The following is a 288,358-nucleotide window of genomic DNA, read 5'->3' as shown; positions in this document are numbered from 1 at the left end:
GGAATTCCTGGTTTTTTTTAAACAATTTCACACTGGAATATTAACCAAGAATGTCAAAGAATGATACCATGTGATAGTTCTTACTTGGACACGGGAAGACTCAAACTTTATTTAACTTCTAAATCCAGATTCACTGGTATGCTCTGGCTGCCCAACTCCATTCTGAAACCGAACAAAATAGCCAGACCATACTGGCCAGTTAAACTAAGTTTACAGCTGCTTTGCATCACCTGAGCACCAAAGCTGCTCCAGTGTACACCCCAGTTTCTATGATTCCTCCTCTTCTGTCCATTGCCCTGTGCACACAGTTCTCTCTCTAGTACCCAACTATATTCTCTTGCACACACACAAACCCAAATACTTCTCTCCTGGCTCCTACGTTGTCCTGCAGGCACACAGCCTTAATTTTACCCTATACTCAACAAGTGCATTAATATTGGGCAAGATATGTTATATGTTTCATACATAGCTAAATGTTTTCTTTTAGTGCAAAACCCAGCTCAGCTCTATGGCACAACACTTTTGGTAATAGATAACTATACAGAATTGTAATTGATTGTCACTTATAATGAACCACAATAATACCATTTACCTTCTTGACAACAATTATTCAGTTTGTGTAATACTCAAGGATGTTATTTTTTGTAAAAGGTTGTCAATATATAGGGTATTTCTGATACTTTACTGAACATGTTCTCATGATCTTAGTGTGAAAACAGAAGAAATAGAAATTGATTTTATAGTGATAAAATTATATCTGGATAATAATGCTCAAAGCATATATTTAAATGGTATATAACATGGAAATGAGGATTCAGTCAACTGAACTGAGTGTTCAGTCAAAAGGCATATGTAATTATAGTATCTAATTTGAAATTCTTTTAAAATTTGAGGAACTTGATTTTACCTTACAAAAACATGTGAGAAGCAATGGAAATGTACTGTAAATGTCAGCATCATATTTGATCGTGTATAGGTGACCTTAAAATGCCATCTTATCCACTTTAATTTAACAAGTGGATTTCCTAAACTATCAAATATTTGATATAAAACAATATATATTGAACCACTGAACAAATAGCTAAAAGTTATTTTAGTTGTCATGCTTGAAAAGACTACAATAGATGTAAGGGGGAGAGGGGACTTTTTCCACTAAACTTTATGTCTTTCGTGTAAGGAAAATTCTGCCTCACCACTTCATCAGGAAACTTTCAGACTCCTTGAAAAGATGATTTTTCTAATCAGTGGGCCAGTTTCTATAACAGTGCATAGAGGTTACACACAAAAATCCTGTTAACACTGTAGACCAACATTCAACTGAAAATTTTGAGCTGATATTATGTATGGCCCCAATCCTGCAAACAGACAGTGTGCTGGCACAAAAGTTCACTTCCATGGTCAACTGCAGGATCAGGACACTCATTCCAAATTATATTAATACTTTGTACTTTTACAGTGCCTTCCATCAATGGGAGATGGCTGTATTGACATAATATCCAGTGTTTATTTTGGTTTTTGCTTCCTTTAAATCACATGTGTCAAACTCAAGGCCCACGGGCCACATCCGGCCCGCCATACAACTATATCCGGCCCGCGAAATCATTTTATATATCTGTTTTTAATGGCCCTGTGATATGACGCCCCAATAACACACACTACAAATCCCATGATGCAGTGCAATTGCCGCCAACGGCAAGCCGCGGTTCAAGTTCGCGGTCTGTTGATGTATACAACGCTAATATCAAATCAAAGCTAGACCCCAACAATGGCCAAGAGAAAACTTGATTCTGAAAACCGAGGCTTTCAAAGCCGGTGGGAGAATGAGTATATGTTTACTGAAATTGCAGGTAAACCAGTGTGTCTCCTTTGCGGGAGTAATATCGCTGTAATGAAGGAGTATAACCTAAGACGGCACTATGAGACGAAACATGAGAACAAATTCAAAAACCTGAGCGCAGGACAGAAGCTACAAAAAGTAGAGGAGTTGAAGAAGAATTTGACATCCCAGCAGACGTTTTTCACCAAAGCAAAATCACAAAGTGAAGCTGCTGTGAAAGCAAGTTTCATTGTGGCCGAAGAGATCGCCAAATCAGGACGGCCGTTTACCGAGGGGGAATTCGTAAAGAATTGTATGATGAAAGTGTGCGACGTCCTTTGTCCAGATAAAACGCGAGCGTTTGCAAATGTAAGCCTCAGCAGAAACACTGTTGCTAATCGGGTTTGTGAGATGGCGACTGATTTGAAAACACAGTTGATTGAAAGAGCAAAAGATTTTGTTGCATACTCCCTTGCCGTGGATGAAACTACTGACGCGACTGACACTGCACAGCTGGCGATATTTATCCGTGGTGTGGATTCCAATTTGTGCGTAACAGAGGAAATACTGGACATTAAATCGATGCACGGGACAACGAAAGGAGAAGACATCTTTGGAAATGTATTTCAAAGTGTAACCGACATGAAACTGCCGTGGGAAAAACTCGTTGGACTTACAACAGATGGCGCACCTGCTATGTGTGGTGAAAAAAATGGACTGGTGGGAAGGATGCGCTCAAAGATGCGGGAGGAGAACTGTGCCGGGGAGTTGACAGTGTATCACTGCATCATACACCAGGAATCGCTGAGTGCTAAAGTCCTAAAAATGGATCATGTGATGAACACTGTAACACAAACCGTCAACTTTATCAGAGCCCACGGTTTAAATCACCGCCAATTCCAGTCTTTTCTGCGGGAAATAGATAGCAAGTTTGGCGATATGCCATATCATACGGAGGTCCGGTGGCTAAGTCGGGGAAAAGTTCTCAAAAGACACTTTGAGCTGCGAGAGGAAATCTGCCAGTTCATGGACAGTAAGGGGAAAGACTGCACAGTTCTGCGGGATGAAAAGTGGAAATGTGAGTTGGCGTTCCTGGCTGACATAACGTCGCATCTTAGCGCTTTAAACCTTCAACTCCAGGGACGGGAGCACATAATAACCGATATGCATGATGCAGTGAAGGCATTTCAAGTGAAGCTGCGCTTATGGGAGACACAAATGCACCAATGCAACTTGTCTCACTTTCCCTGTTGCCAAGTAATACGGAACCAAGAAAGTGCCACAGTTTTCCCAAATGCCACCTTTGCTGAAAAACTCAGCGCGCTGCGCACTGAGTTCGCACGGCGCTTCAGTGACTTTGAGACACAGAAAAGTAACTTCGAGCTGCTTCGCAACCCATTTGCAGTCGATGTGGAAACCGCACCTGTAGAAATGCAGATGGAGCTGATAGAACTGCAATGTAACGGGACACTGAAGGCAAAGTACGACACTGCGGGGCCAGCACAGTTCACTCGCTTCATTCCTGAAGCGATGCCGCAGCTCCGCCAACATGCGGCTCGAATCCTGTCCATGTTTGGCAGCACATATCTGTGCGAGCAGCTGTTCTCTGTGATGAAAATTAACAAAACGTCACACAGGAGTCGCCTCACTGATGAACACCTGCAATCGATCCTGAGAATCTTCACAACACAGAACCTAACCCCAAACATAAACGAACTTGTTGCAAAGAAAAGACTCCAAGTATCAGGCTCTGACTAAATAGGACAAGAAAATGGAATGTTATGATTTGTTATGATTATACTTTTGCTTTAAATTCAATTTTTTATTTATATTTTCAGATTTTTTAATATTCCAGCATGTACAGATTTTGAATGTATTGTATTGACAGGATATTTTTTTATGAAGAGCAAAATATTTTAAGTTCAAATGTATTTATTTTGGAATGATATCCTGTATTTTGGTTCATATTAATGGTTAAAAAACATAAATATTTAGTCTGTTAAATAAATGGTTATACTGTTCGGCCCGCGAGTTTTGAGTTTTGGCCCCCTGTGCAATTGAGTTTGACACCCCTGCTTTAAATAGAACCTGAATTCTGAACTACCTGGATTTCAGTCACTGGTGTTTTAAATCTTCAACTTACAGTTAAGGTTTCTTTCTCCCTTAAAAATACCGATTTTATTCACAACCTCAAATGCATCTTAAAGTAGTATTTAAGCATAGAAGTTGCCTTTGGTTTGGGGCCTTTACAATAGTAGTCATTCAATTATACTGTCCAATGCCTATTGCTATCGCACTGTTTTAAAATGAATCCAGATTCACTTTTAAATCAGTGAGAATGTGGCCACATACAAGTACAGACAGAAACATCAATCATAGATACGTTCTGCAATTCTCATCAGCCTTAACACACAATGTGCGGCCATCTACAGTATTTACATAGTAAAATCACAGATTTCCAGCTCACTTGGATGCTGCTTTTTTCTTTTGAAACACAAAGATGATCTGATTGCTCACATGGGTCAATGCTGTCTAATGGTTAGGGAGGGGAGTCAGAGCACTCCTTCATTTTTTCCCTTCTGCCGGTCATAAAAATCACATTGTGATGATGGGCAAGTCATTTAAGCTTAGTTTGTGCATCTGTCATGTGTGTATTGTACTCATTGGTATACTAATGCTCAGTGCATTAACATTTGCAAAATACTGCTCTTCAGATTCTTGCATGAAAAGCGCTACATAGGTGCAACATATTATTTACCTAGGAATGTACATAGGTGATCTGGTTAAGCAGAAGATCTGGTTAAGCAGAAATACAGAGAATATTACGTAGGGGTACGTAAGGACACACAACATTTATAGGTACAGAAGTTACTTGCACTGTACAGATATAGTGAAACCCATCTTCAGCATCCTCTCAAGTACTTATTCAGGGTATTCTGAGGCACCAGCTTAAAAAAGAACTTTCCCTAAATAAGGGTGGTCTCACAAACAGTGTAAGGTATTACCCAGAAGTACAGAAGTAATATTACTAGGGCTTCACCAAATTCAAGGTCCATTTTGGTCAATTTCACGATTATAGGATTTTTAAAATTATAAATTTCATTATTTCAGCTATTTAAATCTGAAATTTCAGCGTATTGTAATTGGAGTCCTAACCCAAAGAGGAGTTGGGGGGGTGAGGTCATAAGGTTATTGTAGGGGGGTTGCGGTACTGCTACCCTTATTTCTGCGCTGCGCTCTTCACAGCTGGGCAGCTGGAGAGCGCAGAAGTAAGGATGGCATGGTATGGTATTGCCACCCTTCTGTGCTGCTGCTGGCGGGGCGCTGCCTTCAGAGCTGGGTGCCTGGCCAACAGCCGCCGCTCTCTGACAGCCCAGTTCTGAAGGCAGCGCATAAGTAAAAGTGGCAATCCCCCAACTGCCCTACAATAACCTTGTGACCCCTCTGCAACTCCCTTTTGGGAAGGACCCCTAATTTGAGAAACCCTGGTTTCCCCTGTGAAATATGTATAGTCTAGGGAAAAAGCACATGAAAGACCAGAATTCATGGTCCATGATGCATTTTGTATAGCCATGAATTTGGTAGGGCCCTAAATATTACAGGAGTACTGCTGATTTAAGTAGCTGATTCCAACATTAAAGAGACTACAAGAGTTTTTTGTGGGGTGAGGGATTAAGTGAGTTTGGGGAGGAGTGGAAGATGGAGCTAGTGATGTCAGTTTTTAGCTAAGGATGTGTGGGGAAAAAATGAGCAGTCATCTCTCTGGTCCTGCAAAAGTTCCCTATGCTGGGTAATATATTAGTTTGCACAATGACCAGTTGTAATCGTTTTCACTTTCCCTTGCAATGGAAATTGGACAACATGGAGAAGCATTGGTCATATAATGAAAACAACAATTAAAAATGATTGTTTTCTCTATGAACACAGGTATTGAAAAGTGTCTTAGTTTTTACTCACGAAAGCTTATGCCCAAATAAATCTGTTAGTCTTTAAGGTGCCACCAGACTCCTTGTTGTTTTTTTAGTTGAAGAAATGTGTCATTTTAGGGCAAATTATATTTAAGATTGGAAGAAAAAACATACAATGCCAGACACAAGGCAGATTGCTCAGTTAAGCACTCTCCATATTGTACCTACTCTGTTGCTTCACAATCTCTGAATTTTCTAGACAATACATGCACTGCAGTACACTATGTTTGGATAATTACCAATACTACTTGTTTGCTATTTAACATCTGATGTTAATTATTCCAGCTGATCACTGACAAGGGAGTAAAGCCTGAAGATGAGTAAGTCTGTAGAGAAAGAGCATCAAAGGATTTAGACAAAACTTCCTTTTTACTGAAAAAGCAGACACCATTCCAAATCCTTAAATTCCTTCTTTCTAATTCACTTTCTAAATATTGAAGGGAAGTACATAAAAGAGTCATCTGAAAATAAAAGGTTAAAGACATGTTCACTTTCAAATATTATAAAGCTACACAGAAGCATAAGGCCCAATTTTATGCCCCTGGAATTCAGTAGCAAACCTCTCACTGACTTTAATGAGAACAGGATCAAAACACATATTGAGAAGATCTGGAAAGAGTCAGAAGAGCAGCAATCTATAATTTAACATCAGATATTGCTGGAATTACCACTTAGACTTTCAAATACTTACTGCATGAGGCATCCATGAACTTTACAGACATCCTCTCATTTGACTTTTTTTATTGGTTCCATAGTTGCTATTTTAAGTCTCCCTCCTGTTTAAAACTTCATGTGGATATAGAGAAACGAATGGCTACATGCTTTTGCTTTTGTTGCAAAATGAAACAAGGAACAAGTAGGTGGGGTGGGGGAGCTGATTATAAGAAGTGCTGGCCAATATTTTGTATGCCATGCTGAAATGCTATGAATTATCATTTGTCACTCTAGCCTACTTCACACTACCTAGTAACGGGTGAGTCAGTTTGGATAAAACAAAAACTGCTCTAAATTCAAAATACACACTGAGCCTGAGGCTATTTTTTCTAATATTAAATAGGTTCTGTGAATTTTACAGCAGGCAGGGGAGGGGGAGAGGGAGAGAGTTTCATTGGCATGAAACACAGTCACATCCAAGACCAGACTTGGAAGTGCCAAAGTAACACAAGCCATGTTGGTTTTCATTACAAATTCTGAGCCAACAGGAAGGAGACAGGACTAGAAATCTCATGAGAAATTAGAGAAGTGAAAAATAAATTATTTTTCTCTCTTGTCGTACAGACATGCGATTTTGTGATCATGAAATTCATTTTCATTAATTTTTCATTGAAAAATTTTCACCATTGTTTGACATTGAAGCATGCACACATTCATATTTTTTCATGTTTTATTCTGAAAATTGATGTTTTTTTGTCTGAACAAAATTTCTAAAATGTTGAGGATTTTTGTCATCAAAAGCAGAACAATCTCCCAGTCAAATGATATTCATTTTTACTTCAAAAACCATGCAGGATTATTCTATTTTCAAAAATTTGAAATGGAATGTGAAAATCTCAAATACTGATGAGAATGTTTTACACGCACTATGAAAGCCTGTTAGATTTTGAGCTCACTTTTGGAAGGCTCAAAAATGATTTTATATATGAGATATGGAAACATATCCAAACTTCTGGGTGCTTAGTTGAACCCAACATCCAATTCTTCTGAGATTTCCTCATCACCACTTCAAGTGGGTAGCAGAACTGAAACAAAAGTTTAAAGGTGCTTTTATGAAAAAACACATTCTCTTCTAACTCTGGAGTCTTGTTTAAACATCTTAATAAAAATAATTTGACCTATAGTCTACATAGCATCAGCATTCTGTGCAGAAGCATTTCTTTTAATAGTGTTGTGTTGTTTCAAGTCTACATTTTTTTTTTTTTTGGTAGATATCACAACTATGGAGGATCCTGAAAGAAACTTGAATTCTGTAACAATATAAAATATATTACTCTGTACCAACCACAAGAATGATAATAGTTTTCAGATCCATTTTAGTGCTCCATCTAAAATGTTTACAATGTTTTATATGTAGGTTTGCAGAATTTTTTTATTTTTTTAATAATTGTAATGGGCTATATTGGTTTATTTTAAGCCTTTATTTTTATGGATTTTCACAGTTGCAAGAAATTATGGGAGACAGAATTATTTCATGACAGTAGACACAAATTCAAAAAGTTAAATTTATAACCATTAAAACACAAATTGTCTATATCACGTCAAAATATAAAAAAATAAATATTCTTAAACTAAAATTCTCAAGCAGAATTTTTCTTACTTTGCCTATCTGTAAATTCCAGTCATCTGAGAAAACATTTCTGTCAATTTGTGTGTGTATGGTGCAATCAATGTTTACTGATTTAAAAAAAAAAATCAAAATTCTTCCGAGCCTATTGATCTATAGCTATGAGAAACTGCAGAATTTAATCTGCCAGTCAAGAATATTACTGTGGAAAAAAAATACTCCATGAGTTCTGCTGGATTCCTAGCATTTTCTATTTGGTTAGATTTACTCTTTTGATAATAAGCACCAATTTGTCCCGTGTGATTGGAATACTACAGGAGCAACAACATCCCATATTTGCACCTGTATTTAGTATTGTGCAGTTCAGAATATGTACTTTTTGTAACAGTACAATACTTGGAAAAGACATTTCCGAGTTTTGAAATTCTGTTGCCTCGGGGATAGAATATGGCAAGAGTTTAAGATAACATTGCACAAGAGTATAGGTCAGGAAATATCTAAATGAAATTGAAGGGGCAGTTTTAGTTTAGAATGTAGTTACTCTAACTGGAATTTGACTAGGACACCCATACTCTTGTGACAAGTATCATGGAAGCTTTAATGACCACAGGTAGTCATGAGTTGACTTTGGGTTTAGTTAAAAAAACAGCAACTAGAGCAAACACAGTACTAGCTCATTGGATCAGTAATGTAAATCAGAGGTAATACCAAATCAAATCAAAGTACAAAATACAAATATTTCTAAGTACCCCAGCATTATACTCTCCATTGCCCTGAACTGGAGAAGGAGTAAGCCACCAATTCTATAGGTATTTACTCATGCAGTTAAGTATCAGAGGGGTAGCTGTATTAGTCTGAATCTGTAAAAAGCAACAGAGGGTCCTGTGGCACCTTTAAGACTAACAAAAGTATTGGGAGCATAAGCTTTCGCGGGTAAGAACTTGCATCTGAAGAAGTGAGGTTCTTACCCATGAAAGCTTATGCTCCCAATACTTCTGTTAGGCCTGGTCTACACTAGGCGTTTATGTCGAAGTTAGCGCCGTTACATCGAATTAACCCTGCACCCGTCCACACTGCGATGCTATTTAGTTTGACATAGAGGTCTCTTTAATTCGACTTCTGTACTCCTCCCCGACGAGGGGAGTAGCGCTAAATTCGACATGGCCATGTCGAATTAGGCTAGGTGTGGATGGAAATCGACGCTAATAGCTCCGGGAGCTATCCCACAGTGCACCACTCTGTTGACGCTCTGGACAGCAGTGCGAGCTCGGATGCTCTGACCAGCCACACAGGAAAAGCCCCGGGAAAATTTGAATTGGAATTCCTTTTCCTGTCTGGCCAGTTTGAATCTCATTTCCTGTCTGGACATCGTGGCGAGCACAGCAGCACTGGCAACGATGCAGAGCTCTCCAGCAGTGATGGCCGTGCAGTCTGTGAATAGAAAGAGGGCCCCAGCATGGACTGATCGGGAAATCTTGGATCTCATCGCTGTGTGGGGCGATGAGTCCGTGCTTTCCGAGCTGCGATCCAAAAGAAGGAATGCAAAGATCTACGAGAAGATCTCTAAAGACATGTCAGAGAGAGGATACAGCCGGGATGCAACGCAGTGCCGCGTGAAAATCAAGGAGCTGAGACAAGGCTACCAGAAGACCAAAGAGGCAAACGGACACTCCGGATCCCATCCCCAGACATCCCGTTTCTACGAGGCAGTGCATTCCATCCTCCACTACCCCACCAGTGACCGTGGACTCTGAGGATGGGATAGTGTCCACGGCCGGTTCCTCGGACATGTTAGGGGACGGGGAAGATGAGGAAGGAGATGAGGAGGGCGAGGCAGTCGGCAGCGCTCACAACGCTGATTTCCCTGACAGCCAGGATCTCTTCATCACCCTTACAGAGATCCCCTACGAAGCGTCCCCAGCCGTTACCCCGGACACAGAATCTGGGGAAGGATCAGCCAGTAAGTGTTGTAAACATCTAAACATTTATTTTTAACAAAACAGGAATATTAACAATTAAAAGAATGGGTTGTTCATGATTAGTGTGCCCTAGGCGCTTAACGGTTTAATCATGGGCAGTGCAAGTTTTGAAAAAAAATCTAGCAATGTCCGGTTTTCCGTGATTGTCCTGCACAAGCCGCTCTACTGTTTATTCCCTGCTACTGCAGCTACAGTAAAATGCGGTCTATATGTCCGGGGATAGAGCAGTAATCATCCTGGGACATCTCGATGAAGCTCTCCTGGAGGTAATTTGAAAGCCGTTGCATGAGGTTCCTGGGGAGAGCAGCCTTATTGGGTCCTCCGAAGTACGACATGTTGCCGCGCCACGAGACTATCAAGTACTCGGGAATCATTGCTCTGCACAGCAGGGCGGCATACGGCCCTGGTCTTTGGAGGCTTTCCCGGAGCATTCTCTCTCTCTCGCTCTCAGAGATCCTCATCAGGGTGATGTCGCCCATGGTGACCTGCTTTGAATTAGGTAGGGGAATGTTAGTGTTGGGACTGCTTTCCCGTTCCTTTACAGAACTGTAACCGCTGGTTTGCAGCCACGCGGTGGAGGCGGGAGAGGGGCAGCCGAAAGGGATCGTTCCCGGGGACAGCCGCGAGGGGGTGGGACAGGGGCAGAGTTCCCGCTTGCCGGATTGCTGGCAGCAGGAACTGACATTGCTTTAAATGTGAAATGAGGCCAGTGGTAATATAAAAGTTTTAAACTGCCACAAGTGTACGGCTTACCATGTCTGCCTGCAACAGAAATTCCGTTGTCCTGCCCCGCTTCTCAAATGTGCTGTGCAAGACCCCAGGCACTGAATGCGAAGGCCGAGAATTCGACCTTGTGCTGAGTGCGCATGTGATAGGTGCTGTGCATGGTCTTGTTCACAGAGAAAGACTATGTTCTTTGTTCACAACTACATTTTTCTTTCTGAGGAATTCACTCCCTTTTTCCCATTTCCACAGCCCCATCTGCGACTGTCTCACAACCTAGCCTGGCATCACATTCCCAGAGGCTAGCGCGGATTAGGCGTAGGAAGAAGAGGACACGGGAGGACATGTTCTCTGAGCTTATGGCCTGTTCCCAAGCCCAGGCAGCACAGCAGACCCAGTGGCGGGAGAACTTGACCCGAATGCACCAAGCCAACATGGATCGGGAGGAGAGGTGGCGGCAGGAAGACCAGCAGGCGACTCAAACGCTGCTTGGACTACTGAGGGAGCAAACGGACACGCTCCGGCGCCTTGTGGATGTTCTGCAGGAACGGAGGCAGGAGGACAGAGCCCCGCTGCAGTCCATCTCTAACCGCCCTCCCCCGCCACCAAGTCCCATACCCACCTCACCCAAAGTGCAAAGAAGGAGAGGCGGCAGAGTCCCTGCTAACTCTCACTCCACCCCTGCAGAGAGCTCTAGTAGCAGAAGGCTCTCATTTCCCAAAATTTGAAAAGTTCTTTCCTTCCCGCCTGACACAAGCCCCCGTCCAAGTTTCACCTCCCAATGCCATGTGTAGTTGATAATAAAAAATACGTTTCTGTTAACTACTGTTTCAATCATGTTCTTTTGGAGGAGGAGGGGAAAGGGGGTTGGTAATTGGACAGGACAGTCACCTTTGGCAGGGTACATAGTCGGGGGCAGGCACAGCAGCAGGGCACATACACAGTGCAGTGATGCAGTGACTAGTTACCCTGGTTAGTCTGGGAGGTTGTTTTCATGTTATGTGGTGGGGGGTGGGTTGCTCTGTGACTTTGTGGCGGGGGAGGGCAGTTACAGATCTTAAGCGCCGGTCCTTAGGCAGGATCACAGAGCCACACAGCAGGGGATCTGTAACCGTCCTCCCCCTGCCACAAAGTCACATAGACCCCCCATACACACAGTCCCGATCAGGAGGGGTGACAGGCTCCGTTGAAACAACCATCCCACCGCAGCGGAGCCTGTCAATCCTTGAGTTTAGAAGCTGCATTCGCGTCACTACACTACACCCGCTCCGCACCACAGTCTGCGTCCCAGTTTTAAAAAATTCCCGCGAAAACAGTATTAAAGAAAACGGTGTGCTTTAACAAAGTAGAACTATTTTTATTTCGAAATGTGTGTTGGAAGGGGGGTGAAGGGGGTATGTAACTGGATAGGATAGTCAACATTAACTGGGTAAAGAAACGGGGGCAGGTTTAGCTTCTCAGTACACAAACTTTAAAGTCACAGGTTACCCTGCTCACTCAGGAACTTTGCTTTCAAAGCCTCCCGGATGCACAGCGCTTCCCGCTGGTCTCTTCTAATCGCCCGGCTGTCTGGCTGTGAGTAATCAGCAGCCAGGCTATTTTCCTCAACCTCCCACCCCGCCATAAAGGTCTCCCCCTTGCTCTCACAGAGATTGTGGAGCACACAGCAAGCTGCTATAACAATGGGGATATTGGTTTCGCTGAGATCACAGCGAGTCAGTAAGCTTCTCCATCTCCCCTTGAGACGGCCAAAAGCACACTCCACCACCATTCTGCACTTGCTCAGCCGGTAGTTGAAGAGTTCTTTTTCAGTGTCCAGGGCGCCAGTATAGGGCTTCATGAGCCAGGGCATTAGCGGGTAGGCTGGGTCCCCGAGGATGACTATAGGCATCTCCACATCCCCAACAGTTATTTTGTGGTCCGGGAAGTAAATACCTTGTTGCAGCCGTCTAAACAGACCAGAGTTCCTGAAAACACGAGCGTCATGAACCTTGCCCGGCCATCCCACGTAGATGTTGGTAAAACGTCCCCTGTGGTCCACCAGTGCTTGCAGCACCATGGAAAAGTATCCCTTTCGGTTAATGTACTGGGTGGCCTGGTGGTCCGGTGCCAGGATAGGGATGTGAGTTCCATCTATGGCCCCACCGCAGTTTGGGAATCCCATCGCTGCGAAGCCATCTATGATCGCCTCCACGTTTCCCAGGGTCACTACCTTTGGCAGCAGTACATCAACGATTGCCTTCGCTACTTGCATCACAACAACCCCCACGGTAGATTTGCCCACCCCAAACTGGTTCGCAACTGACCGGTAGCTGTCTGGCGTTGCAAGCTTCCAGAGGGCTATGGCCACTCGCTTCTGTACACTCAGTGCAGCTCGCAAGCGGGTGTCACTGCGCTTCAGGGCAGGGGACAGCAACTCACAAAATTCCAGGAAACTTCCCTTCCGCATGCGAAAGTTTCGCAGCCACTGGGATTCATCCCAGACCTGCAGCACTATGCGGTCCCACCACTCAGTGCTTGTTTCCCGTGCCCAGAATCGCCGTTCCACGGCATCAACATGACCCATTGCCACCGTGATGTCCTCGGCGCTGGGTCCCCTGCTTTCTGAGAGGTCTGTGCTACTCTCAGACTTCAGGACATCACCGCAGTGCCGTAGCCTCCTCGCCTGACTTTTCTGCATCTGCCTCAGGGAAACCTTTATGATAAGCTGCGAGGCGTTGAGAGTGGCCACAACTGCAGCGATGGTCGCAGCGTGCTCCATGCTCGCAGTGCTGTGGCGTCCGCGCTGTCAATGACTGGAAAAGTGCGCGAACTGATTTCCCGCCGGCGCTTTCAGGGAGGGAGGGCGGGAGTGATGGACGGATGACGACAGTTACCCAAAAGCACCCTCGACTCATTTTGTTACCCAGAAGGCATTGCCGGCTACACCCAGAATGCCAATGGGCAGAGGGGACTGCGGGAACTGTGGGATAGCTGACCACAGCGCACCGCTTCGAATGTCGACGCTTTCACCGTTAGGGTGGACGCACAAAGTCGAATTACTGTCCTTAGTGTGGACACACACGTTCGACTTTGCAATATCGATTCCAAAAATTCGATGCAAGTAAAATCGAACTACTCTCGTAGTGTAGACAAGGCCTTAGTCTTAAAGGTGCCACAGGACCCTCTGTTGCTTTTTACTCATGCAGTGTCCATATAAAATATATGAATATGAAATTTAATCTGAGTACATCAGACTCTTCCGCTAGGATTCAAAAGACCTCAGTTTAAAAGACAACATACACCAATTACAATCTATTAAGGAATTCTTCTATGTCCCATTCTAGCAGATATTAAATAACCTTCCATCTGAAGAAAAGGTGACATCAGTTAACTACAGTTTCCTCTAAATACAAACAAACAGTATCACTAAGAAAGTTGGTCAAAAACTGCAAAAAAGTCCATCTTCAGTCACTATAGAAATAGCAGCCGCCTTTTACTTTGTATCATTTCACTGGCTTTTTTTTTTCTTTTTCCAAATGATCATTTTTGTGCACTTTTTTCCTTCAATTATTACAACAAAAGCTCCTTTCAAGTTAAAGAAAATTATGCTATTTTCTTCTTGGAGCAAGCAGCACTTTGACAAAAAGTAGCAGTGATACTAAACATTGCCTATGATTGTTATGGAAATATATTTCTCTGTATCCTGTTGTCATGGCAGCTGAAGATCAAGGCATGAATGCTACATACAGTAATTTATATTGAATAGAAAGAATGTTTGGGGGAAACATTTAAATGTATAATCTGATATTTGAAACCATAGTCTGACTTAGAAGACTGGTTAGAAGAAAAAATTTGAGACATTGTGGATTTCAATCAATATTTGGTTCATTATTTATGTTCACTGAGTTCCTTTAATTTTTAGTGCACTGGCAATTTTATTTCTCAGGCACTCTGAATCTTCCAGTATTTTTTTTACCCTGGCATTAATCCAGCTTCAGCAATGTTCCTGACCACACAAAAGGGAACCACAAGCTGATATTTTGTTTCTTTTTAGTTCAATAGTATTGTTTGCATAAGGCTAAATTGTCTTTATTGTACTGCAATTGCCCACTGTTTCAGAAAATGGTTCAGCTTTTAGTTCTCTCACTACGAAACATTACATTCAGAATGTTTGTTCAGCCATTTGCTTCTAAAACACTATCAACAGAGCAAATGCTGTATATCAAAACATTTCATATGATGTTGCATCCCTTGGATGCTTTACAAAGAAACTGTGTGGAAGTGGTGCAACTAGGGTGACCAGACAGCAAATGTGAAAAATTGGGACAGCGTGTGTGTGTGGAGAGGGGAGGGGTGTAATAGGAGTCTATATAAGAAAAAGACCCCAAAAATCAGGACTGTCCCTATAAAAATCGAGACATCTGGTCACCCTAGGTGCAACAAAATAGTTTCCGCACTTAGGAAATGTTGGTGAAATAAGGGTTCTTGGTGACATGTAACATTGTTCAGTGTTGTGGAAAACTCTAGAACAGGATTTAATCACGTGCTGTCTGTACAAGGAGAATGGATTAAACAGAGACCATCTCAGGACTTCAGATTTTCTTATTTTTGTCTGTGTTTCAGCATTATTATTTTTGTAGTTTATGTCCATTTCACTTTATTAATTTATTTAACCAAAACCAGAGTCTGACCCAAATATTTACCCTCAAACATACAAATTTTGGGTGCTTGGAAATCTGCATCCTGATCTAGATGTTCCCATTTGGGCCCCATTTTTGTTTTATAAACATATCTCTATGGATTTGCACTGAATTAGTTTTGCCTTGCCACATAAGATCATAATGAAGGATGGACATTCTTTTTCAGATAAACAAGAAATAGGTCTGAAGAAAACGGTTGGTGGGGAAGACAGAGCAGAGAAGGTAAAGGAGCCTTTGAACTGTGCAAGATCAGCTGGGAAGTGGAGTCCAGAGTGAAGGATACTCCATTGCAAAAGCTCAGCAACCAAATGATGCAATGGTGTTTGCCATGTTTGTATCATGGAGTTATGATTATGCAATAAAGGACAAGAAGCAAAACATGACAGAAAGGAAGTAACATTCCAATTATTATGGGCTCTACAATCCATTTAAGGACAAAGTGACTTTCCAGCACTTCAAAGTTACTTATCAGTGCATTATTCTATTCTAGAGAAATTCTCATGGTGACCTCATCTCAGCCCTTTCCAGTAAAGTACCAAATGAGTGAATAATGGGTGTCACATATGGTTTGTGCTCTCTCCTCTTACCGGGGGAAATTGTGTGCAGTATAGTGTTTTTTCTTTTGATGAGTTGGTCTATCTTTTTAATATAAAAGATATATAGAACATGTTTTGTGCTTATATTAATGAAAGCAAAGCCAAAGAAGTAGACTTTGCACTTGGAATGAGAAATGGTGAGGTTTATGATTGTCTTTAGTTACTATAGGAGTTTGTTCTACAATCTTGGACCAGTCCCCTAGAAAGTTCTGCCTTCTGCACAGACAAGCTTCACCTCTGCGATGTGCATCTCCATTGTGCCCACAAAGCAGAATTGTCAGCCACCATCATCCTGGACTTTTAGGTGACCTTTAGGTATCCTGGGCCTAGCCATTCAGTGCCTTGAAAATAAGGACCAAAGACCTTGAACTAAACTTGATATGCTATGGGAACCCAGTGTAGAGGGTGGAAGACAGATTTCATGTGCTCACAGCAACCTGTATGGCTGAGGAGATGTAAGATACTAGTAGAAATTTCCTTAGGGCTCACAAAGTTCATGTGCAGATACACTGCACTGCCATAGTCCAGCTGAGAGGTGATGTAGGCATGTAGCACCTTGGCCAAGTGTGATGTTTCCTATCCAACCAAAGACAATAGAAAGCATTCGCTCATATAGCTGCATCAATGAGTATGTGAGAGTTTGATATCAATGAGGAATCAAAGAGCACTTCTAAAACTGCAGACTGAATTGATCAATTGAAGGTGTCTTCAAACAAAGGAGAGTCACCATGGTTGTGAATTCCTCAAAGTGTTTTCCTCTCCCAACCAGCACAAACCTGTTTTGCTTGGGTTCATCTTCAACAACCTGCTCTTCATCCATGAGCTAAACTCTTCCAAGCACTGGGTCATTTTGGTAGCAAGGGTGATGAAGGGTAGACAGAGCATCTGCAATACTTTTGGTAATTGAGTGCATTATCTTACCAGGTCCCCTAGTGTCTATGTGCAGATATTCAATAGGACAAGATAAAGAACTGATCCTTAATGGACTCCACAAGTGAAAGTTCCACTGAAGATGCAGCTTCCCATTACTATATTTGGGGTACATCCCTCCAAGAAAAACTCAAACCATTTTAAATCAGTCCTCTGGACCCTGCACCTCCCTCGACCAGTATCTTATTGTCTGTTGTATTGGTGTAGATGGAATCAATGGGCCCCAACAATGAAAGATGTTACTATGTCCCTGTCACCGTCCAACATTAAACAGCTTTGAATAAGGTCCAAGGTTTGGTATACAGAAACCTGAGTCCTGCTTAGTACCATGTCAAACATCACTAAAAATTGTTTTAACCTTTTATTACAGATACAGAAAAAAAGGAAAAAACAGAAGTGGCATTTTAAACAAGATATTAAGTATGGCTTTCATGTTAACAAGTGAGATTTCTACTGTTGCAAAACTCTTTCCCATGTGCCCCCCAGACACTGCCAACACACTCTTAACAACCTCCTGGCTCCAGTCTGTACCCACTGCATTCCACTCCTCCCCCATCACAGTCCAATCCTGGGACCTCCCAGTACCCACTGCACTCCACACCCATCCCTCTGCAGTTTAGCCCTGCTGAAGTACAGTGCCCACTGCACTGTAGTCCAAAGGAGAAGGTTGGATAGGATACCTGGACATACACAAATCTTTAACCGTCCCGGGACCCTACCTCCTCCTGGGACCCTCCCTTCCCCCATCCCCCTCAGAGCTGTTGTGGGTTTTTTTGTTTGTCTCTCTCCTCCAATTGTTGTTTTTTAATAAAATAATTGTTTTGGTTTGAAAGCAATCTTTATTCCATTAATTGAAAGTAAATAGAGCCCTGCAAAGCAACAGGCAATTTTCTTAAACCTTCATAGTGCATCGTCTGCACCAATCACAATCATCTCCTAGTATTACAAGCACTGCACTCCCGAGCGTAACAACAAATATTAGTGGCTTTCAGCTTCAAATTGCTGCCTCAAGGCATCCCTGATCCTTATGGCCCCATGCTGCACCCCTCTAATAGTCCTGGTCTCTGACTGTTCAAATTCAGCCTCCAGATGCTAAGCCTCAGCAGTTCAGCCCTGAGTGAAGCTTTCACCCTTCCCTTCACAAATATTATGGAGCATACAGCATGCTGCTATAAGCATAGGAATATTGTCATTGGCCAGGTCCAGCGTCCCATATAGGCAGCACCAGCGGGCCTTTAAATGGCCAAAAGCACACTCAGTCATTCTGCACTCACTCAACCTGTTGCTGAACCGGTCGGTGCTGCTGTCAAGGTTCCCAGTGTATGGCTTCATAAGCCACAGCATTAAGAGATAGGCGGGGTCTCCCAGGATCACAATGGGCATTTCAATTTCCCCTACGGTGATCTTCTGGTCTGGGAAGAAAGTCCCTGCTTGCAGCTTCCTGAACAGGCCAGTATTCCAAAAGATGCGTGTGTCATGCACCTTTCCAGACCAGCCTGCGTTAATGTCTGTGAAACGCCCATGGTAATCCACAAGCGCCTGGAGAACCATTGAGAAATACCCTTTCCGATTAATGTACTCCGTTGCTAGGTGGTCTGGTGCCAGAATTGGAATATGCGTGCCATCTATCACCCCTCCGCAGTTAGGGAAGCCCTTTTGTACAAAGCCATACACAATGTCACACACGTTGCTCAGAGTCACAGTCTTTTGGAGCTGGAGGCAATTAATTGCCCTGCACACTTCCGTCAACATGAGTCCAATGGTCAACTTTCCCACTCTGAACTGGTTAGCAACCGATCGGTAGCAGTCTGGAGTAGCCAGCTTCCACAGTGCAATTGCCACGCACTTCTCCAACGGCAGGGCAGCTCTCGTTCTCGTGTACTTGTGCCACAGGGCTGGGGCGAGCTCATCACACAGTCCCATGAATGTGGTTTTCCTCATCCGAAAGTTCTGCAGCCACTCCTCGTCATCCCAAGCATGAATGACAATGTGATCCCACCACTCAGTGCTTGTTTTCCTGAGCTCAAAAGTGGCGTTCCACTGTGGTCAGCACCTCCATGAATGCCACAAGCAATCTTGTGTCATAGCTACTATGCATGGCGAGAACAATGTCAAACTGCTCTTGCCTTTGTAGTTTAAGGAATAACTCCACTGCCACTCCTGGCGTGTTGGTCAGAGCAAGCAGCATACTGGTCAACAATGCGGGATCCATTCCTGCAGATCGAAGAGGCAGAGCGGAGCACACAGTACACAAACCGTTGAAAGATGGCACCAAATGCGGACAGAACCACAGGGATTGCTGAGATGCGAAGCAATGCATCTTGGGACATTGGGACACGACCCAGGATGCCCCACGACCCCCTCCACCTTCCCACAACTCTTAGCGGCAGAAGAGGAAGAGATGCTCTATGGGATAGCTGCTCAGAGTGCACCGCTCTGAATCCCGCTGCAAGTGCGAACACACAACAGTGGTTTCCCTTCAGCGCCCTCTGAGCAGCACTGTAACTGCCGGTGCTCTAACTCTGCCAGTTTAGACATACCCTAAGAAAAGAAAGGAATTGGCAACAAAAAGATGTAGAGCATGGGGAGGAAAGAAAGAACATTGACATCAAGAGACACTTTTTGGCAGCTGAAAAGTAGCATGGCAACATAGGAATTATTAAAGAGGAAGTTCTTGGGATAGAAACAGAAGAAAGGGTGTTCAGGAAGAGACAGTTTGGGCCTGAAAGCAGAGAGGGAAAGATGTCTGAAGAATTATAGCCAAGACCAAATGAAACTCACCTGCTCTAGGATCTTTATGAGGAAAAAAAACATTTCTTTTTTTCTAAGTTTCATTGTGTTCTTCCTGGCTAAAAGATACACCCTAGAAGATTATTGAGAGTATTTAATTAAAGCAAAAATATATAGTATTAAAAGCAAGATTTTTTTAAATAGGGATGATCTTAAATCTTTGTGTACAATGCACAGAGTATCTTACTAGTGCATTAAAGAAAAATAGCATACAGTAGTCAGTCATAGCAACTCTTTTATTGCATTGTTTCTTTTTATTGGAAAATTATTGACAATGTTTTTCAAAACCACTACATTTGCAGACTCTGAAGCAAAAACATTTTCAAATTCTCCCAATCCATGGTAAAAATCACCCATGCTCATAAATATAGCACTTAGTATAAAGTTTTATACAAACTTGTATTAAACTCTTATTCATGCGGCATTTCCGGCACATATTTTGTCATGGTGGTTTGTTACAATCCTGGATGAGCGCTTCCTGTGGAACGCTCACCAGACTGATATCCTAGACCCAAACATTGAGTCTCATGTACTCTTGGTTTGCTGGGGCTTGGCAATTTAGACTCTCTCTCTCTGGCTCTGGGCACCTAGATACACAGTGTCTGGCCTCCCTCTTGGCCGTGAGGACCATGTAGCCCAATTACCTAGGTCCTAAATGAGCATCAGCTCTCACAAACCTACTCATCCCCAGTACCTGTTGCATGCACTGAGTTCCACCGGAGCTGTGGATATTCTGGTTTACTATTTGTCCTCTCAGGAACTACATGACAGTGTAAGTAACATATGCATGCTTTACTTTTAGCCAGCACAAGAGATACACAGATCTATGGAAAAGACAACAAAACCTGCATACAAATCTCTGCCTCAGTTTCCTCACCGCTTCAAGTGTCTTTTGAGATTCAGTCTGTGTCTTTTCAGGGGATCCAGTAATCCTCCTGCACAGTTTTGTCTGCTTCTGGTCCGCTCCCCACCTCCATCCCGCTTGCCAGAACTGGAAGAACAGTTTCCCCAGGTGTTAGGCAGCTCATTGTTCCACCAAAGCAAGTTATTTAATTGTTGATGGTCCTTTTCCATTCAGTGGCAGAGACCCAGGTGCCACTCCCCCTCCCCTTAACACAAGAGGTATGAAGCAAGGATATAGTGAAAAAAAATCATAAGGGCAAAAAGACATAGAGTTCATAAAATCAGACTAGAATTTGTAAGTTCACTTAGATTTCCAAGCTCTCATAAGGTGACATAGATATCACAAGATGTCCATTGCAATGAGCTTGTTTGGCACTGTAATTTGCTCTCGTAATTGTTTCATATTACCATTAAAAATTGACTCCATGGAATAAAAAAATATTACTTAGACATTAGAATCTCACATAATTCTGGCATCACCACAGCTTTTCCATGGACTTGCATTAGAATGGCATATACAAAGACATGAATTAAAATTGATTTGTCATTGTAACCTCACATAATAATGGTATGGTAATGGCATTATAATTAGTAGATCATAAAATTACATTAAAATAATTTTGGCATTGTTAATTCACATTGTAATGGCATCAAAGTGACATTGCAATAGGTTCCACTCTGCATACAGTTCAACTGAAACTGTTTTGGCATTGTAATATCAAACACTAATGGCATGGTAATGGGATCATATTATAGTCTCTATAGGCCTGCTTTGAAATTCTTCTGCAATTATAATTTTACATTGTAATGCCATCATAACAGGGTTTCACAGCACCTTGCATCAGAGCAGCCTTGAACCTAGATTGAACCTATTACTGCTGTAACGGATATGTCTAAGTGACTTCCTTCAAGTTAAGAAAAAAGTTAAACATGGTTCTTTGTAGCTCAGACTTGGGGCAAACAGTACCTGTGGACCACACGAGCCTATTTCTCAGCTCAGGAGATATAAACAAAAGTGTGCCCATGCTTATGAACAGTTAACACAAATGTGAAAGTTGGCGGCTAGTTAGGGCATTTAGCCATCTTTGTATGCATGTTTAATTGTATGTTAAAAATTGCATCTTATAGCAGCTGCACTTTTCCCCCCATAGACCATGGCCTCTACTTTTTGGCCCATAATACATTTAAGTACTGAACGAGGGGCTGTTAATTGGCTAGGTATATTTCGATTGTCAGGCTCCTTATTATAGATACATTGGCAATGGAATTAGGCAAATCTAGACATTGGTGGCATGTATTTCACATAAACTGGAAGTGCAGCGACTAGACTGGTCTATTTACTTATGTCTAACAACAGGCCAAAGAGACTGTCTACACATTTCAATTTAGATTTTATTTAGGCTCAGGTTTGGGTTTGTGCTTGTGCTTAGGTTTAGGTTTGATTGCACTAAAATCTTACCTGTATTGAATATCAGTCCAAACTGGTAGGAATCTCATAAGGATTCGCTGATTTTATGATTAAGGCCCTTTGTAAATTACGAGTTTTGTGGAGTTTTTTAAGTCATGGCAACATCATGGGTAAGTTTTAGAATTTTGCAAAATATGAACAGCTGCAGAGTCCCCTGTGAAACTGCTGCGCATTTGCCCACTTCTACCCTCCCCCATTGAGGCCACAGCTACTCATAAGGGAGGGTCAGTGGACTGGTCTTATTCCAAAAAGTGGGTGGAGAGGTGGCAGGCTAGTTCCCATCTCAGGGAGTGTGGGGGGTCACTATATGGCACTGGCCACCTGGACGACCTCCATCCCAGACTGCTGCTGCGGCCGCCAACCCCACCTCACAGCAGCCCCCAGCAGGCCTGGGCAAGACACTGCAGGAGCTGAAACTGGCATCTGCCACTTGAGCATGAGAAGGTGGGTGGGGGTGCCCAGCCCCAACATGGGAATTGCAGTGAGATACCCTCATCCCCCTCACACACTTGCTTATGCTCCAAACCATCAAATTAAAATAAGAGGCACATCTGACAAATATTTACAAATGCAATTAAAAAAACCCAACCATGTCAGACTAAAGAAAGGAACCATAAAAATAAGTCAAATTCCTCATTTTTCTCTAAACATCACTGTGAGCAAACACCTCTCTCTTCCTTAGTCTTTCAGCTTCTCCTCTTGCATTCATCGGCTGCAGCCTACAACACATTGGGAGTGGAATACCATCCATGGCCACTAGAGTCTGAAGTGGTTTGTGGTGTTGGTCCCAAAATTCTTTACCTTTCAACATTTCTCCTTAGAGGTTATGGGGTTTTTTAACGGATGTCTGTATAAAACTATGCACACAAAAGTAAGATTGACCAAAAACAGAGACACCATGGAATTAAAAATAAATGGATTGCTTAGGATATCTAGATTTACACTTACAAGCTAAACTATAAGATATGGAATTTGCAGCTTAGCCCTGGTCTACACTGGGGGGGATCAATCTAAGTTACACAACTTCAGCTACGTACTTGGATCGACTTACCATGGTGTCTTCACCATGGTGAGTCGAATGCTGCCACTCCCCCGTCGACTCTGCCCGTGCCTCTCACGGCGCTGGAGTACAGGAATCGACGGGAGAGCGCTCGGGGGTCGATTTATTGCGTCTAGTCTAGATGCGATAATCGATCCCCGCTGGATGGATCGCTGCCCACCGATCCGGTTGGTAGTGTAGACATACCCTTAGTTATAGAGAGAGAAAAGAAACGTGAATGGCTTACATATTTCGTGGGGAAAATGTCTTCTCTCTCACTATTCTTTGGTCAAAGCCTGAAATACAATTTTGTGCATGTAGTTACATGCACATAGAAAAATATGCATGTACAAAAAGCTGGAGGTCAGCCAAAAGTCTGGCCTCTATTATACAAGTGTAAGCACTTTAAGGCCTTTTACCCATACCTTTTCCACTCATTCAATTTACAGTGTATATTAGGTCATGATTGTTACGTCTGTTTAAATTGCAGTGATCTCCACATTGAACAGGCTTTTCCCGGATATGATAATAAATGGTCACACAAACATATTCAACTCAACACACAACATTCTCTCTTTATAATGAGAAATTATTAATGGCAAAATGCCAGTCAAAGGAAAATAATTCTTCCCTTTAGACTAAATAAATGTATTTTAAAAAGTACTAAGACAGCAAAATTAATTTTGAAGTGATCGATTCCTGAATTTTAAATGAATACAATTATGTAATCATTAAATTATTTAATGGGCTTCATTAGGCTTATTTCTGGTTTTGATGTCACATTTTTCATTCCAATTAACTCAGCAGTTAAGATTAATTTCATATTACTAGTAAAAGTAAAGATCAGAGCAAGATTCACACTGCCTGACTTTGCATAATGCCATACAGTGTTTAAATTGATCCTTTCATCAGCATGAATACTGATTCATTGTGTCAATACTACTATCGCAAGTTCTAGGTAATGGCATTGCCAATTACTGTGTTTAAAAGAGTCAAACTATGTGGCAAACCTAGTCTGGCAGCAATTCACTAAGATGTCCTAGCTTCAAAAGCATGTTTGGTATTCTGCAGGCAGGCAGATGACAGAGGGCTTCCTTATAGAGACAATGTGTTGTTTCTAAGAAATTCATAGACCACCTTTATGCTGGTGTATCTCTGTCATATTATTTCTGAATATTACCAACTGCTCACTAATCCTTCCTGTCACAGAGTAGGTGCCAGTATGCTGGTTCACACGAAGGTAAGAATTAACAAGAAAATGTAAATAAGACATTTTGGGAAGGGCAGCAAGTTTCGTTATAGATAGTGAGCAAGGTGACTATTGCCATGAACTCTGAGCATCTAACAGCTTTATCCACTGTAATACTCAACATGGCAATAGAAACAGTATTTGTATGGTAATCTGTTTTGTGTGTCTAATGTGAAAAAAAGATTGCCAGAAACCATCAAAATTAAATAAAACAGAAACAGAATCATTTTGTCATCTCAATTCTACACATAGTTTTAAAGAGATGTAATCTGAAATCTGTTATGGAACACAGATTAGATATATAAACAACGTAGGTTCCCTAAATCAAATAATCCACTTCAGCAGAATACAAAATTTGACAGACACTTCCCATATGCATATTTTAGATAAATGTTATTACTGCACAGAGATTGCCTATTATACACATATCCAAGCTGTACACTTATTTCATCTCTTATCTACTAAAGTGAATTATCCTTGTCTTCTTCTGTTTGAATAGGTAGCCACCTGTTGTCAACAGTATAATGTAAGTGAGAACACCAGAAAATTGAGTTTTTACATGAAAGGCTTGTTTAACCCCGCTCTTGGGGCCTGAACCTGCAAGGTGCTGAGCCCCTTCAGCTCACATTTAAGTCACATTTGGTTGATTTCAAAGGGCCAAACTCAGAAGCAATGTATAGGAAATCTTAAATGGAGCTATCCTAAGAGTGACTCTTATCCACTTATACCCATCCTCTTAATAGGTAAGAGACTTTAAGTGGGCCTAAGTTACTGTTAGTTACTCTTCCACCACCCTACATATCACTTATGAATTTGATCCAAAAGAATCGTAGCCTCACAGAAATGTAGGGCTGAAAGGGACTTCGAGGGGTCATCTAGTCCAGCTTACTGCACAGAGGCAGGCCCAAGTCAACCAAGACTATCCCTGACAGGTGTCTGTCTAACCTGTTCTTAAAACCTTCCAGGGATGGGGCTTCCACAGCATCCCTTAGAAACTTGATTCCAGTGTTTAACTATTCTTATAGTTAGAAAGTTTTTCCTAATATCTAACCTAAAATCACCCTTGCTGCAGATTAAGCCAATTACTTCTTGGCTGACCTTCAGTGGTCAATTGATCATCTTCTTTATAACAGTCCTCAACCTATTTGAAGACTGATTGGTTTCCTCCAGAGTCTTCTTTTCTAAAGTTTTTTTTTAAACCTTTCCATATGTCAGGTTTTCTGCATCTTATCCTTTTCATTGCTCTCCTCTGGACTCTCTCCAATTTGTCCAGATCTTTCTTAAAATGTGATGCCTCAAAATGGACACGGTACTGCAACTGGGGCCTCACTAGTGCCAGACAGAGATAGACAATTACCTCCCGAGTCTTACATAAGACACTCCTGTTAATACACCCCAGAATCACATTACCCTTTTAGCACCTCCCTCAACTGACTCGTATTCAATAGGTGGTCCACTATAAACCACCCTCGCATAGTTTTCAGCAGTACTACCACCTAGCCAGTTATTCCCCATTTTGTAGTTGTACATTTGATTTTTCCTTCTTAAGTGCAGTAGTTCGCACTTGTCTTTATTGATTTTCATCTTGTTGGTTTCAGACCAAATTCTCTAATATGTCAACAATGTTATGAATTCTAATCCTATCCTAAAATTGCTTGCAACCCCTCCCAGTTGGTGTCATCCTGAAATTTAGGAAGCATACTCTCCACTTCATTATCCAAGTCATTAATGAAAATATTGACTAGTATTGGACCCAGCACTGACTCCTGTGAGACCTCACTAGATACATCCCCCAGTTTGACAGCAAACCATTTATAACTACTCTGAGTACGGTCTTTCAATTAGTTTTGTACCCATCTTATAATAATTTCATCTAGACCACATTTCCCTAGTTTACTTATGAAAATATTGTGTGGGATTGAGTCAAAAGTCTTCCTAAAAATCAAGTATTTGAGGTGCCCAATCTCTCTCTGAAAGCACATTGCATCTGGCTAAGGAAGTAAGATATTAATACTGTACCAAGCTGTTCAATAATTAATTCCTATTTCCACTGTGTTGGTATTTGACATAGAGTAATAGCTTTCCATTTGTTTTCCTACAGTGTTAAGAACATCATTGCAACACTGTTTATAAAATCAGTGGAAAATAGTTGTACTGAAAAATTCTTACACAGCATGGTTTCGGTATCTGAGATATTTGAATAACGTCTTCCATGAGACAGCACGTAGGAATCACAAGTTTTGAAGAATATGGAAGGTGAGAAATAAAATTCACAATATATTGAAATATCTCCAATCCTATCCCTATCCACAGATACAACCCCCTTATCCATCATTCTGACATTAGTATAAATTCTCCTCTCAAGAGCCCAAACTCCATCCTCAGATACACCAATGTAACCCCACTCCAAGTTATGGGGTTGCACAAGTATAATCTAGGACAGGATTTGCTCCAGAGACTGAAGAATTCTAGAATACCAGCTGCACCCAAGTAAAAAGGGGCATGATGCTGCTGCCATCAGCTTTGCTGCAGTTGTGCCCTCTGTCCCTGCCATCCTGTTCAAAGGAGAAGTCCGAAAGACAGTACGGGACAGTAGTGCTACAAATCTTATGGAAGGGAAATATTGTCTTCATTGAGAAATGTCAAGAAGACAACATGTTCAAGAGGCTGAGATTGGGAGGAAGAGCAGAAACAATCGGAGAGGATACCCCTTTCTGATTGTTAGTGTGATGACTGGTGCTTGATGGAAACATCGCCTAGTGATTAGGGGGTCAGTTTCTCTTTAATTCAGAGGGGGGTTGGTAGAGGAGCCTGGGCCCTCCCACTCCACCGGGCTCCAGCCCAGGGCACTGCAAGGGTTACTGAAGGCCGCACACCCAAGAGCGCCTTATAGCTGCACTCCCTGGGCCACTTCACACCCCCCACTCTATAGCCCAAGCTTTGCAGTGTGTAGTCAAAGTTACTGAAGAAAAGGTATTAACTGCACCATTAGTCTTTCCGGGCCTAGCAGGTATGCTCCTCTTCCCAAAGGAGCTGCCAGTGTCCCTTCTCAGGACCTTCCAGGGCAGGTCCTTGTCCCGGCCTTGTCAGCCCGCTTTGAGCTGTCTGGCTTCCTTTTAAGCCCCACCTCCACCCAGAGCATGCTTGGTATGTGCAGCTAGGTGGGGTTGTCTGTGCTCAGAGTTGCTCTTTAACCCTTTCAGTCTTAGTATGGGGTTTATACACCCTGTCACAGTTAGTATGAATTTTGTTCACTGTCACCAGATCCAACTCCAAATATCACCAATCTTCAGTGCCAATCCTGACTCAGGGTGAACACTACACAGTTCAATTTTGATCCAGCCCAGACAATGAAGTCCTTTACACATCTCCACTAGACAGATATTGGCCGGCATAGATCACACACACTAATTAGAGCTGACTGAAAAACAGAAAAGTCCCAATAGTAGGACATTTGTTTTTGCCCTGAATTGGGACGTAAATGGAGAAGTATAGCAACTTTTCTTAGAACAAAATGTTCAGAAAAATTGTAGATTTGGAAGATATTTTGTTTTGACATTTTGGATCAAAACAAAATGTCTCAACATTCCTGAAATGAAACCTTTCAGGTTAGAAGATTAAACTCTGCATCTGCCTGAGCCAACCCACTGCCTAATGGGAGCTGTTGTTTCAAATCCCTCATTACTATGTTCTCCTTTCCTCTATGAGATGTACTCCCATGCCAGACTACCTCTCCCACAATCCATTGCACTGCCTTTCGGGCCAAGTTTCTGTGGCGCCTCATGAGGATTTGTAGACCACAAATAACAAAAGAAAAAAGGTACTATATTCATTAACCCATCTGGACACTATATTTGTTCTTCTCTAGTGGTCCGGTGATGTGTTCTGCACCCTCTCCTACCACACCATGCTGGCTTGACAATATGTTCTGTGCTTCACCTAAAACCTCCGTAGCTTCCTCCTCAGGTGTTTGTTGGTTCTCTTGAAGCCTCCCTGATAACCCAGTGATGTGTCCAGGTCCTGTTAACCAGTCCATTTATAGCATTCACCTCTTTCAGATCATCAGTTCTACCCTTTCTGCTTAGAAAGAACATTGGATAAGAGGAAAATGAACATTTGAGGATTTATTTTTAGCCAACATGCAGTAATAGTAGCGGTATAGGATTGGAAAACTTAAAAATGTATGAAATCTAAGCAATAGTCTAATAACTGTTGCCCCTAGCTAATCGCTGCTTTCTGCTGCTGCTATTTTTACCAGGGTTTTTTGTGCTTCTAGTTGTTCTTATAACTCCTACCTTTTTGTTTCATGAGAGGTACTGAACCTGACTGGATTTTATTGGAAGAGGAAAAAGTGGTAAATATATGGGCAGTAACATGTCCCTTACACTGTAATAAATATTTTACTAATCTGACAGATCAGCAATCTTTTAAAAAAATATTTGTACCCATTGATTTGTTCAAATATAAACCCTGTTTAAGGGCCTGGCCTTATTCTGGGGTCAGTCCCTCTGATGGGCTGGTTTGTTGCTGTTGATCCAGATATTGCCATATAGTGATAGGGGATGGATGTTGCTACCAATTTTGTTGCACTTTAATATTTGGCAGTTGCCAAGACTGCCAAATCAGCTGTTCTTTTCAGACAGGGATTGGTACTTGGTGCTATTTTAGTTCTCATTAACACCAATTACACACTTAAAGAGGGATGGCTGACTTGGTTAGATTTGTTTATACTGTACAGCACCGTGGCATGCAGCACTGTTGCTGGACCAAAAAACGCAACTAAACAACATGTAAAAAAATACATCTGACAGCCATGCTATTTTCTAACTGTGGTTCACAGGAAGCCTAATAAATCATTATGCAGAGTTTGTTGTATAATAACTTCTATTTCTCAAACGAGCTGATCTGGAGCACTGCTAAATTAAGCCAGCTCAATTCAAATACGCTCTTTAGAGCAACAAATAAAGGGCATCCAAAAGGAAAAGGACCATGCACAGGCAGATGATGAATTATCAAGTAAAGGAGTCTCATCTCCATGTTTGTCAGCTGTAGTAATTCGGAGCTTTTCAAAAATGTTATTTTATAGTCATTTGGGGCCTGATCCTCAGAGATGACAAGCATCTCAGTGCAACTACCATTAAAGACAGTGGGAAGATGCAGCTTCTCAGCATGCCTTAGAAGCAGGCCCTAAATTAAAGGTGACCAGAAATTAATAGGATGAGTACATGATGTCCATTTCGCAAGTAATTCTATCACCTTTATATGAAGGATAGTGGTTAGAGATGCATCATCCACAATATTCAATTCATTGGAAAGAGAAGTAAATGCAGGGGGAGTGAAAACTCCCTGTTGCTGGGAGATTACTCCTATGCTTTTTTCATTCTCTCTTCGTAGTCCTAAAGATAAATGTGAAAGATACTACATGTGAAAGAGGGAAAGAAAACGAGATGTAAACCCATAAGCAGCCACGTGGTTTTCCAACAAGAAAATATTTTTCCGGCTATTTAGTATTGGTTTTGGGCAGGAAGGTGATTAAATGCATACCCTGCAGTCTAAGGGCTAATGTAGAATCCATGGAAGTGCAACTCCCTCTCCCCTGCTAAAAGAAAGGGCAGGTCTCAGGGTTCCCAAAAAACGAGAAAAACAAAGCTTATGGGGGAAACGGGAGAAGGAGATGGGGGAGAGAGAGCTAGCTAGACCAAATGGAAAAGGAGCATATTTGGCTGTAAAAAGGAGGGCAAAAAAAAAAATCTAGAAAATATCCAACTGCCACTGTCACTTCTGAGCACTCCAAGATTTAAGTTGACTATCTCAAACTGCAGTGATTCCAAAATATCACTGATTCATATTTAACATCAATTGTTTTTTCTAGAGCTGTTGAAAGTAGTTCTCCGTCAATATCAGTATGTTACATGAATGTCAGTCACCTGACTCCTCTCTGTCTCCTCATGATTCAACAACTGCCTAGGACGTATGCAGTATGGTGCACATGCACATATGCACAGTGCCTGAGAGCTGCATACAAAAAGAAGTATGTCCTCCTCTCCTCTTTTGAAATCAGCCACATACCCCAAATAGCTATTTGCTTCTTGCTAGTTGAGTAAATAATAAAGATATATGCAATTGTGTTTTCCATTTCTTTCCCATCTCTAGCACCCTTCCCCCCCAAATATACCAATGACTTTAATTAAGGTGGGTGGAACAAAGAGAAAGATCTATCCATGGCACAGTTTTTTGGTTTAATCTCATCTCTGGTTTCGTTTTATCTCCACTCTTTCTTGTATCCCTGCTTGTCTCCTTCACTCTAATGAATTGTGTTAAACACAAGTGAAAATGCTTCCTTGCAACCCAGCGAGTCATTTTATGCAGTTAGTGAGCATCCCATGTAATCATTTTAATAAATCAAGCATCCCAAAACATTTTCCCCTTGGGGTCCCCATAGGATTTCAGATTGTAGTTTATTCCTACTACCATTATTATATATACACCATGAAAGAAAGAAAAAGTGTGGTGACACACATGCAGTATGTGATGTGCACTGATTAAGCTATCTTCTAAATGTCAACTGCACGTGACTTTGGGTATCACATGAAATCGGTGGACACTTCACACTTGTTAAGGCTAGAAAAAAATCTTTGTTGAGCTGCAATGGGTCAATAGCTGGTAGCAATATACACTGGAACCTGTTTTTGCAATTCTCCTTAGTATGCCGGATATGATTCTGAAATACTGTATATTCACAGTTAAATCTAATGCTAAAAGGGGGGAAACAACATCTCTCTCTTTCAATTACTTACAACACTTTGGGTGTCAAACAGCCAGAATGGATGTTCTATAGGTTGGGAATCATCTCTGTGGCTGCATTTTCAGAACATGCATCTTTTAAAGCTTCTTATCTCACATGTCATGTTGGTTTTGCCAGTCATGTCATGTTACATTACACAACATAACATGATGTGGCTGATGCAACCTGATGTGCTGTGTCACAACACAAACTAGCAGCCAAGAAGTCTGAAAAGGCACTTTCGGGAGAAGTGCTCTCAAAATCTTGATTAAAGATAGCACCGACTGCAGGAAGAAGGGGGAGAGGGGGGAGGAGCTTCTTTTTCAGAGTTTATACCTGAAAAAAGGCCAATAATTAACGTTATGTATTCACAGCTCTGATCAGTACGTGGCTCATTAGGTCAAAAGGTTTGCTGGCAATTGTGATTAAAAGCAGGCACCTCATAACTGTCTAGCTTACAATACACTTCAAAAGGTGTTGAACAACAGAGACAGAAAAGTACTGGGCAAGCAAGACAGATGTTGTACTGATCACTCTGATCCAGAGACCATAGTGCTGCCCATATTACACCTTAGCATACACAGGTGCCTAAACATACTGAACATTTGACAAATGAATAGGTCACAGATCAGTCAATTACTGCCTCCAGACAGGTATTTGGGGGGAAAAAATTAAATTTATTTCTTCAAAGTACCTTAGGAAAGTGAAACAGGGAATGCTGCTGCAGTCTCAGTGATATTAGGCTCCACTTCAAAGCTTCACAATTGAAAGATATGTGAAATATTCAAAGGTGTAAAATTGGCTTTGGCAAAATTGTTCAGTCAGGATGTATAAGGAAGCAAAATGTACTATTATATCCCTAACTTCTTCCCATCAAGGATTTCCCTTGAGTGTCCGTTTACTTAGTTCTGCGGGTAGCATTTGTGAAATTATTGGACTTTCACATCCCTAGAGATAAATTACTAGTGTATATTCAATGATATTTCCTTCACATTTCTAAAGTAGAGGAGTCACATTACAAAAGCTACCCAGGAACTCCAGATGAATCTCAAAGATCTCACTCACTGCTGTCTTACTGAAGAGAGAAAATGTCTTACTAGACAAACAATGATAATTTTTTTCCTGCCTTGGTTTTGTACCAATAATGGATTCATTATTCCTGCCACACATAGAGGAAGGCAATTTAAAGGGGATTTCTGACAGAATGAAAGAATGGAATAGAACAAACACCATAAAATGTCCAAAATAGTACCTAAGGTCAGCAGTTAGTACCACTGTCCACGGGCTGCAAGACTGAGCAGAGCTATCATGTATCAGAGGGGTAGCCGTGTTAGTCTGAATCTGTAAAAAGCAACAGAGGGTCCTGTGGCACCTTTAAGACTAACAGAAGTATTGGGAGCATAAACTTTCGTGGGTAAGAACCTCACTTCTTCAGATGCAAGACAAGATAGATGCAAGACTTGCATCTGAAGAAGTGAGGTTCTTATCCACGAAAGCTTATGCTCCCGATACTTCTGTTAGTCTTAAAGGTGCCACAGGACCCTCTGTTGCTTTTTACAGAGCTATCATGTCACTCTCATATTTGGATTAAATTATGGGGATTATGGGGTAAAGTGGAATTTTAATCTGCACTTAGAAATGATTCCACATATTGTAAACTAATGACACTTCAATAATTGGCAGAGGATCTTTTTACTACAGGCCAGGCAGCTAGCATGGGACTAAAACATTCAGCAGTACAGAGTGACAATATAACAAGTGCCTGTGTCAGTGACAATAAAGGAAATTAGAAGTACAAGCATAAATGTTCTGTGGGAGGGTCACAGTCAAGTAAAAGATGCATTTCTTAGTCCAGTTGACAAAATAGCCAGGATACCAAGGGTCAGAGTAAACATGATAGTACTCCAAAGGTCACTAACCCCAATAAAATTAAGCCATGACTTTGAGTGTAGAAAGATTTAGTTTTCGCTAATGAATGTTCAATAGAAGAATGGGATGTGGGGAATCTGAGATCAATAACTGTATTTTATAATATAGAAGCTGGAGAGAGAATTTGCATTTGAGAGATAACAATCCCTTTAAGTATATGAGTATCTTCCCCTGGGGGATGATCCCTAAAAAGGGTTTTAATTGAGTTTACACTTTTACACCGCCTACTCTATCCATGGAGGGAGTCTACTAATGATTGTTTGGACCCTTTGCAGTGGTTAGTGTCTTATGCCTCACAAGTTTAGATAAATTAGATAATTAGGGTTTGTGGGGAAAGCTTGCTAATGACTGAAGCAGCTGTTGAACCAGCTATTTATTACCCTTACATCCAGCTCAGTTTCACCTGCTTGTCTTTAAATCTGACATTAAGTGTATGTGGATCATTGCATGCCAATGGGCATTTTGGTTTCGCTGTGCTGTTTGCAGTTTTCATGCATGGGAAGAATGATAAATGCCAAATCTGGAGGTTCAGAAGGTACTGGGTACAATGCCAAATAGAGATTGTTGAGTTTGTAACTCATTAAAACTGTCTCTCTAAGCAGAAGTGGATATGTTTTCTAGCCAAACACAAAAGCACTTGAAAGAGGCAAGGGAGCACGTTGACATGTAAGATTATAAACTGTAAAGGCTAGAGAGCAACCTGTGCTAAATCAACTCTTCTTCGGACAGTGCAGAATCTGTCTCTCTCTCTCTTTCATACCTTGCAGGCTACTGCCTTCTACAAGAGTTCCTTCTGTTGACCAAAGGAGGGGAGCAGCTCCTTTAGGTCACAAGGCAGAGGGATTGGTTTTTTGAGTCGATGATTTTTTATTTATTTTTTGTTCCGTGGGCAGCATATATGAAGTTTGGAGACAACTGTAATAACTGTATCTATGCAGCCTTCCACCTTGTTAGCCACAGAGAGGTAGTAAGCTATAAAGGGCTTAGGAAGGTAAATCCCCCTGTTTTCAAAATAGGATCTCCCATATTATATATATCATGACTGACCAAGAAAATGGCTGATATGCCCCCAAACCTTATCACAAAGACACAAATTCAGCACAAGAGATGCATTTAAGAGCGGGAAGGAATTAATGGACAGATGAGGAACAAGTGCTCCATTAAACTTAGAGATGGTAAATAATTTTTTTGGAGACAAAATATTGATTCATCAAAACAAACTGTTCTTGGGAAATTTGACAAATTTTGTTTGTTTTCAAAAACATTTCGAGTTATTTTCTTAATGAAAAATTCCATTTTTTGTTTTGAAGCAACTTTGTTTTGAAATGTAAGTTAATTTTTTTATAGCACAAAAAGTGGTCACAATCTTAACAAATTAATTTGCTTGACCCAATCATCAAAAGGTTTTCCTGGATTTTCAATTCATAAAAATTTGAGATTTCAACTTTGTCATGATTTGGGATGGGAAAATTTTAAAAAAATTAAAAAAAAAATCTAAAAATGTTCACAGGTCAAGAATATCATATCCTGTCCAGCTTTAGTTAAATCATTTACGTGGAGAGGCCCTTTGAAAAAGCTCGTGTTTAAACCTATTGCTTGATTTTGAGGAAAATACTGCTGGTGCAGGAGGGTTCTTGCTGGCCATTGCCTGTTACTGGAAGAACTCAATGAGGTGACAGGTTTCAGAGTAGCAGCCATGTTAGTCTGTATCCGCAAAAAGAACAGGAGTACTTGTGGCACCTTAGAGACTAACAAATTTATTAGAGCATAAACTTTCGTGGACTACAGCCCACTTCTTCGGATGCATCCGAAGTACCACAAGTACTCCTGTTCTTTTTTCAATGAGGTGAGGAACTCTGGGGTGACTAAGCTTATTTAGTAAACATTTGCTCTTTGACAAGATCAGATAAGCTTCTTTTTAATTTCAGTGTCAAATGCTTTCTGGTAACCTGAAAATGGGCAAGATAGGATGCGGGGGGTGGGAGTCATGCCCAGGAGCTTAGATAGATACTTAAGACCAACCTGTATGACTAAGCACTGCTATGAGACTAGGAACTGTATGTAAAGACAATCTCTATTAAGGTCACTTTATGGTGAAAGAAGCCTAGAATCCAGTAAGAGGAGTGATAACATAGAGCTCTAAGGAGCAGGTTCTTAGAAATGATGCAAGGTAGAGCAAAATAAGGAGTGAGCAGTACATTGAGAAGTTGGCTATTCTTTCCTGCTCTAAGGCTAGTACAATTGCACAAGTACAATTGTCAGACAAGAATGCCAGCAGTAAGGTTTTGGCAACATGTCAGGTGTTCTGTGGTTTGAGTATGTGTATATAACCTGTCCTTCCCTAGGGTCTGCACCTTGATGTAGTGGAAAGGCTTGTGTGTTCCAATGACTAGACCAGTCATGGGGCAGGGACTAGATCTGTTTGGAAGTCTTCCAGATAAACTAGTTTTAACAATTGGAGTCCAGATTCTGGTTCTATTCAGCGTGAGTGATGGTATCAGAATACAGCTCTATATTCTTATAACATTAAAGTTAAAAACATAATACCCATTTGGTAACTGGCCTCATCATTAGCACTATCAGCATTCAGGGTTCAGAACCTGAATAGGTTGATCAATAGATGTTAAGGTCAGAAGGGATCATGGACCTCCTGGATAGTACAGGCCATAGAGCTTCCCTGAAATAATTACTATTTGAAGCCCAGGGGTTCTCAAACTTCATTGCACTGCGACGCCCTTCTGACAACAAAAACTACTACATGACCCGGGGGTGGGGGAGGAGGGAACAAAGCCCGAGACCCACTGCCCTGCAAGGGGAGGCCAAAGCCCTTAGGCTTTAACCCGGGAGTAGGGCTCAGGCTTCAGCTCTGGGCCATAGCAAGTCTAACACCAGCCCTGGCAAGCCCATTAAAACAGGATCGCGACCCACTTTGGGGTCCTCAACCACAGTCTGAGAACTGCTGAGCATACCTTTTAGAAAAGCATCCAATCTTGATTTTAAAATTGCCAGAGATTGAGATCCCACCACAATTCTTCAAAAATTGTTCCAATGATTAGTTACCCTCTTTGCCTTATTTCCAATCTCAATTTGTTTAGCTTCGACTTCCAAGCATTTGAACTTGTTACACCTTTGTCTGCTAGATTTAACCCATAGACCTAATCTACCATAAAATTTGAGAGAGTTAAGATTGCTACACACATTAGACACAAAACCAAGGATATTAGAAGTTAAACCACCTTACTTACCCCCTCAACCTACCTTTCAAGACATACCTTTACCAAACTGCCTCCTCCCAATGCAATTAGTTAAAGATGTTTGCTGAGACAGTTGTGCTGGGAGAATGTAACAGAAGGCTGGTATTCCTGGAGAGCAGAGTTTAAGCTATGGTGTGCAATAGAAGTGGCAGAGTCTGGATGACATGGTATGCACAGTTAGGGGTCTTAACTTCTCTTTACTTCTATATCAGGTATGTTTTGTGTAGCTACCTTAAGTGTTTCACAGTGAAGTTCATGTGTTCAGTTCCTATATATAAAAACCAAACCAAAAAAACCCAGAGGAACTGAACACATGAACTTCACTGTGAAACACTTAAGGTAGCTAAACAAAACATACCTGATACAGATAGGTGTGTGTACACACACACACACACACACACGTATGCAGGTGAGAAGGATTGCCTGAAGGATGCGACTCCTAGAAGCAAGCCACAAGTGCAACAGCTGACAGAGAAGGTTTTCTCCTATGGCTACCCACTGTACATATATTGTTAGTTATGACAAAAAACGCTAAAAGTGACCCTCAATCCTATTTTTTATTTGTGTGTCTATGTAATTTAGACTCAAATTCACCAATATGTAGATTTTAAATAAATAAATAAATCTGACTTCCATGACAAATTTCAACCATGGCACAATTTCAGGTAGTACTTATTAAACATTCCTGAAAATGAAACTACACATAACATTCAAAGGACATACAAATTGTGATCATTTGGGACTATAATCCATAGAATTTATGAATTCTGATTGATATTGTGAACTTGTATTGTTTGTCGTGAGTGCATATGTGTATGTGGATCCTCCACTGCTGACAGGTTCTGAAGTAGACAAAGATACAGTGGGAAATACTTAAGGTTAACTTGCTACTTAAACCTCTCAAAAGGTTATGTTAAAAAAGCAGCTCATGCCTTGGAAATCCAATTTAGCTGAAGGGGAGTGGAGGAGGCAGGAGCAGTGGAAAGTTAACCAAAAGACAGAAGAAAGAAAGCCAGGTAGGTTTAAATAATAGGACACACAGGAACAGGGAAGACAGACAGGAAGATGAAGCATGGAGCAGGAGACAGCAAGGCCATAGAAGCTGAATAAGAGACTCCATGAGGGAGAGAGACCAGCTAACATTGCAACAGCCTGTATGGGGATGGGACACCCTGCCTACTTGCCTTCCAGGGCCCAGATAGTTCCCCAAGGACACAAACGGGAAGGATAAGCTAGAAAGTAAGGGACATTTGCAGTTTCAGACGTTTATTGTTTTGTATGATCTGTACTCTCATGTGGTTTACATGATTAAGTGTAAAACAGCAATAAGAATGTTCTTAGAATGTTCAAAGTATAAATACGTTGACTATTTCACAGCTATAGCATGCCCTTGAGAAACTGCAAACCAGAATCTTCACATGTTCAGGGTGGAGTTCTGGGAGGAGGTGTGTTTAAGTATCAGGGAGTCTAAAGGGTCAGCGCTGAACCCAGCGATGCTAGGCAGCTGGACAGCGAGTTCCTACATTCGAATTGGGGGTGCCAGATAGAAGGTCTATGTGCATCCTGAGATTGGGGTAGTGTCTAGGCTCTGTTTAAGCTCCAGAAGCTTGAAACATCTTGGATCCAGAGCAACGGAGGCTTAGATCACAGCACTCCTAATGGGTGGCCATGAAGGGACACAAACTAACATGGACATTTCGCAGTGAAAGGCCACCTACATTGAGAAAAATAAATAGAAATTTAGGCCTCATTTTAAGTCCATTTCAGAATGCAGCCTCAGCTATGGAGGGTGACAGTACCTCCATAATGTTGCCAGCACAGAGTGCCCGAGGCAAAGCAACAGCGGGTCCGTTGCCCGGTGTGCTTCGCGCCAATAAACACACCAGGGGGAGAAGCAAACAAAGTTTATTTGGGATCCCAAAGCGGTGCAAGGAGACAGGCACGTCTCAAATCAAGCACATTAACAGGAACAGTTTTTCTTCTTTTATACATTTTGCAGTTAAGCCTCACCCCCCCCTTTCCCCTCTAGCCCTCCCTTTCTCCCCCCCTTCCTCCCTCTACCCCTCCCATCCCTGGTAATAGTTAAGTCATTCTTGGCAGCTATAAGCCTAGCTTGTTAGTAACTTCTTTAAACCGTTATCTTGTCCTTTTTCCCTTCAGCCAGAAACATGCAGGCCTCATTATTACCGCTTGAGCAGGGGGTTGCACACAGATAACTGGTTGCTTACATATTCCAATTGCACCTGGCTTTTGAGGTTGATTAGAGTTTAAACATGGAAGGATAGAGTTTGGTTCACTTAGGCCTAGTGCAGGAAGGCTTCATTCACTTAGTGGCCTTCCACCCTCCCGAGTTACCTAGGGTGATGCCTAGTGACGTCAACAATAATATTGTGATGAATTGGGGCTATAAGTAGGAAATAAAAGCTATTGGACTGAATGGGGTCCTCTAACGAGGGAACAAATCCTATTTTACTCATGCTTATCACTTCGTACAATGCCTGCCATTTTCACCTGGTCATCACCTTTTCTTGCTGGTACAACTATAGCTCTCATCGTAGCTTGAACCAACTCAAATTGGGTATTAGTTTATGGGTTGATACAGGTCACAGAAACTAAGAGGAAACTGTTCACAGAGCAGAGAGATGTACAAACACCATTTGAACATCCTTGTCTCAGCCAGCCTCTTACTCTCTCCTTTTCCATGGAACAAGTTTTCCACCCCTCCCAGCCTCCCTTTTATACCCCCAATAGTCCTCCGTAGGTTTTTCAACAATCAATGGCTGCCTGTTCCCTTATTTTACATCGTCAGGGAGTCACCAGGCTGCTATAAGAGAAAGTTTATTGTTTCCAATCCTTGTCCCCAGAAGTCAGTAGAACTGTGGGTGCTTGGGCCTACTCCTAAATACGGTTTAGAGTGCGTACATTGGAGATGAAACATATTGCTCACCAGGAATGTCAAAACAGATTTTAGCACCAGAATACTGGGCTCTCCAGAGCCAACACAATATATAGTTGAGTTTTCCACTACCGACTGGGGAATTTTTTAATATTCCAAAAAAAGTTTGACTTTTTAAAAATGTATTATTTTAAAAAGAATGCAGAGTTTACACACACGATTTGCAGATTTACTCACCTCACTCATGTCACTTTCATATAATGTAAAATGGATTCTTATTTGAAGCAGGTGACCATTCAAGTTGCAGAAATATTGAAAAGATTTTAGATCCTGTACAGAACTACTGATTTTGATCCCCCTCCCCCTCCGCTGACCTCATTTAGCAGAATGGAAGTCTGCTTTTCCTGGTCTATTAACACTTCAATAAAATCCTCCGTTTATAGTTAACTGAAATAGTATTCACATTTAGCCCTGAATATTAATTGACTGATAATGAGATGATAAAGCTGCTTTTCTCTTCAGGTGTACCAATCAATTTCAATGGAACTGAAAAAGTGTGTTTTTTTTCTTATTGCATCCGAAATTAAAAAGTGATTTATATTTTCTAATAAAGTTCTTTTCATTGATCTCCTTCAAAAATGTATGGTTTCATTTGTACCCTTTTAAATTATAATAGTTTCCATTTATATAAGAATGATTTTCCAATATATTTTTCGCTCAAATTGATTAGCTTTAATATGGCTTTGTAAGATAAAAACCTTACTGAAGGCTTCTTTACTTTTAATAAACTTTAAAATATCCAGTCAGCAAAATGATTCATTTTCAACACAATGGTGTCAGAGTAAATTTTTTAAGTTTGTTTTCTTAAGCTTTTGCATTTGTACAAATAGTTTTCCATTATTTGCCAACATAGCTGCAGATTAAAGTGAACAAGGTTTTTTCGGTTGCCACCAGTAACAAATTCCAGCTCATAGAATACTGTTACCTACTGAAATCTTCTGGCAGATATTGGAGTTAGTTGAGCAATTAGATTTCACTTTAATTTAGTATTATTTTTCATGATTACATAATTATCATCACTTGGAAGGGAAGCTATATTCTGAATGTGTTCAGAGTTAGGAATAGGTGTTGTGAGATCAGGGTAGAGGTTGTTCATCTCTATGCCAGAAGACCCCACGTTTTCTGTCAAGATGAGAAATTGAAGAATCTCCATCTAAAAGGTGGATGGTGGTGTTTTGTATGAATTACCTTTTTGAAACAGACCATATGCTTGTTTTCCTGTCCAGAGGTTAAATTGTAGGCTCTGTGTTATTTTGTTCAGCTATGGATTGTGCTCATACCATGGTTTTGAATTTTAGTTCTTTACCACTTATTAGGATCTCGATTTTGCAGTCCCTCAGTGGAGATTATTATTTGTATTACTGTCGGGCCTGGGAGCCCTAGTGATGGAAAGGAACCCCATTGTGCTAAAACTCTTTACAAACAAAAAGACAGCCCCCAGCCTACAAAGCTTACAATTTAAGTGTAAGAGAAGATGACACCTCTTGCAATTTTATCGCAAGTCTTATAGTATTTGGTGTTTTTCATAAAGCTCTACCTCCTTCGGTATTGTGATATGAGAGGGCCAAATTCAACCTTGGTGTAAGTTTAGACCTGTGCTGAATCTGGCCCAGCTTCCCTAGTGTGTTGAAAGAATAAGAGCAAACTTTAGCTCAGTAGAAAGTAAGCATTCAGTCTGATGTTCAAAGCATTTGTTGCACAACTACCACAAACATTAATAGTAGTTAGACATTTAAGTCACAACATCGAAAGCATTCCACCAAATGCCAGAATAGATAAGGACTGGAATCCTCAATCTGTCTCTCTTATGGCAATTGGAGAGGTATGTACAACTGAGCCGCAAGGACCGAGTGACAGAAGGTACACAATGTCTTAGATTGACTTCTCTACAATTACCTTAGAAATAATTTTCCTATTATGGTAGCCCCTAGGAAATCATGGATCAGGGACCTATGTCTTATTTATGGTTTTCAACCTTTTTTCATTTGCGGACCCTTAAAAGTTTTCAAATGGAAGTGTGGATCCCTTTGGAAATTTTAGACATAGTATGTGGACCCCAGGTTGAAAACCACTGATCCATGTGCTGCAGTGGCAAACATCCTAAAACAAAACAAAAAACTCTGAACAAGGACTCTGCTCTTAAGACAGTTCTCTAAATTGTTTCCAGTGAATACAAATACACTGTGAGTAGTTGACCTCCCTAAGTCTAACTTCACTGAGTTTCTGTGGACTTTTCTAAGTTCTCAATGAAGACAGTGGATAGAATAAAAAGTGACTATCCAATAACATTGATTGATAGTTCATTAAGAACCGGATGGACAAGAAAGAAGTGACTATTACAGAGACCAGCAATTTTTAATGTACTATATATGGATAAAACAAAAATGTTCTAAACACTTAAATTCAACATTACAACTTTCATTTAATAGGGGAGTAAGATATAGTAAATGATTAGTGCTGCTTCCTGCTAGACAGAAAGCAAGTCTGCCTTTAAGGTTTCATGACTTTTAGAGTTCTCTAGCTGTACTTAAACACACTTATGAATAAGTCATCAGTATTTTTCCTCTGTGGTATAAATTTATTTCATATGAGGAATTTTTAGCTTCTTAATGATATCGTCTAGCCATACCATATTACCGTATGTTTAGAAGTAATTAGTTTTCTGACTGCAGTACAAGAGGGTGTGATGCATTTAAGTTAAAATTGATTTTTTTAAATCTACTGTATGTTTCCACTGGTGGAAATAAAGTTACTTTTCTTCAACTTGTTAAGGATATTCTTTTTAAGTCAGACAAAGATTTTATTATGGATGATGTTTGACATAATTTGGAACTATTTTTTTATGCCAGAACAGAGCTGCTAGATATGACTGCATAGAAATCTAAGGTATGCAATATAGACAAAAACAATGAGGAGTACTTGTGGCACCTTAGAGACTAACAAATTTATTTGGGCATAAGCTTTCGTGGGCTAAAACCCACTTCATCAGTTGAAGTGGGTTTTAGCCCACGAAAGCTTATGCCCAAAAGCGTCTGATGAAGTGGGTTTTAGCCCACAAACGCTTATGCCCAAATAAATTTGTTAGTCTCTAAGGTGCCACAGGTACTCTGTTGTTTTTGCTGATACAGATTAACACGGCTACTACTCTGAAATATAGACAAAGGCAACCTAAACCTTTGGTCTTCTGTGCACTCCCAGGAGTGCTACGACCAAAAGGCAATGCTGTACTTCCTGAAGAGACAGCACAACTGCAAATCCCCATCTTAAAACATTATAGCATTATTGATTAAGTTTCCACAAACTGCAGTGGTACTTTTAGATTAGGCGGGGGGAAGGGAGCAACCCACTGATTTTAGAGATAGCTTGTATCTTGCTAAAGGGCTCTGAACAGGGTGCCACTGTCAAGCCAGTTCAGTGCATCTTACCTTTGATTAGGATCTATTGTACTTGTTTCTGTTATTCCTGAGAGTCAGTGGTGCCCTCTTGCAATCTTTCAGGTATTATGATTTAAAACTGCTGTTTTAAATCATTATCCAAGAGCTCAGTGATTAGAGATGGATTCCCACCCCCCCAAATTCTGTAGGTCTAAATACACCCCTCTAACATTTGGTGCTATAAAATGTGGCCCAAATTAGCCAATAAAGATTAGAAAACGGAAAATATTATGTAATACAAATACCGGAAAAAATATTTTAAATGTTCGGGATAATCAACTTAAAAATGCTGCATTTTCTAACTCCATAATTCACATTAATAAAAAAACAAACTATTTTACTTTGCATAAGAGTATAGACTTGATTTTAAATGGACAGGTAGAGCTGGAATAATCGTGTAAGAATACCTTTTCCATTCGGTACTAATACAAAGGTGTCTCCACATTTTCTAGTAGACCTTCAGTCTCTTAATTCCTTTTACATCACTGCCCTCTAGTGTTACCTTAAGTTATATGGAAACATTTTCTTATACAATTTATGCATTGTTTTGCTTCAGTGGCTAAACACATTCCTAGAATTGCAACATTTATTTGCTCTCTGCAAATAGCTTTGTATGCATCAAACATTCCATGGGTAAAGGAGACGGTGATGCAGATTTCTCCTTCAGACACTCCATGTTTACTCGGTATTATACTTAATTACAAAATATTTGTAACTGTAGATGGGAAGGATTGTTCCTAATTTCAAAATTGTGATACATCAAATCACACAAATTCCAATCCAGATCACTGATTTACATCATTCATTCTCCACTCTTGCCATCTATATGGTATGTCAGAATGTGAGATTTGTGTACAGAATAGGCAGTTTTGTTTCCATGATCTGCAGGAACACACCATTTCTTCTACCATGGAATGAAAACTTTAAAAAAATATATAAAATGCTTAGTGTGAGGATATCACTTAACTTAGATTCTAGGTAAATGGCTTGTAGTGAACTATATGCCAGTAATGAAGGATCAGAATAGCGGTCTCAGGTGAGAGAGTGCATATGACACTGCATTTGATAAACTTAGATTAAAGATATGTCCAAAATATCAAGAGAGCATTGAGTAAATATTTGTCGGTGAAAAAGAGCAGATCAAGGAATAATCAGTGTGTAAGGCAGATTGTCCACAGTGATACAGGCCAGATGGGGCTAGTTACTAGGAGCCACACAATGAGTTGAAGTCACAAAGAGCCTTTCTTCTCTTAAGAGTCTTGGGCAGAATTCACCCATACCTGGAGCCCTTGAGCTACTCTATGAGTACAAGCGTTGCTTAGGATTAGCATCTAAAGAGGTGGAAAGAGTTAGGGCCATACTCTTTTCCAAACTGTCTAAGAAGACTGGCTGGCTCCTGAGTGCAGGACACACTGAACCTCCTAACTGGTGATTCCAGAATTCACAGGGCCACTGATGGTTGTGCCTTAATGGTACAATTTGTCACCATGTTTATAAGAACCCACGATGCTGTGAATGTGAAAGATACTGCTGTTCTATCTGTAACTAAACAAAAGTTACTGTAAAAATCCTTTACAGAAATAAAACCCTTCAGTGTGACCCAAAATTGATTGCACAGTGTAGCTCTCCAGTCTACCAGCTGAAAGCACTCAAGCAATTAAAGTTATAGACACCGGTGTAATCATCAACTTCAGGGAACAAAAATATAGTATACGGTTTAGATTTTTTATTAAAAACAAATATGTACGCACAAAAGGAATGGATCTGACTTAATGATGTAAAGATTTAAACCAAACCTCTTCAGCTTTAAATTTAGAGCCCCCTGGTTGTTTTAACTATTATCCACAAATACACTAGCAGGTCTTACACAATCAGGTTCCATTAGTACGTTATTAGTGTCAAATTTTTACATACTCTTCAAGAGAGGCAGCCTCATCATTTTTGAGTGGGCCTGCAAAATAATGTTCAAGGTCTGCGTCAGCGGACTCTGACGCTTCAGAGTTACAAGATGAGAGAATTTAAGGGAAGTTGGATTTGGGTTTAAACATTTTAACAGTGTGCCCTTAATAGAATAGCAGCAACTTAAACATTTTATAGCTCCTTATCTTGAGGCATCTCCAAGTACTTGTTAAAAGTTATTCCATCCTCTTGAGTTAATAATTAGTCAGGATCAGTGAAAATAAGTATATTTTAAAACTATACTCAAGGGAAAGACAAAAGCTATTTCTGAAGTCAAAAGGCAATACAGTAATTCCCAAGTGCATAGTAGCTATAAGTGACCCACAATTCCCATAAAATGACGATATCAGTATTTCTGAGAGATCTCAGATGGCACCCAGTACAGTAAGTAGGTCCCATATCAAATAAGTATATCATTACAATAAACTTATTTAGGAGGATAATGATGAATCAAGATCTCTGCATAAAAGGAGATGCTGAATTTTAGGAGTGTTTCACAAGCAAAGACTGACTTCACAAATGGAGGCATGCAAGATAAAAAAAAGTCAATCAGGGCCCCCTCCTCAAGATCAACTACTGGTGATGGCACTTCATCAGAAATGGAGGAATACATTAACCACTTTCTCAATGGCCCAGTTCTGCAAGGTGCTCAGTGATTGCTGCAGATGATCAGGAACCTAGGAGGTAGCCAGCATCCCCCAGGCTCAAATTGGGTTTCTGAAACCAGCAAATCATACTACCATTTTTAGGATCATTTATGGTCTTCACACTTATGTTCTTGAACATCCATGACTATGCCCTCACAACAATTCAGTGACATGGGAGAAGCAATTTGCTCAAGAATGGCAGTACAAATGACTCAAGTCTTCACAATCTCTTCATCCAAGTGATGACTGAAAATATGATTTAAAAAGCCCCCCACACACATCATTCTAAGAAAACAGCATGTTACCAGGCAAAGAAGCAAGTTCTTCGCTACACATCTGCTCTGCCATTTTATCAAGAAGTGGTGAGTTAGACACTGACTGGATAGCTGAAACTATTTTAAAAATTAATGTTATAATTGCCAGCTTTAATAGGATTGGAACTAAACTAGCAACTCAAAAGTAAAAGTAGTGTATTATAAATGGAGAGTGCATGGGCATGATGTTGGAGAATAGGTTACTAGCCAGCAATTGCACAATAGCTCCTTGACTTCACTGTGCATGAGAGCTTTTGAATCTAAAGATCTCTGTTCAGAAGTTTATGCACACCCATTGACTTATGAGATTCTAATGTCAATGTAATGTTCCATTATTATTGTATTTGCTATAAAGTATTTGCAAAAAAACCCCACACAAACACACCCTAGAAGTTCTAGTCAACTGGGTTTTCAGTGTTTCCATGAGCTAATATAACATTGTCTGCTAGAGACATCTAGGTTTAAACAAACTATTCAATAAGTTATAGGTTCATACTTGTATAAGAGAAAACATTGTTTATCTGCTATCTGTCATTCACTGCCAATATAGCACTTTGCAAGGTGCTCTGCATAAATGGCCAAATCGTCAGTTGGCACAGTGAGAGGAGATGCATTGTGTACTCCTGATTGAATCTTCCCAGACTTAAACCAAGACACGTAAATTCACCACTACCACTTTTATTTGGCCAAAATAAGGCTCAGTAAGACTTCTGAATTAGGGTTTTATCCTGCCAGCACTTAGCACCTCCAGTACATATTGACTGCATTGGTATTTGAGGCTGGGCTGAATTGAACAGATGCTCAACAAATCTTTTGGATTCTTGGGGGTTTTTGTTGTTGCTGTTGTTTTGATGTAATACAATCATCTAGGTCCACGACTGCTCTAAAGCAACAATTCTATCATCTACTGAGCTCCTAGAGTGGTTAACTGCTGAGATATAAAACAGCTCAGTGCTAATCCTAAACTACTGGAGGCAGATGCCCAAGTCACACATGGTACAGCAAGGGAGGTCTTTCAGGAGAGGTCTTCTCCTGCTATTTCTTCTTCGCCTCAGGGTTAATACAGTCAGTTTAGACAGCAGGGTCACAGTTTAATAGGAGACTTAACAAAAGTTTTAGCGTTACACATCTTTAACTAAGCATGGAGAGCACAGAGCACTTTTGGGAAAGGGCAGTTAAGTTTTGTTCTAAGGGTCCAACAAGAGCTCTCTCCTATCCTAGATGTTCTATGTGTGCAGCTGATTAATTACAATTGTGTCTGTAACACTGTAGCAGCAGTCAGGAAAGCTGGCAGGGCCTGGAGCCATTGTTATGACTGCTAAGCTGTAGACTTTTTGATTGCATAAAAAGAATGTGAAATTCTCATCACTATGTGGTAGTACAGTAGCATTGCCACATCATTCATTCCAAATGAGCAGTGTGCCATACCAGCTCTTCCAGATAAAGTACAAAGTGCAGCACTGTATTGTTTAGGGGTACAACGTGTGACTTAGGAGAAGGGGTCAATTAGGTGGGAATAGGCTGTACAAGCAATGAATGGTTTCTATACAGAATATTTTCATCTCAAAGTGCACTATAGCGATGCAGTTAATTTAATAACTATTTTATTTTTGCCTGTGTGACTTTGTGCTTAAGAAAGAAGCTAGGCTGACAGCCCAGGTGACTGCAGTAATATTTAACTACAGAAAATTTATCTTAGATGAGCTTGCACAACTACTGCCATCCGTTTCATCCGTTCCCACAGGAAACCACCCAGAAGAGTAAAAGTGTATAAGAGCTTGGAACACCTGTGCAGTCCTCGCACACTCTGCGGAGACTGTGAATAAGGGCACCAATCAGTAGCACTAGCAAAGGAAATTCTGAGGTGAGGATATCCTTCCAGTAGAAATTAGACCAACACCAGACAACTTTCAGGTGATCAGATTCAATCCAAGTTACCAGTGAACTTGTGACGCATCATTACTTGCCCTGAATGATGCCCTGAACCATCAAAAAAGAACAGGAGTACTTGTGGCACTTTAGAGACTAAATAAATTTATTTGAGCATAAGCTTTCATGGGCTTCAGCCCACTTCTTCGGATGCATGTAGTGGAAAATACAGTAGGACGATATAGATATATATACACACACACACAGAGAACATGAAAGAATGGGTGTTACCATACACACTATAAGGAGAGTGATCAGTTAAGGTGAGCTTTTATCAGCAGGAGAGAGAAAAAAACTGCTTGTAGTGGTAATGAAAATGGCCCCATTTCCAGCAATTGATAAGGAGCTATGAGGAACTGTAGAGGGGGTGGGGGGGAATAAGCATGGGGAAATAATTTTACTTTGTGTAAATGGCCCATCCACTCCCAGTCTTTATTCAAGCCTAATTTAATGGTGTCCAATTTGCAAATAAATTCCAATTCAGCAGTCTCTCGTTGGAGTCTGTTTTTGAAATTTTTTTGTTGTAATATTGCAACTTTTAGGTCTGTAATCGAGTGGCCAGGGAGACTGAAGTGTTCTCCAATTGGTTTTTGAATGTTATAATTCTTGATGTCTGATTTGTGTCCATTTATTCTTTTATGTAGAGACTATCCAGTTTGGCCAATGTACATGGCAGAAGGGCATTGCTGGCACATGATGGCATATATCACATTGGTAGATGTGCAGATGAACGAGCCTCTGATAGTGTGGCTGATGTGATGAGGGCCTATGATGGTGTCCGCTGAATAGATATGTGGGCAGAGTTGGCAACGGGCTTTGTTGCAAGGATAGGTTCCTGGGTTAGTGTTTTTGTTGTGTGGTTGCTGGTGAGTATTTGCTTCAGATTTGGGGGCAGCCTGTTTCAGGAGAGCAAGTAATGTACTCACTGTGAATAAGAGTGTGAAACATTTGAGGAGGTATATAAACATAATATTCTTAAGGCACTTGATTGGAATTCAGGAAATCAGAATTTAAATCCTAGTTCTATCAGAGGCTTCTTGGGTGAGCTTGGGAAAGTCATTTAATCTCTATGTGCCTCTGTTTCCCATTAGTAAAATGGGGACAGTATTTCCTCATTTGCAGGAAGGTTGTGAGGAGTCACTCTATCACTACTGGGGGAGGTGCTTAGATACCCTGTGATGATGTTACCTAAAGTACCCAAACAAATGATGAGTAAAATTCACATTCCTATTGTGAAAGAATTCTATTCTGCAGTTCTAGTGGCTTTAAATTTTCCAAGCTTGATATATTTTACAAGTTATTTTGCTGCTTAGTGAAGCCCTGATCCAAGGGGGAAAAAAAAGAGGTAAATCAAGTTTATTAAGGGGAAGTTGACTCGAGCCCTTGGTCAGCATACTGCTAATTACGCGGGGTAGGACTATACTACCCCTGATTTTTAAATGCTTTAAAAGTTAATTTAGCAGTAAAATATTAAAATGTTGCCCCTGGGGGACAGGATTTACTGCATCAGTTCAAAAGTGGTCCTATATTTCAAGTTAATTGTAACCAGGACCAAAAAAAGTGGACCATACACAATATCTATTTTTCCATGTAATTAAAAACCTATTTCAATTAAGATTCACAAATTCTTTTGTAACAATTTGAGTTGCTACATACATCTGACATGAACACAGAACAGCAAGATAATGAAGTTAAGCCTCATAACAGAACATACCTTCTACTTCTCCACTCACATACACCTTCAACTATTATATACTGTAGCCCATATATTAATCTTAACTCTGACCCTCCACTTCCAGATTATCCTGCCCCCACTAATAGTTGTGGACATTTGATTTAATAGTTGGCTGTGTTAGGAGGGATATTTTGATAAAGGATTGAGGGTAGAAGGGGGTGAAAGGTTGGCATTCTGGGAGAATAGGAGGAGAGGGTAGGCAAACATTAAGATTGAGGCTTGTCTATAGCATGCACTCACAGTGGTAATCAGAGAATCAGGACTAGAAGCAGAGGTGAAAGTAAGCCAGTACAGCATACCAGTAAGAAAGTGGCCACCAGTACAGGTACACAGCCAATGTTAAAGCGCTGCCAGCAGGTCCACTGGGGGGGGCACGAAAGGGGCAGCTGCCCCGAGGCCCAACAATTTAAAAGGCTCTGGGTTCCCAGCAGCGGCCAGAGCCCTGGGCCCTTTAAATCACTGCTGCCAAGCCTGCACCGCCTGGGGCTCCGGCACTGAAGGGCTGGCTGGGGGAGTCTGGCCCCAGCCCCACCCCTTCTGCCTGAGGCCCTGCCCCTTCCAGGGGCCCAGAGCATCCCCCGCACCTTGCCCAGGACCCCAGCTGCTGTGTGTACCGGTAAGTCCTTTAAGTTATTCACCCCTGGCTGGAAGGGACCTCAAGAGATCTTTTAGTCCAGTTCCCTGCACTCTAGGCAGGACTGAGTATTACCTAGATCAACTCTGACAGGTGTTTGTCTAACCTACTCGTAAAAATCTCCAGTGACAGATTCCACAACCTCCCCAAGCAATTTATTCCAGTGGTTAACTACCCTGACAGTTAGGAAGTTTTTCTTAATGTCCAACCTAAACTGTCCTTGCTGCAATTTAAGCCCATTGCTTTGTGTCCTATCCTCAGCAGTTAAAGAGGATGTTTTTTCTCCCTCCTCCTTGTAACAACCTTTTATGTACTTGAAAATTTATATCCCCTCAGTCTTGTCTTCTCCAGACTAAACAAACCCAATTTTTCCCCAATCATGCTTTCTAGCCCTTTAATCGTTTGTGTTGCTCTTCTCTGGACTTTCTCCAATTTGTCCACATCTTTCCTGAAATGTGGCACCCAGAACTGGACACAATATTTCAGTTGAGACCTAATCAGCTTACAATGCTCCTGCTAAAGATCCCAGAATAAAGGTTTGGGGTTTTTTTTGGGGGGGGGGTGCACAATGTTACACTGTTGCCTCATATTTAGCTTGTGATCCACTGTGACCCCCACATCCCTTTCTGCAGTACTCCTTACTAGGCAGTCATGGGTAAGTCCATGCTTCTGAATGAAGTAGCAGAGGGTATATGAAATGTTTAAGCCTCTTAATAGTATATCTCCTTTTTGTGTGGATTTGTGTCAGCTATAATGCATGTGTACCTCTTAGAATGGCTTCACAACCAAAGTTTAATGCATTTTTGAGGTAGAGACAGACTTGTTGGGGATAGAAGTGCAGTTACGATGAATAAGTTAATCAGCAGCTACACATGGACCCTTCTCCACTGTATCAAATTTGACAAAAGATTAGTTCCTGATGCAGAAGGCTGTGTGCGCACCTACCCCTTCATCAACTACTGAGGTTTATGTTATCCAGCCTCTCCTCCCACGTTAGTAAGTTCATGTACTATGCCCACCATTACAGTATGAATAGCATCTATCAATAACCCTAAGGCCACAAGAAGAGTTGATGGATTTCACCATGTCAAAGTTTCTCTATTTCAGATGACAGAGCATTAACCCAAGTTGGTTTGGGTGCTTCTTTATGACAGTATCTCTTATATCACTAGTGAAACAGATTTGACCCAAGCACTCTCCAAACTGAACTTTTAGGGTTAGATCTGTCAGTTACATAACTTGATAAAACATCCATGAGTTGTTTGATTCCTGTTGTGATATTGCCATTATAGCATTGAAGCACATTAAGAACAGAATTGCTCCTGTTTGTGGTTTAACTCAAAGAGTTAATTTTTTGTAGCCTCTGAATGTTGTGTAAGAAACCTGGTGGATTTAAGTTAAAAGTTAACTTAGTGGCATGTTGGAGCTTGCATGGCACTAGTGGGGGGTTGAGAAAGAATCTACTGATAAGCATGAAAGAGCTTGCACATATTTCCATGCATTTTGGGCATTCTCCCCTCATGGAAAGCAAATTCAATTTCTATCAGAAAGGATACCAACATAAAATCCATATGCCTAACTTTGCAGTCTTCACTCAGTTGAGTACCTGTAACTTTAACTAAAAGGCTAAGGGGGAATTTTGCTTAAGTGAGGCCTGTAGGATTGGTCCACATTTTATCAACATGATTTCAGAAAGTTTCTAGACCAGCTGCTAACTTTTAACAGTTATTTGGAATCCAGAATGCCTCTATTTCATTACTGTTTGCCACAGCACCAAAGCAGAAAGGGGAAGAATTGTCTATCGCTAGCATGAAATACTTGGCAGAGTTCTTAAACTTCACTAATTCACCCCTCCCTTTTGCATCTTTTAATGGACTTGATTACTCAGCATAACATTAATTAAAAAAGGTTTTCAGCAGAAAATAATGTGCTGTTTTAGGAAAAAAGCATCTTTCCTTGCAATATTTCTGATTGAGAATGCTACATTTCCTATCCTTTAAGAATAGAGTGTAAAATATTTTCCTCCCCTAGAGAATTCATGTGCAACGAAGTTCATGCTCTCGCCAGAGAATCATGCTGCTTGCACCAATATAAAAAAAAAAAAAAACCACACTCAGGCAGTACTTGCTTAAAATCTAGAGCTAACCCACTTTTACATAGCTCAAAATAATAGACTGGACCTCCTCGGCTTCACCATCTTTATGAAAGTGACTACAGTGTAACCATGCTAATGTGTGTAAGACTGGACTTAACACTGTGGTAAATAAGAGCATTTTGGGCCTCAATGTTTGATAATATGTAGTATTGTCTTTCAATGACTGCAGGTTACCAACTTGCATAAGTCACCCATGTGGTCCGATTCTTCTCCCACTTATCAGGGAAAACTAGGAGTCAAATGAAGTTACGCAAAAAGGGAGATCAGTTTCAAAATACATAAATCATAGATTTTAAGGCCAAATGAGACTATTAGATCAAGACAGAAATCTGATCTTTAGGACAATATTACTACTGCTCAGTAAAACAATAGATAATTTTAAATTCAGTACCCTAAGCATTTTTTATTCCATTTGTTTTCTACCTCCATATATGGCAGGGCTTATGCCACTTGCTATTCACTCTTACAGAGAGTAGATCCCACTTCAGAATGACAAACACACACACACACACACACACACACACTATTCTATCGGAGCTATGACTCTCCCAAAGTGAGATATTTCATTACTAAGAACACTGCAGTTGAAACTCTTCTAATGATGTTCCAAATTGAGATAAATATTTTTCAAACCTTAGTGCTGGCCTTTGAGTGTTTAAACAACAAGTAGCCAAGCATACATGTCTCTCTTCTGGAGTGTTAAAAGATTTCTTCATTTGCAATGGACTAAAATTTGGTGTGCAAATCCCACTCCAACTAGAATTTGTTCAGGATCAGCAGAAAGCTAGGTTTTGTCACTGCCCAATAATTTCTTTCAAGAAATTAAAGGATTAATTACTTTGCTGAAACCAATGATTATGTCCCCCTATAAAACTTTATTTTAAAAGTGTTTATATGAGCTAGTCACCTTTTAATAGATGTTTGTTCTTGAGTTATTAGCATTACAGATATACATAGCAATCAAGGAACAAAGTGAAGGCCTACTATCATCACAGAAGGAGTCATCCAGGTGCATAGGGGTATGAATTTTGCAGAGTACAACCAAAAATCTGTTATCCCAACTCTGCTGGGTCAGATTACAAAGGCTTTAGGTAAACAATGTTTTCAGCAGAAATTCTAACGATTGAATGACTTATATAAATGCTTGAATTTCATGCAAATACTACAGAAAAGATAATCCTGAATCCTTAAACTAAAATCCTGAATCCTTAAAATAAAAAAATTAAAATAAAAACTGTAAATTTGAGCCTGAGTTACACCCCTCCATGCAACAGAAAGGAATCTTACAAGTACCTTTACATGCCCAGCCAAAACATTTCTTTTCAGGTACTGAATACATGAATTTCTCGCAAGTGATTCACAGACCAAGAATTATTCTCAGGAATTTGATTTCAAATTATGAATAAGAAAACTGCAGTTTATGGACAATTTCTAAACAGAAAAGGAAAATTTGTTTAAAGGTTACTATAAAAAAAATCATGTTACTCAAGTTAACAGTTACAGTACAAGTGCTAAGGAACTGCAATATGCTATTTAATCATCTAGTAAATTAATTTTAACTGTCATCCTTCCTCCTCGGCCAAATACAGTCATAGGTAACATGGCTGGAAATAGCTTTTCTTCTGTGTTTTCAGCAAGACTGTTTAACTACAAATAAAGTTTTGAGAATTTGTTATGCATTTCAAATATAGAAAAGCATTCAAATGCAAGGCTACAAAATTATACTCAATTTTTTTAAACAGTGAAAGCAGAATCCGATATCAGTTATAAAAATGAATTGTAAATAGCCGTATGTGCCAGTTTGATAAATTGTTATTGCTTTGAAATGTGATTAAAATTTCATATAATCCACCAAATACTATGTTAGAGTTTTGTGAAATGTCATGAATTAGTTAATATTTCCAAATCATCGTCTGAATTTTTCAAAATAAAATCAGAAGCATTGTTTCATATACAATACAGGCATATTATAAACTAATAAAATTGCTATTTAAACTGAGAATAGTCATGTGAAACAAACTATTTCATAAACATAGGATTTGAATGTGGAATGATCAGTTGGAGTCTATTGATGTCAATGTGAATTTGCTTCAGACCTGCCAGTCTCCAGAAAGTGGCATTGATTGTTGATTAGTTCCTATCCCATAGAAGTATGCAGTTTTCCTTGAGTATTGATGAGGGAAGAGCTCTATTTTTTCAGATTTAATCTAGTTAGACAACAGAATTTTACATCCATTAGTGATGTACAGTGGGTATTTCCAGGAAGATTCCTTGAGGTTCTTTATGAAAGATTTTATCTAGAAGAATCCTCTTCCCCAATCCTCCATGGACCCCTCAGTTTGTAGGGAAATAAGATGACAATCTGTGCTCCAGCCAGAAAAAAAAAAAATCAGTAAATAAATTGCTTACTTCATAGTTACGTTGTGTGTGTGTGGAGCACAGTACTTTTCAATTTCAGCTTGTTATATCAGAAGCACCATCCTTAACAGAGGAGTTATGGAGGTCATTTGCAGTTGTTTCAGCACTTGTGTCCTGATTCTTATCTTCCCCCTCAGGTTGTTCTCCTGGCTTCGGAGCAGATTCCACCACCGTTGTACTCTTACTGGTATTGCAGCCCATCTTGGTATTATGTTCCCAAAGCAAGTTAAGTAAGTGATGGTTCTGTATGAAAGTCTGTAGCCGATATCTTATACGATCCCCGTGCTGTAGGACTGAAGAAGGAAGAGAACTCAAAGCTAAATAGCCCTTCCTATTGCATTGTTAAGAGCAAGAATGTTTGGTTTCTGTGACAACCTACCAATGCTGCCAATCAAGCACTGTATAATAAAGGCCTATAGCATATTGCAGCAAGCAGAACACAGGTTTGCAAGCTAAGAAGCTCTCTTTCATTAGCACTTGTTCTAGCCGAGTAACTCACGTTTATCTTGCCCAAAGAAGTCTGTTTAATTTTAACTTTAAAAATACCCTGGAGCTTAGTTGCCAGGAAATATTGGCAGGTTGCAGGAAAGAAACCTATGCTGTCACAGCAACAGACTTGTCCTACCTAGTAAATATTTACAGCTTTATAATCTGATATTCTCTGTAGTCTGCCACAATATTATTATGAGAGGTTTACTTTATACACAGTATGTGTCTGAATAGGCTTTTTGTTGATTCAACATTAGAGATGTGATTTAACAGTCTGAACACAAGACTTGAAACCAGGAATTATTGAGTTCCACTCCTACCATTGATTCAGACTTTATCCCCTTGGAGAAACTAGCAAGAAGCAGTGTACCCAAAACTGGTAATTTAGGATACTACTTATATTCATGGAGTATTGTAGAAATAATTGGCCATTTGCAAAGCACGTTTAAAATAAATATAACTATAAATAAGGGTTCTATATTGTGATTCATTGAGTGCCCTCACCTCTTGTTTGTTTGTCTAGAGATTTGGCCTTCAAGGGCCTGAGTGGACACCTTGGATGAAATCCTACCACTGCTGAATCCAATGGGACTTTTTGCCATTGATTTCAATGAACCAGGGTTGAGTGCATAGGGCACTCATTCAAAGACCTCCTGGAGGTAGCAGGTAGGTCTACACTACAAGCGCTACAGCTACACTGCTGTAGTGCAGACACTTAGTACAGTGATAGAAGGAGGTTTTCCATTGCTGTAGTAAATCAACCGTTTCGAGAGGCAGGAGCTAGGTCGACGGAAGAATTCTTCCGTCGACCTAGAGGTGCCTCTACCGGGGCTTAGGTCAGCTTAACGTCGTCTCTCAGGCCACACCTGGAGTCTTAAGCCTGGTCTACACTGAAAAGTTATATTGTCATAGTTATGTCAGTCAGGGGTGTGAAAAACCACATCCCTGATCAACATATCTGCATCTACATTGGGGGATTTGTCAGCAGAAGATGGGTTCCATCAAAACAGCTAATTTTGTTTGTGGAGGTGGCATTCCTGCACTGACAAAAAACCCTTCTGTCAGTGTAGGCTGCGTCAATACAACAAAGCTATGCTGGTATAGCCTCCATAGTGCAGACATACCTTTAAACTAAAAAAAAGTAATAATGGCCAGGGGCGGGGGGTGGGGGGAGGGAGGAGGAAGAAGAGAGAAAACCAAACAGTTCTCTGCACTAAACTGAACTGTAAATCAGTCTTTTTTTACTGGGGCCTTGAAAGAATCAGTGGCATACTTGCAACATATTTTGAAGAGCAAGACTATACCTGAAACTCAAGCATGCAGTACAGAATGTACCAATATTAGGCCATGTCTAGACTAAGGGGGCAACAGTAACTACACCTCTGTAGCACCATAGTGCAGATGCTTCCGACAGTGAAGGAAGGGACTTTCATTCACTGTAGAACTCCACCTCCATGAGCGACTGTAGTTAAGTCCACAAAAGCAATCTTCTGTCAGCCTAGCTCTGTCTGCACTGGGGTTGGCATAGCTGTAACACTCAGGAGTGAAGTGCTGTAGCTATGCCGACCTAACTTTTAAATGCAGGCAAGGCCTTAGTCTCCAGCAGGTGCCAAGGAATGATTCAGTTGTATACAATTATAAAATGCCAACTAGCATTCTATCCCAGCAGTTCTGAGTAGGCAAGAGTGGCATATAATTAGCTTATAGTAGATGGATGATAGTAATGATCCATCCACTACTAATTACAAGCTAGTAATGCCACAGAGTACATATTAAGACATATTTGGTTAGTTTCCTCTAGGAAAAAAGCTGACTTTTGAAACTGTTCTTAAAATAAATATATAGTGTAGCACTGCAAATAGCTATGCCAAGTACACTAGAGCATCAAACTACAGCTGTATAATAGGATAGCCTGCAAGAGTAGTAAGTCTCATAATTGTACAGAAGTTCTATAGACTCCCACAGAGATTCATTTGGTTAAGAATATAGTAAGAGACCGCCTCTCTCCTGTACAACGATGAGATAGCAATATGGGCATATTGTGCAACAGTGACAATTCTCAAGAATGTTAGGGATGCAAGGTCTGATGGATAATGTGGAAAAGAGGTGCAGACCTGGTCAGAAGTAGAAGTACATAAGGCAAATTTACCTCCCAAAGACAGAAATCCCAGCCAGTGGAACTGCAAGAGGGGAAGTTAGAAGGGGAGGATTTTCTCTTGTTGATTAGTCAGCACTTCTCAGATTCTAGGGAGATTAGGAGGAAAAAAACAAACAAGCAAGCAAGCTTAGGAGGAAGGGAGTGAGGAAGTTTCTTTGCCAAGCTCTAGCTCTGAAGGCCCTGGTTTCCTCTCACAAGCAGATCTAAGGCCCTACAACACCCAGAAACAACAGCTGAGTGCAGGACTGGGGGTCATCACCAGCACACCTAAAAATCACCACCCATAGGTTTTCTTCCCTAATGAATACAGTCCATGTTTATTGCCACTTTGCCTTGGGAGGACCAGAAGGGAAGGTTCTGGAATAATTATTATCCTTTCCCATGGCATTAGTCAAGATGGGGAGCCTTTTAAAGTAGCTCACTCAGGGTTAGCATCACAGGTTCAGTATTTCCCAGCCCCTTGCTACTTGCCAGTCTATTTGTGTGGATTTTAGACAAACACACACACACACACACCATCTTCCACAGGACTGGTACTATGTGGAAATAGCTTGACAAGAGATGGGCATGAATCACAAAGTTTATGAAAGTATCAGAGGGGTAGCCACGTCTGACAAAGTGGGTGTTCACCCATGAAAGCTTATGCTCCAATACGTCTGTGCCACAGGACTCTGTTACTTTTTAAAGTTTATGAAAGTTTAGATTGGGATCCAACAACCTGGGTATCTGGATCAGAGGTTGTGCGCTATATTTTTCCCACAGTGTAAAATGAATGAAGATTTCTCAGCTGGAGTGGCAAAGGAAAAGTGAGGTTTCTTGGCCTGTATCATAGGCACAGGGCCGGTGCAAGAAAGTTTCGCGCCCTAGGTGAAACTTCCACCTTGCACCCCCCCCCCAGCCCTGCGGCAGCTCCTCGCCCCCCCTCTGCCCTGAGGCGCCCCTCCCCCCGGGGAGCCGTGCGGCAGCTCCCCACCCCAGCTCACCTCTGCTCCGCCTCCTTCCCGAGCACGCCGCCCCCGCCGCCCCCGCTCTAATTCTCCTCCCCTCCCAGGCTTGCGGCACCAAATAGCTGATTGGCGCTGCAAGCCTGGGAGGCGGGAAACGTGAAGCAGCGACCGCACACTCGGGGAGGGGGCGCAGGAACGCTGTAAAAAAAAAAAAAAAAAAAAAAAATAGGGGGCACTGCTTTTTGGCACCCCCAAATCTTGGCGCCCTAGGCAACCACCTAGTTTGCCTTAATGGTAGCACTGGCCCTGCATAGGCACAGGATAGGAATGTTAAAAACCGTTGCTGCAATAGGTCAGATTTTGAATGCTTTGTCCACTATTGGGCCATATGTATGTTTTCAAACTTTCTGCACATAGCTGGAATAGTCAGACTATTTTGAAATATTATCTAGTCAATAGCTACAAATGTCTAGGTAATATTTTTTTAAAGGGCTTAGGAACAAATACACCAAGAATAAAATTCATATCGGAGAGGCCTGCTCTCAAGTAATTTTGAATGTTCAATCCTCCAATTTACAATTTAGCCAGCTGCCAAGTTTTCCTCCGCCAGAATTTGCTGCCTAGCATTACTATGACCTACATTGTTTATACTTATTAGAACTCAGCTGTCAAACATGAATACATTTGCATACAACTTCTCAGAGAAGTCTTTATTCCTGAGAATTTTCTCTTTCCCAGGTGTTGTGGGGGGAGGGGGGGGAAGAAATTAAGAGAAACTGTTCTTATGAGATAAATACTCTTCTTGGCTAAGAGATAGGGAATTTAGTGCATTGCTTTTTGAATATCGGTTAGAATGCAGGAGGCCCATGAAACCACAAACTTCTGTGTGGTCAACAAACTATATAAATAAAGATCTAGTCCTTGGGGATGTTGTACTAGTTATTTAACTAAATCAAACTGACCCTCCCTCAGTGCCACGGGAGGAAAAAAATGTGCAAACAGATACTCATAATTATGATGGTACAATATGCTCTGTAACACGCTGCAACACTGAGTATTCTCATCTTTGTTTCTTCTGGTGTTTGTAAAGCACAGTTGCTAAGTAATTTCTCTATCCATTTACCAGACAAAGGAGATAAACATACTCTTAGATCTGTAGTCAAATAAAAACGGGGAGGTGGTGTTCTAAACTGACCATGAAATGTGGATTCTCATTTGTTCAACTATTATGCATTTCCTTTCAAAACTGGAACTACAGGATGGAAAATTAGTTATGTTGCTATGGAAACAAGAATTGGCTGAAGCCAACCAGAGCCTGGCTGTTGTTGAGAGAGTTGTTGGTAACATCAATAGATGAAAGGCTGTTTCTATAATACCCAGCAGGAGCAGGGGGGGAAGAGAAGCCAAAAGCTTTAGGTTTGTGAAACAAACACATTCAGATAACAAAAAAATAGCCAAAAAACTTCAGAAAATTCCTGACAGAAGGGCAATAAACATCAGTGGGACAGACAGCAAATATAATTTTAGGTCACTTACATAAAACAGGATAATGCTGCTCCTTTAGTTGAAAGTTTTAACAAAAAAAATCATCTCCTCCAAAAAAGGACCGCAATGCAACAAGTAAAACATCTTTTCACCTTCTCCATGTTGGGCCCACAAGAGACGATAAGGAATTTCAGGTGCTAGGGAAGAATCCTTAAGTGCTAACTTTTTTCAAGTGAGAGACTTTAGAACATGGGTGAGAAAGGAGTAATCCTTATAAGAATGGTCATCTATGAAGTCCTAACCTGCAGAAAGGAAGGAATGAAAAGCTAGCAATGAGAAATTAAAGGAGATATTCCCAAGGAGTACTTGTGTGCTAAAAAGTTGCCAAAGTAAGATTTGCTGATCATAAACATTGCAGAAACAGTGTGTGGTCAGAAAGATACTCTTTTAGAAAATTGCCTTAGGAAGCAGAATACTGCAGACATCTTGGGATCTTTTATCTCAATATGCTTTTTCCCCCCACTCCTGTTTCAGTAGACCCCTCCAGCCAACCCACCCTCTTATTTTATTTAAGAATGAAAGTAGTACAGCAGAGTATGTATAAGAATTGAGACCCAAGCTTTTAAAGGGGCCTCTGATTTTGAGTGTCCCATTTCCTGGGTGCCCAACTTCAAACAAGACGTGATCATCAGTTGCTGAGCTCTCAAAATGCACCAAAATATGTCTAAAGTCAAAGGGAATTGCAGGCACTGTAGAGAGGGCAAATCTTAGTCTTACTGAAAGTGCCTGCACCTCTCATAGCCAATCTTACAGTAATATGGAAGTAGTCCTGTGAAATTTGAATTTTCTGAAGTAACTTCAATTTCCCTAAATCCAGTAATCCCTAACTATTCTACTTCATGCCTCAAAGAACTGAGACCAAAAGGTCTCCAAAGGGTGGGAGAGAAGGAAGAATAATGGAAATGCATGCGGTAACTAGATTTCAAAGCAACATAGGCCTATTCTTTCCCTGCAAGAGGAATGGAGCTCTGCCTAGAAGATGGATCCGAGGATTTAGCTTGTAGGGCTTCCATCATTAGAAAGGCTTGGAGCCAGGTGTGCCTTACTTCTAGGGTGACCAGATGTTCCAATATTATCCGAACCCTCCCAATATTAGGGGTTTTGTCTTATGTAGGACAATCACCCTCCCCCCTCCCATTTTTTCACCACACTTGCTATCTGGTCACCCTACTCTCTTCAGGCCTAATATGTAATATGTTAAGCAGTTATCTGGGAAGTAGTTTTCCCCATGGCACAAACATTATGTGCCTTCAGCTCCAGGAAGATGTTGCACAAAATACACGACTTTATCCAGATCTCTTGATCAGAACTGGGTCAGAGACAGGGCAGCCATCTTAATACAATTGCACATGCACTACCTAAACTACAGCGAGTTTATATAGGCATGGAGCAAAAGGTTTTACTTGCTACAGCTAAGCATGGAAAAAGAAGAATTGAGGCAGTTGGAAGTGACATAGCCTCTTATAACCTTTGCTCTGAATGTTCAATGCCATGGAGTGTTCATGCAGTCCCAATGGGCATTGCTTTTCTATTCATCCTGAAACTTAGAAGCCTGAGAGGTCTCTCCTCCCCTCCTCACCCTACCACTGCTCCCATAGAAGGAAGTATGTTGGACAGTTTGAAGAAGGATGTATTTTTTTAACTATTAAAACAAAGTAATTGAAAAATATGCAGTACGAACAATTCCTGCATAAACCATTTATATTATTTTAATCTAGAAGTTTCATGAAATACAACGGGGACACTTTTTTTATAATGGCTAAAAGTTTTGGACTCTTGCTTCAAAATTCTGCTGAAATGTCAATGTAAACAATGACAAATAAGAACTAAGATCAGTGTCATCTCAAGGAAGGACCTGGAAACCTGTATTTTCTATTCTCCATCTATAGAGATTAAAACTAAATAGTTATGTTTTCTCACTTTATTAAAGATTACTGATGGCTAAGCAAGGAGTATCATATAACACTGAAGTATTAATGTTGTTAAAGGAAGAACTAGTATTCAGTCACCACCTAGTGGGGATCCTTGGGAGAGCATTCCACAAATCCTTAAGTGACTGGAAAAACATACCCAAACCATAATTCACCTACAAGCCAACCTAGTTAAATCTTTCAGCTTGTAACTAGAAGTCAAATACCCGCACTTATGAAATAGTTGTGAGAGGAAAGATCATTTTTGATATGAACGTGTCGTCAAATGCAAAGGAGGCAGCATGGCTAAGTGAATAGGGCACTGGTCTAGGAGTTCAGAAACCCGGATTCTATTTCTGGTTCCCCTGTTGATTTGTTGCGTGACGTTGGGCAAGTTGTAACAAGTTTGCCTCCATTTCCCTACCTCTGTCCCAATACAAGACCTCTCATAACAGACTTAAATAGGAAAAATTCCTTACATAAGTCAGTCTGCTAGCTTAAGGACACAAGTTGCAGACTAGCCAGCTTGTAAAGTGCAGTCAGTACCTAGGCAGCTAAATCCTATTGCTTGCATCTACAAGTGCAGGTATAAAACTGATAAAATTGGAGGCAATTTTTCAAAAATCAGATCCGTTATAGATGCATATGCACTGCAGAGAAGTGAAGTGATATATTCATTGCTTTATAATTCAGCCAATAGATGCTCAGCCAATTGGATGAGTTAATTGGCTGAGCATTAACTTGACATCACTGTCACCTTCCATTTAACAAAAATTTCTTCTACTTAACAGGAGAAACAGTGAAAGCTCCACAAAGGAAACAAGTCTGATTTATGTTGATATCATGTATGTGTTCCTACTAAATGCAAGATAATTACTATCAGTAGTATTGCATGTGAGACAGAAGCACTTACTATTTTGTTTGTGGCCTTTTGCTGAGTCTTGGATTAATGTGGTAATGGTGCTGCTCTGATTCCCTTTCCAACATACAAATCAGTGCTCCTCTTCTAATTTACAGAAAAGGGGTGCTGCTTCTAGAAAATTCTAAAGCCCTAACTATGTAACAAGTATAATACTCTTTCTTCCTCCTCCCTCAAAAAGGATAGATAACTAGACAGGAATAAGAGCAAACTGACTATTGAGGGCCTTTCAAGGGCACCTATGATCTTGGTATCTACAACACAATATTCTGAACCAGAGAGAAGGGACCAGGAGACAGCACGATGTCTAGTTGGCAGCCGGTATCAAGCGGAGTGCCCCAGAGGTCGGTCCTAGGGCCGGTTTTGTTCAACATCTTTATTAGTGATCTGGATGATTGCACCCTCAGCAAGTTTGCTGATGACACTAAGCTGTGGGGAGAGGTAGATACGCTGGAGGGTAGGGATAGGGTCCCGAGTGACCTAGACAAATTGGAGGATTGGGTCAAAAGAAATCTGATGAGGTTCAACAAAGACAAGTGCAGAGTCCAGCACTTAGGACGGAAGAATCCCAGGCACTGCTACAGGCTGGGGACTGACGGGCTAAGCAGCAGTTCTGCAGAAGAGGACCTGGGGATTACAGTGGACAAGAAGCTGCATGTGAGTCAGCAGCGTGCCCTTGTTGACAAGAAGGCTAATGGCATATTGGGCTGCATTAGTAGAAGCATTGCCAGCAGATTGAGGGAAGGGATTATTCCCCTCTATTCAGCACTGTTGAGGCCACATCTGGAGTATTGTGTCCAGTTTTGGGCCCTCCACTACAGAAAGGATGTGGACAACTTGGAGAGAGAGTGCAGTGGAGGGCAACGAAAATGATCAGGGGGCTGGGGCACGACTTCTGAGGAGAGGCTGAGGGAATTGGGCTTGTTTAGTCTGCAGCAGAGAAGAGAGGGGGGATTTGATAGCAGCCTTCAACTACCTGAAAGGGGGTTCCAAAGAGGATGGATCTAGACTGTTCTTAGTGGTGGCAGATGACAAAAACAGGAAGCAATGATCTCAAGTTGCAGTAGGGGAAGTCTAGGTTGGATATTAGGAAACACTATTTCACCAGGAGGGTGGTGAAGCACTGGAATGGGTTACCTAGGGAGATGGTGGAATCTCCATCCTTAGAGGTTTTTAAGGTCTGTCTTGAAAGAGACCTGGCTGAGATGATTTACTTGGGGTTGGTCCTGTTTTGAGCAGGGGGTTGGACTAGATGACCTCCTGAGGTCTCTTCCACCCCAATCTTCTATGATTCCGTGACATTAAAGTTCCAAAGAGGTGATGTTAATGAGTGCAGGAAGAAAAACAAGGCATGCAACATCTAGTGAGAGCGGACTATAGGAGCACTCACCACTGGAAGGGGCAGTGCTCAGTTTGTAGTGAGAAAGGTGCCATGGCTCAAGTTATAACTGATACAGCAAGCCCAGAGGTGCTGGGGCTCATCCCTGGCACAAATTAAGCACTGGGAAGGGGTATAGGTCAGGGGAGAAGCCAGTCAGCAAGGCCAATAAAGGGTTAAGTGGGTGAATACCAAAGTTGCAGCCCTGGCACTTATGTCCAGGGCCACAACCAAAATTTCACGAGGCGGGGGGAGGCTAGTGCCCCCAAAATGGAAATATTGTGGGAGTCTCATCGGTTTCCACTCCTGTGCATCATTCCGTGTAAACTGCCCACATACACAGGGGAAGAAATTAAAGTACAGGTTGGAGTGGCAGCCACAGTGCCTGGCAGCCCATAGAACACTTGACACCTAGCCCCCATCTGTAGTAAAGAGCCCAGCACAACAGGGTTTCTAGATCCTCTTGTACTGAAACAGGCAACTCAAGGCTCACCCTGTGATAGCAATATTCTATTAAGCATTCACACAGTAGTTAGCAAAAGTAGCAAAATAAAAGCACAGAGAAGGATTCAGGATCAGCATAAACCCTTAAGTTACATCTGACGGATAATTAGTAGGGGACAGAATCTGAGTTAGACAGCTAGGTACACAGTCTGGAACTAGGTAGTGTTGCTTAAGATGCCTAAAACATTCTGCTATAACCCTATTTCATTTCCAAAATTATCTTGTGAGCAACATTTTCACAGAGGCCTCAGTCCAGCATTCAATCTTGCATCTGCATTCAACTACACGCTCACTTTTGTAGCTGCACTCAAACAACATTACAGAAGCCAGGCAACTAATTTAAGAGACAAGTATATGCACCTTCAAATGAGCTATCTTTTGCATCTCTGTGTGGATCGTACTATTAATATCAGCATGTATTGCAGAGTCAGTTGAAGGCTGTGCGCACACCCTGTACTTCCTTATGCTCCCCACCTGCAGGTATAAAGGGATACATGGCCCCAGCTGTCTCTCAGTTCCTTATTACTGCCACTAGCAACCAGCTGGAAATCTGTGCTGCCCTGTTTCTTGTTGCCAGACTTTAGTTTAATACAATCCCTTATCCCAGGCCCCCACTCCCTTAGTTTAGGATACTTAGGTACATAATTTATTGGGTCTTCTCAATGGCAAGAGAACTTTTACTCAGTAAACCAAAGCATCCCTGCCTCATACCCAGCCCAAAGGGCTCAGGCTTCAAGCACTATGCTGCTTGTAACAGAAGGATTATCAAAAATGAACAGGTCAGATGGCTCTCTCCTAGACAGCAGCACATCCTTTATGGTTGCCTCCTGAATGACATCTATATAAAATGAAGTGGAAATTTTTCAAGTGGACCTTACAAGAGAGACTAGACCCTATGGAAGTTTCTGGCCCAAATATCTTGAACCATTAAACAGCGACTAAAACATTTTATCAGGTCTGCCATAGTGAACTTAACAGTCTTAGGACACTAGCCCCCTGTTTAAGACTATTTGTTCATTTTTCCTCACCCTACAATTAAAGTTTTAGAAGACTGGTGCATGTCTGTCCACTGGTGAGGGTACTGCCTCCCACTGGAGACGTAAATATACTGCTGACTGACCTTACGGGATGCCTGTTTGACCTTATGGATAATTGTTCTCATGCCATTTTCCTGCAAGCCTGCATTTTTAAATGACCATCATTTCCAGAAGAATTGCTAAAATACAGGCCTTAATGGCAGATTCACTTTGTATAGTGTTCCATAGGGATAAAGTGGTGCTAAGACATCACCCGATAGTCACTTCAATAACGGTCACTCATCCATCCGAGCCATTCCCCAACCCCCATCCTCCCCAATCTCCACTCCAACCTAGGAAAGCAACACTGACATTTCCAGTGTCCTTTATTGTTTACACAGAACCAAAACCTTGAAGCAATCACCCCAAGTATTTTTAACTTATGACAGTAAGGCTCCATGCAGAGGTTAAGTGGATCAGATAGTTCATCCATGAGTTTTTACACAGTAGCAGGGCTACTCTCTCCAGTAGGAATTAGGGCCCATTAAACTAGGGCTAAAGTTGCTTCCTCATAGGAGATGTACAAAAAGCAGCCATGTAGACCTCCAGCTCCATGTTTATTCAGCACTACTCCCTTGAACTGGCTGCAAGAGCTGAGATTCAGGAGAACAATCTTCTAATCTTTATTTAGATAAAGCCCTTCGACCCTCCTGTTGGTCAGAAACTGCTAGTCATCAACTGTGGGATCTTCATGGGCAAATACTCCAAGGAAGATTTATTGCCTACCTTGTACAGCAACTATAGTTTGATTGTGTGGGTGCTATAGCCTGCCTTCCTTGCTCACTATTTCAGAGTAATCACCTTTGCAAGTCTGAATCAGTTACGCCTGAGGGTATTCTGCGCCAAAAAATTTTTAATTCTGCAAGTTTTATTTGTCAATAAATAAATGCAGAGGCTCCATCATGGCAGTGGGGAGCAAAGGCCACTGGCTGCACGAAGGTGAGAGATCACCCTGCAGCCTCCCCACTCCCCGGGACATGGACTCAGTGGTAAAGCTACACCTGACCCTGACAGCACAAGGCCTGAAATACCCTAGGGCCCTGCCCCTTTGTCCCACACAGAATCCTCTCCCCACCGCACACCTGGATTCTCTCTTCTTCCCCCCTCCCCGCCCCCCGCATGAGCCCCTTGGATCCTTCCTGCCCCACACCTGGTGTGCCTGGTGCAGGTGGGATCCAAGGAGCTTATGCGGGGGGAGGAGAGAAGAGAATCCAGGTGTGCAGTGAGAGGATTCTGTGTGGGACAATCTGGATGCAGGCAGCTCAGTTGGAGGTCTAGGTGGGATCTGGATGCACAGAAGCTCATTGAGGGGCTCCAGGTGCAGGGGCAAGGGGATGCTGCAGGGGCTTCCAGGTGAAAGTGGTTGGGGCTCAGTGGAGGGGTCTGGGTGCTGGGGGAGTGGGGCTTGGTATGGTGAGGATCTGGGTGCAGCTAGCTGGGGGGGTGTCAGTGGTATGGGGGCTGGATGTGGGTTTGAGTGCAGGGAGCTTAGTGGGGGTGGTGTGGGTGCAGGGCCAGAGGCAGGGGGTCTGGGTGCAGGGGTTGAGGTTCAATGGGGTGGGATTTGGGTATGGAAGGCTAGGGGGCTCTGGATGTATGGGGTGAGGCTTGGTGGGTGTGTGCCTGGGTATGGGAGATCTGGATGCATGGGGCTTAGGCAGATGGGGAAGCAGTTCCCTGTACAGTGGACCCCCTCATCTGAGGAGCAATGGAGGCAGGAAGCAGGGGAAAATGCTGGGGAGTAGTTTCTGGGGGTGGTCTGACAGCCCCAGCCACTCCTTGCAGGAGAAGAAGAAATCCCATTCTCTGCCTCCAGCCCACTGGAACTAGCAGCTGATCCTGGCTCAGGTTGGAGCCACTGGCTGGGGTGTCCCCAGCCCTGCAGTGATTTACTTCTCTGCCAGCTGCCTGAAACAGTGTACCTGCATGGCTAGGAAGTGGTGCATAACAGCTCTTGCTGCTTCCTTGTCAGAAATGAATTTTTCTGTAGGGAAGCAAAGAAATCTGTGCGGAACATGAATTCTATGCACACTCCCCAAGAGTAATCAGTAAGGAAACAGTGGTGTTCAGGCTATTCCTCCCTTTATGCTCTTGGCTGGGAAGCATGAGGGCAGACAGGAGGTATGCATGCCTACCCCTACAGAGATTTCTTGCGAGAACTCCAAATTTGTATGCATGAACACCAACTTCTTTGGCTATCCCTCAATGCCAGGATGATATCTGCCAAGGGGGTTCATTGGTGAGTTTAAGTGGCTGAGTAACACAATTCTTGCCCTGCAGATTTTCCCACAGAAGTGACAGGTGTAATCTTGGAGGAGACAGTTGTTGGCTGGAGTGTTGTGCCCTTTCTTTCCTCCTTTATCACTTCTATCTCATGAGCACATCAGTTTTCCTCAAAGTGAGCTGTGGCTTGGTGTATGGTAGGGTGTCACTGTGTTCTGCACTAAGTCCTCCCAGTTTGTTCAGTTGATGCCTTTTTTTTTTTAAATGTACTTTCAGTATGTCTTTGAAATGCTTCTGCTGCCCTCTGCGAGCCCTTCTTCCCTGACTTAACTGAGAGATGAGTACTTGCTTTGAGAGGTGAGTGTCAGGCATATGTACACACTGGCCAGCCCAGCAGAGTTGATATTTCATGACCTGCACTCCTATGCTGCTGATGTTGGCTGTAGAGAGAACACTGCTGTTACTGCATGAACACCAACAGTGTTCTCACCAAATGAGATTAATAGGCAGCAGGTTTAAAACAAGCAAAAGAAAGTATTTTTTCACACAATGCACAGTCAACCTGTGGAACTCCTTGCCAGAAGATGTTGAAGGCCAAGACTATAACAAGGTTCAAAAAAGAACTAGGTAGGTTCATGGAGGATAGCTACCTCAATGGCTAGTAGCTGAGTTGGGCAGGGATGCTATCCCTACCCTCTGTTTGCCAGAAGCTGGGAATGGGCAACAGGGGATACATCACTTGATGATTACCCGTTCTGTTCATTCCCTTTGGGGCATTTGACATTGACCACTGTTGGAAGACAGGATACTGGGCTAGATGGACCTTTGGTCTTACCCAATATTGCTGTTCTTATGCAAGATGGACAAAAGATCTCAAAGAACCATAACAACTGTACAAGGGAAGCAGTTGTTCTTTCCCCAGTTTCTTTTGTTAAGTTTCAAGTCCTTATGTGAAAACTTTAGTTTAATAATGTTCACGCCCCTTGGATCAGGCTGAAAAGGAAAGCCTCTATTCCTCTAATTAATTTATGGATAGGATATGGTCAGGGTTAATTTGGACGCTAGTAGGTTGTAATTTATGAACTTAACAAAATAAGATGGTGAACAGCCAAACAGGAAGTATTCAACCATCTAAGCCAGTCTTTGTATCCTCACCTTAGCAACAGAATGCTGCACTATCAAATAAGTCTGTTTCTATACACTAGGGAAATGGAACCACAACAATCTGTTCTGACTTTAGAAACACAAGCTGTGTTTGACTGCCTAAAAAAATAAATCTCTCAAATTGATCAATACAATATGGTGCTTCACAAACATGCTTACCCCAATTAGTTTTAAAGGTTTATATTTTAATTTAAAATATATATTTATATGTTCAAAGCCCAGTACAGACATGAGCCAATAGTCATACCTCCGTCACAGAATTTTTAAATCAACACCATTTTATGAATTGGGAAACTGAGGCAGAAAGATGCAATTCTTACCCCAGGCCACAGAGCAAGTCAGTGAGAGCATCATTAGAAATAAGGAACTCCTGATTCCAAATCTTATTCCTTGTGATCTGGAGGAATGAGAACATGGTCAGATACGTAGTGTGTAAATATGCAGTGTGGATACTCAATAGTTTGAATTGAGACGGATAGAAAACATGTTTTCTGTTACATTAAATTTCTCCTTAAAATGGCCCTTAAGGTCTCAATGAGCTGTTTGTCTGAAAGAGAAGTTACATCCATGGATATCTCTCTATGCTCTATAAGGATATAGCATTAGGGATATATTACCAACTATCTGACCAGGATGGTGATAGTGACTGAAATGCTCAGTGAGATTAGAGAAGCTATTAAAATAAAAAAATTCAATAATGGGGGATTTCAACTACATGTCACCTCAGGACGGGATGCAGGAATAAAGTTTCTTCACACCTTAAATGACTACTTCTTGGAGCAGTTAACCCTGGAACCCACAAGAGGAGAGGCAATTCTTGATTTAGTCCTAAGTGGAGCACAGGATCTGGTCCAAGAGGTGAATATAACTGGACCACTTGGTAATAGTGACTAATATAATTAAATTTACCATCTCTGTGGCGGGGAAAACACCACAGTGGCCCAACACTGTAGCATTTAATTTCAGAAATGGGGACTACACAAAAATGAGGTTAGTGAAACAAAAATTAAAAGATACAGTGCAAAAAGTGAAATCCCTGCAAGCTGCATGAAAGCTTTTTAAAGACATTATAATAGAGGCTAAACTTAAATGTATACCCCAAATTAAAAAAATATAGTAAGAGAACCAAAAAAGTGTAAACAAAGTAAAAGAAGCAGTCAGAGGCAAAAAGGCATCCTTTAAAAAGTGGAAGTTAAATCCTAGTGAGGAAAATAGAAAGGAGAATAAACTCTGGCAAACCTATCATTTAAAACAGGTTCTGTACCAAATGACTGGAGGATAGCTAATGTAATTCCAATTTTTTAAAAGGGCTCCAGAGGTGATCCTGGAAATTACAGGCCAGTAAGCCCGACTTCAGTACCGGGATATATGTACTTAGATATTTAGAAAGCCTTTGACAAGGTCCCTCAAAGGCTCTTAAACAAAGTAAGTGGTCATGGGATAAGAGGAAAGGTCCTCTCATGGATTGGTAGGAACAAAGGGTAGGAATAAAATGGTCAGTTTTCAGAAGGGAGAGAGGTAAATAATGGTGTCCCCCAGTGGTCTGTACTGGGCCCAGTCCTAGTCAACGTATTATAAATGATCTGGAAAAAAGGGGTAAACAGTGAGGAGGCAGAATTGGCAAATGATATAAAATTATGAAGATAATTAAGTCTCAAGCAGACTGCGAAGAGCTACAAAAGGATCTCAAACCTGGGTGAAGAGCAACAAAATGGCAGACAAAATTCAATGTTTATAAACGCAAAGTAATGTGCATTGGAAAACAATACCAACTATACATATAAAATGATGGGGTCTAAATTAGCTGTTACTACTAAAGAAAGATCTTGGAGTCATTGTGGATAGTTCTCTGAAAACAACCATTCAATGTGCAGCGGCAGTAAAAAACCAACAGAATATTGGGAATCATTAAGAAAGGGATAGATAAGACAGAAAATATCGTATTGCTGCTATTTAAGTCCATGGTATGCCTACATCTAGAATACTGCATGCAGATGTTGTTTTTTGCCCCATCTCAAAAAAAGATATTGGTATTGGAAAAGGTTCAAAAAAGGGCAACAAAAGTGATTAGGGGTATGGAATGGCTGCCGTCTAAGGATAGATTAATAAGGGCAGGTCTTCACTACGGGGGGGGGTGTCGATTTAAGATACGCAAATTCAGCTACGCGAATAGCGTAGCTGAATTCGACGTATCGCAGCCGACTTACCCCGCTGTAGGGACGGCGGCAAAATCGACCTCTGCGGCTTCCCGTCGACGGCGCTTACTCCCACCTCCGCCGGTGGAGTAAGAGCGTCAATTCGGGGATCGATTTCTACCCACCAATTCAGGCGGGTAGTGTAGACCTAGCCTAAGACTGGTACTTTTCAGCTTGGAAGAGAGACAACTAATGGGTGAAATGATAGAGGTCTATAAAATCATGACTGGTGCATAGAAAGTAAAAAAGGAAATGTTATTTACTCCTCATAACATAAGAGCTAGGGGGTCACCAAATGAAATTAATAGACAGCAGGTTTAAAACAAACAAAAGGAAGTATTTTTCCACATAATGCAGTCAACCTGTGGAACTCCTTGCCAGAGGATGTTGTAAAGGCCAAGGGTTCAAAAAAAGAACTAAATAAGTTCATGGAGGATCGCTCCATTAATGGCTATTAGCCAGGATGGACAGGGATGGTGTCCCTAGCCTCTGTTTGCCAGAAGCTAGGAATGGGCGACAGGGGATGGATCACTTGATTACCTGTTCATTCCTTCTGGGGCACCTGAAATTAGCCACTGTCGGAAGATGGATACTGGGCTAGATCAGTGGTTCCCAAACTTTAACAACCCGTGAACCCCTTTCACTAGAATGTCAAGTCTCGCAAACTCCCTCCTAAAAATTAATATTTCCAGGGATTTTCTTCTTTACCCAAGTATAAATTATAAAAGCAGTGATCTTGGAAATATAAGATTTGTTTTTAGGACATGCTTATTGCACACTATTTATCATTACAGTATTTTTATTACATTATAAAAACCAGCAACACTCTTCCAAGATCTCACTTTCGTAGCTTGTATCACTTTGAATAAGCCTGTTATAAGATGAGGCTCCTATGTTTCATCAAGGAGTAACAGATGTTAAACAGCATGAAGGTATTTAAGAAGTCAACTCAAAGAGTTCCTCCTACACAAGTGTTCAGATCTTGAGCAGTCCAGGCAAACACCACATGTTACAACAAAGCTTAAACTTGTTCTTCATAATAATTTTGAAAACAATACTAGCTGCCTATTTAAATTTTAAAAACAGCAAAAAATATCCATCTCCCTTTCCATTTCTTATAAGGAGTCTTGAAGTTTAAATCTCCTCAGTGTGATAGATATGCTTGCTTTGATCTGCTAAGCTCTTGGAAGTCCAGGGGCTCTGGGCTGCTGGCCCCGTGCTGCCCAGGGTCCCTAGGGACAGCTCTGTCCACCATTAGGGAACCCCCCGAAAAAAACCCTGTAACATTTCACAAACCCCTGTTCGGGAACCACTGGGCTAGATGGACTTTTGATCTGATCCAGTATGGCTGTTCTTATGGATTAAGTATTGCATTTTTAAAAATAAAAATAAATAAAAGCTAAAATCCACAAGAACACTGTTCTTGAGAGGCAACCCAGTTTCTGTAGCTTCCCACATGTTTTTAGTGGTCATTCCTGCAACCAGACAACTCTTCCTGTAGCTGTCTACTCCCTTATGTTGTAGCTTATATATCATGTATTCAGGCTGGGCTGGGCTGCAAGGCCAGTACTGTTTCTCACTGATCCAGTGCAAGGCAAGTTCTACAAGCCAGCCGCACCTTTCAGTAGCTCAGAGAGACGTTCCCTCTAAAACATGCCTACTAGAAGGCACTGCACAAAGCTCAAACAGTGTTCATTAAGGAACAGCATGCTTGATCAGTCCTCCTTCCTTCTGCTCATGAATGAGACAGCAGGAGGCCCTGAGCAGCCTCCCCTATCCACCCACCTGCTTATATTATGGGGATGTAGCACTCAAGTGGTTAGAGAAGGGGTCTTGGAATCAAAAAGTAAATTTAGTACATCTGGAATTCATTGTAACCAATCTATAAAACAGCACTGTAAGTGCCACTGGTATAGGGATATCCAACTGGATTCTACCCATCTTATCTTTCACAAACAAGAAGAAAGATCCATAAATTAACTTGCTACTATTCTGTTGTAGATCCTCAAGGCAGAATCTACTTATTCCATACATTAAAAGATAACTTACAGACCAAAATAGTACTTAAGTAAATGTGGTTTGGAAGATATGAACAGTAACAAAGGGCTACCTACCTGCAGTCAAAATGTACCTCAGCTTCTCCACATAGCTAAGCCCTTGAAGTGATGCTGTCCTGTCAGCTCTACAGATTTTTCAGATCCATCTATGGCTCTACAGATAAGACGTAGTCTATGGGGAAAACCCTCTATCCTCTCATTCCCACCACTCCTGCGGATAGCAAACCAATCATAGCTGCTGCAGACTGACAAACCCTCTGGTTCCTCAGGCTGCATAGTGTACAGAGCTCTATCCCCTCTCCCAACCCCCAAACATAAACAAAAGACTGAGGCTAGTGAATAGCTCAGTCTGCTGCTACCTACTGGTTCTGCAGCTTTTTGTGGGCTCCCCCACCCTTGGCCCTAAGGCAGAGCTCTCCATCTTACCTTGGGAGTCTTCTAGGAAAGGCCCTGACAGCCTATTCTACATACCAGTTTCAAGAGCCTCTCTTCCTTCCTGCTCTCTCCCCCACTGTCCAATATTCAAAAGGTTGGTGGCCTATCATTCCCCAGCCCCACAGAGATTGCACTAGGACCTTCAGGGGAATGTGCACTGCTCCCTCACCCAGGAAGGCTCAGTCCCATAGGCAGATTGAGCTCAGGGACCTATTCCAATGCTGCTGGCCTAGGGTAGCTCCTACCTACCCGCTGGGGAAAGGCCCTATCAGCAGAGGCCCTGCCCATAGGATGCAACTTCCCCAGGGCCAGCAGGGCAGGAGCTGGCTGAGCTCAGTCTGTCCTCCAATCCTACAGAAAGGATGCCGAGATGTTCAAGGCAAGGGGACAACCCACAGCCATCTCCTCCCTACCAATCCTCCAAACACTGGAGATGGAGGGGCAGCTGGGCATCCTCTGAGGACAGGATGAAAAAGGGAAAGGCAATCAGGGCTTTCCCCAACAGATTACTAAGGTAAGAGAAATAACTGGGTCTGGGGGTTCAGTACCACCAGCACATGAGGGAGGAAGGGGAGGCAACAGAAGATACCTGGTGTTCCTCCGCAGTTGCCTATTCAGGGGAAGCTGAGGACACTGGGAGCCTCAGCTTCTGATATGAGCCTTATAGGCCTCCCATTGCATCCACACACAGGGTTTCTGTCTGATGTGGGTGGAGATAGTGACAGGAGCAGACATACGCACAGGATGTTTATTGGAGAGATGGGACTCAATATATGCAAACCCCATCTTTTCTTTGGGCTTTGCCTATAAACAGTAGGGCCTGTGATATGTATTCCCTTTGCTCATGTATCTTGAGCTACTGCTGTAGGTGATGCGAGGTGTGCATTGAATGACTAGCGTAAAAGAGGAGATGTTATCAGAATGGGTACATGTAGAAGCAAGTGTGGACATGGGTGTATAGAATGAGTGGCTACATGTTTTCAGTGTCTGGTGCAGAATAGGATAGGTGGAGTAGCCTTTGTTTAGGGGAGTATGTGTAATGAGTGTCAGTGGAGAGACAAACTGGAGTGGAAGTGGGTGTGGAATGAATGCTAGTTCAGATTTATATCATGTGTGTAAGCAGGGCAAATAGGCAAGGAGTGTAAACTTGATATGTATGCAAATAAGATCATACTGCAGCTTCCCCCCCCCCCTTTGTGAATGTTGGCAGGTGTGGTGATGAATTGACTTTAATTTTGAAGATAAAAACCCCCACAAACTTGTGCCTTCTATGGACAATCCTTTGCTTCCAGATTAGTTTTTGGAAGTTATTCCCAATTCACATTTTTCTCACTGAATTTTAATGCATACGTTACAAGGATAATAACTAGGGCTGGTATTAAACATTCAGAATCTGCATAGTTTTTTTAAGTAATAAATTTTGTTGTACTTAAATCTTTTTCTTTAAATAACTTTGCCATAGTATTCCTTATTTAGTCTGAAGAATACCAAATTATATAGTTCCAATTTGCTCTTTTGCACTAGACTTGTTTTAGGTTGCTTTTCTTAAAGTATCATTTTTGGTGTGGCCTCCAAAAGGAATCTATTTTGTCTAGAAGATTTGCATTGGGTTTGTTTAGTCTGGAGACAAGAACACTGAGGGGGAACAGGATAACAGTTTTCAAGTGCATAAAAGGTTACAAGGAGCGTGAAAAATGATTCTCTTTAATCTGAGAATGGGACAAGAAGCAATGGGCTTAAATTGTAGCAAGGGGGGATTAGGTTGGACATTAGGAAAAGCTTCCTAACAGTCAGGGTAGCTAAACATTGGAACAAGTTGCCTAGGGAGGTTGTGGAATTGCTGTCATTAGAAGTTACTCCAGGGGGTGTGAGAGTCATGTCTGGGGCCACTGGCCCCACTGATCAACTCCTCCCCCTCCCTCCCAGTGCTTCCTGCACACCACAGAACAGGTGTTTGGTGGCATGCAGGAGGTGCAGGGTTGGAGCAGGAGTGGGAAGAGGTGGGGCCTTGAGGGAAGGGGAGGAGTAGGGCAGGGCCTGGGGCTAGTCAGGAGTAGAGCACTCCCAGGGAAAATTAGAAGCCAGCTTGGGGGCCGGTGAAAAATTGTAAATCACAATGGGGTCTTTGGGTTGCTAAAGTTTGAGAACTGCTGGTCTAGTCATTATGTAGTCTTTCCTTGACTGCAGGGGACTGGACTAAATGACTTATGGAGGTCCCTTTCAGTCTTGCTTGCAATTTGGATTCTAGAATCAGAAATGATACTACGCTGCAGTAATACTAAAGTGCAAGTTGTGTAAGAGCCACACCACTCATCCCATCTGCGAAAGGGACATCTTTGATCATTATTTCTGTGTCCCCTGGGGCATTAGGACTTGTTACATTTGTCAAGCTGTCTGTAGTGTCTCACTAACATGAGTGCAAACCTCAGGGCAGCATGTTACAAACCAAGGCACAAACCCCAAACTGGTTGGAAGTTCGATACTTAGATTTCACCAGCCAAGCATAGCAGGGAAGAGTGTCTGTGCATGTCTCCTTTGCATGGCTGGGGGAATCAACCAACAAAGTCTCTTATTCCCTGTTGTTCCACAATGGCTTGTCTGGAGTTTATAGGCCTTTTGTTGGAGAGGAGATGACAACTCTTGTAGTAAACTAGCCTTTCATACTTGGTAATGCTTCACGCCTGACTGTGGAGGTTTACAGTTTTAAAGCCAACACAAATATTACCTTATAGTATTTGTATCTCATGTTATCAGTGAAATTATGAAATGCTTGCGAGTTGCTGTATACATTAAAGTCTTAAAATAGTTATTAGATTCATAAAAATGTGTTAATCGTAACATAGGTGAGCCAGACTGGTTTCCAGCTATGCATTTATCAGTGTTCAACGAGGCCTTGGGGGACTTGGCATGAGCTGGCACCTGGTTTGCCAGCATCATAGCATTATTTTGCCACACATGAGATTACTTCATATTTCTGCTAGTATGAAAGTTGTTTGTCTGAACTCATCTTCATTATACTTGCTTTACATAAAATTTGTGTAAAATGGATAACTCTCTCCTAAACGTAAGCTGAATCAAAGGGGAAGGGCTCCACTGACAAAATTGTGAGAAAACTTGCTCCTATTGCTGCAGTACCCATATGTAAATGGAATTTGATAAAGCAAAAACTAAGTTAGTACATAATTATGTTGTTCAGTTGCAGATGAAAATAAACTTGGACAACACTAAGCTAAGTGTGTTTTGAGATCTATTAGTCTTCCTGATAATGCCACTAAACAAGAGCATTGAATGCATACAAAGCATCCAGAATTGTTATATTAGGACATATTTCAGCATCTATTTAATACTATATTTGATATATTATAGCAAGGGTGGCACCTGAGCCATCATAAACTCAACTGTTAGAGAAAAGAAAACCAGAAATATAAAACTGTTTTAAGTATGGGTTGCTAGGATTTTATTACTTTCCTGCTAGCCGGGACTGTCCTTCGACAAGATGCTAAATAAGAATCTAGAAACACAGCAAAATTTGGAACTAGACTAATAGCCAGGAACATATGAAGGGGAAAGAGAAATGCTCTTAAACATTTTCAATATATATAGTTTAAATTGCACAGTAACTTTTCAGCATCGGCTCCAACCCATTAAATGCAATGCACATGAGTGTACTCCCTCCAGATAATCACTTCATTTCTTATTTTGATATAGGCAGTCTAAACAGTAACATACTAGAGTTTGACAGGCCAAGCTTAACAATAGGCCTGGATAGGCTAACTGGAGACTACATCTGGGAGCTTTGGATCTAGAAGCATGAGCTTCTACTTCTTGATCAAGAAGACCAAGACCAGAACCATGAACTGGGAAGCAGTAACAGACTCAGTCTACGTATGGGCTGGCTGCTGGAGGGCAACAAAGTTACTACAGTATTACCCTGGGTTACACAGGATTTGACATAATTCATTATAGGTATTTGCCTAACAGACACTCACCTTTATACTGATTTAGAATCAGACAGGATGTAGAGTACAATTTTGGGGTTCTTCCTCCTCTCCTCCTCACCCCTAGCATGTTAGCACATTGACTACTGACCACAGAATTGTGAAGATTTATACCCCAATAAGTCTCATGTACATTCTTTAGACTTCTAGAACACAATGATTTCACCTCACCTGAATTTGTTTTCTTATGAATTTTAAGCAGGTGCTACAATAGCTTCTACATCTAAGAAGCATCATTCACCATAACCCTTTTTAACAAATTGCAATCCCCCCCCATCCAATGAGCTATTAAAAAATCTGTTCCTGAGCTAATAATTTCATCATCTCAGGATTGTGGTGTAACCTTTTCAGCTCTAAAACTGAGGTTCCCCCCCCTCCCCTTACTTACTGTAACTTGTTCAAGACTTGTACTAGTCTGTTTCTGTGAAAGCATAATAGAAAAGCTAGCCATGTTTCCATTTTTAACATCTAAACTTTGGTCTACCTTCTGAACACTGAATAAAACAGATTTAATTCTCCAGCTAAATCCTGTTCCTGGGTTATTAAATTCCTTCCAGTATCTTAGTGGTCAGATGTCTTTTCGCAGTCCATTTATTTAAAGAAACTTTCACTGGCTTCATTCACTTCCTAGGTAATCCTTTTTCCTCACAATACATTTTGGATGTATTGATTCATTTTTACAACCTTTCAGGTTTGATTCATAATCCTCTTCATCCCCTTTTGACATATACAGTATACTATGACAGTGTTCCTTTTCCTTAATACAATCTATGAATACTTTATTCACATTGAGTAGACAAAAGACAGTCAGAATTAGTGATATGTGCATTTCCAGGATTTGATGTTTATGCGAGTTTCCATATCAGATCAAACTAATGGTCCATATAAGCCAGTAACCTGTATGATACTGGTCAACACCAAATTATTCAGAAAAAAGTGATAAAAACCCATAACTATCCATTATGGGTCAACTTGCCCTTATAGGAAGGGTCTTCAACAGACAATTATAAGTAATGCCTCATACTGAGAGACATTATATCCCTTATACATTGTTTATGGGGGGAGGGCGCACACACATGGAGATTAACTTGCACCCTTTCTTTCTCCCACTGAACCCCAAGGGAAGAAAAAAAATGAAATTGTGATTGTTAAAGCTAACTGAATTTTGAAAAAATATTTGGAAAATTTTGTTTTGAAAAAAAGCCATTTCCAACAAAAATATTGTTTTGGAAAAATTTTGACTACCTCTACTTTGTATGTCTTATGGAAAAAGGTGTTTATTGGCATGGATGTGTAAACTTTTAATTTCTAAGATTTTGGCTTTAATGATTGTGACAGATAGGACAATTTCCGTTAATAGCTTTGGGAGATCTTTCTGTATTAAGTTTGTGTATCACTGTGGGCCAGGGATTGCATGCAATTTCATGGGGGAGGGTATCCACAGCTCCTCCAGGAACCAAGAACAGTGGCATCTGCTTAGACAAATTCACTCAGGTTGCAGCACCCCCAGAGAAATACCACCTCCTGGAGAGGCTCACACATACTACTTCAAACTGGATTATCCAGAGCTCCAGGGACGACAAAAAAAAAAAAAAAAAAAAAAAAACACACAAAACACCACACAACAACTTTTGGTTAAAGACCCTGAGTTTAAATTGGCTCAAGGCTTTTTTCACTCAGCAAATTGACAGGACATTCTGTCCGGGAGGGAAGGGGGCGGGGGAAGGGAAGCACGCAATGCTTCCAGGGAAGGGTTGGAAGGACTTTTGGCCTATTGAGGCTCCATAAGACTCATGGGTGATTTCTGGTAAGCTTTTAGCATTCATATAGGAACTTATTGTATGTTTTCTCTACAATGCTTTCACCTTAAGAATAAAGGTGCTTACTCATGAAGAACTGTGTGGTAACTTATCACTTCTGGCAATTATAGCTGTTCACAGCCTTCAAAGAGAAAGCACACTGCAGCCACTGGCCAGTTTAGGCACTCTAGAGTGCTTGGGATATCACAGTGAAATGTGATATCCCAAGTAGGCAGTGAAATGTGAAGCCTGGAAAAAACATCGGGGGGAGAGAAAGGAGAAAGAGAAGAAGTCTCTGCCCAAGTGAGGTCATGGCTGATGAGCTAGAGGCCTAGGGGGGGGGGGGGTGTCCTCTAGAGGTCATGGAAGGAGAATATAGGTGAAGTTGCCTTGGATTGTGGCAATGATGTCTTGTGGCAGTGAGTGTTACAGTTAATTAGTGTTAAATAAGTATTTCTTTTTATCAGTTTGGTGCCTTTCAGTTTATCGCTTTAGGTACACAATTACAGTCAAATAAGTGTATGAAAAAAATTAACTATTATGACCCTCTTAAAAAAAAAAAAAAAAAAAAGGGAATCCCAGTTCTTCCCCTCTTTCCTCACATCACTTCTGTAACCCATCCCTAGGTGAGAACCAAAGGTTAATTGTGGAGAGCTGGTAAGGCTTTTACATTGACCAGCTGGTAACCACTCATGTCCTCAAACCATTTGATTCCACAGTGCTTATTAAAATAAATATGAGTCAGTATCAACTTTATTTTAAAATATCAAGCTTTATTATTATTATTATTATTAAACTAAAACTAAAGTATACAACTATTAAAAAAAGGTCAAATTAATAGGTTGGTCTCAGTAGACAGTGTTTTCATTAATGACATGTATAACTGAGAAGAAGGGGTTGTAAGCATTTTTTGGAGGACAGGATTAGAAACCAAAAGAAACTTGACAAATTCGCCAGTTTGTCTGAAATCAACAAGATGAAATTCAATGGAAACAAGTGCAACGTACTCTACTGATGCAGGGGAGAGGGGGAATCAAATGCACAAACACAAAATGGAGAATAAATGGGGAGGCAGTAGTACGGCTGAAAATAATCTGAGGGGTTATAGATGATCACAAATTGAACATGGGCCAATGTAAGACCATTGCAAACACACACACCCCAATATCATTCTGGGATCTATTAACAGGAATGTTGTATATGACATGAAGTAATTGTTTCACCCTGTTTGGCACCCCAAAGAATTTTACCAAACAAAAAAAGCCCCACAATCAAATCTAACTTGAGCTAGTTTAAAAAAAAAAAAACAAAACTGAAAATGAGTTGTCTAGTATTTAAACAATGATCTAAGGCTAGGTCTACACTACCCGCCTGAATCGGCGGGTAGAAATCGACCTCCTGGGGATCGATTTATCGCGTCCCAAGGGGACGCGACAATCGATCCCCGAATAGACACTCTTACTCCACCAGCGGAGGTGGGAGTAAGCGCCGTCGACAGGAAGCCGCAGAGGTCGATTTTGCCACCGTCCTCACAGCGGGGTAAGTCGGCTGCGATACGTCGAATTCAGCTACGCTATTCACGTAGCTGAATTTGCGTATCTTAAATCGACTCCCCCCTGTAGTGTAGATGTAGCCTCAGAGCCAATAATAAAGCTTCCGCCTAACACTTCAGTGCTTGTGTAATGGCCAACCCTTCCCTCTAACCCTGCAGAAATATAATACAGACTTCAGCAGAACCTTTTATGGTAAGCATAAGTTTAACTCTTGTGTACCAAAATGTACATATGACATTTTAAACATGTCACAGAACAGTAATGCAAGTTCTGAGACAATATTTAGGGCATTTTAAACATTGTGGAGGAGGAGAGGAGACTAATACTGGCATGGAGACCCAGTGAACTCTGAATTGAGAGGCCCATATTCTGAAGGGATATTTTCTTTTCCTTTCTGATGTTTAATGTCATTTGCTGATTGCAGGCTGTTTTGTTATTTCACCTGGGACCCTGACAGTGGGAGAAACAGCCAAAAGACCTTGGCCAGAGGCAGGAGCGGTGCCAGGGTTTTTGCCACCCTAGGCAGCAGCAGCACTCCTCTTCTGAACATTCGGCGGCAGGGGTCCTTCCACTCCATGTCTTTGGGGCACTTCAGCAGTGAGTCCCGGAGCGAGTGAAGGACCTGCTGCCGAATTTCTGCCGAAGACCCAGAGCGGAAGGACACCCCCCCCCCACCCCCGCTGCTGAATTTCCGCTGAGGGCAGCAAAATGCTGCCCCCCAAATCCTGCCGCCCTAGGTGACTGCCTAGGGTCGCCTAGTGGAAGCGCCAGCCCTGGCCAGAGGTTTGAGTGTTGGCCTGCTAGAAAGATGTGCCCTGCAAACCCCCTACAGTGGGATAATGGACTCATATGCATGCTCCCCACAACTCCTAAAGGGAGGGGGTCACACTGTGGACAGTGTAGTGACACCTCCATGTTTGATCTTGATAGGTGTCTATACAGACATGCATGCACACAACCGCACCCAACAATTGTAGAATAAAGACAGTGGGGCATCTCATTAGAGGAGGATAAGGTAAGAGGGTTCACAAACTCTTCATCTCTCAGACTTCTAGACTTGCATGGAGCAGCAGCTGGAACTGCAATCAAGGAATCAGATGTTGCTGCTGACAAAGCACTTCTCACTAGCTGGCCTCCTTTCAGTTCAGGGGGAGACTAGTCAAAGGCTGGAATGGCCTGATTTGCTGACATCATGATCTCTACTCCCCCAGGAAATCAGAGTTAGGGATTCTGGAACATCAGACCTTACCCTTGATTCTTGTGGTTTTCCATCATTGCTTACTAGGCCTTACAGCACCTCCCTCCAAGGCCTTTGAATAAATCAGGTCCAAGGCCAACCTTGAAGCCATGCAGCTTGGTCCAATAAAATTCAAATTAAGTCATCCTTAGCTAGCATCATTTTTGATAAAGCCCTGTTTGAGCCACCAATTTATTCAGTGTATTGCATGCCAGAAAGACTCATGACCCCACCCCCAATTCCCAGTATCAAAAATACAGAACATAAAACCTTTGAGGGAACTGGTGTGTCCTTACCTGAGTCCTAAGATGACACTGTCATCAGTGTATAGGACATTAAATGCAAACTCCTATAAAACCAACCACTCAACCTTCTTCCATCAGCAAAATTAAAAGTAACCTTGGGCATTTTATGAGTAGGGTTGGAAGGAATGGATTTTCAATTAGTAAATGCTGATTTCACTGTACACAAACTGAAAGTATTTCTATCAATAATTGAAAAGTTACTGATAGGCAAAGGTAGAAAAATGCTGCTTGAGAACTTAGAGTTGTATTTAAGAATATTTACTTGGTACTTTTTGGCATTTGATGTTTACATGTGTTTTAATGGTTATGAACCTAACTTTTTCAATCTCAAAATCTATTATATGACCTGTCCATAATTTCCTGCAACTGTGAAATTTTATTAGAAAAAAATGCTTAAAAATAAATACTGACAATTATAAAAAAAAATTATTTTTTTTTTGCAGAAAACACTTACTGATGACAAAGGTCAGGTTTTTTACTGAGAAGTTACAGCAATCAGTTTTTCAGGTGAGGTCATACCATTGCTTTATACAATGCCATTGCATTTTAATTAGGCTAGACTATGGCTTTGAATACACTGGGAGGAGAGGGCAGAGCTGACATACTGCCAGTGCAGCTAAGCCAGCATGGGTATTTCTTAATATACTACTGGTAACAGCCAGAAGCAGATAACTAACTCCCAGAGTGGAGATGAAATTCTATGCAATGAGTGCATGAGGTACAGTCCCTCCTGGGTCTTCCCCTGCCTTGGTGCTGCTTACACCTGCACTCCTGTCCTTACTCAAGGCTGGGCCTATGGGCACAATGCTACCCAGTATTCCCCCCCCCCCCTTCAGACACAAACTAATGTTTCCAATCCATAGAAAATTCTTATATTTAAGATATTTTCATCCCCAAACAGTCAAAATTAAGATTCAAATGTTCCCATTCATTTCAATGGGATTTTGACATCTTCCATTAAAATTTCTAACAACCCCCCCCCCCCCCCCAAACTAACCTATAGTTAACCAGGGAAGATTGACAATGTATTTTTTTAAATTTATAATACATAGGTTACCTTTTAGGAAGTGCCCCTGCTCTCACATCATGCAGAATGGCCTGCAAGTCCAGTTATCACTTAGATGAGTGTTACCAGAACAACTAAAGGATCAGGCTTATCCAAATGAATTTTGGAATATACATTTGAAAATAAAAATCTACATCCTACACATACGTTAAACACGAAATATAAACAGTTCAACCTAAATACTCAATTATTCTTTCATGAGTCAGGCCTTGAGGAAGAAGAACGCTATCACGTGTAAAGACAAACCTGTTCCTCCAGTTGTTTGTCATGCTTATTGGACATAATAAACTTGGTGTGCTGGAGGCTATAATTAATCTCTACTAAATCAACACCCCTCCTATGATAGCTTGTCTACTGAGCTGTCTAGTGACACTTAAGTCTTTAGTAGATAAATAGTGATTTGTTATAATCACACAGCCTGTCTTTCCATCTTATTTTCAATAAGACAGAGTAGCTTTTCTATATATCTTGTCCTAGTCTCACAGTCTTTATCACCACCCACTGTCCCATAACACTGACTTATTGTCACTGCTCTGTAACAGAGTTCTGCAATCAACTTCCTGCATGAGTTTGAACAATTTTAGATTCTTCTGAATCTAATTATTCTTCTGTTCTGTCTGGATTGCTCAGTGTGTTTTTAACTAGATGAGGCTGGGTAATGGCAATGCTCCTTAGCTCTCCATTGTGAGATCTTAAGAGGAGAGGATCGGGGGGGGGAGAGTAGTCATCTTATGGCCAGTCTATAATCTCAGTTTCTGTAATTTAAAAAAAAAAAAAAAAGTTATTGAATAATGTATTGTGGTTGTTTCTCCTCCAACGAGAGGAATTTATCAGGAGTATTTTATACCTATTAAACTTTATAAAATAAAAAATACTAAGTTGAAACTTCAGCAATAAACTATTGGTGGGTCCTTCTTTAGCATGTATAAGCCTGTCAATATTATTTGTATTACGATATGGCCTAGGAGGCCTAGTCATGATTCAGGACTAAAATACCCCCAAGGAACTTACATTCTAACTACCAGACAAGGTACAATAGGTGGCTACAGACAGATGTAAAACAATGAAACTATGTTGTCAACATGATAAACAGACCTCAGTTCACCAGCAACCTAACCATTGTCAAACTTTTTGGAGGCATTGTAACAGGGTTTACTTGCCACTGGAAATCCCCCTTGTTACTGTGACTAGGGATTAGGTCTGTCTGGATTGATATCCCCTTCTGTCACTCACTTACACCACAGCCCCTCTTGTTCACAAGTTGCAATGCTGTTGCTTCTCCTTCATGTTATCCCTCCAGCCAGATCACTATATGCATTTCCCTGCTGGGGTACCAAAAAAAAAAAAAATCTCACAAGACCTGCTATCCTGGTAAATCTTTCTAGTCAAGACAGTGCTACTTTTCCAATGACTAGTAGGGGAACCTGAGTCCATGAATTACTCCAGGTTCCAGCCCAAGGACCCTACAATCAGCACCCAAGGTTTATATAGTTTCAACCCTTACAACCATTTCTTTGAGTTTCTTCTACTGTTCTCTGCAGGTTCTCTTCACAACCATCCATTCTGGTAAACACATACTTGCTATATCAGTATCCCAGATCTTCTAACTTACCCTGACTTCTTCTTTCTCTTCTGATTTTCACATAGCAGTTCAGTGTGCTGCCTTCCTGACTTTATACAAGCCCTGCCTGCTTCTGACCAGATGGGCTCCATCTTCAATTAGTGCTTCTCACTGCCCCTACCAGGTTAATTAGCCTATTCTGAGTCACCTTCACACATTCAGGGATGACATGGAGTAAACAAGTAACAGAGGGGTAGCCGTGTTAGTCTGAATCAGGCAGGATGGAAAAGGAAAGCTTAAAGAGGAATTTGAAAGAGGATAATGGAGTAGGTGTAAATATGTTTACAGGGAGCACCTATCAAGCGGGAGGGGCGGCATGGGAGAAAGCATAAATTTAACAAGTGGACGAAACATCAGCATTCTGGGCAAGACTGCATTTGTCAAAGCCAGAGAAAAGTATGTTGAAGTAATCAGGACATGAGATGATGAAAACCTTGGAGGAGAGTTGTGGCTGGATAGGAAAGGCTTTATCTTAGAGATGTTATGCAGAAAAATCAGCAAGATTTAGATATAGCCTGGATGTGAGGATCTTTCCTGGTGAGAGGTCTGAGTTGAAAATGATGCTCAGGTTATGGCCATGAATGAAAGGCAAGATGTTGGTGTTGTCCACAGGAACCAACAAAGGAGGTAAGAGGGAGGGGAAATTCAGAGCTGTTTAACCACATTGATCTTGACCTGGGTGCTAAACCTCCACCAAGAAACATTAGAGCTGAGAGAACAGTTGGGGGGTGGGGGTGTCTATGAATATTCATTCAAATTTAAGAAATAATTTCTATTTGTCTGGATAGAGTATCTTGTTAGATTTCCATGACACTCCAGTGGTCAAGCTTCGCTAGCATGAAAATTCACAAAATGCAAGATGAATGGTAAAACATCCAACAAAATCAAATTTTTAATTGTGGATTTGACGGCAATATTCTAAATTTGATCAGTGCTGGCTAGTTACATAAGTCACCCATTCAGGAAACAGAAACAATAGCATGTAACCTATGCAAGTAACCAATAAAGCACACATTTAAAAGTTCAGATATTGAAGGTTTGCAATGTACTGTTTGCTAGCTAACAGATAAATTTGCTCATGAATATTTTGCAAAGAGAAAAAGTGATTTTCAGTGTCTAATTTATTCTTTATTAAGAATATTGATATGTCATATATATTTCTCACCAATCCAATAGCAAGCGCATTTCAAATATTTGCTATCAGCAAATCAAGATTCAGAAGATACTTTAATTTATTCAGTGCATAAGGAATCCGTTTGAGGAATTCATAATTTCCTATATTGTTAACTTCAGTGCAGAAATTATGGGTAAAATCCTGGCGTCACTGAAGTCATTAGGAGTTTTTCCATTTACTTCAACAGGATCAGGAGCTCACCCTGTGTCTTTACATAGCATCCAGCATAATAGAACCCCAGCCATAATTGGAGTACCTGGGTGCTACTGTAATATAAATCTTTAATAATCTGCTTGTGGTTAGTCTATCAGCAGAAAGTGAGGCTATATTTTTTAACTAGTCTGTTCAAATTATTCATTCAGGTGAATAAAATATTCTCAAGTTTACTATTATTATATGAAATATAATAAAAGCTACAATCAAAAACTGAATAAAATACATATGCACCTTATTTTTTTTAATTATCATTGTTTGCCAACTCTCTAGTTCACACTGGGTCTCCCCATCATTAGTGAGGAATAAGCACAGTTCCATGAATGTAGTTTTCTTGGTATGTCACATTTCAGAGTAGCAGCCGTGTTAGTCTGTATCCGCAAAAAGAAGAACAGGAGTACTTGTGGCACCTTAGAGACTAACAAATTTATTAGAGCATAAGCTTTCGTGGACTACAGCCCACTTCTTCGGATGCATCCGAAGAAGTGGGCTGTAGTCCACGAAAGCTTATGCTCTAATAAATTTGTTAGTCTCTAAGGTGCCACAAGTACTCCTGTTCTTTTTTTTTGGTATGTCACAGTGTATTATATTTGTTTTTATTACTAAATGTGGCCCATAAACTATACAAGGGGCCAGATCTTTGGCTATGTCTAATGGGGGCAGAGAGGTAGGAAAGGAACTGGCTTTAAGACACTTTTCTGCTCCTCCGATGTTGGGGCCTAGCAGGGGCTAGTTCAGACTTTATATAACTTAAAACTGCCTAAGGGCTATGCTAACAGTTCCCCAAAATTCCTCAATTTAGTTAAATCAGTATAACTTTTGTTTAGACAAGTCTGTAGTGGGGCAGCTGCCCCACTCTGGCGTGGAAGGGATTAAAACAAGCCAGAGAGGCGGACCGCGGCGAGTGGGGGCTGCAATTGGCCGAACCTGCTGCGTCAGCAGGTAAATAAACTGGCCTGGCCTGCTAGGGTGCTTACCCTGGCAAGCCGCGTGCCAAACGTTGCCGACCCCTGGACTGAGGACTGCAGTGAGCCACTAAGGCAAGTGATAGAACCAAAAGCTGCCGGTCCCCCAGAATGGGAGGGAGAGCCAGCGGAGCAGGCACAGCCAGAGGGCTGTGTCCAGAAGTGGATGTCGCAGACCGGGTGTGACCGGGGGTCCGACAGTGGAGACCGAGAGAGTAATGCTGGGCGAGACACCACTAGTGAAGGTGCACTGCTGAAGGAGCTAATTCCCAAACCAACCAGCAGGAGGTGCCGCTGTGGTGAGTCTGCACCCCGTTCCAAAGCCTTCCACATTTTTTGACTTTTCAGAGTTATTAGTATTATCTGAAGAAAATTTTCAATCTGCTTAGTCCCAGTTAGGTTGTTAAATTCGTTGAGGTGAATAGGCTAGGAGAAGAGCTCACACCTCAGATTAGGAGGACCAACACCTATGCCACCAGCTATTACTTTGCCAAAAACTGTCTTTGGCCACACTGGATTAACAATGCATCTACTTACACTGTGACAACTGTTTCTTATTGTAGCCAATCTAATGTCAAATTAAATTAAATATTATTTACTAACCTACATGTTTTATTTAAATAGTTTTTTATACTTATTATGGAAGGCATATTACTGGCTCATCTCCAGGTGAATGGCAATGACTGTGAAATTAAGTTTCCACATAATATATGGTCAGACTTCTTATATTTCATGGTGTGTGCAAAACCTTGATTTCTTTCCTTTTCTTAAGTGCTGGGCATGGAAAATGTGCTGTAAGAGTCTCTGTGCACTGAAACTGCTTGGCACCTTCCTGGTATATACTATACTTAAACTAAAAGTCTTAACTTGTTTCTGAAATGGTACTGAACAAGGTTTGTCTCTACCTACACACTTATAGTCAAACTATCTAGCACTATTGCTGACACCAGTTATGAACAAGGGGAGATCTTCCTAATTTAGACAAGGCCAAATATGTTAAGTGACTGGCCCAAAGTTAGTCAGCCAGTCAATATCCGTTCCTTCCCTTAGTCCTGTGTTTAATTCACAAGAATGCACTTAATCAATTCTCATATTTGCATCAGTAGCTTCACTGAAGTCAACTAAGTATCGGTGTAAAACTGACATGAAAGCACAATCAGATCCACTATATTGCCTAAGAACCAAATTCTTAATAAAATGATTCTATATATAAAAATGAAGTGTATGAATTTAAATATTTAAAGGCCAGATTTTCAATAGATTTCTTAGTGGGTAAATGATACAAAAATCCTATTTATCAATCCAAATGAAAGTCACCACATTTGGATGTACAGACACCAAACTGGATACAATTTTAGTACAATGGGAGCTAGTCTTGCAGATTTATTTTTGAAGCTTTGGTTTGAAAGGTTTGACCAATATCCAAATAAAGAAAATTAATAAAAATAGTTCTTTGAACGCACTTTCATTCTGTGTATGTATCACAAGGATTTCATCAAAGAGCAAAACACCATTTTATAGCAAAAACTAGCCATACAAATATACACCTATTTTAAATTGCAGAATATCTGCGAGATGAAAGCCCTTACTCTTGAACCCTGAAACAACTTCACTATTATTTTTAATAGCAAAAGTTTCATATTCATTCAATCCATCCAGTATGTTGACTGATGCATAAACTTGCCGGAAAGAGTAATGTGATAGTTTATCCACTTAAATACCACAAGGGGGCAGCAAGAGCTCTTAAGTATTCAGCAGCTGAAGCAGCAAAAAGTTAAGAGGAACCTTACGTTTCAGATTCTAAGGATTAAGTCATGCAGTGCTTAATTTGTGCCAGGGCTTGCAAGGGCTGAGCCCCGGCATCTCTGGGCTTGGCAGTTCATAGCCCAGCCCCTCTGGGCTTGCCATATCAGTTATGAAAGTACAAAAATTGCTTGAGCCTCAACACCAAATTGCTTGAGCCCTGGCACCTCTTTCATTACAAATTAAGCACTGGAATCATGATTATTACTACTCAGTCATGATCTAGTATATGAAATAGCATCAGATAAATGGTTCTCTTTCTGTAGAAAGTAATCCCAAACCTTCACACTTCTTATACTTGGAGTGACAGGCGTCTTGTGTTCAGACACTCATTGAAGCTTGTTGTATTAGAATATAAGACATTGCATCAAGTGAGAACAATTTTCAGAATGTTGATTTCACTGTTAGTCTAATAGAAGGATTAATAGGAATGAGGAAATAAGTATTATAATTGAATAGACAATTTTGCAGCAAGCTTTATGTCAGCATGTCTGTGATCATAAGGCAAAACAGGAAAATCCTTGCCTGAGACCATTTTAACTGACTTGTGTGCTGAGGGCTGTACCCACTTGTGGTTATGTCACTTACAATCAATGATGCTACCCCCATAAACAGGAATATCACTGTTTTCAGTCCCAGGGTCAGTTTTGTCCCATTTTTGAGAACTCCAGTCTAGCCACCTAGAAGATCCATCAGACCTGGTGAAATTGACAGTTGGCTAAGTATATTTGCATCTCAAGAATAAGCCCCTCCAGGCTTGTCACACACTGACACCTTGTCCTACCTGCCTGAGTATCTAGACCCTGATCCAGCAAACCATTTATGCACATGCTTAAAGTTAAGCATGGCCAATGTGGCTAGCAGCAAATACCTTCTCTAAGTAACTAGGCTGAAGTTTACAAAAACTAAAACAAAAATCAGTGTTCTGTCCTAAAATGTAAGTCAATGGAGTTCATGCTTCTGCTTAGATTTAACCATGTGCTTATTCATTTTCTGAATGAAGGCCACAGCAAAACTATACCCTTTCTATGAGCCCTCCCCCTCATGTAGAATCAAACTAAGAGTTGGGCTGATTTTTATTAGTGAGAAGTGGTGACCACTTCTCATCTTTTTTTAATGCAGGCTACAACAGTGTTTGCCATAACTATTCCCAGCAAATTATCACCCCTGTGCTATGACTGGTAGGAGTGGGAGTAGAAGTATGAGTACAAACAAGAAATCATCAATCTGAAAGTGAGCACAGACTGAAGTCCATAAAGAGAAGTGATAACTTAGAACTTCCAGATATTCATCCACAGATCTCAAAGCAGTTTACAGAAGAAAAGAAGTATCTGTGTAGGTGAGCTTGTGGCTATGCCACTGGTCTGAAGGGTACTGTAGGTTTCAATTACTGCCTGACCACTTTTGTTTTAAATACAAACACAAGTTTTTCTGCTTCTGATCATTCTTAAGACACTAATTAATTTTGTGGGAAAGCAAGCAGGCTGAAGAAGCTGATGCTATTGAGTTATTTAACGGGAGGATTGGGGATCCTAGCCACAATTATCAGAATAGACCACTCTGGTCATTCATCCTCAAATTTTCTGTAAATGTAAATGAACTTTGAATTAGGCCCTACGATAGCATTGCAATAAAATGGTGAGAGTTGGCAAGTCTCACAACCGTGTGGTTTTTCTTGAAAACCCAGCTCTTAGTCATGTGACTATTAAAATCACACCATTCATTTTATTTTAATATAATGAAAACTTCTGGCCCTTATGGTTACTGAGAAGTTTGAAAACATGACCCAATTGTACTGTAAAGCTTCAAAACCCAGAAGGTAAATAAGCCTAAAAAGTATAGTGGTTTTTTTTTGTTCTTTCAATTCAGTCATGATTGTAGGGGGTGGGCTTGATTCATCATTTTTGTTTGAGGTTAGCAATATTGCATTAAAGTCAACAGGAGTGTTTTGAATTGGCCATGTACCGATCCTCTGCAGAGGGGTGATTTTCACCATATAGGAGTAATGTCCTAAGAATCTTACTTTCTATAAAGGCCTGATCCAAAGCCTATTGGATTACTTCAGTCTACTTTAAGTTCTTTAAAAAATAGACTTTGCTAGCTTTATGTGGTTCAAAATTTAGCCAATAAAATGTTAATGTATCAAGGAAGACCGTTGTCTTCAAAGAAATACATCCCAGGACTGTCTTGTTTGAAAAGCAAATATTGCAGCACAAAAACGGACTCTAAACAAAAGTGAAATTGACTTTATTTTCATTCTCCAAACTGAAATGTGAAAATAAACAGTGGGCATAAATATTGAAAAGTTAATTTTTAAAGAGTATTCCCTTTAGTAGTGTAAGATACAATTAGCAATATAGGCAAGACATCTGTTTGCTTTGGTAATAAGAATTTGAAGAATAAGTCATAAGAAGGTCATCTCTTTGACATACCATTGAAAAGTTTCAATTATTGACTCAAGGCACAAAACATTTAAAATAGGAATATACAGTTACTACCAAAAAGATAGTAAAAATACCCATTTTGCCTGTGTGCAATAATGGGGTCAAAGAAAGCTTGTGTCTAGGTGCCTACAGTTCTGGCTGCCAAAAATAGTTGCTAATATAACACTATTTATTTTCTGAGGGTCAAGTTATTAAGGTTATAATATACAAGCATTTGAGAGTTACACTAGTAATGATCTAATTTCACTACGTGCAATTGAATTAAATCCATCTAATCTGCTCCAATATATTTATGCCTTAGGAAGCAAGAATTTATTAAATTGGTTCTGTGGCATATAATTTCCTTTCTGTATTATATCTTTCTAATTTGTACAATAAAAGGAATTATACATTTATGTCCATTTCTATAATTTGCTCATCTCTTAGGCACAATAAATCAACAATTATTCATTAATTAAATAATGCTTATATTGGCATATGTGGTAGTCTGACAGCAAACAGCTAGACCAGAGGAATATACAGTAGATGAATTCTGACTATGAAATGACAAAATTACAAAAAAGAAGTTGGGATTTTTCAGGAGAGAAGAGTTGCATCTGTAAAGAATAGCAATGCTGATGAGTTTATGAAGTTATTTGTAATGCCACATTTTCAAAAAGGCACAGGTGATTTTTCACCTATAGTTTTGTGGGTGCAAGTGATATAGTTTTGGAGCCAGATCCTCAACTGGAAGTCAGTGGAACTACACAGATTAATACCAGCCAAGCTCCAGCCATTGATGTTTAAAAACCCTCTTTATAAACACGTGTTCTTCATTATATCCAGATTTGTCATTCCCTCAGTGGTGCTTCCTCTGTTTGCAGCGCCAGGAGGCTGGACTTGTCAGTCATGAAGAGGTTTGGACTCTCCTTCTGGGAAAATTCCCAGTTCAGTATGTCTCTTGGCAGTTTCAAGAGTGTGCAGACCTCCTGCTGTCTGGAGTTACAGCTAGGAAAGCATTTAGTTACTTGAAGCTTTGCCTTCCCCCTTTGCCACTCCAAGGCATTTTTCTTGGAGGTTTCTGGCCTTTTAGAAATGCTTGGCTCCCTAGCCTACAGAAGCTCTACATGTGCTGGGATTCAAATGATAACTCAATCAATCAAAAGAGAGCCAGAAAAGACCTCCTCTCTGCTTAATTGCCCTCACTGTTACTTAGAAAGAAACCTCATGACTGCTACTGCTCCAAATAAGCTCTCACATCAGTGAGAAACTCCTTTCAGCAATCCCTGATTGCAGTCCCTTTGCTAGTTCCTGCTTAAAGTTAAAGTGTAGCAGATCCCTAGCATGAGGTAGAATGGAAGGCACAGCTCGGGTAGAGGGTAGCAGCCAGAATGCAATTCCAGCAGAAGGTCCCCCCATTGTTTAATTTCCATTTATAAGCCTATCATTTCCAGACAATATTTTACCACCTTTTGCACCTTCAGCCACAGTTTGCTCATCAGCTCTCTTTCTAACCCCACCTCCTTCCCCAACTATTACTTGCTCTTCAGACACCATGATTTTTAGCCATAGAGTACTCCATATGGCCACTAATGGACTCTAGGGACTGATCCAAAGCCCAGTGGCTACTGGGAACCTTTCCCTTGACTTAAGTGGGCTTCAGACCAAGACAGCGGTCCTCTTTAACACATTAATTCAAATGATGGTGAACCAGTGGTTCCTGGAAATCATAGTACATTGGTTCTATCATAAGAGGTGGTATCAAACCTTTGAATCAATGTTATACATATTTGTCCACCTCCAACTCATACAAAAAGGAAGGGATTCAAAACACCCTGAACCACCAGTTGAAGACTGAAACCATTGTCTAAGTCCTAGAGGACCAGAATTGTAGGTTCCTCCATCAAGAAAACAATAAAGCATTTTTTAGACTTTATGAAGATGAACTTCCTATTCAGAGCATCAAGCTTCCAAATGGGATCTTTGCAGTTCATCCTGGCAATGAGTGAGCAAAATACAAAGTGACTATTTCCATGTTCCTAATCTTCAATTGTACTAGTGACTCACATGTAATGCCATTCTGGGCCAGTATTTTTAGTTTAAGGCTCTACCATTCTGCCTGGCTACAGCTCTGAGAATATTTACCAAAATTATAATAGTGCTGACAGCCACATTACAGAAGTGGGACAACTGGCTGACTAATGGCAATTTGAAATGATTATAAAATAATACATGCTTTCTCTCCCTATGTGTGTTCATTTATCTATTTTGCTTTGAGGGATGAGTGAGTGGAGTGCTGGTTCATTTCTTTTGGGAGATAAGAAATCATTGGAAAAACTCGCTATGTTATTTCCCAAAATATTGTATGGAAGGAGCAGTTGATAGTGTGGGAGTGGGATTAGGAAGTAAATGGGGGTAATTAATCAGGACTAGTACGTAGCGGAGAATTTACAAGCTTAGAAACTTTTACATAGGATTAAAACCTTTCCTTACTGAAGGAAAAAGAATTACTGAAGTAGGGGTATCCAAGTATCACATTTAAAATTTGTCTCAAATTAATACACAAACAAGTACAACAAATTAAGATCCATACAATATTCCAATATGCATATATTGAAATTTAATTGAGCTATTCAGAAAATGCATGATCCATTCTTTAAAGTGACATTATTGTGATACATAAATGTTATACATGGTATCAGGTATATAAAATATTTTGTTAATGGACTAATGACAAAAATACTGAGGATGGAAGACATTTCAGACAGGAGAATCCATGGATCATAGAGAGTTAAAACTGTAGCTTAATTTCTTGGTGGGGAGACCTATAATTTAAGAGACATTTTCAAATGTCCTCGAGTAAATGATGCACATACAAAATGTATTTGTACATCAAGTACTGTCTGTTTAATTTTGTCCTTAAATCACACTTTTCAACCATATTTCTCAGAGCCTTACAAAAGTGGGTGGGTATTAGCACAAGTTTAAAGAACTATAATGTGCATCTACAAATGTGTGGAGGTTTTTTTGTTTTTGCATGTAGAAATAGATATACTGTCACAGCTGTTAGCACAGTGATAGAGGCCTTACACGAGTATGAGTATTGAGGCTGGTGTGCACCCTTCCTACGCCTGGACCCTAGGAACCAAGCAGTGGTAAGTATCTTTCTTAGTTTAAAATGAAGTGGAAACACTAGTGCAGTTTTCTGACCAAACTAAAAGTCAGGCACAGCCAGAGCGCACCCCTGCTGCAGGGGAGTAACTGGTAGCAGAGAACCCCGCCGGCGGAGCCCCTGCCCCTACCGCCAGAACTGCAGCGTCACGCAGACAGGATTTACTCCGCCGCACGCAGCATGTCCCCCCTGCAGCTGCATTCGTCAGGCAGCGGGGTGCCCCGGGCTTTCGAGAGGAGACAGCCCCGGGAGTTTTTTATGAGGAAAACCGTGGGGTGGGCGATGAGGCGGTCGGTATTTAACGGGCCTGCACGTGAGCCGAAGGGGTCCTTACCCCGGGGGATAACCCCTTTCCCCTCTCCCCGCACGTTGGCACAGCAGGTGCGAGCCATGGCAGCAGGGCTGGGACCGGCGGGTGGAAAGGAGGCCGCGGCCGCCCGCAGCTGCAAGAGGGCGCCACTGTCCGCCGGAGCGCCGCGCCGCGCCGCGCTCGCCCCTTGGCTTTCCCCAGCATCCAGGTCTCTGCGGGAACCTCCAGAGTAAACGCGCCCGGGATTGGCTTCTGTCAGTGAAGGGGGCCATATTGGATCAGCGCATCGCTGCTCTCACGCACCATTTTATCAGCGGCTCTGATTCTTTCATCTGCCTGGATGCTCCCTTCCCACCCCCCTCCCCGCCCAGGGCGGCGACCCCCGCCCCTGCGGGCTGTAGAAGCGTGAGGAGAAGGTGTCCCGAGGAAGGAGACTCGCGCGCTCCTCCCCTCCTCACACCCCTCGCTCGCTCGCTCACTCCTCCCCGGCTCGCAGACCCGCTCTCTTCCCTCCCTCCCGCGGAGGCACCGTGTCAGCCAGCGGAGGCGGCCCCGGCCGGGCGGCCAATCAGCGAGTGGGTGACAAATATGCAAATGTGCCCCCCCCAGCCCGTCCCCTCGGGTTCGCTGGGGCTGGTGGGGTCGCGGCGCGGAGCTAGTGAAACTTCGCCAATAGCCCTCCTGTTTCTCTGCCCGGGCGGGGGAAGAGCAAATCACGCCGCGCCGCCTCCTCCCGCTCCTCCTCCCGGGCCTGTGCCAGCCACCCGGTAAGTGGTGTCCCCAGCCAGCCGTTGCCTGCGCACCCCGCGGGGCCGGAGCGGCAGGGGGATTCCCCGAGGGGGGGAGGGGAGCCGCCGCCCCGTTCCCCCGTAGTCTGGCCGAGGCAGGGAGCTGTCAGGCGCGGGGCATCTCTCCCCACGCGTGCCGGCCAGGCGGCCGCCGCCGTGTAATGGCGAACCCGGCGGTGAGTGCGTGCGAGGGGACGGGCTGCTCCCCACCGCCCCCGGAGCAGGCCGCGCTTCAGGTGCCGGAGACACGGGCTGGCCCCGGCTCCCCCCCGCCCACGCGAGGGGACGGCGCGGCCGGGCCTGCTCTCGCCCTGCCTAGGCTGAGCCTGCTTCCGCCCCTCGCAGGGCAGGCGCGGGGCGACGGCAGAGTCTGGGTCGCCCCTGCCCCTCGCACCCACCAGGCGCCCCTCCCCCCCCAGCCGCGCCTGGGCCGGAGGCAGGGTGGAGGGGCGGGGGCTGGGTTGGAGCCGGGCCCCAGCATACGGGAGGTCGGCGGGGGCTGGTCCCCAGCGGGCAGGAAGGCGGCGGAGGGAGAGGGATTGGAGCTGGCTGCCCATCCGGCAAGTGGGCGAGGCGGCTGGGGGAAGACTGGCGAGGTGGGAGCTGCTGCCCGCTGAGAGGGCGGGTGCGGGGCGGTGCAGGCAGAGAGGGAGGCTGAGGTTGGAGCTGGCTGCCCCCTGGGCGGGGGGGAGGGGAAGCGAGCGGAACGGAGCTGGCTGCACGCTGGGCAAGGGGGCGTGTTGGTGCTGGCTGCCTATGAGGCAGAGGAGGGGTGCGGGCAGCGGACCTGGCTTCTCCACCAGGGCGGGGACGGGGGATGGGAAGCTGCTTTTCCCCTCGGCAGATTAAAAGGGGTTTGGAGTGCAGATTGTGGGGGTTGCTAATAGGCGTGGTGGTGGGGGGGGTTAAGCTGGTCCTTGGGATAGCAGGGTGGTCATTTGAGGTTATCTCCCTCCTGGGTGTGTTAGATGGATTGGAACAATATATGTCAGGAGAATGTGTGTGTGTCTGCTGAAGGCGGGAGGTTTGTGACAGCTTTCTGCTGAGGCGAAGGGACCTACTGCAAACAGGATGGTATGGAAGAAAACCTATTTTCCCAGACAGGTTGGTGGGAGGGGAGGAGAGGAAGAGAACATTCAAGAAGTCTCTCTTTGCAAAGGTGACATCAAGGCCTTCATCTCGTTTTCACCCTCCTTATTCACTTTTGCATGCAAAAGACCATATCCATAGTAACTAAAAACTTTAATGAAAGCTGTATCACCTCACTATGAGGAGATACAGACAGATCTGGTGTCTCCTGCAGAGGAGAGACTGAAGAGCCTTGGGCCAGCAGGCATGGTTGCTGAGGAGAAAATGGAGACTGCAGACAGAAAAAAGGGAAGGATTAATAAATATAATGCTGCAACAGCCATGATAGTGCTAGAAAGGATTCTGACCTCCTCTGCCCCTTTTTTCTGAGGTCCTGTGACTTTGCTTTTAAAAGTAGTTGTCTCTGAACCTCCACCACAAGAAAAGTAGGCTTGTTTGTCATAGGAGGTTTCTGTACCCCATTTCACTTCTGTGCCAGTCCAGAAACACCAGTTTGTTAGGTGCAAGCTTTATCCCCCTCTTTTTCATTTAATCTAATAGTAGTCATAACTGAAAACTTCTGAGCAGAAAGACTATGTTGGACTTTGTAGGTAAATAGTTTCTACTTCCTTTAATATCTTTGAGCAGTTACAGAGTTTCTATCTAGCAAGGGTTGTGAATTTTGGTTTATATCTGTAGGTGAAATAGCCTATATTATGTTTGTGCTGACTTCTTTCGAGTGGTAAACAAAATCTTACAACCTATGTGTTTTACTTCAGATTTTGATAATTACCTAAGTGGGAGAGTAAAATAATATCCTGCTTATTTCCTGATAGTCATATGGTCTCCACCCAAAAAGACAACCTGATATGTTTCTGCTTGTAGGCATCTGCTAATTCTTTAACTGTTCAGACACACCTGCTTGATGGGGCTGCAAAACACTACTGACTTCAATTCCTTTTTTAACACATGAACATAAAAAATAAATTCTTACTCTCTCATAAGCAATTCACAGAGCTGTACTTTTGACAGTCATGGATATCATAACAATTAACCATCCACAGGAAAAATACTTCTTCATAGTGAAACTGTTACTTATAGGATATCTTCAACAAAAGCTTGTCAGCAACAATCAATATTTTGCCATTCTAGGAACATCACAATATGCGGTTTACCAATTGTGCATTTCATGATATTGGAAACAAATTGGGAAATACTATGCCAAACTTGTCTTCATTAATTTGAGTATAAAGATATACTCAAAGGTGCTAAGATCATTAAGTTAGTCAGTGTTGCTTAAGCTGTTGGTATTCAGCCACATATGTCAGCAAATAGTTTGGTATATAAGCTCCTAATTGATCTTTACAGTGGAGAGTAGCCCAACTTGCCTCCCAAAGACTTGTTGGACTCCTGTCCATCATTATTATGACTAAAGAGATCTGATTATTAAAAGATGCTGAGTAGCTTCAGCTCCCACTGACTTCAACAGGAGCAGTGGATGCTGAGGGCTTCTGAAAATCAAGCCATGAGTTCCTAGTCATTTTTGATTAGGTAAATGAAAGCTCAGAGTGGGGGAAAATATGTTTTTAGTGATTGTATCTGTGAAGTGCTCTGATTTGGACCATCACACGGAGACTATGAAAGCCTTAAAGCAGACCTTGTTCATGTGTTTCCTTTCTATAAAATAGACAAGAGCCAATGACTTAGAAAGATTAAAAATGAAATTGACACAATTTTATTATACTGCTCTACTCCTGTGACATTAGGTAATAGGTATGTTTTAATTTCAACATGCTTCCAGCCCTCCACCCCAGTGTGGGCAGCACTAACAATTCTTTATTTTGTATTATTTATTCATTTAACATTTTGCTACAAACTTCATTTAATGTAAACTACAAATCATACTTGAAATATTATAAATGAATAGGTCAGCCACACAATTTTAGCAGAGATTATCAGGTAGGATTCCTTAATGTGTTGCCTTGTCTCCCATATATCAGGCCTGCTGTATAAGTCCTTGTGTCTACCTCATGTAAATGTTTAGACTCTGGACCATTGCATTATTTTGGAAGGAATGATGAACAGAAGTTGGAACAGAAGGAGGAGAATGCAGTGTTCTAGTTTGGTCCTGCACAGTTCTGGGTTACAGTAATAGTTGTAAAAAGCAACAGAGAGTCCTGTGGCACCTTTAAGACTAACAGATGTATTGGAGCATAAGCATGCATCCAACGAAGTGGGCATTCACCCACGAAAGCTTATGCTCCAATACATCTGTTAGTCTTAAAGGTGCCACAGGACTCTCTGTTGCTTTTTACAGATCCAGACTTGAGTAATAGTTGTGATTCCTATGCTACTCACAAACTGAGTCCTGAGTAAATTTTCTTTGCTCTTCTTACTTTTTATAGATTGTTTCATTCAGTTTACTTCTCTGATCATTCCTGTTACAGCCACAGTCCCTTTCAGACTAAGGAGCAGACTGCTCAATACACTTAAGGAAATCTCATTCTCTTTCAGGCTCAGATTTCATTGTTTTCCCCTTTCTCCCAATCAGCCTCTTTCCTGGACAAGAGGCAGAGCTTTCAGGAACTTGAAGGATCTGAAGTCACCTTAATAGATGTACCCAAAGCCCAGCCATGGGATTTTGTGTGTCCAGAGTTCTAAGAACTGACAGCTGGAATCCCACTGTCATCTGGACTCCGTGAGGGGCATCTCTCCTGTTCAGCAAGAGGAAGGAGTGAAGACTTTTCTTTACCTTCACCATGTTAAATTTGCGGGGATGCAATAACCACAATATGGGTTGCTAGCACTTAATTCAAATATGATCAGAGTGTGCTGATCATTTTTTATTTCTCTGGCCAGCTCATATAGGCAAGAGAGAACTTGTTTGGCCACTGGCCATCTGAATGTAGAGACTCTTCTTTTTAATGTAAATTCTGGGTTTTTTCTTTTTGTGCAACATTCTGATAACGAATACATAAAAAAAAGCTAGTTGCTTTTGCCATCTAAAAAGATCACATGTTGGAGGAACTTGTAGAATATTGAACTGTAAAACACAAACAAAAATAAATTGTGGTATTAGAGCAATGTGGCAAATGAAAGCACACATTAGGCATTTAAGCATTTTAATCTGTAACATACACAGAGAGGTGTAAATATTTAGAAATGCTGTATTTATTTTATTGTATTGGTATATTTTTAGCATGGTGCATGTGCAGCTAGATACACAACTACATTTTAGTGAGAGCTCATTTAAGGTGTTTGTGTTGCAGCATTTGAGACTAAAGTTCTCTTTTTCATGTTGTCCTGCCACCATGCTTCATTTATAAAACTGGAGGGAACATACTTGGGGTGAGAAGGTGGTTCTGTCCTCAGTTTCACTCAGTTCTTGGCTTGTTTGACAACAAAGGTGCCAGTGTGATGTGGACAACAGTTGTACTGAGACCTCCAACTTGATTCAGCCTGCACACCAAACAGATGTCTGATATTAACAACTTTGGCTACTGTGGGGAGGGATAGCTCAGTGGTTTTAGCATTGGCCTGCTAAACCCAGGGTTGTCAGTTCAATCCTTGAGGGGGCCATTTAGGGCTTTGGGGCAAAAATCTGTCTGGGGATTGGTCCTGCTTTGAGCAGGGGTTTGGACTAGATGATCTCCTGAGGGCCCTTCCAACCCTGATATTCTATGATTCTATATATAACTGAGTGAATTTGTAGATCATAACTTTGAGAGTCATTGATTTTTTTTGTTTACCTTTTTGTTTTGTTTTAAAGGCCAGAAGGGATGTTTGTGATCATCTAGTTTGACCTCAAAAACACTGACACTTGAGGACTGTTAATTTATGAAATTAAACATTTCAAAGTTTGCACCTACATAAAAAGTAGCAGAGTCCGTCACAAGATGTGGCCATCCCATTCACTTCTTGTGGCCAAATACCAATTTTGACTGTGCTTTATGTAGCTAATAGAAAATTTACTAACAGTGAGTACCAAATTGATCTCCTCCTTCAGTGTGGTGTTAACTACTCACCTTTATGTCACATGAGGAATAAAAACAGTTTTCTGTGCTTAATATATTAGGAGTTTAGTTAGTCTTCCAAAGTTCATTCTAGAAAATTACATAGGCTTTTACTAGTAAATAAAATAATAATCTCATATAATTAATTATTTTAAAGATTAACACATTACTGAACCTCATAAGAGGAAAAACTTGTAATAGCTTCTGAAGACTTTCTGTTACATATAATGGCATAATAGTCTACCCCTTTAATAATATGAATAACGTGAACTTCCTGTCATTTCTGAACAGGGTGGGTTGATTTACATTGCCAATTTGAATCAGTTTAAATGAACATGCAGGAAACCTTGATTTAAATAATCAATTTTAATCATGTTTTGCATGTACTTTTTCATTATTTTCCTGAAGAAAGGTTGATTCTCACTGGCTGGCAACCATTAAAACATGTTGATTGCAACTAAATATAGCCTTTACACTAAATTTAATGCTGCTTTTTGCTAACCAGGAGGATACACTATATCTATGTACATTTATTTAAGCAATTGCATAGCTTAACTTACATTTATTTAGGTTCTTCATTCTTACCTTTCTATTCTTAGAAAATAGTGAATGATGCATTTCTTATTTACTAGATTTAATTTTTTACTTGCAATTTGTGTCATGCTCTAATTGGATGGAAATTCAAATTGAATTTTAAATGCACAGAAATGGCATTTTAAATTTAATACTACTTGTGCTGAATACATAAGGGAAAAACAGTTTATCAAAACGTGTTTTGCCTTGAAAACAAACTGCTTTATTAAACAAAGGAAGTTTTTTTTGTAGTTAGTGAATTTAACTGACTGTGGCTGGTCACCATGTCCTTCAAGATTTTAGAACTAGTAGATCTCATTTTCTCATGCGTTTTCAATTCCCAGTTGGTTTCTCAGCTTTGAAGGAGGCAGTCATTGAACTAAACTAGTTGAATAAATTGAAATAAAGAAAGTATTCTCTCTGCACCTTCAGAAGAGGCTATTGCTGTCCAAAAACTGGTTTAGCACTTCTACAAACTCTTGTTCCAGGTGCTAAACCAGTGACTTCCACCAGTTCTGTGGTCTGACTTTCTTTAAAATTTAGCAGCAAACATATCACATTATATTTTTTATTTAGTTTAAATTATTTTAGTAGATTATAGTGACTTAAGGCCTTATTAATATAAGTTGTCAATTTGAAATTACATTTTAAATAGGTAATTTAAAAAAAAATCTAATTTAAATTAAAACTCTTTTTTTATTTAAAAAAATCATTAGACATTTTTAACCACTATATTATTGAAAATGAACTTAGGCCTTGTTCTCTTCTCATACTGTAGTACCTCAGGCGTAACTTCCATTGAAGTTAGTGGAATTAAACTGTAGGTAAAACCAGGGTAAATGTGAAAAGAATCAGGCATTGGGTCTGTGTTTCTTCATGGCTGAAATGTACAGTCTTTCAAAATATTTATCACCATTTTGCGGAAGTCACAAAATTTAGTCCCTAATCTAGATCTTTTGTCTTCTGAGAAATTCTCAATTATAATCCTCAGAACGCACTTGTGAAATAGGTATGTGTTGCCAGTTTACTGATGGGTGGCAGTGAAACAGGTTGTGACAAAAGGTGTTGATGCTAAAATGGGATAAGAGTTCAGGTGTTCCTATCTTTTCACTGCTGTGCTCAGATGACTAGAATTCAAGAATGCATTCACTTACAGCTTAAGATACTGTCACTTTGAATTTATTTTAGTTTTAAGTTAGAAACGAGGCAATCTATTAAGGAAGTCTAAAACTTTTCTGCAGTGCATTGTTTGGGACCCATGTATGTCAAATCTGTATTAGAGCACTATTATAATGTTAGAGAGGTTTTATGTGCTCTTCATCTCAAAGATGTGGGACTTTCCTTGTGAATAAATGTGATGATGAGAGGGAAGCCTGAAACTGCACTTGTTCTGCAGAATATATAGGGTAATATCTGGAGGAATATCTGTGGCACCTTAATTTGAGCTTCATTGAGGCTTGAAATTCTGTTTTTCTGAATTTGCACAGAAAATTACTTACGCTTATGTGTAAACAGTTTTCGGTGCTGTCAACCTGTGTTCAAAACAGCCTTAGTCAACAGCAAAATAAATATGGCCTCTCCTTTGAGCTTGTTTACACCCTTGTTCACGTAATAAAATTATCGCAGCTCAGAAAACCACCACACAACCTGGTGGCTGGCAATGGCTCACCAGGACAGTCCTGAAACTGGAATACCAGAGTTACTGAAGGTCAAGATTAATGTGTATTAGTAGAGTTGTATGATGAAAGAAGGTTAGATTGTGGAATGGGTTAGTAGTTCATTATTTTATCTCTGGAGATCTGTAATGAAATCTTGTTTTAGGCCACAAGAGAAAATGAGAGCGAGCTTTTACCTGGTTCTTAGTGAATATTTGTCCATATCACACAGCTTCCACGTAATTGTTCAGGAAAAATCTTGGACTGCAGAAATGGGGGTACTGCAGATCAGGTTTGAGGTGCATTGGCAGAACTTGTGACAAAACTTGAATGATGATTTGAATCTATTTCGGGTGTAGCAAAGCTTCTATAGTTGTCTCCTAAGTTATCACTTATTTTTATAAATACTAAAAACTTACGCAAAGCATCTCATATTTAATCCTAAATGAAAGCAAATAAACCTTTTACCTCCTTCCCCAAATTAAAATGTTTTCCTAATCTTATGATAGGTCTTGGTTTCCACACAGGTCACTTAAAGAATGTATTTCATTCTGATCTTCCAAGGGAAAAGTATGCTCTTCATATTGGCATGTTCAGATAAGCTGTATTTGGGTGAGGAAATGGAGAACTTTGGTTCACTTTCAGTTATAAAGTGAACCAGGATTCACTATATGGAGTCCTGAAACTTGTCGTCATGACTACAGAACCCTTCATAGATAATTTTTGGAAACGCCAGATAAAAGTAATCTTGAAAGAGTAGAATAAGATAATATTTTTTGCTCCATTTTCCAGTAATCTTACCATTGAAATTTTGGACCCCGACAGTTTTTCTCCCATGGAGACATTTTGGATTAGCATGTCTCCTTTTTCTAAGAGCAGAATATTCAAGACTGTTTAACTCCTTCTTATCTCAACTTGTTAAAATCAACTTTACGACAAGGTGCAGCGCACACCTGTATTGGTACCAGTGCTTGCAAAGAAATATTCCAATCCAGCAAGTTTTTTCTACAGCGTTGGAGTAGTCTCATTTGAAATCAAACCTTCTGTTGTATACAAGAAGCACTTGGTCATAAGCACATACAAGTAAATAGTCTTTAACTCACCAGTTTTCTATTATCATGAGTTTTATGTGATATCACAATTTGTTACAATTGGAGCAGAGTGGTTATCCCAAATAAACTGAAATAAATAGTATATTCCACTTTTTACTAATGTATATGGAGAGTCTAAATTGAATGAAGGTAGATTATTTTTGTTTATGGTTCCAAAGGATTTTTTGAAATGGTGATGCTTTGGCTCCATCAAGAGTGTGTTAGGGATTTTCAGAGTTGTACAGTTTGTAATATAGGTATGTGTACATGTATGCTGAGGAAGATTTTTGTTGTTGTTGTTGTTTTACAAAAGAATACTGGCCTCCTTGTTTGGGTAATGGCAGATCATTTTTAAAAGGTGTTGTTTCTAGGTTAGCTTTGTTCAAACAAGCCATGTTTGGAAAAAATCTTCATTCCAGTTCATGTTGATAAAATTGGTCCTTACAATTTATATACAACATATTAACCCCATACACACATTTCAGGGCAAACAATAGAAACCACAGAAGCTTTACTGAACTCCTTTTGAGTTGATGCATCATGTAACTACTTACTATAAGTTTGGCAAAATAACTAATTGACAGCACCAAGTAAAGAAATACTGCTTAAATAAACGAGAAATATGAGACGGGGCTGGATCCTATTTTTTTCTTTGACTGTGACTAAGCTGTGTGCATGCAGCTTTCTGTAGTTTTGCATAGATATTTTTATGAACGTATTGGTGTAATTGTCATTGAGCTGTCTGTTTGCATGGGTAACACTTTTTAATGCTTTAATAATGCCTTATTTTTCTCATTACTTCATCTTTTATGTTTCTTTTTTCTTTTTAACACAAGATTCTTCAAAGCCACAAATACTCCATGGTTGTCTTAATATCTGAGGCTGGTCAAGCAAGTGGTCTCTATTGGCTAGAGGAGTGAGAATCCTCTTTTTTCTGAGTTATTGACAGAATCAGTTTGAGGAAGAATTTGTGATTGACAGCTATGTTTCAGATAACAAAACATTTAAGCAAGCTGATGTTTGCCACAGTTGGTAAGTGCAGAAATCTCTAAGTGTGATATTTTTAATTTGTAAACTAGTGGGGAGGGCAACGTTTGATTCCAAGATCATGGTTTATTTTTTCCAGATTAAATTAAATACCGTTGAAAATAAAATACCATTAATCTCTGTATTGCAAAACCTTATGCTATAAATTAGCCTGTTTGTAGTACTTCTTAACCAATTAACTCTTTATTATTCAGAAAAGTTGTTTGTATATTTAGTAATAGTTGACTGTTAAATTCTAGAAGTATGGGTTCTGAACTTGATTGACAGATGGGAAGAGAGGTTTTTGAATCTCTGAAGGGATCTCTGATTTTTTTTCTGTTGTGATATGAAATCGCAGTATAAAAAGAAAATCTAAAGGAAATTTTTGTGGCTATTCCAAAATTTGTACATATCCCCTAAGACAGTAGAGGGCAGATTAGAGGATGTTTCAGACGGGTGTCTGTCTAACTGTTTTAGACACAATCAGTCTTTTTAGGGTTCAAGAATTCCTAACATAGAACAGCCTGTAAGTAGGCTAGGCATACTTCAGTCTACCAACTTTAGAATGAGTTTACAAGTTATTAAATGAGAAAAGAAGAGCAGATATTGCAGCATGTATATCAAGAGTGCGTATTAAATACAGTTTTAACATGAAGTTACCAGCTTATGACAAACAGTTCTTGTTATCCTGATAACTGTGGTGTGCATTGTTTGGAAGATACAACTCGTTTTCCAGTTATCCTGATTAAAATACTGCGAAGTTTCAAAAAATAAAATGATATAAAATTAAGAATAACACTTCACTAATAAATTTGAGTGTACGTTAATGAAAGATCTCCTGAGAAGGCTTGTATTTAACAGGTTTCAGAGTAGCAGCCGTGTTAGCCTGTATCCGCAAAAAGAACAGGAGTACTTGTGGCACCTTAGAGACTAACAAATTTATTAGAGCATAAGCTTTCGTGGACTATGCATCCGAAGAAGTGGGCTGTAGTCCACGAAAGCTTATGCTCTAATAAATTTTAGTCTCTAAGGTGCCACAAGTACTCCTGTTCTTTTTGTATTTAACAGAATTTAAGGCTGCTCTATCTGCCTAGGAAAAGGATCATGTTTTTGTACGGGGAAATCTATCTATAAAAGCATATTGATCTAGAATGCAAATCCACTTATTTCCCCCCTTTTCCTTCCCACGCAGCATTGGGGAAGGGGAATGGTATGCTTCATTGTGTTTTCTCTCTTCCAGGGATCCCAGAAGCTTTTACTTCTCCCCTCACCCCTCCCCTTCCCTGCAGTGTGTTTGCACATTTGGTGCCTCTTCTAGGCTCTGTGGGCTCCACTCCCCGCTATGTCCAATGGGGGATTGGAGCATGACTGTCGAGTAAGTGCACTTCCCCCAATTCAGCAATATTACTTGATATTGGCAAAAACATCTGTTAAGCCCTGGTGTGTAGTCACAGCAACCTTCGACTTTCCTTTCTGCTATCAGCTAAATCGTTTATTGTATAAGCATTGGCAAGTTTAAACCTTAGCCCTTAAGAACACGTTTTATTCAGTCTTGAAAATTATCATACTTTTTATATTAAGCACTTTTAAATAGTTATAAAAAATTTAAAATTCCAGCACAAAATCTGGCTACATCTTTATTACAATGATGGTCCTTCTCCCTTTCATTTTGTCCTTTTCCAGTCATATTAAAAAAAAAAAAAAAAAAAAAAAAAAAAAAAACACTTCACTTATCTTAGGTAAGTGAGCAAATAGAAATTTGCAAAATTGCTTTAAAAATCTCCCTTATTTATGAATACATGGAGATTCTCATGTTTCCCAAGTGATCAGTGCCATAGATGTACTCAGTAGCTGAATTATCAGATCTAAGTTATGACCTTGAAGTGTGATTGTGATTTGTCTTTTGTTACTGTGCTTTACTTTCAGGTCCCTAATGATAATGAACTACCTATTTTGGGGTAGGCATCACCCTGAGTTACTTGACTCTTCACAAAGGATATGGACTCTTAATTCATGGGTAAGGATTCTTTTGATTTTTGACTTTTGTCATTTTATCAAGTATCTTACAGAATGAAAAAAATTCAGTAAGAACATTTCACTTTCAGCAATTTATTTTTCAGATTCTTCTGCGTTAATCAGAGTTTGTCATAGCATCATCTAAGAGTTTGTATTAGCTTGCAGTAATTTTGAACCTGTTTTGACTAATAAAAGCACATTTTAGGAACAGAACGATCTCTTAACAAGTATCAGTATCTTAACTCAGCCACCCCATCTTGATGATTTTTAGAGCTAGAGGAACCGAATGATTAAGTTTATGTATATATTCAAAAGTTGACCTATAAGACTACTTTTATGGAGTATAAAATAAACCCATTTTTACTCTGGGGAAAATAGTCTGCATTTTCAAGGTAGAGTTTTCAGGTGGATGGGAGATTATGTTCAACAGAAGAGGTCTTTTATACACTTTCATCCTCCAGGCAAAGAGGGAAAGACTGAGAACTTCATGAGTCTGTTTCTGTTTTTATTTTGATACACTCTTTAATGCTTTGAACAAATATCATCTGAAACATACGGCATACGTTTTTTCATTCACTTATTGAGCAGCATATACCCATATACAGTAGTAAAAGATCTGACTTTAGGGAGAATCTGAGATGCTTTTCAAATGGACACCCATATTCAAGTTTTGTTGTTTTTCTCTAAATAAACATCCACCGTTTTCATATGTAAGAGACTGGTCATGCTATGCTGAATTTAAAAAAACCACACAACTTTTCAGCATATTATGAAGGCACCATTTGCAGCTCCATGTTTGAGGTTGAATTAAGTAGCAGTGATTCTACCACTTAGTTTATATATAATACAGTGTCTCCACCCCAAAATTTCAACACTTTTTTGAATATACAATAATTTTCTGAGAATTTATAAATAAATCCATTAATTTGAGTTAAAATGTATTTTAAAATACGTCCTTTTAGAACTGTAGCAACTGGCCTCAAAGCTCTCTTGTCTCTAATGATATCAGTAACACATTTTCAAACTTTCCTTCTAGCTAAAACTAAAATGTGTGTAGACTGCATTTGAAGGAATAGTTTTTGGATTAACAGTAATTTTTTGCCATATTCTTCATAACTGAAAGTTTATTGTTCAGCAGAGGCTGACAAATGATCTGCTTCAGAGAATTCTATGAAGAAGTGCCCTCTTAAAATTGCTGCCATGTCTGATTGTTCTCAGTTGGACTGAGGCCAAGCTGCAGTCAGCAGAAAAGATAGTGGCCCTCTCTGCTATTAGGGGCCACTATCTTCCCTGTTTTGGGAAGCTTAGCTTTACTCACATTGAGAGTAATAAAAGATGTGTCCTCTTTCCAAATGGCCATTTTTTGTGTAATTATCTGAAGTAGGACATCATCTGTCTGTCTCTGCGGACTGAAACTGAGTTATGAAGAATGTCAGACACTTACCATTAATCCTAAATTTTGCTGTCAAAAACCTACCTGTTGCACCAGATGTTGTCAGCAGAGAAATTAGGGAGGAAGGGAAAAACTAGGGCTTCTGAGTACAGGGGGATGTGGGGAGTGTAGGATGGAGCAGTGATTTTGGGTGTGATGTGCAGGAGGGAGGGAGAAACTGGGGGTACGCTTTGTGCTGCAGGGAGTTGTAAATCCATTTCAACTAGCCAGTACACTCTGACTGCTTTGCTGCTCCGTAGAAGCATAAAGCAGCCAAGGCATCCTGTTCCTAAAAGTTACCTTTTTTCCCCTTTAATTAATTAATTTTAAAGCATTAAGGTTGATTCTTCATATTACAGGAAATATCATATGTAAACATTCTCTTTTGGGGTTTGAATTCAGTGTTCATGTCTGAAACTTTTAATTAAAAAGTAAATTCCCAAGCACAAATTGTATATCCTCAACCTTAACTTAATCTTAGTATATGTGATATAAGGATGATGTAATATTCCATAATAAGCATTATAAATGCAGAAAAATCCGTGTTAATGTATATCTGGACTTTTTAAATTTAATCTTAAAGTATGGAAATGCACAGGTGGGATAACCAAGTAACCTAACTTTGCCCTGTAGTCATGCCATGAAGGGGGAAAAATCAGTTGAATCTGTCTGACTGCAGATGATAAAATGCTTTAGTCATAATTAATGGTTATTGCATGGTGTTGTGGCAGGGCAGAGTTTACCTAACAGTGGGGTAACCTAATTGCATTTCTGTACCTTAACACATCAACAACATGTTAACAAATCTTAGCATAAGATTTCATTTTAACTCTGAATTTCCATGGTGTAAAATATGTTTCAGGGACAATTATACCATCCTGGTTTGTTTTTTGTAACTGTAAAATACCTATATATACACTCAACCTTAAGTCCATGTTAGCATAATTTTTATCTGGAAACAAAGAGCAATAACTTTTACATTATCATTCTAGTTCTTCAAATGAAGAGAACCTTAACTAAGATGAAAATAACACAAAAAATAAGAACGTGAATGTCTCTGATCCTGGAGAGAGAATGTCTGGATTTAGTTCTATTATGCAAGAGAAAACCACAAAAGCTTTTAAAATATCAGTTTATTCCTGCACATAAAATTTAGGTTCATCTTTGCTATTGTCTACATCTCTGATATTGTGTACTTTGTGTCCAACCAATGACTAAGGCAGTGGTTCTCAACCGTCATTCATTTGCGGACCCCCTAAAAATTTCGAATGGAGGCGTGGACCTGTGTGGAAATCTTGGATATAGCCTCCAGACTCGCAGGGTCTATGGACCACAGGTTGAGAACCACTGGACAAAGGGATTTGATAATTAAGAACGTACATAGCACATGAAAATGTATCATTTAACTTAGTGCAGAGGTATTCTTGTTACATCTTACTTTCTTTGGCAAACCTCTGCCCAGTTAGAAGCAAGTCTCTTCTACTGTTTTGTAGGGCAATTCTTAAGTCTAAGAAAATGAAACTTTTTTCTTTTATTTCCGCCCCCCCCCCCCCCGCCCCAAATTCCAACCCCCAAACTTCAGATCTTCCTTCCTGCCTATAGTTCCCAATGCTTTACATCAGATACTACTGCTATCATGCTTTCAGCCCGGTTTCCACTGCTGTCACATTTGCTCATCACAATGAAATGATTTTTTTTCTATCTGCAGAAAGACTTTCTCTGAATTTAGAGCTAGAAGCACTTTTTTGTAAAAACTTTCAAGAGTTGAATGGATCAGGGTCAAATTTCTTTGCAATTAGAATAGAATGGGTCAAGAAGTTCCCGCCCCGCTAGATAGGTAAAGGTGCATATGTATTTTATGTATAATATATAAACTTTTCCTTAATTTGATCTTTTATAGTCTTAGAGAAATGAACGAACTCCCATCTTTTACAAGTATTTTGAATTTTGTTGCATCATGTCCGTAACCGTAACTTTTTTTAACCCTCTTCGGCCTTCTGAATGGACACAAACCTTAAAGTGGATGATGATGTCTCAAATTTCCACATGAAAGCAGTCATTGATGACTGAGGTTTTATCACTTCTGGCAGGAAGTGGTTGTACTTTTCAACAATCTGTCCTCTCAGTGTGGAGCAGTGATTTATTTACAATAGGCAAAAGTGATGACGTGTTTGGATATTGAGCTGAATGTTTACTTGACATCTACTAGCTGAAGGACTGCGCCTACTAGTCAGGAAGAATAATAGCTCCTGTGTCCCCAAAACCCACTGCCTCGGCAATTAAAGAAATCTAACTGTTCTGTAGTCTTTATAATGTCCTGTATTTAATTGTGATGCTGTCCATCAACTTTCCATTTAATAAATTTTTACAAGCATAACTTGCTGTCTCTTGCCTTTTTACACTCTTTTCCTTCTTGGTTTCACTGTTTCTTTCATTTGTTTTTTTTCCCACATGCGCCCCTGCCCCCCGATTTTTCCTCTTTTTCTTTCCCCATATTTCACCACTATGTTTTCCTCTTCATTCTCCTATTTCTTGCCACCGCGCTTTCCCCCCAACAACCTCTCTAGCTTTTATGTCTATTTCTTTGCTAATTCATTCCATTAATCCTTAATCCCATCCTTTTTCACACACTTTCTTACAGAATTTACAAGACACTTAAATCAGAGGGCTACACACACCAACCAAAGAGTGATGTTGGCAATGCCAGGTAAAAAGCCAAGCTTCCGAAACTGCTGGGAAAATGGTAGTTACCTTTTTCCTACCAGGTTTTCAGCCATCCATATACCCCGCTTAGGATGTCTAGCTTTTCATAGCTTCTGACTAGTTGGGGTATGATACATTTAAATCCTAACCACTAACCCCTCTGACTGATGTAATGGAGAAAGTGTACACACTCTCTCTCTCTTTGTTAGCCCTTCCTCCTCTGTGAGGTATGCGTGCGAAAAACAGTTACTTTACCTTAGCTTCAGTCCAGTCTGGATCCTCCTGCTTCGTTTTGATATTTTCCACCTCTTATTGCTCGCAACAGACAAACTGTCCTCATCATTACGAGTTTTATTGCTGCTCAAATAGTTCTGAAAATCAGCAGTGAAAACTGACCTAAACTGCAGTGAAAATATGGCCAAGTGCTGGAGAGGAACTGTGGGCAGGCTGAGAGGAACAGCACTGCATTGCTTTATACCCTGTTTTTAATTGGAAAATTTTGTAGTGTTTTGTTTTTTCTTGACAACTAAGGGTTAACACACTCATTTGATTTTAAATGGAAGCCCAGGTTGTGCAGAAATTGATGGTATGGCATCGCCACCCCCACCTAAGACATTTTTCTGCGCACTTTGACCTATTTGAAGGAGCCATGTTTTTTTTAATCTGAGGGTTTAATCTCTGATTTGAAGTAGGTCTCTTATGCATTATTAAAACCTGAATAGATTAAAGTTTAGGTGCTTTGTTGAATAACCAGTGATTAAGACAAAAAAGTAAGGGTGGGAGGTGATTCCCGTCACAGAATTTACATATTACATTTTAGATGTGATGTCATGACTGAAGATGACAAATCATAGAATTATAGCATGTTTCAGCTGAGAAAAGACAAGGGTTATTGCAGATATTGGCTTGGTTATTCATTTTAGGCAAAGTGGAGTAATTATTGTGGAATAAAGTTTCTGAAACAAATGCGTAGAGTATCCACTCAAAATTATTCTGGAATGGCTATGCTGGTCAGTTTCCCCGTGGAGCTAAGCCCTAAATACCAAGCTTGTGAGATTGCAAGAAATGAGAGAAATCAAATAAGAACAGGACACACATTGTTCATTGTATTTGTATTGTATAGCTTACACTGAAAAAAATTTCTGGAACTATTTTAGATTAATTTGAGTTAAAATGCCACTTTTTGATTTAAAAATGAAACATATTTGAGAGAAACTTGAAATGATGTATTTATCAAATGTACATTATACTAGCTAATACGAGGTAATGACCTCTAAAAACTCTAACAAGAATGTATCTTCTTGGCTGGTCACCACTTGTACCAGTGGCTTCATACAGGCAGTTCATTAATGTTTAAGTGTTCAAAACAAAAAAACCTCAACCTTATAAAAGGACCGTGCCATCTGAAACTTGTGATAAGATTAGATTTTTTTTCTTCAAATTAACATTAATCTGGTGCAATAATGCACCATTATGGATAAGAATTAAAACCTATAAAGTCATGGAATTCAGTGGAATTTTATTTTGTCACAAAATTTTACGTCTGAATATGCACAAGGGTGGCAAATTAGATTTGATCTGGAAGCCTCACTGAATTCCAGTTGCCTTAAATCCGGAAGGTAAGTTTTCTTTCAAAACACTGAGTGATCATATGGTGCAGTAAACATGTAGTTTTGCCAAAATGGAAGAAAAAGTTAAAGTAAAGGAACTTAGACATAAAAGAATAGGTACCAATTCATTCTAACTGTATCTTGCACATTTTGCCTGTTCAAGCTATTCCTGCAGTTTCAATCATTTGACATGCTGAAGGCTAGACTCCCTACTCTGTTTAAAATGGGGGTATGCTAGAAGGACATCTTCCATGAGGACTACTTGGCTATGAAACTTGCGTCCCACTTGATCTTGCAGAATCTCTATTTGTTAACCTGGGCATGCAGCCCTAAATATGAGGATTAGATTTCTAAACTCCTTCCTTTTACAATTTCCATGTAACTTATCTGTAACAGGTTGGCAGTGTTTCCTAACATACTACCTTGTTAGCATGGAGGGAGACAGACAGCTAAAAAAGGCTAAGTAGTGCTAACACAGTGCTGCAGTTATATCACTAGCCACCTGTTTATGATAGAGAGCAGGAGAAGGTTGGCAAAACAGTTTGGTTTGCACAAACACCAAAACAAGTTAGGAAAATGTCTTAGTGTGAATGGTAGTGTTCCAAAGCAGAATATCATTAAACTTTCCAAACAAATTTGCATTTGTGCTAAATCGAACATGATACATTTCTGACAAAAGTCTAACATTTTTACATACTTTACATAAGCGTTCAAAAACAGTGGTTTAGAGTAGAAGTGTTCTCGTAACCGTAACAATGATGGCATGCCTCTTCCATGTTGTCTTACAAGGGCAACTTCTGGTGAAACAATTTTTTTTTTTCAGTTTGAGTCCTTTTCTTTTTCTATAATATGTAATATAAAGAGGAATTGTTATTAAACTGACAAGAATCTACGTATCCAGTTTTCTGAGCTTCATCTTTGTTTGAAATTTATTTTGCTTCACTGTCTCTTTTAAGCTGCTGGTATGTTTAGATACTACTTTAAACAAATTAGAATTGCTTAAATTAATTGCTATCTGGATTTGTTACAAGAAACTACTGGTTTTCTCCAAGAACTAACTTGCCTGGAAATATTTATCCTCTCTCTAGCGCAGAGATGCCAGATGATTTATCAATTGGGAAATCAAATTGTGGTTTTTCATCTTGTGTTGGAATCCCTGAAACTGGCATTCTCCGCCTCTTCCTTTTTTGTCTCGCTGGGCCTTCCAATTTTATGGAGTTCTGGTGACTTTTACAGAAGTTTGTAGTGGAAAAAGCTTGACTGCTTATAGTCCCCCTCATCTCTCCCCCCCCCTTTTTTTTTAATGCTGAAAGACAGGAGGACTATGGTTCTAGGGCACAGAGGGTACCTCTGAAAGTGGAAGGTAGGTTTTTTTTTTTGTATGTTTAGCACAAACCATGGCTAGCTTTATCAAACTACAGTTACACGCAGCTTTTTGTGGGCTCTACCATGGAGTCTTACGCAGTTTCTTCCTCGATGGCGCATAGTGTTTAAGCATTCAGGTAGACAAAATATTGGTGTGGGTGGAGAACATCAGAACTGTCAACTACATATGTGACCTGGGGGACAATTTGTGCCCAATTTGTGCCCACTCATCCAATTTATGAAAGGTTTGAGATCTGTGGAAGTACACAAGAACTATGTATGTGCAAGTAATACTACAATATTTTGTGTATTCGCTCTAATCTGTGGTCTGACATTCATTTGTAAACAATGGACTTCACTTTTTTCTTCACTCCCTCCCTTTGAAGGGGAATTTAATACTTGCCCTAGATAATAATTGAAAACCAGAGGGGGATACTTTCATTTAAAACATTTTCAATTATGCAGGCATTTAAAATTGATTATTTTTTTTAAACACAGGAGTCCTTGATGGACAGACAGCTAATAAAATATAGTAAACCTGTCCATTGATTTAATGGGTCCCCTCTGAACTAGACCTATTTACCACCAGCTACGGTACTTGTACGTCATACTTAATCTAACTTGATGGTTCTCCTGCTTTTAGTTTCTTCCACCCCTCCTTGGTCAAAGGTGGATGATACAATTTGTGTTTTATGCTATATCCCTATGAATGTGGAAAGTGGGAAATCTGACTATTAGCAATGCTTTTTAAAAATACGCTGTTTATTACACATTTTGCTTATCACAAATGAAGAGAAACATCAATCTTCATAATTTTTCACTTCAAAATACTGAAGTGTGTGCTATATTTTTCTGTTAGCATAAGTGATGTTTCTGGCCAATGGGAGCTGTGAGGACAGTGCTGGGGGCAGGGGCAGTGCACGGAGCTGCCTCATCCACACACCCGCCCCCCCCCCCCCGTCAGGGGTGTGCAGAGACATGCCAGCAGCAGCTGGCTGCTGCGCCATGGGACTTTGTGGCCCGGAGGTCGTGAGGGGGCAGAGGAAGCCAGACAGAAATGTTAGACGGGCTGGATCCGGCTCACGGGCCATATTTTGCCCACCCCTGCTTTAAATAGTAAACAAAATACATATACAGTTTGGAATGGATGGGGGAGAAGCCTTTTATGACTCGTTTCAGAGTAGCAGCCGTGTTAGTCTGTATCCGCAAAAAGAAGAACAGGAGTACTTGTGGCACCTTAGAGACTAACAAATTTATTAGAGCATAAGCTTTTGTGGACTACAGCCACATATATATATATATACACACGCATATAGCTATATGCATCCGAAGAAGTGGGCTGTAGTCCACGAAAGCTTATGCTCTAATAAATTTGTTAGTCTCTAAGGTGCCACAAGTACTCCTGTTCTTCTTTTATGACTCATTATCCATCACTTTGCATATTTGGTAACAGTTCCTGTTCAGACTTCTTTGATACCTACACACCATATAGGGCTCTGTCCAGAAGGAAAATATTTTCAACTTTCTAGGATGTCCCTAGGAAGACCACAAAACTTGCTGTGGAGAGGTCATATCCAGGAAGTCAGTCACTGGAGGAGAGAGCTTTGGGGGAGTATGGATAAGTTTTAGCAATGGTGGATTTCAAGAGTTAAAATTTTTTCTTCCATCTGAATGTTAGTGTTTGTTGTGTATGAGTCGGGAAAGACTGTTAGAAGACCAATGTATATTTTAAAGTGATTTGTTCGGTATTCTTGAAGACTAAGTTTTCTGATTATCTAGGAAGTCAAACTATCACATATAGCAGTAATAGAACATATTTTCATTCAAGCTTGCATATTGGATGTTGTGTTGAACAGAAATATGAATATGTTGTATTTCAGGGACCTTGTGACTAGCTCAGTTTTGCCAATTAATTTCTAGCCAGTTCTGTTCTAAAGCTTGATGAGTTGCTCTTTTTCTTTGGCATATACATACTCTCTCCCCAAGATTTTCTTTATGGGTTTGATCCTGCCAGTGGTGATTTCCCTGTGTATTTGTTGATTTCCGTGAGGATTTGACCTCATGAGAAGAAAGTTTTGATTCCAAATACAGTAAAAGTTGTTTAATAGTTATGCCTTTGTGGATTCTACTGTGTTTTTGGTTAAGTGGGTTTAAGTGAAATTAATCTAAACATAACTTAATGTTTCTTGTAACTTGTTCTGTTCAGCTGAAGAATAATTACCATTTACCCACCTCTTATTTATATACAAAGGAACAGATTTTCACAATTGCTTATACACAATTTGCATGTATAAGTGCAGTAATTGTGCATGTTATGCATGTGTTCACTTCTAAAATTTTTAGAAGTTGATTTGCAGTTTATTGCATTTTAAAAATATTGAAAAAATACATTACTTGATATTTCCTGGTTGCCATTGTGAAAGCACAAAATCCATGAGCAGTGTGTGACTTAACCATTTTATTAATATGTAATGGTAATTGACAGGTTAATTAGACTGAAAATCATAACAAAAATGTTGAATAATTAAGATTTTCATTGAAATGACCAAGCACTCATTCAGTTTAATGGAAAGAAATAGATTATCTGAGCTTCATCTTACTAAAGCTGTTTCACGATGATCTGTCTCTCTCAAGTGTTTGGACTATTTCCTTTCTCCTCTCAGATTTTACTTGATCTAGAATATACAGAATCATTACATGTAATATTACTTATTCTTCAACTGTATAAAATATAACATTGGAAAGGAAATAAATGAATAGTTACATATGTTTTATTTGTGGGACACAGACAAAAAATAAAGCAGCCCATTCATGACTAGAATGTGACAGTTTTCTGTTTTTGTTTTTTAAAAAGTCAAAATGAGTCTAATTGCTCACTTTTGTTTATATAAATATAGAGTAAAATTGACAAACTAATACCAAGAGGAGGAGGAAATGAAAACTAAATAAAACAAAACTCCAGAAAAGTAAGTTTAAAGTCATTGCTCTTATTCTTTCTTCCCTAGGATATTTGTACAGTTTAAGACATACATTTCTTCAGAAGCACTAATGGATGTTGACATGCATTGGATAAGGTGGTGACCACTGGAAGTAATCTGTTGCTGTTCACTGCAGAGAGGGTAAATTGACTCCATTTGGAGTTCAGAGACGAAGCAGTGTGGAGGTATCAAGATGACTGATCCTATGATGGATTTTTTTGATGATGCCAACCTTTTTAGCGAGACGTTGGAAGGTTTGTCGGATGATGCCTTTGTACAACCTGGACCCGTTTCACTTGTTGATGAATTGAACTTGGGTGCAGAATTTGAGCCTCTGCACATAGACTCACTGAACCATGTGCAAGATACTCAAACTCAACAAAAGATGAGCGAATTTGAGCAGTTAAATCAGTATGATTCACTGAAACTTCAAGTAAATCAGTCTTTCAGCAGCCCAGCTGACAGTGTTTTATCGCCACACTCTCAATTTAATTGCTCACCAATCCATCCACAAAACCAATCCAATGGAATGTTTCCTGATGTGGCTGATGGTAGTCCTATGTGGGGTCATCAAACTACCACAACTGTTCCAAATCAAAATGGGTCACCTTTTCACCAAGGACATTCTCAGTCTATGCAGCAAACTAAAAGTTTTGTAGCACACCATGACTTTGCCTTATTTCAGGCCAACGAACAACAGCATCAGTGTGCCTCACTACAGTCGCAACAAAGCAGAAACAACATTAATGCAGGGCAAGACGCTCTGAATCGGCCAAAAAACTTTATGGAGGTTAACGTATCTGCTCCACGCAGAGTCAGTGTTACCCATCCACCTCAAATTGCTAATCCATCAACTTCACAGCAGCCTCTCTCTGTTCAACAGTTTTCTCAAAATGCCAGTGCTTCAATACATTTTTGTGGGAATCAAGAAGGAAACTTTGATGGACAATCTCCAACTATGACTCCTTGCTCTGTTAATAATACACAGCAGTTTCCTTCTCCATATTCTTACTCTAATAACCACATTTCTCCTACCAGCCTTTTACAGTCTTCTACCGCTCTTTCTGCTAGCCAACAAACACATCCTTTATCTGATTATACTGGAAGTGATGCCTTTACATCTCAAACAGGGACCAAGCAAGAAACCACCGAGCACCTCTTGAATCCTAACACACCTTTGAATTCAAATAGTTTCCAAATGTTGCATTCAGCACATCCTCAGGGCAGCTACAGTAGTTCAAAACTCTCTCCTGTGAACATTAATTTTCCAGCCTCTGCGGGTTCTGCTTCTCAGATAAGCCATTTTGGTGATTCTATAGAAAGCAATGGTTTTTCATCTTTGGATGAGAACTTACTTCATCAAGTTGAGTCTCAAGCTGAACCATTTACAGGACTTGATCCAGAGGACCTCCTTCAGGAAGATCTCCTACCCCAATTTGATGATTCAGCATTTGTTCAGGACACTTCAAGCCACATATTAGAGCATGGCCTAGAACACCATATTACCCCACAGCAAATAACACAGTCATCCGATATTGCTCGGACACAGTCTCAAAGTCAGATGCATCCCTGGCATTCTTCAGTTTCTAATCGGCATCTACAAGACAGAAATCGTATAGCTTTGCAAGGGCAGGTATGTAGCCCTTTTTTGGGAGGGTGTGGTGTAATTGTTCCAGTGAACTTAATCATGCTGGTAAGTATTAATTCTTTGTCCACAGGTAACTCTAAAATCTCTTATCTGTTGTTGGTCATTTGTTAGTAAAGAATAAGTAACTCTCTTCTATCCTTGAAAAGAAATTACAGCCTATATCCCTAAAAAAGTCAAACCCTAAATATAAACATTGGTTGTTACACTGAACACTTACAATTCATACTCCTGTCTAAATGGATAAATAATATCTCTAATTTAGCTTTCTTAAGTACTAAAATGGTTAATACAGAATTAGTTTTAGAAATACTACAGTATTCGCCTGGAACTAAGAACCTTATGTGTAACTGCTGCAGTCTACATCTTATTTTTGCTGCAGTAAGAATTTGTCACTAATGTGTACTAGGTACAAATAGACTTTAAGAAGTTATATGTAGTTTAGTTTTAATAAAAAAGATTGAAGTATAGCTTTAAGAGTCTGAGGGATTATTTTTCACTCCATATAACACAGGTTTTTACTTTACTACCTGCAGTGTAACCAGAGTTGTATATATTCCCTGCTAGGTAAGTTTTTGACACTGTTGAGTGAGTAGAAAGACAAGGAGCTGTCCTGAAAGATATAATGCTTGTTGAATTTTAGGGGAATGGAAAAAAATGTGCTTCATTAAAAGCCTGAAGAACTAAGGAAAAAAACTCCTTGTTTTACCTAACCTTTCGATACCAGAAATGCTAAATCCTGTGTTATTGCCTTTTGTTGCTGATAGTCTCTGTGGAGGACACGAGAAGTGGATTAGCTTTCTTATCCCTTAATTGAATGAGTGGCTGTGTTGAGTCTTTTTTAAAGTGATCTTCATTTTCACCTGTTTGTCAGTTGTGTGCTTATGTTAAATAGGTGTTTGATGAAAATTACTGAGTAAAAATCACTTCCATCTTTGATTTTAGTCAGCTTCTTTGTTCTTGTGTTTTCATACATTTACTAGTTCTCAGGTTATCCGTTCCAGAAAAACAAATACAGAAAACCAGGATAAGCAAGACCTGAATTCATGTAAATCAGTGCAATGCTGTCCTGTTAACCCAAGGTTTTAGAAAACTCCACTCTCTAGCTTGCAGCACCAAAGGTATGCACTCACCTCACCCCACTGAACTCAGTGGTGTGATCTTGAAAGACTGTGAGCCATTTAAACTCAATTTGTAAGGTCAGAAGGGACCACTATGCTCGTCTGAACTCCTGCATAACACAGGCCTACACCACAACCAGTGGTGCATAACACAGGCCTACTACACAACAACTCTGCATCAAGCCCACAAGTTCTCTTTGAGCTACTGCATACCTTTTAGAAAGCTATTCAGTCTTAGTGATGGTGAATCATCACTTCACCATGTAAGTTGTTCCAAAAGTTAATTATCGTCACTGTTTTTTTGTGTGTGTTCTTATTTCTAGTTTGAATTTATCTAGGGCCTTGGCTACACTTACCCGCAAGTTCGACGGCTGGAAATCGAACTTCTGGGTTCGACTTATCGCGTCTAGTCTGGACGCGATAAGTCGAACCCGGAAGTGCTCGCCGTCGACTGCGGTACTCCAGCTCGCCGAGAGGAGTACCGCGGAGTCGACGGGGGAGCCTGCCTGCCGAGTGTGGACCAAGGTAAGTTTGAACTAATTCGAACTAAGGTACTTCGAACTTCAGCTACGTTATTCACGTAGCTGAAGTTGCGTACCTTAGTTCGAATTAGGGGGGGTAGTGTAGACCAAGCCTAGGACTACGTTCAACTTGCAACTGTTTGTTTAATCTCCTTATGCCTTTCTGTGTACTATCAGATACCCCTTCCTCCTGTAGCTGCTCGTAGACTTTGATAAAATCACCTCTGAACCTTCTCTTAGATATAAGTTAGAGAATTTTTTCACTTGACCAGAGCTCAGAGAGCCGGGTTGAGCTTTAGTCTTTCCATATAAGGCATGTTTTCCAGACCTTAAATCATTCTTGTAGCTCTCTTCTGAAACTTTGCAATTTAACATCTCTTTTTGAACATTTAACATCCTTTTTCATTCCAGTAATGGTTTCACTAATGCCATATATACAAGTGATACCACTTCCTTAATCCTACTTGATATTCCCCTACTTATACATTCAAGAATCCCATTTGCTCTTTTAGCTACAGCATTGCACTGGGAGCTTATGTTCAACTGGTTACCTACCATAGTCCCTTACCCCTCTTCTCAAGTCCTTTTAAGAATCCCTGTTTTTCCAGGATACAGTTCTGTATCTTATCAGTGTGATCAACATTCTTTGGTTTTTAAATGTATGACCTTGCTTTTGGCTATATTAAAAGATATGTTGCTCAAATGAGTTCACCTTACCAAGCAGTCCAGGTCAGTCTACGTAACTGACCTGTCCTTATCATTTACCACTTCATCAAGTTTTGGATCTTCTGCAGATTTTACCATAATATTTTATATTCAAGATGTTGACTAGTACAAGGCTGAGAACAGATCTCTGCAAGACGCTAGTAGAAACACCCACTTTGGATGATGATTCCCCATTTACAGTAACTTCTTTGTAATCTTTCAGTTAAGAAATTCTTAATCCATTGAATATGTGCTGCATTGATTTTGTGCATAATGTAATGTTATCAGAATGTCATGTAGCGTTAACACAGTTACCGTGATCAACCAAACTTGTGATCTCCTTTAAAAAAAAAAAAAAAAAAAAGTTTGACACTCACTTTCCATAAAATCATGGTGATTGGCATTCAGAATACTACCATCCTTTAATTCTTTGCTGATTGTCAATGTAAGAATGGCCATACTGGGTCAGATCAATGGTCCATCTAGCCCGGTGTCCTGTCATCCAGGAATGGCCAATGCCAGGTGCTTTATACGGAATGAACAGAACAAGCAATCGTTGAGCAGTTCATCCCCTGTTGTCCACTTCCAGCTTCTGACAGTGAAAGGCTAGGGACAACCAGAGCATGGAATTGCATCCCTGACCCTCTTCTATCCTCCATGAACTTACCTATTTTTTTTTTTTTTTGAACCCCATTGTAGTTTTGGCTTCCACAATATCCCCTGGCAATGAGTTCCACAGGTTGATTGTGCGTTGCGTAAAGAAGTACTTTCTTATGTTCTTTTTAAACCTGCTGCCTATTAATTTCATTTGATGACCTCTGGTTCTTGTGTTATGTGAAGGAGTAAATAACACTACTTTATGCACTTTCTCCACATTCATGATTTTATAGACCTATATTCTATCCCCTCTCTTTTCCAAGCTGAAAAGTCTTTTTAATTTCTCCTCATATGGAAGCTGTTCCATACTCTGTCATTTTTGTTGCCCTTTTCTGTAGCTTTTCCAGTTCTAATGTATCTTTTTTGAGAAGGAGCGACCAGAACTTATTATGGATTGATATAGTGGCATCATTTATATTTTTTTCTTTTTATTCCTTTCCTAATGGTTCCTAACCTTCTGTTAGCTTTTTTTTTTTTTTTTTTTTTTTTTGATTGCTGTTGCACATTGAGCGGATATTTTCAGAGAACTATCCACGGTGACTCCAAGATCTTTCTTGAGTGGTAACAGTAGTGGGGATTATGTTTTCCAATGTGCATAGAAAACATAATCCCCACTACTTTGCATTTATCAGCATTAAATTTCATGTGCTGTTTTGTTGCTATTCACCCAGTTTTGTGAGATCCCCTGGTAACTCTTTGAAGTCTGCGTTGGACTTAACTATCTTGAGTAATTTTGTATAGGCTTCCAATTTTGCCATCTTGCCTCTTTTTCCAGATCATTTATGAATATGTGGAACAGCACTGGTGCCAGTACAGATTCCTAGGGGGCACCACTATTTAGCTCTCTCCAGCCACTATTTACCTTTGACCATATCAGCCTTAGGCATCTTCGTTTGAAAATTTTGGTTAACATTATTAGCCATAAGCAATCTTTTTTTCTATTTAAAAAGAGAGAAAATAAATTAAATGTTAAAAAACCCTACATTCCAGCACTGTTATGAAATTAAATCAGAAAAGTAAGGAAGTGAAAAATCCTATGCCAATTTTAACTTGTCTGGACATAAAAATACTGTGTGTGTACAATGTAAGTAGTCAAGCAAATTAGCATGGCTTGATTTGGGAACATAGGAAAATGCTATACTTGAACAGACCTGTGATCTGTTTAGTCAGATATTTGGTTTCCCAATGATGGCCAGTACTTCAGAAGAAGGAGCAAGTCTCCATAACAGACAACTATGCAGGGACATGCCCATAAGGGAAGTTTGTTTTTTAACCTGAGGGGTTCAGTGACGGGCATGAGGTTTGTTGAATAACACTTTCAGTTCCTTACTTTGTTGTGTTAAATGCATTATCTTAACATAGGTTTTTTTGCATTTAATTATTTAACATGGAAGGAGGAAAATATATTTACTTAAGGAATGCATATACATCTCTCTTGTAACTTAATCTTTGTGGGAGTTCCCATCATAAAACACTAATTTACTTCAAGATTATTAGCTTGATGCTTAAAATAAAACTACACGTTAAACTGTGGGGTTTCCATGTCTTTTATTTTGGTTACTGCTGTCTGTACTGCTTGGAAAGAGAGACTGTGCAAGAGCAGCCGTAAGGCTGAATGATGATCCTTCTTCACTACTGGGGTATTTGAGAGGGAGCGGTGTTTCAACTGGTGCTGAGGGAGTTTTGTTACAGTAGTGTAGACTGTATTAACTAAGCAGTTCCACAGCATTTTACTTTGAAATCACAACAATATCTGACAGGTCCATAGAGCTTGAAATAAGCAAGCTTTATGTGGATATAGTAAAGGAGAGCTGGAAAGTGAAGTCCATCCCCTGCCCTCATCCAGACACAAGGCTCTGACCCTGGGCCCTCTCCCCAGCCACTATTACAACTTGTAAATTAGAATAACCACTGCAGCAATTTGTGCAATTGTAGTGGGTTTTGGGGCCACTGAAATTCTTTAACTACAGATTCCTTGGCTTGTCCTCTAGTCTATCCCCTTGTAGTCTCGCTCTGCCACCCTATTTGGGACCAACACAGAAACCCTCTTCACGGTATGCAGGAAGTACACAGATTCCTGTGCGTAGTAGGCCTGTGCTATCTCCCATGTAGCCCTAAAGTACAGATTGCCATATGCTGACCCTCTTTAGCATGTGTGAATTTTACCCTATAAGGTTAGACACTTGTGGGGCTTCTCTGTACCACTAGGATTGAGAGGGATTTTGAAAATATTGATGTAGTACTTACCTATTTTAGGTATTTACAAGGCACCTACTGCCTTGATATCTAATCTGTTAGTCTCATATTCGAGGAACTCAGTGAGCTGAAGCCTTCCAGTTACAGGGAATCTCTTTGGCAGGGGGAAAGGTGCTCTCAGTGGCCTCTGAAAATACCCAAGTCAATTAAAAGATGGAGCATGCAGTCTAACTCTTTACCTGATTGCCTGCAGTTGAGAGACAGAGACCATGCACAGGTAATCTTTTTGTGTGACCAGGAATTTCCAACTCCAACTACTACAGCAAAATTTTGCACCCTGAATACCCTTTTAATCCTGCGATCCCACATTCCCAGTGATATTCTCTGTTTGTGCATTAATGTGTTCCTTCCTGTTGACCGTATTCAAAGTGTAAAAAATTAGACATGAAGTATTGTCCTGCTATGGAATTGCTTCTTATGTGTAGGAGATTGCGGGGTTTTTTTTTTTATAAGAAAAAAGGAAAGGTTTTAATTTACTTGATTAAAAATAAGGAACCTCCTCTCGCACTTTTTTAGGGGCAAGAACACACCAAAATCACTGAGGTTCTCTTGCACAGGTTGGGATGGATATGAGTGGCCAATCTAGGTGTTACAGGTCCCTCTGTGCCATGGAGTCTAATGAGAGGATTTTGAGTGGGTCAGGCCAAGAAAAAGTGAGGAGTAAGGGTTGTTGGATTCTTCAGTTACCCTCTCTTATACTTTGCAGAAGAAAGCATTCACCTGTTATACTACATCCATAAGAATGAAGCTTGGGGCAGTATCTGTACTGGAAAAAAAGAATAGTGTTAGAAAATATGTTCAATAACATGATGATAAAAAATTGCCTTCAGTGTAGACGAAGGACAGTTGTATTTAAAAAATATGGATGCATTTTTAAACATGACTTTCCATGTCCATAAATTCGAAATTGTGTTTACCACATTGTTTAACATGTTTCAAGCACAATATCTTTTCCCAATATAGATGAGATCTTGAAGGATCAATTTGATCTTGCGATATTGGCAACTGTGACCCTCCTTAATGCACAGCCTATTTACTGTGCATCAAGAAAAATATTTAGACCACAATGAATAAAATGGTGAACCAAAAATGGTGTTCAGCCGTCTTCAGGCTATTCTTTAGTGTAGAGAAATGTGCTATATTAAACTCCCAATGCAATAAAACGGTTTATGAAAATAAGATTTATTTAGTCTAGCTTCAAGTGTTTCATTGTCCTGATTAAGCAGTCAGGTAGGAGGTCAACTACAATAAAAGCTCTGTCATCCGACATGTTGGGGAAATGCAGGGTACCAGTTAATTTAATATTCTGGTTAACTGAGAGTTATTTTTACCAATGGAATACCAATTTTCAAAGAACTAGAATACAATAAAATGAATAAAGTATAAAACAGTGTACAGGTACTCGCCAATCCAGTACTGCACTGCAGAGTGGCTGGTTTCTTGAAGCACTTAACCTACTGTATAGAAAACTTCATACGCCTATCTTATGACACTACATATCACTATGGGCAATGCATGGTGTACACCCAGATCACTAAAAATATACTTCACACTAAAACTATACTGAACATAATTTAATGTTTGATTCAGGAGACTCTTCAGGATCTTGCGGTGCCTCAGGGTCATCATTATCAACACCAGTTATCATGGTAGGTGTAGGAAATTGGGCTGAATTTGTAATGACCCTGTTACCCAACCTGGAAGCTGCTTTTTTTAATAACCCCCTGATACCAGCTTGCTTGTCTTCTGCCTCTTTTGCATAAAAGTAGAATGCAGACTGTGCAGTTGAATAACATGCTGGGCAGTATACTAGTCCCAGTTACTAGATTGAAGATTTGTATTGGGAGATATCAGAAATGCTGGTTAATTGAGCTTTCTGGTTCATTGAGTGCTGGATAACAGAGCTTTTACTGTATATCTAATTTTCAAATTACTCTGTATCCATCTGGCAGTCTATATTATCTTCATTGGAAGAAGTCAGCAGATTGTAATAGACAGATGACCAATTTGCTATTGTGGCAATAACTACAATAATACAAATAATATTCATAATTTATTTTTGTTTTTGTTTTTTTTAGTTAATGGTTTCTATAGATACCCTATTGAGAAACCTTTGGACTTGAGTCCCTTTTAATAATGCATATAATAGCTACCTAAGGGTAATATTCCTTTAACTAAGTTATAGAGAGACCACCTCTAGTTCCAACTTCATGTGCGCTAAATCCAGCAAGGGTGCCAGTAGTGACTATGGCTTTTGTTAATGTGTACATCTATCCACCAAGAACTGGGACTGAAGCAACCAAACCTTTTCAGATAGGCTACCAAACGGGCTCCAAAGAGAAGTTCTTTAAATCAGTGGTTCTCAACCAGGGGGGCCATGAGCGGATTTCAAGGGGTCCACCAATCAGGACCAGCATTAGACTCGCTGGGGCCCAGGGCAGAAAGCTGAAGCTCCGCTGCACGGGGCTGAAGCCCGGTGCCCTGAGCCCTGCCACCCGGGGCTGATGCCAAAGCCTGAGCAATGTAGCTTTGCGGGCGCCTCTTTGGCATGGGGCCCCAGGCAATTGCCATTCTTGCTACCCACTAATGTTAGTCCTGGCTTTTATATGTAGAAAAACATTTGTGACACAGGTGGGCAGTGGAGTTTTTATAGCATGCTGGGGGGTCCTTAGAAAGAAAAAGGTTGAGAACCTCTGCTTTAAATCATTGTTTAGAGAGCTTCAAGTCACCACCCTATTAGTGAAAAAGTCCATATGCTGCTATCAGTCCTCTGAGTTAGAAAGTCCCTGTCTTTTGTATAAGTTTTTAATTGCAGAGTTACGTTTTCACATGCAGAACAATTAACCCTAAGGAACTGGCTTAATAAAGTGTGTGTATGTGTGAGTGTATGTATTTGCTTATGTGTTTCTGAGCTACCTCTGTAAAACAACAGTTGCCTGTTTTAGAACTTTTATGCCTGTGGATAAATACTTTTTTAAAAACTTTTCTTTTGGACTTATAAAGTGCTCCTTTGGCAATGCTGCACAGCCAGCAAACTCTGGTTTTATCACAAGTTTTGCAATATTTGGTGTTTTTCTTAGTCTAGCTACTGCAGTCTTGTGATTTATGTGAGAATCTCTGATTTTGTTTTTTATGCAAGTTTTTAGTTCTCTCAGTTGAGAAGAAAATCTTGAAAACATTGTGAGTGTACCCTATAGGCTCAAAAAGCAAATAAAAAAGCTGCAAACATTTATTGCTTTTTAACATTCTCATAGGTTTTTAATTCAGTCCCATGATTTGTTGGGACCCGAGCCATGTATTTAATAGTTTGGGGTTTGCAAAACTGTATGCAGTATGTGTCAACTGATATTTTTACCTTGTCACATTTTGGTCTTTGTAGAAGAGCCAAGGGTTGATTTTAAATGAGATTGGATTAAAGACCTCTTCGCACACAGAGATGATTAGTCCAAATTGAGTTTTGCAGTGTATGAGTTGTCACAAATCTCCTCCCCTTCCCCCACCCCACCAGTTTATAGTCTATCAAGGGCACCCTTCTCAGGATTCTGGCTCCCTGTCTGTCACCTCGCTTGGGCAGAGCCTCACATTTGTCTCCCGCCTGACCAGGGTATTTCCACGTTGCACAGCACCCTGATGATGCTGTGAACTCCCCAGAAAAGTCAATCTGTTTAAGAAGGTCTCCTTCACTTTTTTCCCCCTCAGCAATGGCACACAGTGCTATTGCCAATACTTATGTTACCCCACAGCACTTCCTATGCAAGCCTGTTTATTCTTAAGGTAAAAGCATTCTAGAAAAAACATCAAAAACAATAAAAGAACCTATATGGCTGCTAATACATTTTATCAAAGATCACCCCCATTTTCTTCAACATGGGCTCTGGCATGTGTCAGTGCTTCCAACCTTTCCCTAAGGATTGGGGCCCTCTGTCAACTGGAAGTCCTGACCATTTGCTGGGGAGCAGAACAAAAAGCCCTGATCCTGTTTAAAGCCAGGCTATTTATATAAAAATCCTTTCTTTGGATTCCCCAGGGACCAACAGACAGATTGGGCCTTTCAACTGTCCTGTTGTAACAGGTGATCAGCAGACAAAAGGTCCCCCTCTCAGGGCAAAGCTTCAAAGGCTGAGCCCATTGGGGTTTGCAGTTCCCTCCTCCCTAGTACTTCCTATGAATTCCACTTCACACATTTTATTCCAAAAGATCAATTGTTGGCTATATTGTTTAGTCTAGTCCTTTGAAGTTCACATTATCTCCCAGAGATTGCATTAATCCTTGTTCTTCCTAATGAATCACAGAAGATTAGGATTGGAAGAGACCTCAGGAGGTCATCTAGTCCAACCCCCTGCTCAAAGCAGGACCAACACCAACTAAATCATCCCAGCCAGGGCTTTGTCAAGCCAGGCCTTAAAAACCTCTAAGGATGGAGATTCCACCACTTTCCTAGGTAACCCATTCCAGTGCTTCACCACCCTCCTAATGAAATAGTGTTTCCTAATATCCAACCTAGACCTCCCCCACTGCAACTTGAGACCATTGCTCCTTGTTCTGTCATCTGCCACCACTGAGAACAGCCGAGCTCCATCCTCTTTGGAACCCCCTTCAGGTAGTTGAAGGCTGCTATCAAATCCCCCCCACTCTCTCTCTTCTGCAGACTAAACAAGCCCAGTTCCCTCAGCCTCTCCTCGTAAATTATGTGCCCCAGCCCCCTGATCATTTTCGTTGCCCTCCTCTGGACTCTCTCCAGTTTGTTCACATCCTTTCTGTAGTGGGGGGCCCAAAACTGGACGCAATACTCCAGATGTGGCCTCACCAGTGCCAAATAGAGGGGAATAATCACTTCCCTCGATCTGCTGGCAATTCCCCTACACATGAAGTTCCATACAATCCCACAGTAGTACAAAAACATTTGTGTTATCAATACAATGGACACTAAAGGCATTAAACTTTAATTCAATAAGGTTTAACTTAATTCTATAAGGTTTGCCCAGAATAGTGCAGGATACTATCATATCTGTCATGAGAAAACTGGTATTGCTACTGATTGTGGCATACTGTTCTATTGATAAATAGAGGAATTCAGTTGCTAGGGCTGGGTCGCCAGTGTTGCAAAAGCATGAAACTTTCATTTTTATTTTTTTAAAAAGAAGTAAACACTTTTCAGAACTGCGATACCATCTGGTAAGCCTGGTATGTAAACAAGTCAAGTAATATAAATGGTCATGCTAATTTTAAGTGGAAATTTAATTTAGAGGGTGTGGCAGGCAGAAAATAGGTGAGAAATCTATTCTCTAATTGTCAAACTTTGTATTTCCAAATTGAAGTAACCAATGTCAAATATATGCCTATATAAGCATTATAAATGTTAGAAGACATATGGCTAAATGTACAGTAACTATTTTGCCATTTTAGATCCCTCTTACTGATGCTTTTTTTTTTTTTAATAGACTCTTTAATGTGAGGCAACAAGCCGAACAGTGTCTGAGGAAAGTGAGAAATTGTTTTTTGTTAGAGAAAGTCCTTCACCTTACTTACCATTTCCATTTGTGACATGACATTAAAAAATGAAAGTATTTTTGGTGCAGCACAGTTCATCTTTGTTTTTATGTTTGCTACTTCATTATTTCATCCTCTGCTTATGTTTGTTTGCATTTCTTTTACTGCAACATTCTTTAAAAAAAATCTTGCTGTTCGTAAATGTTGTTCTAGATCTGATACATACTGGATGTGCACATTCCTAGGCGTCATAGTGGTTTGATCAGCTAAGATGAAATATAGATGTTTTCTTAAGATTTTGATCATTTTTAGTAACATACTAGTTTTAAGGTCATGGGAGACAGCCCATAGTGGCTGGTGTTTTGTCACTTCCGTCAGTTCCGTCTTAGCAAAAAGCCTCTATAACCTGGAGATGCATGGAATGGCAGTCAGTGGTGAAATATGATCCTAGTTATTACTCTGCATACTGTACTGTAAAGGAAGCAGAGCTCTGCGCTCCCTGCCAGGAGAATGAGTAACAGAAACCAGAGTTGTTAGCAGTAGCTTTTAGGCTATTGGCCTCCAGTGTGCATACTTAAGGTGAAGGGTGAACAGGAAGTAGATTCCAGGAAAAGTGGGGGTGGAGTTGCGAGAAATTCATGGATTAGTCCAGTATGTGAGGAGCATGTAGGATCCAAGCCAAACTGAACAGTAGGTCTAACGAAATTCTTCCTGCTGCTAAGACTTATTACTGTTGTATGCTTCAGACTCTTCTAAGAATACTCAATCTTTGAATGAGACATCAGTTACAATACAGTGTTTTGAAACGGACATAATTAGAGCAAAGGTTTTGAGGCCTACTGAACATTTAGCTCATTTTCATTATGAGAACAAAGCACTTTACCTCACGTATACCTTGTCAGCCTTGCCCTGAACTTTAGAATGAAACTAGCAAAACCAAATGTTATGAAAATATTTTTACACAATATACCGTGTATGTGCAATCTGAACATAGATGCATAATACTGATTCTGATTACTCTTTAACAGGGCAGATTTTTGTTTTCTTCAAAAATAAACTAGCTATCTAATATTCATTGCAAAAGAATCACGAGACATATTCTGACAGAAAGAAAGCTAACCATTTACAGTTCTTTTAAAATAAATATTTAATAAAAATTTCCCTTATCGAATAGTGAGTGAAATTTATGAAGATACTTCAGGTTTTCTGTTGTCAGATATTACAATACACTATATTAAAACTAATAAGATTGTAGTTGAAATGCCCAGTGTTTAATTCTTTATTTTACAGTTACGTAGAATGTATTGTCCAAGAGAAGCCTGTTTTATGAGTTTCTCTTGCAAAATAATGAAGTGAGAGTAGGATATCAAGTGTCTTGATATCCTGCTCTCAGAAGACCATTTCTCTTTGGAATTGGAGTAGATTTGGGTAGGGGGTCTGTTTGTGTGCCCTCCTTGTATACTATTTAAATGAGTTATGGAATGCCCATGTGTTTTTTTTCCAGACACTTTTTTCCATAGTAGTGAGTGAATGTGCTAATTTTGAATATCGAGAAAACTACCAGTTGGCTTTATTATTTTCACAAGTTTTAATAGTTTTGTGAAGGTGGGTGGAAAAAATACCATGTCAGACTGATTTTTTTTTTTTAAATCATTTTATTAACTGTAGCTATTAGATGACGCCTGTAATTTAGGGAGGGAAACTCATTAAGTAGGTATAGGTTTGGATATAGCTTTTACAATTGATTTTTAAATTGGGGAAAATAAACCACATTAAGTTCCTCTATCATTTGAAAATGCTCATTTCAAATGAAATATGTTCACTGCAGTGTTACTTGTGTATCTTTTATTTCAATACACATTAGTTTTTAAAACATGCCATGGTCACTAAAACTTAGTTATGTGCAGTTTAAAAGCTGGGATAATCTAGAATGTTTTGTGGTCATAATGTATTTTCTGTAGGTGCTGTAATTTAATTGTAGCAAGAACAATGCAATATTATCTTTAACCATAAATTTTATAGTCTTCAATTGTGCATATTTTATTATAAATCAGTGCAATAAGAAGAAAATACAAAGTGATATTGATTGATGATTGTGGAAACATTGTTTGAAGTGCTTTAACTGAGTTAGTGCAAATTTTGTTGAATTTTCCCACTGCATTACTTTTGTAATGTTTTAGGAGTTCATAAGATGGTGTAACATACGTTGTAATAAGTTCAGACTGACAACTGGAGAATGAATTTGTGGCGTTTTAGTCCATGAATGCAAGAGATCATCTTGGAATTTGAGAACATTTGTATCTTAAAAACTTAAAATATAAGGCTCAAAACTTCATTTTCATAATTTTAAATAGACCTGTTACGGTGTTGCAAAATATTAAACATTGTGATTACCACAGTGTACCTTAATAACAAAGAGCAATAAATCCTCTAGAAAGTTTTGGTTTGCTAATATGCTTTTTCTTAACTTTAAAAATATTTACACAAATGGAATTGTACTATGGATTTTAAAACCTATCCACTGTAGTCTGAGATGCTGGAAGTGTATGAGGAATCGTATGTTTGTTATCTTTTAGGGAATTTTTTTTTTACAAAAACATACTAGAATTTGATAATAGAACTTTTAGTTTTGACTTAGATAATTTTCCATTTCATAATCTTAGGATCTCAGATTGCCCAACATTTATTAAGCTATTTTGGTGGTCTTGTTGATTTTATTACCTAACAAAACAAAAAAGGTTTTATTATATTTAGATTTCATATTAATTTTTAAGCACTGTCAGTCTAAAGAAAAGTAGGCTTGCACTATTGTAACTGTGTTCCACATAAAAACAAATGTAGACAGATACTGTAAAATACATACTTTTCAGTGACCATTAAGTGGCCATTGCACACTTAATTTTATTCTTGTAAACATTTTATGGAAATATGCTGCCACCACTATTGTTAATGGACTGATTACATGTATTAAAGGAGGGAAATACAGACAGAGGAGCAAAGGAAGGGTTTTATCTAATCAGCAGTATTGATATACATGGATGAAATAGGATAAAGTGGTGGTAGTTTTAACTTCTGAATTTTTCTTTTCTGGCTAAAAGTCAGATACTCTAACTTTACTGTTGTAATTAATCTATTCAGTGAATTAAAAATCTCATTGCAATTTTCAGACTGACTAGGAAACTAAAATTATATTTGTGCTGGTGAGCACAAGATCTTAACTGTACTTGCTTGCTCTCTTGTTACTAAGCAACAGATGACACTGCATTTGTAAAATGAATTTGTCATTCCCTTCTTTAAAAAAAGGTGAATGAAATTCCAAGATTTGTAGATGCTGCTTTTGGTGAGGTAGACATTAGTGCATGCATATATATGTTTTCATGAATATATGTGTATGTGTATAAATTTGTTTATAGTCTTAATATAAGAGAGTGACATCCATTCCATGTGCATAAAACCTAAGAAATTGGGCTTTATACAGCAGGGTTACAGAGGTGTAATCTACACACACAGCAATCCAGAGCACAGAACTTCAGTCTTGTACTGGAATAGCAGCTACAACCCCTTAGTATTAGTTCCTTGGAGTCTTGGGGCCAGTGGATTCAAGTAAATGTAGCTCCACCATTTGCTCTTATCCATGGTGCACAGATATTCCTGTATGGCTATTCCGTTCATAGACCCCCTGCATAGTACCAGTCTATGGATGAAGAATTTCAGAACTCATTTTGTTCTTCTTAACCATAGCTGATATCCACCCTAAAGAGCTCAGACAAGAGAATATTATACGGCAATGGTGTAATACTTGTGGTAGGCCCAGTGAGCTGCTCCTTTGATGAGCACAAATGTTAAAGATATGGCTGAAAGCTAGTGTGATCCTGGGATATAAATATAAAGGGGAATATCAAGTAGGAGTAGGGAGGATATCTTATCTCTGTGTTTGACACTGGTTGAACTGTTATTTTAATTCTGTGCCCAGTTCTTGTCCCCACAATTCAAGAAGGATGTTGATAAAGTACAGAGGGCTCGGAAGAGCCATGAGAGTCATTAAAGGATTAGAAAACATGCCTTATAGTAATAGACTCAACGAGCACAACCTAGTTAGTGTAACAGAGACGGTTAAGGGGTGACTTGATTATAGTCTATAAGCACCTATCTATATGGAGAAACAACTATTTAATAATGGGCTCTTCAGTCTAAGCAGAGGGAGGTATAACACAATCTAATGGCTGGAAGCTGGTGCTAGACAAGTTCAGAATGGACATGAGGTGTAAATTATTAACAGTTGAGGAAATTAATCGTTGGGACGATTTACCATCACTAATAGTTCTCCATCACTGACAATTTTTAAATCAAAATTGGATTTTTTTAAAAGATGCTCTATGAATTACCGTATATACTTATTCATAAGCCGAATATTTTTGGTAAAAAAGTGATGCATCAAAGAGTGGGGGTCAGCTTATAAATGGGTCTACATCAAAATTTGATGACTTTAAACTCTATGGAATCATTGAATTGAATATCTAATACATTGTCGTTTTGTTTACTTGGAGTGTCTGCAGGCATGGAGCCCTCAGTTCCCTGTGGCCAGACTTTGAATCCACTTCCCGCAGCTCCCATTGGCTGGGAACTGCGAATCACAGGCACAGGGAACTGAGGGGCTCCAGGCCTGCAGACACTCCAAGTAAACAAAACATCCCAACCCGCCAGCAGCTTACCCGACGGGCCAGGAGCCAAAGTTTTCCAACCCCTGAAATATAGGGTCGGCTTATGAAAGTGTCATACAGTTTTGGCTATTTTTACCTATCCATTTTGGGGGGGGGGGGGGGCAGCTTATAAATGGACGGGCTAATGAACGAGTATATATGGTATGTTGGGAAAGTTCAGTGGCCTGTGTGATATAGGAGGCCAGACTAGATGATCACAATGGTCCCATCTGATCTTGGAATGTATACAGTAAGTGCTGTCAAATATCCAAAATACACAAGTGAGGGGAAAAAAGTGAGACATTTTCTAATATTAATCATTATATATAGTACACTTTCAGTCCTTATCTTAGTTTGTATATTCAGCCCATACTCTGTCACAGAAATATCAATAACTTGAAATCATCCTTACAGGTTAAGTGAAACAAGTATCTTTTTATAGTTTTTATGTGGAACGTAGTTACAATAGTTCAAGCCTTCTATTATTCAATTTATGAAGCTCTGATAATTCTGCAAGCATCTTAAAATTCAGAAACATTTGGAAATCATAAAATGCCTGGAAAAAAAAGAAAAAAATTAATAATACTGCAGACAGCTAGAATCTATGTGGTATACTGTGTATTTCATGTGTCCCTAATTCATCTGCTATTGTATTTGTGTAGTTTTCTGCCTAGTATTTTATATGGAAAATGTTGTTTGCTATTGTGCAGTGTTCGTCAGGGAAGTGGCAAAGACAGTTGGAGTTGTAATTCCTTTCTATGAGGATCATTCTTTATAGCGTCTGCTTTAGTGTTGGATTTATGCAGTTGGCACTGTATTACTCTTGCTACTTATCCATCTTTGGATAAATTAAGGTGTTTGAATCATTCCTTTTATTACTTTTGTTGAATTTTAACTAGCAGTAATGGTTGATTGTAATGATTATCTAAGTCCTTTTGAGATTGTTCTGGTTGTCAAACTTGATTAGGTTATTCTGTTTTGATTCTGTAAACTTGTGTATTTTTTCCTCAAAATATTTTCTGGTTTAGGTTTATTTTGAATATCTTTTTTTTTTTTTTCCTGGGATAATTGCAGGGTCTGTTAGATGTATTTAGAATTCATGTGATGACTACTATGCCAAATACAATAGTGAAACAAATTCAAGAATTAATTAGCAGATGGCAGGCATGGAAGGAGTCTTCTGTCAAGACATGTTTGCAGAGTTATCACATATGCCAGTGAGAATAGACCAATTGCCCAAAAAGAATAATTTAGAAAATAGTCTTTAAATTGTTGTTGCAAAAGAGAGCCACAAAGGTACAACTGAATGTATAAATATTATTAGATGCCACAGATGTCTGGCTAACAACATTCAGAAACCTATCAAGTAATTCAGTTATCTGAAAAGTGCTAACCTTGTGATAAAATCATGTGCTAATTATGCAAGTTCAGTAGCTGGAAGAAGAGCTGTCTAGCTAGAGAGGAAGCAAAGTCAAGCATATCTTGGATTTTTATCTAAATGGAGCAATCCATTGAATGTGGTGTCCATTTGACCCATCTGTGTGTCAGTCCACTCAGATGCAAAAAGGACAGAAGTAGGATGAGGAGGAATCTGAATCAGGTGCCCACTAAATTATTTTCTGCAACATTACTTCTGAGACTTCAAGTCTATAAGCAGCTTCCACTTAACTCCTCCTTTCCTCCCCATCGCGCCTCCACTCCCCCCCAAATCAACTTGCTAGAGAAGTATGTCCTCTATATTTCTAAATGTGGAATTTTCCTTTTAAACATTCAACTGTTCCAGCACTCAGGTGGGAAATATTCTCTCCTGAGCAAGTCACTAATTTAAATGTCTGATATTTCAAGACATGCAAGAAGGCTAGAAACCAGAGCATTGTATTGAAAAAAGGAAGATTCTGAATCTCTTATGATAGTTGATTCTTGCTCTGAAAGTTTCTGAGATACGACTTAAAAATCAGATCATTAAGTACAGAAAAACTATCTGAGGGTACTTGCAGGCTTCTAAAATATACTTGTTACAATTTTTCTTTCCCTCTAAAGTTTATAGTTTGACTCATGATAGCTAAGACACATTGCCTTTCAGGTGGAGGGATATGAAAAATACCAACATTTCAAACTCTAAATTAATTTTTCTGTTTATAAAAATAATCTGTGGCATATTCAGAATTACATGACTCTATGGTGTAGTTCATATGATGTAGTTTCTGGCAGTTGTATTGGATAACCTGCATACATAATTGTTTCACTGTGTGAGAGTAAGGTGGCTGTTCCAAGCTCATGTCAATAAAATTATACCCTATATACACATCTATATGTGGGGAGATCATTAGCTACAAAATTACCCTCATTGCAAAATCTGTCCTTGTGCACTAGTGCTCTTGGTTTTGTTTTTTTGTTTTTTTTAACAAGATAACTTGTGATTTTTCTGTGCTTCAGGTCTTGACTCAACTCTAAGTTAAGTGGTTTTACAAGAAATTGAGGCAAAAAGATATTTTTAGGGGATCATTGTACAAGTCTAGGGAACAAAGAAGTGACTGGATGTGAAGTGTCTTCCTTACAAAGCAAATCTTCTTGATTAAAGAAGTCAGCAACTTTCTGTCTGAGATTATATAAGGAATTTAGGGGGACCATAAGCAGCTACAGATCTTCTGTCTGCTCCATGTATCCCACTGAGTGACATCTAAAATTTCTGGATAGCAGATCACCAGGCTATAGGGTTATATCCTTATGTTCAGTACAGGTAATTTCGAAGTCTTCCTTAGTAGCACCCTGGATTCAAAGTGCTCACCACCTTTTAATAGAAGAACAAAGTAATTGTGGAAACAGCAGCCTGGTAAAATCCTGCTATGAAAGGAAAGACTTGTACAATGAAAATTCAGAACTCTCATACACAGAACAGTGCTCAAAAAAACATGAAGGTCATCTAGCAAATACCGCCTTCTCTGAATTTTTTGTCAAAACTCAAGAATGTGACTGCTTCTTCCCCTATAGGAGGCACGGTCACTCTCAGCTATCCCACTCAGCCAGCAACAGGATCTTGCAAGTCTTCTGAAACACAGGGGTCATAGGATCCTTTTGTTCAAGGATGAATCTGGGGCCATTGTTCCTCAAAACCACAAATTTACGGCATATGTTCCTGTTTGTTTAAAATGTGAGAGTCATACAGAGGTGAAACAGATATGTTTCAGGGCAAGAAATTACTTGCAATTATATATACAATCAGTTCAGATGGTTGCCTATGTTTTGTCCCCCCCACAGGACACTCTATACCTATTACTTAAACAAATGGGCCTTGGCCTATGTTTTCAAAGGCTGCAGGAAGCAGCCAATCGGGGCTCAATAGGGCCATATGAAAAGGAGCTGCAGTGCCAGTGACAGGCAGTTCCCTGCTGGAGCCACAGGAGTGAAGATGGTGCTCCTGGTTGGCCAAAGGGAACTACAGCACCACAGACACTCCGTGCTGACAGGGACCAGGGGAGTGAGGAAAGAGCTTCTGGCTGGCTGCTGGATAAAGCATGGGTGCAGGCTGGGACCACAGGGAAGTGGCCCAGGGAACTGAAAATGGTTTTGTTAAAGGGACATGATGGTGAATGGCTGCTATTCTTAGGGTCCCTGGGCTGTGACCTGGAGTAGTGGGTGGGCCTGGGTCCCATCCATAGGCCACTGGGGAATTGGCCTACAGTTAGACAGCAGTAAACCCCCAGAAAGGGATCTGAACTACTTAGTGGCCCAGCTGGAGAGCTAGGGCTAGAAGGGCCCGGAGAGGATGAAACCATTGCCTCCAGGGAGGAAGCCCTGGGGATACGGCCCAATACCACAGTTGGGACTGTTTAAAGACTTTAGACGCACCCGACCAGAAGGGGGCACTCGCGAGAGGTGCATGCTACCCCATTACACAATGTTTCTAGTGTTGGTAGGCCATGGGATACCATATCATAGGTTTATCATTCTTATTATAGTGTGTATTCTGCATTTCAATTCTGGGATGCTTTTAGAAGAAACCATTAGAGTGAAAGATTTATGCTCTTGTCATGCCGATGGCTTGGCATACTCAGAGGCAATTTAGAACATTACTTTCTAGTTCTGGTGGGTTATCCAGATAGAAGTTGCTAAAATTACATTCTTCTTTGAGTGCCGGTCCCTATGGATATTCACTTCGTGGATACTCCTGTGTTCTGTGTCTGGTGACAGCAAAATAGCAGTGTCTGTTGGTTCCAAGCCTTCACCCTGCGCTGCCTCGTACTTTCAACCAAGGAGTAGTGCGGACCAATCCACCCTTCCAGCTGCTTGCGATCTGAGTGAGTTGATGCCCTTCTGAGTCTGTAGCTTTATAGCTCTACTTATTCTATCTGTAATATACTGTAAATAGTTTATTATTTTAGTAGATAATATATAACTTATAGTTAGTGGGGATCAAGAGGGTTCCCCCACCATTTGGGGCACTTAGTATGCTCAAGGCCCCAGGCTTCAAGCCCTTCCTGGTGGGTCTTTCTGGTAAGTGACCCACACAAGAGCTGCCTGCGCTGCCTCAGGAAATTACACAGTCTGTTGAAGTGAGCGATTTGCCACTCCTTTCTCCCTTGTCCTAGGCAGTTATGGGAGGTCAGATTCCATAGGTACCTGATGGAGGTCTCCATGAGGCCCTGGTCTGATCTGGAACCCTCCTCCTCTTTTTTGTCAGCTGGAGCCTTTGGGCAGTGCTCTTCCAACACAGGCACCTTTGAGCTTGGGACCCTAAGAACCAAGGACTCCGTGAAACGAAAACACAAAGAGATGGTGAAACAGCCGCGGGAGAGAAACACCCTCATAAGAAGCGACAACAGTCACTTCTTACATCCTCAAGGAAAAGGACTGCCTTGCCAACTCCCTTGGTACCAAGTGAGACTCCATGCCCCGGAGTAGGTGCCTCTATAGCTCATGGGGAACTTGGACTGACAAAGATGATACTGGGAGATTCCAGTGCTCTGAAAATGTCCACAAAGGTGCAAAGGGACAGGAAGACGCATTCACCTTCCTCACTGGTGGTACAAGCCTGCTCCAGCAGACTACCTGAAGACTCGTGTTAGCTCTCCTTCAGCCAGACCTTATTACGTCCTTCTCAGGAACCTGATGATCTACACAGCTCCAGAGTCAATGATCCTGTCAGGCCAGGTTCTAGTGACACGTCACTATGCCATCTGTATATCATTCACCAGTACTGACCACTAGCCAGAGTGTGAATGCACCAGGATCATTGGAATACTATTCGCCAAGGCACGCCTTTGGCCACGCTACCTCAAGACAAACCATACTGATGGTTCTGCCTATATAGCCAGGTAACTCTTACTCTGGGGATGAACAGAAGGTCCCCATGGTCTCGAGAAGATACATTGACTTGGACAGTGCTTCCAGAGTCTCCTGGACACCCTATGTCCCTGGGTCCATACTGTGGAGCTAGAGACCACTGGTATTCCCCCGCCCTTGGGGCCCAGTTCCATACATTGTGATCCCAACCACTGGCCATACTGGAGTTTTTGAAATCCATATTCTCGAGCCCCAGACTAAGAAACCTGGATCACCGCTTCAGAAATTGCCTCCAAGAGAGGAGCCTCAGCCTCCTGAGAGCAGAAACAATTGGTACCGCTGGATCTGCCAACAAGGTCATCTTCAATTCTGGATGAGGTGGTAGCACTGGCTTCCCGCTCCTCTCCAGATGACTGTAGGCAGTACCAGGACCATCTGAGGAGGATTGCAGAAACCCTATGCATCCCCCTGGATGAAGGCCAGGATCCTACACAGACTTCTGGTCAGTCTCTCTAGTCTAAGGCTCCTTCTATGGTGGCTCTCCCTAGTGATGAAGCCATTTTAGAGCCTGCTAAGGACATTTGGCACACACTAGTCCCCCAACATCTAAGAGGGCTGAAAAGAAGTGTTCCCAGGGGGTGGAATATCTATTCTCCCCACCCTAACTTGAACACTTGGGTTGTCTAAGCGGTCACAGAGTGGAACAGGTTACCCCAGCCCAGGTCCACTTCTTCAGTCAAAGATGCCAAGAGGCTAGATTGCTTTGTCAGAAAGAACTTTTCTTCATCCAGCCTATTCTGAATAGAATCATAGAATCATAGAATATCAGAGTTGGAAGGGACCTCAAGAGGTCATCTAGTCCAACCCCCTGCTCAAAGCAGGACCAATTCCCAGCTAAATCATCCTAGCCAGGGCTTTGTCAAGCCGGGCCTTAAAAACCTCCAAGGAAGGAGACTCCACCACCTCCCTAGGTAACGCATTCCAGTGTTTCACCACCCTCCTAGTGAAATAGTTTTTCCTGATATCCAACCTGGACCTCCCCCACCGCAACTTGAGACCATTGCTCCTTGTTCTGTCATCTGCCACCAGTGAGAACAGCCGAGCTCCATCCTCATTGGAACCCCCCTTCAGGTAGTTGAAGGCTGCTATCAAATCCCCCCTCATTCTTCTCTTCTGGAGACTAAACAATCCCAGTTCTCTCAGCCTCTCCTCATAAGTCATGTGCTCCAGACCCCTAATCATTTTTGTTGCCCTCCGCTGGACTCTTTCCAATTTTTCCACATCCTTCTTGTAGTGTGGGGCCCAAAACTGGACACAGTATTCCAGATGAGGCCTCACCAATGTCGAATAAAGGGGAACGATCACGTTCCTCGATCTGCTGGCAATGCCCCTACTTATACAGCCCAAAATGCCGTTAGCCTTCTTGGCAACAAGAGCACACTGTTGACTCATATCCAGCTTCTCGTCCACTGTGACCCCTAGGTCCTTTTCTGCAGAACTGCTACCTAGCCATTCGGTCCCTAGTCTGTAGCAGTGCATGGGATTCTTCCGTCCTAAGTGCAGGACTCTGCACTTGTCCTTGTTGAACCTCATCAGGTTTTTTTCTGCCCAATCCTCTAATTTGTCTAGGTCCCTCTGTATCCGATCCCTACCCTCTAGTGTATCTACCACGCCTCCTAGTTTAGTGTCATCTGCAAACTTGCTGAGAGTGCAGTCCACACCATCCTCCAGATCATTAATAAAGATATTAAACAAAACCGGCCCCAGGACCGACCCTTGGGGCACTCCACTTGAAACCGGCTGCCAACTAGACATGGAGCCATTGATCACTACCCGTTGAGCCCGACGATCTAGCCAGCTTTCTATCCACCTTACAGTCCATTCATCCAGCCCATACTTCTTTAACTTGGTGGCAAGAATACTGTGGGAGACAGTATCAAAAGCTTTGCTAAAGTCAAGAAATAACACATCCACTGCTTTCCCCTCATCCACAGAGCCAGTTATCTCATCATAGAAGGCAATTAGGTTAGTCAGGCACGACTTCCCCTTCGTGAATCCATGCTGACTGTTCCTGATCACTTTCCTTTCCTCTAAATGTTTCATAATTGATTCCTTGAGGACCTGCTCCATAATTTTTCCAGGGACTGAGGTGAGGCTGACTGGCCTGTAGTTCCCCGGATCCTCCTTCTTCCCTTTTTTAAAGATGGGCACTACATTAGCCTTTTTCCAGTCATCTGGGACCTCCCCCGATCGCCATGAGTTTTCAAAAATAATGGCTAATGGCTCTGCAATCTCACCCGCCAACTCCTTTAGCACCCTCGGATGCAGCGCATCCGGCCCCATGGACTTGTGCACGTCCAGTTTTTCTAAATAGTCCCGAACCACTTCTTTCTCCACAGAGGGCTGGTCACCTTCTCCCCATGCTGTACTGCCCAGTGCAGCAATCTGGGAGCTGACCTTGTGCGTGAAGACAGAGGCAAAAAAATCATTGAGTACATTAGCTTTTTCCACATCCTCGGTCACTAGGTTGCCTCCCTCATTCAGTAAGGGGCCCACACTTTCCTTGATTTTCTTCTTGTTGCTAACATACCTGAAGAAACCCTTCTTGTTACTCTTAACATCTCTTGCTAACTGCAACTCCAAGTGTGATTTGGCCTTCCTGATTTCACTCCTGCACGCCTGAGCAATATTTTTATACTCCTCCCTGGTCATTTGTCCAATCTTCCACTTCTTATAAGCCTCTTTTTTGCGTTTAAGATCAGCAAGGATTTCACTGTTTAGCCAAGCTGGTCGCCTGCCATATTTACTATTCTTTCTACACATCGGGATGGTTTGTTCCTGCAACCTCAATAAGGATTCTTTAAAATACAGCCAGCTCTCCTGGACCCCTTTGCCCTTCATGTTATTCTCCCAGGGGATCCTGCCCATCTGTTCCCTGAGGGAGTCAAAGTCTGCTTTTCTCAAGTCCAGGGTCCATATTCTGCTGCTCTCCTTTCTTCCTTGTGTCAGGATCCTGAACTCGACCATCTCATGGTCACTGCCTCCCAGGTTCCCATCCACTTTTGCTTCCCCTACTAGTTCTTCCCTGTTTGTGAGCAGCAGGTCAAGAAAAGCTTTGCCCCTAGTTGGTTCCTCCAGCACTTGCACCAGGAAATTGTCCCCTACGCTTTCCAAAAATTTCCTGGATTGCCTGTGCACCGCTGTATTGCTCTCCCAGCAGATATCAGGGTGATTAAAGTCTCCCATGAGAACCAGGGCCTGCGATCTAGCAACTTCTGCTAGTTGCCAGAAGAAAGCCTCGTCCACCTCATCCCCCTGGTCTGGTGGTCTATAGCAGACTCCAACCACGACATCACCCTTGTTGCTCCCACTTCTCAACTTTATCCAGAGACTCTCAGGTTTTTCTGCAGTATCATACCGGAGCTCTGAGCAGTCATACTCCTCTCTTACATACAACGCAACTCCCCCACCTTTTCTGCCCTGCCTGTCCTTCCTGAATTGCGAACTACAAGGCACCCATGTCAAAATATGATTTTACTAATTACAAAAAGCTGTTGGAGTTAGTCAGTAAACTACCTCAAGAATATACGCCTCAATTCTAGTCTATCCTACTGAGGGGAAGCTGTTTGAAGGATCATTCCTACAGACATCACTTGAAGCAGTGGACACAGCTTCCTGTGCCATGGTGACTTCAGTGGTCACAAGGCAGATCTCTTGTCTGTAGTCATTGGGGTTTCCCAAAGAGATCAGGTGATGGTTGAAGATCTCCCCTTTGAGAGTAACAACATTTTCAGTGAGGAAAAACCAATGAGTCACTTCTCTCTTAAAGACTCTCTCACTGTCGGTTCCTTGAGAATATATATCCTGACTTCTCACAGAAAATATTCTTAGCCATTGCTGGATAGCTACCGGATAATCCCTCAGCTGGTCTATCAGCAGAGGACCTATGAGCCACCGAGAAAACCGAGGGGGTGCAGCATGGCAGACACACTGCACCACTGCCATGCTCTCTACAGATGAAGCAGCCTACCGAGAAAACATTGTGATGAGATGCTCAAGAGCTGTCAATCGGTCCTTGCACAACAAGTCTCTCCCCACAGAAAGAGGTGGGGAGAGACTTCCTGGCCTATTTCCTTCCAAGGTGGTAGCATTTAACATCAGACCAAATGGGTTTTGGAGGGCGTTGCATTTGGTGATCTCTTCCCCATGCCTATTCATAGACTGCTGTCATGACAGCAGCCTCCTGGAGGAGGTGGACCTTCTAATGTAGTTAGGGGGTGTTGAGCCAGTATCCCCTCGTTACAGGGGGAGGGTTCTTACTCCAAATATTTCCTAATCTCTCAAAAGAGAAGGGGCTGGAAACCTATCCTGAATGTCAGGCAGATGAACATCTTCATCTGCTGCTCAGGATTCAGAATTATTACCACGGCTGCTATGATCTCCTCCCATGAAGGCGACTGGTTTGTGGCTGTTAATTTGAACAATGCTTCTTTTCATATTGATGTCCATCTAGCACACAGGAGATTTTAGATTTCACGGTGGGCCTAGAGCAGAGGTTCCCAAAGTGGGCGATACCGCCCCCTGGGGGGCGCTGGAACGATCCAGGGGGGCAGTAGTCGCCTTGGGTGCAATTGGGGGGCGTTGAATAAAAATAAGGGGGCGGTGGAAGCATAAAGAGAATATAAGAAAATTTTGAAAAAACGTTCGCACATGTTTCATCTGTTGTGTAACATAGAGTTAAAGTTATAGTGATTACTTTATTTTCCAAATAAATTCACAAATTATAACCGATCAGGTGTCAAGTCCGCCAACAGCTCTTAACAAGCAAGTGTTGGCAGGCAAGCGTGTCGCGCATTGTCAGGAAGTCCAGCATGCATCGGCAGGAAAATGTGCATGTAATGACTTGTTTACAATACAATACTATAAATAGGCGACATGTATGAAATCTAATTTAGATTGTTTCTGACTTGCATAAAAAGCAGTTAATAATAGTGCAATAAGTATTTAAAAATTTTTATTCATATTCGATACCTTCGATCTTTACGGATTACGGATCACATACAAAGCAAATTGTATTATTGTTGTTTCAATAAAACAGCAATTTACACGTGAGTATTTTTATACATTTTCTTACATATCTACCGTACATTTCTGTCTCTCTAGTGCTTACTAATAAAATCGTAGCAGGCTTGTGTCGGTACAGTACTATTTGAAGTGTACAGTCAATATATTTGTCATATTTTATTACAATATTAACAAAAGCGGGGGAATGAAATCGTAAAAAAACTGTTAACTATTAACATTTATTTATATCTATCGAATCATCTGTGTTAAGTGGTAAATAAGGCGTGTGTTAATAAGGAACAATTATTTAAATAAGGGCAAACTAAGTTAAAACTATTAACTGATTTTTAATTGCATATTGATTATTTTTTAAATTAATTATTTCTTGATAAATTTAGTTTGATATTTGACAATTCAATATCAAATACATATATCTAATGCTGAGCAAAGAACAAAACCCAGTTTATTAGTTTCATTAGTATTTTAGTTTGGTTGTCTTTTGTCGTCTTATGCAAAAACCACTGTATACCTGATGTCGTGGGCGATATTCTAATAACACATCTTTCTTTACTATATTGTAGGACGTAGGCAGAAATATAGATACATAAAAGAACGCAAATTTGTCACTGCATCTTTTTGTTTGTTCGCTTAAAGAAGGTAGATTTCCAGGGGGGCGCTGAGTAATTTTTTTTCTGAAAAGGGGGCGGTAGGCCAAATAAGTTTGGGAACCTCTGGCCTAGAGCATTTCTAATACAAGGCACTGCCATTTGGCATTTCGATGACCTCGAGGGTTTTTGCAAAAGTCATGACTGTGGTGGGAGTGCACCTGTGCCATCAGTGCATTTCCATATTTTTCTCTACCTAGATGACTGGTTGCTCATGGAATGATCATATCAGGAGGTATAGGTAGCAATCCCCTCCTTACTAGACCAGTGCCGCTCCTTGGAACTTCAGGTAAACAGCTTCCCCTCACTAGGATAGACTAGAATTTACACCTGCAACTTCTGTAGAATTTATTGGAGCCAGTGTAGACATGACTGCAGCCAGAGCCTACTTAGTGACGATTCCTTATGATGAGATCTCATATTTGACTTCATTTCAATCCTCAGATGACAGTCTGATCCTGCTTGTTTTTGCTATGTCACAAGGCCACATATTCCTTTGCAAGACTCCACCCGTATGATCTCTAAGCTTGGCTGAGGAAGGTCTACGCTCAGAGCGGAGACTCCCTGAACAAAAGAGTTTCACATTCTCACAGTGTCCTCACGTCACTTACTTGGTGGGAGAATAGGGGCCAGGTTTGTGTAAGGGTTCCCTTTATTCCCGTCCCTCCCACAAAGAGACTCGTTACAGATGTCTCTCTCCTGGGCTGGGATGTGCACCTGCACAGCCACCTGGACTCTGCAAGAGTTCACACTCCCCATCAACCTTCTCAAACTTCAGTTAACTCATGAAACATGCCAGAGATTCTTGTCCTTCATTTGATCCAGGTCAAGTTAGACAACATGACCACTGTTTATTATATAAACAAACAGGAAGGAAGGTATGCCTCATTTTGCAGGGAAGAGATCATTTGTTTACCTTCCGCGTCCACGGGTTTGGCCAATCGCGGCTCCCACCGGCCGCGGTTCGCCGCTCCAGGCCAATGGGGGCTGTGGGAAGCGCTGTGGGCCAAAGGACGTGCTGGCCGCCCTTCCCGTAGCCCCCATTGGCCTGGAGCCATGATCGGCTGAACCTGCGGACGTGGCAGGTAAACAAACCGGCCCGGCCCACGAGGGGCTTTCCCTGAATAAGCGGCGGACCGGCTTTGAGAACCACTGCTTTAGATGATCTCCAAGGTTATTTGTCTCCATTGCTGAGAGAATGAAAGCACAGAAAATATCTTCCCAAAGACTCTCAAAATGGATTTCCAGTTGTATCCTCCTTTGCTTTGAGTTTATGGAAGCCCTTCCTCTTCAGTCTGTGAGAGCTCAAGCTGCCTTGGTGGCTTCCCTGCAAGGAATCCCACTCTCGTAGATCTGTAGAGAGGCTGCTTAGGGTTCCATTCACACATCAACCAGGCACTATTCCTTGATTCAAGCCATGGCTGGGGATGCAGTGGTGTGCAAATTGTGGTGCAGAGCACTTCCTTGCACCCACCTCCTCAATTAACACTGCTTGGGAGTCACCCCGAGTAAATACCCTTGGGGACCAGCACTCAAAGGAGGGTTACTTACCTTATAGTAACTGAAGTTCTTAGAGATATGTGGTCTCTATGGGTATTTGTAACCTGCCCTCCTTGCCTTATGCTTGGGTCCTCTTGGATTTGCAGTAGAATAGGAACTGGAGAGGCAGTAGGTCTGCACTGCCTTTTATGCCTTCTGCCTTCAGTTGAAAGCACAAGGAGGCGAAGGGCACAGGTGTGGACCAACAAACACTGCTATTGAAAAGTTTCTGGTCCCCCTGAAAAGAGAGTGTATGTGCACCCCCAGTGAATACCCAAAAGGACCACACATCTCAAAGAACTCCAGTTACTAGATCCTCTAAAGGTTAGTTACCTTTATATCTTAATCACAGTAAAATACTTTAGAATGTATTTTGCGGTTGTGGGAGGGATGCAAGATCATCAGAATGTGATATTAATATCTGAGATGTCATGACCTGTCGTGATTTGAAATAAATGATATATGTTGTTGGTATGCTGGGAAATGCCATCTTTCTAGCAATATCTAACAATACTTTGTAGTTCTAATGGTTCCGAGAGATTAGACTCTAAAATTCAGTGGTCCTATGGTCTAGCAATGCTTTCTTGGCTCCAATCCAGGATTAATAATAGCAAATCCCATATTTCAGACTAGAGTAAAAATTATCCATTTACTCTAGATTTTACTTAAGCTGCTGATTGTAGAGAATAGAGTTCCAATGTGGTGGTGGTAGGACAAATCTGTGTCTCACCCAATTTGCTCAAAAAACGAATAGGAAAATTGAGTGATGAGGGAGGAGAGAGATAGAGGGTATGTCTACGTAGCACCTGGCCTGTGCCAGCTATCTTGGGCTTGGGCTGTGGGGCTGTTTCATTGCTGTGTAGACTTCCACAGGGTCCCAGAGCTTGGGCTCTAGCCCAAGCCCAGAAATTTACACAGCAATGAAACAGTCCTGAGCTCTGCCATCTGTGAGTATCTATACCACGCAGACTGTAGTTGCTGTGTAGACATACCCAGAGAGCTAAAATGTGTATTTCTAAAGTGCTTTTTACAGTAATAAAATCAGAACTGGTTTTAATCTATTTTTCATTCTAATAAGTATACCCTTGGAAAACAGATAAAAAGGAATATACTTCATGTGCCTGTTTATTACCACCCTATTTCATACCATCCATTTCATGAGAGTGGGGTTCTAATGTAGGTTTCCTTTCTCTCTCTGGAAGTAAGTCAACTAACCAATCATTTCCCTACAAATTCAGTAAAACCTATTTAGTTTTCTACTGAAATCTTGTCTACACTAGGGAACTTATACATTACAGATATTGGTGTTGGCAACATGTGCAGCTCACTCGTGCTGAAAATGGGTTAACTACAAATGTAGACAGGCTTAAACTAAACTTAGAACAGTTTCAAAAACCATAGTTGAACCTTGCTTATAGCAGGCAGAGGCATATATGTCCATGTACTTTTTGCTCTGCCTAAAACCTAATTGGCAATCTACTGCTGTCTCGTTAGCTATTCTGTCATCTTGCCACTTGTTGGTAATGATACGTGTTGACCCATAGGACTCCACAGCCAATATGATGAAAACACCTTTGCTCCCACTGACTCTGGTCTTGCTTCTTATGTTATCAGCCTGACGCAATTCAGATTGCCTTATTAGTACAGCATGGAGATTAATTTATGCTAAGCCCTTCTCCCTTTGGCTTCCAAGGCATGCCTCCCGAACACATTTCTGTTGATCCCTCCCCTGAATCCACTTGGAGTCCTTCACCATACTTTCTTTGATACCTGTTATTGTTCCTGAAGTCCTTGGATGCCTCTTTCTTTTTCTGCAGTCCAGAGTTCTCAAACCTTCATGAGGCTTTACAAGAGATCTTGGTGTAACCCCCTCCTTTATCGACTCTCATCCCTACTGCTGCCACCTCTAGTTCCAGACCAGTCCCTTTTTGCTGGATTTTAATGATCCTCAATTCTCTTCCTTAGGCCTCTGGCCCACCTCCCACACACCATGCCTTCTCGTAGGAAAGCAGTGGTGGACCGGGAGTGGGGGAATCTCTCATGTTCCTTGGGGTATATTTGTTAAAATTATGAAAATTCTAGTGTCCTAAAGAAAGGTAGGTTTGATATAAATATTTTTAAAATGCTTAAAATTATTCAGTACCCATGGAAGTTTCCTTACCTCTGCTTATGGATGGCTTTCAGTTCAGTTCCTGGCAGACTGTCGTCGTCTTGGAAAACAGGCATGTTTGCATGAAATGAAGTGGAACAAGTTTTTCCTGTTCATTTTAAATGGAAAAAGCAGTGTTCTTTGCAAGCTGCTTTTAAATGTAGTACATATTTAATATTTGTTTGGAACATGGGGTAAATAAGTTTTGTTTTAAACTCATTTGCTTTTCCTTCCCAGTTTATTATGTAGAAAGGCTATGTTATGTGTTCATGAAGGTAGTAATCTGCTGTCTTGTTATCCAAGATTGCTGAAATCCAAATCATTGTGAATTCTGGCTGTGACCATTGGTATTAAGGAATACAGTAGAACCTCAGAGTTACAAACTGACCAGTCATCCACAATTTCATTTGGAACTGGAAGTACGCAATCAGACAGCAGCAGAAACGGTGAAAAAAGCAAATACAGTACAGTACTGTGTTAAATGTAAACTACTAAAAAATAAAATAAAGGGACAATTAAAAAGATTTGACAAGGTAAGGAAACTTTCTGTGCTTGTTTCATTTAAATTAAGATGGTTAAAAGCATTTTTCTTCTGCATAGTAAAGTTTTCAAAGCTGTATTAAGTCATTGTTCAGTTGTAAAATTTTGAAAGAACAAATGTAATGTTTTGGTCAGAGTTACGAACATTTCAGGGTTACGAACAACCTCCATTCCTAAGGTGTTCATAACTCTGAGATTCTACTGTATAAGGAAAAGGCTACCATACCTGCCTTTGTTAATTCAAAGGCAGGTTAAGTAGCCTCTTTGTTATATGTGTAGTTAACATAAAAATAGCTTTTCTGGGACAGTTTTTCAACTAAGAATGCTTCTGGCCCATAGACACCCAAATGTTTTGTTCATTTTGTTGAATATAAGGTTATTCTTGATAAGCATTTATTCATTATAAAGGCTTCAACGTAGGTAGCTTTCATGACAGCTGTGTTCTGTTGGCAGCGGGAATCCACCAAACCCTATATTCTTAACTTTTATTATTCTCTGACACAAGTTGTACAAACACATGTAAGAAGAAACAATGGATATTAACATGCAGGCATGCTTACTGTCCAGTTTTGGGTGAGACTGCCTCAGCTGTATCACACTGTTCTTGGATGTTTTGCAATCCTAAATAACTGATTCACTTTAAAGAATGATTCCATCCTCCAGAACTTTTTTTTTAAATGCATTATAGTTCTGTTTGTGTTTTCCGAGTCAGATGGATGTGGTTCTTTTTATAACTAGATCATGCAAACTTAGCCTGAGATCTGAATTTCAAGCTAAGTTCTTTGATTCTCAAAGTGTCATCACCTGCCCTACATTTTTTCCCAATTATGCTGTAATGATTCCTGTGCAATCCAGTTGCTTTCAATGGAATTTTATAGGTGGAAATTGTTAAACAATATTGTTCACAAAGTAGTTCATCAAACAGAATTTAGCTCTCACTCTCAGCTCTGGTGTCCTGCAGCCATACTGTGAGTAAAAAGAAATAAAAACTTATCTTTTGTCAGTAAAATCGACAACTGTGACTGAGTGCATTTAAGGTAGCATTTAAGGTACTGCCTGTGTCAGTAGTATCACTTCTACAGGCCTGCCCCAGCTGTTCTTTGCATGCGCGCGCACACAGTTGCAGAGGGGAGATGCTGCGACCGAGTGAGGCAAGCTTTTTCTGGTTCTGCACTGCATGGTGGTACTTATCCTTGCATGCATTGCTACAGCAGCAGAATTTGCTCCCCCGTCCGTGTGCAGTTGGAGAGAACAGACAGTAGGGGGCTAACACAAAGGGGAGAACAGAGTAGGTAGTGTAGTTTAGTCCCTTCCATGACTGTGGGCCAGGTCATCACTTAGAGTCTGTATGTGTTGACACTAGGAAGCATAGGCTATGTTTGTTTGGGATGTAGAGTGAAGTAAAGGGGGTAGCGGGATTTGTTCTGTTTAGTTTTGGTGTGTGTGTGTGGGGGGGTGTTTGTGTTGTTTTTTGGTGGGGTTTTTTCCTCAACAGCCTTAATTAGGGTTACCAGATAGCAACTGTGGGGGGAAAAAAGGGACAGAGGGTGGGGGATAATAGGCGCCTATATAAGAAAAAGTCCCCAAAAATGGGGCTGTCCCTTTAAAAACGGGACATCTGGTCACCCTAGCCTTAATAAAGAAATCCCCCTTTACACTCATTACCTATGACCTTTGTGGTAGAAGAGTACAGAAATGAAGAAAAAAGGAATAGGAGGATTTTAGTAACCAGAGAAAATGGGGGAACTCCAGTGGAGAAGAGAGAGTAAAGGTCCTGTTTCCTCTCTTATGTGGAGAAGGGGGGCATTAGGTGAAACCTGGTATAGTCTCAGGGAGGGGGGAACTCTGCTGGTTCTCCCCTCGCCACTGCTCTTAGGGAAAATATTGGAAAACATTGGCTTAATTGATAGAGCACTAGACTGGGACTCATGAGAGGTGGGTTATATTCAGAGTTTTGCTACTGGCCTGCTTTGAGATATTGAGCAAGTCACTTGACTGCTGGATACCTCAGTTTCCCTATTTGTAAAATAAGAGAAGTGGGGCTTACCTCTTTTGTTAAAATGCTTTGAGGTCTGCAGATGAAAAATATAAGCTAGTTTGTATTTATGCAGAGGCGAATAAATACCCCCCATGCTACTCTCCCTTTTCCTACCAAGAAGCCCAATAACACAGGTGCACACAATACAAGGTACCCTTTTTATGCCCAAAATTTAGATATTAAGTTCCATTATGCTGTGATTCACCAGAATATATACATAACATGCCCAGCAGCTGACTATGTACAAATCCTTAGGACTCTTGTGGAGTTTTCCCAATAATCCTGACAATATTTTAAAAATACTAGTAGCTATGGTCAACGTTGTTTTAAATAACATGCTTTCCTCCCTCCTCTCTCCCACTAAAAAACCCCTTGTGTATTAAATCAGTGATGGATAAAACACCAAGGGTCGTGAGAAATCATCCAGATTGGTGGAGAACCGACAACTTGCCCTGTAAACCTCTCAAATTAGTAATTTCTTACCCATCTACGTGGGCCTCAACTCTCTACCCAATCCTGTTTGGGGGGGGACAAAAGTGTGTGTCCCTGGTGTGTTGCTATTTGCCTCCCATATGAGTGGAAGCCAGTGGCAGGCCAGTTTCCCTCTCTTCCTATTACACTTTCTCTTCCCTTCCTTTCTCAAGTTCCCTACTCTACACTTGGCATGTCTTCCAGTGGCGGTGCTGAAGTGGTTCTTTGTGAGTGGGTGGGTTGGATGATAGTGAATCTGGCTGCGTTCTTCTATTCCATGATCACCCTAAAGCTAAGCGCCCAAAACAGGGAGTGAGAACACTAGCAGGTGGAACAATGAAGAATGGGAGAAAAGGCCACCTCTGTTAACCACAGCAGTGGTAGCCAAAAGCATAAATGACAGGGAACTGTCCCAGTAGTGAAGCTGGAGACCTGGGAGAAGGGGGGAGGGGGGGAGGTTTCTTTTCTGCTTAATATGGGGCTGTTTCCAAGTAGGATTATATCCATTCAATACTTGTTCTTGCAGCCTGTCCTTTAAAAATGATTTAGAAATTAATCAGCTCTTTCAGTGACTAGGGGACTGTCGTCTTTGCTCTTCCTTCCTTCCTTCATTGGTAAAGCAGAGTGTCCTTTATTCATTTCACTTTGCATTCTATTTGAAATCTGAATTCTTCGTTTTGGGGCATAGTTGTAAGAATTTATAATTGGCTAACATTTAGGGTGTTGCTAGTGTTCCAGGCTTGGAGGCAAACAGAGGCACGATGTTCTGTTTGGGTCTTTGTTTTTCTTCTTGATCTCTTTGGTTCTGGAAGGAAGTGCTAATGCTCAGCTTCATTTTGACTCAAACGCTTAAAGGTAATAGAGCTTGTTCCTTTCCCCACTGGCCTTCTGAATTAATCTTTGTCTTTAGGGAAACAAGGTAGGTGAGGTAAAATCTTTTATGGGACCAACTTCTGTTGGTGAAAGAGACAAGCTGTTGAGCTTACACAGAGTTCTTCCTCAGGCTTTGGAACTTGCACCTAGCTCCTCTTCTTCAGGTCAGACCTGGGAAAGAGCCCTGTGTAATCTCGATAGCTTGTCTCTTTCACCAACAGAAGTTGGTCCAAGAAAAGTTGTTACCTCACCCACCTTGTGTTTCTTATATCCTGGGAGTAACATGACTACAACAACTCAGCCTTTACAGGCAGACTTCTTTTGTTTGAGGTTGGTAGGAAATATTACTTTATAGAAGTCTTAGGGGCCTAACTTAGGCCCTTGTATTGCAAAGACATGCATGTACTTCACTTTAAGCACTAAGTAGTCCCATTGAGTTTATACAATTAAAGTTAGGTATCTCAATAATTTTTTTGCAGGATTAGGGCCCTAGAATGTTGACACTGGAAGCAGTAGTAGCTGGAACTGACACATTTAGAACTGTGTACTACCACTGCAGTATTATAAATTAACTTTTGTAATTTGCCCAGAGTCTTTAGACAAGCTCTGAAGAAATACAAATATTAACCACACATAGAACTCTCATTAGCAACGAATAAAGGTAGTGTATAGTCCCAGGTCTGAACATGTGGGTACAAGACTTTCTGAAACTGAAGATGGCCAACACATAAGTGTTTTTGGAAGGGCACAATTTAATTACAAAAGAGCTATCATAGTATGCAGGCTGAATTTGCACATAGAAAAGGCAGTATCAGTACTTCTCCGCAATAATTTAATATCAGAACAATATGGTGATAGCTTTTATTGCTTCATTTTTTTAATTAGTCAGCTATTGAAATATTCCAATAAAACTAAATTGCACTTGTCATAAGTGACCAAAGGACACTGTGCAATTTATTACCAATGTTTTTTTTGTGTGTGTTCACACTAATATACAAAATTTAGTAAATTTCCATGGGTCTCTAAGTCATTGGTGCAAATTAGTGAGTCTCCAATGTGCAGGAAAGATGGAGAGAAATAAAGGGCAGAAAGCAAAGTTGGAATCTACTGAGAATGAGCTGAAAAACAAGGATATTAAAATGTAGCGCTACTAAGTGATGCTGATATTTTAGCCACTTAGTCAAAATAATATACTGGAGAAATGTTGGCGCTTAATACTTTACTGCTCCTTCATTTTTGATGCAGTTAAATTGCTTTTTGTCAAGAAGACTATAAGCAAACTATTGGATAAAAATCAAGCAGCACAGTTTGATCACTTGCATGTCAGTGCACAATAATATCTTGAGAGCTGAAACAGCAACTTAGGAGATTTCATACTTGAAAATTCAAGTTCTCTCTTTGTATAAGCCCTATTGTACTTTAGAGCCAAAGAATTTATGGCTGTCAAAGGTTGGCTTAGAAATACGGCATTTGTTTGCCTTGCCTATCCAGGTTGATACCATTGGTTGGTTGGGTGGGGTGGTGGGTGGGGTGGTGGGTGGGGTGGTGGGGTGGTGGGTGGGGTGGTTGGGTGGTTGGTTGGTTTATTATTCCGTGGATTGAATGTAAAGATGAACATAGGAAGAGGAATAGAAATAATTTCAACCACCTTAAGCCAAATTGTTATGTATAGGGGATGGTGACTTGCATTTTCATGTCATAGGATCATGACTTATATCAGAGAGGATAAAAATTATTTAAGTTGATTTTTGTTAGAATCAGATTTTTAATTTAAATACTTTTTCTTTTTAGAAATAAGCCAATTTAAAATTAAATTAACCTATTTTCCATGTAAATTTACCATAATCTATATGTCAAACCAACTCTAGTTCCAGGTGTTTAGCCAGTAACTTCTACCAGTTCAGTGAGGTAGTAAACCAGCTTTTGACCGCAGCAGGTTCTTTTGCAACTGCAGAGAGGTATTTTCTTCATTTCAGTTTATTCAGCTAGTTCAGGTCAATGACTAGTTCATTCAAAGTTGAGAAACCAATTGGGAATTGAAAAAACAGGAAAACTTATTTTCCTCTTCCAATCAGTGAATAAAAACTGAGATATACTTGTCCTAAAATCTCAAAGGACATGGTGACCAGAAACAATCTGCAATTCACTAATTACAGATAATACTTCCTTTGTTTAATGAATCAGTTAGTTTTAAATGCAAAACCTGTTTGATAAACTTACATAAGAAAAAAAGATCCAAAATATTTAAGTAGTTTTATTTAACTAATAAAAAAAAATTAAATGCTGTTTTTGTACATTTTAATTGAATTCCAATTTTTACCCAGTTGTAGTTTGACACAAATTGCATGTAAAACAGTATCATCTAGTAAATAAGAAATGTCATTTACTATTTTCTAACATAATTTAAGAAGTAAAAATTAAGAATCTCTCCGTTCACCTGCAGTCAGGCAAGTGCTCACCTCTTGCCTCAGTGCCTGATACTTTTGAAGATAATGGAAATCCTGGGAACGTCCTAACAGTGGTCATGGATAGGTGAGAATTTTCTATCGACCCATTCACAGCAGCTCTCTGCTCTTAAGAAGAATGACAGTTGGTGGTGCCTCTACGGGGATAAGCACTATATACCTCTATTAGGCTATCTTGGTAACTTCCAGGAACAATTCTGGCCTAAATCATGCAGCAGCCCTAGCAGATAAGGGCAACTTATAGGATTGCGCTAAAGAAGCACTAAACACTCAAGTTGGAGCAAGGAACAACTTTACTTAGAAGTAATTTAGCAAAATACAATGACAGTGCAATAGAATAAAATAGAGTACCTACTGGAATGACTGCAACGAATCAATAAGGTGGCATTGCAATAGGTTCAGCTAATGGTGGCAACTTACAAACATTAAAGTAAACTTATGCCTGTGCTGCAGGACGTAGTGCTTTATGTAAAAACTAAACTTAAACTTACACAAGAATATTCACCATTAATATTATACAAATCCCCTCCCACAGTGTGCGCTCCCCTTCAATTTTAAAATCCCAGGTACTTTCTTGCGCTGGCATACTTGATGAATGGGAGTTCAATGGAAAGCACTAGGAGTTTCTGACATAGCAGAGAGTCCAGATAACTGGGGTGAGACATTTTTGTTTAGAGCAGGTTAAAATTGACACAGTGGTAGCTGGTAATCATCAAGTTATAAAACAGCCACCATCTCTATGCAGGCAATTGCTTTTCTTATAAGCTCCTTGCTCTTTACCTCCGGTGTCCTGGAAAGAGGTACTTTCCCTAGCACAAGAACTTTCACATCAGATCACCAAGGTCTCCCCAAACAAGGATAATCTCTCAGGTACTCGTACTTTCCACAATTGCCTGGGTTGCACAGTTCAGGATCTGCCAGTATGATCACTTCCTGGCTCAGCTGCTGAGAAGGGATAAATGTGCTGGAGCTCGATGCTAGCAGGCATGCAGGTGCAGCGTGGCCTTAATACTGGTCGTGTAGTCTCAGCTGGAACGTCTGGGCAGCCTAGTCTCCCAAATCTTTCAATCTAAACACAGACTACTACTACTACTGCTAGGTCCTATCCCGCTGGACCTCTAAATTTGGTGAAGTAGCACTGCTGGCTCCAGGCCTAGCCTCCCGTTCTCATGAGCCTCCAGCTCTTCTTTTTCAGTCACTTCATCTTTATCAGCTTTCTTGCCCCTCCAGCTTCCTTTAGCCAGCCCTCCAGGCTACCAGTAGGATCTCCTGACTTTCAACTTCGGCCCAGATACAGGATCACAGAGCCAAGGTCAAAATGTCCAAGAGAGTGCCAGATACAACATCATGGGATGTATAGTCCTTTCAGTGCATAGCCCTTATGATTGACCTGGAAGTTTTGTAGTCCTTTGGAGGTAATACACAGTGCAAAGAGAACTAATCAGAATACCCCTGGTTCAGAGGTCCCCATATGGGAAAGGCCTACCTACATACATACATTACATTATAAAGGTACCAAATTGAGTATAAGGACTATATTTAGTTGTAAATCAACATGTTTTATTGATTAAAACCATCAACTGTTCGTATTTTAGCAGACTTCAAAAGCCACTTAACTTTAGGTTACAAATTTTTCAGAGTTTAATTTCTGAATAAAATGTTACAATTCATATTATCTAAATATATATTCCCTTAAGAAAATCTACTATTGGAACTGCAACTGTAAAGTCCCCTGAATCATATCACTTGTAATACTAGTACTTGGGAATATTAAAAAAAAAAAAAAAAAAGAAAAAGCCACACTTGGTTACCTATTTTGGTTGACTCCACAGATTTTTAGTCTCTTCACCAGTACTAGATTATAAAGAGATGAAGATTATTCTGGTGATTGTAATGTAAAAAAATGTTTTGGTACATTCTCATGCATAAAATTCCCTAGTAGTATCTTCTCAAAGATGTACATACTTCCACTACTGTTGGAAGGAATTATATAAAACATTGAGAAGCAAATATGTAACACCATAGTCTCCTTTCCTTTAGAGTGGATAGGATCATAATAAGGTTGTTATTTGGACATGTTAATCCATAAGTGAAGATTCGTTTTGTGTATTTAGTATGGGGAGATTTACACAATGAAGCCACTGACACACAATTCCCTAGGTCAGTAGCCAGAAGACTCATTACCAGCACTTGAAGTGCATGTAGGTTGTTGGTTAGTCAGGAGATGGATATATGAAGTCTTGAATTTACACACATGCAGACTTTGGAATTACACCACACTGAGGCTATGTCTACCCTTATGTTGGTATAACTGATTCACACCCTGAATGACATAAGTGTGGTGTGGACAGCGCTATCTGGCAGGAGAGCTAACATCACTCATCGGGGGTGGATTAATTAAGTCGACAGCAGAGCTTTCTAGTTGGCTTTGAGCAGCTACAGGAGAGAGATTGAGCAGCACAGCTGCAGCGATGCAGCTTTGTCGCTTAAGCTCTCTAGTGTAGCAACAGCCTTAGATAGTGCAAGTCCTGCCCATCCCTAAATTATATGGAAGAGGCTTTTATAATAGAATTAGTGTGGTTCTGTTTCTGGAGCAGGTAGGGCAGAATTTGGGGAGCAAGTTCTGGGAAATGCACACTCACTGTGGTAAACCCACCTCATTATGGGGCTGTGTCTGTGTTGCTGTGCAGTGTAGGTTTGGGTAGGGGATTCATTGCTACATAATTCCACTAGCTGCTGTTCTCCACATAGTGGGGACACAAACAGTGTGGAGACTATTCAAGCTATGAATTTGGAGTAGTGACCATTGAACATTTCCTTTTCCATAGTAGGGGGAAATTCCTCCATCCCCAAGCCCAGATGAACTCCCCAGTTCAGACTGTGTGCTGAAGGATTTGGGCCTTAGAGCAGTTCTTACTGTTCTTGTTTCAGGATGCCTTCCAGTTACTTCTGGGGAATTCTGCACAGTGCAGAATTTGTGCAGAATTAATGTTCTGTGCAGAATTTCATGTTTCCCTCCAGAGTTGGGTTTGCACAGGTGCTGGTGGCCTTTAGGGACTGCTGGACTCTGCAGAGCCTAGCTCTCCAGCTCGCAGTGATTGGAGCACCCAGCAAATGGTTATAATACAAAACAAAATAATAAAATTCTTTACCTTGGTCTACACTTACTAATAATTATCTTTCCTATCTAATAAAGTAGGTTTCTTCCTCCTAACTCCCACCCCCACCCCCCAAGTTCAATCTGTTCTAGACTTGGCTGGCTTCACGGCAACCAAGATCCCATTTTTCTTGAGAGGACATTGCTCTTTGAGATGTCTCCTCCAGTGAAAGGATACAGAGGGTCTTTCTCCTTCTTCTGTTATATTGAAATAGTCATAGGGGTTTGCCCTATCTATGAATGGAAACCAGTCTTGTAATGTTCCCCCCCGCTTTTTTTTTTTTTTTTTTTTTTTTAATCTTCAAGAGTTTTGGATTGTTTGGTGGTTTTCCATTGAAAGATTTGGGATTGAGCAAGGCTCAACAATTGAGCCTTGCATTGCATCCCCAGCTAGACAGGACAGTATGAGAACTCTCTCCTGCCTGAATGGGCCATCACTAATGTATACTATCCCTGATGATCAATTTTTACCCAAGTCCATAAAGCATAGGTTCAATATAAATACATTATTGTACATACATCTCACAATGATTGAGTCTCGACAAATTACGAGCTTTCTGTAGATGTCTTACACATTACTCTTTATGGATAAACATCTTTTCAGATGTGTTTGGTGTGGTGAGTCCAGTCTGAGTTGAGAGCTGTTTGCAAACAATGAGGGGGAACTCTTTCCTTAGGAATTGCTGTGTCATAGAGAAAAACAAAACAAACCAAAAAATACCCACAGATATCTACCACTAATGTGGTCCAGGGGCAGTGCCTTGATGAGGCTCGCTGCCAACACAGTGCTGCTAGCTACTGGGAAGGAAGAGATTTGTTTCAGTTCTGGTCCCTGGACTGTATTCAGGGAGTTGGTTGCTTTTGTGTTAGTTTGGTATCTTGTAAGATGTTTAATGTGGTGAGTTTGTCCTGAGTTGAGAGCTGTTCGTAAACAACAAGGGAGAGCTCTTTGCCTAGGAGTCTGGTGTCATAAACGTAATTTGTCATAATTAACGTAAAGTCTAGTAGCTTGGGGACAGCATGCCAGAGCTTCTTGGCCACTTCAGAGGGCTGATGTTCACTGCCTCTCTCCTGAAGGCTGTGAGGTGGGTCATAGGAAAAGAAGTCTTCACTCCACCCTCAACTGTATTTGTTTGTTCTGCCCTGTGAATAGTTACACTTGCGGTGCCTGCTGCTACTAATGGCTTTCCCAAGCAGCTGTAGCAGTATGAAATTGTCATGATTCTTGACAATTTCATTGCTGTCCACAGGATCTTGAATAGCAGCAGGGGAACTGACTAAAGCCTTGTTAATTTCACACTGCTGCTGCTTGGCAAAGCTATTAGCACCAGCAGATAACCTGGAGCTGTCTTTTTGCAGACTCAAGAAGACAACGCAGCTTCAGTTTATATTCAGTTAAATTTGGAAGATTATTTTTGCAACTTTAAGAGCTGGAAAGGTATTTTTCAAATAAAACATAAGTTCTAAATACATCCCCTCTCCCTTGCAGATTTGCTAGAGAAATCTTTCTCTCTGACCATTGGAAAGTAAAGGAGTAGCATTTTAAGCCTTGGACAAAGGGATATCCCCATCTAGAGTGCTATCATCAGCCACAAAAAGTAGTTACAAACCAAAAATTTACTACAAAGCCTTATAAGTGCCGGATAATTTTTTCAAGTTCTGTGTATTATGTTCATTGAATTAAAAGTAGTTAAAAGCTGCAATATTGAAATTACATAAAATGAAATGGCTAATTGGATGAATACATAAAAATGTAACTAGTTTTGCTTTTGAGTTTGTTTTATTTATTTTTTCTTTTATTTTTAAATTTGGTTGCAAAGTTCATGCAAACTTTTTTTTTATTTTGGGGAGCGAGGGTGTGTGTTTTTGGTGTTGTCACCGCCACCCCTATGTCCCCTCTCGCCCCCGACAATATATTTCAGTATTCATCATTTTTGGTTTTGGTGTCCATCAGAGTGATGACTCTCTCAATGCAGACTTATATTCTGGTTTATTGTGACCTTTATTTAGATAAGGAGAACTGACTGGTGTTTTCCTTCATTCTCATAATGCCTGTTCCAGATTGGCCAGAGATGTTGCACTAGAACAGTAAAGTGTACCTTCTGTTCCCTAGCTACTACGCTTGCTGCTTGTGTAGTGTTCTCTACAAGCCTGGGATGCAAGAAACACTCCCTGATAAAATACATGTTGAACTGCCATCAACGTCAGTAGCCAACTTCATTGGATCAGATCCTAAAATTTTACTGAAAACCCAGTAGCAAGAATGTTGTGCCAAGACAATTAAAAGTAGACTGAAAAACATATTTGGTACAATGTGTTTTACCTAATTTGTAAAATAACATACCTTTATTAATGTTAAATTCAATGTAATTTGTATTACTGTATGTATTACAACTATAATGCACAAGCACTTTGTAATTGTATTTATTTAAAACCGCCAAATAATTTAAGACTCAAGGGAAGGTATTAGATTTAAACAACAAGCACACAGAGACATTTTATTTAAATCAAAATAATATTGTTGACAAAAGCAGTAACTTACTTATGTCTATACCACTTGTATTCTCAACAGATAGGGAAGTTAATTCTGAAATAAATAACCTATTTGTGAATTAAAGTATACTATTAATAAATTGAAGGCCTAAGCAATGTAAACTCTTAAAAGTTCAGTCATTGTAGCATCATGGGGGCTTTTCATTTAAATGTTCACTATAAAGTGTGATTGTCATTTACTGTTTTCATGATAAATAGTGTTTGGAAAAATGACAACCCTGCCTGATATGATTTTGTGTTTGGGGTTGGTTTTTTTTTGATTGTGAAAAGAACAGAATCGCCAGGGGACAGGGAGTAATTATCATGTTCTATATTTTAAATAACCTTTACAAAAATCAGTGTACCTGCTCATACCTAGTTGGATGGAAATGAGGCTAAATATTAGAAAGATACAAGATACCTTAGTGTGGCATTTTAATTTTGAATGCTAAAATCAAAATGTAAAATATTCCATCTATGTTAAACAAAATTATAAACCTTTGAGTAAATAGGAGCTCATTACAGCCATCTAACTGAAGGCTCTCCAGCTCAAAATATTCTTTATTTCTCCATGGGGAAAAAAAGAAACAGCAGCAAGAAAAGGAATGCTTCCATTTTGTGTTGTAGTGATCTGTTCTGTATGAAATCTCTGTAGTAAAATACTCTCAATGTCTAAAATAAGTGCAGTCTACTTTGCCTATGTTTTATCCTCTGGGCTAAATTTGTTACAACGTCTTGATATTGAGCTCTGTAAAATATTTTGTTCTCCAGACTTATTTAAGATTTTGGTTATTACAAATAAAGTTGACAGAAATGTAAAATTGCAGCAGTGGCTAGAGAACATTACTACGGGTGAGAACATTACTTGGAAGTGATAGTTTACAAGATTTGTTTCTACCTATGTAAAATACAATCTTTTCATTACTGTAAGAGGTGGAAGAGTAAGAGTTAACTACTGTACCACATGTAGGGAAGAGCAGTCCATTGGGGGTTAAATTGCAGAGTCTAATGGAATAATAACTGGTAGCACCATCTGCTGGCCTACTTCCGCAGAAGGAGTCAGTATTTTTAACGACATCTCTAATATTCATGCTGATGCATTTTGATGCTTTGTGCATTCATTTCTTTCTGTGCTTTGTTGGAATCTGGCTATCTGCTTACAGCTGTTGTTGAAATTCTGCTCTTTAGGGGAGATGGCAGTCTTTGTCATACCTGAGTAGGATGAACAGTGGATGTATACTTCTCGAGGAAGAAATATGTTGATAAATCACAATGTGTATTTGTGGAGGGTTGTGCATATCTTGGCTGCAGCTTGCTAAATAGGCCATTTAGCAATCTTCTTTCAATGCTTTTTTCTTGAGCCCTGCCTGGGGTGGTGAAAAAGCAGAGGGCAAGCCTTTGTCTGACGCCAAAAATGTCTTCAGTGAAGAGGCCAAGAGGAAGGGTAAGTGAAAGCCTGAATGAGTGGGAGGAGGAGGGGTTCTTTGGGCTAAAAGGCTAATGGGATTGAATAACCTTCCTTATTACTGGCTGCTGCTGCGGGAGTCGTGCTGCATCGCCATCTTGAGCTTGTTGCTGTTTTCTCGGGTCTTGGTTATTTGTTATAGCCTGTAGGCCTTAAGGTGGCATTTAGTGAGCGATCCTAAACCCTGTGTCCTTCTCAGTGCTGCAGCACTGCTATTAAGCCTTTGATGAGGCACGTATAGAAAAATTATTCAGTGGAGCGCACTGGATTTGGCCTGAAAATGTGTTTGGAAATTCCTGGTGTCTTTTCCCCATGCTGTAGTGAGAGGCACATTTACGGGTGAGAACATAACAGAACTGTTATCTGCTATTTTTTGTCTGTTTGAATAGGAAATTCTTTACATTCCTTAAGGTTAAACAACATGCCTTCTAGTTGATTTCAAATAGACTGCTAATTTGAATGTAGAATTCCTAGTTCTAGCATAAACAATTCTGTATAGATATAACAGTGACAAAGGGGGAAAAAAGTGAAAGTTAACTCCTTCAAGTAACAGTATAACATGTAATTTTAAATAAATTAAATATATGCTTCCTAAATACTTTACTGATGTAGAAAACTGCATAATCTGTGTTTGTTCTTTTTTAAAGCCTTGATTTGGTCAAATATCTGTTCTTGTTGGTCGTAAATAGTGCTGTTGATTTTATATTTAACTGTAGGATAATTATTCCTGTTTTGATACTACTTTCAGAGGTATATTGTTGCTATACTTTTATTAGTTCCCTACTCTTTCAAGTTTTGTGAAGCAAATAGCTAGGGAAAATCTCTTCTAAATCCATAAAACATTTTCAAAGGCTAAGAACCGGCGCATCTAATTACAGAGGTTGGTAAAGAAGGCTGTGAGAACTTTAGAAAATCTGTTTTCTCGTTGATTTTCTGTACGTAGAACCAGTTTAAATGTAACAATTGGTGTACTTTATTCTGGAACCCACGCTATAGTGGAGTAATACGCAATCATTTTCCTTGTTTATTGCATTTATATGTATTCTTGACTTTGCTGTAGAACTCAGTGAGCAATATTTGCAAATTTATTTTGAAATATATTTATTTTCTTAAAATAATGTTTTTATTCTTCCAGCCTCCCTCCTCCAAGAAGACTGATGTTTCAGGGACATATACTAAATTGCAGAATACCCAGGTGAGGGCAATGTCTGAAAAGAAACAGAAGAAAAAAGTGGAATCGGAAAGTAAGCAGGAGAAGGCTAATCGTATAATATCGGAGGCAATCGCAAAAGCAAAAGAGAGAGGGGAGAGAAACATTCCACGAGTAATGAGCCCTGAAAACTTCCCCAGTGTTTCGGCTGAAGGAAAAGAGGAAAAGAAAGGTAGAAAAATGAAATCCAAACCAAAGGACAAGGAGAGCAAAAAAACTAAAACTGGTTCCTCATCCAAAATTAAAGACAAAACAAAAATTGGGTGAGTAGACTAAAATTTCCTTTTAACTCCCTTCAGATTGCAAATATTTGACTGGAACAGAAACTGCTTATTAATCATAGATATTCATCCTCTAAATATCTTGAACCCATCTGTTTTTGTTTATTAAGTTGCCTTTTGGTTAGTTTTAAAATTTTTATTTGATGTATTATCAATGTTATTTTTTATCAATCTCCATATTTCTTTTGAGATGAGCCATGATACTATATAAAGAGAAACTGGACATCTAATTAGCATATTAGCAAACGAACATTAATGCAGATGCCTGAGAAACTGTGGTGTAGACAAGAAGAGTCCACAACAGAACAGAGAATTTGCGATCACATTTTGATTTTTTTTTTTAATTACTATGTATTCTGCATCCATGCAAACTTCTGTCATCCCTTGAAATTTTGCAAGTTTAGCAGGATCAATATGTGTCAATACTTTGATGGGAAAACTGCACAGGACATTTAAGGTGATGTAGAAAGTGCTGCTAGGGCTTCGGTAGGTGGCACTCCTCCCTCTGATTTACTATTGACCCAGTTCTCCAATGTGGTCTTAAAAGACAATGTATAATTTGAGGTATTAACTTTCAAACAAAGCTTAAAACAGAAGTCATGACCATTTGTGTGTTTTTTCCCAAAAATATGCTCTTTTTTTGTAAGAATAGTGATATTAAATCAACGTCTTTATCTGTGCTTGAATTTGGTATTATATACTCAGATGATAGATATGGAAATGTCTTTTTTAGGTCATGCAGTTAATCTCCCTGAAAATGTAAAATTAATCCCTGTTGTTCATTTTCTAGAATTTTGTGCCATCTAGTTCTTAAATGTTCCACTTACCTTGAGAGGCTATTCCACAACATAATGAATAACGTTCTGATGAAACTTTTCCTGATTTTTTTTTTTTTTTTTTTTTCAACCTAAATTTTCTTGGGCTTAGTGTAGTACTCAAAAATATAATACATTTAATTTGGTCATTTTGGGCCCAATTCAAAGTATATTGAAGTCATTAGAAAGACTCCCATTTACTCCAGTAGGTTTTTAGTAATTTGGCATTTAAAAACGAAAAAGCAATTTGTCTAACTATGCTTTACAGTTTAGAAACTTTCTCTTTATTATTAAGGAATCTGGTGGCCTCAGCATGTTTATTAATTGCAGCCACAAATAGTTTAATTATTTTATGGAGCTAGTTAGTTTCCTATATTCTGTTGTGTAGCATTACTGTGTGCTGTTAAAGACCTGTGTTGTACTCCAGAGATGGCTGTGTTTTACTGGTGAATTGAGTGATCTCTGTATAATTTGCTTGTGGAGCACTTTCTGATCCTTCTGGGTGAAATGAGTTATACAAATGAAAGTTGCTGTTATATGAAGACTAACTTAATGTGAACAAAGTAAAAACATTCAGAATTAAAACTGAAACTGTATCCATGGTTTATCTCGTTAAAATTTCAGCCTTTTTTATTTTATTTATTTATGTATTTATTTTTTTTGTGGTCTTTAGTTTGAGCAGTTTCTCACACTTCTGTTGTTCCCAGCTGGCTTTTGATATTTGACAGTGGGGTAGACTTCAGGCTACTGAAGTGTCATTTCTTTATCTCATGAATTCCATGTTGATTTTGCTGAGCTATAAATTGTTAAAAATCATCATTCTTCGAGTAGTGTCCCTATGGATGTTGCACTGTAAGTGCGCTGATCAGAGAATTTTGGTAGCAGAGCATGTGCTGGACGAATGGACACGATCTCCCCTTGTTTCCTGGCACAAGGCTAACTAGTGAGTGCAGGCTAACCCCCCTCAGTTCCTTCCTGACCACCGGGAAGAGCCAGGTTGTCCTCCCTTTGCACAGAAGCACTAAAGTTACGGAGTTGGTGTGTTTCCCACAAGATCACACTATCAACAGCCTACCTTCCCAGAGTTCAAAACTTGGTAGTTGACAGTCTCAGTCGCAAGTTCCCTTGTGACCATGAATGGGAGATAAACCTAGTAGTGCTTTACGATCCATTCATGCAGTGGGGGCCACTTACCTGAACAAGAAATGTCCATGCTACTGCTGCAGAGCAGGGATAGGACAGCACTCTCTGGGTGACAGCCTCCTTTTTCCGTGGCAGAACAACTTCTCTGTGCCTTTCCCCTGCTTCTCCTTCTGTCTAAAGTCTTTTTAATAATAAAAAGAGAAGGTACTCATGTCATACTGATTGCTCCCACCTGGCCGAGACAGACCTGATTCCCTTACTTGTCACAAGTTGTGACGTGCCTGCTGATCTTCCTTTAACCCACTCCTTATCTCCTATCATAGAACAAAGGACTTACTCTATATCCCAACCTGGGAATATTCTGCCTCAAGACTTGGCTCCAGCGCATAGAAAGCTCCTGCTTGGAGGAGGTACAGAAAGTGTTACTAAACAGTAGAAAATCCACTGCACATCGTACTTGCCCGCAAAAGTGGTTGAGGTTTCAGATTTGGTGCAATTCCTGACACATTTCCCCGACATCTGCGACTCTGCTAAGGGTCCTAGGCTATGTACTGACTCTCAAAAAATCAGGACTTTCTCTTCATTCGCTCAGAGTTCAGCTATAGCAGCCTTCCATCAACAAGAAGAGGGATACTCAGTGCTCTCACACCCAACCACAAAACGATTTCTTAGGAGTATAGTAAACCTTTTTCCCCAACCCTGACATCCCACCCCTACATGGGACCTAAACCTAGTGTTGAAAAGCCTGACTAGACCCTCCCTTTGAACCAATGGCTACTTGTTCGTTCACACACCTGTCAGTAAAAACTGCCTTCCTGGTGGCAGTCACCTTGGCGAGGAGAATAAGGGAAATGGCGGCTCTAGTGGCACCTCTTCCCTATACAGTATTCTTTCGGGACAAGGTCACACTCAGACTGCACCTGACGTTCATTCCCAAGATGACGTCTCCTTTTCACATAAACCAATTGATTCACCTTCTGACTCTTTACCCCTGGCCTCACCGTGATAACAGGGAGACTATACTGTACATATGCTAGATGTCAGGAGAGCCCTGGCCTTTTACTGGGATAGCACAAAGGCTTTTAGCAAGTCTCGTAAACTTTTCCTTTCTGTTGCGGAGGGATCTAGGGGCTCAGCAATATCATCTCCAAATGGGTCTCCAATTGTATTAAACAATGTTATCAGGTTTGCAACGTGACACCACCTGCTGTTGTTCACAGTCACTCCACAAGATTGGTCCCCTGCCACCTTCCTCAAGAATGTCCCTATCTCAGAAATCTTCAGAGTGGCAACCTGAGCGTCAGTCCATACCTTTGCAGAACATTATGTGATTACTGGGGACTCCGCCTCTGATGCCATCTCTGGCTCCACATTATTGTCATCTGTAACTGATTTGACTCTGAAGCCCCAGGGCTCCAGTGGGATACTGCTTGGGAGTCACCTACAGTGGAGCACCCACAGGAACACTACTCGAAGAAGAAGAAGAAGAAGAAGTTACTCATCTTGAGCAGTAACAATGGTTCTTCAAGACGTGTGTCCCTATGGGAGCGTCACAACCCACCCTCCTCCCCTCTACTTCAGAATTCTTGACAAGGACTCTGCGGTAGAGAAGTCATGGAGGGGGGTTACCCCGTGTGTGCTGGTTTAGTCTAGTGGTGAGGCATGAGGGGATACACTGAATGTGCGGGCCAAATGGACACTGCTGCGAAAGTTCTCGGGCAGCATTGTAGTTACACAAGGGCACCTGTAGTGGAGCAACCATAGGGACACACATCTCAAAGAATCTTTGGTACTGCACAAGGTGAGCAACTTCTTTCCCTTCTCTCACTTGTATTCCTCAGAAAAAATGTTGGCAGCGCTCCAAAATAACACACAAATTTCAAGGCTGGGATTTTGCTGCTGCTGCTGCAGCAGAAGCACATTCTGTACTGGGGAAACCTGGGAGCAGCTGCAGCGGGGAGGTGGTGGGCGGAGAAGAGAGCTGGGTTAGATTTCCCAGCGCTGTATCTAGCATGTGCATACCACCTGGAGCAGGAGCCCCCCAATTCCTGCAAAGAGAGAGCCTGCCCCTCAGTAGCGCCCCCTCCCCCCACTCCCACCCAGATGCTGCATATTGTCTTACTGGCGGTTCCACTCTGTGATAACTTTCTCCTTTCTAATAATGGTAGCATTGTATGCTGCAACGATGAAGGTTTAAGGTTCAAGCCTGCTGATAATAGATGATGAGGGATTGTTACAATTACATGTATAGTATTTGTAGATTTGCACGGGCAGCTGTAAATATGGCTTTTCCTAACTTTCAAGTGCTTAATTTTGCAACCAAAATTGTGTTCTTTTAACATTTTATAATATGTAATATATAAATAAAATATAAAATAAAAATAGCGATATGAGAGAGAAAAATGTTTGTCAAAGATCTGACATGGCAATTTTAAACACTGGGAATTTTTAAGTGAATCATAATTCCCTAAATTATATGGGTTCATAATGGAAATCCTGCTAGGTCCCTTGTCAGCAGTGGAACAATTGTTACCATTATCATAACAAAAATAGTCTCTAGCATAGAACTAATAAAATGACTGTTCTTAAAATATTTTCCTAAAAGCAATTAGTTACAAGGACCAAAATCCTGTTTCTAATGTAATTCAAAATTTCATTAGATGAAAAGTGAGGCTGGAGAGTAGATAATAACTTCATGTTGATAGTATTATCTATTTTTAACTTTATTTTAATCTTCTACAAAAATTAAATCCTATAATTAACAAAATCTTGCTTGAAAAGTTTACCAAATCAACATAGGGACATTTAAGAATCAGGAGAGTTTGTTAGCAAAACATACAATTTAAAAAAAAAAAATCACGTTCCATTAAAGCCAACTCTAGCTCATGCACTGTCCCATGTAAGATATTCAGGGCAGGATTTGTGTCTTCCTGTGATTTTGTACAGTGATGAGCACATTATAGGCATTCCTACAAAATAAACAGAAGGATGGGATTTGCAGAGTGGCCTACAGTAGTTAGAGGAGAGTCCAGTGGGAGCTGGGCACCTAATTCCTGTAAGCCCCTTTTGAAATTTCCAGCTAAATAATAATAATATAATTAATAATCAAGCTTCATAGGACTACTCACTATATTAAGTACTATGCTCTCATGTGATATGTTTGGAGGAATAGGTGCACAGTTTGGAAAAAGAAGCCTGAAATATTATGAAAACTTTAGGTTTTCTCGTAGGAATAAAGATTTTCCTAATATCTCCAGATCTTCCAAAAATTGGGAGAGAACATTGACATTAAATTTCTCTCACTGGGATTTCAAACTTCATTATTTTGGGGGGAAATTAGGAGACACAAATACATGTTTTCTGTGACAAGACCCTCACCTCCCTAAAATCCAGGCACACTAAATAAAGACTTACAATGTGAAGAAACCAAGAAATAAAGTAATTTATCTCCTGGGGTGGGGGTGGGGGCGGTATGCCATTTAATATGGGATGCACTGGAGACTACTCCCCTAACAAATAAACATAAATAAAAATGTAATTGACATTTTAATGTCAATAAAGGTAAATAGCAGTGTCAGGAACTGACTGGGTCATGTGTATTTAAGAAGTTGTAATTGTGTTTTTTAAAAAGCAGTTCCACTTCAAAAAATCATTCCCCCAAAAAAAGACATTGTGAGGATCCCATGTTTGTTTCTCAATTATTTCCATATCAAATAGTCTCAATTTACAAATAAAAATTGTTTTTATCGAACTACCGGAGATGCAAATTCAGTGTGTCAAACTGGGTCTGTTTTTCCTAATAGTGAGTGGCTCATAAAAAGTTCTGAGAGTCATATTCTGTCCTGAGTGACTCTTGTGCAATGCCATGACCGTTAATGAGTTTCCCCAGGTATAACTGATGGGAATTTACTAATCATTGTGATGTGCAAAAAGGAATAAGCTCCAGGTCACGCTTTCTCCAGATTTGGGGAACAGTCTGTTTTTCTTTTTAAATATTAAACATACACCTCTACCCTGATATAACATGATCTGATATAACATGAATTCGGATATAACGCGGTAAAGCAGCACTCCGCGGGGGCGGGGCTGCACAGTCCGGCGGATCAAAGCAAGTTTGATATAACGCGGTTTCACCTATAACGCGGTAAGATTTTTTTGGTTCCCGAGGACAGTGTTATATTGGGGTAGAGTTGTCATTTGGGGTGTCATTTGGGGTTTAATGTAGACCTGATAAATCTTTCTTAACAGCGTCTGGAACAGCTTCAAAGTTCAACAGTGTGAATTTTACCACTGTTAGATATATATATTTTAAGGATCTATCTCTAGATCAGCCGTTCTCAGACTGTGGGTTTGTAACCTCGAAGTGGGTCATGACCTCATTTTAATGGGGTCACCAGGGGTGGTGTTAGACTTGCTGGGGCTCGCGGTTGGAGCCCCACCGCCCTGCGCTGAAGCCAAAGCCTGAGGGCTTCAGCCCTGAGCGTCATGACTTAGGTTACAGGCCCCCTACCTGTTGTTAAAGCCCTTTGACTTTGCCCCCCTCCCCCATGTGGGGTGGTGGGACTTGGGCAGGCTCAGGCTTCTATACAACCCTCCTGGGGTTGTATAGTAATTTTTGTTGTCAGAAGAGGGTCGCGGTACAATGAAGTTTGAGAACCCATGCTCCTAGGCAGATTATATCCCCTTTAAAGTAGGGAAATAAAGGGCCTGATCCAGTGAATCAGGTTCTAAATCAATTAGATTCCGTGTCTAGTTAATTGGATAAATGTTCCTTGAGTAAGTAACATTTGTTACTGTGATACAGTATCCACAGGCATACATGAGTTTACTAATTTAGGATAACCAAATTAATTTGGTTGATGATCTTCAAGTAAATTGTTCTATGGGTTGGTTATGGGATCTAATTAATTAGCACTGAATTGACATGCTTATTTTACAGTAACAATTAGACTGCAAAACCATTTCCTTATTCTAGATTTTCAGCAAGGTGTTTGATAAGGATTTAATTAAATTTCCCTTTTGCTCTGACTTCACATCTATTTATTATGGGCTCCTCTGCTGATTAAATGTGGAATTCTAGTATGGAGACAATAAACATTAATGTCAATAAGTGCATTTTTAAGAATCCTTGATGAGAGTCTAGATTTCTGTCAGAGGTGTAATGAATTCCGTGCGTTGTTTATTTGCTTTTTAAAAAAAAATAAAGACCTGACGCTTAGATTTTGTAACTCCATTACAGCTATTCACTCATACATATAGTTAAACTTTAGATAGCATGGGAGGCTAATGAAAAGCTCTTCAGTGATGATGTGATGAGGTACAGGACAAAACCATTAAGAAGTTAAATTCCCCCCAAAATGTTGAGGTTCCCTTCATCATAATCATCATCATCATATTGTACCTGTAATTTTGTACAGTTTTTTAACTAATGTCACATCCAGCACAGTAATTCTTATCCTCAAAATTTCCCTCTGTTATCATAAATTGTGCATTGTTGTGTGCTCTAAAAAGAACTAATGGGGATTTTGCTTTATTCATTATTAACCCTTCAAATATATCATAAATTATACAGCCATTCCTATGTGGTCCAACCCAAATGTAAAACATTATCACCCCATAAAAGTAAAAGAAAAAAAATTATCTTTTCACCTGGAGGTATGCCATAGATGTATTCTGACTTCACCGTAGAACATTCCTGAATCACAGATCTTTGACAGAAAATCTTAGGTCTTTCGTTCTCTGGATATAATACTATGAGTTGTTAGTTTTGATCTTGTTTAATCTGATATATCAAAATGGAATGTGAAGAAACACATGGTTGTTCTAATACTCTGATCCAATATTTAAGGGTTTAAATACTAATAAGAATTTGAAGTGGATATGCTGGATAACTGGCAGCCATTGTGAAGTTCCTGGAGTATGGACATGTAAGCATGCCTTCTGTATTCTGCTGTAGTTGCCACTTGGGATCATATTCAATAGCAGTCTCACATAAAGTATGTTACAGTAATCCAGCCAAATTGTCCCCATATAAGGTCCATGTACAACAGAAGAGATCACAACTGCTCATGTGTCTTCTAAATCCTGACATTCCATTTAAGAACATAAGAAAGGCCGTACCGGGTCAGACCAAAGGTCCATCTAGCCCAGTATCCTGTCTACCGACAGTGGCCAATGCCAGGTGCCCCAGAGGGAGTGAACCTAACAGGCAATGATCAAGTGATCTCTCTTCTGCCATCCATCTCCACCCTCAGACAGAGGCTAGGGACACCATTCCTTACCCGTCCTGGCTAATAGCCATTAATGGACTTAACCACCATGAATTTATCCAGTTCTCTTTTAAACTCTGTTATAGTCCTAGCCTTCACAACCTCCTCAGGTAAGGAGTTCCACAAGTTGACTGTGCGCTGCGTGAAGAAGAACTTCTTCCTTTTATTTGTTTTAAACTTGCTGCCTATTAATTTCATTTGATGACCCCTAATTCTTGTATTATGGGAATAAGTAAATAACTTTTCCTTATCCACTTTCTCCACATCACTCATGATTTTATATACCTCTATCATATCTCCCCTTAGTCTCCTCTTTTCCAAGCTGAAGAGTCCTAGCCGCTTTAATCTCTCCTCATATGGGACCCGTTCCAAACCCTTAATCATTTTAGTTGCCCTTTTCTGAACTTTTTCTAATGCCAGTATATCTTTTTTGAGATGAGGAGACCACATCTGTACGCAGTATTCGAGATGAGGTCGTACCATAGATTTATATAAGGGCAATAATATATTCTCAGTCTTATTCTCTATCCCCTTTTTAATGATTCCTAACATCCTGTTTGCTTTTTTGACCGCCTCTGCACACTGCGTGGACATTTTCAGAGAACTATCCATGATGACTCCCAAGATCTTTTTCCTGACTTGTTGTAGCTAAATTAGCCCCCATCATATTGTATGTATAGTTGGGGTTATTTTTTCCAATGTGCATTACTTTACATTTATCCACATTAAATTTAATTTGCCATTTTGTTGCCCAATCACTTAGTTTTGTGAGATCTTTTTGAAGTTCTTCACAGTCTGCTTTGGACTTAACTATCTTGAGCAGTTTAGTATCATCTGCAAACTTTGCCACCTCACTGTTTACCCCTTTCTCCAGATCATTTATGAATAAGTTGAATAGGATCGGTCCGAGGACTGACCATTGGGGAACACCACTAGTTACCCCTCTCCATTCTGAGAATTTACCATTAATTCCTACCCTTTGTTCCCTGTCTTTTTGGCTCATGGTCAGAAATGGCCCTCAAGTTCCATCCTTCTTGTACAGTCAGTGGTCTCCAAAGTGGGGAGCAGCGACGCTTTGTCAGTTCAGGCTCTTTTTTTTTTTTTTTTTTTTTTTGCTTTGTCAGTTCGGGGGTGAGTCCGAGCGGCTTTTTTGCTTGGGGCGGCAAAAATGGTAGAGCAGGCCCTGTGGCGCGGCAGGGGGTGCACGGTCAAAAAAGTTTTGAGACCACTGTTCTAGAAGAACCTGCCCGCCGCACTTACTCAGTTCTAACTCATCAATATTGTTCTCCGTCCACCCAGACCACTAGTTCTTTCAGCGATAGGCAGGGGTTGGGGAAACTTTGACCGCCTCTGCCAAGTATGGGTTGGAGAAAGAGACCATACCTTTGCTGAACAACAAGCAACTCCCAAAATCAACAAATAACCAAAGCAGGACGTGAACCCCAGGCATGGTGTTATAAAATCCAGGTGACGTAGGACTTGTTTCTAGCAAGCTCTCTGACAGTCATCTCACATAGTAGCTACACTGCTCATTTTACAGGAGAGTTAATGCGCATATGGAGGAATGCCGTGCTAGAAGATGGTTCTTCTATGTGTTTAGTCATTTCTTCAGAAAATTTACTGGAGTTTGTAGGATTCCTGTTTTTCAACCAATGCCTAGTCTTCTGACTGCCACCAGGGTAAACTGATTGTTTATGAATTCGAGCCTGCATCCCTTACTACTCTTCTCTTCTTCTATCCCAAATGTTTCTGTATGAAAATGGTGAACAAGAGCAAATCATCTCTGTGTCACTTCTGTGAAGAGAAAAGAAGCTAGTGTGGTTTTTATGGCATTAGCTGACCAAGTGATTAAAATTAGTTGCAGAATGTTAGGTTTCCATGAAAGTACAAAAATATAATGCTCTTATATCTAAGAGTCTGCTGAAAAACATGTGGATACAAAATAAGATTGGTTGTTAAGACTATGTAAATAAATGTATACAAATATTAAATCTGTTTAGACACTGCTCTGTGATGTGTGTGTTATCCTATGGGCTACTAGCCCAATTACACACACATTTTAAATGGTCCCCAAATCCCTGGCAGATGCTGACGGATTCACAAAGAAAGACACTTCTGTGCTTTTGAACCAGATCTGGCCCCCACCTGGCTCTTCCCTTCTTGGTTGTTTGGCAGCACAACTCCAATAAAGCTTCACTATCCATGGTTGCTGCTTCCCAGACCACTCCAACATCCCACTGTAAAAACAAAACAAAACCCATCCGCACTCCCAGTCTCCTCACCTATCCACAGAGAAGTCTCCTTGGAGTCTATATGGGATGCGGGGGACAGTGTCCAGGTGGCAGTTGGCACACATCCCACTTCAGCACAGCATTGGGAGATCAGTGTGTGGAGTGTCTCTTCCATGTGTAAATCTAAAGGGGACAATCTGGATTATTGAAATTGATGGAATTATTTGTGGAGCAAGGTACCACTCAACATGAGGCTGGCAGAATTAGATGTTTAGACTGTTCTGACCTCATGGATTTCCCCAGGTACTGTTAAATTCTTTACAATCCTAGATCATCTAGACTAGGATTTAAAAGTCTGATGTTGCCCCATGTTATAACATGTTTTAGAAGTCTAATGTGGACAAGACTGCCTTCAGCATGATAAAATGCTCTAGTTGAAGCCTGGGGGGGAAGTCGAGGCTTTAACTCAGTGGCTCTTAACCTTTCCAGACTACTGTACCCCTTTCAGGAGTCTGATTTGTCTTGCATACCCCCAAGTTTCACCTCACTTAAAAACTACTTGCTTACAAAATCAGACATAAAAATACAAAAGTATCGCAGCACACTATTACTGAAAAAATTCTTAATTTCTCATTTTTACTATATAATTATAAATCAATAGACTATAAACATTGTACTTCCATGATGTGTATAGTATATAGAGCAGTTTAAACAATTAATTGTATGACATTTTAATTTGTACTGACTTCACTAGTTCTTTTTAAGTAGCTTGTTGTAAAACTAGGCAAATATCTAGATGAATAGATATACCCCTGGAAGACCTTTGTCTACCCCCAGGGGTATATGTACCCCTGGTTGAGAACCACTGCTTTAACTTAACCAGTTTAGCATGTGTTATATGCAGTGTGCCTTGTCTACACTATACTTCTAAAACATGCTAGTTAACATGCTGATATCATACCTTTAAATTCTAGTCTAGATTAGGCCATACGTTGCAGTGATCCAAGTCAAACACTTTTCCATAAAAACTTTTCCAGACATCATTAGGCAATCAACCAGGAAAGTTGAATAAACAAGTTTGGGTGATCCATGGAGGTCTGGAGGATTGTGTTTGAAGGGAAAATGAAGCTGGAATACGGTGGAAAAGTCAGTTAATCGTAGGATGAAACTACCTTGTTCAGCTTCTCAAGTTTGAATAAATGCTAATAGACAATCGTTAGTATTCACAAAAGGAGAAGAAAGCAAACTACTTTTGAAAACAGAATATGAAAATCAGTGTGTTCATTCTTTAAAATTTATTCCTTGTGATAATGAAAAATAACATTTTTGGACATAAGAATTAACAGAATATATGATGGGGCAGCGGTGTAAGGAAGCCACGAGCCAATTTCTGTCCCACAGACACGTGCAAGCAGTTCCCCTTGAACTTAGAATTGCCCAGCCTATGTTTACAGCCACTTTAAATTAAGCATACATTTCAGTTTCTACTAGAAATCAAAATTATATAGCAGAAAGAAAACTTCTTGTTAAAAGCCCTTTTCCCCCTCCCAGTAAGCATACTTGCTTTGTTGGTTGGATGTTAATAATTGGTGAAAAATGTTGGTCTCTTTTTGAAATGCAACGGTGCTATATATTTTGGGAACTATTGCATTGTCACTAACAGTAGTGAATTGGTAGTTCAGGATTTCGGGGTTTGTATTTTCTCTGTGGACTGTTGGAGATGTAATGTATTTGCTATGATCAGCCTGCCTTATTTTGCACTTTTCCTAGGAGGAAACGTGAGGCTGAAGACTAATCAGTCAGTCTCCTTTTTCTTAGTGCTTTTTACTTTCTTCAGGTGCACATTCTGTCAGGGTGCTTTGATGTAAAATAATTGTACTGGCTGTGAAGAAAGGCCAAAGTCTTGTCTTTAGTTAGAGCCATGAAGTGGGAGAAGATATTTGTATGCTAAAGCAATTTTCTCACTGTTAACATAGTATGCAATTATCAAATCTATATTATGTAAAGTATATATTTAAGGACATCATTTTATCCATGATTCTTTGATTGTAATCACTCTGATTATTCCTCTGAATACACTTGAAGAGTAACACTTGTCAGATTTCAAAGATGAAAAAAAGCCATGTATTTTGTCACCCTATCATTAAAAACAAATAATGATATTGCCCCTCTCTGTGTGACTTCAGAATTTGAACTAAGAAATAATTAGTATTTTTCCTGTAGAATTATAATTTGCCCCACAGCTCTGGTCCTCAGCAGTGTTTACTGATGAAACCATTGTTGATAAACCTAGGCTTCGCTAATTTTTGCTTTTGTGAAATTGCAAAAAGTCAAAGTTTGCAGTTTCATATTTTTCCCATCTAATAATTTACTTGAAGTTATGAATTTTGCATATTATATGATGGGCTTTTAAATCATGTAATAACTATTGTTGTCAAACTAAAGTTTCTTGTATGAGTAAATATATCACACGTTCCATGTTTCACAGAGAGAGAAATTATTGCATCTAGGGGGTACTGTAATTTGGAGGAGATAGGTATGGTAAATTGTAGCTCTGCATTCACAGTTAAAAGGACCCTGTCAACTCAGCCCCGCATTTTCCTATCATAAATTTACTTTTAAATATTTCAATTAAAATATTAACACTGTTGAGGAATGCATGAGAGATTTGCCTGTGGCAAGACATACAGATGTTTCCACTAGGCTTTTGGGGATATAATCAGTAGTAGTATCAAATGCTAACTATTATAAAGTTGCATCCTTGTTCTTTAGTAATAACAAAGAGTACAGTCCTACGCTCCCACTGAAGTCAGTGGCAAAATCAGTAGAAGTAGGCCTATGTCTCTGCCTCTTGTTTGTGATACGGTGGAACTCTATGGTACTGGCAGTAAAAAGAGTAAGGAAATTAAAGTTATTTTGTCCTGGACAGTGTCCCAGACATTAAATACAAAATGCACAATAGTATAGAAACATATATGCACAGTCTTAACATTGTCTTACTTTTGTTTTGAAACAGCAAGCTGATAATCACATTGGGTAAAAAGCAGAAGAGAAAGAATGAGTCTTCAGATGAAATGTCTGATACTAAGCAGACTCCACAGCGGTCATTTAAAGATGAGGACTCTCAGGTCAGTATTCATAATTTTTCTTCTTTTCCTTTTGAAGATTTTTCTGCACCATTATAGATTTAAACTCCAAAATACATTTTTTTTACATTAGTGATACTTATTCGTGAAGGCAGAGGGTTTTTTATTGCTGTTGAGTTTATACAAATTGATGTTTATGACTGTGGTTTCTGCTCTTAAATGAGTAGAACATGGGACCAAATGTCTGTAAACCAATGATTCAAATACTCTTCCTTGCACAAGAGATAAATTGCTCATTATGGCAAAAGTGTTATAATATACTAAGCTGTGTTGAGGTAGTGATTATAGTTATACTATGTCTAAATTTCAACACAAATGTGTAGAAACATTTATATAAATATAATTAACTTGTTCTAGACTTCTATTATCAGGTCATTAAAAAATAAAAAGTAAACATCAGCATAAAATTTGTGATGATGCTGAGCATCATGCTTCATCTTAGGAATACAAAGATACTAGATAGCTTTTAACAAGAAACACAACACCAAACTTAAGGTTGTAAGGTTGCTCTGAGGTTTATGGATATAAGGTGGCATAAAAATGATTATCATTAAAAGTTTATTAATGTTATTTATTAGGGCTGACAGTTAATCGAAGTTAACTCACACGATTAATTCAAAAAAATTAATAGCGGTTTAAAAAATTAATCACAGTTTTAATCACACTGTTAAACAATAGAATATCAATTGAAATTTATTAAATATTTGTGGATGTTTTTCTACATTTTCAAATATATTGATTTCAATTACAACACAGAATACAAAGTGTACACTGCTCACTTTACATTATTATTTTTAATACAAATATTTGCATTGTAAATATGGCAAACAAAAGAAATAGTATTTTTCATTCACCTCATACAAGTACTGTATTACAATCTCTTTATCACGTAAGTGCAGTTTACAAATGTAGATTTTTTTTTTTTGTTACATAACTGCACTCAAAAATAAAACAATGTAAATCTTTAGCGCCTACAAGTCCACTCAGGCCTACTTCTTGTTCAGACAATTGCTAAGACAGACAAGTTTGTTTCCATTTACGGGAGATAATGCTGCCCGCTTCTTATTTACAGTGTCCCCTGAAAGCGAGCACAGGAGTTCACATGACACTTATGCTAAACTTTCATATGCCCCTTCATGCTTTGACCACCATTCCAGATGACATGCTTCCATGCTGATGATGCTCGTTAAAAAAATAATGCATTAATTAAATTTGTGACTGAACTCTTTGGGGGAGAATTGTATGTCTCCTACTCTGCTTTACCTGCATTCTGCCATATATTTCATGTTATAGCAGTCTCGGACGATGACCCAGCACATGTTTTTCGTTTTAAGAACACTTTTCACTGCAGATTTGACAAAACGCAAAGAAGGTACCAATGTGAGATTTCTAAAAATAGCTACATCACTTGACCCAAGGTTTAAGAATCTGAAGTGCCTTCCAAAATCTGAGAGGAACGAGATGTGGAGCATGCTTTCAGAAGTCTTAAAAGAGCAACACTCCAATATGGAAACTACAGAACCCAAACCACCAAAAAAGAAAATCAACCTTTCTGCTGGTGGCATCTGACTCAGACTATGAAAATGAACGTGCCTCGGTCCGCACTGCTTTGGATGTTTATCGAGCAGAACCCATCATCAGCATGTCTTTTGGAATTGTGGTTGGAGCATGAAGAGATGTGAATCTTTAGTGCATCTGGCACATAAATATCGTGCAATGCCGACTACAACAGTGCTGTGTGTACGCCTGTTCTCACTTTCAAGTGATATTGTAAACAAAAAGTGGGCAGCATTATCTCCTGCAAATGTAAACAAATTTGTTTGTCTGAGCAATTGGCTGAACAAGAAGTAGGACTAAGTCAGGGGTCGGCAACCTTTCAGAAGTGGTGTGCTGAGCCTTCATTTATTCACTCTAATTTAAGGTTTCGTGTGCCAGTAATACATTTTAACATTTTTAGAAGGTCTCTTTCTATAAGTCTATAATATATAACTAAACTATTGTTGTATGTTAAGTAAATAAGGTTTTTTAAATGTTTAAGAAGCTTCATTTAAAATTAAATTAAAATGCAGAGCCCCCCGGACCGGTGGCCAGGACGCGAGCAGTGTGAGTGCCACTGAAAATCAGCTTGTTTACCGCCTTCGGCACGCGTGCGATAGGTTGCCTACCCCTGGACTAAGTGAACTTTTAGGCTATAAAGTTTTACATTGTTTTATTTTTGACTACAGTTGTTTTGGTACATAATTCTACTTTTGTATGTTCAACTTTCATGATAAAGAGATTGCACTACAGTACTTTTATTGGGTGAATTAAAAAATATTTGCACTGTAAAAATCAAAATAAAATGACACTGTACATTGAAATCAATGTGTTGTAATTGAAATCAATATATTTCAAAATGTTGAAAATGTCCCAAACTAATCGAATAATGGTATTCTATTGTTTAACAGTATGATTAATTGCGATTAATTTTTAAAATCACGCAATTAATCGCGATTAATTTTTTTAATCACTTGCCAGCCCTGTTATTTATATACCTTGACTGGCAAGGTCTAGCAAATTTTTGAAGTCATGCTGCAGAAGAGTATAAACACCTCCTAACAAAAGGAAGTTAAAAACAACATAGACTTGCATGAAGCCATAGATGTAGGTGTCCTTATCTAGATGAAACCTAAGGTGATGAGTCCTTATCTAGATGAAAATTCTCACTGGTTAGTTTTAAAAAGAAAAATTGTTGTACAGGATGGCATATATTGAGCTGATGATAGTCTGTTTAGTTTTAATATTAAAATAATAAGACTACTCTTCTAAACAGTACCTATGATAAATAAAATTAATTCTCTACCAGCTTTTCAGATATTTTAATATTCCAAGTAGTGATGTCATCAGTTTTTATTAACTTGTAGCTCTTTATTGTACACTAAATGCCATTTTCTTTTCTTGGTCTGTGGACATTAATTGTTGTCACAGGTCAGTCAGTCACCCGGTGTAAATTAAGCAATATGTTAAATATTCTGCGCTGGGAGGTCCTTCAGATTCTAAGCATTGATCTTCTGCCTAGGCTATGCATTGTTGTCCTGAAGACTTCCCTGCTAGGAGTTGATCCTTTTCATTGAGTTGCTGCAAGACCACAAATTGCACAGGAATGTCTGGCAAGCCCAGAAAGAAGTAGAAGGCAGAGGTATATTCCTCTTGGTAATCCTCCATCATTGAATGCAATGATATAGGTTTCTTCAGCAACCTGTAGTGAAGTATATCTATATGGTAGCTATAGGCCATGCAAGGAAATGCCCAAGTTTTTCTCATCCAAGGAAGAACAGAACTTACTGGGCTTTCATTATCCAGGTGATGCTGGAGGAAAATGAGCTAGTAGTGCTTCCAAAACTTTGCCTGAAGTGGACAAATAGGAGAATGAGGAAGCAAACAAACTAGGAAAGTGTTAAACTATCTGGAGTTGTCAGCAGCTAAATGTGTGCTGTGCTGTACAAAAGAAGCATATTTTTCTTTTTCTGACTATCTGTTTCTGCCTCATAAGCCAGTTGGCCAACATTTTGGACAAGAGCTCAGACTGATAGGGACCTGTGAGGTATCCTTCCATCAACAACCAACCTTGATCCAGTTTTCCCTGTAGTAGTCCCTTTTAGTCATTTCTGCCTATTTCCTTTTCCTCCATGTCTGTGATTACTGTTAGGTCTAAAGCCATCTTACGTTCATGGTACAAACTGCATCATAGTAAATAAAAATGTCCATATCTGCTGATGGTTTTCTGTGATAGATTTTACACACTGGTGTAATCATGCCCCAGATGATTACAGGCTCTAACCAGGCATCTTCAGTTAACAAGTATAGGACAGGAATATTCTTCAGTTCTGGAAGTTCTCCACTGAGAGAAATTTTTCTGCCTCCCAGACATGAAGGACTAGCTGGGGGAAACAAAACAAAACAAAAAAATCTAGCCAATGGTAAGCTGCGACTTGACAGATGAGAGAAGTTGCACCCCATTTGAACCTCCCTTCCCTGAGGTATATCTTAAGGAAGAGACTCTAGGAACCAGTTGACAACTGATCTGACAACCTCCATGGCAGGAGTACCTTCAGAGCTCCTCCTCCTCCCCTTATGACCCACCACAGTGGGCCTTTTGGAATCTAAGGTCCTGTATGGAGACTATTTCTTTAGTAGGTATCCTGACAAAAGAGGAACTGCCAAGAGGTGCAGTCACCTGTACCTCAAGACCACCTTCCTCAAGAGGACCCTCAAAAGTTGAGGAAAAGGCAGTGCCATCTAACAAGTTCCTCTTCCTCACCAGACAAGGCAGGTAGCCTCTTCTCCCATCCTTTGCAAATGATGTCAGTCTTCCAAGAGCTCTTGAAGGTCATAGTCAAATCCTTATAAATCTCCTTGGAAGAGGCCAGGAACCACAACCTGCCCTGGCAGATATCCTACACACTTCTCCCAAAGGCGAGATAGCCTTACCTAGAAATTATGTTCTTCTGTTACCAGCCCAAATAATATTGCAGACACCAGACACTATATTGCTTACTTGCAAGAGGGTGGACAAGAAGGACTGTGTACCTGCCAGTGGCTCAGAATATTTCTTTTTCCACCTCTTCCTGAATTCCCTAGTGTTGATGTTGTAAATGAGAGAAACAGAGTTTGTGTGTCTCGACCTTTCTGAAAAAAGCTGTTCTTTGGCAGTGTTACAATTCATGGTAGCTAAATATGACTATGCAAATTTCAGCAAGTTCTCTTTTATTAATTATTGGCCACAAAACCAGAAGGACCCAGTTCCAGGCTCTTGTCACTGAAGGTCAGAGGATTGCCAAACCCTCTTTGCAAGCTTCTTTGGATGCAGCTGACATAGCTATGCACCATGCTTCATGGCTACAGCCCTCCTTCCCCAGGGAAGTCCAGAATATAGTGGAAGAACTTCCATTCAAAGGCCCCAAGCTCTTCAGTGATAACACGGATGAATCCTTTCATTCATTAAGAATTCTAGAGCAACCCTCTGATTGCTGAGCAACCAAGAAAAATATTAGCAGGTCACACAGCCCAATCGTCTCAGACGAGCCCCTGCCAGACTTCCCAGAGAACTGTAGGACCACCCAAGAAAAAGCCCAGACGCCACAAGAAAGGACCATCTGTTGTCACGTCTCAGTTGGCAGTTTCTTCTGAACAACCATTTTGATCCTTCTGTCGAGTCTTGAGTCATTTCACAATCTGGATTTTACGCTGCACCACTCCACCAGACATTCTACAAGACATCATCTTTATTTCAATCTTTCTTGAAGCACATCACAACAGACACAGGGATTCCAGAAGTCATGACATCAGGCTGTGCCAGTCATTTCACCTCCATCCCCTTTACCCACTATCTCTCCTCGCTCTCTCTTTTCAGGGACCCTTCTCATGAGGCTCTCCTAAGGCAGGACGTACAACCCTCCTGCTCTTGGGGGCAACTGAATCAGTTTCCCTCTTTCTTCTGGATAGTTCTCCAGATAGTTCTACTTCAGGTACTTCGTGATACCTAAGAAAAAAGGAGGATGGAGATGAATCCTGGACTCTGAACACATTAATTCAAGATGGTAACCATAACAGCAGTAATACAATCATTCGATCCAGGAGAGTGATTTGTGGCCCTTGGCCTTCATATTTACATATGGTAGTGCATCCAGCTCACAGATGCTTCCTATAGTTCGTCATCGGCAACAACCACTATCAGTATTGAGTACTTTCCTTCAGCCATCTGGCCACCTGGAGTCTTTACAAAGGTCGTCTTCGTTGTCACAGCCAATCTGCGGCAAATAGGAATAGTCATCTTCCCCATCTGGATGACTGGTTCTTCAATGGTCATTTCTTCCCTGAGGTTGTCTGCAACCAACGAAATCCTAGTCATCTTCCACTCCTTGGGCCTTTGACTCAGTGCATAAAAGTCTATCTTGACACCTGTCAGTAGCAGTTGGTCTTAAAACTGACTGTATTAGGGCTACTGTAGTATCATTTCAACTGTAGCAGGTAATAGCATAGTAATAGTAGTTAGCTACCTGGAGTTCTGTTTTATGCAGTAGTAATCTCCTCACTTGGCATTCCCAGTGAGTACTTCGGTTCTTGTGGAATGGGAACTCTTCAGCCCACCTTCTTGGGTGCGGTACTGCTAGCTAAGTGCAGACATGCAGGAAAATGCAGATGCCACCTGAAAGAATACATAGAGATTACTTGCTAGTAAATGTGGCTTTTTAAGAATGTTGCTTCTGCATACTCTCACTGCTTATCCACCTTTCTTATTTTCTCTGTGTTCTACTTTGATAAGGACTCAGGGGCTTTACAGAAAAACTGAAGCAGTTGGAGACCACATGGCCTCTTATAACATCGGTTCTAAATGTTTGGCAATCTGAGGTTACATGTGAGTTTCCAATTGGCATTGCGTTTCTAGAAGAGTCCTTAAGTTCAGAAGCAAGTGTCAAAATGTAGAGTTGACTCTCTCAAAGATCCTCAGTTACTGTTGGAGTAGGCTTTCTCTTTCTTCTTTAGATCCTTTGAAGTGTTTCCCTGATGTATTTTGTTGTAGTGCAGCTCATTGTTTATGTACAGTTGGTTGCTTCCAAAATAGATGAACTCTTCTGAAGAGGTGGTTTTCAGTGTATGCAGTTCTGGAATAAAAATTATAACTACTTTGCTTTAAGACTTATTATAATAAAATCTCTCCTTGGAGATATGCATCATTTGTGTCTTAGGGCAGTTTCATCTCCAAAGTTCAATCAATGATCATAAAGTGTCATCCAGTGAAATGTAATCTGTGTATCCAAAGGTAATTTTTTTTTCATGACTTGATTATAGTTTCAGAAAATAGCAATAAAAAAGAGTTGACCCCTTTTAGTATTTTGCAAATATTCTTTATGACCCTGATAGCTATACTAGAGAAACCAAATCGCTTCAGTTTCCCAGAATGGCTCCCTATAGGTTTAGTTGAAAGCCTGTCTTAAATAAAGCTTACCGGTAATGAGTGATTGAATGAACCTTTTCTCGGTGATTTGTCACAATGTGGAAATCTGATCAGTACAATCTCTCTAGTTTTTAGAAAGCCTGAATACACCTGCCTTATCAACTGTATCCTTTTACTACAGAAAGATAAACCCAAGGAAAACATTACTTGTAATGGACAGCAAGTTGACTCTTCTGTAGTTATTTATATTAGCTGAGATCCCCTTTTGAAATATCATTAAATGTTTATTCATCTGCTGCTATCCTGTCACTATCCCATACAAACCTGCAAGGCTGTTCAACCTCATTTTTTCATTTAGCTTTCAGACTTTAACATGTGATTTTTGTCCTGTTTTTATATTCTGGGATGATTTTTTTGAATCATGTTGTTTAATTCAGTTGACATGTTTAGTTTTCCAGCTGACTTCTGTATTAAATGTGCCACATTTTTTTTATAAATTTAGTCTTAAATCATTAGTTTGTCTTAATTATATACACATATTACTCAGTCCATGTATCTTAAACATACATGATTTGTCTCTGAAAAGCTCACGGTTACTAATACATTTTTAGGAAACTTATGTCTCCCTATGATGCTTCCTGTAACCTGTCCATAACTTTGCTTAAAAAAAAAAAATCTTTGTAATTGACTAGATGGAGTTTTGTTAAATTCTAGCTAATATTTTCTTAGTGAAGACTAGGATCTGTGTTTTTAATCAATCTTTGTTTCTTACTCGTATGTCCCTTCACTTTCTTTTTCTTATCTTTAAGCCCGTGCTCTGATCCACTATGATTTGTATTTATTCAGCACTTGCTCTTGCCTTCATCTGTTCCTTTATATTGCAAGTGTTCTAGGATTTGAAATATCTGACTGAACAGTTGACCTTTTATCTAGCTCTCTTTAAATCCCCTCCAGTTTCTTTTTTCATACTGATAAACTGTCATTTTTTCTATAATTGCCTACATTTTCTCCTGAAATGCCTCTTTCAGAGAGAGCTGACTAATGTGTTTTATTAATTATGCTGTAGCATTTGGATATCTGTAAATTTGTGGTTTCTCCATGCATAACCCCCCCACTCCCCCCCCATTTTGACAAGGACCATCTAATATAGAGAGACAGCTCCATTCCAATAGGCTTGTGCATAATTATTTTCACTTATATGCTCTCCCTGTATACCAAAGTCTGTGATAATTATATTCATTTTTATTGTATGCGTTCATGCTGATGATGTTTTCTGTTTGATAACTTTTCAAAGCAGTGCAGACCGACGCATGTTCATTTTCATCTTCTGAGTCATATATCACCAGCAGAAGGATTTTCTTTTTTGGTGGTTTGGGTTCTGTAGTTTCCTCATCAGAGTGTTGCTCTTTTAAGACCTCTGAAAGCATACTCCACACCCCGTCCTTCTCAGATTTTGGAAGGCACTTCAGATTCTTAAATCTGCGGTCGAGTGCTGTAGCTATCTTTAGAAATCTCACATTGGTACCTTCTTTGTGTTTTGTCAAATCTGCATTGAAAGTGTTCTTAAAATGAACAACGTGCTGGGTCGTCATCCAAGACTGCTATAACATGAAATATATGGCAGAATGCGGGTAAAACACAAAGCAGGAGACATACAATTCTCCCCCAACGAGTTCAGTCACAAATTTAATTACTACATTATTTTTTTTTAATGTGTCATCAGCATGGACGCGTGTCCTCTGGAATGGTAGCCAAAGGATGAAGGGGCATACGAAACTTTTGCATATCTGGCATATAAATAGCTTGCAATGCTGGCTACAAAAGTGCCATGCGAATGTCTGTAATCACTTTCAGGTGACGTAAATAAGAAGCGGGCAGCATTATCTCCCGTAAATGTAAACAAACTTGTTTCTCTTAGCGATTGGCTGCACAAGAAGTAGGCCTGAGTGGACTTGTGGGCTCTAAAGTTTTACTTCATTTTGTTTTTGAGTCCAATTATGTAACAAAAAGAAATCTACATTTGTAAATTGCGCTTTTACGATAGAGATTACACTACAGTACTTGTATAAAGTGAATTGAGGTGAATTTTATTGTTTTTACAGTGCAAATATTCGTAATAAGATTAATATAAAGTGAGCACTGTACACTTGTATTCTGTGTTGTAATTAAAATCAATATATTTGAAAATGTAGAAAAACATCTAAAATATTTAATAAATTTCAGTTGGTATTCTATTGTTTAACAGTGCAATTAAAACTGCGATTAATCATGATTAATTTTTTTTGAGTTAATCGCGTGAGTTAACTGCTATTAATCGATAGCTCTAGTAGCAACATTGTTGATCAAATTGATAATTTTTAGAAAATACAGTTTGTCTCATGTTTACTATATGTTTCTTTTCTTGGCGTTATTTCATTTTTCTTCTTTTCTGTTTCAGAGTGGTAGCCATGTTAGTCTGTATCAGCAAAAAGAACGAGGAGTCCTTGTGGCACCTTAGAGACTAACAAATTTATTTGGGCATAAGCTTTCGTGGGCTAGATTTTTTAGTCTCTAAAGTGCCACAAGGACTCCACATTGTTTTTGCTGATACAGACTAACACATCTGAAATCATTCACTTGTCTAGGGTCTTTCTTAATTTCTGAGAGTCTTTGTGAAACTGGTTTATACAAAAGTGACTTTTTATTTCATAGAGGAGTCACTTTAGCACATTGTATAAACCTTCACTTTATAGGTTATTGATATAGATAGATTAATAGCACACAGTGGTCTTTTGTAGTTATCTTTATGAAATTACTATCGGGAAAAATTACAGTGCATTCATGAAACAAAATAGCTCTCATTTGAATTTTGTTCCTAAATACCCAGAAAACATTACTCCAGTTTTGTTTCTGAGCTGTAAATACAGACAAAGCCATTTAATTACTTATATATATATATATATATATATATATATATAAATATAAAACTTAAAGAAACATTAACAAGATTTGTAGGTCCAAAATGTGGCCTAACATCTCCACACTCTGTTATTATTTTTACAGTTACATTTTTCTTTAAATGTGTGCATTTATCAAAATTACTGCGCACTAAATTTTCTATAGTAATATATAGTGTAGCTGAATGACTATTTTTAACAAATGTTCAATATAAGCAGTTCTTGCTAGAAAGAATGATCAGTAAAAATGTTATTTTAATATTCCTATATTGCAGAAGAGAAGATCAAATCGTCAAGTTAAAAGAAAAAAGTATGCTGAGGAAGGAGAAGGAAAACAGTCCGAGGAAGAGGCTAAAGTTTCTGTGAAAATCAAAAAGAGTTCTGCGCCTTTGCCTGCTGAGCAACCCTTACAGTTATTTGTGGTAAGTAAAAATCCAGAACTGTGAGTAGTGTGAACCTTCCAACTAACTTCACTATATCCTGGGTAAAGCTTATTTTGTTAGCCTTATTTGGCTGACTTAGGTCAGTGACCCAGTAATTATGATGCACAGTAGCAGTTGCCCAGATTCCACACAGTTATCCTCTGCTTTCCAATTTTCAGGTCATCTGGTGTCTGACATAAATACTACTTATGTGGAAAGCTGCAGCAAAAACAGTTCATCCATTATTGAGAACTGGGTTAGAGAAAATGACATTGTTTTGCCAATGTTACAAAATTATTGCAACTGTTTCATTGAGAAGTTATGGCACCTCATGCTTTTGTGCAGAGACTTGAAACATGGTTGCTGCTATATCCTAGGATCAGAGAAATGCCTGTACCTGTTCTTTTGAAAATCCACCCCAATTTAGCCAAATTATAAGCCTCTAAAAATTACCATTTCCACATGCTCCAAAGAGGTTTGTTAGAAAATGGCAGCAAAATTCTCTGGACATTGCATTTCCACTGAGCATGCTCCACATCTACAGAACAGCCATGTTCCAGTCCAGAGCTGAACTGGACTTTTCCTGCAGTTGCTCCTTCTGGCTGTTGATGACTTCTGTGACTGTGGGCACCAGAGCTGAGAATAAGGAGACTTTCTCTCTTGTGTTCTCAATACTCCCCCTGTTGGAACCTAGGCAGGAAGGAAGAGACAGAAGCCAACTTTCTTGAATTCCTTGGGTTCAGTAATAGAGGGGTGGGGGGAAGAGCAGTCCATTGGTGGACAGGTACAGGGGATAAGAGAAGGGAAATAGCAACATATTTGAGGGATGGACAGGAGTAGAGGGAAGAATGGTACAGTCTGGGCCAGGGTTTCTGAACCTGTGGAGTCACGACCCAAAATTGGGTTCCATGTGTGTCAAAAGGTCGCATAGGAGGCCTGGGGAATGGGTATCTGGGGGCAGGTTCTGCCTTTGGGGAGGGAGTTGCAGAGCCTACCCCTCATTCATTCTGCAGTGGCAGTTCCCGACGTGGGGCTGGCTGGGCTCTGCTCCCCACTTGGGGCATTTTGCAATATGGTGCATGGGGTTGCAGTGCTGTTCAGGTTTAGCTCAGATGCCCTGCTGGCATGATGTAGGGTGAGGGAGAAAATTAGAGTAAGTGGTGCTGAGTCAGAGGGGCTACTCCAAATCTGAGGGGTGCTGCAACCTCAGAGGTCACAGTGCCTGGAACAGGGAGGTGAGCCCAGCTAGCACCAATGGACAGGAGCTGCCACTACAGTGTGCAAGTTGTAGTTATGTAGTACTTGTTATGTTAATGGGGATATTATATATTGTGGATAAGAAATATTTAGTAAGCCACAAGTGTTTTGCACTAAAGCTATTTAATGCATTGTGACAGGCCATCGAGGTTTACAAATGAATCCTGAGCCCAAAAAGATTGAGAACCTGTGGCCTAGGCAGGGACAGGAGCAGAGTGGGACTGTTATGTGCAAAGAGTAATAGAAGAGGGAGTGACAAGAACTGAAGGGAATATGCTGTTGAGGGACATTCCAGGAGACAGGCAGAAGGAGACAGACAGGTAGGCTAAGAGGATCTGTAACCACTAGATACATCATTCCCTCCCAAAACCTGGAATAGAGTCCCAGTGTGCCTTTGATGTCAGCAAATATCAATGAAACTCATTGGCCAAGTGTGTGTTTATCTTCCTTTACTGGCAGGCCTACTTAGACTTTAATAGCCCACTTCTTCACTAGATCAAATGGTATAGAGGTCTTTGCTGTGGCTAAAGGTCACAAGAGTACAAGAATGGCTTACTGGGTAAGACCAATGGTCCATCTATCCCAGTATCCTGTCTCTGATAGTGGTTTCCATCAGATGCTTCAGAGGGAATGAATTATAACAGGGCAATTTTGAGTGATTTGTCATCTGTCATCCAGACCCAGCTTATGACAGCTGGAAATCTAGGGACACCTGGAGCATTGGGTTGCATCCCTGACCATCTTGTCTATATAGCCATTGATGGACTTGTCCTCCATGAACTTGTCTAGTTCTTTTTTGAACCCAATTATACTTCTGGCCTTCACAACATCCCCCGGCAACATGTTCGACAGGTTGACTGTGCATTGTGTGAAGAAGTATTTCCTTATGTTTGTTTTAAACCTACTGCCTGTTAATTTTATTGAGTGTCCCATGATTCTTGTGTTATGTGAAAGGGTAAATAACACTTCCCTAGTCACTTTCTCCATACCATTCATGATTTTATAGAGCTCTATAATATATCCCCTTAGTCATCTCTTGTCTAAGCTGAACAGACCCAATCTTTTTAACCTCTCCTTGTATGGAAGCTGTTCCATATCCCTAACCATTTTTGTTGCCCTTTTCTGTACCTTTTCCAATTCTAATATATCTTTTTTGAGATGGGGCGACAAGAACTGCATGAAGTATTCAAGGTGTGGGTATACCATGCATTTATATAGTGGCATTATGATATTTTCTGTGTTATTGTATATCCCTTCATTATTTTATTATCTATCCCTTCTGTTTTATTATCTATCCCTTTCCTAATGGTTCCTAACATTCTGTTAGCTTTTTTGACTGCCGATGCACATTGAGCCAGACGTTTGCAGAGAACTATCCACAATGACTCCAAGATCTTTAAGTGGTAACATCTAATTTAGACCCCATCATATTGTATGTATAGTGGGGATTTTTCCAGTGTACACTACTTTGCACTTAGTGACACTGAATTTCTTCTGCCATTTTGTCACCCAGTTTAGTGAGATACCTTTTTAACTCTTTGCAGTCAGCTTTGCAGTCTGCCCTCACTGTTCACCTCTTTTTCTAAATCATTTATGAAGATGTTGAACAGCACAGATCCCAATATCGATTCTCAGGAGATCACACTATTTACCTTTCTCCCTTACGAATACTAACCATTTATTCCTACCCTTCATTTCCTGCCAGTTCCAGTTCTGTTGGTGGCCCATGTTGGGGTCAGTCTGATACCACATTATGGAATTTTTGTTTTTTGTATTTGCTTAAAAAAAAACAACCCACACTTTGGCAAGGGGTTGTGTGGAAAAAAAATATGATGTGATCATGTAATTAAAAATTGTCTTATGCATTTGCACAAGGGGGCAGAATTATGGCAACCTTTGTTCTGATCTTCCTGAACTTCCGAGTGGTGGACTTGGAAACCTTAACTTTCTTTTAACATTGTTTTTTTTGTTTATATGTATTTTTGTTTTGTATGTAATAACTTAAGACTTGAGATATGGAATATTTTTCTACAAATTGGGGCAATTGCAAGACATTTTTCCTTTGCGTTTTTTCTTTTATAAACTGCACCCACCCACACACTGATGCCTGTCTCCACCTTTTTTCTCTTTTTGTACCTTTTGCCTTCTTTCTCCTTTTTTTCCCTTGCCATGTTTGATACCTTTTTTTTTTTTTTTTAACTTCTTCCATTTCCACTTCTTTATGCTTATGTTTGTTCCTTTTGTCCCTGGTTTTCTCTTTCACCATCTTTGCAGAGTTAGCAGAACTGCAGCGCTTTACACATGACTGATTGGAGAGAAAAACTGACTAGCATCCTAATCACTTTTCCCTATCAGTCCTCTTACTGTCCATGTAAAGACTCTTTTCAGCTACCAAGAGCAGGCTGCTAAGGGAAATGGTGTGTATGTTCACCACAACAGATAAACTTTCCATCTCACTATATAAAAATTTTGCTGTAGAAGCAACCTGAGAAGGATAAGTTACCTTTCCTCTTCTGATGTTGTGGAGTAAGCTGCAAAGGTAACAGCTAGCTCCATGTGCAAAGTGATGAAGTGCTGCTACTTCTGTTTCTTGCAGGTTTGGCAGCCCTGGCTTACTGAGGGCTTGATCTGACGCCCATTGAAGCCAATGGAAATATCCCAATTGACTTCAGTTGGCTTTCTATCAGGACTTCAGTGTTCTTGGAGTAATTGTTCCTATGGGTGCTCCACATGTCTGTGTGCCTCTGATCAGAGATTTTGGATAGCAGTGTCCATATGGCCCATGTCTGCACTTTGTATACCCTCATACCCCAATCTGAGAGCATATTAAGCAAGGCTGACCACTGCTGCTCCTGTTCCTTCTTCACTGCAAAATCCAGCCTAATGCAAGGACTCCAAAGTAAAGGAGAAGGAGGGCAGGTAGTAGAGTACTTATAGGGACAAAACATCTTGAAGAACTCCAGTTACTGTACAAGTAAGTAGTCTTTCCTTCAAGTAATTGTCCCTAAGGGTGCTCCATTTAAGGTAGCTCCTAAGCAGCGTCCATGTTAAGGGGGCAGGTGCTGAGGAAGCCTGTCTAGTAGAGACTGGAGAAAGGCCATCGCAAAGGCTGCATCTGACGTATAAGCTTTATGCTAGGGCGGAGTGCCGAGAATAGGTGTGTTTCTAACTCTTATGATTCACAAGGCATAGGGCCTTAAACCTGTCACTGTTCCAAGCACTTTACCTATCCAGATCTTCAGAGCAATGTAACTATGGAGGGAATTTGCCTATCAAGCACTTCAGACCGGTGAAACTATGAAAGAAAATTCCATGGTTTGAGGGGAAGGAAGGACATTTTTGTGGAAAGGGGTTTTTAAAAGAACTGAACTGTTCAAAAGATGAAGCAATTTGGAGTACAGCAACTCCTCACTTAAAGTCGTCCCGGTTAACATTGTTTCGTTGTTATGTTGCTGATCAATTAGAGAACGTGCTCATTTAAAGTTGTGCACTGCTCCCTTATAACGTTACTTGGCAGCTGCCTGCTTTGTCCACTGCTTGGAGGAAGAGCAGCCAGTTGCAGCTAGCTGGTGGAGGCTTGGAACCAGGGTGGCCCAGCAGCCCTCTATCCGCTCCCCACTCCCGTAAGTCCCCTGGTCAGCAGCCGCCCAGCAGGCTACCAGTTGCCAGCAGTTCAGCTGTCCCTCCCCCCACTTGCTATGTGCTGCTCCTACATTAACAACAATGTGTTAACCCTTGAGGGCTCAGCCGAGTACTAGTTCATCATTTAGCAGTAAGGCATTCCCTGGGAAATATCCAGCCCTCTTCCACCCTCTGACTTCACCACCTCAACCAAACTTCACAATCATCATTGCTGTGCACAGTATTAAATTGTTTGTTTTAAACTTATAGTGTGTGTGTGTGTGTGTGTGTGTGTGTGTGTGTGTGTGTGTGTGTGTGTGTGTAGATAGTTTTTTGTCTGGTGAAAAAAATTTCCCTGGAACCTAACCCCCCATATTTACATTAATTCTTATGGGGAAATTGGATTCGCTTAACATCGTTTTGCTTAAAGTCGCATTTTTCAGGAACATAATTACAAAGTTAAGCGAGGAGTTACTGTATTAGAAGTAGTCCTGGCAGAAATTAATTTGTGGGTGGGACTGCAGGTGCAGCTGTGGAGGTGCAGGATGATAACAATCTGCTGCATAATCCTGCAATTTATTTACATAGGTTTAATTCTTGTTAATGTATGGTGATACTGAACTATCAAAGTAAAGTCAGAGTTCTTTGACAGTGTGAACACTGCCTGTTAATGGGATGTTTAACTTCTAAAAAGTTTTCTTTTGAAATTTAAAAATAAAAAGTATATCAAATGAGAGATTATACATGTTTACTTAAGATACAAGTATGTAGCAGGTATTAGCAATGTATGCATTTTTTGTTATGGGATATTCCCTATATATTTTTAATTAATTATCTTTTCATAAATTGAGAGAGGGTTTTTTTTGTTTTGTTTGTTTTTTGTAAAGATTGATGTCTGGGAAGCCTCAGTTGGCAAATTGTGGATGGAAAACTTGACACCTTAAGACAAGATGTTTGTTAATGAAAAATAATGTGTCTGCTGCTTATTCTGTGTCAGAAAACATTCTCCATGTGATATACTGGGATCGTAGAAATCTGTTTGCCATGGAAAAATACGGAATTTGCATTTTTACAGTAAATCTTTAGTTTTTGCATTTTGTGAAAAAATAAAAACGTATACAGTAGACCCTGTTTTATCTGAGCCTCCGTTATCCGGCTGTCCATATTAACCAAACCAGGGCTGTTAGACTGAGCCTGGGGCTGCAGGTTTGGGCTTGAGCTCCAGGCGGCATCTGAGCCCTGCTGCCCAGGCAGACAGCCCAAGCCATGTTAGCTGAAAATACAGAATGGAGACCGAGAAGTATTTGGTGTGTGTATATAAGAAATACAAATCACAATTCTGTTGATTTTATTTTATTATAATGATAGATGGCACTGGTAGGCTTCAGACTTGCTTAAAAATTTAAATACATCAATAACACATTATGTTCAACTGATACCTGTATAAATTGTGGCTAGGGAAATTCAAGTTCAGCATTTCATTTTAGTCATGGAAAAACATGGATTTTTCTGGGGGGGTTTTTTTATAGGCAAACTTGTTCTTTTTTTTTTTTTTTTTTTTTATGTAATGGAAAACTAGGATCCCTGGTGATATCAGTTTGATGTTGAAATAATTATTTTGATGACTCAAAGAGAGGGGTATGATTTTAGAAAGTAAACAGTAGAAAAGAGCTCATGCCCTATTTTCATTCTCAGATTCTAAAAAAGCTAAGGAAGAAAAGACAAACATGCTAGAGATAATTCTGCCTTCTGTACTACCATGATTTTTAACTTTCAATGAGATGTCAACATATGCTTATGTGGTCTCTAATAATCAAACATTGTTGCTTCCAGATGACCTTTCTATGAGGATAAGAAGTAACCCAACAAATACGTATTAAGATGTTTTTGAAAAAATTGCTATATAAGATATCCATATCTTATGTAGGATATATTGTGCTGAATAATGCCATATCTCACCTATAAGAAAGCAATATTATAAGCCAAACCAGCTTAACCTTCAAGCAAAACAATTAGAAATTAAAACATGGTTATTATTAAAATACACTTTATATAAATGCAGTTGGCATCTTGCTAAGCTTTCATGAACGCTGTCAGCTAAATGGCCAATTAACACTTTTCCTTCTTTGACAAAAATATTAACCAGCATAATTAAGTTACAGTTAAAGATAAGTACCTATTAAAAATTGTGACATCTTACCTACTGTGTAGAAAGGACAGTTATTAAAGGGTTCTGTATTCAGTTCAATCTAGCATTTTCATGAATATATAGAACCCAGAGGGGCTTTGGTGACTGTTTGTGAGCTTCACAGAAATAGGCATTCGATTTAAAAAATATGGAAACTATTTTATACTTTAACTGAAAGAAAAAATAGTGTGATGGATCAGCAAAATGCTAGCACATGTTGGAACTTTAGCATTACATCCTTAAATTTTTGACCAACAAAGCACCACTGCAGGCAGAGCTTCAGAGTCTCAATGCATGGATGAGACGATGGTGTAGAGAGGAGGGGTTTAGATTTATTAGGAACTGGGGAAACTTTTGTGATGGGGGAGCTTATACAGGAAGGATGGGCTCCACCTAAACCAAAGTGGATCCAGACTGCTGGCACTTAAGATTAAAAAGGTTGCAGAGCATTTTTTTAAATTAAGAAATGGGGGAAAGCCGATTGCTGCAGTGGAGCATGTGGATCGGACAGAGACTTCTCTTAGAGGAGAGTCTATTGATAGATATTCTCTAGGTCATAGTCAGGAGGAGAGGATGGAAGAGGATAAAGTATGGGCCCGATCAGACAAGAAACAGTCACATAAAAAAGAATCTCACATCAGAAAAGGGCAGACAAATAAACAGTGACAAGTTTTTAAAGTGCTTGTACACAAATGTTAGAAGTCTAAATAATAAGATGGGTGAACTAGAGTACCTCCTGTTAAAGGAGGATATTGATATAATAGGCATCACAGAAACCTGGTGGTGTTGGGGGACAATCAATGGGACACAATCATTCCAGGGTACAAAATATATCTGAAGGACAGAACAGGTTGTGCGGGGCGGGGGCGGAGAGTGGCACTATATGTGAAAGAAAATGTAGAATTAAATGAAGTAAAAATCGTAAATGAATCCACATGTTCCATAGGGTCTCTATGGATAGTAATTCCATGCTCTGATAAGAATATAACAGTAGGGATCTATTATCGACCACCTGACCAGGACAGTGATAGGGACGATGAAATGCTAAGGGAGATTAGAGAGGCTATCAAAATAAAGAACTCAATAATAGTGGGGGATTCAATTATCCCCTTATTGACTGCGTACATGTCACCTCAGGACGAAATGCAGAGACAAAATTTCTCGATACTTTAAATGACTGCTTCCTGGAGCAGCTGGTACAGGAACCCACAAGGGGAGAGGCAATTCTCGATTTAGTCCTGAGTGGAGCGCAGGATCTGGTCCAAGAGGTAATTATAACAGGACCGCTTGGAAATAGCGACCATAATATAATAACATTTAACATTCCTGTGGTGGGAAGAACACCTCAACAGCCCAACACTGTGGCATTTAATTTCAGAAAGGGGAACTATGCAAAAATGAGGAGGTTAGTTAAACAGAAATTAAAAGGTACAGTGACTAGAGTGAAATCCCTGCAAGCTGCATGGACGCTTTTCAAAGGCACCATAAGAGAGGCCCAACTTAAATGTATACCCCAAATTAAAAAACACAGTAAAAGAACTAAAAAAGAGCCACCGTGGCTTAACAACTATGTAAAAGAATCAGTGAGAGATAAAAAGTCATCTTTTAAAAAGTGGAAGTCAAATCCTAGTGAGGTAAATAGAAAGGAGCATAAACACTGCCAATTAAGTGTAAAAATGTAATAAGAAATGCCAAAAAGGAGTTTGAAGAACAGCCAGCCAAAAACTCAAAAGATGGTAATAAAATGTTTTTAAGTACATCAGAAGCAGGAAGCCTGCTAAACAACCAGTGGGGCCCCTGGACTATCGAGATACAAAAGGAGCACTTAAAGACGATAAAGTCATTGCAGAGAAACTAAACAAATTCTTTGCTTCAGTCTTCACGGCTGAGGATGTTAGGGAGATTCCCAAACCTGAGCCATCCTTTGTAGGTGACAAATCTGAATCCTGTCCTTTAAATCATCTTCCGTACCCAGTGACTAGAAGAAAGCTAATGTAACACCAATATTTAAAAAGGGGTCTAGAGGTGATCCCAGCAGTTACAGACCGGTAAGTCTAATATCAATACCGGGCAAATTAGTTGAAACAATAGTAAAGAATAAAATTGTCAGACATATAGAAGAACATAACTTGTTGGGCAAAACTCAACTTGGTTTCTGTAAAGGGAAATCATGTCTTACTAATCTATTGGAGTTCTTTGAAGGGGTCAACAAAATGTGGACAAGGGGGATCCAGTGGACATAGTGTATTTAGATTTCCAGAAAGGCTTTGACAAGGTCCCTCACCAAAGGCTCTTACGCAGGGTTTCTCAAATGGGTCGCCACTTGTGTAGGGAAAGCCTCTGGCGGGCCGGGACGGTTTGTTTACCTGCCCCGTCCGCAGGTCCGGCCAATCGCGGCTCCCACTAGCTGCGGCTCGCTGCTCTGAGCCAATGGGAGCTGCTGGAAGCGGTGGCCAGTAAGTCCCTCAGCCCACGCCACTTCCAGCAGCTCCCATTGGCCTGGAGCGGCGATTGGCCAGACCTGCGGACGGGCAAGTAAACAAACCGGCCCGGCCCGCCAGGGGCTTCCCCTACACAAGCGGCGACCCCTGTTTGAGAAACCCTGCTCTTACGTAAAGTAAGTTATCATGGGATAAGAGGGAAGATCCTTTCATGAATTGAGAACTGGTTAAAAGACAGGGAACAAAGGGTAGGAATAAATGGTAGATTTTCAGAATGGAGAGGGGTAACTAGTGGTATTCCCCAAGGGTCAGTCCTAGGACCAATCCTATTCAACTTATTCATAAATGATCTGGAGAAAGGGGTAAACAGTGAGGTGGCAAAGTTTGCAGATGATACTAAACTGCTCAAGGTAGTTAAGACCAAAGCAGACTGTGAAGAACTTCAAAAAGATCTCACAAAACTAAGTGATTGGGTAACAAAATGGCAAATTAAATTTAATGTGGATAAATGTAAAGTAATGCACATTGGAAAAAATAACCCCAACTATATATACAATAGGATGGGGGCTAATTTAGCTACAACAAGTCAGGAAAGAGATCTTGGAGTCGTCATGGATAGTTCTCTGAAGACATCCACGCGGTGTGCAGCGGCAGTCAAAAAAGCAAACAGGATGTTAGGAATCATTCAAAAAGGGATAGAGAATAAGACCGAGAATATCTTATTGCCCTTATATAAATCCATGGTATGCCCACATCTTGAATACAGCGTACAGATGTGGTCTCCTCATCTCAAAAAAGATATACTGGCATTAGAAAAAGTTCAGAAAAGGGCAACTAAAATGATTAGGGGGTTGGAACAGGACCCATATGAGGAGAGATTAAAGAGGTTAGGACTTTTTAGCTTGGAAAAGAGGAGACTAAGGGGGGATATGATAGAGGGATATAAAATCATGAGTGATGTGGAGAAAGTGAATAAGGAAAAATTATTTACTTGTTCCCATAATATAAGAACTAGGGGCCACCAAATGAAATTAATGGGCAGCGGTTTAAAACAAATAAAAGGAAGAAGTTCTTCACGCAGCGCACAGTCAACTTGTGGAACTCCTTATCTGAGGAGGTTGTGAAGGCTAGAACTATAACAGGGTTTAAAAGAGAACTAGATAAATTCATGGCTGTTAAATTCATGACTGTTAGTGGCTATTAGCCAAGATGGGTAAGGAATGGTGTCCCTACCCTCTGTTTGTCAGAGGGTGGAGTTGGATGGCAGGAGAGAGATCACTTAATCATTATCTATTAGGTTCACTCCCTCTGGGGCACCTGGCATTGGCCACTGTCGGCAGACTGGGTACTGGGCTGGATGGACCTTTGGTCTGACCCAGTATGGCCGTTCTTATGCTCTTTTTATACATGGTACAGAAAATGGATTGAATTGACCTCATCAAAGTAAAAGGTACAATGATTACTTTAGAATACATTTTTAAAAAATACAGATTTTGTGTTCATCTGGATTTTTTTTTAAATAAACAAAGTGACAAGTTAATAACCAGTCAATGGAAAGATTTATTGAAAGATTTTTGTCACTGGCTGAAAGGAAACAGAAAGTTTATGTACATTAAAGAAAAGAGAAAAAGAAACTGTTTTTGCAGTACATACTGGCCTTTTAACGTACCACTGTGTTCCCCAGGCTTTTTCAGCCTTACACATCTCTAAAGAGATTGCCTAGTACTGACTGTAATCATTTAATTATTTTTCCACATTTATTAGGAGAATCCAAGTGAAGAAGATGCAGCAATTGTAGATAAAATTTTATCCTCCAGGATAGTGAAGAAAGAAGTGAGTAATTGTGACTAAAATGAGGGTGTTGTGTTCACAAGGGAATTATTTATTCTAAGATGTGCTTTAAATGTCCATGAGTCTAAAAAAATCTTGAATTTACTGTCTTAGATATCTGCTGGAATGACAATGGAAGAAGAAGAATTTTTTGTAAAATACAAGAACTAGTAAGTATTATAGTTGTTTGTACAAGTTGGTTACTTAAAAAGCAAAAGAAGTCTTCTAGTTAGATATTATCCCATTTATGAATTATAGGTTGCATCAGTTAGAAACATTTTTAAAAACATTTAGGGCCAGATTTTGCCACTTTCCCTCATGTTTGAGTTGTTTTTTTTCTTCGCAAGTACTCCCATTCATTTTTAAAAATGTAAATTACAGTTTATTCAGTTCTTACACACAAATTATCAATGGTGCTTGTACCTATAATAAAACCAGTTTACAGTAGTGGCAATGTTGTCTAGGAATGACAACTTTGAAAAGATAATAATTATTTTTAAAAATTTCAATCTCTGACCACAAGGTGAGTTTTCATATAGGTCAGATTTAGCAAGAGGTACTTACCTGACGTTAAATTTAATTTAATTGGTTTTATATTAAGTAAATCTGAAGCAATTTGTCCTCCCAAAACCCATCTGCCTTTGTGATTCAGCACTTCACAATTGGTAAGAATTTTATTCAGAGATATTAAGTAACTGCTAAGAGTATAGATTGGATGATTGGATTCATAGAGGCACAATGAACAACGTTTTGTTTGCTTTTTTTTCAAATTCAGATAAAATAGCATTCTTATTTAAATAAAAAAATGAAAATTTAAAATGTTCATTAAGTGCCAAGTATTCCTGAATATCAGCTTTCATTAAGAAAAAATGTTTCTAGCTCTTCTAGTTGTGGAGAAAACATAAATATGTGAACAGAAGGTATACCACAAGTGTTGTCTTCCTGAGTTTGTAGAAAGCCTGAAACAAGCTTTAGGATATGTGAAGTGCTGCATCATGTTAAATAAGGCCCTTCTGTACTACATAATTTTTGCTCCCACAGAATTTGGGAATTCAGTGAATTCAGCATTTTGGCTACAGAAGTTCCCACAGTGTGTTACCTGTGGCTTTGCCCTGTTGGGTCCTGCCAGCAGCTGCCTGTTGATTTCCAGCTTTCCCTGTAACAGGGAGTTAATTGGATACAGTGTATATTCCTTACCCTTTTCCTTGGAGCCATGCAACATGGAGTTGGGGAACCCAATCTGAACTTCTGGTTCAACCTTTGTTCTGTGGGTGCAAGCTGAAGTGCAGACTAGTGAGCTAGGCTGCCACTAGGGAAAACAAAGAGAGGATCAACTGAAGCTAGCTACAAGCCTCCCCCTTTTCCTAGGGCACTTAGAGTGGGGAGGATGTTCTGAACTGGACCACCTGGATGCCATCACAATTGTTGAGGCTATGGAGATAAGCTGCCAAGAAAACTTGGGAGAAAGTATCATAAAACATAGTAGTCGCTAAAAATAGTAACTGACAAATTCTACATTAGTATTTTCAACTATGAATCAGAAGGGTGTGTTTGGAGGGGAGTACAGAAATGAAAGGTAATTCCTGGACATAGAATAAATTAACATTGCCATCAAATCCATGGGTGTTGTGGTAGAATTTATTCGGGCTTGCCACGGAATTTGTTCTTGTAACAAAGTAAAAGGAGTTCTGCCCATAGGAAACAAAACCATATAAAGTGTACAAAGGTTATCCACCATGATCAACTTGAATCCAAAATGGAAAATAGTAAGGGTTGATGATGAAAACAAGTCTTCTTTCATATGGCTTATTCCCCTTTCCTCTCATCACTAAGAGCTTTAAATTGTAAAGACTTAAAGCACGTGTTTAATTTTATGCATGTGAATAATCTCATCATACTGTTACTCCTCAGTGTAAACCTCCAGAATTGGGGCCCAGATGTTCTGCGGTTTAAAAATGTTCTCACTAAAAGAACTGAAACTTACTCAGCGAGAATTTTTTTATTAATAAGCTATTTCTATTAAGATGTTAATTATCTTATCACTGTGTAAACAAAGGCCCTGATCTTGCAAAGTGAGGTGTGTGGGTGAACTGCTGCAGCTGTATGGAGCCCCGTTAACTTCACTGGGGTTCCATGCGCTTGCTGAGATCATTCCATATGCAACACATTGCAGAATTAGGGCCTAAAATGTCTTTTGAGCTCTAGAGAGGGAAAAGGTGTTTGATATGTTATTCATTAAGGGTACCTTAGCCACATGGGGTCAATCTAAAGTGAATGTATGTCGAAGGAGGGGGAATAAACTGAACAAAATGGTAGAACATATTGTGCACATAAAAATGTATGTAAAGACACATTGCTGTCCTCTTTTGATGATTGCATATTGTGGGAACTGTAGGATAAAATAAGTAGAAAAACTTTTCTTGTAATAATATGTTAACTTAATGTTTTGTAATTTTAGCTCCTATCTTCACTGTGAATGGGCCACAGAACAGCAGCTTTTGAAGGATAAAAGAATCCAGCAGAAAATTAAACGGTTCAAGCTGAGGCAAGCACAAAGAGCCCACTTTTTTGCAGATGTAAGAAAAATACATAGTAAATTAAACTTTTTTGCTTGCCAAAAGCTTTACAATTTTGAATTACGCGGTTGAATTTTAATGCTAAATAAAAAGAGGGTCTTGAATTTTTGTCTTTTTTAAAATTTATTTGATGCAAAAGAATGTCACCTGTAATTACTTAAATACTTGTCTTTTAAAGTCAGGATTAATTGGGTAACTTTGTGATCATGAGAGACTGATACTATTGATGACTGACAGACAGGCAGAGTATGGATAGGACTGTATAGTGCAAACTTCCTGACACAGTTATGTCCGTGTACTTCAGTCCTAAATTACAACACTTCTTCTGTTCTTGAGCTAGGTCTTTCTGTGGCATCAGTTGTCTTTCTAATTGTTTAGTGATGTTGTTTTTATTGTTGTTTCTGTTGTTGTAGGGCCTGGGAGTCTAGTCATGGACCAGAACTCCATGGTCCTGGCTAGGCTCTGTACAGACACAGAACAAAAAGACAGCTACTACCCCAAAGGGCTTACAATCTAAGTATAAGATAAGAGACAACAGATGGATATAGGCAGACTGAGGGAGAACAAGGAAACAGACAAAATTGGTCAGCATGATAGGCTGTGCTCTCCGCATACCAGCAGCCTAACCATTGTCAAGTTTTCTGTAGGTATCACAGCAGAGCAGTGGTTTTGAGGTGGATAATGTGGACGAAAGCTCACGGGCATTAGATTGAGACTGCTTACTCATATTTATATCTAAAGAGGTAAAATCTGGTGTATTAAATCACAGCAGCACTGGTCTCCTCACCACATAACCCCAGATTACTATTTATATTACTCTTGAATTGCAGATGGAAGAAGAACCTTTTAATCCTGACTACGTTGAAGTGGACCGGGTGCTAGAAGTCTCCTTTTGTGAAGATAAGGACACTGGTGAGGTAAATATTTGACCAAACGTAACTTGAAGTAAGCCAAAAACACAAATGCTCTGTGTTTTGTGGTTGTATCACCTGTTTTTATTTTAGTGGAGTGCAGAATAAAATCTTAATGATGTGAGTTTCGTCAATGGTTTTGATTGAAATATTTGTGTGTGTATATAAGCTTGTCACTCCTTTTGTTCAATATGTATTTTGAGCCCTCTGAGGAAAATAGAAACTCTACAGAATGCAGTGCTTTTTCATTTTTTGTACTATTAATAAAAATAATAATAAAAGCCTAGGTGTACTGGGTATTTAGAGAAGAATAAAATACAAAATTAATGTTCTAAAAACTTAGTCAAAATAGAAGCATGAGATGACAAAAATAGAGAAGTGTGTAAAGGGAATGGAGGACATTAAATTGAGCTGTAAGAGTCACATATTCATAGACATTTTTTTAAGGCCAGAGGAGACCATTATGACCATCTAGTCTGACCTCCTGCAAAACTCAAGCCATAAAACTCACCCAGTAATTTTCTGCATCAAGTCCTTAGTACACAAATTGCTAATATTAAGGATTTCTTTTCCTGCAGCCTGTTATTTACTACCTAGTAAAATGGTGTTCATTGCCATACGAAGACAGCACCTGGGAGTTAAAAGAAGATGTAGACCAGGCAAAAATAGAAGAATTTGAACAACTGCAAGCTTCCAGGCCTGACTCAAGGAGATTGGTAAAAATATACCTAATTTGTCAAATAGGATTTTTCCCTTCCAGCTTTAAAGCTTCAACTGTTTGTATTAAAATATCGTACAAGTTTCACTGAAAATCTGTAAGGTGTACTGAAAATACTCTGAGTTATGCAGTAAGCTCTTTGCAGCACAGCTCTCTTTTATATGTTAAGGCCACAGATGTGGTATATTCTGCGTCAGGGAGAGTCTAGAACTGTCTGCCTGCACTTAAGGAGGCAGAACTGGCTGGGTCATCAAGGACTGGTTCATCCGCTTCCTGCCAGTGACAGACATTTCTTTTTCTGCCTCCAAAGCTGCAGATAAGGTTCACAGACCTATTACAGTAGGTCTTCACCCTATTACCCAGACAAGACATTCTCAGTTAATTTTGCATACAGTAGAACCTCAAAGTTATGAACACCTTGGGAATGGAGGTTGCTCATAACTTTGAAACGTCCTTAACTCTGAACAAAACATTATGGTTGTTCTTTCAAAAGTTTACAACTGAATATTGACTTAATACAACTTTGAAACTTTACGATGCAGAAGAATGCTGCTTTCCTTTTATTTTATTTTTTAGTAGTTTACGTTAAACAGGACTGTTCTGTGTTTGCTTTTGGGGGGGAGGGGCGGGTGCTGTCTTGCTGCTGCCTGATAGGGTATGTCTGGTTCTAAATGAGGTGTGTGGTTGACTGGTCAGTTCGTAACTCTGGTACTTGTAACTCTGAGGTTCTACTGTAAATGTTCCTATTCTCATTTACTGCCTGCATATATAGCTGTTAGTAAAATACTTAACTTTATTAATCAGAAAAAATTAAAGAAGTATTCTGATAACTTTCTGCAAAGCTTTAAAATAAGAGATGGGTAATACAAAGTAAATTACCATTGTAGAACTTATAAAGATGAGTAGATTAAACACTTTTGTAGAGAAATCCACAACTAAAATGAACAGAGAGATAATTAGGTCTTGCATTTCCACGCCAGCATAACTGTCACAATATACTCCATAGCTATTTCCTGACTTATTTTTCTCCTCTTGATAATAATTGAACAAATGAAAAACTTAATAGGAAGAAAATTATGTACAACAAATAAATTACTTTTGTTCAAAGAGAAGCCATATATGTCATTGTCACAACGTACTATAAAAAATATATATAGTAAAACTCTGATTGTATTTTATGACAAAATAAATAATCGGCGGGTGGGGAGGGCGCATGACTTTTTGTACAGTCAGGTTTTTTTGCTGCTTAATGTGCAGGCTTTGCATTTTATTTCTTTATTTCTGAAGGCCATATTAGCCTCTTTTGCTAGTATCTTGCTTAATTCTTCTGGTACTTGTTTAAAATGTCACCATTTTCCAGAGGTGTTTTATGTATCTGTTACCTAATTCTTTTTACCATTAGCATTTATTTCTAAAAAGTCAGTTACATTTTATTTTAATTTGTTTTTCAAATTAATAAAGCATTCTTCATGATCTCTAGGCATATGTGTAATAAATAAATGTAAATTCACATTCATGAGTTAATTTAATCAACAGAGAGTAACAATAACAAGAAACTTCACAACCACAGAAAAACAAGCAGACTCAGAATCCTTCAAGTCACTCTGTAAGGAAAACTGAGTACAGCAATGTTTTGGAAACAGGAAAATATTTATGCTTAGTTAAAATATTTTTGGTTTTCCTTTAAGGACCGACCTCCTCCTAATTCCTGGAAGAAGATAGAACAGTCCAGAGAATATAAAAATGGCAACCAGCTCAGGGAATACCAACTGGAAGGACTCAACTGGCTCCTTTTCAACTGGTACAATAGGTAAGGGCACTAAACATTTTGATGTAAATTTCAGCATGTGTTATAGGTAAAATGGATTGCAATATTATAGTGAAGGAATAGTGCCTTAGTTTCATTTGCATTGACTTTTCTGTATTTAAGCGGAAAAGTTAAACCTAGAAAAATACATAAGGGGCTTTCGATTGAAATTTGGTATACAGGTTGTCAGCCTGGATACGTGCATCCTTTTGCAAGTCCTTGAGATTTTATTTTAACTAACAATCAAACAAACAAAAAGTTCTATTAATATTTCTTTCACTTAACTAAACCCTAAACACTGCACTTTACTGGAAGCTGGATCCTGGAAGACAGCGAAGTGCACAGATCACCAGTACATCATTTATGCAGGGAAGACAAAAGGGTCATACCCTTGCTTATTGGAGTACCAGAGAAAGGGGAAGTAAAAAACATTAGAAGAGGGAGGAGGTTGGGGGCAAGCCAAGACTGATCCAGCAATAAGTTACCAGCAGGATTTTGAACATTTATAGCACAGAATGGAGCTGTGGAAGGAACAGGTGGGGGTCTCTATACTGCTGGCTTCTGTGCCTCAAACCATAATGAAGCACACATAAGGACAAACAGGTTGAAGAAAGAACATCAGGAAATGCATATATTTATAGCATTTCCAGGAGCTTAGACATAGGGATGTTACACATATTAATAAGCTAGCACTGGGGGACTTAAACCTGTTGTCTTAATTGTAGTGGCCAAAATTTGGAAATGGGGATATCATAGGTCCTATATCTGGGTGCAGATGGGATCTTCCAATCATGGCACTCACCCCTCCCCCATGTGCTGGGTCCTCCACAGAATATGCACAGAGCCAGGAGCTGATGTAGAATCACAGGACTTCACCTCCAGTAAATCCAGGGAATCTGTGGTTTGTAGCCCAAATCCCTACTCCTACTGGGAGGACGGTGGTTAGGCTGACACTGCCATGAGAGAGAAAATTGGAGAAAACTCTGCAAGAGGAATCTTGTGGAGTTTTCCTCCTCCTGAACTGCCTCTTCGGTTTTTACATCAAAAGGTACAGTTGGACCTCTGGGTGGGTACCCAGTTTCATGCTTTTATTACATTTGGAGGAATACCATTGAGCCTATTCTGCACTGTCTCAGTTTGATTATCTGTTTTAGACTTATATTTTTATTAACTTTAATTGTTTTCAGATATTGTCCTTTTGAGTAAAAGAGCAACATTTATGGTTCCCTCTAGCCTAATAATAAATATATTTGTAATTTCAGACGAAATTGCATTTTAGCAGATGAAATGGGTCTTGGCAAAACCATCCAGTCAATTACATTCCTCTATGAAATCCTCCTGACTGGTATACGAGGGCCTTTCCTGATCATAGCTCCACTTTCCACTATAACCAATTGGGAAAGAGAATTTCGCACGTGGACTGATCTTAATGTCGTGGTATATCATGGGAGCATGGTTAGCAGGCAGATGATACAGCAGTATGAGATGTACTTCAGGGACTCACAGGTACTGTATGATTTGTTTGTACACTAGCTCATCTGTAACCCAGTTCAGATAACTAGGAAAACCATACTGTAAAGTTCAGTGGCGTGTGTCTTAGTAAGAGCCATTTTACATCAGAGTATATATTTTTAATGACTTTTTCAATCTTTAGTGTGTGATTATAGGTGAGTTTAATATATGTGGTAAAATTGGTATTGTTCCAGTTCCTCTAGATCATTGAACCCCTCCAATTTTGCACTTGACTATGCATGGTGTAACCTATCACTGACTTCAGTAGGGCTCAATGTGGAGGCGAGGGTGTGCCCAAATATAGTCAACAGCAGGAGCTGGGCCTGAATTTGCAGAGTAGATGGAAAAGAAAGTGAATTTCTCCGAGCTTTAAATAGTCTCAAAGAAAGCAAATTTACTTGCCTTGTGTAAGGCTATTAATTCCCTTTCGGGATTTAAATGAACATTCCTGAGATCCAAATTTTATTTGTTAAAAAAGTTTACACGTATTACTAATAACTTTTGTGTTTTATTGAAATAACTAAAAAAAAAAAAAATTTATTTCATTTTCATCATTTTACGGTCTTTCTTTTTGCATAAGCCTTGTCTTAGACTAAACTGTTTTCTGATTCTTGTGTGCTGTTTCCAGCATTACAAAGGCCATTTTTTACTTCCCGAAAAAGGCATTTTTTTCATTTAAAAATATTAATTAAATTTACATTAATATTTGGTTTTATAGTTTTTTTCAAAATACAAAACTGAAATTGTAAACATTAAATGTAACATGGAAAAGATATTTTTAAATTGACTTGTGTCCTATTTTACCTTTTCATAGTGTGTAAAGAAGGTCTGAGAAGATTTTTCCCTCTACCTTTCTGTTTACTTCATTTTCAAAATAAGTGAAACTAAACTTACAGATCCTGGACCTCAAAGAAACAATAATCTGATGGCCTATGAAGTTATCAGTAATCAACTGATGTATTTTTTTTGTTGCGATATGTATGATATGAACTCATCCTTAACTATGGAGTCAAGACTGGTGCCTACATAATATGATGGATCATTTTATTTGTACATAAATAATTCTTCCTAGAGCAAATACATAATATTTTTATTAGAGGTGCTCTGAGATATAAATAATATGGCAGTCTTAGCAAAATAAGTAATCCAGGATTCTGATCTAGGCCACAGTGCTGAAAGTAGTTCATTTGGGCTCTTCCTAGGTGGAACCCATGCCTGAACAGAGCCAATTGAACAACTTGCAGGATTGGGGCCTGTAGTAGGAAGGATGTAATGCCCATGGAACTGTTACAGGGTAATACAGTAACTCCTCACTTACCGTCATCCCGTTTAACGTTGTTTCGTTGTTACATTACTGATCAATTAGAGAACATGGTCGTTTAAAGTTGCACAATGCTCCCTTATAACATTGTTTGGCAGCCGCCTGCTTTGTCCACTGCTTGCAGAAAGAGCAGCCCGTTAGAGCTAGTTGGTGGGGACTTGAAGTCAGGGTGGACCAGCAGTGCCCCCATCAGCTCCCTGCTTCCCTAAGTTCCTTGTGCGGCACCCACCCAGCAGGCTATCAATTGCCGGGCAGTTCAGCTGTCCCTCCCTCCACTGCTATGTGCTGCTCCTACCCTCTGCCTTGGAGCTGCTCCTGGGAGCCTCCTGCTTGCTGTGCGAGGGGGAGAAGAGAGATTCTAATGTCAGGGTGTCTCCCTCCCCACTTCCCCTCACTCCTTTACCCCATCTCCAGAGGGGGGGGGAGGGGGAACATGACAGGGCTTAGAATGGAGAGAGCTTGCTGGCAGCAGCTGCTGTCTCAATTTGCTGATCTACTTTAAAAGGCAGTGTACTTAGAGTGGAGTCAACGTACTTAAAGGGGCAATGCGCGTCTCTCTCTCTCTCTCTCTCTCACACGTGTGTGTCTCCCACACAGTCTCTCTCTGCCATGCTGCCTCCCCTCCCTCCATTCATGCTGCCTTGTAGAGTGTGAGACTACATTAACAACGATGTGTTAACCCTTGAGGGCTCAGCGAGGTGCTAGTTCATCATTTAGCAGCAAGGCATTCCCTGGGAAATATCCAACCCTCTTCCACCCTCTGACTTCACCACCTCAACCAAGCTTCACAATCATCATTGCTGTGTACAGTATTGTTTGTTTAAAACTTTGTGTGTGTGTGTCTTTTGTCTTTTGTCTGGTGAAAAAAATTTCACTGGAACCTACCCCTCCCTTCCCCCATTTAGATTAATTCTTATGGGGAAATTGGATTCACCTAAAATCGTTTTGCTTAAAGTAGCATTTTTCAGAAACATAACTATAATGTTAAGCAAGGAGTTACTGTACCCTTTTTGCTTCTATATCAAGATCAAGGTTTTGCAGAATATAAAAGTATAAAGGAAACATTTGTTTGCAAAACTAAAACATTGATCCAAAACAGGAAAACCATGTTGTTTTAGCTTTCTTTTAGACAACGGTCGATTTAAAATGTTTTTTTATTGTATTGAATGGTACAAAGTGTATGACTGAGATTTGTTGCAATAGGGTGTGATGGTGATAGTTGCTCATTGTACTGTTGGAACTATTGTATTCTGCCTTTCTGTGGAACTGACTTATAGATTGCTAAAATTACAGGGTTTTTTAATGTTGATGTTTTATGAATAAGTTGATTCTGAGTGGCTGATGTGCAATTTTCACAGTTTACTAGTGCATAATGATGTCCCATCCAGTATAATGATTGATTGGCTAGATCCCATTTTGTAGACAGTTAAGATAGCCTTTTGACTTTTGTTCAGATGATAAGAGTGTGCTATTATCTAAACGCTTCTATTTGATAGGACACTTAATGATTGGAAAGCAATGCAAATTGGTTAGAAACTTATTGTCCATGAAACAACACAGCATTATTGAAATGGACAATTATTCATTTAGTATTAATTATAGAATTGCACAATCGTAGTGAGTCTCTGGTAAGATGAAAAGGATGTATATCTCAAGATTTAAAGCACTACTGGATAATATTTCAGTAGCAAAACTGGCAACTTGAGAATGAAAAATGAGAAGATTCAAGATAATGTGAGAAACTGTTATGTTTGTTAATAAATCTCTAGGGCCGTATCATTCGAGGTACTTACCGGTTCCAAGCTATTATCACCACTTTTGAAATGATTCTTGGTGGCTGTCCAGAACTCAATGCAATTGAATGGCGGTGTGTTATTATTGATGAAGCACACAGGCTGAAGAATAAAAATTGCAAACTCCTGGAGGGACTCAAACTCATGAATCTTGTGAGTGGCTGCATTTCATTTACTTGGTTTAATGAGATTTCTTTCCTGTTAGGGAGAATACTATGATAAATTATAAGACTGTTTAATTGTTAGACTTAAAGAGAGTGGTTTTTATATGAGGGCAGTCTATGAAAGTTCTATTATTCCACTATTGATAGTTTTCACAGCTTAAGGTATACAATTTTCAGAAACCTTTTCAGTGTATTTTTGTGGGATTGAAATGCAACTTGCATAAACTGTAAGCAGAATCCATTTTTACTAGAGCTGTTTCTGATAGCCTACTTTATTTTGAATGAGAGTTTTAACTGCAGTCATATTTCTCATTTATATAGCATTTTTCAACTTCTTTGTATTCACAAATATTGACACCTTTGAAAGGAACTGGATGATGATATTGCTTATATGGTTGCAGCTTACTTGCTTAAGATGTAAGGGTTATCAAACCTTATGCCTGAGGCCATTGCCTGGTCTCCTGCAAGGTTCTAAAAGGAATTCATTGCCACTGACTACTCATGTATTATAATGCACAAATGACTAGATGCATTATGGGGTTTTTTGAGTTTATAATTTTTTACTTTACACTGAAGCATTAGATATTGCCTGCTGTCGGAAGCACAGTACTAGACTAAAGGTATCAATTGTCTAATTTGATATTCAAATTTCTACTATAAACTTCAGTAATTATTGAGAGAGAAGTGTGTGTGAATATTAGAAAGAGGGAAATAAAGTGTATTACCATTTCTTTATTACTTGGCTGTAATGAGTTTTTTTGATCACAGATTAATAATGTTGTTTGAAGTTTATTAAAATAGTATCTTAGCCATGGACCATTGGGCACATAATATGAATGTAAAGTTTAGAGAAATTCTAGCTCTCAAATAGTTTGCTTACTGATGCTCTTCCTTTTGTTTATAAACCATCAGATCTCTAGTGCTTGTGAAATCAGTTAGATGTTAGTGCTCAGAAATTTAAAAAAAAAATCTTTTTGCTAACTGTGCACATAAGAATTTCATGTGACATCTATGCCTTTATATAGGAGCACAAAGTGCTTTTGACAGGCACACCACTGCAGAACACAGTAGAAGAACTGTTTAGCCTGCTTCATTTTCTTGAACCTTTGCGTTTTCCTGCTGAATCTACATTCATGCAGGAATTTGGGGACCTTAAAACGGAGGAACAGGTACTACATATAAACGACTTCTTAACTTTCTACTTGCAGAATAGCAATTTGAGTGAATAATTTGAGGATGCTTTTTGTTTTGTTTTTCTCTTTAATACTGTGGTTTGTAAATGGGTTATATTTAAATCCTTTCTGCCTTCACTGCCCTTTCAGTCAGTGCCAAAGCAATTTAGGTGACTAACTTACTATCAACCGTCACACAAATCAACTCTTTACATAGATATGTAATTTCACTTCATGACACAAGACGGTAAAGAAGGGGCTCACCCTCTCAAATTTTTAAGCAAGCCAAGAAAGTGTGCTTGGCATCACAAATTTGATGTACAGAACAAACATTTCTAAATGAAATATAACTTGTAAAGATTTGCTATTTATTTGATGTTAAATAATTCATTTTTTCCCTATTAAATAACAAATTATGTGCCTATGATGAATAAAGGAGTGAGATTAATGGAAATCCAAGTTCTTCCTCTTTGAGGCCAGGTTGTCTGCTGACAAATGCTAAAAGCTTCCTTTCTGTAATCAGAGCATTTGAAAAATTACTTTGGTAACTTGTCTCTGAAAATGAGACTATGTCCCTTCCAGGCAAATAGTTCACGTAAATCTGGCAAATAGGTAATGTAGATTGTAAAATGTTAAATTAAGCTTCTTTTTTTACCTTTGCATACATTCCAGTTTTTTATATATATATATATATATATTATTCAGGTGCAAAAGTTACAAGCTATCCTGAAACCAATGATGCTGAGACGGTTGAAGGAAGATGTAGAGAAAAAATTAGCTCCCAAGGAAGAAACTATAATTGAAGTAGAACTAACTAATATCCAGAAGAAATATTATCGGGCAATTTTGGAGAAGAACTTCGCATTCTTGTCGAAAGGAGCTGGCCAAGCTAATGTACCCAATCTAGTTAACACTATGATGGAACTCAGAAAGTGCTGCAACCACCCGTATCTTATCAAAGGTAAAACATTATAAATTAAGACTGACTTTTTCAGTTGATATACTTCCATCCTTGGTGTCACAGTTCAGGGCAACTGCACCTGTACTTCCCCTCTATAGTCTAGCAAGGGCACCCACTCTTAATTTTCTGGCTCCCCAGTATTGCCTCTCTTAGCAAAGACATGCGTCTCTCTCCCTCCTGACCATGGTGTTTCCAGTCTGCACAGCTCCCTGCCTGGACTGGGAATTCCCCAGCAAAGTCAGACTGCCTAAGCAGGCCTGCTTTTTTTTTTTTTTTTTTTTTCCCCCCACAGAGCAAGTAAACAGTGTAGTTGCCACAGTTCAGTTACCACACGGCTCTTTCTAAGCAAGCATATTTATTCTTAAGGTAAAAGCATTATAGAGAAAATATATTTAAAACAATAAAAATACATGCTAATAAGCTTACCAGAGATCACCTCAACTCCAACAAGGACTCTGGCCAGTGAACAGCCCTTCAGACCCCATGAAGAGGTTTTTCTGGGGTTACAAGTTCATAACTTCTTTTTCTCAGAACAAAATCACTTGTTAATCTGAGAGTTACTTCTTTAAATAGTTTTTGGGTCTCTGATCTGTCCTCATGTAACGGGGTCAGCAGACAAAAGTTTCCTTCCTGTAGGAGTAGCTTCAAAGGCAGAGTTCTTGCATAAGCTAGGGTTACCATCCATCCGGGTTTTCCAGGACATGTCCGGCTTTTTCAGTGTTAAATGGCCGTCCGGGGGGGATTTCTAATCAAGTAGAAATGTCCGGGATTTCCCCCTTCCCCTCATGCACAGTGCGGCTCGGCTGATTGGATGGCGGGGCCTGATTGAAAGCCGCTCGCAGCCACTGGGGCCTCTAGCAGCCAGAGTCCCTCCCCCTCCCCCGCTCCCTCTTCCCCCGCAGAGCAGCACAGAACAGTGTTTGAGTCCACGTGGAGCCTGCAGTTCTCCCTCTGCCGGGTGAGCAGGGCAGGTGGGAGGGTGCAGAGGCTGCAGGGCGAGGAGGAGCAGGGCAGGCAGGGGCATAGAGGCTGCAGGGGCAGGGCTGGCAGGGGGCGCAGAGGCTGCAGGGCAAGTGGGGAGCAGGGGGCACAGAGGCTGCAGGGGTGGGGGAGGTGCAGAGGCTGCAGGGCGAGGAAGAGCAGGGCAGGCAAGGGCATAGAGGCTGCAGGGGCAGGGCAGGCAGGGGGCGCAGAGGCTGCAGGGTGAGGAGGAGCAAGGCAGGCAGGGGGGTGCAGGGCAGGCGGTGGGGTGCAGGGACTGCAGGGTGAGTGGGGAGCAGGGAAGCACTTAGCAACCCCCAACCAAGATCAGAGCAGGAGGGAGGAGGGGGAATGCGGGGTGCTCAGAAGAGGGGGCAGAGTTGGGGCAGGGACTTTGGGAAAGGGGCGGGGTTGGGGCGGAGCCAGGGGCGGAGTTGGGGCAGGGCCGGGGGTGGGACCAGGGCCCTGTGGAGTGTCCTCTTTTTTAAATGTTTGAATATGGTAACCCTACATAAGCAGAGTAGGTGCATTTGCTTGCCCCTCCTCCTAGAGATTTCCTGGGAAACCTACTTAAACTAACAGTTCATTCTTGTCTTAGCCCATTGTTGAAAAGAGTCCTTTGATGCACATAGCACTTCCCAAGGTTTACATTAGTCATGTCTCCTAGACTAGTTACATACAATCCTGCAATAACACATAACCATTTGTATTTTTAATACAGTGAGCTCCTAAAATACTTAAACTCAATTCAGTAAGGTTTAACTTAATTCAGTAGGGTTTGTTCAGGATATTGCAGGAAATTGCTATTCCTGTCACGTTTGGTAGAATGGTTTAAGTATTTTTTTTCCCAAATCTTATCACATTTTGATAAGAACTGTAATGTTTGGTCTTGCTTTGAAATGTACCCTGATAAAATTAAAAGTAAAACATTATTTAAAGTTGTGTTGTAGCTGCAGGCTTACATGAGGTTTGAACTTCTGGATTTAAATAGTGATATGCACATGATATTCTGAGAATATTTTCCAAAATGGAATTTTGATTGCAAATGTTACATCTTTTTAAAATTTAGCCATACTGAGAGAGAATAGAAATTTAACTTCTAAACTTAGAGTGGTTCTTGCAACCAAATATGTAGTGTACCTTAATGTTCATGTAGTTTGTATTCCTATTCGTAAATCTCTTCCAATTCATTATTTTCTGTACTCGTAAGAAAATACACTCTGTACACTCAAAACCGGTTCTACAGTAAGTGAAGGAAAGGTATTTAAAATGTTTTTACCATCCTCAAATCCAGTTTCAAGTATCAGAATAACATAGTTTGGGTTCTTTTTAGTTTGTTACAACATACTTTGAAAAAAATATATAATTAAACTCCCCCTAAGTCCCCCCACCCCCACCCCAAGAAATTTCATAGAATCATAGAATATTAGGACTGGAAGAGACCTCAAAAGGTCATCTAGTCCAGTACCCTGCACCCCTGGCAGGACTAAGGATTATCTTCTAGATCATCCCTGACAGGTGTTTTGTCTAACCTCCAACGATAGAGACTCCCCAGCCTCCCTAGCCATTTATTCCAGTGCTTAACCACCCTAACAAGAAGGTTTTCCTAATGTCCCACCTAAACTGCCCTTGCTGCAATTTAAGCCCATTGCTTCTTGTCCTATCCTCAGACATTGAGGAGAACAATTTTTCTCGCTCCTTATAACAACCTTTTATGTACTTGAAAATGCTTATCACTCTTCCCTTCTCCAGACTAAACCAACCCAGTTTTTTCAATCTTCCCTCATAGGTCATGTTTTATAGCTCTTTAATAATTTTTGTTGCTCTTCTCTGGACTTTCTCCAACTTGTCCACGTCATTCCTGAAATGTGATGCCTACAACTGGATATAATACTGCAGTTGAGGCCTAATCAGCACGAAGTAGAGCCGAAGAATTACTTGTCGTATCATTTTTAGAACACTCCTGCTAATGCATCCCAGAATGTTTGCTTTTTTTGCAACAGTGTTACACTGTTGACTCTCATTTAGCTTGTGATCCACTATGACCCTTCCGCAGTACTCCTTCCTAGGCAGTCATTTCCCATTTTGTATGTGTGTAATTGATTGTTCCTTCCTAAGTGGAGGACTTTGCATTTGTCCTTATTGAATTTCATCTTGTTTACTTCAGCCCATTTCTTCAGTTTGTCCAGATTATTTTGAATTTTAATCCTATCTTCCAAGGTATTTACAACCCCATCCAGCTTAGTATCGTCCGCAAACTTTAAGTGAACTCTCTATGCCATTATCTAAATCATTGATGAAAATATTGAACAGAACCGGACCCAGAACTGATCCTTCCTCTTCTTCAAGTAGTGTCCCTATGGGTGCTCCTCTTCAGGAGCGCTCATATACCTTTCGAGCCCTTGATCAGAGATTTTCAGTTAGCGGTGTCCTTTCGACTCCAGGCCTCCTTGGAGTGGATGCCTCCTCATGCTGGATACGAAAGCTATGGGCGGGGGGAGGGGGGCTCTTCCTGCCAGATGCTGAGGCTATTCAGGGGCGAGCAGGTGAACCATCCTCAGTTCCTTCTCAACCGCCTCGGCCTGAGATGGAGCCCTAGCATATCCATCTTGAGTGTGCCTTGGCTTTTCTAATATTTCTGTAGTGGTTAAAATAAGTTTTTAAAGCTAATTTTTAGTTGTTAATATCGTTATATTTAATTAGATAAGTAGTGAGAGGATTGTTTCTTTGCTCTTTTCCCTCGGGGAGGCTTATTCTTTTCCTAGTAGGGCATGCCTGGCTCGCCATGTTTTAAAGATTACCTCTCCTCTCAAGAAGCTATATCTGTGAACAATGGCCACTCTGTGTCCCTTGCTTGGGGGAGTCCCATGTCTGACAGAAGTGCAACTTCTGCCTGGCCCTCAAGTCCAGGGCAAGGAAAAATAGGGAGATGAAACTCTAGACTGCTGCTGATGGAATGCTCCTTTTGGCTAGTTTCTGAGTCAGGTCAGGAGCTCCCCCACCTCCCCCCCGGTACATTTGTCTCCAGACACAACCAGTACCCCTTCTACCTCTGTGCAGTCTTCCACTAAGAGAGTGAAGACTTTGGAGGCTTCCTAAAAGAGGAGCGCAAACTCTCTCCTTAAGGAGTCAGCTCTGAAAAAATCCAGGTCTCCAGCAAGATCTACTGTCTCTGAAGCCTCAATCTCTTCAATCAATACCATTGATTTAAAGGTCTCTTCCAGTACCAGCTGAGTCGTAAAGTCTAGGAGCACGGAGAAGAGAGATGGCTCCGACAGGGCCTTGGTACCTCCTCTCAACAAAGAGAGCAAGGATAGACACTCTGGACTGGCACTGTTGAGTTCAGCCCAGATGTTGGTACCACTGTATGAGGCACCCTTGGCACCAAGCAAGCAGCGGTGCCAGATACCATTGGCATAAACTTCAATATGCCCACCGTCATTGGTTCTCTTGGATTTGGCAGTTGTGGCCTTGGCTACTGTTTCAGTACCAATCCTCTGTTTGGTACCACAGGAGTTCAGATATACTAAGGACCTCTTGATAATGGATGAACTGGAGTCCCCACTCCTCATTGGTACTGAATGTCTCTTTATACCAAACCCTGATCTCTGGACTACCATCCTTGGTATTTCATGGCTTTCTGCTTTTTTCTGCAGGAGATAGAGGAGGATGAGGGAGGCTTCCAGTTGGTCTCCTGTGTTTCTGTTCAGGGTTCTCCAACATATCCCTTCAGGAAACCACACTCCGAAAGTTATTCGGAAGATTGGCATCATTATCAAGGGCGGTGGGGACCAACCTTGTATACCATTCCCATTTCTGTGTGGCCTACCCTCGTGGCCATACTAGGGCACTGGGCTGTCTATCAACAGCAATTTACCAGACCACCACTGTCTCATAGGAAGGCCAGAGTTGTACAGCCCTCTCCTCCTCAACCTGCTCCTCCACAGGAGCAGATGTTTGAGGAGCAGGAAGCCAGAGCAGTTAAGGAGGCCACTCTTCAAGAACCTATTTCATCCTCATCTCTGGGTGAGGTGATTATGCCTCCACCACAATCCATGGCTGCTGATTTTTGGGAATTTCAAGACCTCATAAAGACAGTAGCTGACACTCTTCAAATTCCTCTTGAAGAGATCAAGAATTCATAGCACAAACTGTTTGATATCTTGCAGTGAGCAACATCCTCCAAGGTGGTGTTGCCCATCAATGAGGGCTCCTAGATCTGGCTAAGATGGTGTGGCAGACTCCTGACATCCACATGTTAGCAGGTGGACAAGAGGTATTATGTTCTCCCTAAGTATTTGGACCTTTTGTTCTCCTACCCTCCACCTAACTCCCTAGTGGTGGATGCAGTAAATGAGCTGGGTAGGCAGCACTTCTCTAAGTCTACCCCATGTGACAAGGACTAGAAAAGGCTGGATCTCTTTGGGTGAAAGGCCTGTTCGTCAGCAACCTTGCAATTCAGGATCATGAATACGAAGCAGTCATGGCCAAATAAAATTTTACAAATAACAGATTAACAGCTTTTATTGAACATCTGCCACAAGAACATAGGGAGCAATTCCAGTCCATCATCTCAGAGGACCAATTGGTGGCCAGAACTGCTCTTCAAGTATTCTTAGGTGCTGTGGACACTGCTGCCAGTGTCTGTCTCCATGGCAGTGGTTATGCGCAGGGTATCATGGCTCCATCTTTTGGGGTTTCTGAGAGAAGTACAGAAAACCGTGGAGGACTTTCCCTTCAACAGTCATAAACTGTTCTTGGAAAACGTGAGTCATTGCAGAATCTAAAGGACTGTAGGGCTACTTTACAATCTCTGGGCAAATATACATCTACAAATAAGAAAGAGCTTAATAGGTCACAGACCTACCCAAAGATCACATCCTGCTCAGTTTTCCAGATTCCATAAATCCACCGAACCACCCAGAAAGAGACATAGATTTCAGAGAAATAGGGATGCCCAACCACCCTCTGTGACCACCTATCCACAGTTTGAATCCTCCTGCACCTCTGTATTGACAGATGTGCCTATTAGCACACCTCTCCCACTTTGGAGACTGCCTTGCCTGTTTCCAATATGTTTGGAAGCAGTTCACTACTGATAAGTAGGTAATAGAGGTCATAACATTGGTTAAACCATCCATTTTATGTCACTCCCTCTCTTCCACCCCCTTTCCCCATTCTGCTTCAGGGACCCCCTCTCACAAGCTTTTATCGAGACTAGAAGTGAATTTCCTTTCAATTTAGGAGCTTATAAACTCAAGGGATTACGTATTTCCTTGTACCAAAGAAGGACACGGTGAAGACCGAACTAAGACTTCTAAACAAGTTTGTAAACTTGGTAACTCTGGCAGCTATAATTCTTTCACTAGAGAAAGGGGATTGGTTTTTAACCCTCAACCTATAAGATGCCTATTTTCATATAAAGATTCACCCATTGCACAGGAAATACCAATGTTTCACTGTAGGCCAAGATCATTTCGAATACTGAGTGCTGCCCTTTCCTCGGTCTCAATGGTGTTCTCAAAAGTTCTGTCAGTAGTGGCTGCTTTCCTCCAACAAGAAGCGATCCTAGTCTTCCTGTACCATGGCAACCATTCCTACGAAGCAGTGCTGTCTTCCATCCAGATAGCCCTTGCTCTGTACCAGGAGTTGGGTCTGCAGCTTAATGTAAAAAAAGTCCATATTAACCCCTGTACAGGAAATACAGTTTATAGGGGCATATTTGGATTTGTTGACAGCCAGAGACTACCTTCCTTAGTCAGATTTGTAACCTTGTCAAGTCTGGGATGAGCAATTCAGGGGACCGTTGAACCACAATAGGAATTCAGTTCCTGGGACACATGGCAGCTTGTACCTTTGGACCAATCATGCAGGCCTTCTGCTTCCAGGGTTGGCTCAGAATGACCGATGTTCCAGTGAGAGACCCATTGGATAGACAGGTGACGGTTTCTCTGTGTGAGAAACTTCTTAGACTGGTGGAAGGATCAACTCACTGTCTGTGCGGGCGTCCCTTTCCATCGCCCAGCCCCTTGAGTGACTGATGCATCACTGTTGGAATGGGGAACTCACCTCAATTTGTTGGAGCTCAGGACTGTCAGGAATGCTTTCCTTCATTTCCTACCCCTCATCAGGGCAAATCAGTTAGGGTCACAGCAGACAACATATCCTGCATGTTCTATATCAACAAGCTTGGAGGAGCAAGATCCTCCTTCCAGCGTGCCAAACCCATGAAGCTATGGAATTGGTACATAGCTCATCAGATCCAAATTTCAGATCTACCTCCCAGGTATTCAGAACAACACAGCTGATGTCCTCAGCAGACACTTCTCACAGAATTATAAATGGGAACTAGACACCCAGTTTCTCCTCAGCATATTCATAAGATGGGGGCTACCAGAGGTGTACCTGTTCCTAGAGGTCGTGAAGAGAAAGTATTCTCTTTTCTGCTCAAGAGGGGATCTGGACCACCACTCCTTGGAAGAAGGGTCTGTTCTATGCATTTCCTCCAATGCTGCTGATACTGAGGGTGATGAAAATGATCAGACAGGACAGAGCCAGAGTTATCCTTATAGTGCTGACCTGGCTGAGACAAGTTAGGTACCCATACCTGTTTCACCTATGTATCCAACTATCATTTGAGCTTCCGTCCATTCCTCATCTCCTGCTATAGGATGTGGGTCGCGTGCTTCATCCCAGCCTAGCAATTCTCTGCCTTACGGTGTGGCTCCGCAATGGTTCATGGGGTTAGAATCTGCCTGCTCTACATAAGTACAACAGGTGTTAGTGAATAATAGAAACAGATCAACCCACACTACTTACTTGCAGAAATGGAAGAGATTGTTCCATTGGTGTTGTCGTTGTTGCCTCCTGCCTGATTCAGTGCCACTTTCAGTCATCCTGGATTATCTGTAGGATCTAAAGAAACCAGAGTTATAAATTAGTCTGATTAAGGTCCATTTGGCCACAATATCAGCCTTTCATCCTCTGGTAGAAGGATTCTCTGTATTTGCTCATCCAGTATTGTGTAGGCTTATTAAGGGTTTGTGGAATCTCTGTCCACAGACTAGAAACCCTGCTTTAACCTGGGACCTCAACCTTGTATTCAGTGACCTTATAAGATCTCCATTTGAACCACTGGCAACCTGTTCTCTGTTACATTTATCTATGAAGTTGGCCTTTTTAGTAGCCATCAGCCAACAGCCAACCGCTGTTCCTTAAATTCCATGTAGGCTGTTGGATCAGGGAGATTGAAGCCTTGATGGCAGAACTCCCCGTTTATAGTGTTCTTTAAGGACAAGGTGTCTTTACATCCATACCCTAAATTCTTACCTAAGGTTCTATCAGAGTTCCACCTTAATCATTCCATTCATTTTCCAGGGTTTTTCCCAAAGCCACGCAGTTTTCTACATGAATTCTGTTTACATGCCCTGGCTGTTAGAAGGGCGTTGGCCTTCTACTTAGACAGGATGAAGAAATTTAGGAAGTCACATAGGCTCTTCATTTCCTTTGCGGATAGATCAACAGGGTCCTTGATCTCTGCTCAGAGACTATTGAGATGTATATCTGGATGTATTGTTTCTTGTTATGATGTTGTGGGTGCTCATTCCCCCCCCAAAGGGTGTTAGCATATTCAGCCAGATCTCAAGCAAGATCTACAGCATTATAAAAGAATGTACTAGTATCTGAAATATATAGAGCCGCTACATGGGTTTCAGTACGTAGTTTTCAAAACATTATGCCTTGATCCATTCCATCAGATCTGATTTGGCACTTGATTCTGCAGTACTGTCTTCAGTTTTGAACTGTTCTGAAGCTGCCTCCTCCATCTGGGAATATTGCCCCAAGTCACCTGAGGTGGCACACTCATAGGAACGCTATTCGAAGAAGTTGTTACTCAGTTTGTGTACTAACTGTGTTTCTTTAAGATGTGTCCACCTATGGGTGCTCCACTACCCGCCCTCCTTCGCCCTCTGCTTCGGACTGTTTCTTATGGGTAGTTGGGTGGACAAAGAATTGAGGGTGGTTTTCCCACATGCTATATAGCCTCGGTATCTGGCAAGAGGAGGCACAGGGCCCATGCATGGTCTGAACGGACACAGCTAACTGAAAATCTCCAATCAAAGGTTTGAGAGGTGTATGTGCCCCTGAAGTGGAGCACCCATAGGAGGACACATCTCAAAGAAGCTCAGTTACTCCACAAGGTGAGTAATTTCTTCTTTTCCATGCTCTTCTGATTTTTTTAAAAAACAAAATTCTTAGCTATTCTTACCTTGGCTTTGTTTTAATCAGTAATTGCAATTGTATTGGTTATGAATGTTGTAGCTGTAAACCTATAGTGTGAAAAGCTAGTTTTGTGTTAATACAACATTTCTGAAACCTTTGTAAATTATTTCAGATTTCCTATGGGATGAGACCAACTGCTGTTCCTTAAATTCCATTGTCTGAAACAGTGTGCCTAAATATTGTTTCTTTTTTTGTCATAACTAACTTTAAAATGAATTACTCCATTCAGCCCAGGTGTAACTTATTGGAAATCTGTAGCCATCAGAGGAGGTACATAAAATGTGAATTTGGCCTGAAGAATTTAGGGCCACTCAGAAAGATAAATCGACAGGTGTGATTATGTGCTCTGTCTCTTTAAGCCGTCTTTGTGTCGTCTTGATTTTGGACTGTTCCGAAGGCCAATGTGACCCCTCCCCTCAGCTTAGACAGCCTATCCCTGGCTACGTATGGGTGTCTGCTCTTCTAGAATTTCTGCAGCACTCCTCTCCTGACCCAAAATATACCTCTACTGCCCTCAGCATGCCTCCTACAACAGGGTTTTCATGGCAGCCTTACTAGGGTTGCCAACTGTGTAATTGCACAAACTCAAACACCCCTGCCCCGCCACTTGAGGTGTGGGAGGGATGTGGGCTCTGGGCTGGGGGGGTGGGGCCGAGGGGTTTGCAGTATGGGAGGAGGCTCCAGGCTGAGCCTGGAGCAGGGGGTTGGGGTGCAGGGTGCAGGCTCTGCGAGGGAGTTTGGGTGCGGGAGGGGGCTCAGGGTTGGGGCAGGGGGTTGGGATGTGGGAGGTAGTTTGGGGTGTGGGTTCCAGCCTGGCGGTGCTTGCCTTGGGCTGCTTCCGGAGGCGACCGTCATGTCCAGCTCCTAGTTCCCCTGCCTGTAGGCACCACCCCCACAGCTCCAAGTGGCTGCAGTTCCTGACCAATGGGAGCTCTGGAATCTGCGCCGGTCACTTCTGGGAGCCACTCAGAGCCAGGGCACATAGGGAGCCTGCCTTAGCCCTGCTGCACCATTCACCGGACTTTTTGCGGCCTCTTAAAATCTTCCGGATTGGTTTCAGTAGCCACCAGAAGATGGATTCCAATTCCAGGAGATTCCGGACAGTCTGGGAGGGTTGGCAACCATAAGCCTTACGTAGGGCCATTGCTAGGGGTATTCTCCCTAAGCCAGGTAATCTTGTCCCTTTGTGCTGTCACATCAACATAGGGGAGCCTGGCTTGTGGGGAGGTGACCTCATATGGGAAAAATTCTGTTTTTACTTACAGCTGTACCCTGTAATGTGTGGTTTGTTTTGTGTTGTGCTTTGTTTTGTGTTTGTTTTTAAAAATGGGCTGGGGACGGGGGACAGAATTTGCCCCAAAGTGAACAGTTAAACAGTGAAATAATGTGGGGTAACCAAGCTGTGTGATCATTAACTTCTTGTGTGGGTAAAAAAACAACCACCACCATTTCTTTTGAGATTAGTCATACATTTTTATTATTTGACAGGTGCTGAAGAGAAAATCCTTGGGGAGTTTAGGGAAACATATATCCCAACTGCTCCTGATTTTCATCTACAAGCAATGATCCAGTCTGCTGGTAAATTGGTCCTCATTGATAAACTTCTCCCAAAAATGAAAGCAGGAGGCCATAAGGTGCTTATCTTCTCTCAAATGGTGCGCTGTCTTGACATCCTTGAGGACTACCTTATACATAAAAGGTAGAATGCTACATATTTCATAAACTCTGTGTGCTGTTCTCAACAGGGATATCTTTTTGATAAATGATTGCAACCTACTGAAATAAAAATAAGCAAAGTTGGTAACATTCTTATATAGACTTGGCATTACATATATTTAATAACCTTTATGATGCCAATTTTATTTAGGACCATAGTTGTATGTTGTTTTTTTCCATACTTGCTGTACAAATTAGCAATTACTCACAACTAGGAATTCAGTATCTTGTATCAGTATCTTGATTTCAATTCACATTGTTTCAATTGTGATATTGTTTAAAAATGTGTATAAAAAGATGTTCCTTGTTCTGTAAGCAAATAATACATAGACTAGTGCAGCATCTGAACAGGTTGACTCTTCTTTTGAATGCCATAGAGGTATGAACTTGTTTGGCTTTGCTCTTTGGTTAGAATTGTCAGAATTAATGCATGACAACAGGAGCATGACTGACTGACAAAATGCCTGTGGATTATCTGCTGTGCCATTTTATGTCTGATCAGCAAGGAGGAAAAAGGCTTGTGACGCTTTCTGCTGACAATTAAATACAAATTTTGCAGCTTACTCCACTTACCAACTGCAGAGAAATGTTTCTACGGTTTAAAGTGTGGGAGCAAAGCACATATATTTTGATATTACAGCAAGAGTACAAGAGTCTTTGTAATTATAAAAGTTAAGGAAGGAGCAATAATTTAACTAGGTTTAGGTTTAAGGAAAACATAGTTTCACTGGTGCCTCTTGAAAGACTTTTGGGGGGGGGGGGTGACTTTATTCTTGTTCCAGTTTTGCTTGATCTTGAGAGATTGCTAGAACAAAATTATTAGTTTAATAGAAATCGAGCCTATTACAGTTAGGCTAATGTTCAACACTTTGCAAAAAAAAAAAAAAGGTAAGCTAATCAAATGTAAACTAGGCTAAAATGTAAAGAAAGACTAATTTATTTTTAGAAGCAGTACTTGTTCACAATCCAAATACTGGTTTGTCAAGTGACAGTTATCTAAACATTGCTTTATACTGATTTCCCAATAATACCATATGTGATGAGACAATTTAGCATATTACATTATGAAACCAAAGTATGTTATAATTTGCACTCACTTTGTGTGAGCCCTGTTAAAGACTTGAAATGTGGTAGACAGCTCCAGAGGGAGGGGTAACACATGCATGGGAATTTGGGGGTGGAGCCCCACTGCCTCCCATTCACCAGCCAGAGGAAAATGGGAGCTGACTAACTCCTTGTCCTCCCCCTCGTTAATTTAAACTTCTGCCTGCGTCTTTTGGAGCCTCTTGTCACATTTTGCTGCTCTACCCTCCGTTCCTGTAATTGTAGCATAGGATCTATGTTTTTAGCATGATCACGTGTTTTGGTGTGAAGGGAGTTTTTCCTGTTGGGGCCAAATTGTCAGAGGCCTGATGGGTTTTTTCACCTTCCTTGCAGCATCATGGAGGTACAGTTTAATTAAATAGACATAGGATTTAGAAATCAATACTAGTCATTTGTAGGAATGTTTAATTTGTCACAACTTGCAACCAGTATCCGGTATGGCTAAAGGCCAAATGGCCAGCTCCCACAAGTAAAAGAGACATGAGATTTCATTGGTGGACCTCAGGCCTATGGGAGAAGGAAAGACCTGAAGGTCTTTGCAGACCAAGATTTCACTTTTGATACCTTCTCTGGGAGTATGAGAGATGATTCAGAAGTGTGGGCTGAGTTACGGTTTATATGGTGGGAGCCCTGTAATCCCCTTGTTGGATCCAATTAAATGCCTGGTGCATGCAAGTCGGGACAGATAGCACACTTCCCCAGTGTTAAGGTAAGAAAGTTGCAGCCAGCCATATAAATCCATCCCTGTGTTTATCTTCATTCACCTGTGTATCTTTATCAGTGCTGTTCATGAGAGGTAAGTAGAAAGCAAAGATAACTTTTTTGTATCTCCATTGTAGATAATAGATTGTTTTTCTAAACAATTTCTTTTGCACTTTCTAGGTACTTATATGAAAGAATTGATGGGAGAGTGAGAGGAAATCTGAGGCAAGCTGCTATTGATCGGTTTAGCAAACCAGACTCTGATCGGTTTGTGTTTCTTCTGTGTACCAGAGCTGGTGGATTGGGCATTAATTTGACTGCAGCTGATACATGTATAATTTTTGATTCTGACTGGAATCCTCAGAATGATCTCCAGGTAAATTCATTTGAGGTTATAACTGGAGCATAAAAAACACCATGCTGTATATTTCAGTAAGAGTATAACAGAACTTTTTTTAACAAAAAGATTACAGTATACAAACAGAGGATCAACTGTATTTGGCTGGGCTGTCTCTTTGATAATCACAGCTATGTTTTTCCACCCCACTTTCTATAATTGTCTTGAAATCTGAATACAAATGTAAATTTTGTAAGGCTTTCTCCTTTAACTTTTCCTGTTTCTCACCCCCAAAATGTTCAAAATAGACTTTTTCTGTATTCATTTAATAAAATGAGTTCTTCGCTTAAATCATAATATATTTGCAATATGTAAAGTGCAACACAGGTAAACTGTTAGTGAGATTATAAAACTCTGAAGGTTTTGAGGATATCACAGAACACAGTGGGGACCAATTTTACTCTCTCATACACTAATTAATTCAATAAATGTTAATGGTACTGCTCTGGATTTAGAATAGTAGAACTAGAGAAGAATTTGGGCCTATGCTAAAGTTCAGTTACTTCTGTGATGCTCACAGTGTTAGAGAAGGAATATGAATGACTTTCAGAAACTATCCACACACACAAACTGCAGTGGAAAGCCAGTGGCTATTCATTATCAGTGCAGAAAAATTGTGTAAATAATAGAGAAAAGTTAATAATGTATATGAAGTGATGTTGAAGTGAAGAAGTAGATACAATCATGGAATTATAATTAGAGGTATTGCATGTAAGAATGGGAACAAAGTGTCTCCTTAGTTACATGATGCTCTTTAGATTACCGCTAGGATTTGGCATACAGTTGTGGACACTCTACTGCGTATCATATAGAATAACTGAAGATTGCATCAAGAGGACGATTTAGTATATAAAAAGGAATTGTAGGGGGTACACAGAAGCGAGATTTGAAATATGTACAAGTTCAGAAAACTGAGGTTATCCATTAAGGACATAAGGGAAGAAAGAGATGATTCTGTTAATACAAGTAGATAAAAGAATAATGCAAAGATGGAGAGATTTCTCATCACTTATTAAAACTAGAAATAATAGATTAAAATTGAAAGTAGAAACCTTCAGCTTAGAGTAGCACAAAAATGTTTCAATTGTAAGATCCCCTAGAAAATGGACTGAATTTAAGGAAGAGGAAGTGGAATCAAAATCTCAGAAATCCTCAAGTGACTTTTTGTCTAGCATCTGTGGAGAGATCAGTACTGTGAAAAATATATACATAGAATTCATTTGAAATAAATAACATATCATGCAACTTAGACCACTTCACCAACATTCTGCCTACTAATCCATCTTTCCAAGACTACTTCTAACTTTCCAAACCTCTGCTCAATTTGTACAACTTCCATTTAAAAACATTGATTGTTTTCAAGTTGACTGTCCCTTTAAGATTACTTTATAGCAGAGCAGGTTTCTTAGAAGAAGGAATATAGCTTGCTCCTACACAAAAATCTAATTTTATTTTTGTTCCCTCTTTCAAAGGCCCAAGCCCGTTGTCACAGGATTGGTCAGAACAAAGCAGTGAAGGTCTACAGATTGATAACTCGGAACTCATATGAGAGAGAGATGTTTGACAGAGCAAGTCTGAAATTGGGTCTGGATAAAGCTGTTTTACAGAGCATGAGTGGAAGAGAAAATAGTGTTGGTGGTGTATGTAGACTTCTTGTTTTTGGCCAGAATAACTACCATTTTTAAAGCTACTTTTGTAATTGCAAGGGAACAGCTTAATTAATTTTAACTTAGGCTTTTTTTTTTTTTTTTTTTAAATGTGTGCATAGCTATGTGATGTTTCCTGATGAAGGCAAAGATGAACATTTGGAAATGTCTTCTAAAGCTTAGCCATAAATTTGCTTTGAACTCTTGCACAGACTACTTCCTCCATCTTTCCTTGTTAAACCAAAGGGTAGATAATTGCCTTGGTGATGTATCTGAAAGAGTGACATATTTTGCTTACCATATTTTTTTTAAATGGCGTAGGCTTTATTTATTTTATTTGTAGAGATTATACCAAACCACGAACCTAGAATCATTAAAATATTATGCTTCAGATTTCACAACATTCGTTACAGATTCCGCAGATCAGGTAGACAGGATTCCTATCTCATTTCCTATGCAGCTTTCCATTTGTATGGAAGAAGGCAAGACTACATTAGCTCCACAATCAAATTTTGATAAAGCATAGTTTAATATTTTTTACTCCACATACATTCTTTAAAAAAAAAAAATCCCATGTAATATAAAACTTTCCTCCACTTTATTTTTATATCCTTCTATATGAGTATAAGCTGTAGCCTTAATACAGGAAGAGTTAATTGAGTTATACTGGTGATCATATACATCTTTAGATATTGATTAAACTGGTGCACAAAGCTATTTTTCCCGAAGTCCCCCATTAATCATTACATTGAATAAAAGCCTTGATTCATCAAGTACTCACTAGGTGCCCAAATGTAGAAGCAAGGTTACATGAAATATGTTATGATATTTATATATATTTAATATAATGGTATTTATCATTTTATTGTTTTTTAATTATAAAAAGGTAGATACTAAATCTACAAATCTGGAAGGCTAACTTAATTATAAAAATATTGGTTATGGAAGTAGGTAGAAAAAATACTGCACATATGCTTATGAGAATTTTTCACCAATTTTTACAACAAATTAAAACAAAAACACTTTCAATAATTTGTACAGATCCAACAGCTTTCCAAAAAAGAAATAGAAGACCTGCTTCGAAGAGGTGCCTATGGTGCTATTATGGATGAAGAGGATGAGGGCTCTAAATTCTGTGAAGAAGATATAGACCAAATCTTGCAGCGCCGTACGAAAACTATCACAATTGAATCAGAAGGAAGGGGTTCAACGTTTGCCAAGGTACAGTAGCAGCAACTTGTTTTCCATTTGATCATGCTACTCTGCCTTTTATTTAAGGAAGTTCTTATTGTTGCTTAAGTTCAGAATGTGAGATTTGTAGAACTTTGTGTCAGTGAAGAATTTCATGGGACTGTTTGTTTTTAAAATATGATGCCCACGTTGCATCTGTTCTTTTGCACGCACACACTTGTCTACTTTCCCTTTTGTGCATTATCCAAGAGAGATTTTGCATGCTGATCTTGCTAGAGAGAGACCTATATGGACATGTGCACATAGAAAAATCTCTGATTGGCATGGTATACGTTGAGTAAATTGCATGCTCAAAAGTATGAGACTACGTGCTGGCAAAACAATAGCTGTGTACTTCTGGTGTTGCTTTTTTTTTTTTTTTTTAAATGAGTACTAATATATTTTTGATAGAGGATGTACAGTTACTGAGAATAGCTTTGCTTTATTCATACACTAAGTACATAAACTAAGACAGTAATTGCAGGTGTAAAGCACATATGAGCAAATAAATGTTGAATGGGATTAAAGGATAACTGTCAGGTTTATACTGGAAATGCAGAGACATCTCTTTATCCATATTGTTTTCTTGTTAGGTGTTTGAAAAGCAAAGCAAGGATGGTTGTATAGAAGAGGAAATGAAGAGCTATAAAATGTCAGAAAAGAAAATGAGGGTGTGGGACAAGGATAGAATTGGGGAAAATACTTCAATACTAATTTCTTACTGGTGCTAGAGACAGCTTTTACATCGAAGACAGAAAGTAGAATATACTCTATGCTGGTTATTGGCAAGGGCCATGCTTGCGCTATTTTATGGCTACTTCTAATTGTATTCATCTAAACCTCTTTGTTTAAAATGATTCCCTTGAAAATAATTTTAAAGCATTTTTTGATTGCAAGAATGAATACAAACAATGTGAATTATCAGAGGGGTAGCGGTGTTAGTCTGAATCTGTAAAAAGCAACAGAGGGTCCTGTGGCACCTTTAAGACTAACAGAAGTATTGGGAGCAAAAGCTTTCGTGGATAAGAACCTCACTTCTTCAGATGCAAGTAATGGAAATCTCCAGAGGCAGGTATAAATCAGTATGGAGATGACGAGGTTAGTTCAATCAGGGAGGGTGAGGTGCTCTGCTAGCAGTTGAGGTGTGAACACCAAGGGAGGAGAAACTGCTTCTGTAGTTGGAAAGCCATTCACAGTCTTTATTTAATGTGAATTATGGGGAGTTATAAACTTTCTCAAACTGGTTAGGCCACTGACATCTAACACTCACTATAGCAGACAGAAGTGTCAGAAATAAAAAGAATGAAAAAGGGTGAGGGGGACAGAAGAACTTAGCTTTCTATGTCTCTCAGAATATGCATGTAGTTATATTGATTGAGGATCCATTTAATCTTATTGTTTATGGAATTAGGTTTCTTGTGAAAACTAGTCTTAGGAAAGAAGAATCAGGAAGCTTAATGCTATCATATCATCTTTATGAGAACAACCAAAAAGTATTTTTATACTTAATTCACCTTTTCTTCCCATGCCAGTGTTATTTGCATGTCTATCTTAGGCATTAAACTGCCCCCAGACTCCTAATCTAAATGACATGGGGCTGCAAATCACAACATTCCCTTAAAGTATTCCATTTAAATGAAATCTCAATGGCCATGTTTACACTTACCGGGGATAGACACTGCTGCGATCGATACAGCGGCGGTCGATTTAGCAGGGCTAGTGAAGACCCCCTAAATCAACCGCAGAGCACTCTCTGGTAGACTCCGGTACTCCACCGGAACGAGAAGATTAAGGTAAGTCAACAGGAGAGCATCTCCCATCGACGCAACACGGTGTAGATACCGTATTAAGTTAACCTAAGTTACGTTGACTCCAGCTACATTATTCACGTAGCTGGAGTGGCGTAACTTAGGTTGACTTACCCCAGTAGTGTAGACAAAACCTATGTAAGATGAAATCCCTATTTGGTGATGTGACCTTTTCAGAGTTCTTCTCTCCATTATACTAAATTAGTCATAGGAATTAAAAGCAGCAAAGACTTCCTAGGGTCATCTAGTCCTTCCTCCCTACCAGTGCTGAGTAGTTCCTTATGTTAAAATGTTTAGTGCTCTGCCTTTCCTGCTTTAAAAGTTATGAGGGAAATACACTTACGAAAATTCCACTCCAGGTCTCTTCTGAAGATTCAGGTGATATATTGAGGGATGATTGTGGAGTCATAGCCATGTCGTCTTTTTACAAAATTGACAAGTTACAAACACTACTGACTCATTCACTTTACATACAAAAATTTAGGTCCTGATCCTGCAGTGGGCTCCATTCAGGTGAAACCCTGTGCCGAAATGGAGCTAAATGTAAAATCAGGGCCTTCATTGGATTTTGTGTACGTGTCCAGAATTCCTTGTATCCTGCCTGTAATTTTTCCTTTGCTATAATATGCATATCAGTGAAACCTTGCTGTATGTCTTGTGTATCCTAAGTTACATAATATGTAGAATAAATAAGCTTTTTAGAAAGTCCATCCAACTTTTTTTTTTAAACACTATTCTGCCTCTCATCTGAAACATTTCAAATGACGGCACCGCACCTTTAAGTTTTCCGGGCTTGCCGAAGAAAGGTAGCAGTGTTTTATAGTTTGGGGTGGCGGTGGTTGGGGAGAGTAGGTCAGAAACTACTGCAAAAGGGAATGTAGGGGGTGGAAGGCTTTAACGATGCATTATGTGAAGGCACATTACAGTTATGATGTGTTAGAGTAGCCTATTCTCTGTGTTGTTGCCTTGAGATCTCTTTGGCAGTCACATGGAGATCTATATAATTTTTACCAAACATAATTCTTAATTAGACGCATGATTGTAGGACAGGTCTGGATTCAAATTGTCTTTGTGAGATTTCTTTTCAAAATGAAAGGTCCAGCTCTCGTTTTCTTTCCTCTGATCTTATGGCATGTTTTTGGTCAAGGATATACTACAGTTGGTTATTTTAGATAGTTTCCTTTTTGTAATGTCTTTTAGAGGACACTGTCCATCTCTTTTCTGTGCGTGGGAATATTTTTGCTGCTGCGGTTCTGCCAGTATTATGTATTTAGTTAAATGTTCTGATCCCTTTAAGGAATTGGAAGTAGCTTCTAAATAGAGAAACCCTTCTAACTCTGCAAGCTCAGTCATCACGTACATGTTTTAGCAACATTTTTAGAGCACAAATCAATAATAATTCTGAAATATTGTTCTCAGCAGTTTATATCTTGTCCACCAGCCAGCCCCTGGCAGTCAGGATGTACTTGCTTAGTGCTTTTAGTCTGTACCAAATTGATGGAGGCTACAATGTTTTTTTTAGCAGCTCCGCTCTTAGTTAACTGCTTCCTTAATTTTCTATAAATTTATGGGACTTTGAAGCATTTTTGATGCACACATTGAACATGAGGGGCTTAGTATTTAAGAGGAATAATTTGGTATATATTTAACATAATCATTCTCTATTACAGTTTTATGCCGTTAATGGAATATGATGTTGTTTACTGCAGGCTAGTTTTGTTGCATCTGGAAATAGGACTGATATTTCATTAGATGATCCCAACTTCTGGCAGAAATGGGCCAAAAAAGCAGAAATAGATATAGATACCATCAGTGGTAGAGTAAGTATTTTTTATGTGTGAATATTTTCATTTGTGTACATGCTTTTTAATGGTCCTTTTTGTCTTTCTCACAATCATGTTGCTCATGTGGATTGAATATTCAGCAGATTGAACTATCCAGTTACCACTTTTGGGAATTAATATTAAAACCTTTGGCCTTTAAGGAGAGCAGTGTTGGATTTATGAAACTTTTTCAACCAACATCTAAACTAATCATCACACTTGTTGTTTTAAATTGACTTCTTTGGTTAGTCAGTGCATTAGTTGGCAGCTTCAGGGCTTTTCTAATGTAAATCTGGTTCCCAAATGGCCCAGGAGACCATTTTAGCACCTAAGGATGGCTGGAACACAAGAGGCAGTCTGACTGCTTTGTTTCCGTTGGCCACAACCCCTACCATGGGCACTTTGGAGTGTGAGAGAGCGCCACAATGTCAGTTCTTCTTTGAGTGGAATTGACATGAGCAAGCACTCAAAGAAGAAAAAACGTACAGTTACCTGCCTTTTGTAACTGTTGTTCTTCAAGATGTGTTGCTCATGTCCATTTCCCACCCTCCTACCCCTCTGTTGGAGTTGCCGGCAAGAAGGAACTGAGAGGGCGCAGGGCCGGCGGCGCCTGATACGCCGCCGCATGGGAGCGCCACTCCAGGGGGTGCCACAGCTGACCCCACGGATACTGCTAAGGCAGAAATATCCGACAATTGTGCACGCGGGTATGTGCACACCTAAAATGGAATGGACGTGAGCAACACATCTCGAAGTACAACAGTTACAAAAGGTAGGTAACCGTTTTTTCTACACAATCCTAACGCTATCCTGTGCTGAAGGAATCCTAGGTAGTCAATTTAAAAATGTCTTTATACCTCCTTTGCATTGCCCAGAGCATAGGGAAGAAACTGGTTCCCAGTACCTATGGCAGTACTTAGTACAAATATAATATGATATTACATCTAGTTTGTAACTAATGTATTGGTCTCATTGAAGGAGTAAAGAATGAAGAATGTCTGTTTCTGTTGCATAAGAATACTATAATTGGTGTACAGCTAGTAATTTCTTTGATTTTTGTGTAAATGTTAATGGAATTTAAAGAGAAATTGCCCTCTCAAAATTATGTCAGGTACTTTTAGAAAATGTTACCAATCATGTCTTAGATAATATTTGTTAAAATTTTACAGAACAGCTTGGTTATTGATACCCCAAGAATTAGGAAGCAAACAAGACCCTTTAGTGCCACAAAAGATGAGCTGGCTGAGTTATCAGAAGCAGAGAGTGAAGGGGATGATAAACCAAAACTCCGCAGGCCTTGTGACCGCTCCAGTGGATATGGAAGAACAGAGTGCTTTCGGGTGGAGAAAAACTTATTAGTCTATGGGTAAAATATACTCTATTTTGTTAAAGTGAAACTCACAACATAGTGTTGATTTCTAAATATACTAAATCCTACTTATGGAATATACTTTTAGTTTTATAAACAAGAATGAATTACAGATCTTAAGATGTAAAATGCTTATGTGCATTTTAAATGTTGCCAAGTGTTGAGACTTATAAACTAGTAAAGTATGAGATACATTGGCATCATAACTCCTTTTCTTTTCCTTCAGTATTTAAAGTCATTTTTCTAATGTACTATTTTTAATTCTCATCCTCCCTGACTGTTAAGAGGAGTGCTTTCAGGAGCTCAGATGAACTGCAGCTCACAAATAATGCTGTCAAACTATAGCAGTTTTTAAATCAGAGTCATATGCATGAGACATGTTGGGGGAATCTGTTTGGGATGGGAGTTTTGTTCTGTACCCTGTGTAAGTATTTCCCCGTCTGAAAAGTTTAATAGAGGAGTGAGTTTTTTCCTCTTTAATCAAAATGTGAGAAACTTGTTAATCCACAGTTTATACATAAATTATAAGTGTTCACTGGAAAGACCTATGCATAGTTAGAAATTGCATAATATAATGCACACGCAGTTTGTGTTCATTTTAAAATCAGTCTGGAAAAACAGGACACAATTTTCAATAAGAGATGCCATAAATTCGGTTTATAAATCCATAATTAGGTATGTAAGCAACCTGATTTTCAAAAATACTAAGCACCCTGCAGTTCCAATTGGCTTTAATAGGAACTTGCAGATGCTCCGCACTTTTGAAAATCAAGCCTACTATTGATGAGCCTAACATTTGGGAACAAAAATCCTGGCCATAGTTTACATAAAGAGAGAGAGAGTGTATGTGCATTTAGCGGTACTGTAATAACCATTTTTGAAAAATCTAAACCAATAATCCATATTTGAGATATACATTCTTCAGAATTTCATTTGAAACAGTTATTTTGATATTTTCATCATGTATCTGAAGCCTGAGTATTTAACAGTCATTTGCACTCTGGTAACTTAAGCTACCGAAGATACCAAAAAAGTGAAAACCACAAAATCTTAAGAAGTTGTTCCTTTTGCAATAATACTCACATACAGATTGCCTGAAAATTGTATTTTAAAAACTCTGCTGGGTGTGTCACTTTGGATCAGGTGGGGTCGTTGGAGAGAGATTTTATCACACGGTCGCTTCAAGAGGCAACTAAATGAACAGGATGTTGAGATAATTTGCCGAGCACTCCTAGCATATTGCCTTGTTCACTACAGAGGAGATGAAAAGATAAAAAGTTTTATATGGGATCTCATCACCCCAACAGAGGATGGGCAAACACGAGAGCTACAGAATCACCTAGGTAAGGAACTGTAATTAGACAACTTGTTGAATGTAAGTTTGTGACATTTTCTAAGTATGTTTAAAGAATAATGTAATGTAATAACTAAAGCAAATGGATTTTGCTGAGGGTATCTCAAAAGGTTGATGGGGAAAAAGGAGAAGAATTTTCTTTTCCAATTCTTTGCTATTGCTGGCTTTCCACAATGGGTTGGTATACTGTATGTAAAGTTAACTTTCCCATTGGTTCCTGCTCATTGAAACCTATTACACTGTGTGCTAACAGTGACAACATGCCGTCTCTCCTTTACCTTTCGGTCCTAATGATGAAATACACCTCTTAGAGATTCCTGTGTGGCAGACCAAGGAGCTATAAAGAGCCTGAGCTCTCATATGGCATTTGAGGTCACCACACCAGCGTTTACCTCTCTTTTAGAATACATTAATTTAAAAAACACTGCAAAGCATCTGCCAGTTGTACATTACTGTCCGTTGCTTTGTATTTTCATTTTGTGTAGGTTTGTCAGCACCTGTTCCCAGGGGTAGAAAAGGAAAGAAAGTGAAGACTCAGGCTAGCACATTTGATATACATAAAGCAGAATGGCTTCGAAAATATAATCCGGAACATCTTCTGCAAGATGAAGGATATAAAAAACACATAAAGCATCACTGCAATAAGTAAGTACTAGTATAAATATGGGAATGTATTTTTTCAGTTCATATAAAGGATTATTTTTTCATTTAGTTCTTCATTGTTATACTCTTGAAAGATTAAAAAGTATATCTTAAAGAATAAAGAGGCGGCAGGGGGGCGGCGTTGATTTTTCCCCACCGATGATTTTACGAAGCAGAAAGTAACGAAGCTCTTGTAGTAGTAGTAGTAGCCTTTATGGCATTTTATTGTACATTTCCAAAGCATCTTACAAATATTAACTACTATTTTTTGTTTCCTTTCTTATTTGCCAACTTATCATTCTGTGAACAGAGATCTGGGAAGTCTGTTAATTCTGTAGAACCACAGAATTCACAGTTATGGGTGTTGTGCAGAAGGAGATACTAGCACCTGCTTGTGGGGCAGGCTTGTGGAGGGTGGGCCACACATCTCTGGGTGATGGTGTGGCACTTGCTGGTCTTTGTTGGCTCTTTCTTATTAAGAATGCACCTATTTGTCGGTGCCAAACATCTATCAAGCACACTGGGTTTGGGTGGCATGGAGCTGTCCATAAATGGCAGGAAGGAGTAGAAGCAGCCCTCTGTCTATCCCCTTGCTGCAAAATCTCAGCTTCTAAAATCTTACCATCGGTTCCCTGTTTTTCTTTCAGTATGGGGGTTTGTGTTGTTGGGTTAAGCTATATGTTGAGGTTACAGGCATTAGAAGATACAGATACATTTCAATTTTAAAACAGTTGCAAGGCATGGGACCATCTGGACTTTAGAGGTTGTTATGGGTTTGATTTAACTCAGTAAATAGCTAGGCTCAATCAATTTTATTAATCAAAGATTATTAGTCAAAGATTAAAACAGTGTAATACAGAAAGACCAATACATTACCACCAATCTGGGAGGCAGCAATGCAGTTTGTAAGCTCTCTCAAAATCTGAACTTCACTCTGGCTTTATTTATATTAGTGTTGAGGGTTTCGTCATTTCTTTGCATTACTTCTCATCTATTATCTTTGACATGTTTTGAAAGTCTTGCACAGACCCTGCATTAAACAGAGCAAAGTTTGTAACCTTGTTTATGATCTTGTTTTGACCATAGTATTCCAGAAATCGGCAAAACTTTAGAGACAGTCTTCACCAGTTATAGCTTGGAACAGAGGGCATGTTAGCTAATCAACAAAATTGTTCATCTGGTTCTTGTTCTCTGGAATGACTCTATAGCTAACACAGAGATTACAATACCTCACATCTCCTCTTGTTTAAACAGTTTAACATAAGTAAAAAGCATTTGGGGGGAAAGTGGAACATAAATAAAAGTTATAGTTCTACAAAAACACTATAAACCTTACAGACTTTTTCTTACTTGGCTCCATATTTGTGCTCCTGTCTGCTGTAGCCAAGCATAGCAGAATGCTGAAAGGCTTTTGGTTTGAGTGTATTTCTCAAGCCTTGTTGTATTCCTCTGTTGTATACAGAGTAACACAGCTATGCAAAGCTGCAAAGATTACAGCATGTAACTTTAGATTAATGTTAGTGTTCTAGAATTCAGCATGAATATAAAGCATTGTAAAATATAAGGAATTATTCTTATTAGGGCTGTCGATTAATCGCAGTTAACTCACGCGATTAACTCAAAAAAATTTCTCACCATGCTAAAAAAATTAATAGCAATTTTAGTCGCACTGTTAAATAATAGAATACCAATTGAAATTTATTAAATATTTGGATGTTTATCTACATTTTCAAATATATTGATTCTTCTTCGAAGAATCTTCTGCTTGCTCATGTCGATTTCATTCTAGGTGTGCGGCCATCAGAGATCTTTGCCTTAGTGGTACCTGTAGGGCTGGCTGTAGTGCCCGCTAGTGTGCCACACCCATGCTGTGGTATATTAGGCGCTGCCGGCCCACGCCCTCTTAGTTCCTTCTTATTGCCCATGGTGGTCAGTCGGAACGCCTCTCTTGCTTGTTTGAGCGAACGTTTTTTTTTCCATTGGACTTCGAGCCTTTTGTTTAATTGTAGTTAGTGTTTAGTAGCGTAGTTAGCTGTTAGCTAAGGTCCCGGCTGGGATAATAGGGCTCAAAAACAAAACAATGTAAAACTTTAGAGCCTACAAGTCCACTCAGTCTTACTTCTTGGGCAGCCAGTGGCTAAGAGAAACAAGTTTTGTTTACATTTATGGGAGATAATGCTGCCCGCTTCTTATTTGCAATGTCACCTGAAAGTGAAAACAGACGTTCACATGGCATTTTTGTAGCCGGCATTGGGAGGTATTTATGTGCCAGATACGCTAAACATTTGTATGCCCCTTCATGCTTTGGCCACCATTCCAGAGGGCATGCTTCCATGCTGATGACTCTCATTAAAAAAATAATTTGTTAATTAAATTTGTGACTGAACCCGTTGGGGAAGAATTGTATGTCTCCTGCTCTTTGTTTTCAGATGATGAGCCAGCATGTTGTTAGTTTTAAGAACGTTTTCACTGCAGTTTTGACAAAACGCAAAGAAGGTACCAATGTGAGATTTCTAAAGATAGCTACAGCACTCGACCCAAGATTTAAGAATCTGAAGTGCCTTCCAAAATCTCAGAGGGACGGGGTGTGGAGCATGCTTTCAAAAGTCTAAAAGAGCAACACTCCGATGCGGAAACTACAGAACCTGAATCACCAAAAAAGAAAATCAACCTCCTCCTTCGAGTGATTGCTCATGTCCATTCAACTTAGGTGTGTGTGCTCACCACATGCAGCAGTGCTGGAAGTTTTTCCCTCAGCAGTATCCACAGCAATATCTACACACACCTAAGTTGAATAGACATGAGCAACACATTTCGAAGAACACGAGTTATGGAAAAGGTAACTCTCTTTTCTGCTGGTGATATGACTCAGATGATGAAAATGATCATGCGTTGGTCTGCATCGCTTTGGATCGTTATCGGGCAGAACCCATCATCAGCATGGATGCATGTCCCTGGAATGGTGGCCCAAGCATGAAAGGGCATACGAATCTGTAGCACATCTGGAGTGTAAATATCTTGCGATGCCGGCTACAGCAGTGCCATGCCAACACTTGTTCTCACTTTCAGGTGACATTGTAAACAAGAAGCGGGCAGCAGTATCTCCTGCAAATGTAAAGAAACTTGTTTGTCTGAGTGATTGGCTGCACAAGAAGTAGGACTGAGTGGACTTGAAGGCTCTAAAGTTTTACATTGTTTTATTTTTGAATGAAGTTATTTTTTGTACATAACTCTACGTTTGTAAGTTCAACATTCATGATAAAGAGATTGCACTACAGTACTTGTATTAAGTGAATTGAAAAATACTATCTTATTTTTACAGTGCAAATATTTATAATAAAAAATAAATATAAAATTAGCACTGTATACTTTGTATTCTATGTTGTAATTGAAATCAATATTTTTGCAAATGTAGAAAACATCCAAAAATATTTACATAAATGGCATTCTATTATTGTTTAACAGTGCGATTAATAGCGATTATTTTTTTTAATCATGCGATTAATCACAATTAATTATGAGCTTACGCAGAGTTCTTGTGCTCAGAGTGATAGTGCTAACTATAAGGTAGAACAGATTGTTTAGCATTAATATTTAACACATATTTCAAGGAACCATTCAAGGTGAAGTGCCCTGTTAACATCTCTCCAGTCATAGAGGGGGGGAAAAAAGCTGAGTGGGGGATTTGGGAGCTTATACAGGGGCGGCGGGTGAACTGCCAGCTGGGGGAGGCCCTTAGCCGGCCCCGCCCCCTTCCCCGTCCGAAGACTTGCCCCCTTCCCCTAGCCACCCCTAACGCAGCCCTCCCGGCCACGCGTGCAGAGCGGGTGCATGCCCCCGCTCCCCCGAGCACAGGGCAGTCGGCGCGCAGCCTTCTCAGCCCCAATGCCCCCAGCCTCCTCCAAGCACAAGGCAGGCAGCCCCAGTGTCTCCTGCCCCCGAGTGCTGGGTGCTGGGCAGCCCCAGCGCCCTGCCCCTCCCCCCCCCCCCCCCCACCGCCCCAAGTCCCGGCTGTCCTAGCCCCAGCACACTGCCCTGAAAGAGGAGCATCCTGCCTGGGCTGGGGCCAAGGGAGAAGGGCAAGCCAGGAAGGGGGCTCAGGGAGGAGCGTGGGTGGGCCACGCTGGGCTGTTTGGGGAGGCACAGCCTTCCCCTGCCTATGTGACATGCAGCCCATGGGCTTATAGATGGTAGTAATAAGCAATAAATTCAATGTCTCTGGTCAGTCCATCATTGTTAGTATGTAGCAAAGTTATGAATTTAAGCTACCAAGCTCATCTTTTGAGGGTGTTCCTCCCACTCCCTCGTGAGTTTGAGGAGTTCCTGTTGCACGTAGTTCCCTCAAAGGGGCAGACGGGCCATTTGCTGGATGTTGAAAGGTTCTTGCAGGGGGCAGGAGGCTTGTCCAGCGTGGCTCTTGTTCTCCCTGCTGCTCTGGAAGCTTCCAGTAGAGTGTATGGCCGTGGTGCTGCTGCTGCTTTGCTATACGCCTGGCTTTCTAGAATGTTCTATTGGTGGGCTGCCAACATTTTTCCTGAGGAATACAAGTGAGGGAAGGGAAATGGCAATTTTTAACAGTTTATAACTCAGCCAAACCTGAATAGAATTGCAGGGGACAAGGTTAGAAACATGCCTTGACTTTCAAAGGCTTGTTGCAAAGAATGGAGGTCTTAGAGGTTCTCAGGTAAAGGTTGTACGAATCTTAAATGTTAGGCAGTCTAAATATACAATCACTGCCAGTTACCTCTGTATTTCAGGAAAAAGCAGCATTGCAAAAAACCCAATAACTAGTTAATTTCACAAAAAAGCCTTCCAAACATAAATCTTGATAGAGTTCTAATGTCTGTTTCTTATGTGTTTGTTTTTAGGGTCTTGCTTCGAGTACGAATGCTGTATTACTTAAAACAAGAAGTCATTGGTAATGAATGCCAAAAAGTGTTTGATGGAGTTGATGCCAGGTGAACTATACTGAAATTTTTTTGCTTGTTTTTAAATGTAAACTATTAAGTAAGAATACCTCACAGGGAACAACAAATAACATTTACAATTTTTGCCCATGAAAAAACTGTTTCTGTTGTATTTACTTTTTTATCATTAGCAATTCTAAGTTTGAGGAAATATAAATATATTTAGGACAAATACAAATTCACCTGATTTATACTCTGTCAGCAGGATTCCCATGCTTTTTAGTGGTAGAATTCAGATAATGGGTCTCTTTTTACTCTCATTGAAGGTAATGACAAAACTTCCATTGGTTTCAGTGCTATCAAAAGCAATTTATATGCTTTAATTTAGCTGCAAATTACCAAAGCGCTCAGTCCTCAGTGGAAAAATTGTCGTTTTCATTCATGTTGCACTGTTTATGATTTATGCATCTGTCAGCGCTTTTTTTTTTTTTTTCTTGGATTGCCAGCTTTTGTAAAAGAGAATGTGGCCTATATACTCTTGAGTCTTTTAACCAACATGGAAACTGTGAATAAAATGATGTTTAGCTTGTTGATCAGAGGCTAGCTTTTGTGTGTTTGGACATGTAAAATTACTGGTGCTTTCTATTAAAAATTGAAGTATAAGATGTGAAATAACAAAGACAAATTAAATTTCATCCTTCCTTGTGTAGATTTACGTTTGTTTTATTGGTGAATTTTTCAGTGAAGTTGATGTTTGGGTCCCTGAGCCAGAGCATTCTGAGGTCCCTGCAGAATGGTGGGATGCAGATGCAGATAAATCCCTCCTAATTGGAGTTTTTAAGCATGGTAAGTAATAAGGATGACTGGATGACTAAATATATATTTTTTTTTCCCTGACACAAACCTTTCCTTTTATGCCTTCTTTTAAAAAATCACTTGTATGTTATTGCTTCTTTCCATTCAGGCTATGAAAAGTACAACACTATTAGAGCAGATCCCGCACTCTGTTTCTTGGAAAGGGTGGGCAAACCAGATGAGAAAGCAGTTGCTGCTGAACAAAGAGCAAATGATTACATTGATGGGTATGAATGTTTCAGTTTTGTTACAAGCTGTTTGATGTAAACTGAACTAAACTTATACACTGGGCCTGATTCTCTTCTCACGCTGTTTTTACACCAGTGTAAGTTGATTGGTGTAAATGGCATTATTTCTGGTGTATTCCAGTGTAAGTGAAAAGAAAATCAGGCCCAGTGTATTTTATAGCACAATATTTAGACATGGGAATTGATTGGTAACATAAGGTTATCCATGCAGCGGTGATAGTGCTTTGCATTGCTATATGAGAGATGTGAGTTTGATTCTTCAGGACAAAAGCCAGCAGAAATTGGGAGTGCTACCACATTAGTCAACTTTTCCTCTAGAGGCCAGAAATGTCTAGTGTTGCTAAATAGCAACCCCTTTAAATCAATTTGAGTAGCATTGATAACTTCCAAAGAGGAGGAGTAGTTCATTTTTCATGAGACAGGGGTTGGTGGCCACAATTTAGGGCCACAGATAGAAGACCTCTTGGAAAGAGGGAAAATGTTGAAGCCATAGTTCCTGTTGTAATGTTTTTTCCCCTCCAAAGTACAGTGACTGAGATTTCCCAGTAGAAAATTAACCAGAGAATAAATCCATCTTGATTTAGAATTGCTTTGCATAATACAAGCAGAATAGATCCTCTTAAAAGAGTATTAAAATAGATTATTTTGCTGTGTTGAAATTTTAACAGGGATGTAGAAGATCCAGAATATAAACCAGCCCCAGCAATGTTTAAAGATGATATGGAGGTACGGTATGCATCTTCTTTTTAGTTCTTTCTATCATAATGAAAATGTTACTTCTAACTTCATAGAGCTAGTTATTTTAACATTTAAACTTCAAGGGGGAGAAGGGATAGCTCAGTGGTTTGAGCATTGGCCTGCTAAACCCAGGGTTGTGAGTTCAATCCTTGAGGGGGCCACTTGGGGATCTGGGGCAAAATCAGTACTTGGTCCTGCTAGTGAAGGCAGGGGGCTGGACTCAATGACCTTTCAAGGTCCCTTCCAGTTCTAGGAGATGGGATATCTCCATTAATTATTATTATAACATTTTTAATATTTCCTATACATGCACAGCTTAAGTATAAGTCTCATAGAAGTCTTTTAAAAAGTATTTTTGTGTGATCCCTTCATATTAAAGATGCCTTAATAGCCAATTGTCTAAAATATAATGTAATACTATTATTCTTATTTTACTTTTATTAGTTATCTACCTAAGGTGTGTGTTGTTTAATTAAGTCTCTGATGGATTCATATTTTTGATTTATTTCAAAACTTGGATTTTTTAGGATGATGCTTCATCGCCAGGAGATCTAGTAATAGCTGATGGAGGTAAAGTAAATTAAATTTCATATATGATGGTTATTGTTAACATATAGTATCCTATCATGCTGGACTACATCATATCTTGGCGCAGCCCTGCTTTGGGGGTAGTGCAGAACCCGAGGCACCATCAATAATTGACTTGTTTCTTTGATTTTGTTTGATTTTCTTTTAATATAGATGGTCAGATGATGGAAGGAGACAAAATTTATTGGCCCACTCAGTCTGCTTTAACAACACGTCTGCGCCGCCTAATAACAGCCTACCAACGTACTAGTAAGAACAGGCAGGCCCAGCAAATCCAACCAACATTTCCAGTTCAGGCCACTGTGATGCAGCCTCCATATGAAGAAGCTGCTCTAAATCCAAAAATGGCAGCCAAGATTGAAAGGCAACAAAGGTTTGTGCAAAGTAAAAGTATTCAGTTTAAACGCATGAACCTATAGAAACTCAATAAGACTTCAAATTTTTTTAAAGTTGTAGTCACTAATTGTCACAGGTGATAATATTAAGAACATTACTAAATGTCCAAACTTGATTGATGTTTTTTTTTTCTTTCTATTGCCAACCAAGATGGACAAGAAGAGAAGAAGCTGATTTTTACAGGGTTGTATCCACATTTGGAGTGGTGTTTGATCCTGACGGGGGTCGATTTGACTGGACAAAATTTAGAGCCATGGCTAGGCTACATAAGAAAACAGATGAGAGTTTAGAGAAGTACTTGTATGCATTTATGTCTATGTGCAGGAGAGTCTGTCGCCTTCCCTCAAAAGAAGGTATGTATCGTAGGAAAATAGAGTACAGTATGTTTTAAAAATATTTTTTGAATCATGTAGTTGATACTGATCATACAAAATATTGTTTGTTTCCTCTTTCCAAAAAGCTACAACTTTTTTCCCAAAATTTTATTAGGGGAGAAGAAAATGGGGGAAAGTGTGTGGAGCATGAGGTCAATGTTTTGTGGGACTTGGGTGTTAACTGGTTAATGTCATCTGCTTGTAATCTGCATTACAAGGTTTTGTTTGCCAGATACTCCCATTTGTTTTATTTTTATACAGAACTTGTAGACCCAACCATTTTTATCCAACCAATTACAGAGGAGCGTGCTTCTCGGACCTTATATCGCATTGAACTCCTGAGGAAGGTACGAGAACAGGCCCTCCGACATCCACAGTTGTTTGAACGCTTGAAACTTTGTCAGCCAAATCCAGACTTGCCAGTCTGGTGGGAGTGTGGGACTCATGACAGGGATTTACTTATTGGAGCTGCTAAACATGGGGTTAGCAGAACAGACTATCACATTCTTCGTGATCCTGAACTCTCATTTATGTCTGCCCAGAGGAATTACAGTCAGAATAAAGTGGCGCTATCAAGGACTTCTACTCCACTTTTACATCAGTATCAGATGGCATTGTCTGCGTCTCCTCTTACACCTCAGTCAAGATTGCCAGATACTAAAGGGAATGCTCTTGAGGATACAAAAGTTAAAAATGAAAACCTTAAAGAGGACCCTCAGTCGTCTGAAGAGGAATCTATGTCTACTGAGGAAACACGGACAATGATGAAATCTGAACCTTTGAGCCCCAAAAATGGCACGCCATTACAGACTACAGATCACAAACCTGGTGTGAAGAGTGAAACTGACAGGCGTATGGTTGCAGCAAGGACAGAGCCCCTAACTCCAAACCCTGCTTCCAAAAAACAGAGAGTCAACAAAAGAGGGTCAGACTCTAGTTCTGATTCTGACTCTGATTCAGACAGATCATCCTGTTCTTCCAGGTCATCTTCATCGTCCTCTTCCTCTTCCTCTTCTTGTTCACGCTCCCGATCAGGATCCAGCTCTTCATCCTCTTCCTCTTGTTCTTCAGCATCCTCCTCCTCTTCATCATCTTCATCTTCATCATCGTCATCATCGTCGTCATCATCTGAAGAGAGTGACAGTGATGACGAAGAGGCACAAAAGCGAGGTAAGTGGTAAAGTCTTATTGCTACATCATAATTTAAAAAGTAAAAATACTGAATATTGAATTGAAATACATATAAAAGGCGTAGGAATAGGAGAATACATAGTAAAAGCAAATATTCTACACTTCCCATCGCTTCCTACCAAGGCCTCTGTAGATTCAGTGAGTCACGTTGACTGATTTCATAGAGAACTGTGTTCAGCATTCAACTCAGGTGTGGGAGGAAGGATGAATTGTCAGAATTTCTGTAAAAAAAATGTTTCCCCTCTTCTTCCCCATTTCTTTTCTTTCCTCCCATATTTAGGTTCTTTTGGTGCCTCTTCTGTTTTTCCTTCCTCATTCATCCCTTGTCCCACATTACTGCACCACTCCTAGGAATCTTTTGGAAACTCACAGACCTACAATCTGCCAAAGACCATTAAGAGTAATTTGAGGTACTGTCTCAGCACCCACCTATGGGCATGAGGGGACCAGTCTTGGTTACCAAACTTAGATATCTAGAGCAACAGGTCCTCCTTTTATAAAATCTCCCTTTTGTTTCTGTGCCTCCTGTCCCTTCCTTTTGTTTCCCCAACACTCTATTTGTCTCTTCTTTACCTCATCTTAAAGTATTTCCTGAAGCAGCAAAGTATCATGCCATGTAATGCTTTCCCAATAGCAGAAAGAATTGCGACAATAAGAACCGTATTCTACCAAAGTGTTAGTTCAAAGATTGTCATGACAGGAATTAGACAATGGGAGGAGCATGATTCTCAATGTCTTGAACTAAATTCAACTGTTTTACTGTTAAGAATATAACTCTCTGCTCTGTTTTCTGTGATGGAGAGAAAAATACATTAAAAGTGCTAATATTCAAGATCTGCTTTAGATTGGTTTCCACTACGAGTACAACAAATGTTATATAATGGTGATCATTAACTTTCTGGCAGTAGAGTTGGGTTGTGTGGGTTAGGAGAGATTTCCCACCATTAAAGGTAAGGTTTTAGGCTGCAACACCAAGGGTCAGTTATGAAGTTAGGTGCAAATATGTAATTTGTTACTATGGGATATTAGCATATTATATAAGTGGTGTATGCTCATTCATTTATGCTTGTCTGACACAGTGCAACATGTATTTGCATTCACTGACAAATTTTCAAGCATTTTTGCACTGATATTCAGAAAATCTAAATGAGATTGTGGATTAGTGTAGGACCTAGGAACACATAAGATACAATTTTCAAAATCAGCTGTGTGGCTTGGGAGCAGTAGGTCCATGGTGGGTTTTTTTCAATAGGATATGTGTTCCTGTGTTATTTAGGTACCTTTGAAACTCTCATCCATAGCAAATCTATTGATACATTTCATGTGGTAAAAATCTTGACTATAGTATGTATTTGGCTTAGCAACATGAGGCCTAACAGTCAACTAGATGGCATGTCTCTGTCTGAAGCATTGTGACATCAGAAATAAATCAGCTAGTCATCACTCTCACCCTCCAGTTCATTTGCATACTCAATTCTGTTGGTCAAAATGAATCAGGAAATGAAACTGGCAGTCAGAACTAAGAGAGTTGGGGTGGCATAGGAGTTTAGGACTGCAATAGAGGGGCTGTTCTAGATCAATGGTTCTCAAACTTATTTGATTGCATACCCCTTCTTTGTGTCCGTAGCAGTTTCTCCCCCTGGACCACATCGCTCTCTAGCCACTCAGCTCTGAAGGCAGAGCAGAGAGCAGCAGCTGCTGGCCAGGCATCCAGCTCTGAAGGCTGCGCCACCACCAGCAGCAGTGGAGACGTAAGCATGGTATGATACTGCCATTCTTTATTTCTCTGCTGTTGCTGGTGGCAGCGCTGCCTGGCAGACATCTGCAGCTCTCTGGCCACCCAGCTCTGAATAAGTGCAGTCAGTTTTTTTTTTCCCCTCCAGCTTCTCATTCCCCCTCCTCCCCCCCAGAATATATTCCGTGCTCTCATCCAGGTTTGAGAACCTCTGTTCTAAATCAGGAGCTATATTGGCTGAGTAGGAATGAGACGAGATTTGCACTGAGGCTCCCTCATTTACCTTTTGCCTACTTAAAACTGTTTTAGTAGAATCTCTCTGCCTTGACTGTCAAGGAGGGAGATGGCTAAGGTAAACAACAGGCTAGTATTCAGGTTTAAGGCTAAGGTTAGAGTTACTGACTGAGTAACCTCTGATGTTGCAATGCTCCTCTGCCTGCAGGACCAAATGGGCATTGTCAAGGGGATGTTGTTGATAAGAAACTGATAAAACAAAGGAGACGAGGAGGAGTGGCTTAGACAATTTAACAATAAAATTTAGGGTTAGTGGCAGTATCCTGTAAAATTGCTGCAGGTTCAGGTAATAGGGACTGTATTCCTGCCCTTTCCTGCCAGTTTAGCCTATGTAACCAATGATGTGTCTGACCTTCTAGTTGTAAAATGTTAGCTAGGAAGTGTAAATCAGTCTGTCTGACTTTCTGTTGCTGTTTAATTAGAAATTTCCATTTTAAAGATTTGGTAACTGCTGGAAGGTTCTCTTAACTTCAGTGCAATTCATTATGCACCATCTCTTTAATATGTAAGGTTTTTTTCATGTGTAGTACACCATTCATAGCACCTTTTGTGCAGCTGTCCTATATATTGCACACTTGAAAGACGCTAGTATTTTAGACCTATCTGTTGTGTTCGAACTGTTTTGAGAGGACAGTATTTGTAACAAATGCCTCACTATGTAGTGATTTTAGTCTTGGTTACTAAACCATTGTTAATATTTCCATTATTTCTATAATCCCAGGATTTGCATGCTTAGCAACTATACTATTCTGCATGAAAACAATACTTCAGTTGATGGAAGGGATAGCCAAAACACTTCTACCTCCACCCTACTTACAGGGGTCTCTAGAGCAGTGTTTCTTTCAACCTTTTTGATACCAGGGACCTTTCTGCTGCCTTTCTAAACTGTGTCAGGGAGATCTGAGTGACTGGTGCTGGTCCACAGAGAGGTCATTGAGAAACTCTGCTCTAGAGGAAGAAAGTTTTCAGCAGGCTCTACGTTTTGGACTGCATGGAAGGGGCGGGGGGAATACTGGAAAAATGGGTTACATATCTGTTTGAAATAGAGAGGTTTTTGGTGGTCCCAAGCATTCAAAATCCATTTCAGTTTTTGAAGTATTAATATTTAGGAGTTGAGATTTGACATGGATGTTATGAGTTATCTTTTGTTATCTAGGGCATTCTCACCCTTGTATTGTGGCTGCTTGGTGCTGTGCCACAAGTAGATTCTGGGTGCAAAGCCAGCTTAGGCACCATGAGATGATATCCCCTCAGTCTCCCTTGCACAGGGGGATCGTCTGGTGGTGTGGAGCTAAGTTAGTCATTAATTGTGTTTAGAGAAAGGAGATGTTGCTAGGACTGTACTACACCCTGCTGATTCCAACTTGCCTTATCAGTTCATTGGTGCTATTGGCAGGTGGTACAATTGACAGCATCTTTCAGACTGTGCTGAATTATGCTTGGGACCATCCTGATGCACATCTGGCCCAGGATCAGGGAGTGGCAGGGGAGGGCTCAGCGAAGAGGCTGTGTGGTCCTCTACCATAGAAAACTTGTAATATTTTGGCAAATAAGTGGTGGGTAGCATTTTTTATCAATATTTTATGATTAGAGTGATAATGGAAACATTTTTTGTAGAAAGTAGAGTGTTGTGATACAAATGCTTTTTCTACAAAAATAAAAAACCTCACCCACTCACACCCACCCATCCTCCGTAACTTAACCACACAATGCACAGATAAAATACGATATTAACTGATTTAAAGCAATGAAAATCTCCATCTTTCGCTCACTTATGTACACAATTGTAATCTTGCATTTTTTGTTACACATAAGTTTGAGTCTTGCAGAATTATCTGACATTGCTCTTGCATCTGTGGCTGTTAGTTTAAAAATATGTCTGGCCTTGCTACAAGGAAATTTATACTATGCAAACACAGAGACATAATATCCCTGATGTTCTTCTTCTGTTGGAGATGGTCTGGAAGAGGAAAGAAATGAAAAAAATGGAAGTTGGAATGTGGGAAAAATAGGTGAGGATCAGGGGAGAAGAAGAAACAGTGGAATGTTAGTTGAATAGAAACTCAGATTTTAAAAATGTATGTTTAAAATTGTAATTATGTAGACACATTTAAAAAAAATTGGGGGGGGGGGGCAGATGGAGCCTTGTACACCCCATCCAATAAGTGAAATGGACCACATATAAAAAGTAATATCCCCTCAATAGATTTACCACACTCTGGTAACAACCACTTTGCTTTCCATGCTTACTTTTCTGTTTAAAAATGGAATTGATTTATGTCTTGAACTCACATTTCGTTTCACTTCAAAATGAAATGTGCGTGTTCTAAAAAGTACACAAGGGATTTCATATCAGACTTTAGCAAGCAACCTGTTTTGAAATCTCTGAATACTTCACATGTTAAGCTCTAGAAAAGAGCATAGGAATATAGTTATGTGCAGAGTAGTAGTAGTTCACAATTTACATAGAAGAGCCTCAGCACTCCTAATTTAAAAATCAGCCTTGCATATACCCAGAATAAAAATTTCATTTTTCATTTTATATTAGTGTTCAAATTTTTCTTTCCAAACCTTTACATACTTGGTATGAGCATCCTAAAAAAAAAAAGGTATATTTTTCTATACAGCTTCAAGTTATATGTAGTACTTTCCTTTAGCAGAAGGAACCCCTCACATCAAAGCATATGACGAAGAGAGTGTAGCCTCTCTGAGCACAACACAAGATGAGACCCAGGACTGTTTCCAGTTGAACAACGGGACACCAAATTCCAACTATCTCTTGCAAGGTGGATATATGTTGGCTGCATCCTATTGGCCAAAGGTAAGTTTGTAATACCATTTTCAAGCTCAAATGTGATAGCTGGGTCATTTTTCTTGGGGGGTTGATGAGTTAAAATAGCAAGCTGGTGGTAAATCCTATTGTAACTATGCCAATATGAAGTTTTGGGTTTCGACTCAGACCAGTCGGGTTCTGTCACTGCCTGGTCTGGAACTCTGGATGTCTTAAATGCTATGCTGCTGTGGCTTACCAACAGCCGGCATACACAGGGTGACGCCAAGACCCTCCCTGTCCTGTATTTTCTCCAAAATGTCTGCCCTGTAGTGTCCAGTCCTCTCACCAAAAACTTACAGAAGTTAAGTTTGCTGCTCCCTTCAAGAGACAGTACCCAGAAGCTTATTACCTTAACTGGGGTTAACACATTGAGTTGGTGTATAGTATAAATAAAACAAGTTCATTAAACAAGCAAACAAAAGTAAAAATATGCTTCTAAGATTAAAACTTAATTTCAACAGGTTGCAATCTTTGCTTAAGCAGTTTTCTCATCTATATTCAGTTCCCAGAGACTTCAAACTGCTTGGTTAAAGGATCCACCATTCTGTGATTTCAGGAGCTCTGGCCCCTTTAGTCTCTCATGTGACAGAAGGCAAAATGGCTCTCTCTTTATATCTTCCCAAAGTTCAGTGATGCTGCTTCAAGAGGCAGGAAGGCTTCGGGAGCGGAGGGTGCACTCTCCATACCCCATCGAGATTAAGTGGTCATCTTTCCCCACTTGCTCTCCTGATGGCTTTGTTTACCATGCATGTAAATGTCCTTTTCTTTGTCTTTGGTCACACCTTGCTTAATTTACACCAGAAACACATTCAAGCAATGTGAAAACACACTCAGTTAATGCTCAGGCGCAGCATCTGTAGCTTCCCTTAAAGATATCCCTGTTACTGAAATCTGCAGAGCAGCAACCTGGCACTTTGTACATGCCTTCACTAGACACTGTGTACAGGGTGTGAACAACTGCGTCTGATGCAAAACTACCCTGCCTAGAGAAGCAATCGGTTATGTCATAGGTTTCTAGGCACCTGCCTCCTTAGAGAGACAGCTTGTGAATCGCCAATAGTGCACTACACATAGGGACAATCCCTGGAAGGAGGAGGGTGGGTAGTAACAGGAGTTTTTTGAGATATCGTTTCCCTATATATAGTGCACTACCTCCCCTCTTTCCCCGCTCCCTAGTCTCCTAGTGGGAACTGGCGGTAGAGAAGGAACTGAGATGGTGGCAGTCTGGCAATCACCCCTTTTATTCCCTTGATGCGGTGCACAAGGGGAGCAGAGGCACATGGGTGGACCAGATGGACAGTTCTAGGTAAAAATCTATAGTTTTTGGAGTGCTTGCTCATGTCCATTCCATATTAGGTGTGTGTGCTTGCTACATGCAACAGTGCCGGAAGTTTTTCCCTTAGCAGTATCTGTAGGGGACTGGCTCTGGTACCCTCTGGAGTGGCACCCGCATGGCGCGGTATAAGGGGTACCACCAGCTCCCCCCACTCCGAGTTCCTTCTTGCTGCTTCACGGTTCTGGAACTTCTGCTGCTTCAGCTAGCTTTCGCTTAGTTCAGTGTGTCTCAAAAACGTTTCTTTTTAAAATAGTTGTATATAGTTTAGTATTTACCCTTAGTATTAGTTCTTGTTAGTTGGTCCCAGACGGGATTCAGCCTAGGGACGGGGCATGCCTTGATCCCCAAGCTTTAAACCATGCCATCATTGTAAGTGTCCCATGCCCATCAGCGACCCACACGTTAGCTGTTAAGGTGTCTAGGAGAAGGACACATAAGTGACACGTGTTGCATCTGTAAGTCGTCCAAACCCAAAATGAAAAAGGAGAGAGAGACATCCATCTCGGGGCTCTCCTCACCCCAGCACCCGCTGATGCCATCTACGAGCCGGCACCGATCCCCCTCTCCAGTCAAGAAGCTCAAGAGGTCCGCGAGGGGAAGATCTCCCACTTACCGTAGGGAAAGGAGAGGGCCGGAGGCAAGCCAAGACCCGTGCTGGGCGGCTCAACACCTCCATCAGGGAGTTGGGTCCCAGCTCATGTCGAGCGGTCGAGCCCCTCCCATACTATGCCTGCCACACCGGACAGTGACGAGGGCTTCCGTCAACTCGAAGTCCCATCGACGCCCGAATCCCTGCTGGCAGTGCAGGAGATCCTGATGCTACCGGCGAATGACAAAAAGTATACGTTCGTTCTGGTCCAAAGGATAGAGTTCATCGGAGCGGTGCTCAACTTGACCTGCGCCAGAGCATTCCTGCTGCTAGGAAGGTAACAGATGTTGATGGACCTCATCACGGAGGTCTCCACATTCCCCCTCACTATGGCCAGGGTTTTCCTGTGCCTGCTGGGTCACATGGCAGTGTGCACATACGTTGTCCACCATGCCAGGCTCCGGATGCGGCCCCTGCTGCAATGGCTGGTGACGGTCTATTCCCAGTCCAGGGATCACCTGGACAAGGTCGTTACCATTTCCCCCGACAGTACTCGCCTCACTGCAGTGGTGGACCGATCGCACGACCATCCTACAGGTGGTTCTGTCCGATATCCCCCATCACTCCATCGAATTGGTATCAGACACCTCAGACTTCAGCTGGGGCGTGCACCTCGGCGACCTCCAGACCCAGGGTATGTGGTCCCCTGAGGAGATGGTATTACACGTAAACGTCAAAGAACTTAGGGTGGTCTGCTTGGCATTCGGAGTCTTCCTACCTTACCTGTCGGGCAAGGTAGTGAGAGTCTGACGGACAATTCGGCCTCGATGTTCTACATCAACAGTCAAGGGAGAGCATGTTCGTAGATTCTCTGCCAAGAGGCACTCTGTCTTTGGGACTTAGACATCAGCCATGAAATTCATCTGGAAGCTTGTCACTTCCCTGGCATCAAGAAAACACTAGCAGATCACCCAGCAGGACCCCACGAATGGTTGCTTCACACGGAGGTAGACTGCATGATCTTTCAGGTGTGGGGAACTCCCCAAGTGGACCTGTTCGCCACCAGGCTAAACAGGAAATGCCACCGGTTTTGTTCGCGGCCAGGCCTGGGCAAGGACTCCCTCTCCGATGCCTTTCTCCTGTCGTGGTCAGGGAACCTGATGTATGCGTTCCCTGCGATTCCTCTCATCAGCAGGGTCCTGGCAAAGATCAAGAGAGAGAAGGCACAGGTTATCATGGTCGCCCCGGCTTGGGCTCGCCAGCACTGGTTTGGCACGCTCGTGAACCTGGCAGCAGCCCCTCCCTAGCCCCTGCCCAACTGTTCCTGCCTGCTCCTCTTGTGGAAGGTCTCCTTCCTGGTGGCAATTGCATCAGCTCGAAGGGTCTCTGAAATCAGAGTGCTTACGTCAGAGCCACCCTACACCGTGTTCTATAAGGACAAGGTTGAACTGCGACTGCACTCTGCCTTTTTACCAAAGGTAGTTTTGCAGTTTCACGCTAATTAGGACATATTTTTACCGGTCTTCTTCCCAAAACCTCATAAATCTGATAAGGAGCTCAGGTTACACACTCTGGATGATAAGAAAGCACTAGCCTTTTATATAGAAAGAACTAAGTCGTTCTGTAAGTCGACACAATTTTTCATCACAGTAGTGGACAGAATGAAAAGCCTACCTGTTTCTGCTCAGAGAATTTCCTCTTGGATCACCACCTACATCAGGTTTTGTTATGAACAGGCAAAGGTACCACTGCTGGCGATCATTCCCGCCCATTCCACCAGAGCGCAGGTTTCGTTAGCAGCCTTCCTGGCCCAGGTGCCAATTCAAGATATCTGCAAGGCCGCTACCTGGTCATCCATCCATACCCATTGCACCCAGCAGGTTCGGGATGATGCCAGCTTTGGCAGAGATGTGTTACTATTCTGAGCTTACCTCCAGGGATACCGCTTGTGAGTCACCTAGAATGGAATCGACATGAGCAAGCACTTGAAGAAGAAAAAAGGTTACCTAGCTCTCGTAACTGCTGTTCTTCAAGATGTGTTGTTCATGTCCATTCCATAACCGGCCCTCCTACCCCTCTGTCCGAGTTGCCGGCAAGAAGGAATTTGGAGGACATAGGGCTGGCGGCGCCTCATATACCAGGACTCCAGAGCTGGCCCTACGGATACCAGTAAAGCAAAAAATTCCAACAATGGTGCATGTGGGCACGCACACACCTAGAACGGAATGGACATGAGCAACACATCTTAGAACACCAGTTACAAGAGGTAACCAGTAACCATTTTTTACTGCATGGTGAGTAAATTTATCCTTTTGCATGCATCAGTGGCTTATTCTCAACTGCACTAGTGGAAAACTAAGAAGATTTTGTAATTTGTTAAAATGTGTACTTAAAATACAAACTTTAATCCTAGTGTTTAGTATACTTTTGACAACTGCCTTCACAGTGGAAAAGCATAGAGATTATTTTAAAAATGAAAGATTAGATTAGCTTTGACACTTGAAGTCAAAATCAGAGGACCCAAGGGAAATACTTTATGGGCCTCTAAAGCCAATCCTGTTTTCACAGTCCCCTGCTATGCTTATGGGTACATTTGGCTTATAAAATCACCTAGTTCTTGGAGGTGCTAGTTGGATTTTAAGTAGATTCAACTTCATTTTTGAATTTTCTGGGATTTATATTTTATTCAGTAGTTCTAAAGTTATTTTAACACAATTTTATAAAATGTAAGGTCACTGATATAATTCTTCTACATGCTACTTTCCAAAGAATCTGCGTTCCCCTCTACAAAACCGCTTTAAATTATGTAGTTACCGATAACACAGTCTTAGGGTACATCTTCACTACCCGCTGTATCGGCGGGTAGCAATCGATTTATCCGGGATCGATATATTGCGTCTTATTAAGACGCGATACATCGATCCCCGAATGCGCTCACCGTCGACTCCGGAACTCCACCAGAGCGAGCGGCGGTAGCACAGTCGACGGGGGAGCCGCAGCCATAAATCCCGCGCCGTCTGGACCCCAGGTAATTCGATCCAAGATACTTCAACTTCAGCTACGCTATTCACGTAGCTGAAGTTGCGTATCTTGGATCAATTCCTCCCCCCCCCCCCCCCCGACCCCCCAGTGTAGACCAGCCCTTAGAGTAAAATTTCATTGTATTTGTTAAAGGCATGTATTATATTCAAAAAATAGCTATTGGTTTCTTAATTTGCAGTGATAAAGATCTCATTCACCAGAGGCAGGCATGGATTGGACTGAGGCTTGAAAATACGCAGCCAGATTGGAAGCTTCTGATGAAGGCATTGCTTTCAGAAGTCAAGCAGTTTAGGGAGAGCCTGAAAGGGAACTTCATGACAAAGGAAGAGACGAAAAGGGTGGGGGAGCTCAGAAGAGAGAGATTAGTATTAGTATTGGAAATTCAGGAGCTTTTAATCTCCACTATATTAACGTCACGAATATTTTTCTTAAAAAAACTTTGATTTCAATGTTCATGATTTTCAATTTTTAAGAGCTCCACTTGAGCTCTTAAACAATCTAACTTTCATAGGGAAGGTGGAAGGCCAATTTATGAACACCCACAAATAGAGGCATAACAAAACAACTAATCATTTTTGAAAATGTAGGCCCTTGTTCTGAATATAGTGGTGTAGAACATAATCAGGATTAGGAGAGAACTGTAAAGAGCATTTTATATATTGGGCAGCTTTAGTGTTCACATATCTTGGACAAATATGTATGCTCTAACGGTATCCGCAAACTTTATGGATTTTATTTTTATATTACATAGCTTCTAAAAGAGTCCCCTACATTTTATTTGGGGAATTCAGCATGTATTGCTTACGGTCTAAGTACATGCTTGACTTTTCAGTGGGACTATTTGTGTGTTTAAAATTAAATATATGCTTAGTGATCTGCCAGCTTGGGACTTAAGGTATTTGAATCTGTTCCATTCCAGATTCAAACATGACAACAGGAACTATGAATAAGAGCATGCACATTTATTTTTATATTTGTGGTTGTTTATTATATTATTGTAGCACCTACAAGCCGCAGCCTAAATAGGATCCCATTAAGCTAGACACTGAACAAACATATGTTAGGTGATAGCCCAAATGGTCATGGCCAAAAATCTGCAAACACTTCTGCACTGTTTCATTTTACTATCCACAGTATTCCCATTAAAATTAATGGGACTACTCATGTGAGTAAAGCAAAGCATGTGCTTAAGTATTTGCAGGAGCAGGACCTAAATAGACAAGATACACAGAGTGGAAGAAAGGAAGTATCATTGTCCACATTTTGCAAATGGTTGTGAGGTATAGAAAGATCATGTGATCTCTCTAAAGTCACATAGGAAAACATGTTGTAGAGCCAGGAATTGAACCCAAATCCTGAGTACAAGTCCAGTGACTTAACCATAAGATCATCCTTTCTCTTCTTTGTAGAAGAGTAAGATTTGCATTCTGAATGGCATAATGTATTGATTTGGTAAGCAGTTCCTTTGTAAAAAAAAATTCTCTTTTTTTCTAGGATCGAGTTATGATTAACCGACTAGACAGTATTTGTCAAACAGTGTTGAAAGGTAAATGGCCTTCAGCAAGAAGAAGTTATGACAGCAATACAGTAGCCTCTTTCTACACAACCAAACTTCTGGACAGCCCGGGTGCAGCTGCAGACTACAGTGAACCTAGTGCACCAACACCCCCAACTGCAGGTGTTAAGGAAGAACATGATCAGTCGCCACAGATGCCAAAGGTGAAGAAGCATGTACGAGAAAAGGAGTTTACAGTGAAAATCAATGACGTATGTTTATTTTTATTGCCCTAGGACCTGATTGCGATTGCGGTGTGCGGCATGCTTTACCTGCAAGTGGCTGCCTGCTCTCACTCTTACTTCCTTTGCACATTAGTTTACGGGTATTTGGATATGTTTCTTTTGGGCATTGAGCAATTTTAAATTTGCATATCCTACTAGAGGGATCATCATTGAAAGTATGTCCCTCTTTAAACTTTTGAAATCCTGCTGTTCAGATGCTTCCTCAAATGGTTTGTTTTATGCAGTTTCTAACAAACTGGTTAGTTGCATAAATAATAGGTGTTTCCAGTGAGTTTGGCTTTTTTTTGAACATTTTAGCATGCCCTACTCAAATTAGCACTTTATAATTTCATGTGCTTTTAAAAAGATTACAACTAAATTCTGTAGTTTCACATACATACTAGAGGTGTCTAAAATACCCATTTCCTATACTTGTAATTTGAGAGTTGTTGGTAGTAAGTACATATGGATGAGAACTCTGTTCTAGTAATTGGATTTGGGATTTGCATAGGATGAGACTAAGGAAGTAGATAGATGTTCAGGGTCTGAATTTTTCAATTAAGATATTAATTTATTCACAATTTGTATTCATAAAGGTGGTCCTGTAAAATTTCTGGTTAGATTGGTTACTTGGAAGAAAAGCAAGGCTTGATTAAAGTCTTGTGTGATCTCATTTTCTCTCAACTCTTCTGGAATAGATGTGTTTTATGCAGGAATCCTGAACTTCTAACCCTGGCATTTGTTTAACAGGAAGGTGGTTTGAAATTGACTTTTCAGAAGCAGGGGTTTTCTCAGAAAAGGCTATTTGAAAGTGAGGAAGGCACGTTAGGACAGCAGCAATACCTGGCTCGGCTACGTGAGCTCCAGAATGCTTCAGAGACCAGCCTTGTCAATTTTCCAAAATCCTTACCAGAATCAGGTAAACATTATGACTTATAATAGTGTCAATTTACATAATGCTCCCTGGTCACAAGAATCTCTGAGACTGTACATTGTAGGGAAATAGTCAAAGAGCCATTATACTTTGTCTGCCATTTTCTATCGGTGTTAATTTTCTGTGCATTCTTTATAATCTGTCTCCTGTGCCTGAGGCAATCAAACAGTCAAGTATAGTAGTATAGAGACAGTTTTGTGCTTTACTACTGTGATCCTTAATAATATTCTGAACAAAACTGTACTATAGTTCAATAAGAAATATATATTACAGCTAGAAAGTAGCCTCTGATCTGGATCCTCAATTTTTCGTAACATGGAATCTTTAGATTTAGGTATTTGTTTTGGATCTATTTTTAATTATAGCTATGAAAGTCATTAAGTTCCAGAGGTTAATTACACTACGGGGGGGGGCTTCCTTTTATACTTTTGAAATTTACCTCTCCATTTCATTGGATACCTTCTAGTTCTTGTGATGGTGTCATGATTTCTTTGGTGCCACTATGGTCTCATTGTAGTAGTGATCGTCAATAGCTTTATTATATAAATATGATATAAATATGATATAAATATGTATTCAGAAAATGTCTAAAAGGGATATTATTTACCCTGTATATTACAATAGCTTCTTAAGGACTTAATATAATTGTGTGCGTGTGTGTATATATGTGTGTATGTGATATTGAGATAGATAGATAGATAGATAGTAACCCAGTAGACCGTAATGACTCATATGGAGTCATCATAATCTCTCACGTATACCTGAGTTATGCATGTGAGTAACCTTTATGAAAAGTAATGTCTGTAAACATGAAGTAGACACAATATTTAAGATGTTCATAATATTGACCAATTGTTTACAAAGTTTTTAAAATCTAAGCTTGAGTTACAGCAATTCCAAAATATATCTTTAACTTTGAAAAATGTACACATTTTTCATTTATGTAGAATAGAAGCTTATTGAAATCATTTGTTGAATACAAGCTACATAAAAATACAGAAGTAGAAACTTGGTATGTCAAGTTTCAACCTAATACAGGATAATACATCTAAGATCCTTAAGCCTATTAAATATGTACGACAGTGTTGTCAACTTGTGCAATATTTGGGATCTTTAAGGGTTCTCATTAATGTCTTATTTTTTCTTCAATCTTGCAAATTTTTGCCCTCATCTAAAATGGCTGCCATATCCCATTACCATCTGGATCTGAAGGCAAAAGCTTCCCTTAGCAAGATGGATTGTATATCCATTTGACCTTATCAGATGAAAGTGAGGCTGCCCTTAGCAAAGATAGATGACATTCTATTGGTTTCCAATGGCTCTGAAGCCAGGCTACTCTCAGGGAAGAGTGTGTCCCATTAGTCACTGAGGGCCATGCAAATTTAAAGGTGTTAGGAATGGGACTGTAGGGACTATCAGGGAATGGAGTGGGTTAGGGAACTGGACAGGGCACTAAGAATCAAAGGAATGTGAGAAGCAGAGAACAGAGGGGATGGGGTACTAGGGAATGTTGGGATCAGGAGGCCATCTGAGAGGTGGCAGAAGGCTATGAAGGCAAAGTGAGAGGAGCTGAAAGAGTGCAGAGGAATGTGGTGTGAAAGAGAATGTGATGGGTAAGAAACTGTGAGGGAGGGAAATATGAGTGGGGGTGGAAATATGAGTGGGGGTGAATGTAGGTGACAGTAGATTGTGGGGAAACATGCAGAAAGAATGTGATTGGAGCAGCTGCCTATCCTATTTAGCTAAGGACTGGATAGAATGGAATTGCCACATGCCCCCCAAGAGGACAATAGAAGGTAAGCAGAGTTCCCTCTAATCAGTAAAAAAAGATGCTGCATTTTTGTGTGTATTTAAGGTAGCATTTTGACCCTAAGATGATCACATACACAATGTGCATGAGCAGCTCCCCGTAAAGGTGAAAAATCAAAAGACAGGTGAAAAACAGGGGTTTAAAACAAAAAACCCAAACCCACTATGTTTTTAAGTCAATCTTAAGATGTTATTTTGGAAGATGGTGTAGTCTCTCATATTTTGAATGTTGAGCGTGTCAATATCTTGATGGAGATTCTTAAATGGGTACAACTTTCTAGGAATTTAAGTCCAAAACATGTTACCTTAAAATTGGTTCATTATGTTGGTGAATGATATTTACATATAGAATACTGATTTAAGAACACTTCCTTTCCTTTTTTCAACATCCCCAATTTGGGTGATACTTCACAAACGGTTGTGTCTTCCCTGCTGGCTTTGGAGCGGTTGTCTGCTAAAAACACTGTTCTGAGCTAATCATGGTCAGGCTAACAGCACTGAATGATGTTGGTTCGCAAATAAAGAAATAAAATGCACCGATACCTTCTTCTGTACTAGAAAATTAATTTAAATCATTTGGAGTTAAAAGATCTTTCCCTTATACAATGGAGATGGAAAAATAGTTGATAGTTTTAATTTTAATAGTACTAGCAGCTGCAACTATGATGTATTGATCCTTTTTTTTTCTGTACTTGTTACAGGGTCTCTTTAGCAGTTAGATGATTTTTTTTGTTTATATGTGGGAATTATCTTTAAATTACTCTATTTCAAATTATGGAACTTTTTTATTGAATGGGTTCCTGATTATAGACGGAACACACCTTTGACTAATTATATTGCATTATTAATTTGGTAGGTGCTTCCAGTCAGTTAACAGCTAATGCTAATGGAGTGATAGTCGACAGCCAGCCTGTAGTCAAAAAGAGGAGAGGAAGGAGGAAGAATGTAGAAGGAGTTGACATCCTCTTTATAAATAGAAATAAACCACCTAATCATGTAAGTAAATGTGATTCTATATCCAAAATATGAGTTCCATTTTACTGTGAATGTCTTCATTGAGCATATTATGCTGTGAACAAATAATTGCTGAACTTTAGCATTCAAATTATTTCATCTGGAATTAATCAGTATAAGCTTATAATTAAGGTCCTACTTAACTTGCAATGCTGTGAAAATTGCAGATTCTGCAATATTACGCTTCCACTGCAATTTTGACAGTGGGAGCCCCGGCTCCTTCTGTCAGCCCCAGGCAGATGTCAGCGGGAGCCACCATTCTCAGCCATGGGTGGCCGAAAGTGGAAAATCGCAGAAAAGTAATAATGGACTTTATTACTGCAAATAATACGGTCCATTATTACTTTTCTGCAATTTTCCGTGGCTTGTTCACAATTTTTTGATAATCATTCCACAATTCAAGTATTGCCTTACTTACGGTCTTTTAAATGCGAACTGGAAAGGTTTTTTATTAAAAACAAACAAAAAAACACATCTATAATATTGCTTAATTACAATATGGAAAATTACATATAGATCTCTTTCAGAATGTAATTGGCTGTGTATTTAACTAAATTGGAGACCACCTATAAATTCTTTGTGACATTCATTTTCCAATATATTGCATATTTCTCAGAACATATTGTCTTTCTACAGGTTAGTCCAGGCATTAACACCTCGCAAGTTGCTCCAGTAATAAACCCAACACTTACTTATGCTCAGTCCCAAGGTCTACTTGATGCAGAAAGCCCAGTTCCTGTCATTAACCTGAAAGATGGAACAAGGCTTGCAGGGGATGATGCACCAAAAAGGAAGGATTTAGAAAAATGGCTTAAGGAACATCCTGGTTATGTTGAAGATTTAGGAGCTTTTATTCCTGTGAGTATTCTTTTGAACTCTGCTTTACCTAATAGTGAGTCTCATTCTGTCTTTGCATATTGTATTTAAATGTATAATATATGCCACGTGGGATTCCTTATTCTCTTCTCTTTTTTTCCTTCTTCTTCCCCTTCTTTATTTTCACTTTATTTGAAGAGGAGATAGATGGGATGGTCTCTTCATTGCTATCTTTCTTCTTCCCATCTCCATGCAATTTGTACACTAAGGCCAGTCCATGAATATAGCATTTAATCACTAATAAAAAATAATCAACAGCAAGATGCATTATCTATTGCCATTTTTTATGGAGACTAATCCATTTCAAATATTTGTTTAATGAAAATTAGGAAATATGTATCTGTGATGTTTCATTAGTTATAAATAACACTGAAAATGGGTGTATGTGCATTTTCACAATTATGCAAGAGGAGTAAGTTGGTTACAGTGAGATAAATGTCATAGGGACCTATATTTTAAATGCTTAGTAGTGTCAAATGTGAAATGGATTTGCTATTCCCACCTTGATACTTCTGAGCTTGTGATCTACAGACCCATAAATCTGTACAGAACAGACATTTATGGGATTAAAACCAAAAATTTTCTGTTCTGTAAAAGTGTTTTAATATGAAGTAATATCGGGTAAACTGGTATACCCAGAAGTAAAGTACTCCTGAAAATTGCAACTTTATCAGTACAAAAGGGGAAGCAGGAAATGATGAGCTTGAAATGGAATTGTTTGTGTAACTTTTGTCTTGCACTGGATGTATATAAATTTAGTTAAATTTTTAACTAAATTCTAATATTTCGGTTTAAGAATAATTTCAAATAACTATTAGAAGCTGAATAACTAAAAGGAGGCATCAGTTTTCTCCAGCTACCTGTATCATAGCCTCTCGGCCACTTTTTCTCCTCCTCTTCTTCGTGATTGGTTCGTGTCAGGCCTGTCCATTCTATCCGTGCACTGTTGGTAGTAAACCTGTCAGGGTATTAGGCAGTTGAGGGTGCTCTTTTTATTCAGAATGACTAAGTATATTAATACAATCTGTTGTAAATATTTCACTTTTATTCCAGTATCTTGCCTGTGCACATTAAACAATGTTTTTTTAACTAGCTTAATAGTCAGGTCTTCTGAATGCTGATTGGTTGATAAATAGCAAAAGTGCACCTTGATCATCTACATGCCCCTCAGGTGCAGACTCTTCATGCTAACAGGGAAAGTCATATCTAACGAATACTTCGTCTTAAAAAGTTCTGATTTTGACTAACTATGGCATTGTTAATAATCCTGCTGTATTAGAATAAATATGTAATACATGTACTTCTGTCATTATTGCTGTAGCCACCAGTCTAATCCAAATTTGACTTCAGCCAAATGTTATTTCCAGGTTTTTTGTTCAAATAGTAAAATTAAGCAGTCAAGTACACTCATAAATTAAACCTCTCGGCTTATATCATTTTTACGGTAATACTTAAAAACAGTCAGTGACTGTATGGGACATCAAAGGTAGTAAAAACTCTGCAGGTTTGCCTCCTGTTCTGGTCCCTATATGCTGCTCTAGTGAAGTATTTGGACTGGGGAACAATTTCCCCAGCACAGGAGCACCAGAGGTCCAATGTAAGTGTCACTATGCAGTCCCTTGAGTAACTTCCAGCTGGAGGGGGCATGTCAAGCAGGTTGGTGAGAGTCCATAGTGGTGATCACTGCAGAGATTTTGTGCTGTGGTGCAGCCTGTAGGCCATCTTGAGGAGTCTGCCACAAGTTAGTACAGAACTTACCATTCATCTTCAAGTGATCTTCAAGTGATGATCTGTATGTGTATTCCACACATGGGTATGCATGCGCCTGAGTACACAATTTTTTGCAAGCATTGTCTGTTGGGCCGCATATGCTTTGTAGTTCTCCTTGTGCTCTGAACTGGGGGCATGAAGCAGTGCGGGCCAGTGCTTCTCCAGGTCCTTCTTACCACTGGATGGTCTGAGTTGAAATCTTTGATAGCTTTAGATCCTTCCTATTGTATCACTTCTGTAAATATATTTTAAATAGTTTTAGTATTTTTCTCATATAGTATAGTTAGTTATTTTCTGTTTCCTTCTACCCCTTCCAAGAAGGATTTTTCCCCCCAAGAAGGCTGAGATTATACCTGGGATTCTGAGGTTCAAAAACTGCGTTTCCTGCCCTCCCTCCATTTCTGTGAGCAGTGAACATCAATATTGTGTCTGCTGCCTGGGTAAGGCTCACATCTCAGCCAAGTGCAGCATCTGCTGCTCCTTTCCCCCCAGAACTCATGAGGGTTGGGAACTGAGACTTAGGAAACACCTGATGGCGAAGCCTATGAGACACCAATCAGATCCAGGTCAGAGACACCCATCCACCCCCAATACATCCGTCTCATCAAGCATAAGTTCAGGAATGGAGGCTAAGACTTCTAAGCCGCTTCCCATGAGATTAAAGGGGTAGGGACAAACTGTCTTCTTTGAGGACTGCTTTGAAGAGAAAGGAGCCCTCTCTGACCCTGTCAAAGTCAGAAGAGCCTGCAGACATGGGCATCAGGGACTTAGGCCCGAGTAAATCTCAGCAGGAGAAAGTGGCATGCAGGGGTACAGATCCGCTGATTCTAGCATCAGTTCCTATGGCTAAGTCTCAAGACAAACAGATCAGACATGGTGCCTAAAGCACATGGCCCAGGTGAGATCAGACTTCCACTGTAACCAGGGAAATTCCTGTTCCAGTGGCTCCATCAGTGAACTCTCTCCACACCTCCTGACGGTCTGAGATCTTTGTCTCCATGGAGGACATTTTTGCTCTCCCCTATCATCTGCCCCTCCTGTCGAGATCATCTTTATCTCAGGACATTGTCACTCCAGAGAAAGAGACTATCCCAAGGATACAGAGTAATTCTCCCTTCCCAACCTGCCAGCCTTGGTGCGCAGCCATCAGTATTCTCAGTAGTCCAGGATCCAGTCTTTTTCTTACACATACCCCTGATTGAGAACCACTGGTTTAGAGGAACAGCTATAGCCATTATTATGAGGAGAGACTTGTGGTTACAATCTTCAGGTTTCCCTAGATAGGTACAGACTACCATCCAAGATCTGCCCTTCGATGCGATCAATCTGTTTCATGAGGAGACAGATAAATCTCTCTGCTTCCTCAAGGACTCAAAGACAACTCTTCACTCTCTGGTATCTCTGTACCCAGGCCCCCAAGAGAAAACATCACAGACAGAGGTATAAGGTGAGACTGCCTCCACAGCTCTTTTATCATCAATGTCCTCAGGCAAATAAAAGACAGAAGGTGTATAGGCCCAGGAATACAATCTCTGCAACATCTTACTCTAACCCCTAGTCCAAGAGTTTCTTTTGACGAGACTGTAGAGACTCCCACATACCTGTACTGTTGCCACATCATTCCTCCTCAGATTTTTGGAGGCCACCTTACCCATTTTGCTGGCAACTGGAGGGCCCTAACTGCCAACAAATGCGTACTAGAAATTATTCACGGCAACTATCTGATTGAGTTTCTGGCTACTCCTACACACACACACCCTTCACAGTTCCTTTTCAGGGACTATTCTCATGAGATGATTCTCTGACGGGAAGTGGACTCACTTCTCCTTTGGCGAGCCAGAGAAAAGGTTCCACCTAAATGACAAGGGAGGGGATTCTACTCCCCTTCATTTTTGATCCCCAGAAAGAATGAGGGATGGAGGCCCATTCTCAACCTATGATGACTGAACTTATTCATCCAAAAGCTTTAAAATTCTGCAGGATTGCCTTGGCATCAATAATTCCATCCCTAGAGGAGGGCATGTGGTTTGTAGCTGTCCTCATGGAAGACTCATTCGTTTGCATAGATGTTCACCCACCCCACAGAAGGTTCCTAAGGTTCCTCTTTGATCAAGACCATTACCTATTCAGCGTCCTCCCCTTTGAGTTAGCCATGCAGCACCCAGGGTGTTTATAAAGGTTTTCAGTAGTGGTGGAGCTTGAATGAGAAGAAGGGGATTCACCATCTTTCCATACCCTGATGATTGGCTTCTGATGAGCAGATCTTACGAAGAAGTCTGTAGAGCAACCTGATTCCTGCTCAGTCTACTGCCTTTCTTAGGTGCTTGCATTAACTACAAGAAATCCATATTAGCCCCCATACATTTCATAGGGGTGACATTGTATTTGGCCACAGCAAGAATTTATCTACCTCTCAAGAGGTTTCAGGCTAGGAGAGTTCTCCTACACCAGGTCACTATCAGACCCTGGACCTCAATCAGAACTTGCCTTTCCCTCCGCAGCCACATGGCACCATGCACACACATGTTATTTGCCAGGCTTCATCTTCGTTGTCTTCAAGTCTGGTTTCTCTCTATGTACTCACCAGAGAGAGATAACATCAACAACGAGGTGGCAATTCCATCAAAGGTTTTGGACTCTCATCTGGTGGACAAAGCCAAAGTTCAGGTGGGAATCCCTTTCTTCACACTGACTCCCAAGGCAGTCATCTTCACTGATGCATGTCTCTTAGGTTGGGATGCTCATGTGGGTGATCATACAGCACAGGGCCTCTGGACCCTTAGGAAGTCCAGAATGCATGAATTTACTAGAACTCAAGGGGTACATTGAGCCCGCAACGCCTTCCTCCCACTTATCTGATCCTGGCATGTCCAAGTAATGTTGGACAATAGGATAACTATATTCTGTATATACAAGTGTTGGGAAACGAGATCCCCCTTCCACTTTGTATAGAGGCAGTCAACCTCCGGAACTGGTGCATCAGCCATCACATACCCCAATCAGGAGTATACTTACCAGGGGTGCAGAATTCCCTAGCAGACATCTCAGCAAATATTTTTCTGCTACTCATGAATGGGAAAGTCACAATTTGGTTCTCTTCATGCAATGGGAAATGCCATCCTCGAACCTTTTTTGCCTCACACATTAACAAAAGCATCCCCCATACTGCCCCAGAGTGGCCCTGGGCAAGGTCTCATTGGGATATGCTCAGCTGCTATTATGGAAGGATCTATGTCATTCCTCCCATTCCATTAATACCACAGGTTCTATAGAAAATCTTTCGAGACAGAGCTCAAGTCATCCTTATTGTGCCCAACTAGATGATCACAATGGTCCCTTTGACCTTGGAATCTGTGAATCTATATAAAACTGGCTGAGATAGTTCTGGTTTACAGATCTACTGAAGTTTTCAGCTCAGCCACCATAAACATCTGCCCATTTTCAGGCACCCTGGTCCAGAATCACTGCAGATCATAGCCTGGTATTTGAATGGGCATCAAATGTAGAGTGCTCATGTTCCAGAATCGTGCAATCTATCTTTATCTTTAACAAAGCAGAAAAGACTCTATTAAGATATGTCGTTCAGCCCAATGGAAGCATTTCTCCACTTGGTCTCAGCAACACCAGAACTGGCTGGAATCCCTACTATCCTGGAATATTTTCTTACCTATTGGTCCCCAGGTCTCACTTTCAATTCCTTCTAAGAGCATTTAGCAGCAATCAGTGCTTTTCATCCTCTGGCAGATAACCACATGATCTTCACTCATTCTGTCACAACTCGCTTTTTGAAGGGGCTTCTTAGATCCTTTCCACTATTGGTGAAGTTTGCACCTCAGTTCTGTCATTTCTCACCAGCCTCCCCTCGAGCCTCTGGCCACATGCTCTATGGTTCTTCTGTCTATGAAGTTGGCCTTTCTAATCACTATAACATCAGTCAGAAGATTCAGCGAGCTGGGGGTACTTATGGTAGACCCGCCGTATATTGACTTATCTAAAGAAAAAGGCTCATTACATCCCACCCCAAATTCATCCCTAAAGAAGTTTGAGTTTCATATGAGTCATACCATCCACTTACCATTTCCCCCCTAAACCACGTGCCTCAGATGAAATGAGGAGGCTGTGTTCTCTGGATGTCCAAAGGGCATTGGCCTTTACCTACAAAGAACAAAAGACATTAGAAAGTCATCTAAACTATTCATTTCCGTAGCAAAGAGATCATGGGGTCAAGCTGTATGTGTTTAGAGATTTTCAAAATGGATTTCTGATTGTATTATCCTTTGTTATCAACTAGCTCATATTTCCCCCTCTTCCCAGAGGGAGTGAGGGCTCATTCTACTAAAGTTCAAGGAACCTCTGCTGCATCTCTAAAACTGTCTCTACCTTGCCAGGAGGCTGATACCTGGTAGAGATATGTAGGGCAGTTACTGGAAGATACAGCAGTGAGGATAGTAGTATTACAGTCAGCTATCACTTCTTCATCCTCACACCGAACATGCATTTGAGTACTGCTTGTTAATCTCCCACCTGTGGAATACACATAGGGACCATCACTCGAAGAAGAAATGCTGGTTACTTATCTGTAACTGGAGGTTCTTCAAAATGTGCCGTCCCTATCTGTATTCCACTCCCCACCCTCTGTCCCTTCTGCTCCGGATTTTTTGGATTTGAGGTAAGAGTAGAAACTGGAGAGGCATCGGTCCAGGCCGCCCTTTATACCCTCGGTTCGGAGCACAAGGAGAGCCAGGGCGCATGTGCAAGTTAAAAGATGCTGTTTGTGAAAAATTCTTGACTTAGGCATGTGGTGTGCATGCGTATCCATGTGTGGAATACAGATCACACATCTCAAAGAGCCTCCTGTTTCATTTAAGTCACCTCAATTTTCCTTTTCCTGTTCTTTCCACCACTCTCCTCCCCCAGCAAACTAGCAACTGGGAGTGACAACTTAGTGTTTCATACTCATTACATCCCAATGAATGTCATTACTCTACTATATGTTGACTAGATGATAAGTAAATGTATAATTGGAAAAGATTAAGAGTATTGATACATTTTAAAAGAACATAGTCTGAATGTCCAGAATTTTATACTGAGATTTTCAGAGTAGTGCAGGGGATTTGGCCATGCACTGCTCTGAGACTGTCTGTTTTTAAAATCAGGAGATAACAGCTGTACAGTACTGCTCACTTAAAGTCATCCCAGTTAACATTGTTTCATTGTTGCGTTGCTGATCAATTAGAGAACATGCTCTTTTAAAGTTGCTCAATGCTCCCTTATAACGTCGTTTGGCAGCTGTCTGCTTTGTCCATTGCTTGGAGAAAGAGCAGCCTGTTGGAGCTAGCTGGTGGGGGCTTTGGAACCAGGGTGGACAAGCAGCCCCCCTATCAGCTCCCCGCTCCCCTATGTTTTCTGTGCAGCAGCCACCCAGCAGGCTATCAATTGCCGGGCAGTTCAGCTGTCCCTCCCCCGACTGCCATGTGCTGCTCCTACCCTCTGCCTTGGAGCTGCTCTTGGGAGCCTCCTGCTTGCTGTGCAAGGGGGAGGAAGAGGGGTGCTAATGTCAGGGTGTCCCTTTCCCCACTTCCCCCCACTCCTTTACCCCATCTCCACAGAGTGGGGGGGACATGACAGGGCTCAGGACGGAGGGAGCTTGCTGGCTGCAGCTGCTGTCTCAACTTGCTGATCTACTTTAAAAGGCAGTGTACTTAGAGTGGGGTCAGCATATTTAAAGGGGCAATGCACGCGTGTCTCTTTTTCTCTCTCACACACACTCACACACACACACGGTGTGTGTCTCTGTTTCTCTCTGCCATGCTGTCTCCCCTCTCTCCATTCGTGCTGCCTTGTAGAGTGTGAGGCTACATTAACAACGTGTTAACCCTTGAGGGGTCTCCGAGTACTTGTTCATCATTTAGCAGTAAGGCATTCCCTGGGAAATATCCAACCTTCTTCCACCCTCTGACTTCACCACCTCAACCAAGCTTCACAATCATCATTGCTGTGTACAGTATTAAATTGTTTGTTACATACATACACAGAGTATAAGTTTTAATGTGTGTGTATATGTATATAGATAGATAGTCTTTTCTCTGGTGAATACTTTTTCCCTGGAACCTCCCCCTCCCCCTCCCATTTATATTAATTCTTATGGGGAAATTGGATTCACTTCACATCGTTTTGCTTAAAGTAGCATTTTTCAGGAGTTACTGTACAAGGTAAGACTGCTTGTGATGTTGGAAATATGAAAAGATTTACCTTAAAATGAGAGAGTTGCTTATAAGAATAAATAAACAAGTCCACTTTCTCAGCACTTTTGTAAGTAGTTTTACTAGAAAACTAATATTAATAATTCATTATTTAAATCCCTCTAAAACAGAGAATGCAGCTTCATGATGGGAGGCCCAAACAAAAAAGGCACCGTTGTCGAAACCCTAATAAACTGGATGTTAATAGTCTCACTGGTGAAGAACGTGTTCAGCTGATCAATAGAAGAAATGCTAGAAAGGTAATCCTATTACTGTGTCCACTCTCATTTTGCCCAAACACAAAATTTATGTGAAATTAAGTGTTCATATCTTCTGCTAGAAAGTCCTTATGTACAGTCTAAAGTTTGTTTTATTAACTTAATTTGTAAATGGAAAACTTTCGTAAGTTGCTGCAAAATTATTCTGGAGATTCTGTGCAAAATTACATGCACTAAGTGTATACATAGCATTGTATGTTTCTATTGGGTGGAATTCAGCCAATAAAGAGGGCCTGCACAATGTCCTATGCAGTACTCCAACCCCATGTTAAAAAATTTGAAGACTTTTATAGGGTCATGCATGAGCCCCTGCTCTGGGTGAATTTCATCTGCTAAGAATAGTACAGTATTAAACTGAGGCTTCATAATAACGAGTAAATTCTAAATGATCAAGTACTGTGAAAATGCAGCTATAGGGTTGGTGTCACCGTGTGGAAAAACAGATTGATAAGTGGGAGCTGCTCTGGATTTGCTTACATTTATTAGGGGGATATTCTTAAATTGATGTTTTAATACAGTAATTTTTCTTTCCCAGAAGAGTGAAAACTTTTTTTAAGCTAAAATTCCGTTGTCACCCCCTCTCTGGATATTGCTAGACCATTCCTGCCAGAGTTAACTTAGTATAAATATTTCCAGCAAATAATTTTATAAAAAATTTGTCAAGTGTTAAAAATTTGTCAACCCTGTTACTTGGGTTAAAATTTTTGTTTAAACAGACATACTAATGACTAGATTTCCTGGCAGCTCACTCTTCTGTCTGCAAACACACATCCCTCTAATGTTAACAGCTCATTAAAGGACATTTCTTCTCCATCCTCCTGGTAGGGTAGAGACAGTTTTAGATCTACAGGGGTTGTGTTGGGTAAATTTACAGAGTTGAGCAGGCTGAGCTGCCAGTAATTTTTGCATGATTCGTAGTGTGAGTGCAAAAAGAATTCACCAGATTTGCAAGTTCAGGAGTAGACCTGACCTGCACCCAGCGGGACACAACTACAAATGTTGGGTCCGGGTGAGATGGGAAAACAAAAGGACCCTCCTGGTATTGGTTCAGGTCAGTTGTCCTCCTCCTGCTCGTGGGGTTAGCATGGCAGCAGCTGCATGCCCCATTCTGCTGGCCATCCCCACCTCGCTGCACTGTTATGCTGAAGAGTGAGCGTGGAAAGTCGCACAACGCCTCTCATTCCACACTGCAGGCAGCACAGCAAGGGGCAGTGGATGGCATCAGCAAGGCATGTAGCTGCTGCCATGCCAGCCCCTTGGAGGAGGAGGAGAGTCAGCTCCCTGGGCAAGAGGTGGCAGTGATGGTGTTGACTAAGGTTTGTGGGAAAGGGTCTGGGTTGGGTTGGAAAATAACTTGACTCACTCAAGTGAGCTTGAGTCTGGGTCAGGCCTAAAAATTAGGCACAAGCAGACCTCTACTTAGCAGGTGAAAATTTCCTTTCTTCTCTTTCATCATGGCTCTTGCAGCAACTTCTGGCAGCTCAGCTTGTACCAGCACAGCATATTGCACTCCACAAAATCTGTAGATTTCTCCTCTCATCCTCTTGTACCCTTACAGGGTGATAGAGGAGAAGAAATGTCCCCTTAGCTAATGATGGGCTGCTAACACAAGAGGGTCATGTACTTGAAGACCCAAGAGGTGAGATGATTTTAAAATGATCTCATCTCATGAGCCCCAGTACTTTTAAACCTCTGGACACTTTCAATTCTCAATTTCTGTTTCAAAAATTTAATAATAATTCATTCAATATTCTCAGTTTAGTTACTGTTGAAAATGACCTGGAAATCACAAGAGGGATGCAATGTGTGCTTCTGAAGGGGCTTTAGGAAACTGGGGGAATAAGAAGAGAGAAAAGGGATCCAAGGAGTCCGTGGAACCTTAACAATAAAGAAAAAAAATTACTGAAAATTAATTTAAATATATTTAAAATTGCATAGAAAACCCTTTTTTCTAGTATTTCCTTTTATCAATCTACTATGAACATTTTTTACATAATGGAAGAATAGTTTCATAAACTACTTTAACATGTATTTCGTTTTTGCTTAAGGTGGAGTTTGCAATAAGCCTCACCAATGTGTGCATTAGTAGATTACTGATGTATTATTGTGTGGTTGAAGACAAAAGTTTAAATGCAGCCAAAGCCTGCAGATGTTGTGGCTTTTTACTGTAGAACACTGCAAGTATGCTTCACTAACAGGCTGGATCTTGATGATGTTTGGTGGTGGTTCTGTAAATCTTAAAAATATCCATTATTACAAAAGTGTGGTGACTTTTTTACTCAGAAGTCTGTGATGCTTGACATATAATGATGGTTTGCATTTGTATAACACCTTTCATGCAGAAGGATCTCAGTTATTTACAAAATCACTTCACCCATCCTGGAAGTATTGCAACCATTTAAAAGTCCCCAGGAACATTGCTCAACAGTTTAGAACAGAAAGTGAAGAATACCCCATCCAGTTGAAATAACAGGGAGAATTGTAGGTAGGCAGAACATAATTACCCAAGTTGACTTGGGCCAGAACACCAGGATTAACAAGCCTGTTCTTGCAAAAATTGCTGTGGTATGAAAGGTCAAGTCCTTAGTGTTAAATGTCACCTGAAAGTTGTAATCTTCAGCATCACAAGACCCTCAGTAATATTGGTTCCATACTGACTTTGGAGGGGAAAATGACCACCAACCACTTCTTCAGAACCTTGGATGTCTTCTGTCAAAGTAGTGACCCATCACATTCCTTCTTAATAGGAGTTCTGAAAAGATCACAGCCAAAGTGATAAAGCTTCCAGTCCTGTTTCTTCGACATTTGATTTTGTGTGTGTGTGTAAACCCTCTGCATGCATGATTCATTTCAGGTTGTATGGTTGTGTATTTGGTCTGTTTGACATCTCATGATTTTTACCCTCCAAAGACAGCATTGTGTGTTGTCTGATCAAGAATAGATCTCAACCCTAGTGTTATTTGTGTTAAGTATCTATCACAAATACAGTGCTTGCTATTATAATGTTACTGTTTTTGGCATTGAGTGGTATCCATGATACTACAGTTCACACCAATATTTAAAATAGAAAATAAGTATACTGATGGTATAGCGTCTCTTGGCGAGTGTTGACTTCTCAGTCATGTCCAGTCTGTCACTTCCAGGGACAAATGTGAGAAGCCTCTGATGGGTGATGGAGACAAAGGAGACTTAGCCGGAGAGTAAACAAAGAGGGAACAAACAGAAGGGGGGGGGTATATTAGACAAGCACTGATAGTGATTCCTTAGTTATGATTGTGTTGAGAATTATACTTTCAGCAAGTTCACTGTAAATTTTCAGAGGACAAATTAATGTTCTATGTAATCTTTCTTAATAAAGGGTTTGCTAACTTTTCCAAAGGAAACACTTGAAAAATGCCCCCTTGAAGTTTTGCCTTGGTTTACATACACTTCTTTGGATGACTCTAGCTAAACAGCCACAAACACCAGAAATTCTAAACTTCACGCATACCTTCTGTTACATTTCAGACATCATCTACTTTCAAGGTTTTTAAAATTAATTCAATAGGTTATCTTGTACTGAGACTGGCCAATAGAATTGCTCAGATTTGTCAGCTATTTCTGTGTTCATTCTGCCAACCTGCTTTCTGATTCACCAACATACCCATTATGAGTCATGTTGGCAGGTTTCATAGCAGGGTAAAGGGAGCTGTTCTTGGGGAGAGATGTGGCTTGGGGTAGGGATGTGGAATTGCAGGCAGATGGATCAGGGATTGGGAAGGGCATGAAGGAATTCAGCTGGGCTTTGGGGAAGGGTAATGTGCAGGGAAATAAAGTGGAAACACTTCCGTATGTCGGAGTGAGTTTCGGGTGGTGGGCGTGGGTGTGGTTTTGAGTCTGAACAGTGTACCCAAAGCAGCATTACTGTAGGGAGCCCTTCAAGTGCTCTTTCATCAATGTACAGACACTCAGCTCTTCTGGTACTGCAGCTTTGGCTGTCCAGCATACCAAACAGCAGTGCCAGGAAAAAGGAGCTACGCTGCACATAAATACTGATGTATCAATCAAGGGCTCCCAGTGGCTCTGTGCTTTTGTGTAGGAGAATGAGGGAGCAGCACCAGGAAGACTTTCAAGCACCATTGCCTCAAAAGCACTGGTCTCCGAAGCCTCTTCTGTGGCCTGAGGACCTCCAGTCAAAACACTCTTCTGCAACTAAAATCCCCAAACCTCCTGTCCCTTGCTAGCCGCTCACTCCCCCGTGCCCAATTTTTGGGCCCTCTAATACCGCCAACTCATTCATAAAGCTGCCTGGATGGAGTGCAGGATTCAGGAAGGCCTGGGTATGTGATTTGGGGGGGGGGGCTCTAAAATGAGGGAATCCCAGTGCGTCTGTACCAAGGCCTGTACCAGCATTGGAAGGACTCCCCTAAGTTCCCCAGCAGCCCCAGGAGGAGCCAGTGCCAGTGTCTTGACCCAAATACACTATGTTCTCCCATGGTGGTATCCCAGGGAGCTGAGCCAACAGTACTGGGGAACCCTATCAAAGATGGTTGTCCCAGTGCAGAGACATTTGAGCTCTCCCCGCCACAAGCTGCCTGCACAGTGATACTCCCTCTTTGCTGCAACGAGATTCACCACTGTAAACTGCCTGCCCCATTACCTTCTATGTTCCCAATCACTACCCTGCCCCAACATCCCCGATCACCTGGCTCATTTCTGCTCTTCCCTTTTTGGTTCTCTGTTATCCATGCGGCAGCCCCATGGGGAGCTAAGGAGCAGACGCAGATTTCTGTTTTGTGGGGCCCTGGAGCCGAACAAGTGCCCCCCTTCCCCTACGGCACCACTGCTGGAGAAATAGGGTCAGAACATGGGGGCTTGCCCAGCCCCATGTCCGGCCGCCCAGCACTCCTGCTGGGGAACAGAGGAAGCCTGTGCACCCCAACCCTACTCCCCAGCAGGAGTGCCAGGTGGGCGGAGCAGGTTGGGGTGGAGGGGCGCTCCAATTGGCTGGGGCCCCTGGACACAGGCACCTTTGGCCCTGTGGCTAATCCGCCACTGCCAAGGAGGGATGAAGAGCTGGTTAGAGAAGGTCTGGCAGTTAACAGAGATGTGGAGGACATGGGGAGTGTGAATTAAAAATGAGGCTTGAGCTGAAAGGAGCTTGAGTGGAGAAGAACAGAGGAAGTGCTCCTCTTCCCTTTCCTTCCTTTCATTCAGTTCTGTCCTAGATCAAACCCTACTTCTCCCCTTCCACGTCATGATGAGGTATAAAAAAGGGGAGTTGATGACAAGGATTTTAGATGACTTAACTGCTTATTTCGTTGCTTTTTGTGGGATGCATTGATGGGAGATGCTGTTTAGAAACCTTAACTCAAAATTAAAGTTTGACTTTTGTGTGTGGGGGAAACTATAGGAAAATAAATAGTTTACCCTGCCAGAAAGAGCAGCTCTTATTAGACAAAAAGGGTGCCTCTTGAAAAGCAGAATCAGGGGTGATAGGTTAGAACTGATTCACCCACCAAAAGGTAAGCAATTTTTAATAAACAAAAGGAGTATGAATTTTCCTTTTAAAACTTTGACACCTGCTTTCATATATTAATTATTCGTGTGACACCATCCCATTTCAGTACATTTCTGAAATGAACCCTGGCATTTATACTAAATCTTACATTAGTAAGATTGTCAGATACTGAAGTTACTATATGTGAGTTTAGTGGCTGCTGACGACTGGTACAAATTTATTGAGCACCTATTTTATTCCATTCTGACAGAAACTAATGACAAACCTGGAGTGCTGTTTCGCTTTCTAATGCTGTCAGGTTATATATGATTTTTTGAAAAAGACATAAATGAAACCAGAGTATCAAATCAGGAAAATCCAAAGTAAACTGAGAAATGTTTCTTCTCAAAACTTTTTATTTCTTAGGTGGGAGGTGCTTTTGCTCCACCACTGAAGGACTTGTGCAGATTCTTGAAAGAAAATCCTGAGTATGGAGTAGCTCCTGAATGGGGAGATGTTGTGAAACAGTCTGTGAGTATTTACAGGATGAACAATGTGATCTATCATGTGAAATCTGCTCTTTTTTTTTTAAAGAAAGAGACAGACTGATACTAGCATTAGTTTCAGGTACTAAAGTCAGGCAACCGTTATTTAATGTACCTTTGGATGCTCTTAGGAAAATCTACCTGCCTACCCATGATATCTACTTATCTATCCTTTGCCACAATGATGAAGGTAATTACAAAATTAAAATTTTAATTGGCCATCAAAATAAAATTACTTGTCCTGGGAAAATGAGCAAGTAGAATTTTTGAAGATTGATTTAATTGTACTAGGTACCTAACTTAAGAGCCAGCTATTTATTAAAATAGCTATTATGTTCTGCATTTTATTTTCTAGTTCAGAACTGTATTGCTAGGCAGATTCCAGTGGAAGTGAGATTTATATATTGTAAAAGTTCAATTGTTTGGGGTGTCAGACATCTGTCCTTGTAGAATAAAAAATGTGTTTAATATTTACAGCTCTACAGTGAGCAGGCTTTTAAAGTAGAGATCATAAACTAGACTTAGAGCAAAATTTTCTGAATTGCTTATGTCTCATGTGACTTGTCTCTTTCGAAAATAGGACTTAGGCTCCTGAATCAGTTGGCACTTCAGAAAATTTTACTCTAGTGTCTTGTGCCCTCTGATTCCCAGGAGCATGGTTTGTGCTGCTCTGGCCTCACCTGTGCTGTTTCTTCTGTTTGGCTCTCCACTCTGTATGTGCTACTAGAATTGTTTGACAGAAGGAACATGCTCCCCACTGGCACGGGAGCAGCTTAATGCCAATAGTAAGATGCATCTAATGTGTAGTTTTTCCCAGGTTAGACTTATGAATGTAGCTCTAAGAATATACATTTATTGCAGCCCCTTCCGCATTGTAAACCAAATTTTAATATAGTTTGAAAAACTGAATTTGCAGCTATTTGTGGACACACAGTTTGCATTCACATTTGCAGATCAAATAATTGTGCATGTGCCAACCTGATTTGCCAGATGCAGACTTTGTGCACACATAGGTGTACGCAAAAATCTGTGACCACAATTTCTGAGGCCACTTACAAATTTTCCCCTTTCTGTAGAACTTGTAGGAAATATCCAAATCTCATGGGACTCGTGGTACAGAAGAAGGAATCTACAAGGATGTTTTTATTTCTGTAATGAAAAATTAACCCAAAAAACAAATCCTGTTATCTGTAAAAAGTGACAGTCTGTTATATGTGCAGTAGATCAAAATAACACAGATCATTTTATTTGAGGTTTGTACCCCAGTAAGTTGAAAGGGAAAATTTCATTTAATTATTGATACTGTTTTTTGTCTTCAGGCTCAGCAAAACAGCATGCATATATTTTCATTGTGAAAACTGTATAACTGATTCATCTGTCCTTTGTTTTATTGGGATGAGTACCTTTTTTTTTTTTTTTTTTTAAACACACCACCACCACCTACCTATGGACGCAAAGCTGTAAACCTACCCTCCTTTATCTCCATGCAAATAGAAGTGGCTAGAGGTGCAGGCCTCAAAATGTTGGATAACAAAATCCTGCTCTGGGAACTTTATTTACCCTTCCACTCCTCATGTCCACATAGAGATTAAGATAATTTCTGGTGGTAATCCTGTGAAGTCTGTATACCCACCTGCCAGAACTGGTGGGGATTGTACTACATTTGCTGTACACAGTCAGCCTCAGGCAGAGGATTGCAGGGTTTTTATTTATTTATTTTAACAACACTTTAGGCTTCTGCAGTTAATCATAAGTACTATAGTATTTAAAAATAGTATCTTCTTACTTAACTCATCCTTACGTTCATTGAAAGTTCTGAGCACTTGCTTTAGTGACAAAAGTAATTTTTACTATTTTTTTTTCTTGTTGGTATAGCAGCTAACAGTGAGCTAGATTCTATTCTGGTTAATATGCCAACAGAATTGTAAAGTTCCAGTTGCAGGACTAGGTTCTGCCCTCTTTTATACCCAGGCACTCCATGCAGGGCAATGAAGTATAACAGCAGTAACGAAGAGCAGAACTGGTGACCATGATTACCAAGACACAAATGAGACTAGAATTTGCCCTGTAGAATTTTTTTTTTTTTAATGGTGATCCTGAAAGCAGAAAGAATAGAACTTGATTTTCAAATCCCTGGTTGAATATGAAGGCTGACAGTTTTTTTTAAATTAAGGGATCTTGTATACTGAGCAAATTTTATATTGAATTATAATAAAAAATTGAATCCTGTGGTGCCATTTTTATAGTCAGTTTTCAAGGCAGAACTGTACTTCAAAAAGATCACCAGAGCACAATTAGAGTCCTATCTTTACCACTAGATAGGACTTACATAGCTGGCAGAATACCACTCTAGGTCCCAAGAAAAGATTTTAAGTGTCTTGGATTTCAATTTATTTGGACTTTCAAACTGTGAAGAAACATTAAAATGTTCCCAGATCATGGCTCCACATGAAAATGCACAATTATCTTTCCTATTAAATTGGATAGCCTTGTTATCTTTGTAATCACAGTAACTAGGTATTAAAAAAAAGCAAATCAATTATTGGAATCTGGAAATTACATTAAAATCTGTTGAAAGATCCTAAATCCACACTAGATTTTAAATCTTAAATTCAGATTGCTTAGGCCAAATCCTAATAAACCCTTTGAGGATGATCCTCTGGGCCTGTGGAGAGCCCCATTAAAGGTAGTAGGGATCAATGTGGGTACAGAGGACCATTCAGGGTTACAGGGCTCATTGGTTACAGGCTTGAGGCTTGAATGAGGTACCTTTGGGAAGTGACAGCACAGATCAGTCACAAACTTTCAGGGAGTTGTCTGGTTAATCAAACTGCTGTGCTAAATTTAGTTAAACAGAATGGTTTGGGGAACTATTCTTGAGTATTTAATTTTTAACCAACATAGCTTTAACCTTATCTTCCTGTAGTGGCATTAATTTTCATATATTAATATAGACTGTATCTGTTTCAGGGATTTCTTCCTGAAGGTATGTTTGACCGTATTCTCACTGGGCCTGTTGTACGAGAAGAAGTAAGCAGGAGGGGGAGACGGCCTAAAAGTGAGATTGCCAAGGCAACAGCTGCAGCAGCAGCTGCAACAGCAGCAAATGTTTCGGTCAACCCTTTGCTAGCTAATGGATTACTTCCAGGAGTGGATCTATCTACTCTTCAGGCCTTACAACAAAACCTGCAAAACTTGCAATCACTGCAAGTAACAGCAGGATTAATGGGAATGCCTGCTGGACTAACTACTGGAGGAGAAGCTAAGAATATGGCTGCCATGTTCCCCATGCTACTGTCAGGAATGGCTGGATTACCAAACTTGCTGGGTATGGGAGGACTCCTAACAAAGTCTACAGAATCTGTTTCAGAGGAGAAAAAGGGAAATGACTCAAAAGAGCCAGATGTAAAGAAAGAAAGGACAGAAAACCAACATGCAAATAATGGTGGTGAAGACTCTGTGTCAAGTTCTCCCTCTACGTCCTCTGCTGCTGCCAACCCTTTAGCTCTTAACCCGTTACTTTTGTCCAATATACTTTATCCAGGGATGCTTCTCACTCCAGGCCTTAATCTTCATATCCCAGCATTGTCCCAATCCAATATTTTTGATGTACAGAACACTGAAAACAATGACACAGGCTCAGCCAAGGCTACAGAGGAAAAGGAGGAAAATTCTAGGATTAGAGATCAGGAAGACAAAGGGGGAACGGAGCCAAGTTCTCATAATGAAAACAGCACAGATGAGGGTTCAGAGAAAGCAGATGCTTCATCTGGATCTGACAGTACATCGTCTTCATCTGAGGATTCAGATTCTAGTGATGAAGACTGACCCTAGACTATGTACTTAAATTATGAACTGATTTTGAATTTATTCTTTAATTATTTCATTGTAAATAACCCAGTGTTGAGCGCATCAAATGATTTATTGACTGAACTTTCAGTATTTGTTTAGAAGTGCAAACTGCTTTCAGAGATGTTTTGCATGTAATATTTCTTGAAGTTCATAAGTTTCTGAACTTGTATGTACTATCAATACACAATGGTGTAAAATTACAACAAATGGCATAATTTTGTTGGGAGGTTATTTTATGAAAATAATGCTCAGTAAGAGCTGTATATTTAATATATTTGCAGTGAACACAGAATATTTTAGGCATATTATTGATTTAATTTGAATATAGTTTTACAGCCTCCTTGACACTTATAATTTACAGATCAAAACTCAGCAATAATTTGGGCAGCTAATGAATGTCATGAAAGCTGTAGAATCTACATCACCATCCATTGCTTTAATTACATGAAAATGCTGTAGTGTTGCGATGCACTGCTGATGTTTCCAATTCAGGTACAAGTGTGTTTAAAAGGAGGAAAAAAGTTTCCCAATCAGCCAGTTAAACTGGCTATCTGTTACCTCAGCTGAGTTAGTTTAGGAAGTTTACATTGGTTTCTATACTTGTTTTCAGGTTTTGTTTTGTTTTTAAACACACCCTCTATGATATCATGTTAATCTGGCAAGAGATAGGACTGTTTTTTCTCACCAGAAGCGTTCTCTTTGATAACAGTAAAGGGAAGTTGACACAAAATAGTCCTATCTCATCCTTCTTTGGCACCACAGAGACCTATTTAGTTTAAACCTTGCAAAGTTTTGGGCTCCCTCCACAGAAATACAATGTCCCAATTGAGGAGTAGTATCCCCAAAACTCAGAAAAGGCAAACTATCATGAAGTGCCACTGAAAAGACCTTTCAACACTGCATACTTCATGTAAAAAAATGTTTGTTTGCTTTGTTTGTGTAGATTTTTATTTGTGTTTTATGTAACAAAGCCTCCTGGGATTACCAGTAATAATGGTAAAGAAGAATATTGATAGTTTAAATTCATTTTGAGTTTAGACTTCTCTACAGGTTTAAATATGACTAAATGTTATGACGAAATGTTACCCAAAATCATTCTTGAGGATTTAGTTTATATATTATGCTGAGTTGCCCAATTTAAAATAAAAAAAAAAGCACTTTGAATAGTAAAGACAGATAACTTATTCCTGGAAACAACAATAACAGGGCATAAGACATCTGTTCAAATCCAAATCCTTAGAACCCTTTACTGTATAAAATCAGTCTAATATTTGATGTGTGATATGATTCCTCTTTCTGCTGAAGCTGCTATTACTCTGACATGGTAGAGGCCCAGATTCACACTTACATGTTTGAACTGAGATTTCGATTGACTTTAGTTATCTCATTTGTGGTCCAAGAATAGGGAAGTGCTCAGAGAGAATATATACAGGTACTAGTAGAAGTCATTGAAAAAAGCTTTTCAAAGGGATAAATTAAAAAAAAAAAACTGTATATTTTGATATAGTTCTGTTGCTCGCTTGTATAGTAAACAAGACTTTGTTTTTTACCAAGAACTTTTCCAATACATTATATGTTTCTATGTGCAAAATAATTAACCCCATGATTAGAAGCAGTATTACATGTAATTACACAATTATACAAGTCCCATTTGGATTGTGCTGGTTACTGTATTTTCCCACAATAGTATTCTGATTTTTGGCCTTTCATACAGTGTCTTAGCAATAGTGAAAATTAAAACCTGCCAAGAGAAGGGTGTAGCAATTCTTCATCATGAAGGGATGTATTGCATATTTAATATTTTTGCCCTTTGTAATATAGCACTTTTGTTTAACTAGGATGCATCTATGAAATAGCCAAAGTTTTTCAAACACAGTTATTAACTTAGTTTGCTGATGGAGTATTTCAACAACACCCTTTCCCCACAAAAGAAATACTAAATCTTGTGGCTAAAACCTAATTTATATCAAATTTATTAAATAAAGTATTTTCCTAATTATGGTCAAGTGAGTTTGCTTACCGTTCTATGATGCTCTTTCTATGTAATAAGGCAATTACAGTTTAAAATAATTAAGGCTGATATAGACTTGAACATAATGTATTGGATTTATTTTTAATCATTATCAATTGGAAGAGGAAAAATGTGTCCCACTATCAGCTAAACAATATGCAAATATGGTTGTATAAAGTTAAGGGTTGTAAGGAAACTTCAGTAGATTTACACTAATACTGAGGTTACAGTTAAAAGGATATCCAAGGTGATAATAAAGTGTGTGTTGGTAGTTACTAAAAGAACTTTAGCTATTACTGCCTTGTATTTCTATCCCTTGTTTCAGGCTTCATGATACAAGTCTTAGTCCAGTTTTTCTTTTGGACATTTGCAATATTTGCCAGTTGTGTTCTGTGTAGTCTGAATTTGCTTTCTGTAGTTGAACAAGCGTCTTAAAAAGTCATTTGTAATTTATTGAATTACTTTCTATGATGTTCTATAGAGGAAATGGAAGTTTAATTATTTTTTATTAAACATATTCTTTGACTACCCATGATGTCAGGCTTGATACGTGAAAATAATTTTTAACATGAATGCAGATTAAATTTATACCTGTGAGCAGTGTAGGTGAAGCTATTAGTAAAATTCCAAGGTGTTAAAACACACATTAAGTTGCGCTACAAAATATAAAACTTGAAGTTATTCAAAGTTAAGAATTTAAGTCAAGGTCATGTAACTGTTTTGATATAACTACATACAAATTCTGTGAATTAGTTAATGGTAACTTACTGGTGTTCTTCCCTGGTTTCTGAGAGAATCCATTTCAGCCTATTTCCTCTAGCATTTATATGGGTATTGTGCTGATTCTACCAGTGTTATTCAGATACAGTATTATAACAAGATAACTTGCTGAACCAAGAATAGTTCAATTAAAAAAAAAATAAGGTTATTTTACACAAAATAAGGTAATTTTAAAACATGACGGATATATCCCACATCCTGCACAGCCAGGGGAAGGCACTAGATAATCTTATGAAACTTAATCTCTAATTTTTATGAAAATCTGAAGGGAAAATAACAGCCAAATTATACTGAAAATAAATCTCTGATCCTGTAAACAAAATAAACCATTAATAACCACACAATCTTTGAAATATGCCACCTGATAGCTATTGCTAGGAAAGAGGACACTGTCAAGGTTTAGGCCCAAAATTTGATTAGCTTTAAAGTCATTTATTTCTAGTATTTTATCATAGTAAAATATTAGGCCAGAAGGTGGATGTGGCTGGGAGAGCCATAATGCCCATCTAAATCTGTCTATCAATCTGTTTTGCTTTTATATCCTGTTACCTTTTAAGTGCTTGTCTAAATCTTTTGATTACATTGGCAGCTGCAACTGCTATTGCTACCTTTAGTTTAAGCCACTCAGGATAAATATATCTTTCCTGTATGGTCCCTAGTTGTCTGCGCCTTCTTGTTTCAGTCTGCTACTCACTGTTAGTTCAGTGGCATCCATCTTATCTATTCTCATCTGAATCCTATCTTTAGGTCTTGAGTGTGCTCTCTGTTACTCCTTTTTCAGATGAATGTATACCTAATTTAGTTAACATGTCATTGTCCTATTTTAAATTTGGAGATCTGGCAGAAGCTCTGATAGCTTTGTTTTTATTTCAAAGGGCTCATTTGAGAAGAAATAGTCATACATTTCAAAGCAGCTGATAAACAAAGAAAATTATATATATGGTTCATAGCTATACCATCTTTGGATGTAATCCTTTCAGGTCTCTCACAAGTTAAACTGTAGAAGGATCAGTACTTGAAAGAGATTTCAAAGGAATATACAGATTGTGTAGGCCCGGGGTTCTCAAACTGGAGATTGGGGCCCCTCAGGGGGTTGCGGGGTTATTACATGCCGGGTCGCAAGCTGTCAGCCTCCACCCCAAACCCTGCTTTGCCTCCAGCATTGATAATGGTGTTAAATATATTAAAAAGTGTTTTTAATTTATAAGGGGGGGACACACTCAGAGGCTTCCTATGTGAAAGGGGTCACCAGTACAAAAGTTTGAGAACCACTGGTGTAAGCAATGGTGTTGGTGACTCAGTGAGTACCTCTACTTCCCAGCTTGAGTAGACAGACGTGCTAGCTCTACTTGATCTAGTGCAATAAAAATAGCAGTGTGGTCAGGGGTAGCACACACACTGGCTTGGGCTAATTGCCCAAGTATGTACCCAGGAGTCCTGGGTGGTTTTGCACTCGGGTGGCTAGCCTGAACTGCCACCTGTGCTGCTACACTGCTATTTTTAGCCTGCTAGCTTGAGCAGAGATAGCATATGTCTATTCAAGCTGGGAAGCATGCTCCCAGCTGCAGTGTATATGTACAGATGAAGTGACAGTTTTGTAAATTGGTACTGAATCAATATCCTAGCATGGAGTTAGCACCTCAGGAAGCAAAGTGCACCTGATTAACAAGTCATGAATATCAGTGGTCATTCAAGACTCAGTGTTCGGTATACCAGATGAGATTTTAAGTCTGCTGTTTTGGGCAAATTCCAGCCCAAGATGCTAATTCTACCTAAACTCTCCCTGCAATTTCAACTGGATATGGTATTCTTCACTTCCTCCCCTAAATTATTACACCACCACTATACTGTCAAAAAGATGTTTCACCTTAGTATTGGCTGCATTCAAGAGGCGGATTAAATGATCTCTGTGTATGGCTTGTATATCTGTGATATTTTATAAAGCATTTTGGGATGTAATACATAATACGTACTTTGCATTGTAAAGATTATTAAGGTCTGTCCACACTAGGGATTTTTGCACTGTTTAGCTATACCAGTATTAGTGTAGAGAATCTGCATTGGTGTAAAGTGGGATTTGCACCGCTGCAGTTTATCCCGTTTTCAATTTATATACCAGTGACATGCATGTACTTTGAGAGGGGGAGGGGTTGCTTCTGTGTAGCTACACCAGTGCAATAATTCCTAATGTAGATGACGGTGCACTGCAGCAGATAGCTTTCTGACTTACTAACTAAGGTGATGATGTTATTTTAGTAAGCAGAGAGCCATTCTTTGTAGCCAGCTCAGAGGAAAGGACAATAACAAAGTTTTGATTTCCTGAATTGAGTGGTAGCTGCTTAAAATGCATTGTCTGCATTCTGATTCTAGAATGTAATAATCCTGATAATTTTGCTTTAACCACAGGTTTGAAATGCAAATAGTCTAATTCTAGTAAAATTGATACACCACAGATAAAATGATTTCTGATGATTAAATGTTTCTTCTGAAATTAAAGTTTCAATTAAAATTTCCTTGAGGAAGCAGAACTTGCATATTGCAATTAAGTACTCACCATATTTCAAATAAACATGGCTACAGGTGTAATTCACGCTTACTTTTAAGTACTAAAAGATGTTCTAATGCTAAAAGCCTTCGATGGAAATGTAAGAATTACAAGGACAAAACATCAGAGAGGTTTGCAAAGGTTCCTCCTCCCTCCCCCCCAGGGGAAAGTCTTGGAGTTTAGCACAAGATTTTTGAGTCAGAAGAAGATAATTCAGCTTAGACCAAGTAAACAATTGGGCCAGATTGTCTATGGCATCCGTCTTTCACTGCATTCCAGGGGTGGGTGGAAAGGCAGACAGGTAACTGGTTACCTAAGAACAATACATCAGTTGGGGATTACCAGAGTGCATTGTGCTCTAGACACACACCCCCTTCACTGCATGTTGCTGGTTCAGACAGGAGGTGTAAGGAATTGGCTCTGTCAACACTATGCCTTGTGAGGAGACTCCAGTGTGGAGATATCCCCTGCTGGATATGTGTGGGAGATTTCAACTCAGGTGGAGTAAAAGGATCCAAGTGAAATAGAGAATCTGGCCTAATAACTTTGTGTTCCTTCACTGGATCCTGTTTCAGTGCATGAACAAAGGTGGTTGTTTACTCTCTAAAGACAAAATCCTACTCCATTTGTGGTAATGAAACATCTGGTGAAGCACTTGAGATGTTGATGACACGAACAAGAGCACAGGTGCAGCTCCTCAACTGAGGTAAATTGTCATAGTCCTGATTGAAGTCAGTGAGCTATGACAATTTACCCCAACTGAGGATCTGCTCCCTGTGGAACAATTTTAAATGGCTGGTTTTGAATTTATAAAATTAAAATACCCTTTTTTTCCCTGCAAGTGTATTTCCATCAAGAGTTAAAAGTGAACAGTTAAGGGTTTGGTTGAGGTGATGTGGGCTGACCAACAAGGAGAATGTGGAGATGGATGTCTACATTCTGAATAATTTCTCTTCCCTGAAAATGCTGTGTTATTTCTGTAGTATTAATTTTGGATAAAATTCAATATTGGGGACTCTAATTTAAAACAATGTAGAAGATAACTGAAAACAAAATTATCACTGTACAAGAGCCTCCTCCTACACGACTTAAAATGATTCAGAGACTATGGAATGTCCACCTATCAAGAAGAACATTAATTTAAATAAATAAGGCAAATTGAGACTAATCTCTCCTCGTGCCTTTTTGTCATGGTCCTGGAATCAGGTAGCCCGTGCTTCATCTCTCTGCTTTTCTTCTTCCAGTTCCCCCAGACGGAAGGATGATGGATAAAAAAGAGAAGGCAGGAATACAAGAAGGAACAGGGAAGAGTATAAGTCAGAAACTCCAGGTGAAAGGATGATCCTGAGATTCTTCTGTGAGAGAAAAACTTCCTTCCCTGCCTGCTCTCCAACTCCTCTCTGAGCACGGGCTAAGGGTGCAAAACCCCATGTGAGTGCCCCAGGTAAGATCTGCTTTGGGCATCCCTTTTACTGCCACCTTTATGCATGAGAGATATTTTGGCTGTTTCTTTCCCTCACTTCAGTCTATCCCTGCCTTGTGTCTAAGCTGATGGGGGACAGTTCCAATTGCAACCTCTTCAACTCTTCTCTGGGATGTAGGAGATGACACCCTGTTACAGACTCTATTTCCAACAGTTAGGAGTCTTGTTGGATAGGGGCTCTCTTCTACCATGTCTTCCTGCCAGTGGCAGCCTCTCCTCAGACTCTGTCTTGCAGTTCAGCTGTGGCTGCTGCTGTGCCATCTTGGATGTTTCCTGCTGCTTTGATCACAATTGTGGCTGTTCTGACAAAATGAGTGGCTAGAGCTCAGCTCTGCACCTCTGCAATGGAGGGAGCCTTTCACTGTAGTGAGGGAAGGCTCTGGCAGGGGAGAGGCAGCGGAGCACTATACTGCTAAAAACGTAGTGTAGGTGTGGGAATCACTGCTTAGACATGTAGAGAGAGATATAGCGTATATACCCTTGTGTTTTGACATGTTAGGTACTCTAATCCAGTGGCTTTCAAACTGGGGGTTGCGACCCAGTACTGGGTCACGGAATGTAAGGCAATGGGTCGCGGCAGCTCTGGTCAGCACCACTGACCGGGCCATTAAAAGTCCCGTCGGTGGTGCTGCCCAGCTAGTCCCTACCTGTTCTGACACTGTGCTGCCCCAACCCTGAGCACTGGCTCCGCACTCCCATTGGCCGCTTCCTGGCCAATGGGAGCTGGGGGAGCAGTGCCTGTGGGCAAGAGCCATGTGGAGCCGCTTGCACGCCTCCTCGCCGGACCTGCTGCTGGCTGCTTCTGGGGTGCAGCACGGTCCGCAGTGCCAGGTCAGGCAGGAAGCCTGCCTCTGCACCCCTGCTGCACCGCTGACTGGGAGCCGCCTGAGGTAAACCTGTGCCCCAATCCCCTACCCCAGCCCTAAGCCCCCACCCAAACCCAGAGCCCCTTCCTGCATCCTAAACCCCTCATCCCTGGCCGCACCCCAGAGCCTGCACCCCCATCCCGCAGCCCTCACCCCAGCACTCCAACCCTCTGCCCTAGCCTAGAGCCCCCTCCCACACTCTAAACCCCTCATTCTTGGCCCCACCCCGCACCACAACCCTCTGCCCCAGCCCTAAGCCCCCCCCACACCCCAACCCATCATCCCCAGCTCCATTGGGTCACAGGCATCAACAATTTTCTTCAACTTGGTCGCCAGAAAAAAAGTTTGAAAACCACTGCTCTAATCTACTCTCATAAGCCATGCCTCAAATCTACACTGCTAGGTGGGCATATAGCATCTGTACTCTGTATGTGGCCATAAAGTATAGACATAACTTTCGTTTACCCCCCACTTTACCCAACACACATCTTCTAGAATCAAATAAGGAATTGCCTCATCTTCCCAAACACACAGAAACCCTTACAGTCATAGTATTGCCAGCCCTGAATATTCAAAAATCATGAGTCAGGCCCCAAGAAATCATGATTGGCTTAAAAAAATGGTGATTTTTTTTTTATTAAAAAAAAAAGGTTTTTTATTTGCTTTCTGGTTTTTTTGAGCCTTCAGGGTGCACGCCGATCACATTTTTTAAAGCTTTTCTCAGCAAACACAAGGGCTAGTAACTTAACTGCTTTAAAAAAAAAAAAAAAAACCTGAAATATTCTTATCACTTACCTCTGGGAGCTGAGGCTTTAAGTAAAACATCTACTGCAAGACTCACAATAAAACTGTGAGAGTTGGCAACATTGCAGTAAGAGCACTGGCTACCTTGATGATGCAAATCCACATTGGAAAGGCTAAGAATCATATTTCGGAGAATAAATTCCTAGGTATGCACTACTTTCCCCATGCACAAATCTCTCCAAGAGTTGGTTGACTTGGACTAGCCTAATCTGGACCAAGCTATGACTGATAAGTATCCTGTCTCCTTTGAGAAGTACTTCTTAGGCCTGGGATACACTAGCGGGGGTTTAAACTAAGATACGCAACTTCAGCTACGCTATTCACGTAGCTGAAGTCGAAGTATCTTAGTTTGACTTACCTGGCCGTCCTCACGGCGGCGAGTCGACCACCGTGGCTCCCGTCGACTCCGCCTACTCCTCTTGCCGAGGTGGAGTACGGGCGTCGATTCAGGGATCGATTTATCGCATGTAGACGAGACGCGATAAATCGATCCCCGATACGTCGAACACTACCCACTGATCTGGCAGGTAGTATAGCTGTACCCTTAGTCTCCAAGGTAGATGGCAAGGTAGCAGCCATTACT

At 40.3% G+C, this 288,358-nt stretch overlaps 1 protein-coding gene and 1 long non-coding RNA gene across 36 annotated transcripts; one reads left to right on the top strand and one right to left on the bottom strand.

Annotated features, from left to right (window-relative positions):
- Positions 1–91,537: 91,537 nt before the first annotated feature.
- On the bottom strand, positions 91,538–95,521 carry LOC135975600 (uncharacterized). The gene is made up of 2 exons (XR_010592547.1): positions 95,236–95,521; positions 91,538–94,554 (listed from the first exon to the last, which is right to left on the bottom strand). It is a non-coding gene; the product is annotated as an uncharacterized LOC135975600 (long non-coding RNA).
- Positions 95,484–281,827, top strand: CHD9 (chromodomain helicase DNA binding protein 9). 35 transcript variants are annotated; one of them, XM_065567045.1, is made up of 43 exons: positions 95,832–95,978; positions 105,236–105,431; positions 107,352–107,442; positions 111,515–111,580; positions 117,557–119,162; positions 164,001–164,338; positions 177,831–177,942; positions 188,109–188,255; positions 199,527–199,595; positions 199,707–199,762; positions 202,051–202,168; positions 202,999–203,085; positions 203,658–203,795; positions 205,486–205,607; positions 206,867–207,110; positions 210,207–210,383; positions 211,420–211,563; positions 212,272–212,527; positions 223,280–223,490; positions 225,494–225,689; positions 227,183–227,350; positions 228,398–228,577; positions 232,104–232,214; positions 233,387–233,583; positions 234,730–234,929; positions 235,426–235,585; positions 240,451–240,540; positions 241,232–241,335; positions 241,454–241,571; positions 242,261–242,318; positions 242,858–242,900; positions 243,072–243,291; positions 243,465–243,667; positions 243,950–244,858; positions 249,566–249,729; positions 256,203–256,475; positions 257,238–257,406; positions 260,087–260,226; positions 260,881–261,102; positions 261,261–261,329; positions 269,264–269,392; positions 275,316–275,420; positions 278,405–281,827. In XM_065567045.1, the coding sequence occupies exons 5-43, from the start codon at positions 117,723–117,725 to the stop codon at positions 279,260–279,262; spliced, it is 8,745 nt and encodes a 2,914-aa protein (XP_065423117.1). In that variant the 5' UTR covers positions 95,832–95,978; positions 105,236–105,431; positions 107,352–107,442; positions 111,515–111,580; positions 117,557–117,722; the 3' UTR covers positions 279,263–281,827. The 35 variants fall into 35 exon arrangements, 34 of the variants coding, with proteins under 34 accessions (XP_065423134.1, XP_042708199.2, XP_065423131.1 ...); XM_065567044.1 differs by lacking the exon at positions 111,515–111,580 and adding an exon at positions 106,666–106,800; XM_065567063.1 differs by lacking the exons at positions 111,515–111,580; positions 117,557–119,162 and adding exons at positions 106,666–106,800; positions 117,449–117,517.
- The last annotated feature ends 6,531 nt before the right edge of the window (positions 281,828–288,358 follow it).

The sequence above is a fragment of the Chrysemys picta genome, chromosome 14 (assembly GCF_011386835.1).
Source record: "Chrysemys picta bellii isolate R12L10 chromosome 14, ASM1138683v2, whole genome shotgun sequence".
In the NCBI taxonomy this organism is placed as follows: Eukaryota; Metazoa; Chordata; order Testudines; family Emydidae; genus Chrysemys; species Chrysemys picta.
This window is presented reverse-complemented; position numbering and strand designations above follow the sequence as displayed.

Bases quoted from the DNA above. Each gene is read 5' to 3' on its own strand.
- CHD9 (XM_065567047.1), top strand. From the start codon at position 117,723: ATGACTGATCCTATGATGGATTTTTTTGATGATGCCAACCTTTTTAGC. The intron at 203,086-203,657 runs GTAAATATTTGA...CTTTTCCTGCAG, and splicing joins AAGATAAGGACACTGGTGAG to CCTGTTATTTACTACCTAGT. The intron at 205,608-206,866 runs GTAAGGGCACTA...TTGTAATTTCAG, and splicing joins CTTTTCAACTGGTACAATAG to ACGAAATTGCATTTTAGCAG.